Genomic DNA, 288358 nt, shown 5'->3' with positions numbered 1-288358 from the left:
CTTAGTGAGCTTACGATGACCCGTCCTGCTTGGCAGTACTCTAAACTCTGGTTTTATAGGAGCAATCTCGTCATACAATATACTGGGGCCTTTGGGCTGAATGTGTTTTTGCTCTATCTCCCGGTATCTGTGATCTATCTCGTCCTCCACCTCCTGGGGAGTAAAGGCACCTGTCGCCCACCAATGATCAACTATGTTGTTCTTAATGAGCAGGAACCGAGTACGGTCCATACCTTCGTGGTACCCAGTGAACAGGGGTGCCCAACATTTGTCACGGTGCTCGTACTCTGTGGAATGGCTAGTGTGCTCTACCTCTGACTCTGCTTGGGATGAGACACCGGACGTCCCCGCCTCTGTAGAGCGCGAGCAATCTCTCCTCCCTTTGGCATTGAAATACCTGGTAGGGTTCATCTTATGAACCACCGTACTGACAGACCCAGCCTCTGCTTGAGTGTGGGACCCTCGGGCTCTCCCTCACCAACCCCAACCACCTCATCGCTAAATTCCCAGTCCCGCCAATCTCTGGAATATTTGGGGTACTTGCTCAATTTATCCCCGCTAGGTCCCGGTGACAACACTCGTGACCTGGCAGGGGCAGTGGCCGGGGCGATGGAGCTAGGGGTTGGGGCAGGGGCAGTGTTCAAGTCAGTGTCCAGCAAGCGGGTAATACCGCGACCAAGGGACGCTTTCTTGGGTGCTTTCTCCACCATACTTTGCACTTCTCTCGATGGGCCTCGGCTCTTCAGGGTGGCCATTGCAGTGGCCATGGCTACTCTCCGTGGGGAGAACAGCGCTCCTGGGCCTCTCTTTCCGTCGGGCCCGGAAGTGACGTCATCACCGGTGCCCGCGGAATCTCCATCCGCTCCGTGGTCACGCACCGGTAGTGCGTCGAGGACCGGAAGGGGCGGTGGTGGAGCATCCAGTTCGCAGACGGACAAGTAGGCCTCAAGCCTCTCCTTCTCATCCTCCGCGGTTGCTGTCATCGCCTGGCGGGAGTAAGGGGGTGGTGGAGCCTCCTTACCGCTCCGCTGCTGTTTGATGATCTTGGGGTCCTCCGGAGTCGTCTCGGACGCCATCTCCGCCGCACTGGGAGTCACCACGGCCGTGGGACTTCTACGGGCCTCAGGCCGCACCAGCGCTTGCCGTCGGAAGGTGTCCAGACTCGTCTGCTCCTCTTTGTCAATGCTGGGGTGGTTCGCCGGTAGGCGCATTGCCACCGATGGTACGCCAACCTCTTCCTCTGAGGATATCACGATCGGATCCTCCGCAAGGGAGTCACCGGGTTCTTCTGCGATACAATCAGTGGGTATTGGTACGAAACGGGCCCGCTCCGGTACCTCCACTGCGGTCGCGCTCTTCTCCGCCGACGTATAAATTGCTGTATGGTGCTCAAAAACATAGATCAAAACGACAATACGTCCTTAACTGAATATCTTAGTCCATTCTTGCATTAAATGTTTGGATAGATAATATATAACATTGCCAAACCTATTGTCTGCTTTTACATAATGCTTGTCAGAGTAATTGTGCATTTCATCCCAAGTTTGCGTAATTAGGAGGATGCCTTTATTGCTGTAGAGAATTCTCCATCATACAATATCTAAACATACATTAATATACATGGGGTGGAAAATGAGAAGATAACGGTGCTTAAAAAACATTATACAGATGTGTTATTTACACATATATGAATATATACAATCTTATGCACTGGTTGGTATTACTTGTTTACCATCCCATGGTTATGCTCATTAGTTTATGTTTTGATTAAACCCCTAGGATTTTCTTCTCGGTTTCTTTTAACCATTTCATTACAGGTTTTTTGATCTACACCTCTTGATCACATCCTCCCCTTTTTGTGTAAAATTAATTTAAATAAACAAGTAGATACTTCATTTGGATATTATCACTCTTGAAGTTTTGTTTATGCATTATGGGAGAATGTGTTTCATGGTTCTTTATATGATGTTTTTTTAGTCTTTTTAGATGTTGATCATGATATATATACATTGTGTATGTATATGATTACGACTTTTGGGTTTTAAAAATGTTTATTTTGTGTTAGATTTATTTATTTTTTTTTTTTGTATATCTGTATATCCGTAGGTTGTGGAAGGACATCGTTTTTTCCCCCTACGTCTTTATAGATAGATTTTATCATGTTATAAAGGCATTGTATAGCCAGGTCTTGTATGTTTGCAGCCCAATTTGAATGTATTATTATGAAATTGTCACTTGTTAATAAAGTTTGTCCTATCTGTATACACGCAGTGCGCGCTGACGTCACCGTTGCGCAACGCGCATGACGCGCCACTTGTGACGCGCCTAAGCGGCGAGCGGACGGGGAGGTTTTGGCGGGAAACTTAGTGTATATCAGAGACCAGGTAAGAGGGGATCGATATGCACCTTGATAAAGAGCGTTGCTCGAAACGCGTTGGTGGGGGCCCGTGGGCTCACTGTATGTATATGGTTTGATCCATTAAACTTTTTTATGGGACACACACTCTCTCGCAGATTGTTTTTCCTTTCCTGTATTCAGTTGTGCTCCAACCTTCCTACACTGCTTTGCTTCTCCGCCGACGGTTCTCTCGGCTCCGTAGTAGGCTGGGCCTTGGTTCTTCCCGCTTGGTTGCAATGGGGAACTAGGGCAGCCTTGTCTTTCATCTCCGCCACCTCCGTTAGAGTTCCCGGAGAGGCACCTTGCGGGGTCTCGATCAGTGGCCATGGCTCGTTAGGCCACAGGTAAAACGTGCCGCATTGAGGGCATCGCGCCTTGGTGCTTGGGACTGCTCCGGGTATCCCGCAGTGAACGCACAGGCACCGGAGGTATTCGTGCTCCGCTACCTCCACTACCAGTAAGCTGGTAGCTGGTAGATCGTGGTGCTCATCTCGGACATTGTTAGCTCAGGGGTGGAACAGTTCAGTGTTTCAGCTCCTTGCTCCTCGAATGCCAGGCAGAAGTGAAGCTCTTCGCTCTTGCTTCCGGTCCCTCCCTCTGCTGGGGAGGACACTTCTGATTGGCTCTCCTTGGGCCCCCTCCCTCTGGTGGAATCCAGAGGCGGGACAATCATTCTTTCAGTGTGACGTGGTCTGGGTTGTTGACCAGTCACAGCAAAGGTGGGTGGGCTTTCGGCTTTCGCGCCGCTCCGCTCCTCTTGCAGGGGATCTGGGTTTGGTGCCAAACCTCTGCACATTTCCCGCCACATTTCTCGTACAGTCTCTTTGCACGATTCACATGCGCGCTCCAGGATTGGCGGCAAACGCCATTTTAGGTCGGCTGCTATCTGCTGGGCCGTGGATGGCGCGTCTGTCGCCATTTTGGGTTCTTCTTTGCTCCACGGAGCACATGTAGTGCCGGCCGCCATCTTCGATGAGCCCACCACATGTAAATGTGCACTACGCTCAGTGTCTACGTTGTAACACGAACCTAGACACTGGCTGTACCCACTGACACTTTCTGATACTCTCTGCATGTTCAATCTGTTGCCCACTAATATGAGGTGGCATATGACTGTTCCGGCAAGTGCTCTGTGGTGCGTTTTATGTGGGTGCTAGCTAGTGTACCGGGCATCTCCCTAGGTACGGGCGTCCCTTCTTTTGGCCACTCATAGTGCGGGCCCTGGGCCATGGTTCCTGGACACGTTAGCAGGCTACCCCCCGAGTTGCCTCACACTATCTGCCTCAAGGGACTAGGACAGCTATAGCTATGCACCCATCTTACGCCACCCTCTTAGGGCACCCAGGGCATACTGTGCAGGAGCGCAGGTCCACGCTCCCCTGACTACCCCCGGTATGGCATGCCCTACTTTCTTTAGCACTTGACCGGAGAGTGCACATCACTCTTCCCGCTCTGCCTTGCTGTAAGCCTGTCCTGTTCTGGATCTCAGCAGCACCTCCAAATGTAACCCATATTCCCCCCCCCCAGACACAGATGCTATATCTAGGGTGTGTGAGGGCTGGTTACACGTGCTTGAGTGGTGCGTACCTGCAGGTAACAGGAGGGCCTGAGCTTCCCGTGATGATGTTGGGGGCACAGGACCAGGCTTCTGGGGTAGTTGCCTCATTCTTTAGTGGTGGTGCAGCGCCTCCATCCTCTATACCTTTCCAGGGATATGGGGTAGGACCTGTATAGAAGAAAAGACCCTGGTCCCAGGGTGGATGCTTCAGAATCACACACAATCTCGAGTATAATCAGCAATGTCTCTTTATTGTCTCTAGCTTGCACACAGCAGCCTTGGCAGCACACAGCAGCAACAACAGCACACCAGGAGATCCCAAGGTGTACAGCCGTTCTCCTCTCCTTTCCTCCAAGAGGTACTCCGACAGGATGGTCTGTGAGGGGCCTCGATACCCCAATGCCCACCTCAGAGGATATCCTCTGGGTGGGGGTAGATTCTCCCCCATCACCCCCTCATCGGGGTGAGGGGCATTGGTCCACCGGAGCTCTGCTCACTCTCCAAATGTATTAGGCCAGAGTTCTCTCTCTCTCTTGCTTGCTCCCAGGACGGAGCTTGATCTACTCCTCTCCTCCAACTCCCAGGACAGACAGACTAGACTAGACTGTCACTCACAGGAACTGGCTGCTAAATAGAGTCAGCCCCACCCCTCATGATGTCAGCAGAACCTCCCCTCTGTCTCTTGCCGGCAGCAGTCAGGGGCCTGCATCTATCACTCAGGGCAGGGCGTGAAGGGGGAAAACCCATGATTACTACTGGCGCCTGCCCTTAACAGGACTTACCACAGTAGGAGAAAGATATGTATAGCCCGTGCTGTTTACAGGGGGCTACATGTGTATAATTGATTCCATCATGATCCAGAAAAAATAGTTTGGTTTGTCTAAACATTTGTCAGAAAAGGGAAAATATGCATTTACTTTTCCTAATACAGATGCCTTAACAACAACCATTCATGCAGATCATGAAAATGCTAAAACTGCAGAAAATATGGGGAAGATTAGCATCAGGGTATCAGAAAGGATATTTCTAATGAAGAACAGGATTGATCAATTGTAAATTGCTGCAAATATAGAAGAGAAGAATAGAGTATATTAAACTAGAAGTCCAGGAGGACTAAATTAAGACTTTCACTTGTATTCCTTTGCATGATACTGTATATCTATGGCTGAAGTGTGAAAATAAATGTGTATCGAGAGTGATACACCAAAGAATCCCCTTTAGATAGGCGCACTGCAGACCTGAAAATAAAGACGGTCAGGGGTAGGATGTGGTGTGTATAAATAAAAAACTTTATTAAATATTAGTGTAATAGTGTACTCAAAACAGTATATAGTGCTGTACTATACACTGACTAATAATAGACTGCTGTTGGTCTATGTCAACCTCCGAAGTGTGAAAATAATTGATATTATGAAGTTCATATTCTGTATGTTGTTATTTTTTTAGTTTGGATTTCTGCATGTTTATAAAAATGAGCTTGGTTCAGCACGTCACCCTAATGAAACTTGATGGAATTGTAACCAATCCTGATTTTGCTTATATTTGCTAGCACTGTATTGTTATAAATGGCTCATACTGCTCTAAAAGTATTGTCAGTGACATTATAGAATTTGTGCTTTGGTTATTGATTAACCTGTGCAGAAGGTGTTAGAGAACTCTCCATTCATCATACTGTACCACAAACTATTTCGATAAAGACATTATCGTCATGAAAAATCTTGTGTCTTATGCTACAATATATTGTTATATAACAGATGGTGTTACTTTTTTCTTGTTGCTCACAGGTAGCTTCAAAAATATATCTATAGCTGTACCAGGCTTATTGAAATTAGTACCATAGTTTGTTATAGTACCTGTTACCCTGATTAGAACTAAGAATAAGATAACTACAATACATACATCAGTATATATGCATTAAACCAGGGGTGCACAAACTTTCCCCTTGTGCCCCCCTGCCTGCTCTCCCCCTGCTTGCGCCCCCCCTCCATACCTTGTCTCTGGCATTCTGAGGTCACGATGTCATGTGAGGTCACACTGCCATGGCAACGCGTCGCAAAAAAAAACGCCGGAGACAAGGTAAGGGAACATACAGAGGCCTTGCGCGCAATCCCCAGTATTTAATTTAAATGCTTTGGGGAAGATCCCAGAGCCCCAGAAAATCTCACGCCCCGTCCCCCAGTTTGCGCACCCCTGCATTAAACACTGCAAGGGATTATATGTGTAGCCGAGCCCCCTCTCTTACCTCTGTTGCATGCGGGGGAGGCTGTGGGCTAGTCGAAGCCACACGGTACTCCGATACAGGCGGCTGCCATTGTTCGAGCCAGCGTGCATGCTCCAGACTTGGCGCATGCGCAGAGGGCGAATAGCGCGGTGGCCATCTTGGAGGTGGCACCGCCAGGCAATTGCACATGCGCAGGGCATGGAGAATGTGGTGGCCATCTTTGAGGTGGCGCCACGAGCACAATGTGCATGCGCACTAGAAGTAGAGTTGCGGCGGCTATTACACAGGCTCCGCAAGGGACTACATGTCCCAGGAGCCTTAAGGGAAAGACGGTGAGAAGAGAAAGACAGTTTGGTGCGAACGGAGGGACCACGCCAGTCGGGAGCAGGAAGGCAAGGTGTAAGGTAGTGTCCCAGGTGCCAGTAGCCCTGGGACTAGACCAGATCTCACCACAGGACCCAGGTAGGCCTCGATTCACTGTAGATTGTGGTTGCTGCAGGGAAGGCCCCAGATAAGGATGCTCCCCTTAGCACTTTAGTAACACAGTGTTAGTGCACCGGTGCGTGCGGCCACGCGGTGCGTGCGGCCTGCGGTCTGGGACCAGACCACAGGCACCTTAAGAGACATTAAGAGATACACTCCATCTGGAGCGCCCTCAAGAGGTGGACGCCTCCGGGAAGGAGAGGAAGAGGATCAGACGGACCCGCATCATGGGATCACGTTGCGGCCTGTGGACCCATCATCTTCCATATAGCCTGGTCTGGACAGAGACCAGGAAGGTACCCACATGCACAGTGGTCGACAAATCACCAAAAAATCTACTCGCCGAACAAAAAAATCTACTCACCCCCTAGTACCACACATGTCCTGCTTGGGCCAATAGGAGCTCGCCACGATGTTAAATCCACTCGCCCGGGGCATGCAAATGTATAGGTTTGTCGGACACTGCGACATGCACCAATGGCAGTGGGTAGCGCTACTCCACACACTTTGGGTGGGCCTGACTCTGTGCACACCGCGGTGGTTAGGTGCCCAGGGCACCCTCAGTACTTTGGGGGGTTCCACAGGGGTGGTGTTATTGTGTGGGTATTGCATTGTGGGGGCCTTGTATTGTATTGTGTTGTTAGTTATGTGTCAGCAAAGATACGTTAGTTATACCAGTGTGTGTATACTTATTCATTAATTGTATTGGTTCCTGTGAGGGGTTATCCTGCGCGCTAGGATCCCAGAGAGAACGCGATTACCCCAGGCTCCCAGTGGCGGAGGATAAGCCCTCCTGTACGCTAAACAGGTACTCAGCACGGGTAGTTCCCTTAGTCACGGGGAAAAGGGGCTACATATGTATATGCTAAAACTGTTCCTTGTGTCTTTGTTTTATGGTCATTGGTGAATGTCACATAAGAGACCACAGTAAAAGTTCATATGACATTTGACAAACTATTCATGATTTCAAACTGTCCACTGAAGAGCTCATGGATCAGAAGATGGTAACAATGGCAATAAAATTACAAGTTTCCTAAAAATACAAGAAATGTCGCACTGTGACTTTCAGTACTAGTACTGAGCGGTCTTGGCACATGTTCTAGGCTTAAAAAGCTGTTTCACAAAGGTTTCAGAACATTTTCTATACTATTTGGCTCACTTTTCATGGTATTTTGCAAAGCTGTTTACCTCCGTTACTGTACCTCACATTTTAGCACAAGTGCCAAGGAAACTTGGCTCTTGCTTCATATTTGGCTCGCTTTGCACATAAAGTACAGACTTGCCTAGTTAGATAATACGTTAAGAGTAAATCACCACTAAATCCCTAATACATGTGAAAAAAAACATCCTTCTATTCACACAGCTCGTTGTTTCACAACCGTAATGAACCAAGGGTTGCAAGACAAGGAAGAATTTGTGCAACCTAGTAATTATAATACAAAAGAATTAACTGCAGTAATTCAACTCCAACCATTGCTCCAACAGAAAAATCACCACTAAAGGAATCGTATTCTTATTTTTAGCTCCGGTTCATAAGCTTGTACTTTAATTAATCATTTGTCTAAATCTAATAATTTACTGAAATAAATTTACTGTACCTTTGATAAGTCAGGAAGCTTAATTTTAGTTGGCTATTCATAGTACAATTTGATTTTTTTGTCAGAAAGATGCTGCCTTCTCGTTTCTAGAAAAGCACACGTAAGCTACATTAAGTACAATTCTGCACAGCTACAGTATACAGGCATACCCCGCATTAACGTACGCAATGGGACCGGAGCATGTATGTAAAGCGAAAATGTACTTAAAGTGAAGCACTACCTTTTTTCCACTTATCGATGCATGTACTGTACTGCAATCATCATATACGTGCATAACGGATGTAAATAACGCATTTGCAACAGGCTCTATAGTCTCCCCGCTTGCACACAGCTTCGGTACAGGTAGGAGCCAGTTTAGGAGCCGGTATTGCTGTTCAGGACGTGCTGACAGGTGTATGCGTGAGCTGCCATTTGCCTATTGGGCGATATGTACTTACTCGCGAGTGTACTTAAAGTGAGTGTCCTTAAAGCGGGGTATGCCTGTATACACAATTTGTATTTATTTTATTGCCAATTTTACTGTGGACTTGATCTTACAGCAGAACATTTAATTGTAATAATAAATAATCTGCAGGGCAACACAAAGAGAGATCCTCAGGACCTCCACGAATCAACAGGATGGACAATGGGCGCTCAGGAATACAAGCGAGTTAACCCCTTTTGTTACCACTCAGGACTATTTGACTTATTGAATTCTTCATTACTTCATATTTGGGACATGTTTTTTGTGCCAGTTCTTTTTATGTGTGGTGATCCACAGTAAACACCACTAGGCACTTGACCAGGGAGGCGCGAGAATCCCCCCTTTCCCCTTTTACCATTACACACACAACACATACAAATAACGACAGACACAATCTGGAGGTATAAAAGGCAACGGCTTTGTTTATTTATATAAAGGTAGAGTAGCTGCTAGTCCCTGCAGAATGCTTGGTTAATAGGTTAAGTAAAGGGTCAGCCGGGCCTTGGGCCGGCATCGCGAGACGTCCCGGTGACTCGCCCCCGTGCCTCTACCCCTGGCTTTAACAGCCCTGAGTCCCTTTTGGCAAGGATAAGCACTTATCCCCCAACTCCCGCAGCGACAAAGGTAACATGGTTAAACTGACCTCTCCTTCAGGAACTTCTGGCCTTGTTTGCAAAAGAATTTCGGGTTTTACCCTGAAACAATAAAGAAATGTTAACAATATTGCCCAAAACATATTGTCCCCTCACCCCATACAATTCTCGCCCTGTTCACAGACAAGCGCTCCAACTTGGTTGTGCGCTAACATTCTAAAATTGAGGGATGGGTGGGAAACCGCTGCAGCCAGGAGCAAGTGAACGCACTCGCTCCCGGCTGCTGACCTGAGTCCCTAACCCCCTCCCCATCACCGCCTACGGCCGCCATAGCAGCCAATCAGGAGAAAGGTAGGCCGCGCCCCCGGTCATGGCACTCTGTCGCCTATGCAGGCTAGACAGGTTGCTTGACCAGGGAGGCATGAGAATCCCCCCTTTCCCCTTTTACCATTACCCACACAAAACATACAAATAACGACAGACACAATCTGGAGGTATAAAAGGCCGCGGCTTTGTTTATTTATATAAAAGTAGCGTAACTGCTTGTCCCTGCCAGAATGCCCGGTTAAAGGGTCATCCGGGCCTTGAGCCGGCGTCGCGAGAGGGCTCCAGGAAGTGACATCCCTGTGACTCATCCCCCGCGTCTCTATCCCCGGCTTTAACAGCCCCGAGCCCCTTCTGGCAAGGACAAGCACTTACCCCCCAACTGCCGCCACTGTCAGGTCTAAGTAACCCCCCTTAAATTAGGCATGTACCGCCAGACTCGCAATAACCCTCTCCACACCCTCCTGCAACATTCCACTTATTTGTGTGATCGACATCTGGGTGATTGATGACCCACCCCCGCATTGTGTCACAAAGTTCCCCACCATCTTGTTTATTTTGATGAGCACTCGGTCGACTCTGCCCGGGACACGCTCGCCCCCCCCCCCCCACACTATTCTGCAAATTATATCTGACCAAAGTATTTGAATTCCTTGCCAGAAAGAGAGAATCCACGCCTGGTCCTGCTTGATATGCTGGACTAGCTCGATGGAGCGCACCGTCGACAGGTCATTTCCCCCAGCGTGGATGATAAGTATCCATGGTGCTCTCCTATCTCTGGTCAAAGAAATCAGCCGTGGGAATAGATGTCCTCATCGCTTCCCTCTCCTCCCCCACCAAAATACATTCGCCTGCTCAGCGTGCAACCCCAGATTCCCCCCGTACGCCTGCTTCCCTGCCCAGTGTACGAGTGAATCCCCAGTGATCCATGTATACGCAGAATCTGTGGAGGCACAAGAGAGGGGGGTGGAGGGGGAGTTATACCAATACGGTGTCGTTCCCTACTAATGAAGGCCTGATGTAAGAACGGTATCTGTTAGATTTCCACCGACCTATTCTTTGAATTCTTGATATGGGTAGCCCCGCGCATGATGCTTCTGTCGCCGCCCCAATGCCAAATGAGTGCGTTCAATATTGAGATCCCTCTAGTACCTGCTGTTTAAGGCACATACAGAAAACCTGCAGGTATTGAAATCTTGACAGTGTCCCCCATCTGCGTGTAATAGCAGTAGGCCCTCCTTGTTTGGCCTGCACCCCAAGTAAACTCCTAGCGCCTTGACAGGGCATACTGGGCTCCCTGGCAATCCTACCAGTAGCAGCGAAATCCAAGCTACCTTCCCTTGCTGATCTGTCTTTGACCTACGAATAAGCAGTCTTAGCCAGCCTTCCCCTAGACTTACGTCCGTGAGCTGTAAACCACCCCCTCCCTTCTTGGATACGCAGATTAACTCTCCTGCCATCAATGCAGCAAAGAAGGCCAAAGCGAATGTGAGTCTACAAAGTTTTGCCTCGAAGATAGAGGAACACACTATCTCTGTCGCGGGCATCAACCCCTCTAAGATTGAAGGCATCAAAGGTCTTCTGCTGTCCTTATGTATGACCCCCCTTTATCAGCCCAGTTAACACCCTTCTGACACGAATTCCTTCGTCGGATCTTCTTTACCATTTAACTTAAAGAAAAAGGATATTCCAGTCACTTTTTCCCCAATGGATCCGCCCGATAAGCCCCCTGTCCTCAAACTTAATATGTAAGATAATAAGGCCCCTACTTCTGACGTCTCTCGTCCCACCTCCCTCGTCAAATTCTGATAATCCCGTCATGCTGCCGAGTAAGCGCACCACGTACGCGGAGCCAATGAGGCCCTTACTAAGTTCATCACGCAACCTTCCCCAGCTCCCACAAGGCCGCTGGACACCGGTCGCCGTGAATCTCCGCTCCTGGTGCCAGCCTCCGAAATTGCGCCATCGGTAATCGGGACAAAACATCAACTATGTTATTTGCCACCCCTAGCCCTGAACGCAATGTTAAGTTGAAGGCAGAGCAGCACATATTTACGCAGAAGGGCCAGTATTGATGGCGATCATGAACCGAAGTTGTTCACGGCCTCCACTATCCCCATGTTGTCCGACCAGAATGTAACTTCTCGGTTTGCGAACAGGTGACCCCATAAATGCACGGCAACAAGCAAAGGGAATAGCTCTAAGAATGTTAAATTCTTCATTAGCCGAGTCCCTCTCCAGCTCAGAGGCCACCGTTCTGCGCACCAAGACCCGTTAAAATATGCGCCAAAGCCCACTGATCCTGACGCATCTGTGAAGAGCTGCAAGTCAGCGTTTTGGGCGGGGGGACCCCACCACAAAGTCCTACCGTTGTATTTCTGCAGAAATTCGAGCCACACCACCAAATCCTTCCGGATTTCCTCTGTAACGCGAAGAAAATGGTTAGGGCGTCTTACCCCAGCTGTGGCACCTAACAGGCGCCTAGTAAACACCTTACACTCTGGCATTATACGTGCCGCAAAAACCAAGTGGCCAAGCAATGATTGGAAATGCCACAGTGAGGTCTTCCTCCGTAGCATGAATTCCCTGAGCAGTTTGTCTAAGGCGACAAGCAATCTGTGCTCCATCTTTGTTGAGTCAATCTCAATGCCCAGGAAACTAAGGGTGGTTCTAGGACCCTACCGTCTTCTCGTCAGCCTGCGGGACGCCAAATTCACGTGCTATGACTGAAAATTGGAACAGCCACCTTGCACATAAATCTAACCCCCCCCCCCGGGGCCAATGAAAAATAAATCATCTAAATAATGGATGATCCCTGCTGCCTGTACTCTCTTGTGGACCACCCATTCTAGAAATGTACTGAAAGTTTCGAAATAGAAGCAAGACAGTGCGCAACCCATTGGTAGGCATAAGTCGACAAAGTATTAGCCCTCGAGCATGCAGCCCAGCAAATGGAAACATTCCGGGTGCACTGGTAAGAGTCTGAATGCTGATTTGACGTCCGCCTTTGACATTAACGCTCTCTGCCCCACAATTCTTACTAGTGCCGCTGCTTGGTCAAAATTTGCGTAATTCCCAGAACATAAAGCCCGATCTATACCATCGTTAACCGACATCCCCTCCGGGTAAGATAGGTGCTGGATTACCCTAAGGCCCCAGTCTACTTTTTAGGGACCACCACCAACGGGGAAAACTTAAGATTGCTAAAATGGGCCCGCCATCCTCCCCAATTCAACCTCCTTTTCTATTTTCTCCCTTGCAACAAAAACATTTAGCCTGATCGATTTCAAATTCCTGATGCAGCTTGATCCCGTCTGATATTCAAACGGGATCCTAAACCCCTATCTAAACCCCGCTAAAAGTAGCTTGGCTGCCACCCCATTGAGGTATTTTGACAGTCATGGCACCATTGGCTCTACGGATATTGGCGACGCCGCCCTCTTGGCCAATCTTCTGCCCTGCGCCCTTAAAACCTCTTGCGTCCTTCTTAAAGCATTTTGTCCTTTTATGGTGACATCCACAAGCGGCGCAGGTGTGCCGAAAACGACAGTTGTCGTACTTACATTTGGACTCATTGAAAGCCCATCATATTTCCTGCTGTATGACCCCCCGCCGACGCGTGCGTTTGATTGTCCCCACGCCATGCGCCCCTACCGTTCCTCGCCCCGCAAAAGGGCATCGCCCCTCCACCCGAGATATGCTCTAGGTATAAATCTACATCTTTTGTGTTCCAAGATACCATTCCCATGTTAGCCTCCATGCTCTGCCTAAATTCCCCATCATATTTCCACCACTCCATGCACCCGTATTTCTGATACAGTATGCACTCCTAATTGTGTCTTGGTACTTAAAGAGCATAAATGCGGTTACTTTTCCCCCACCACACCTACCAATATCCCGAAAGCTTGCGCCCAAATTTGGTATGTTCGTGGAAACAGACGCCTTTCAACGTCCTCCTTCTTGGCCTCCCCTTTCTTCGATGACCTAGCCAATGCCTTCCTGTAGCCTAGAAGCAACGACAAAATCTCTACGTTCTCCCCCGCCCAGATCTTATCTCTCAAATCCTTTTGCAAATGTGTACCTAATGACCAGGCGATGGTTGTGTAAGAGTCCCCATATGCGACATCCGACAACTTCTTAACCTCTGATGCTGCTCGTGGCGTGCCTGGGCTTGTGCTCTGAACTATGCTTTGCTGAACTAAAGCGGTTGCCAGCGCAGCTGTGCCTGTCTCCTGAACTGTGATTTGAGTTGGCAAAGCTGCAGGTGATGCTGCCGTTGGTGTGGATGTACCCGTGCACCGGATAACGACTTACTATGCGGTTGTGTCATGTCTGCCCTGGGTCCACTCATAGACCCCCCCACGCTTTGCTGTGCTAATGCTGCCTGCGCAGATTCCTGAGTCAAGCCCCCCGCAGTGTCTTCCTGCCCCACGTTGGACCCCCTGCTTACCACGGATGCTGGCACCCCTTGAACCTTGCTCAACACTCCTGCGTTTCCCAACAGACCCGTAGACAATAGTGACGTCACTGGTTATAAGGCCAGCCATACGCCCTTCATTATTGCTTCAACTATCTGTGCCCCGGCATCGCTGCCTGCCCCAGAGTCCGTAACTTAAAATGGCTGAGTACTGGCAAGCCCCGAGGGGATAGCACCTCCCTCTCCTGCCCTTGACATTCCTTGCCGCTTACTCTTTGTTGCGTTTTTTGACGGCCTCCCGAGCAGCGATGTGGACAACATATCGGGCCACACCACCGTGAACTCGTGCTGCCTTCCGATCGAAGGTCCTCCACGGCGTCCAGAGCATTTACGAACTGTAGATAACGTACCACCAACGCCAAGTGACGAGAGCGACCATGTCTCAGCCATTTCCAACCTTTCCGAAATTATAGAATGAGGTTGAACCCCCAGCAGTTTGTCAGAGACAGCCGATGGCCTTAAATACATGCGCGTTGCCCTGCCCCTTTGCCCAGTGTTAGGAAGCAGGGCTCTCGCAACACCTCCTTACCTGCCTCGGAGGTCGTTGCTGCCGCCCCTCGCTCCTCGCTGGTGCGTCCTCGGCGTGGGACTCGGCGATCTCGCCCGACGCTGGCTCTTGCAGCCGCCATCTTGCCGGGGCTTGCTCAGGAGGATCTTACACAGCGCGCGCCTCCGGCAGTAATTTATTCACTCCTCCGCTCTTCTAGCCACGCCCCCCTTGTACAGCTGCAGCCCCGCTCCTGCTCTCACACGCCACAGCTGATCACAGGCAAGGATCACAGCCTGCACCAGTCACAAGACGCTCCATGGCACACTCCGCTCTGCCTCCTTCCCTGATTGGTCCCTCCACATATATTACCCCTGTTCTCCCTGGGAATCATTGCTCTGCATAGCTTCTGCTAGTTGGACTAGTATTCATGTGTGCTCTTGTTCTTTGTGTACTTCAGGTTTGACCCGGCTTGGCTTTCGACTCTTCCTCTGGCTCTGGACCCCGGCTTACTCCTTACGACGCAGTCTCTCTCCGCCTTCTGATCTCGGCTCGCTCCTCTACCTCCCGGACCTCTGACACCCTCGACCCCCAGCTATGGCAATCACCACGATCCTTCTCCCTCCGAACACGGCAAGTACCTTTTGTTCTATTACTAAAGACTCCTGGCCTGGCAACTAATTACCACACTCCGGACACGCCCCTCTGCTGCGGGTGCGTGGTATTATACTTTCCACCTCAGTCTTGGGACAGGTCTGGTCTGCGGGCAGCACTACCGTGACATTATGCAGAGCCCAACCAATGCAGACCAGATCGAGACTGATGAACCTACCTTAGATCAAATTCTCTCGGCCCTGGTGGTACAGAACCAAACCATGTCCACCCAGATCTCTAACCTTGCTCAACGGCTAACCAACCTTTCTCTCCAGGGTGCACCACCTAGCGTTTCTTCCCCGTCTCAGCCCGGATCTCTTGGCACAGCCTCCCCAGAGACCAAGATACCCGCGCCGAAACCCTACGGTGGCGATCTGCAGGCCTGCCGCGGATTCCTAAACCAGTGTGATGGCGCCTCTTCAGTTCCCCACGGGACATAAGAAAGTGGCGTATGTGTACTCCCTCTTGACTGGTGGCGCCCTGGCGTGGGCTTCTCCGATTTGGGAATTACGGCCAGAGTTAACCCAAGACTATGCTCTCTTTCGGCAGGAGTTTCAGCAGGTTTTTGACACTCCCGCAAGCCAGGATATGGCCTCTTCTTCCCTTCTTCTTTTGTCACAGGGGCACCGTTCCATGGCCAGATATGCTCTGGAATTCCGGACCCTAGCAGCTGAGACCCGTTGGAACCAGGAGGCACTCATCGCCGTCTTCTGGCAGGGGTTATCGGATACAATAAAGGACGAACTCGCTGCTCATCCCAGGCCAGGAGCGTTGGAGGAACTGATTGCTCAGGCTATCTGGATGGATCAGCACCTCCAGGAGCGACGCTCCGAACGCCAATGTCCTCGTTTTGTGCCTTTGGTCGTGCCCTTTCCTAGGTTTCTTCCGGTTCCAAGATCTCAGTCATCCCAGTTCCCAGCCCTGGAACCTCCGGAGCCTATGCAACTGGGTACTCAACAGACCCGACCACCGATACAACAACTCCGAAGGGACCGTGGGCTGTGCTTCTATTGCGGATCTCCTGAACATCAGATTTGGAATTGTCCTCTGCGTCCGGGAAACGACTCCACCCAGTGAGTATAAAGGGGCTCTCCATGGATGCCATTTCTCCTTGTCCCCTTTCCAGAGACGAGCTCCCCAAGAAGCTTTTCATTCCGGTCACGCTTTCGGCCCCTTCATTCCGCGCCTCTGCGGCCGCTTTTATTGATTCCGGGGCAGGTGGGAACTTTGTGGATCAGGAATTCACGAAGCTTAATAATATTCCACTCATTAGGAAGAGAGTACCCATCGGACTTGAAGGGATCGACGGTTGACCCTTGAACCCGGCCTTCATTTCTCTCACCTTATCTTCCACCGATGGACACACTGAAACCCTTACGTTGGATGTGATTCATTCCCCCGGGACCCAGGTAACCCTTGGCCTACCTTGGCTCCAGCAGCACAATCCCCATATTGACTGGAGGGCACGCACTCCTATACAATGGGACTCAAGACCAAAGGAGTCACTTATCTCTAGCACCATTCCTCCCATGCAACACGCGGGTATTACGGTTCCATCGACTCCTAAGAGCGACTTACCAGAGGCCTACTCCGATTTTCTGGATGTCTTTTGCAAGACTAGAGCTGAAGTTTTGCCCCCCCACAGGTCCTACGACTGTCCTATCGACCTGATTCCTGGCGCTGCACTTCCTAGATCCAAGTCCTATCCTCTCTCCGTTCCAGAAACCAAGCCCATGGACGAATACATCCGTGAAAACCTCGAGAAGGGCTTCATTCGCCATTCATCCTCCCCCGCCGGTGCCGGGTTTTTTTTTCCGTTAAAAAAAAGGACAACTCTCTTCGACCTTGCATCGACTATCGGGGCCTCAACCGGATCACGGTCAAAAACCGGTGCCCTCTTCCCCTTATATCCGAACTGTTTGATAGACTCCAGGGAGCTTAGATCTTCACGAAATTGGACCTCCGTGGGGCGTACAACCTTATTCGTATTCGGGAGGGTGACGAATGGAAGACCGCCTTCAATATACATAGCGGTCACTACGAGTACCTGGTGATGCCCTTCGGCTCTGTAACGCCCCAGCGGTCTTTCAGGACATCATAAACTAAATCTTTCGAGACGTACTCAATTCTTTTGTTATCGTATACCTAGACGATATTCTCATCTTTTCCAACAATCTCCAGGATCATATTCGACACACCAGGCTCGGCCTTCGTTCCAATCACTTGTACGCCAAAATGGAGAAATGCCTCTTTCATCGGCCCTCTACGCCTTTCCTTGGATACATCATCTCGGACAAATGTTTCTCTATGGACCCAGAGAAACTCAAAGCCATTCTCAACTGACCACAACCCAATTCCCTCAAGGCTATTCAGCGTTTTTTAGGCTTTTCGAATTACTATCAAAGGTTTATTCGGAATTTTTCCACCATAATTGCACTCATCACCGCTCTTACGAAAAAAGGAGCCGACCCCTCAGCTTGGTCCCCTGAGGCAACCTCAGCCTTCGAAACTTTGAAACGTACCTTCATTTCCGCCCCTATTCTTCGACATCCTGACACGAGTTTGCCCTTTAGCCTAGAGGTTGATGCATCGGATTGCGGTGCAGGAGCCGTGCTCTCTCAAAGATCTTCTCCGCAAGACCAGTTGCACCCCTGCGTTTTTTTCTCAATTTTTTTTCCTCTGCTGAGAAGAACTACGATGTGGGCAATAGAGAACTGCTGGCTATTAAGATGGCTCTTCTGGAGTGGAGACACCTTCTGGTAGGGTCTAGAGAGCCAATTTCAATTCTTACTGACCATAAGAACCTTCTTTATATTGAGACTGCACATCACCTGGGCTCCCGCCAGGCTCGCTGGGCACTCTTCTTCTCCAGATTTAACTACACCCTATCATACATCCCAAGTACCAAGAACGTAAAGGCGGACGCTTTATCCAGACAGTTCTCGCCGGAGGAGAGACCCGAAGAAGTTCCCGAAACTATTCTGCCCAAGGGACTTATAATTTCTGCGGCCTCATTCAACATTCTGGACAAGATCCTTAGGGCTCAAAGGAACATTCCGGGTGATCTAGAGGTACCAGAGGGGAGGCTGTATGCTACCCTTGAATTTCATCCCAAAATCCTAGAGTGGGGTCATTCTGCCCGTTCTGCAGGACATCCCGGCTTCCGAAAAACCCTGAATCTTATCCAACGCACCTTTTGGGGGCCTAATATGGCCTGTCCCACTTGCGCTCAAAGCAAAGCCCTTCGACAAAAACCCTCTGGATTACTAATGCCTTTACCCATTCCGGAACGCCCCATGTCCCATATCTCCATGGACTTTATTGTTGAATTACCCAGATCTAAGGGGATGAACACCATTTTAGTTGTTATAGATCGCTTTTCTAAACAGGTGCACTTTATTCCCCTCAAGGAGAAATGGAAACAAAAAACAGCGCAAAACTCAAATAGTGAAGTAAATTAAAATATTATTGCATAAAAAGTAGGGATAAATATTCTGCGTACATCAAAAAGCTAGAACATAAGCATTGAGTGTGCACAGCACACAAGTTACCAATCGACAGGTAGGGGTTCAGGAGTCAGGAACTGGTCTCTCTGGCAGGCACCTCAGATTGTATCTGTGGGATTCCTCCTCTGTACGAGTAACCGGAAATGGTAATACCGCCTCTGTAGAAACCCTCCCTTTGGTCGGATGGTATCAGGAGTGTCCAAAGTTCTTTAAATGGTTTTAACACGGCAGCGGTCCCCAGATTGAGCAGTAAGGGGGACTCCAACCATACAGAGTGTGCTCTGAAACCGGCACAGCAACAGCCGGGAGCGGTCACTCACGTAACAGTGTCTCTGGTTAGAAATGCCGTCGCTCCGTCGTAGTGCGCCGTAAGATGACGTCACAATCGCGATTTGAATCAACCAAGGCACAGGGATGAAAATAGTCTCAACAATGCCAAAAAGCAATAAGATTAAGCAACAAAAACCTACTAGACAGAGGTATTAATTAGATCCTACGCATTTCGTAGTATAGCACTACTTCTATAGCACTACTTCATCAGGGAATAAAAATGTCATTTCCCAGAGGCATTAAATACCCCTCATGCCCTACCCTTTAGCCGGCTAATTAGCACAAGGCTACCAATCAGATTGGCAGGGCAGCAGTCAATACAACTGGAGGAATGATCATCAATTAACAATAAAACAACAACTTTATCACTATTAACAAGGGAACTTAAAATACAAAAACAGTATGCAATAAAAGATCATCTGCAATAAAAGAAACACAATATTAAAATAAGTTCGAATCAGACATAGAAGTATCAATCACAAATATGGGGAGCAATGTTGAGGTTTACAATGATCAGGCAAATAAACTTTTTCATAGATTTAGAGAGAGGGGTTATCCTAGGGAACTGCTTGAAAAAGAAATTGATAGGGTACGAAATATGGATCAGAATAGAATGCTGATTCCTAGCAAAAAGAATAAGACTCAGAATTTAACCAACCTAAATGTTAATGTTGCTTTTATAACCGATTTTAACTCTGTACATAAAGATATAGAGAACATTTTTACTAAACATTGGGGCATCCTGTGCAATGATCCAGTTCTGGGAGCGCATTTGAGTAGCAAACCACGGTTTATATATAGGAGGGCTAGAAATCTGAAAATTTGTTAGCTCCCAGTGATATATACCCAACCCCTGATAGAATATTGCAAAGAGGTTGGTTGGGTATTAAACCTAAAGGGAACCATGCTTGTGGTAAATGCTCAATATGCAAATGTTTACACCCGGATAAAAATAGGATTATATCTAAAACAACTAGCGAAGTTTTCCCCATTGATGATTTTATTTTATGTGCTTCAATGTTTATTGTTTACCTATTGGAATGTGGATGCGGTTATCAATATGTTGGCAGAACTAAGCGCAGTCTCAAAGTACGTATACAAGAGCACATCAGAAATATTAAAAATGGCTTTGAAAAGCATAGTGTGTCACGACACTTTCTGACCCACCATAATAAAGATCCCTCTTGTTTAACTTTTAAGGGAATTCGACAGATACCGTGTAATAGGAGGGGAGGCGATAGGGTTAAACCACTTTCATCCAGAGAAACATACTGGATTCACAAATTAGAAACTCTATTCCCGAAAGGGTTAAATGAGGATGTGGATGTTTGGGCTTTATACTGAGCACTACTCTCTGATCTATTCTCAATATTTTTCCCCACTCCCCATATTTGTGATTGATACTTCTATGTCTGATTCGAACTTATTTTAATATTGTGTTTCTTTTATTGCAAATTATCTTTTATTGCATACTGTTTTTGTATTTTAAGTTCCCTTGTTAATAGTAATAAAGTTGTTATTTTATTGTTAATTGATGATCAATCCTCCAGTCGTATTGACTGCTGCCCTGCCAATCTGATTGGTAGCCTTGTGCTAATTAGCCGGCTAATGGGTAGGGCATGAGGGGTATTTAATGCCTCTGGGAAATGACATTTTTATTCCCTGATGAAGTAGTGCTATACTACGAAACGCGTAGGATCTAATTAATACCTATGTCTAGTAGGTTTTTGTTGCTTAATCTTATTGCTTTTGGCATTGTTGAGACTATTTTCATCCCTATGCCTTGGTTGATTCAAATCGCGATTGTGATGTCATCTTACGGCGCACTACGACGGAGCGACTGCATTTCTAACCAGAGACACTGTTACGTGAGTGACCGCTCCCGGCTGTTGCTGTGCTGGTTTCAGAGCACACTCTGTATGGTTGGAGTCCCCCTTACTGCTCAATCTGGGGACCGCTGCCGTGTTAAAACCATTTAAACAACTTTGGACACTGCTGATACCATCCGACCAAAGGGAGGGTTTCTACAGAGGCGGTATTACCATTTCCGGTTACTCGTACAGATACAATCTGAGGTGCCTGCCAGAGAGACCAGTTCCTGACTCCTGAACCCCTACCTGTCGATTGGTAACTTGTGTGCTGTGCACACTCAATGCTTATGTTCTAGTTTTTTGATGTACGCAGAATATTTATCCTTACTTTTTATGCAATAATATTTTAATTTACTTCACTATTTGCGTTTTGCGCTGTTTTTTGTTTCCATTTCTCCAATGTTGAGGGGGGTGCCGAGCCACCCCCTTATATACGGCTGCAGACGCCATAACTAACCACTTGTCACAGTTATGTCCAATTTTTTATTTTTCACACTGTGGTATTATATGGTTTTAACTATATAGTTTAATTCGGAGGGTTTTTTACAGTATTCACCTGCCTTTAAACACTGTTATTACTATTAGTGGTTATTTAGTTGCGCACTTTAAATCTTTTTCATTCCCCTCAAGGGCCTGCCCTCCTCACCCACCCTCGCGGATATTTTTTCCAAGGAGATTTTTCGGATTCATGGGATTCCCACTTCTATAGTTTCGGACAGGGGCTCCTAATTCGTATCCAGGTTCTGGCGAGCCTTCTCCAAAAGATTCGGAATTTCCCTATCATTTTCCTCAGGATATCATCCTCAAACAAATGGACAGACAGAGAGAGTCAATTAGACTTTAGAGCAATATCTGCGTTGCTTTGTGTCCTTGATCCAAGATAACTGGTCGGAACTGCTGCCATGGGCAGAGTTAGCTATCAATTCCATGAAGAACGAATCTACCCGCGAATCCCCATTTTTTATAAACTACGGATTCCATCCTGCTCGTCTTCCATCTCCAATACTCCCTCAGGAGTGCCAGCTGCCGACGAAAGGATCTCCTTACTTCAGGACTCTTGGACTAAGGTTCAGTCATCTCTCCAGGAGGCTGCAGGAAGGTTCAACCTCCAGGCTGATCGACATCGCCAAGCTTCTCCCAGTTACAAGCCAGGGGATATGGTCTGGCTTTCGGCTAAAAATATTCGTCTAAAAACTCCTACCCCAAAATTGGCACCTAAATTTCTGGGACCCTTTTCCATACTGGAACAAATTAACCCTGTCTCCTTCCGTCTACAACTTCCACCAGCAATTAGGATACCCAACGTTTTTCATACCTCGTTATTGAAGCCTTTTATGCAGAGTACGCTCTTTCCAGATTATACCCGTAGACCCGACCCTGTGATAGTTCAAGGACACGAGGAGTACGAAATACAGTCTATAGTGGACTCACGTCTCAACAGAGGGAAGGTCCAGTTTCTCGTACACTGGAAGGGCTACGGTCCTGAGGAACACACCTGGCTTCCCCGAGGTCATATTCACGCTACCACACTCTTAAAAAGCTTCCAGAAGAAGTATCCCTTGAAGCCTTGGAAGGATTGTCCAGAGTCCAATCTTCGAGGGGGGGGGGGGTACTGTCAGGAAGCAGGGCTCTCGCAACACCTCCTTACCTGCCTCGGAGGTCGTTGCTGCCGCCCCTCGCTCCCAGCTGGTGCATCCTCGGCGTGGGACTCAGCGATCTCGCCCGACGCTGGCTTTTGCGGCCGCCATGTTGCTGGGGCGCACACAGGAGGATCTTACACTTCGCGCGCCTCCGGCAGTAATTTATTCACTCCTCCGCTCTTCTAGCCACGCCCCCCTTGTACAGTTGCAGCCCCGCTCCTGCTCTCACACGCCACAGCTGATCACAGGCAAGGATCACAGCCTGCAGCAGTCACAAGACGCTCCACGGCACACCTCCACTCTGCCTCCTTCCCTGATTGGTCCCTCCACATATATTACCCCTGTTCTCCCTGGGAATCATTGCTCTGCATAGCTTCTGCTAGTTGGACTAGTATTCGTGTGTGCTCTTGTTCTTTGTGTACTTCAGGTTTGACCCGGCTTGGCTTTCGACTCTTCCTCTGGCTCTGGACCACGGCTTACTCCTTATGACGCAGTCTCTCTCCGCCCTCCGATCTCGGCTCGCTCCTCTACCTCCCGGACCTCTGGCACCCTCGACCCCTGGCTACGGCAATCACCATGATCCTTCTACCTCCGGACACGGCAAGTACCTTCGGTTCTATTACTAAAGACTCCTGGCCTGGCAACTAATTACCACACTCCAGACACGCCCCTCTGCTGCGGGTGCGTGGTATTCTACTTTCCACCTCGGGTCTGGTCTGCGGGCAGCACTACCGTGACACCCAGTTCTGGAGCTACCTGCATCTTCCAGCCCATCTTACCTTGCAGACTGAGGCTGAACCCCCATCATCTCAACGACAGACGAAGGCTTTAGACACCTGCACGTTGACACCCCTAAAGAAGTCCGAACCCTCGGATGAAACGCGTAGGGTTTCCTGTGCGCTCAGACCTTGTTGAGGCAGTCAGTTGTCCCTACGGACTCTTTGCCGTGATATCAGCTGTGCTGTTGCCGCGCCCTCCCGCCTATACACCTTGCATGACAACCACGGAACCAGATGATTCTTCCCCTACTGCTGGATAGCTGAGGTAGCCGGTCCGTGACGTCAGACGGCGCTCGAATGCGGAAGTAGAGAACGTACTGCAGCTGACTGGAGCCTATCTTACTGCGTCTGAACCCAGAGTGGTTAAACTGCTATATTTTGTTCTGGAGCATGTGAGTGTATTGGAGCCTCCTTGCTCGAGTATTTTATATTAATTAAACTGTGTTGCACTATATTTTTTCTTTTTTTCTCTACATATGCTGCCTATATCGGTTTGAGATTCCATGTGATATTTCCACCTTGGAGAGGAAGTTATTGCGCCCAGTGTCCTCCCCCAGACGTTGACATGACATACCCGCTTGCAATGCTAAAAAGCGTTGTGGTTCGTGACTGGGATCACCCTCATCGCTTGGTGAAGGCCAAGCATCAACATACGTGGTAGCCCAACTGCCATGTCCACTCGATCTCCCTTGTCCGCTCTCTGCTCCGTACGTAAGATCGTACAACTGTTGCTGGAACCATCCCTCCTTGTGGTTGTGCGCCTCTGCGAGTAATTGCAGCGCGGGTAGGAGTGCACGGCTGCCGGAGAGGAGGAAGATAACACTGAACACAAATGGTCAAGGCTGGTATTGAACCCACAACTTGTACCTTTCAGACCAACACTCTAACCACCATGTTATATGCACATGCTACAAAGGGAGTAGCCAGTAGAGATCTGCAAATTAAACACCAACACTCAACTTCGGGAGAGGGCGGATGGAGAGGAACCGGGAGGGAGGGGCTGATAATTACACAGAGCAGCAGCCCACAAGGCGCCCAACTCAAAAAGGCAGGGCGGGTGGGAGGACCCCCTCCCCACCCTGCCTCCCGCCTCCCTCCCTCACCCGCTAGCAGCGTGACGATAACACATTGGGTTACAGAACGCATGGCTATCCAGCCGGGCTGGCATATTCTCACATTGACCAAAACTAACAACCCAACTGCAGCCGGGCACAACCTGCAGATCGGGCCGGCTCAGCAGCCTAGGCGGGAAGGGGAGCGCACCGCCACCGGACGTCCCTCCACTCCGCCTCGGCACCACGAGGCACCCACATGGAGACCGGACTCCCTCTCCTCCCTGCCTTCCGCGTCCCCCCTCACCCACAACCACGGGGAGGCCCAGCAGCACGGGTGGGAGTGTACAGGAGGTGACCTCGTTTGCCTTACCTTAGATTCTGAGGTCACATCAGGAGAGAGAGGAGATCAGAAACCGCTGCAGCCAAGAGCAAGTGAATGCACTCGCTCCTGGCTGCTGACCTGAGTCCCTAAGCCCCTCCCCTTCCCCGCCTACGGCCACTACAGCAGCCAATCAGGAGAAAGGGAGGCCGTGGCCCCTGGCCATGGCACTCTGTCGCCTATGCAGGCTAGACAGGTTGCTATTTGTCCCTACGATACTGATAAGCATCTGTATTATATGTGAGAAGGAGGTTCCCGGAATTTGAGTACTTTATGCATGTAAATAACTGGACAGGTTATGTCTCAGCACCGGACTCTATTTGAATGTGCGCAACACAGAGAAATAGGAAGTTGTTGGGTTTGCAAAATCAAAAGAATGTGAGCCAGCAAATAAACATGCAACTGCACCTGCTAAAACTTAATTCACAGCATGTTTCGATGTACAATATGAATCACTGGACAAGCACAGTTTGAATCCACCATACCTGATGATTACAAAAGTAGCTGAACTCTGATCTTGATATTCACCAAGTCAGTATTTACCGTTAAAACTCACCACGTCAGCAATAATTTACTTCCAGTGGGATTGACGAAAGCCCACTTATAACTAATGCAATCAAAGTCATGAAGCATCAGTAGCAAAAGTTTGCCTCCCAGTCTCTTCAGTGTAGAGTTTAACAATGTGAAAACAGACAGACAATGAACCAGTTGAAAGGGAAATGGAAAAGTGTGGCTTTACCTACTGTATCAGAGACCTTAAACCTTTTCGCTGCCAGAGAGGCCAGCAAGACATTTCCAAGCAATACGTTGCTGGCAGCTAAAGGGTTGGAGGGGGACTCTGTAGATCAAATATGGATAGTGGAGAAAGTGAAATTGAGAAAAGTATGTGTCATTCGTACCAGAGATAACAATCAATTTACAGTTGTACACATCAGTGATACTTAAGTGCAATGTGATGGGTGGGCCGCAATATTTTCTTTGCATGCTGGAAACTATTGAAAAGAGTTGGCATGGAAAAGTATTGGCCAATTTCTGAAGAGTAGACGGTTGCAAAACAAGGGATAATCGTATTGGCAAGAAATTCAACTGTTAAACTTTGGGGCCTATGCAGAGAGCAGCGAATTTTAAAATTGGCGAGTTTAATAAAAAGTAGCTTTTTGGAGAGTTTTATTCTCCATATGCAGAAAAGTGCGAATTCTGCTATGTTTAACATGAATGCGTCTGGCGAGTTTAAATTGGCGAGATGCGCGCTGCAGAAATGTGTTAAAAAAAAATTGCGCCTTTTTTTTCCCTTTGCTATGGCCGCGAGCGGCAGCTTCTTGCCAACTTTTTCTGGCGAGGCAAAAAGGAGACAATCGCGCCATTTTATTGGCGCGAACAGCCGCTAGATGCCGTTCGCGCCTCTCTGCATAAGGATATTTTTAAAACTGGCGAGATGGAGGTTCTCGCCAGCCGCGAGGCGAGTTTTAGAAATAGAAAAAAAAAATTGGCGCGTTTTTCGCAACTCGCCATTTTCTGCTGTTTTCTGTGCGATTTTCTCCAAAAAATGGCGAATTTTCAAATAGCGCTGCTCTCTGCATAGGCCCCTTTGTCTGGAAAAGGACACACACTTTGCCTAAATCACATCACATCATGAAATTGGAAATACTGCTGAAGAATTTTTTTTATTAGCAGCCAACAAGGCAAAGGAGATTAATCACAGTTTGGGTATACTATAGGAATGCTGTTGTGCCCTTTCATTAAAAAAACAACAAAGAGAAAACAGTAATAACACATTATTTTAGTAATCTTTCTTTAATTATTTTTTTCATTCGATGCTGGGTAAGGCCGTGCTTATACCAAATGTGGCCAGGAACAAAGAAATGTAACCTAATGCAGTTGCTTAAATCGAGATCAATGCCGCGGAATCACTAGAGACGTATTGAGCACCCTGCCGCTGGCCTCCACAACGCATCGCTCCTTACCTTATAAAAGATGAAGCAATGTCGTTTACGGAGTATAATCCATCCAAATAATCCAGTTGCTTATACTTCGCACGTGGCGCGAGCGCTGCAGAGCAACCGCGCAGGCTTCTCCCACACAGATTTTCATTTTTTATTTTGGCGCCCAGCAGCCACGTTACGTGAGCGGTTCAGCCAATGAGGGCGAACAGCTCACACCCACGCCTCCACTATGCCTCCCTGTCTCCTCTGTTTGCCTCCTGCCTCCAGTGCAGGTTACGAGCATGCACATTGCCCTAGTGACGTCACGAGGGCGCGCGCACGCTCCAGGCATAATCCAGGTCTTAAGCCTGCAATCCATTTTTATTAAGGAGCAGCTTTTACTGAAATGCATATCTGAAGTCCATGAATGGGTCACGGATCGAAAGCCTGCCACCTTCCAGCAAGCGGCCATGATGGCTGATGAATTCCTGGTGGCCCTACCCCAGCTCTGCTGAACAACGCAACCGATTGCTCCAGCCCAGTCACCCAGCTCCCCCACCTGTAGCAGCATCCCAATTTCAGATCCCGGCTGGCTGAGTTTGCCCACGAGAGGCAATGCTTCCGATGCAACTGGACAGGGCATCTCTGGCTGGATTGTCCTAATACTCCCCCTGCTGCGGGACAGTGAATTGCCGCCCAACATCTAATTGCCTATATGGGAATGACATCGCCCAAATGTCGCAGTCGGGATAGAGGAAGGGGTTAAGTGCCTATGGGGGGAGGGGGGAAGAGAGAAAGGGGTTACAGGTCTCAAGCGGGAGAGAGAAGACAGGAGAGGAGGAAAGGGTTAAGTGACCCAGGGGGGAAGTGAAGAAGGGGTTTAGTGTCCCGAGGAGGAAAGAGGAAGGGGTTAAGTGGCCCAGGCGTAAAGAGAGGAATGGATTAAGTGTCTCAGGGGGAGAGGAAGGGGTTAAGTGTCCCATGATGAGGGTGGGGAAGGGGTTAAGTGCCACAGAGGGGGGAGTGGAAGGGGTTATGGGTTTCAGGGGCAAAGAGGAAGAGGTTAAGTGCCCTAGGGGGACGGGGAGGAGTTAATATAAGGAAAGTGTGGAGTTCCTTGGTGTGCCCAAGGACAAAGCCATCAAGAAGTTTGTCATAAGAAACATTGTTGGAACAGTTGCCTCTGCTCTCACACGCTGTCTCCCCATGCTGTCAGAAGCTCCTTTCCCTCCCTTTGAGACAGTATTCAGACTCCGGAAGAGGCAGAGAGACAGCACAGCGACTGCTTCAAAGCTGCTCTCATTGCACTGGCATCCCGAATTATCACGATAACAGGTAATCTCAAATATTGGCACACCAGGAGATTCTGTTATCACAATATTTCGATATATCACCCAACCAACCCCAGGACAGCCCGATCCTACTCTGATTGAGCCTAAAATGACCGAACCTGGTCTATGTGACTCTGATGGGCACCGTCAGTGGTGGGGTGTACAGAATGGCCACGATCTGAATGGAGCCCAACGATCCACGATAACAGAATCTTCCGCAAGTGACCATCAGGAACAAGCAGGCTACCGGCTTGATAGATACCGGAGCCACTGTTTCTCTGGTCCTACCTGATATGTTTGAAAATATTTTGCCCGGAGCTGGCATCCAAGTGAAGCTGGCTGATGGAGCACCCAGATCCCTGCAGATTGCCTGTGTGCACCTCAATTGGGGAGCAGGTCAAGGGATTCGGAATGTGGAGGTGCACCCCAGCCTGGATGCTGACATTTTGTTGTGCTGCGATTTCGGACAATTTGGGTGCAGCTATGCAGACCCCTGGGTGGCTCTGATTGCACCTGAATCCCACATTCTGGACCAAGGTAAGATCAGTTCTGCTCTCTGGGTCATCAAGCCGGAACCCGTTGTGCTCAGGATCTTGGGCTCTATACCCCGAGAGGTAAGCCGAGGGGCATCCGCCCCAATGGCCCAACCCCCAACCGACTTGGTTCTTCTCTGGCTTCCCCACGTGTATCCGGTTTCCCCGACTGCAAGTCCACCTCCTCCGGTATTCATGCCCAGCTTAACCAGGGGGGTCGCCAACACCAGACAAGGATGCCAAGCAATAGTAGGGGCTTGGAGGACCCTGCAGCCCAACGTGGATTATCATCTACCCCCTCCGGGCTAGGGTCCAGCAGCCCTGTAGCAGTTACTTCAGGGGGGAGTCCCCAATCCCCACTCGGTCCCGAAAGCTACGTTTAGCCTCTATCTTTAGGCTCATCTCAGTAGGGCTGTCACCCCAGAGATCTCAGATTAAAAGGGGAGATGTGACGATAGGGGCAATGTGGCTCTTATAATTAAGGTTAAGCCCAGCAATTACCCCTATTTTCTAGATCGGGGTGCACGAACATTTGCCCCTGCATGCTGCCCTCCCCCTGCTCGAGCCCCCCCTTACCATGGCTCCAGCTTCAAATGATGCTGCGGGGTCATGTGACATCACTTTGACATGGTAACGTGACATTACGTGAAACTGCTGCGGTATTTGACACCACGTTGCTGGAAGCCAAGGTAAGGAAAGTTGCAGAGGCCTTGTGCGCTCCCCGGCATTTAATTTAAATGCCGTGGGGAAGAGCGTGAGGCCTCTGTAGCTGCCACGCCCCTCTACCTGGAAAATCTCACGACCCCCAGTTTGTCTAAGACTAGATGGTCTAGATAGATACACAGGATGTCCCCTGTATATTCATCCTATCTTATCTCATCTGGCCAAAAACTTGTGTTGAATTGTACAAATGTATAGGAAAGCCTTTATTCTAAGTAAAATGTGATGTTTAAACTGTAATTTTGTATTTCTTGTTCCCTTTGCATGCTAGGATTATAATTACCCACTCACCCAGCCTGCACACCAAGGGATCTCGGTTTGGCTGGTTCCATGAGGGGGTTGAGAACAAAGGTTAGCGGAGATGGGCGACCCTCCTATCTGGGATACGTTGGTCTGATACTGTAAATCGGAGCCAGTCTTCCCCAAACAGCAAGGTTCCTATCTCAGTGGATGTCAGTGTCACGATGACACCAACTTTTATCAACACATTTATATATCTGGGTACTTGATTGAATAGAACAAGTTGCAAAATAAATTGTGATTTATTTCCTTAATAGACAAACACACGACATCTGCAGAATACACTTAAAACAACACTCACGGGAATCAGGGAATGAAAGAAATTGTCCTTTAAAACAAAAGAAACTGTCTTCTGCTTGCAAGCGCAAGAAATGCAGCATTGGTTTTAAAAGTCCTGTGGTTATGTGGTTATTAACCCCTTCACTCCTGTACTGATTGCTGCTGTACTGGAACAAAGTCTTGCATCTTTACATCATGGATTAAAATTCAGGAATCCCACTGGGAAATACCTGGGGAGCCACAGTTATAGACTGGCCAAAGCTATCTTTAACATGTGGATCCAATCCCCTCGTGGGAACAAAAAAACACGAATAGCCAAGTGACCCACAATTCATAAGACCGGTCAAAAGGGCTGTCCGGTGGGCAGGGCGCAAGGGTCAGGTTGACGCCCATGCCACTTAGCTTACCTGGGCTATACCCATTTCTTGGGGCCACTGTGTCTGGTCTCTGTCTTAAAGGTGTCAATAGCCTGACATCTGCTGTGCATCAGTATGCCGGTATTGTATACATTATGGGCCTCTGGGTCTTGTCATAATTGACACTCTTTTAGACAGGGGGACTCTAAATCTGTGGGAGCCTTTTGAGGCTCCATCATAAAAATAATTACAACCCTTTGAGTCTTGGTCATAAAAATACCAAAGCTCATTCACCCATATCACAGCTGGATGTCCAAGTAATTCCTGCTTGGACTTACAAAAAAATACCTCCTGCCTTACATTTAAGATCTTCTATCATGTGTTTGTTAGAGGGTATGGCAAGCAATGCATCTTGTCTTTTACCCTCGCAGACAGGGAATGGCCTGCACATGGGGAATAAAAATGGCGGGGACAGGGCAACAACAGTAATGCATGGCAAATAAGGTATTAACCCTTTCCTCCCCGTCACAGTCAGGGTCTCCTAGACATCCTGCTCAGCCATAGTTCCTTCTTTGTTCACTGGGTGTGCTGCTGTTTTCTGTTTGCTCTGGGGTTCCTCTGTCTGTCTGTCTGTCTGTCTTCTTGTTACTCCTGTCTCTGTCCTTATAGTTCCTGCTTCCTGTTCTGTGCTTTTGCCTTTGTTTTGTGTCAGACTCCTATGCTTATGCTTCTGTCCAGTTTTGTTCCTGTTCTGAGTCCTGTGTATATTAAAGGCCCTTGCTGGTAATCTGGCTTGTCCCTGTTTGTTCATTGATCCCTGGTCTCAGTCCCTGCTCCCCGTTCTCAGTCCATGTTACCAGACCTGTCCCTGCTCCCCTGTCCCAGTCTCCTCGTTGCTGACCTCTGCTTGTGACCTGACTACGCTATCTGCCGCCTGTCGCTGACCTCTTCTGCTTGTGACCGCTACCATGCTTCCGCTGTTCCGGCCACCGAGGTCCTACCCGCTCCAGGAATCCCCTCGTGACAGCGGGAGATAGCAAGCTGGTACTGAGAACAGTGGCTGGTATGAGTCCAATAGGCACGTTTCTCATTGGTCGGTTTGTAATTCCCGCCCGTATTGCCTCAGCCCCTCTGTCACACCCCCAGCCTGCATTGGCTAACACAGGCGAGCTCTCACACTGTGATTGGTCCAACACACAGCATCCGTGCTGTGATTGGTCATGGCCCCGTTCTCCATGATTTCCTATGGTGACGAAAAAACGATGAAAGGAAAGCCGATCTAAGCTCCACAGCTCATTCAAGGACTAGCATACAGGTGGACTAAGTAGTGTGCTCCGAGGCTGTGCCAGAGTCACCGGAAAACAAGGCTGCGTGCTGTTCTAAAACGAGAGATTTAAACTTGCTTGCCTGGAACTCACACCCACCGCTGCCTGAAGGCTACAGGCCCCTGCAGATGCGGAAAGTGCCCTGGGTAAGCCATTTTGGTGGTGCCAGGCACCTAGGATTTCCTCTGTATCCCCTATTTTGAGTGACTGTAACTCTGATCAGTATTTTGTGTTGTCTGCTGGCTCCAGCCAGAATAAATACTCTTTATTTGATTTATGAGTCCTGTCTGGTGTTTGATCCCATGAAAGAGTTCTGGTCTCCCGTAACAATCTCCTCTTCAGATCCTGAGACAAATTGTATAATGGAGAAGTAGCACCACCTACAAAGTACTCATTGAATGCGTTTGCTAAGTTAGTGTGATTTGTCATAGTAGTATCATCCTTTTTGATATTGGATGGTTGTTGATTGCTATAAGGCTGGAATATATTGTTGATGACCTTCCAGAAGTTTGCTGGATTTGATGTATTTTGATGAACAATGTCAGAGTAGTATTGGGCTTTTGGTTGTCTTGTATTCCAAAGGCATCTGTAGTTATTAAGATCCTTGGTAATTCCAGTTACTTTGTATCATATCCACAAGGAATCCCTAAAACGGCTAAGCGCAATAAGGTCGGTTGTAAACCACACAAGGTGGTCCCCCCGTACTATTACTCTGCCTAGCAGGTCATGGGTATCACAGAGTTTTAAGAACTCTGTTTGGAAATAATCGAGCACAGAATCGGGGTCAGCGGTCAAATTGATTTTGTACCTTGGTAAGATCATCCAGAAATTGTTGTGGATTCAAGTTTCTAAATGTTCTAATGAATAGAACTTTAGGGCTTGATTTGGGTGGCTTGATTTTCCGTATACAGTACACTATTACATTGTCACTGAAAATGTAGGATACCAGAGGATTGGATTCAGTTGGGGCACGAGGATAGAATCCAGTCTAGCAAGGAATGGTTGTGATATTTTATGTTTGTCCGTGTGGGTTGGGAAATTAGTTGGGTTAGGTTGTGACTTGAGTTGCATCCGTTTTTTTATTTTTAGGGTCAAGCCAACTGACATTGACATCACCAAGAACGAAAAGCTCACTCTTCCCATTCAGCAAGTGAATGATATCAGCCAGGGATTTTAGTGGGGCTTTAAGGGGGCAGAGGATGCCAGCTATAAGAATAGGCTTAGAGAAGGGGAGACAAATTTTACCAACTAGGATTTCAAAAGAGTGTGGGCTTGGGAGGCAATTTAGCTGCGTTCGTTGTAAGGAGTCTTCAATATAAAATTACACCCCTCCTCCTCTCTGACCTATCTTTCCTAGAAGTGGAGAGTCCCTGAATGGAGATTGATGCATCAAGGGTTTTAGGAGTTAGCCATATATCTGTGAGAATTATGACTTTAGGCTTATGCAATAGAAAAGGAGAGAACCCGGGCGCTCCCTCAAAAATATGTGTTTGACAGGTGAAATGAAACAAGATGTTTACAACCTTAATGAGCATTAGATTTTATATTCTTTTTTAATTATTCCATTACCACTTTTTATCTCGTTAAATATATGTACTATACTGTAAGCTTATTTACACTTACCATTTCTGATTTTTTTTTCAGATTTCTTTTACTATTTGAAACCATCTACGCAATTATTTGACCTAGGTCAATTATACTTTGATATCATTAAGATTATTTTTTACACACCACTTTTATGTGGTATTATATAAAGTAAATTTAATAAAAAAATTGTTAACACTGTGAATTTCATTTAAGTTAAAGTTGTATTTTGATTTAATGACACGTACTTGGATATACTATATAGGGATCTATATTTAGAAAAGATTTGTATAAATGCATGTCTATATCACATTTTTTGGTTTTGTATAAATATATGCATATCACATTTTAAATGGCGCTATATATTGCCTAAATATTTTAATGTGAATAACACTAAATTACTTAATGTTACCATATCATGAAATTTTATTAGCCACTGCTTAAATTCGTATTTATAATTATAATCAAACTCACGCTTACCACATATGTTGCACTGTATAAAATATGCATATTATACCCTAATGACGGCATACATAGCCGTAGGTTACCTATGTGTATAATACCAATCCATATTAGGTCACGTTTGGCACTTAGTAATATTTGCATATCTGCATAAACTTTCACTATATTGTCACTATCAACATGTCACATTATCACTGTCTATCATTATGTCACGTCAGCATTAAGCTGTATTTGTATATCTTTTTATACCATTTTTAATCTTGGTCACTAACACCATAACTTGTCTCTCTATATATGGCTGCATTTATTTATTTATTTGGTTGAAGTCGTGGCTATTTGCATTCACAATTTTAACTGAATGTCCTGCATTAAATGAAGCACACATGCAGCACTCATTAGTTTTAAATTGTGGACCAGACGTGTAATGCTTATAGGATAAGGGATTGGCTAGCATTAGCATATATACTAAGACGAGTCCAATTCCCCCATCTACGGAGCCTGAGAAAGCCCAAGAAAGGGCGAAACGTGTTGCTCTTACCTCTAAGCATTTTGGATCAACACAGCCACCGTCGAGGAGTAGGACTACAGGAGCGCAGCACTATACCCGGACGCGGATTCAGCTAGCTGCGCACCACGCGCCCTATGAACATTATCCCAAAGACAGACTGTACTTTTTTATGATTTCATGATCTTTGATTTAGTTATTTTAAGTGTTTTTTAAATTGTTCTAGTTTTAATAAAGTAGTTGGCTGCCAACTCCACTCGAGATTATATCCTGTTTACATCACCACACGGAGGGGCTACTTGCTACTCTTCATGCACCTTGAAGTTAGCATTGTAGTCCCAAGAAGAATATAAAGATACCTTTACCTGTGTTCGCTCACACGAGGCCGTGTGAGTATTATCTTGTCCTCCATATATTTGATATTTATCCCCACCATTTTTCTCAGCGTCTAAAGGACCCAGAGCACTGAGATTCTGTATGTAAGGGAAAAGGAAAAGATACCTTCCCTCAAGATTACACTCACACTTGCCCGTGTGAGTGACTGCAATTTTCCTGCTTTTATTAACCATCTTAGTCTGGTACTTACCATTATTATATGTATTTTCCCTAAACATCTGTTCATCTATTTGTTTGTCCTGAGGGGGACATCCCAACTGCGAGTCGCTGGTGAATTAAAGAAGTTATCCGGACCAGAGGAGAAGAAACGCCACTCCAGCAGAACAGAGAAGTGAAGACCACAAAGAAACCTTGATGTGACAGCATTTACACAAGGCCGTGTAAGTGTGTTTTTATTTTATTACCCTGTAACAGGGGAGTTATCCCTGTTCAGGTAATGTGCCTCTAATCCAGCAGTGTGGTGGTTAACTGCTGGTAGTCAATTAACAAACACCACCTGCCTGATTAGATGGCTTAGAAAAGCCAGTCTTTTGAGACAGGAAGAGAGACTCCTTAACTCACACCTGAGCTGAACTTGGAGACAAACAGTCTTGAGCCCTGCCAGAAGAAACAGCAGAGCTGCTTTCAAGAAAAAGGGGAAACTTCTAAACCTGAATGCTGACACACCCTGAGGAAAAGGGAGCTGAACCAGGGACAGAGAAGATTTTCCCTCCAAACCACAAGGAACAGATAAGACTTTCATTTATGAGACTTCTTATATCTGCTTAATTCATGCTATATGTTTGGGGCTGGGAGACATGCTTATCTAGGGGAGTTGTGAACTGCATAGTATTTCACTAGAAATACTCCCAAGTGAATAGAAGCTTTGTTTACCCCTTGTTTGGATGGTTTCCTGATGTTAAGGAAACAGGCGCAATAAAAGGCTTATTTAATTTCACTATAATCAGTCTCCCTTGCATACCTCTATGAGCGTCCGCCTACATACCCCCACCACCATTAGTTCGTGGTTATATATACCCAAACTCTAATAACAATACCCTTCCCCCTTTTTTTCTGTATCCCTTTAGGCTTATGCAGAAGACACCATGCCCTTAGTTCATCCAGTATGGGCAGCAGGCTTTGAATATTTATATGGGCAACAGGGGGAGGGATGGGGGAACATTAAGTCCTACCTATTTTACTAATTCTTGGTCCAATACAGTTATTAGGACCCTTCATGGTTGTGTGGCAAACCTGACAGGAGCAAACACTTATGTTATCACAAAAATAAAGATTATTGAAACATCAACATTTTTTACTTTGATCTGACAATTTCTCAAGACAGGGACTGCAGTATCAGATGGTAATTCTCAACAATTTTTCTATACGATGTACGGGTCCTCTGCCCCCAATATATATTTCCCATTCTTTATAGATCTCATCTCCACACCACAGCATCTCTCTGCATTATATTCCCTCTATGAACACCATCCCACACCCCCTTTCACTCATTATCCCCTTTTTCTCCCCCTATGAACACAAGTGGGACTCCAGCTGGTTGTAAAGATACGGTTCACTGTGCTTAGCAGGTAAAAGACCTCTCTCAAAAGACCTCGCTCAACTTTAGCAATGAGCTGGTTTGCGGTTTACAAATCTGAACTTTGCGAATTACATTGGTCGTTTGGATGTCTAAATATAACTCACTAACACATATTAAAATTTGTATGTTTATATATATTTTGGAGTATATCTGAGTGCTATTATTGCAACACTATATATATATATATATATATATATATATATATATATATATATATATATATATATATATATTTTACAGTGGTCGACAAATCACCAAAAAATCTACTCGCCGAACAAAAAAATCTACTCGCCACCTAGTATCACACGTGTGCTGCTTGGGCCAATAGGAGCTCGCCAAGATGTTAAATCCACTCGCCCGGGGCATGCAAATATATAGGTTTGTCGAACACTATATATATATATATATATATATATATATATATATATATATATATATATATTGTGATACCAGCACTGGCATCTAGGTGCTGGAAAGAGTTAATCCTCCCTGGAGTTGCCAAGAACAGCTGAAATCTAATTAATCTGCCTGGGCTGAACTCCTGAGAAAACCAGGAAGTATTTGAACACAGAGAGAGTGAGAGCACATGCTTAGATGAGCTGTGTGTGAGAGACTGTTTTTCCCCAGAGAAGGGGGGGAGACAGAGGTGCTCCCCAGCTAATGGAAGCTGGTTAAAGAAGCTGGTAAAGAGTAAGAGACACTGCTGCAGTGCTGAAGCAGTGACGTCTGGTTACAGAGGAACCTACAAGGAGAGTTTCTCTGGGCTCAGGTGGGGCCGAGTTTTCCAGAGAAGGATGGACGACAGAGACTGTGCTGAAGCGTAAGACGTCTGTTCCAAACCCTGGACTAAACAGATAAGGCAAACGCTTTATTATTATTATCTGCAGAGACTTTATATGGAATGTACATGTTTTAGGGCTGACAACCGGCTTAGCTGGCGGCCCTGATAGTAAAGGCCTGAAGAAGTCAGTTAGTTCCCTGACAGGGATAGGTATTTGTTTATGCTTTTGATTTTTGTTTGGTTTTCTTAAAGGTACGGTGGCCCTGCTAATACGTTACTTAACCCCTGTAAATAAACCCCACGTAAATAAAAATACAGTGTTTCCGGCCTTATTTGGGATAAAAGAGACTGCAACGTGGTGTGGGCATCACAACAATATATATACATACATACATACATACATACATACATATATATATATATATATATATATATATATATATATATATATATACAGTGTTCGACAAACCTATACATTTGCTCGCCCCGGGCGAGTGGATTTAACCCCCGGGCGAGTAAATATTGGCCCAAGCAGCACACGTTTGGTACTAGGTGGCGAGTGGATTTTTTTGTGTGGCGAGTAGATTTTTTGGTGATTTGTCAACCACTGTGTGTGTGTATCTACTATATATTTCTGAAAGTGTCCTATGTGTCCGGGTCTGTATGTTTCTCCCTGTGTCCCTCCCTGTGTCCCTCGCGGCAATCTCATTGGCTCCCTTGGCCCGCCCCCGCACACCTCTCATTGGCCGGACACACACATACACACACAGAGATACACACAGGCAGGACACTGAGACACACACAAAGACACACACACACTGAGACACACACACACACACACACACACACTGAGATACACAGACAGGACACAGACAGACAGGACACAGACAGACAGGACACACACACACACACATACACACACACACACACACACACTGAGATACACAGACAGGACACAGACAGACAGGACACACACACACACACAGGCAGGACACTGAGACACACACAAAGATACACACACACTGAGACACACACAGATACACACACACACACACACCATCACGTGCGCCGCCCTGCACCGGCTCCAGATGGAGGGGAACGGGGGGGGGGGCGTGTCACGGGGAACGGGGGGGGGGGGGCGAGTCACGGGGAACGAGGGAGCGACCACCCGCCGAACCAGCGGGGGGACGGACGCCCGGAGGGGGGGGGGGACATGCACATACATAAATTATGACAATACATATGCCCACTGCTCTCCACCCCCTCCCCCACTCCCCTTCCCCCCCCTCCTCCCCCCTTTCCCTCCCCCCTCCCACCCCACCCCCCTTCCTCCCTCCCCCCCTTCCTCCCTCCCACCCCCCTTCCCCCCCTCCCCTTCCCCCCTCCCACCCTCTCTCCCCCCCTCCCTCCCTCCCCCCTCCCACCCCCTTCCCCCCCCTCCCACCGCCTTCCCCCCCCTCCCACCCCCTTCCCCCTCCCTCCCACCCCCCTCCACCCCTTGCCACCACCCTTCGCCTTCCTGCCCGCCTTCCCGCCTACCCACCCCTGCCTTCCCGCCTCTTCTTTCGCGCCCACCCGCCTCTGCCTTTCACCCACCCTTACTCCGCCCGCCTCTGCCTTTCACCCGCCGCCTCACAGCCGCTGCATTCACTCAACAGACACCCGCCACACTCGACACATACCTGCCGCCACACACACCTGCTGCCTCCCGCCCCTACGCACCGACATCACTGACCCACCGCCTCACACCCTAGCAGGACCCCCACTCACAGAGAGCACTCACAACCCACGCGACACCTGCCGCCTCACACCCTAGCAGGACCCCCACTCACAGACAGCACTCACAACCCACGCGCCACCCGCCGCCTCACACCCTAGCAGGACCCCCACTCACAGACAGCACTCACAACCCACGCGCCACCTGCCGCCTCACACCCTAGCAGGACACACGCCTCACATTTTTACATCTGTTATGTCACCAAAATATACATTGTACTGTGGTGTGCTGCCTCCCGCCCCTACGCACCGACATCACTGACCCACCGCCTCACACCCTAGCAGGACCCCCACTCACAGACAGCACTCACAACCCACGCGACACCTGCCGCCTCACACCCTAGCAGGACCCCCACTCACAGACAGCACTCACAACCCACGCGCCACCCGCCGCCTCACACCCTAGCAGGACCCCCACTCACAGACAGCACTCACAACCCACGCGCCACCTGCCGCCTCACACCCTAGCAGGACCCCCACTCACAGACAGCACTCACAACCCACGCGCCACCTGCCGCCTCACACCCTAGCAGGACACACGCCTCACATTTTTACATCTGTTATGTCACCAAAATATACATTGTACTGTGGTGTGTTTACAATAAACCATTTTTAAACAACATCGTATTACATTTTATTCCATCTTTCTTTTCAACATTATTATCCAACCTTTACAACAAATACTCACCTATTGTTCCACGATTTATAAATAATACTACCTATTACGCATTTACATCCCGGGCAACGCCGGGTCTCTCAGCTAGTATATATATATATATATATATATATATATATATATATATATATATATATATATATATATATATATATATATTGTGACAGAGTCACTGACTCAGTAAGCTGGAATGGAGGATGTGTGTACTTTCCAGCACTAAACCAGTTAACCTACAGTTGGAGAACTGCATACACCTGCAGCCTAATTAAGCAGGATGCCTGAGAGACTGCAGGTTTAAAAATCAGGAAGTGGCTCACACAAGGTGAGCTTGTTTTTCCCCAGGAGGCCCGGCTAGGAAGCCCTAGCTGTTGCTCTGGTCCCCCAGTCCTGAGAGGAGCTTTGCTGCTGGGACCAGCTGGGACCCCAACCCAGGATAAAGATAAAGTTTGCTGCGAGCGGGACACCGCCTGCTCCCTGGAACCGGCGTTCCTGTTTGCTATTGGAGCTACAATACAGATAAGACTTTATTGTTATACATTGTGGAGCACATGTTTTGGGCATAACCAGATAAGCTGGCTGCCCTGTTAGTAAGGGCTCAAGAAGTTGAGTTAGTTTCCCTAACGGGAATAGGTTTTATTTTCTGTAATTTGGTTTCTTACAGGGACAGTGCACCCGTACTTTATTTGGTTGTGTCTAATAAACCACTACAGTTAAAAGTTTCCCATCGTGTCTAGCGTCTTACTGACCCCTCCGTGAGGCCGTCCTGCCACAATACACACACACACACAGAGTTGTGTGAAAAATTCTATGGTTTTACATATCAGGACATAATAACAATCATCTGTTCCTTAGCAGGTCTTAAAATTAGGTAAATAAAACCTCAGATGAACAACAACACATGACATATTACACCGTGTCGTGATTTATTTAACAAAAATAAAGCCAAAATGGAGAAGCCATGCATGAAAAACTAAGTATATCTTATAATTCAATAGCTTGTAGAACCACCTTTAGCAGCAATAACTTGAAGTCATTGTTTTCTGTATGACTTTATCAGTCTCTCACATCGTTGTATACAAAAGAAAAAAGAGAAAAATGCGTGCGCCTATCAATGTGTCCGTGAAGCACTCGACTGACTAAATATAAAAGTACAATTGAAGGGTTTAAAAAACCTTGCATATACAAACACTTAAAAACAATATATAGTTATGTGACATGAACCATTCCGGAACATCCAGGGTCTGGCTCTAACTGTTAAAACAAATGATATGTACAAAACGGTATGTATTGCCAAAAACCCAAATAAAATTGCAGCTTCAGATGCAAGGCATGCTACACGTAAAGAAAACCCGCACAGCTAGTGTTAACCGCAGTGAGGTGCTGACTGGATGGAGACGTGATAGTATCAAATGGGAGAAAAATAACCCAGTCTTGTAGCACTCATTCACAACAAATGTATAATGATAAATTTAAAATACTTTATTGATAACTATGAATAAAAAATAGGGTGTTAAAACATAATTAAATACTATATTTGAACAGCACGTGACTGTATCCTTGGTAACCCACCCAAGTCTAGGTGGGTAGATATGGTATGATCCCTGATAGATACTCGGGATCAGATGCTAAAAGTTATAGCTACCTAAAATATAGGAGAGGAGCCTGAGAGAGCCCACCGAAAGGACTGTCTCTATGTGAGTGTATCTAGGCGTATAATTCGCTCTAAATGGATACACTCATAATGTATGTGGCATATAATGCGCTAGGTTAGACCTATATAATATCTGCCCCAGATAGAGATTGCACTGGTTGCTACATAGATTCACCAGCGCTGTCAGAGCTAAGTCTCTAATAAGGACATATATTGCCCATACTCTAAACATAAGTGCAGACTAATTGGCAGACACTCAAGTATGGTATATAAATGTCAGCAAGCTAAGGCATCTAAAGGAAATTACCAAAACACCTTGGAGGTTATGTGAACCCAAATAGGCACTCCCTCACTACTGTCAGTAAGGTATCGGTAATATCTGTTTGTATGAGGGTGTTCGTGCATTGCACCTGGCAGCCCATGCAGAATATTATCTTAGCAGCCGCACGTACACACTCTGCGCACATAGGTAATCACCCTTAACATGACAGGGTGATATGGTGCGCAGAAGGAGGAGGCTAGTGTAGAAGCAACCTCCACAGTGTTGCGTTGGTAAATCTGTTATCAGCGCTGACTGATAGGGCTAATGTATGCACATGAACAGCTAAGATATACTGAGAGACTACTCAGCAGATAAGGGATAGATGCACTTTGAAATGCCAACAGTTGCAACTGGTACTGGAGTAGGGTACACAGGGGGTTAATTGTAAGATGAGGTCAGTAGCCCCAAAACACCCCACCCCCCCTCTCTCAGAATACAGAGCAATTATATGCACAAGGTAATAAGGTGGGGAGCCGGTCTAACTAGTGATCGCATAGTCCCCTATATCAGCACTGATCCTGGTTACATCAGTGCCGATATGCTCGAGGACATGCCTGTCTATCAGGTGAGTAAATCAATGACTCCTTAGGGCATGGAGGATCCCGCGATAGTGGTATATAGCGCGATCCCGGGTTAACATACACACCAGGGGATGCTTAGATAGGGTAACGCGGATCAATATCCTTAGACTGTTGTGTTTAAATAAACAAGCTTCCCGCGTGTGCAGGGGGAGAATGGCCGACGCGCGCGTTTCACGTGTAAAACGCTTCTTCAGGGCACGTAGGGGGAGGTCCCTGCGTGTGGAGGTAGGTTTTTATAGTCAACGTGAAAATTTTCTGTTGCCTCACTTAGCCCCTTCATTACTGGTGCATGACGGATAGAGTATCCCACTTCTAGGAGTGCACTCTATGTGGTATGCAAACATGTAACTGCCTTGTTGCCAGATTCAATGTGTCCATGAACTGTTGCAAATTTATCAGACTAAATGCAAAAGTGTTATGGGCTGAATAGCTGTGGCTGTGATGATGTTTGTATATGTGATGCATTAATGTCATAATTGCTCACATGGGCTATGGGGTATTGTGTTGTCAAATGTAATATTCATTGTGAATGGTGATGGTTAGTCACTGATAGTGATAAGGTATATCTTATATTCCAGATTGTACCTGTTGTAAATACACTGTATTCCATCAATTCTGATTGTTGAAAAAATAAATAAATAAAAAGAATGGAAATATATATAAAGCACACTTTGTCATTTTTTCATTTTGTTTGTACTTGATTTTGATAATATGATATATTATTTGAATGTAGGTGTTGACGGCTGCTCTAAACCTAACTGTATACTGCAATAGGTACATAGGTGAATACGTGGGAGTTTATCCATACATATACCCCTTTTGGGGGGAGGATAATTGTGGTTTAATATGTACAGGGATTATTTGATTTATATGAAGGGGCTGAAAACAAAACCCTCATTAAGTCCCCATGGGCTCAATGTTCCCAAGGTATAGATCCACCTTGATTCAATCTTCAATACAGGCATACCCCGCATTAACATACGCAATGGGACCGGAGCATGTATGTAAAGCGAAAATGTACTTAAAGTGAAGCACTCCCTTTTTTCCACTTATTGATGCATGTTCTGTACTGCAATCGTCATATACGTGCATAACTGATGTAAATAACACATGTGTAACAGTCTCTATAGTCTCCCCGCATGCGCACAGCTTCGGTACAGGTAGGGAGCCGGTGTTGCTGTTCAGGACGTGCTGACAGGCGCATGCGTGATCTGCCGTTTGCCTATTGGGCGACATGTACTTACTCGTGAGTGTACTTAAAGTGAGTGTACTTAAAGCGGGGTATGCCTGTAATTCATTGTCCCAGTCCCCACGTCTAATTCCTGGAGAAAATTGATCTATCCCCATAAAGGTGATAGCTTTTGGGTCTCACGGTTGACACCTATTTGCATGGATAGTCACTGGGGTATCCAGTTTATTTCGGATTGAGCCCACATGTTCCAGTATCCGTATCTTTAGGGGACGGCGGGTCTTTCCCACATACTTTTTCCCACATTTGCATGTTCCCATGTAAATTACTCCCAGTGTATTGCAATTTATGAATTTGCGTATAGTATAGTGTTTCTTATTGTTGTGGTTGCTGAATGTTTTTGAAACTGTCATGTATTGGCAAGCCTTACATCTTTGGCAATGATAGTTTCCATTTACACGAGGTGGTAACCATGTGGCCCTTGGTGTTGCCACATTGTAGTGGCTATGGACCAGATGATCTCTCAAATTCTTGGCCCGTCTACTGACCATTGCTGGAAAAGATGGTATGGAGTCACGTAGATCTTCGTCCGCCCTGAGTATGTGCCAGTGTTTCTGTAAGACTTCCCTAGCCACCCTCCATTGTTTGTTGAAGGTGCCTATGAATCTAACTGTTCTTTGTTCTGGCTGCGTTCTCTTGTCCATGACCAGTTCTGATCTTGCTTTCTGCTTTGCCCACTTGTATGCTCTTTTTATAGTTTTTTCACTATATCCCCTTGCAGTAAATCTGTCCTTCATGTCCCTTGCCTTTTCTTCGAAGTCTTCGTCCTTACTGCAATTTCTCCTTAAGCGAAGAAATTGCCCCACCGGTATTCCCTTAATCAGTGATTTTGGGTGATGGCTACTGGCTAGGAGTATGCTGTTGGTGGCTGTCTTTTTGCGATAGATTGTTGTTTCAAGATTGCCATTGTCATCCTTTGTGATCAGTAGATCAAGGAAGCAGATTTGTTTTGGGCTATATTCAAGTCAGGCGAAGGTTGAGGTCGTTTTTGTTAAGAATTTCAATAAAGTGTTTTAACAAAGCCTCAGTCCCCCGCCACACTATCAGCACGTCGTCAATGAAGCGCAACCACATTTCCACAAAGGTGGTTAGATGTTCCAGTTCCTCAGAGAAAACTATTTCTGATTCCCACCATCCCAGATACAGGTTAGCATATGTGGGGGCACATTTCGTGCTCATGGCTGTGCCCTGTACCTGGTGATACATGGTTTTGTTGAACCAGAAAAAGTTTCTCCCGAGAACAAACTGTAGTAGTTCCAGTGTGAAACTGTTGTGTTTTTGGTGGTGTTGACTGCGTGTGCTGAGAAAATGGTTGACTGCCCGAATTCCCTGATCATGCCTGATACTGGAATACAGTCCCTCCACATCCAAAGTGACCAGGATGCAATCATGTGCTACTGAGATGCCGTCCAGCTTTGTAAGAACATCTTTAGTGTCTTTAATAAATGACGGCAAGGTGGTAACAAAGGGCCTCAAAATCTTATCCACATAAGCACTTGCTTTTTCGGTAAGGTTTCCAATCCCAGAAACTATGGGTCTGCCTGGGGGTGGTTGTTTGTTCTTATGGACCTTAGGAAGGCTATAGAATGTGGCGATTTTGGGGGTTCGAACCAGTATGTAATTGTACTCTTTCTCTGAGATGAGCTTCTAGGACAAACCTCCATTTAGGATGTTGATCAATTCTCTAGTAAATCTCTGAGTAGGGTCTGTATCAAGAATCTCATAACAGGCCCGATCAGATAAAATTCTGATATTTTCTTTTTCATAGTCCTCAGATCTTAAAATAACAAGGTTGCCACCCTTGTACGTGCGGCTGCTAAGATAATATTCTGCATGGGCTGCCAGGTGCAATGCACGAACACGCTCATACAAACAGATATTACCGATACCTTACTGACAGTAGTGAGGGAGTGCCTATTTGGGTTCACATTACCTCCAAGGTGTTTTGGTAATTTCCTTTAGATGCCTTAGCTTGCCGACATTTATATACCATACTTGAGTGTCAGCCAATTAGTCTGCACTTATGTTTAGAGTATGGGCAATATATGTCCTTATTAGAGACTTAGCTCTGACAGCGCTGGTGAATTTATGTAGCAACCAGTGCAATCTCTATCTGGGGCAGATATTATATAGGTCTAACCTAGCGTATTATATGCCACATACATTATGAGTGTATCCATTTAGAGCGAATTATACGCCTAGATACACTCACATAGAGACAGTCCTTTCGTGGGCTCTCTCAGGCTCCTCTCCTATATTTTAGGTAGCTATAACTTTTAGCATCTGATCCCGAGTATCTATCAGGGATCATACCATATCTACCCACCTAGACTTGGGTGGGTTACCAAGGATACAGTCACGTGCTGTTCAAATATAGTATTTAATTACGTTTTAACACACTATTTTTTATTCATAGTTATCAATAAAGTATTTTAAATTTATCATTATACATTTGTTGTGAATGAGTGCTACAAGACTGGATTCTTTTTCTCCCATTTGATACTACTCTGATGCAAGGGACCCAGGTCCTTGCTGAGATATATGAGGATAAAGAACAGAAAAAATGAGAAGCGCATCTACCTAAAATACATAAATGCTTAAATAATCCACCCGGACGTCCAATTATTTCTGGTATAAACTCGTTAACATCTAGCCTATCAGAGTTTGTTGATTCATTCCTCCAGAAGTATGTGAAACAACTGAAATCTTATACAAGGGATACGCAACATATTTTAGAACTTTTACGTAACGTTTTATGGGCAGATGACCTTCTATGGGTGACATGTGATGTAACAGCACTATACACGAGCATCATACATGAGAAAGGAGTGGAGGCTGTTGATCACTTTTTAGAACAGGACCCGTTTATGAATATTGAACAAAGAGCTTTAATAATAAAGAGAATAGAATTTATTTTAAAAAAATAATTATTTTATATTTGAAGGCAAATTTTATATACAAAATATTGGAACAGCTATGGGGACGAAATTTTTATACTTCTTTAACTTGTTTAATCATGTATCATAGTTTTTTATTCTGACACTTTTTGTTGAGGTTCTTGTGACATGAACCATTCTCCATAGTTTGCTTATGTGTTTATCTGCCCCAGTGATTGAGTGTGTTAACACAATAAATAGTTAATTGGGACAATTAGTCCTTTATTATCAGGTGGTATATATACTGCACATATTCATTCCTTTGGTATCCCTGATGAAGCCACGGAAGTGGTGAAATGCGTAGGAGGAGGAGCCTAAGGGGTCTGTGCTTCTGTTTTCTGCTGTCCTGCTGTCCGGTTGCTTACTGCAGTGCTGCCCTCGTGTGTGGAGTGCCCGAGGAACTGACGCTGCAATTGCCTCTGGTGTGCCTGCTCATTGCCTGGAGTATCTCTTGAGCGTTTCTTGCTGCCAGCTGGGAAGGGTCGGTGCGTCACGTCCGGCCGTGACGTCATACCCGGAAACCCGGCAGGCGGGTAGCTGCTTTGCTCCGTGCCCGAGCCCTGTAGAAGTGGCTAGCTGGAGGTGTCTCGGATGAGGAGTGTGAGGAGCCGTCCCTACATATCGGTCTGAAGGTTGGGTGAGCTGTTTACACAGGGGCTCGCTAACGGTCCCACATCACTCTTGTCCCATTCATTGTCTGCTCAATCTGTGGACGCTACATCCTTGAGGCTACCACTTTCATTTGGAACTAAACATTACCTTTGCAATATAACGTTTGCTTGGGTCTCCCTTGACACAGAGGGGCCCTGATTGTTCCCCACCAACGCATTGCATACCACCTGGACATTTATTTGCAGTGACTTTATATATTTTATTCTTGGTTCAGTATTACCATTTGTGTGTTTTTTATTATTATAAAGTGGCTTATTTGCCTTTTCCCTAATTTTTGGCGCTTATCATTTTTTCTGTTCTCACATCGTTGTGGAGGAATTTTGGCCCACTCTTCTTTACAACGTTGCTTCAGTTCATTGAGGTTTTTGGGCATTTGTTTATGCACAGCTCTCTTAAGGTCCAGCCACAGCATTTCAATCGGGTTGAGGTCTGGACTTTGACTGGGCCATTGCAACACCTTGATTCTTTTGTTTTTCGGACATTCTGTTGTAGATTTGCTGGTGTGCTTGGGATCATTGTCCTGTTGTATGACCCAATTTCGGCCAAGCTTTAGCTGTCGGACACATGGCCTCACATTTGACTCTACAATACTTTGGTATACAGAGGAGTTCATGGCCGACTCAATGACTGCAAGGTTCCCAGGGCCTGTGACTGCAAAACAAGCCCAAATCATCACCCCTCCACCACGGTGCTTGACAGTTGGTATGAGGTGTTTGTGCTGATATGCTGTGTTTGGTTTTCGCCAAACGTGGTGGCGCTGTGCATTATGGCCAAACATCTCCACTTTAGTCTTGTCTGTCCAAAGGACTTTGTTCCAGAAGTCTTGTGGTTTGTTCAGATGCAACATTGCAAACCTAAGCCGTGCTGCCATGTTCTTTTTAGAGAGAAGAGGCTTTCTCCTGGCAACCCTTCCAAACAAACCATTCTTGTTCAGTCTTTTTCTAATTGTACTGTCATGAACTTTAACAATTAACATGCTAACTGAGGCCTGTAGAGTCTGAGATGTAACTCTTGGGTTTTTTGCAATTTCTCTGAGCATTGCACGGTCTGACCTTGGGGTGAATTTGCTGGGACGTCCACTCCTGGGAAGATTGGCCACTGTCTTGAATGTTTTATACTTTTGAATAATCTTTCTCACTGTAGAATGATAGACTTTAAATTGTTTGGAAATTACCTTATAACCCTTCCCAGATTGATGGGCAGCAACAATTGCTTCTCTAAAATCATTGCTGATGTCTTTCCTCCATGGCATTGTGTTAACACACACCTGAATGCTTCAGACCAGCAAACTGCTAAAACTTCGGCTTTTATAGAGGTGGTCACACTTGCTGATGATCAATTAATCAAGGGCATTTGATTAGCAGCACCTGTCTGCTACTTAGCATCTTAATTCCTATGGAAGCAGTAAGGGTGTACTTAGTTTTTCACACATAGCTTCTCCATTTTGGCTTTATTTTTGTTAAATAAATCATGACACGGTGTAATATGTCATGTGTTGCTCATCTGAGGTTGTATTTACCTAATTTTAAGACCTGCCAAGGAACAGATGATTATTATTATGTCCTGATATGTAAAACCATAGAATTCAAAGAGGGTGTACTTTCTTTTTCACACTACTGTATAACACACACACACACTGCAGAATAAATGAGTTATTCAGTGTTACCTTTTATAGGTGATACCTATAGGTGATACCTTTTTTATTTGGACGAACAATTGATATCATAGGACATGCTTTCGAGAGTGTTTCTCTCTTCCTCATGTCAGCAATACGGATTTACAAAGGATTCTGTGGCTAAACCAGAGATTAGGAAAGGAGGAAAACAAACAAAAAAACCCCCAGAGATGTAGATAAGGTAGAATGAGAAAGTGATGTTTGAAGACATTGGAAGGGTAATAAAACAGTGACAAAGAACAGCATGGAGGGGGAATGGGATGCTGTGGGGAGGGGCGGAGGGGGCGGAAGGTTTGGTAGGAACATGGGCAGAGAGGCAGGCACTCTTTGTTAATCAGTTTTGCAGACCTGAGGAAGAGAGAACTCTCAAAGCTTTTCCTATGATTTAAATTGTTAGTCCAAATAATAAAGGTATCACCTAATACTGAAGTACTCATTTATTCTGCACTATCGCAACTGGACTAACACGACTATTTCCGTTTTATATATGTACCGGTGTTTCCCCCCCAAACGCAGATAGCGGCCATTACGGGGTGTGTGGTGCTTATATGCTTATACCTGCTGGCAACAGGAGCGCCGAGTCGTCCGAGATGACTTGGGGACACAGGAACAGGCTTCTGGGGTTCATAGAAAAAAAGAAAAGATCGATGCTGCAGCCACTCAAGAGGACAGAGACTCATCAGGATAGTTTAAAAACAGAAGATATTTATTTAAACTACATGAAGGGAACACTCAAGACAAATGAAAGAGAAACCTCCTCCCACGCATTTCGGGCATAGACTGCCCTTTCTCAAGGAGATACTCCTTGAGAAAGGGCAGTCTATGCCCGAAACGCGTGGGAGGTTTCTCATTTTCGTTTGTCTTGAGTGTTCCCTTCATGTAGTTTAAATAAATATCTCCTGTTTTTAAACTATCCTGGTGAGTCCCTGTCCTCTTGAGTGGCTGCTGCATCGATCTTTTCTTTTTTCTACTGTTCCTGTGATCGGGCCACGCCGCGGAGTGACGTCATCATCAGAGAGCAGCGAGGGACGGCATTGATCGTAACTGGCTACTCCAACACCGATCCCCATATACTGTGCTTCTGCAACCGAGCCTCATTGTGCATTCACGTTGTTAGCAGTGTTTTCACACCAACTCTCTCACCCTTCAATTCACTCCTATACTCGTCTATTCAGCATTTACTAGCTCACAGCAATTGGGTTGTTTACCTTGGAGCTATACAGACGGCTTTTCTGCCTTTCTGGGGTTCATACCCCACATAATACTTAGCATTGCAGCGCCTCCACCTGCCGTAGGCTACAGGGAAATGGAGATGATCTTCCACGGTAGAACTGATTATCTCTCCCCCCAGTTAGATCACACACCAGGCCGAAGGTATATTGCAAACAGTAACGGTTTATTACTACGTTCTGCAGTAACACAGTACTCAGCAGTCTTCTGCCGGATACAGTCTCTTGGCTCAGTTATCACTGAAGATGGTCCCTGGACTGCCACTACAGGCCAAGGGCACCCGCAGCCGTCCCAGCTCTTCCCCACCTCCCTAGCAGAGGCAGAGGTATAATCACACTCACTCCTCCCTGCAGGGAAGAGCACATGGGTAGGCCCCAATCTCAGGCCACGTCCATAGCAGGGGAAGCCGCGCTGAGCCGTGCGGACGCTCCGCGCTGAGCCCCGGCATCCTCAATGAGGATGTCTTTAGAGGGGGCTCACGCGAGCGTCCGCAGGCGTGCTTAGCAGTTGGATTTTTCAGCCGACAGCAAAAGCTGTTTTTCAGCGCGCTGTCGGCTGAAAACATCCAATCAGCGCGAAGCAGCATCAACGTCACCGTGACGTTGACATCGGTGCGTCGCAGGCGATTGGCCCAGCGACGTCACTGCCCTGCCTCCCCCCACCTCCCGATCGCGCCCGCTGGCTCGCCTGCATGTGCATGAAATCGCACAGGCTTCAGCAGGCGAGCCTCAGCGTCAGCGCGGTTCAGCATTGCTCCCCCCTCTATGGACGAAGCCTCAGGCTCCCAGTCGTGTGACCTGCCTTCCTCAGAGGGAAGGAACAACCTCTAACTTTAGGGTGGTCATGCCCTTAAGTACAGCCAGGAGGCGGGCACACCGTTGTCCCAGCTACAACAGGATGTACCACTCAAGTGGAGTACCAAAGGTGAAAACCCCATACCAACAACTGGCGACCTAATAGTACCAGGGTTTACTGCCAGCCAATTGGGTAGAATAGTAGCCAGTATATATATATATATATATATATACTAGCTGATATACCCGGCGTTGCCCGGGCATGGAAGGGGGGGGGCAAAGGGCAGGGAGGGGGGGGCAAAGGGCAGGGAGGGGGGGCAAAGGGCAGGGAGGGGGGGGCAAAGGACGGGGAGGGGGGGCAAAGGGCAGGGAGGGGGGGGCAAAGGGCAGGGAGGGGGGGGCAAAGGGCAGGGCAAAGGGCAGAAGGGGGGGCAAAGGGCAGGGAGGGGGGCAAAGGGCAGGGAGGGGGGGCAAAGGGCAGGGAGGGGGGGCGCGGAGGGGAGGGGGGGCAAAGGGCAGGGAGGGGGGGCAAAGGGCAAGGAGGGGGGGGCAAAGGGCAGGGAGGGGGGCAAAGGGCAGGGAGGGGGGGGCAAAGGGCAGGGAGGGTGGGGGGCAAAGGGCAGGGAGGGACTCAATCCCCCCCACACACACAATCCCCCCCCACACATACACACAACCCCCCCACCCCCCCACACACACTCAATCCCCCCACACACACTCAATCCCCCCCACCCCCCCCCACACACTCAATCCCCCCCACCCCCCCCCACACACACTCAATCCCCCCCCACACACACTAAATCACTCCCACCACCACCAACACACACACACTTAATCAGTCCACAATTTCACCTGGGGGGGCGACATGCTCCGATCCCCCAACCCCCCATGCTGCTGAAAACGGGAAGCAGACAGGAAGAGGAGGGGCTGTCTGTGTGCAGAGAGAAGCTCCGCCCCCTCTGCAAGACACAGACATAGAAGCAGCAGCACGGTTCTTCTGGCCCCGCCCCCTCTGCAAGACACAGACATAGAAGCAGCAGCACGGATCTTCTGGCCCCGCCCCCTCTGCAAGACACAGACATAGAAGCAGCAGCACGGAGCTTCTGGCCCCGCCCCCTCTGCAAGACACAGACATAGAAGCAGCAGCACGGAGCGCCCGTGCACAGCTCTGGTCGCCCCCAGGTTTCCCTGCAAGCTGCTCGCTCCCCCCCTACATAATCGTGCGGCCCCCCAAGGGGGCGCGCCCCACAGTCGCCTCAGGCCAATGAGAGGTGTGCGGGGGCGGGCGGCCCAAGGGACCAATGAGATTTCCCCTAGGGACACCGGACATCCAGACAGGCATACAGTGCTTTCACTAATATAGTATAAGATATATATATATATATATATATATACAATAACGTTTTATGCATAAACATTTGATCTTAGACAGTGGTGGTGTTACCTAACAGACTAATCGTCCGCTACAGGCCCTCATTTCAGGTTAGATCGCGGCACTCAGACGCATTTGGGGTTCTGTCTCCTGGTATGCAACAATTAAATGCTGCATACCACCCTCTGTCCCCCTTTACCAATTGGGTGCACATCCATTTCCCCAGTCCCAACAATTCAGTGGAGTCCTGTACCCCCAATAACTTTTAGAGCCGCCAATGGAATTAGTGACCTAATAACAAAAGTGTACACATAGCTACCAACTTAACCCAAGTATTCGCTGTATTTCTTCTTCATGGCTTGTTCGTTGACACTACAGTTGCAAACAAACCAGCACACATTGAGCATTGTGTCTAGTAGTACATCGAATATATATTTATAAAAGTCTCCTGTCTGTAAAACTGGCGCCAAACCAGTTCATCAGACTTCTTTTAATAGATCTGGTGCAGGTTTGGTGCCGCTTTGCAGGCGGGAAACTCGCACATGTTGCAGCTCTGAGGACAGATCAGCCTGGGACCACTTCGTACTCTCAGACCCAGGTCCCAAGCCCCGCCCACTGCACGCGCTCCTTGGACCAGCTCGCTCCTCGCGGCCCCTCACTCTCTGCTGTCGCCATGGTGACTCGTACACGCTATTATACTCATCATCCACTAACACGAATAGCACGAAGACCTGGGAAATGAAGGCGGGGCCCCAGACGCACACAACAATCGCACGCGCCAGAACATCACCATGGAAACGGATATAAGGTAAGTCCCAACCCCATCACTGCAGTCAGTGGAAGTAGGACTGGTCCTCGGAACGCTCGCGCTCACGCCCCCAACAACGGTTGTCCCTCGCGCCCCCTGACTCCTCCCCACTCCATCGGGGGGTTTTCTTTTCTTCAGACCGCTAAATTCAAATAACATGAGCCTCCAAGACCCGCCCACTTCCCTGGAGCTCCGCCCTCCAAGTTACCCCTTAATTTGTCGTCACGCCGTTGCCCTGGTGATTTGGGAACTTTAGGGCGCGAGACACCCGTAAACGCTCTGGACAGTACGCTGCTAAAATCAGCCAGCAACCAACCTCTCCCTCTGGCTGTCCCCCTGTCCTGTCAGCAGTCCGCGCGCTCGGCTTCTCCACTTGCCGCGTGCTTAGTTGGTGAGGCCACGCCCACCCTAAACATTAGTTGTTCAGCAGCCAGCGACGGCGGCAGTCACACCCGGAGCTGGGACAAGCCAGGTAACATCACTCGGGGGGGGGGGGGATTAGTGATTATATAGTGGGTGGGAGGAAATACCCTTTTATCACAGACCCATTCATTGGGTGTATTCGGCACACACTGGAGTTGAGCCATCATTACCTGGGGGCTGTGGGGATGTGGCATGTGTACATTAATAACTTCGTGTTCATTGTAGTTGGGGGGCACAGTGTGTCACTACTTCTTATTGCATACACGAGTATCACTACTCTTTATTGTCACATTTACAGTTCGACTTTTAAATTTGATTTTAATTTAGCATAAATATTGTATTTAATCTATCTAATATGTCGTCCAAATAGCTTTTCCACAATGTCTATTAAAGGGGCAGTTCCTGCTGTTTGAATTGTTACCTGGATGGGAAGCCGGGGATCCACTGCACTAACATTTAGTCTTTTCTGCTCTGGGACCCCCCTGGTTCCCTCGTCCCCTACAGGGGAATTAAAATGGCAGTTTACATCTCCCATGTTATGCGGGCCAATAGTAAACTGTAACGTCATCCTTTTATAATACTATGAAGTACCGCTGCTGCCCTTGCTGGACAGTATCCCGGAGCTGACAACTGTGTTTCAGCTTTGGGGACCCCATGGTGCTCATCCAGGTAAAAAAAGGGAAATGGGGTTCTGGTGGGGAGGACTTGGCTTTTAGAATGATTTAAGTCGGACGCATTAACACTTATTTTTTTTTAAGCCCTTTTTGTTACTGGTAAGGCCTGGGACCCGCTGCGGTCGTTGGCGCGGGCGGCAATGTAGCGAGTTCCCCACCAGCAGGGGAATCCTCGCGAGCCGGTCCCGGTCCCCACTGGCTGCACAGCTGACTACACGCTGTGGCGCGTCAGCCGCTAGGAGTGAAAGCAGCGTGAGTGCCTGTCTGTGTGTGTGTGTGTCTGTGTGTGTGTATGTGTGTGCCTGTCTGTGTGCGTGTCTGTCTGTGTGTGTGTGTGTATGAGTGCGTGCGTGCCTGTCTCTGTCTGTGTCTGTGTGTGTGTGTGTGTGTGTGTATGAGTGCCTGCGTGTGTGTGTTTTTTTTACTTACCTGCAGCCCGTGGAGGGAGGGGGGGGAAGAGTAGCGGGTCCCTCCGCTCAAGCCACGCCCCCCCCTCCCTGTCAATCCACGCCCCCCCCTCCCTGTCAATCCACTCCCGCCCACCTCCCGCTCCGGCCCCTCACGTCATGGCCGCGCCCCCTCACGTCATGGCCGCGACCCCCCCGACCCGTTTGGCCACGCCCGCTCCGAGAAAAGTATCCTGTAGACCGCAGATCGCGGTACAGCGAGTTGCACGCGCCGCCGGCAAGCAAGCCAGCCGTGCGGACACGTGCAACGGGACCTTAGCCTTAGTTGGGTTGTAGGAGCCACACCGGATTTGTAGAATCTCCAGGTAGCATAACAAAGTGGAGAGGCTGTTGAGTCATAGGCCGCGCTTATAGTGCCGTCGATGGCGACACGACGGCTGATGTCGCCGTCGCCACAGGCGAAAGTTATATTTCGCTGTGCGGCGGCGTCGCAGGTTTCCTGGCATTTGGTTCAGGGGCTGTCACATGATGCGACAGCCCTGGAAAAATCAAATATTGCCGGCTACCAGTTTTCGCAACGGCGGCAATGCATTCGTTTTCGGGCGACGTCGCCGGCACTATAAGCGCGGCCTTAGGCCTGTGTGAGCGGATGGGCGCGCCTGCTCGGCGCTCAGCCGCTTGACGAGCAAGCAAAATTGATTTTTCTGCTCGCAAGCGCGTCACGTGGGCGGTTTGCCCAATGAGGCACCTAGCCGGCCAGGAAAAGCACGGCCGAGCAGGGCGCAGCGCTGGAGCACCAGCGCGTCCGTTCCCTATCTGGACGAGGCCTCAGGCTGCGGCCAGGCAGGGCGCAGGCGCTCATGCGCAGTGACGTCACGCTCCCTGCTCACCAGGGAGATTTGTTGCCGGCTAGGTGCGCTCGCGGGGGGTGCGGCCATGACGTCCGGAGCTGATTCGCCCTGATTGGACAAACCGCTCACGTGACGCGCTTGCGGACGACAAATTCAAATTTGCTTGCTCTGCAATCAGCTAAACGCAGAGCAGGCCACACACATTGCCTCAATGTGCTTAATAGCGGCCAGCGTAAGCCCGCCCGCTCAGCGTCACCCTGGCCGAGGCCTTAAAAGGGGGGGCTCCGAGGTCGCTCATAGATGATCGGAGACACGGGCAAAGGCAAGGACACAACGTGCAGCTTCCCTGCATTAATAACTCTAATATCTTTAACAAGGGTTTATTCTTTTAAATAACAACATTGCTCTGAGAAGGAGGGTGGACTGAGATTGTGCTCCCGTAATTATTTTGTGTTGATGGTTTTTGTTGTTGGGTATTTGCTTTTGGAAGTGGTTGGCCATCAGTAAACATAGTCAGAGGAGATTGCTGTCTCTTAATCATTGTTCCGCATTGTTTTTGCATTTCATTGGGCATCCAATAGGTGAGGGAAAACCGGGTATCTAATTACAGATGTAAGATTGGGCTTTATTAACCGCTTCCTGTGAGTTGTGTGTTATTTGGCACCCAGGAGTTTGGTGACAGCAGGTAACATCACTTTGCTGGTGGGTGAGATTGTGCTTTACTTATTTTGTCTCTTTCGTATGTTTTCTCGTTTGGTAACATAATTGTTTTTTAATTATTTCTGTGTCAATGGCTTCTAAAAGACTTTGGAAGTGGAAGACAGACCACGTAGCGACATCACCCATGCCATGGGGATCTACTTTAGTTTAGACAGGCACGGTTTATTTATTTCAGGGGTGCTCAACTCCAGTGATCAAGCCTCCCCCCCCCCCCACAGGTCAGGTTTTAAGGATATCTCTGCTTGAGCACCACAGGTTTAGGTAACCATTTGGTAGAATCAGTCTGAGTGAAGATTTTGTTTTCCTAATTATTTCTTTGTATTTTGTTAGGTACTGTTTAGCAGCCCTTCCGGTATCTCTGTACTCTCCTAATTAAATAGTATTAATTGTTATTGTGCTGGACGGACATTGCTCACACTACTATAGATACATGTCTACAGACAATTAATATCTCCCTTTAAAAAAAAGCTTTCAATCTAATGTGTATGCTATAACTTTTGCGTGTTTTGTTCTGTTAGGCATTCTGCCCATAAGGTATCATCAAATAACACCACTCGGAGGGTTTTCCTTACGCAGAAGAAAGTCACTGACTTAACTTCATATTGAAAATCTTTTGGAAGGGAATTGGAGTATTTGACTATATAATTTGTGGAGAACCCCAATGTTTTTATGCTCTTTTTCTTTGCTTAAGATGCTTTTTACATTTCTAGAAGAAATCAGTATTTTTAGTATATTATTGCAGAATGTCAATTTTTGGGGGTGGTAATGCATCTGTAGAAGAAAAAATGAAATCGCCATCATGTAACTTTGCTCAGAGGAGTAAATGCTAATCCTGCAACGTTTATGGCTATCAACTGGTAAACAAACAACACTATCAGTAAGCTTCTTAAGAGTTGAGACCTATGGGTTAATTAACTTATGCTTTTTTTAAATGGGAGAGATGGTGTTCAAACTGGGCATCCAGCATATTGTAATGTCTATCCTAACTTCTTTCATACAGTCAGTGCTCTACAACCAGTGTCATATGCAACATGGGCAAATGTAAGTTTTTATGCAGTGAGTTCTACTTTTCTCTCTCCTGTTTCCTCCAACCTTGTCCTCATCTGTATTGTGATGGATGTCACAGAACCAAACATGAGAGAGAGAAGGCACTTTGGGTTTGCCCTACCCTATAAAAAAATCGCAATTTAAAATGCCACACAGATGTGGGGAATCCTGGTCACATCTTTTAATTTCCAGTTCACGATAAAATTATTTACGGTCGGTCTGCTGTCATTTCTATTAAATTGTGCAGACACCAAAGAGGTTAATAAAGACATTCAGTCACTGGATGACCAATCTATTACACGTGATGATCTCGGCAGTACTACAGGTGTTGGAGCTGGAACACATATAATTTGAGGTACAGTAAATGATCATTTATTTAAAATGTGCCAACATATTCCGTAGCGCAGTACAATAGTGTTTGAAGACAAAATCAAAGTATCAAATGTTAACATACATTTTTACAGTAGGTAAGGAGGGCCTTATCCCAAGGAGCTTGCAATCTATAAGGAGGGATAAGTGCAGGGTTGTTGACAGGACGGGGGAGAGAACCAGGACAAGGGTCCCGGGCCTGAAGGCTTTGGGGGGCCCGGCCGGCGCTGGAAGTTGGGCCTGACCCAATTTCTTCGGCCAGCTGCAAGGCCTCTGGTTGCCGGCAGCCGAGCTCTCCCCAGCTGCTATGGCCCCTCTCTGCCAGGCTGGGACTCTCGCGCTGGAAGCTGAGCGCAACTTCTGGGCAGGCCCAGCTTTCAGAGCGCACCGGCGGGAGAGAGGCCCGTTCTCGCAGAGAGGGAGACCCGGCATGGGTGAGAGGCTTGGCAGCACCTAGGGAGCTGCGGTAAACGGGGGCACCAGAGGCCTCAGACCACCTCAAAGGTGAGGTGTGTTAGGGGAAAAGCGGTATTGTGTGTGTGTGTGTGTGTCCATTGAGGGAGAGGAGGGTAATTAAGTCATCTTTGCAAAGAGTGAGATACAGAGGGGGGGGAAAGAGAAATGCATCGGGAGAGGAAGGGGTTCGTGAGAGGGGCGGGGATAGATGAGGTTCGCAAGGAGGTGTAAAGGGGGGGGGGGGCGTGCTTGCAAGGCTGCCAACATGGCGTGGGGAGTGGTTGAAACTCTAGTCATGGGCTTCGGGAAATCTGTCTGCGGCCCTGGGTAAGTGGAAACATAAGGTGCAGGGGGTAAGAAGGTTGGTGTGTGTCGCATAGCTGCTTGTTATTTGAAGGAGTTGGCATTGGGGAAGAAGTGGGGTTGTACGGAGATAGACCTGTGAAGCAGGGTAAAGATGGAAAGGCTTCAATATATATTTGAAATATTTTACCAAATAACAAAGCTGCTGTAACCGCAGCAAACGTCTGACACTTTTTGGCTGTTGCCACCTTTGCTGTAACTCGGGTGTTTCTAAGAGCGCCTGCAGTGAGATATACAGAGCTGAGTAGCAAACAGACCCATCCCCCCCAAAAATAGCTGGGAGCAGGGCCGGCCTTATTTGTCGGGACTTAAGGAGGCATGCTAGCAGTGGAGCCCTTCCAGAAGGAAGGCCCCTCTGCATAAGGTAACACCCCTCTGCATAAGTTAGACCCCCTGCAGGAACACGGACATTCACACTCCTCCCCCAACTACACACACATCGTGCCCCCTTGGCGTGAGCAGCGGTGCGGTCCTGCACCTATTTGATTACTCTGAAGCTTTCCCCTGTCCTGTCGGACGGAATTTGGATCCCGGCGCCGACAGAAGGAGGGAGAGAGGGTACCCAGACGGCGTGGGGCCAAAGGCAAACCCCCCCCCCCTTGCTTGCCTTGCCCAAGACTGGCCAGTGGACAGGAGCAGTGAAGGTGAAGCATATTGAGGAGACACTTGGGAGGCTGCATTTGTGGTGGCTGTTGTCTGAGGTGAAGGGTATACAGCTGAGTAGCAAATAGACCCCCCCCCCCTACAGCAGAGATGCGGGTGGAGGTACTGATGATAAATGGAACTAAATCATCCTCCCCTAATGTGTTCTAGCGGCATAGGCTAAGGTGCAGTGATATGAAATAAACTATTTGGTCCGTTATGGGAAAAGTTCAGACCTCCTGGATGGAAGTGCTGTGCTTCATTACCAAAAGCAACACCTCCATCATTTATTTCTTTTTAGCCATAAAACAAGTGGGAGTCTTTCACTTGGGAAAATAACAATTACAATAAATCTCACAGATCTTCTTTTGGTTTACTGAAGCCTGACTGGTTTGTTTCTAATTTATTTTCTGTCAGTAGTGTGCATTCATCCTAGTCAACATGTTCTTTCCAAATCAGTTTAACAGCTGAATAGTGATGTGCAAAGGTGTGGTCCAATTAAAGAGTAAAACATACTCTCTCTCCGTGTTAAAAATATGTAATTCAGTTGCTAGATGTAAAGGAATAATCTAGTGGTAGTATGCGAGGCTTCAAAACTGATTAACCCAGTGTCATCTAGATCTGGAGTTGCCAACTCCAGTTCTCAAGGGCCACCAACAGGTCAGGTTTTAAAGATATCCCCGTTGACTGAACAACTTATTGAGCTACCTGTGCTGAAGCAGGGATACCTTGAAAACATGACCTGTTGTTGGCACTTGAGGACTGGCGTTGGTCACCCCCTGATCTAAAGCCCTTTTGCAAGTCACGTGGTCTCCCTGTGCATCAGATGCTAAATATTGGTATGTAAGCTGTAAATCTATGCAGAGCTCTGTGTTCACTATAGTGCTACAGAAGACAATGTTATCTGCAATGTATTACAAGACCTCTCAGCAGGGCCGCCAACAGAAATCATAGGGCTCGGGACAAATGAAAGGAGCAGGCCCCATCCCCCCCCCCCCCCGCCCAGAACCCATAGCGCAACTACCACACAAAAATATCTTTTAGCGTGCAACTTTTACTTAACTGTTTTCTTATTGTGATACAGAAAAAAAACATTTCAATGCAACCTGTTTATTTTTATATTTTCAATAAAAGACATGTCTGCCTGCCTGGATGGGTGAGCGGGTGGATGACTTGGTGGGTGGATGACGGTGGGTGAATGACTGGGTGGGTGACGGTGGGTGACAGTGACTGGCTGGGTGGGTGGGAGACAGTGACCGAATGGGGTTACAAGGGGTTACCTTGACGCCGGACGCTTCCCCTTCCACCTCCTGCCCCCTCCCCCTCCTGCCCCCGATATCCCCGCGGCAGCTGCCCGGGAGGGGGCGAGGGAGGTGGGCTCTGGGGGAGGAGGCACGGGAGGTGGGCTCGGGGGAGGGGGGGGCTTGGGGGCACGGAAGGTGGGCTCGGGGGGCGCGCGGGAAGCTGGCTGCGGGGAGGGGGGGGGAGACGGCCACAGGAGGAGCAGGTACTTCCCCTCCGTCCAACGTTGGGAGCGGGCCGCAGAAGACTAGCTGGTACTTCCCCGTCCGTCCTACGTTGGGAGCGGGCCCTGCTATCCTTTTTTTAAATTTATTTAAAGAACTGGTGCAGGGGCCCCGGGCGGCCGGGCCCCCCTGACCCACGGAGCCCGGGACGCCAGTGCCCTTTGTCCCCCCCTGTTGGCGGCCTTGCCTCTCAGTCCTGTGTGTGATGACACATTGCAGAATATTTCTGAAGTGTACTCTGATTTGAAATAAACTAGCTATGCTGTACAATGGCTTAACCGTCATCTGTAATGCAGTTCTCTGTACAGGCATACCCCGGTTTAAGGACACTCACTTTAAGGACATATCGCCCAATAGGCAAACGGCAGCTCGTGCATGCGCCTGTCAGCACGTCTGAACAGCAATACCGGCTCCCTACCTGTACCGAAGCTGTGCGCAAGCGGGAGGTTATAGAGCCTGTTACAAATGCGTTATTTACATCAGTTATGCACGTATATGACGATTGCAGTACAGTACATGCATCGATAAGTGGGAAACGGTAGTGCTTCACTTTAAGTACATTTTTGCTTTACATACATGCTCCGGTCCCATTGCGTACGTTAATGCGGGGTATGTCTGTGTATTGTTTTATATAACATGCACTCCCACTTAGTGAAGCAATTACGATAAGTTACCACTGCGGTAATGATGATTTAAACAATCGGACAAGTACTGTATAATGTATTTAAATTATTTTCTGAAAGCATAGCCTGACATTTAAAAAAAAGGCCTGTTAATAAATCCTGATTTTTCTTTTCGGTTGAATGGAGTAAACAAGAGTAAAGACATCACATCTGCCATTAAGGTTGCCCAGTGGGATGAAAACGAATGAAAAATGTCAAACGTTTGAAAATGATTTGAGTATGCTTTTTGCTTGTCTGACTTTTGAAGAAAAATAAATAATTAACTTTGATCCTAAGTGCAATCGCACCTTACCGGTTTAGGTTTCCCTTGCTTGGTCTGTAATTATACCCACACACTTCTTTGAGCAGAAGAAAAGCATATGGTTATAATACGATTTGCTCCTATTTCATTATGCCTTTTGGTATCTGTTGAAATGTAGAAATGTATGTGCTTTGACATTTATGGACCCCTCATTTCATTCTAAATCCCAATCGCAGCTGCAATTAATTGTAGAACTGCTACAAAAGCATCTGTCATGACAAATATTGTAATACATTTTTGTGACATTGCTACAGAACTAAAGGTATATAAATAGTTTGCATTTTCAGAAACCTTTTTATGAGGGTTATTTTGCTTTTCATAGGTTGGTGCAGCAGGTAATATAGTTCCTGTTAAATTTTTGTGGTTCCCTTCCAAGTAACTACATGATGCACATAGTAACACCGTTTATGAGAAAATTAACCTTTTTCGATCCAAAATGTACAGTGTCACAAAATGCTACAGATATTTTTACTCTAAGGTCCTTCCCCCGCTGGCCTGAAGTTCTCCTTCTCTTTGCATCATTCAAGCTACTCTCTGGAAGGACAGAGGGATTGATCTACTCCCTGAGCAACCCCCCATACTTATCTAGGAATGATAGTGTTGTGTGTGCCGGCTCTTGTGCTCTTAATGGAACAGCACTGGGATACCAAAATGGTTAAGTGTTCAGGCAATCAGCCAATGACTATCGCCTGCTTAAAGTGATTACATGTGGATGGCAAGTGCTTTATGGCTGTCTCTTTTAAGGAAGAGTAAGGCTTGTAATATAGTGTGTGGCCGAGCGTGAGCGCCTGTGCGAATGCACACGCCGCACGCTTTTTGTGTGTGTGTGTAATTATTAAATAAAACACATTGGTAAAATAAAATATATTTATTAACATTGCACACATACATTTCAGCGGCGGTAGTGGCGCAAAATCTTTATTTTCTCCGTCTTTCCACCCCCCCCCCCCCTGCCGGCCGGATGCACACTCACGGTCCTATTACAGAAAGGCTGGCTAACCTCAGCCATCTATAACTGCCGTGTGCGCGCACTATAGAAAAGCCCTAAGGCTGAGCTCAGACAGCCTACTACACTACTACAGAAGTACGGCCCCTCTCACATGGTCCTCACCTGGAATATGGTTTTGTCTAAGAATATTCAATTTGTATAATGTGATGCAAAGGTGACCCCTCCCTTCTGCTTGTTGCTTCAATGGGCAGGCAATGGGATAAAGTTGAACGAAACCTTTTACAGTAATTGACTTGGATCCACTGTAATTTTTAAGAACCCACTGACTGGTTCTCTGTTTTTAAAAATCATTATTTTGACGGTAAAAGAAAAAATATAACCTAAAGCTGCAAACACTCTTAATAATCCCCTATTTGGTTTACATGATTGAAACTGAATGGTCCTTTTGACTCTGACTCCTGATAATTTCTACTCTAGTGATTCCCTCACTTCCTGAAATGCTTAGGCCGCGTTTTATAGTGGCACCTGCACTGAGGTGGCGGCGGTGTGGTGGAGGCGTGGCAGTCACGTGAGCGGTTTGCCCTCATTGGCTGAACCACGCATGTGACCCGGCCATCGCGCGATAATCTGTCCGAGAATCGTTCGTGCTGCATTGCGGTTGCGCGCTCTATTGCCTGTCTTATAGACGTACAGCCTTTTGTTCACGGCGCGCGCAGCCACTATAATCGCGGCCTTACTGGTGAAGTTTCTGGTATTACTTCCTGGGCTTTTAAAGGAATTTTAATGGTCGTCCAATAGGAAGCTGCAACTATTGACGCAAGACTTGGCAGGCATTTTGTTTCCCTTGGAGGGAGACATAAACACTGTAACGTTTAACCGGTAAGTATATCTAGAACCTGCAAAAAAATGAGTGGGGATTGCTGCTTTTAAGTAAAGCAATTACGTTGTGTGTTTTTTTTTTTTGTTTGTTTTTTTTTGGGGGGGATTTTTACAACATCTTTAAACATGAGGGGAAGGATGGAGAAGAGGAATGGGGGGTTGGACGAGGGGTGGGGGTTGCCATTGCATCACATTATACAAATCGAATATTCTTAAACACAACCATATTCCAGGTGAGGACCATGTGAGGGACCGTACTTCTGCAAAGGGGACTTTGAGTTATGTATACTTTTTGTGTAAAGGATTGGCCAATTCCAACCTGATTACTCCACTGACACCTGAGAAACCATGGCCCGAGGGAGATTAGATACAACAGAATTGTGTCTGGGTTCAGCTGGGAATTACGTGCGTAGAAGAGCCATGGCTACCAAACGTTTTTTGGAAGTTTTGACAAGTATCATTTAGAAAACTGGTGAACTTCTCCATTTGGCAGAGAAACCAAAAACCTTGGCTCTTTTGCTCGGTAAGGTTGATATTTTATCTTACTTCCACAGCCCAGCAATTTCGCACCTAGTGGCTATGTGCGCCACTGGCTTGTTTTCTGCTCTCGATTTGATTGTGGAGGGGTCTTTTTAAAAGAAAGCCATTGGTCCAGCGGAATATCCCTATTTAGAATTAGTTGCAGCCAATTTCGTATCTGCTGCCATAGGCCTGAGATTCGAGGACAGGGCCAGCACATGCGGAGGAAGGAGGCTATTCTAACGCATCCCTTAGGACAGGGATGAGCAAACTTTTTATGCTGAGCCCCCCTTTTCATCCATGATATTTCTCGGGCCCCCTCCTGCCTGATGTAATCAATCACGTGAAAAAAAAAAAAAAACCTTTATTAAACGATATACAATGTAAATACAAATATGTCTACTTATTTCAACAGCTGGCGCTTGCAAAATTAAGCTGCGTCCACGCTGCCGCTGAGAGTGGTGACATCACCAACTCTCCAAGCATGAGCACAGGGTGTCCTGCATAATTTTGCAAGCATGAGCGGGGCGGCATGGATCGGGGCCATTTTTGTGTGTGTGTGTGTGTGTGTGTGTGCATTGACTGCTGCTGAGCACGCTTCAAAGTCAATTTTGTTTGTCTCCCGAAGCGCAAAGCTTTGGAGACCGTATGCCCCCCAGTTTGCACCCCGCTGCATTTAATCACAACACACATACACACAATCACAACACAGACACAGCACACACACAACATACAATCACAACCGGCAGACACAACACATATGCACTCACAACACACAGTCAGAAATCGGCGTTCTCCACGCTCCCCACACAAAGCACCCCCTTCCCGCAGGGAGTCTCTGGACACACAAAACAACCTGCCTTACCGGCCTCCACGGCTCCTCACCCCTGCCACCGTCGCGGGATCACTCCCCTCAGCGATTCCTCTGCTCAGCGCCGGGCGCGCCCACGCCCTCCTGCACGCACACCTGCACCATCCACTGGCTCGGTTCACACGCGTACACTAGTTACGGAGCACGCTCAGTCTGCACACTTTTGTTCCCATCCCCCGGACCTCAGGCTCCGCCCCCGCACACTGCACGGGCATACTCAGGTTACCAACAAGACTCACCTGGCCTGTTATGCCTGCACCAATCTGCAGTGTCTCCCGGTAGCTCTTCCTGTCCCGCCTCCGTTCCTAATTGGACCTTCCTGCTTTATCTAGCTCCTCTCTGCTCTCAGTCTTTGCTCGACATAGTCTCTGTATGGAAGTACTTCTGGATTCTCTCAGTGTTTTCACAGGTTCTGACGCGGCTTGTACGACTACCCCCTCTGGCTCTCGATCTCGGCACTCCTTGGACAACGCTCACTCTGGTAAGCCCTTGAACACGGCTTGGACAACGACCTATCTCCACTCTCCACTCCCTAACTTCGGCGAGGCAACCTTCACTCTATCTCTACAACCGGTACCGGCAAGTATTGTCTACCTTACTACACCTGGCCTGGCAACGCTTCATACCACACTCCGGACACGCTCCCTTTGCTGCGGGTGCGTGTATTACCACTTCCCCCTTCAGCTCAAGGGACGGGTCTGGTCTGCGGGCAGCACCGGCGTAACATTATGTCGAGCCCACAAGACGCAGACCAGACCGAACTTCAACAGTTTCTCTCCAATCTGCTTCAGCAAAACCAGGCCATGGCGGATCAAATTGTGGCACTTACACGCCAGGTCGCAGTACTCTCAGACAGGGTACCGACCGCGACCCCGCCAGATGTAAGCCCCCACTCCGCAAGCGCAGTTATCAGCTCAGATGTAAGGATTCCTCCCCTCAAGCCTTATGCAGGTGAACCGCAAGATTGTAGGGGTTTCCTAAACCAGTGTGAGGTGCAGTTTGAAATGGCCCCCCATCTCTACAATACTGATCGCAAGAAGGTAGCCTACATTTATAACCTCCTCACTGGCAGCGCCCTGGCTTGGACTTCCCCGGTTTGGGAGCGACGTTCTGACCTTACCCAAGATTACCCGGCATTTAAAGCCGAGTTTCAACGAGTATTCGATTCTCCCGCTCGTCGGGAGATGGCATCTGTTTCTCTCCTCCAGATCACTCAGGGACGGCGAATGGTGACACAGTATGCTGTGGAATTCCGGACTCTAGCAGCCGAGACTAACTGGGGACAAGAGGCTCTTGTCTCCGTATTCTGGCAAGGCCTGGCAGATCCCATCAAGGACAAACTCTCTCGCCAATCCAGGCCGGATCAATTGGAGGTCCTCATTGATTTGGCTGTCCTAGTGGATCAACGTATCCAGGTACGCCGCTCTGAGTGTCAGCGCACTCGCTTCCATAACTTTCAAGTTCCGTTCTCCAGTACTCCCAGCAACACTTCTGCTCCCCCAAGTGCTACCATATCTCTTCGTCCTGCACTGGAGCTGCCAGAGCCAATGCAATTGGGGTTACAACGCATCCGCACACCGATATGGCAGTTCCGCCACGCCGGGGGATTGTGTTTCTACTGCGGATCCATGGAACATCTGGTTCGGGAGTGTCCACTGCGTCCGGGAAACGGGAACACCCAGTGAGTACAGAGGGGCTCTCTCTGGGTGTAATGTCTCCACGTCCCCTTTCTAAAGGTGAACTCCCTAAGAAACTTACATTTCCAGTCTCCCTTTCAGGCGATAAGTTCAAGACTTCTACCGCCGCTTTCATTGACTCAGGAGCTGGAGGAAACTTCGTGGATCTTGAATTCGCCAGGTAAAACCGCATACCACTCGTGAGAAAGAAGGTTCCCATCGCACTCGTCGGTATCGATGGACGTCCTCTTACACCGGCCCACATCTCCTTAGAGACGGCTCCCTTGCTACTGTCCTCACATCTGCACAAGGAGACCTTAGTTCTCGATGCCATTCACGCTCTTGGGATACCCATCACCCTTGGTCTTCCTTGGCTACAGCTTAACAATCCTCTCATTGACTGGACTTCCTCTGCTCCCATTTCCTGGAGGCCGAGGTCAGACGAGACTCGTCAACTGCTGGCCAATACCTCTGTTCCCGAAGTTATTCTACCTTCCGTTTACCATCAATTCCGGGACGTTTTCAATAAGGTACAGTCAGACCTCTTGCCGCCACACAAGACATACGATTGTCCGATCGACCTAGTTCCAGGTTACTCCCTACCCAAATCCAAGACCTACCCCTTGTCGTTACCAGAATCTCACGCTATGGATGAATATATCCAGGAGAATCTCAAGAAAGGCTTTATTCGTCACTCCAATTCCCCAGCAGGGGCTGGGTTTTTCTTCGTCAAGAAAAAGGACGGGTCGTTGAGGCCTTGCATCGACTACAGGGGTTTAAACCACATAACTATTAAAAATCGTTACCCCCTTCCCCTTATTACTGAACTGTTCGATAAATTACAGGGGGCCAAGATTTTTTCCAAGTTGGATCTACGTGGTGCCTATAACTTGGTTCGCATCAGGAAGGGGAATGAATGGGAGACGGCCTTCAACACGCGTAGTGGACACTACGAATATCTGGTAATGCCTTTCGGCTTATGTAATGCTCCCGCTATCTTCCAGGATTTCATCAACGACGTCTTTCGTAAGGTACTCAATATTTTTGTTATTGTATACTTGGATGATATCCTGATTTTTTTCCAAAGATCTCCAGGACCATATACGCCACACTTCCTACGTCCTTTCCCGTCTCCGTGAACACCATTTGTACGCCAAACTGGAGAAGTGCACCTTTCATCAGACCTCTACTCCGTTCCTGGGGTACATAATTTCCGATGAGGGCTTTATGATGGACTCCGGTAAACTTCAAGCAGTCACTGAATGGCCAAGACCCAACTCTCTCAAAGCCATACAACTTTTTTTAGGGTTCGCTAATTATTATCGTAAGTTTATACGCAGTTTTTCCACCATTGTGGCACCCCTTACTGCGCTCACCAAAAAAGGAGCTGATCCTTCTGCTTGGTCATCCGAGGTCATCTCTGCCTTCGAGACACTCAAGGAAGCCTTTATATCCGCACCTATTCTCCGTCATCCCAACATTGAACTTCCCTTCGTCCTGGAGGTCGACGCTTCTGATTGCGGCGCTGGTGCCGTTCTTTCTCAGAGACTCACGCCCCAAGATAAGTTACATCCCTGTGCATATTTTTCCAAGAAATTCTCGTCTGCCGAGAGGAACTATGACGTGGGTAACAGGGAACTTCTAGCCGTGAAGATGGCTCTTCAAGAGTGGAGACACCTGCTGGAGGGGTCAATAGAGCCGTTTACTATTCTCACGGACCACAAAAACCTTCTTTACATAGAGAACACTCGATGCCTTGGTCCACGACAGGCTCGTTGGGCTCTTTTTTTTTTTTCTCGATTCGATTTTCACCTTTCCTATATCCCCGGGACCAAGAACGTAAAGGCAGACGCACTCTCCCGTATACATTCTTCTGAAGAGAGGCCAGAGGAATCTTTGGAGACTATCCTTCCGCATGAGAGGATTCTCGCCACGTCTTTTTTCAAGAATCTTGACAAGATTTTGCACTCCCAGAGACGCATTCCCAAGGACTTGGTCGTTCCCGACAACAAACTCTTTGTACCTTCCAAATTTGTTCCAGAGGTCCTGTCTTGGGGTCACTCCTCTAAATCTGCAGGTCATCCAGGTTTTAAGAAGACTACTGATCTCATTCGTCGGAATTTCTGGTGGCCAAGGATGTCTCAAGATATTCTGGAGTTTACCCGCGCCTGCCCCATGTGCGCTCAAAGCAAGACTCTCCGTCAAAAGCCTCAGGGTTTTCTGTTACCCCTTCCAGTTCCCGACCGCCCCATGTCCCACATTTCGATGGACTTCATCGTGGAGTTGCCCAGGTCCAGAGGAATGAACACTATCTTGGTGGTCGTGGACAAGTTCTCGATGTCCCATTTCATTCCACTTAAAGGATTACCCACCTCCCCCGCCCTTGCTGATATCTTTACGGAGCAGATTTTACGGATTCATGGGATCCCTTAGTCCATTGTTTCTGACAGAGGTTCTCAGTTCGTATCCAAATTTTGGAGAGCTTTCACAAAGAGATTGGGCATCTCTTCTTCTTTCTCTTCCGCCTATCATCCTCAGTCCAATGGACAAACGGAGAGAATCAATCAATCCCTGGAGAAGTACCTGAGATGTTTCATATCCGATTTCCAGGATGATTGGGCTCAACTCCTCTCTTGGGCAGAGTATGCCGTCAATTCTGCAAAAAACGAGTCCACCCGGGAGTCACCCGTCTTCATAAATTATGGGTTCCATCCTCCCTGTCTTCCCATCCCCAACATCCCTTCTGGAGTACCAGCCGTAGATGAACGCATTTCTTCCCTCCAAACCGCATGGTCCAGGATTCAGTCTACCCTTCTCAACTCCTCCCGCAGATCGAAACTACAGGCCGATCGTCGTCGTCGTTCGGCGCCCAGTTACAAACCAGGGGATTTGGTATGGCTCTCCTCTAAGAATATCCACCTCAAGGTACCATCTCCTAAACTGGCACCTAAGTTCCCGGGTCCCTTCCCTATTTGCGAACAAATCAATCCCGTGGCATTCCGGCTCCAACTACCACCCAGTATGAAGATTCCCAATGTCTTTCCTGTGTCCCTCTTAAAACCATTTATCTCCAGTCACTTCTTTCCGGATCAGACTCGTAAACCGGATCCCATTACTGTACAAAATAATGAGGAATATGAAGTTCACTCTCTTTTGGATTCTCGACTATCCAGGGGTCACCTCCAGTTCTTGGTGCAGTGGAAGGGCTTTGGCCCTGAAGAGAGATCCTGGGTACCTTCAAAGGACATTCATGCCCCAGCCCTTCTTAAGTCCTTCAGGAAAAAGTTTCCAGAGAAACCGTTCTTGGATCGTCCTGAGGCCGTTCCTGAAGAGGGGGGTACTGTCAGGAATCGGCGTTCTCCACGCTCCCCACACAAAGCACCCCCTTCCCGCAGGGAGTCCCTGGACACACAAAACAAACCTGCCTTACCGGCCTCCACGGCTCCTCGCCCCTGCCGCCGTCGTGGGATCACTCCCCTCGGCGATTCTTCTGTTCAGCGGCGGGCGCGACCACGCCCTCCTGCACGCACACCTGCACCATCCACTGGCTCGGTTCACGCGCGTACACGAGTTACGGAGCACGCTCAGTCTGCACACTCTTGTTCCCGTCCCCCGGAACTCAGGCTCCGCCCCCGCACACTGCACGGGCATACTCAGGTTACCAACAAGACTCACCTGGCCTGTTATGCCTGCACCAATCTGCAGTGTGTCCCGGTAGCTCTTCCTGTCCCGCCTCCGTTCCTAATTGGACCTTCCTGCTTTATCTAGCCCCTCTCTGCTCTCAGTCTTTGCTCGACATAGTCTCTGTATGGAAGTACTTCTGGATTCTCTCAGTGTTTTCACAGGTTCTGACGCGGCTTGTACGACTACCCCCTCTGGCTCTCAATCTCGGCACTCCTTGGACAACGCTCACTCTGGTAAGCCCTTGAACACGGCTTGGACAACGACCTATCTCCACTCTCCACTCCCTGACTTCGGCGAGGCATCCTTCACTCTATCTCTACAACCGGTACCGGCAAGTATTGTCTACCTTACTACACCTGACCTGGCAACGCTTCATACCACACTCCGGACACGCTCCCTTTGCTGCGGGTGCGTGTATTACCACTTCCCCCTTCAGCTCTGGGGACGGGTCTGGTCTGCGGGCAGCACCGGCGTAACACACACATACTCACAACACACACACAATCACAACCACATACACATATACACACACTCAATCATAACACCGACAGACAATCACAACCACATACACAATCACACCACACATCACAACACACAACACAGACACAACACACAATTAAAACCCACAGACTTTCACCTGGGGAAGGAAGTACTACTGTAAGCCTGCTCCTGTCCCCCATGCTGCTGAAAACTGGGACGGGCAACACAGGAGGAGGAGGGGATGTCTGTGTGCAGAGAAGGAAAGCCGCGCCCCCTCTGCAAGACACAGAGCAGAGAAGCAGCCTCAGCACGGAGCTTCTGGCCGCCCGTGCACAGCTCTGCCTGCCCCCAGGTTTCCCTGCACGCAGCCCGAGCCCCCCTAAATGATCTTGCGCCCCCCCAGTTTGCGCACCGCTGCCTTAGGACAGAGGGGGTAGTAACCCGGGACATACTTGTATACGGTTATTGGGGTATTTATTGTACCATCGCATCATAACTTTGTATGCATTTTTTTTTTCTCAAATGTTTTATTGGACATTGATAAAGCTTACAGACATTGCGGTACACATATTGTCCAATACAGTAAAAGATTTTTCCTTCAAAAGAGACCTTTGGAGGCGGTCGCCCGAGAGGAGGGCGAGCCTCCAGGACCGTAGCTTGGTCCGCAGATCTAGGTAGAGAGAAACAGAGAAGGAAAAGAGGGAGGGGGTGGGGGGGGGGGGTGAGGTTCCCCTTCCTCAGGTCATGGGCCCTTCTTTGTTCCTTTCTAGGGACCAACCTCTGTTGATTTTGTTTTAGTGAGAAGTAACTCGATTGGTTTCAATGCGTCAGCCACGGTTCCCATATTTTATAGAAATCCTCTGTTGAACGTTTGAGGAAGGCCGTCAGCCTTTTCATAAGCATGACTTCGTTTAGTCTTTTTTTATTTTACGCTTTGTTTTGTGGGTGGAGTCACCTTCCTCCATGAGAGCGCCACCGAGCATCTTGCTGCTGTCAGAATGAAGGAGATTAATTTCCTTATTGGGCGATCAATTTCCTCTATTGGTCTGCCCAATAAGTAGGTCAGAGGATCCAGAGTAATTGTGAGGTCTGTGACCTCTTCTATTAAATTTTGAATAATAAGCCAGAATTTCTGAATTTCTGGACATAGCCACCAGATTTGGGCCATGTCCCCTCTTTGTCCACAGCCTCTCCAGCATAGGTCTGAAGCCAGAGGGTAGATTTGTTTCCGTTTCACTGGAGTAAGATACCAGTGATACAATATTTTGTATATATTTTCCTTGGTTGTGGTACAGATGGAAGTTCCTGAAGCAGAGCCTCAGATTCCCTCCTAGTCCTCTCTGTCAATAACCATGTTCAATTCCGCGGCCCATTTGAGCATATAGTCATGTGTGGGAGGGTTCGCTGGGTTCTCCATCCCAGCATAGATTGTGGTTATTAAGCCTTTTTGGTATGTGCCTGTTCGCCATAATTTCTCAAATTTTGTGAGAGGAGGGAATTTTAATGTTGGGGATATTTTTTGTAGGAAATGCCGAATTTGGAGATATTTAAACGTCTCCAAGTCAGGAGCGTCAAATTTGGTGCGCAAATCTTGGAAACTCAGGATTTTTCCATCGCTCAACAGATCCGCAACCGCTCTGATCCCTTTCGACTTAAATTGCGCGAATTGTTTCGTCTTACATCCGGGGGGGAACTTTGGGATTCATAGATTGGTGTTAGTTGCGAACCTGGCGACGTAAGTTGGAATTTGGTTTTGAGCCATATTTCCCAAGTGTGTTCCGTCGCACCCAGTTTGAATTTGTGGGCCGCCATGTCCCCTCTTTCCATAGACCAAAGACAAGCCGGAAGAGAAGGCGTTTGGGAGTACTGAGACTCAATCTTTAGCCAACAATGCTGGTCAGGGTCTGAATTCCAATTAACCACCTGTCTTAATTGCGCTGCCTGATAGTACTTTAAGATATCTGGGACTCCCATGCCCCCCTCCGTCCTTGGTGACATCAGAACTGACCTGGCAACTCTGGGTTTTTTTCCCCCGCCAAATAAATTTAAAGATTCTATTTGGTATGTTTTTTAATTCGGAGCCAGGGACCTGGACCGGGAGGGTCTGGAAATAGTACAGAAGTCTAGGGAGTATGTTCATTTTAACTGAGATCATTCTCCCGGCCCAGGAAATTTGGTAACCCTCCCATTTATCCAAGTCCTTCTTGATTTTCTCAAATAGGGCTGGGTAGTTGTGTTTGTAGAGGGAGCGGTAATCCTTTGACACATTTACTCCCAGGTATTTAATGTGTGAGGGGCTCCACTTGTAATTAAAATTTGATTTCGGTAGTATTATTTCAGGGTCCGTTAAGTTTAGATTTAGAGCTCTGATTTGTCACTGTTTATTTTGTAACCCGATATTTTACCAAATTCTGCTAATTCTTTGTGGAGATTTGGGAGGGAGGTTTGGGGGTGCGTTAAGGTCAGTATAATATCGGCGAATAGTGAAATTTTATCATTTGTTTTTCCAATTAGTATGCCGTGGATATTTGTGTTATCTCGTATTTTTGACGCCAGGGGCTCAATTGTTAATGTGAAAAGGAGAGGGGACAGGGAGCAACCCTGTCTTGTTCCATTTTTTTAATTTTAAATTTTTCTGCCGCCCCCCCTGGTAACTTGACCGTTGCGGATGGGCTGCGATAAAGTGCTCGAACTCCCTCTAGGAACGAGTCACTGAATCCAAATTTTTGCATTGTTTGGTCGAGAAACAGCCAATCAATTCTGTCAAACGCCTTCTCGTATGCATTTTCTTTAACTGTTGTACATAGGGAGAAGCTGGCCACAGCATTAAAGATGACATCCCAATCATTGCTTTCCAATTCCTCTCCCATATCCCTCTCCCAAACTCTCAGTAAACTTGAGTTTGCTCTGGGTCCCCATATCCAGGAGGAAAAAGCAACCATATAACCTTGAAGTTTGGTTCCGTTGGGATGCTGCCTCTAGACGCACAGTTTCAAATTCCAATTCAGAGTAGGTGGGGTTGACTTTTTCGCTTGCGAAGCTCTTATCTGTAGGAAACGGAATATCTCCCTTGATGGGATACCCTTCTCTTTTACCAGTTGGTTGAATTGTGTGATCTTGCCATCAGAGTTTATAATCTCTTATTCTGAAAATATTGTCTTTAATCAAATTGGTGAATGCCTGTTTAGTAAGGCCCAGATGGAAGTCTGGGTTCTCAAATAGGGATGTTAGTATGGAGTTTCAGGCCGTAAGATTATATTTACATTTTGGCTTGTCCTGTAATTTAAGGGACTGAGAGATGGTAGGAGACCGTTTATGGTTGGGTAGTTTAATCCCTGGCGGAAGCCAGAGTATCTTGTCTATATCCACAGGGTGGATTTGAGATGATTCAAGGGTAACGTATTTTCTGAGAGCGGGGTTTGCATGCCAGGCCACCCACCGGTTTACCTGTGCTGCTTTGTAATACGACAATAAGCATGGGAGTCCGAGTCCTCTTGCTCTCGACGGGTGAGTTAAGATATATGTTGATTCTAGGTTTCTGATTGTTCCATACAAATTTGGGGAGAAGTGACTAATTTGAGAATGTCTGTCTGATTTTATGACTTGGATGCGGAGAGTCTGGAATAAATATAGTAATCTGGGCAACAGATTAATTTTGATAGATTGGATGCTGCCTATCCAGGAGAGTTTAAATTTAGTCCAAGTTTGGAGGTCAGTTGAATACATGGGGGTAGTTGGCCTTGTATAGGGAGGTGTAATCCTTTATGTGCACTCCTATAAAGAATATCACTTGTGAGCACGTTTACATGTCCTAGACAGGTCTGCAACCCTGCCTTTCAACCATTATCACCTAGCATACAGTGAGAAAAAAGGTTAAACCGGCGCCAAAGGGGGGTAAATACCAGACCAGTGGAGGGTGTGACAGTCCAAATACAGTCCTTGGGATGCTGAATAGTGATGATTTTCAACTCAGCAGTGCATATGTGGAAAAAGAAAAGAAAAGAAAAAGATAATGGTGCAGTAAATCAACACAGGGGGGGGGGGGGGGGGGAAATACACAGATAATATACAGATAATGACAATCAACAAACTAGACATACAAACATGAAACAATAGCACGGCCTAAATAATAATAAAAAGCAATTTATTTGTGTGGAAAGTGCATGAACCTCATCCGGAGGGGTAAAATTACAACCCTACTCACAGAATGCTGGAAGGGTACAGGCAATGATCTGGTGCGTGCAGCTGGGCTCTCAAGATGGCGACCGGAGCACTTGGGCTGGCGTCTACACGTGACTGGGATGCCAGGCTGGTGACTCAGATGACGGGACCTCTGGGCGGACGTGACGTCACCTCCGTTGTAATTTCTCTACCGGCTCACAGGTCTCCAGTCCTCCAGTCCTCCTCAGCAGCCGCAATGTCGCCGCACCTCGGTTTAAAACACTTTTCAGAGACTGCAGATTTCTCCTTAGGAACTGCAGACTTCTTCCACACAGTGAAACACTCTAAAAACTTGGAACTTCCCAACGCGTTTCGTCCGCATGCGCGTACTTTTTCAAGGGATGTGCTTGTCTAATAGTCTCCATGGTATATATACCATCAGTCCAAAGTCCTGGTTGGTTAATTGGATAGTTGGCATTAACCCCACTTAGGGCTAATAGATCACAGCACATAAATAAAGGCCTGTTGCTAATCAACATACATTACAAACATATAACATTAATTGGGATAACAGAAAAAAGAGAGGAAAAACATTAAAAACATTTAAAAAGACATTTAAAAAGACATTAAAAATATACAATGGCAGAACAATGAATTAATGACTTAAAATTGAATGACGCAAATAAATAATTATAAAAAGGCTTTGAGTTCAAAATCGATATTCATTCCTTTAGGGGAGAGAGTTTTAAGTTCATATATCCAGTAAGCCTCACGTATACTGGCCTGCTGGAGTCTACTCCCCCCTCTGGGGTTAACATCAACTTGTTCAATTGCCTGACAGATAAGACCCTTGGGATTTTGATCATGGTACAGAGAGAAATGGTGTGAGACACTATGTGTCACTAAGCCCTTTTTAATGTTGTTAATATGCTCATAGACACGTCTCTGGAATGTTCTCCCTGTTCTGCCCACATATTGCAAGCCACAAGGGCATTGCAATAAATATATAACATATGTGGAGTGGCAGTTGATGAAATTATATATAGGGTAACTCTTATTAGTAACACTAGATGTAAATTTTTTTGAGTTTTTACTAAATGAACATGCTACGCATTTTGCACAGGTGAAGAAACCTTTTACATTCCCTCCTAGTTTCTGCTTTTTTTGGTTCACCGGACAACTGGGGGCTAATTTGGATTTTAAGTTATTTGCCTTAGAAAATATAATATTGGCTTTTTTTGGAAGGATATCTGCCAATATTTCATCTTGTAATAAAATAGGCCAATGCTTATTTATAATTTGTTTAATTTTTGGCGCCATCTCATTGTATTGAGTGATGAACGCTACCTGGTTGTGACGTGTATTTATTGTTTCCTTCTTTTTGACCTCATATTGAAGTAAAGTGTCCCTATTTATCTCATTTACCTGATCAAAAGCCTCATTTAATTCAACCTCTCGATATTTTCTATTAATGAATTTTTGTTTTAGATCTTCTGCTTGTTTCTTAAAAATCTCGTCTTCTGAACAGTTACGTTTAAGACGTACCAATTGTCCCTTTGGAATGTTTCGCAGCCACTGTGGATTATGGTGACTATCCGCGCGCACATAGTTATTTGCCTGCACAGGCTTGAAAAAGGTTTTTGTGTGCAATATATCATCTTTGACATATATGTGGAGGTCCAAGAAATCAATGTGTTCAGTACTAAAACTACAGGTGAATTTTAAATTAAGGTGATTGTGATTTAAATATGTGCAAAAATCATTTAAAGAATCCTGAGTGCCTGACCAAATGAAAATCACATCGTCAATGTAGCGCCGCCAGAGCACCAGGTTTGCTCCTAGTGGACAGTTGTTCCAAATGAACTCCTCCTCCCAACTATCCATAAATAAGTTGGCATAACTAGGAGCAAACCTCGTACCCATGGCGGTACCACATTTCTGAATGTAATAGTGGGAATTGAAAGTAAAGTAATTGTGTGTTAAGATAAACCAAATACTTTCCATCAGGAAATCCCTCTTAGTGCGTGAATAGCCACTGGAGTGTTCCAGTTTGCGAGACACGGCCTGGCATCCTTGATGATGGTCAATAACTGTGTATAAGGATGTTACATCCGCTGTCGCAAGAATGTATCCTTGCTGCCATTTCAGATCTTTTAAAATTTGTAGCGTATGTGTCGTGTCTCGCAAATAGGATCTACCACCGGTGACTATAGGTTGAAGATGGTGATCTATAAATTGTGAAAGATTTGAAGTGAGGGAAGAAATGCCAGAAATAATAGGTCTCCCCGGAGGTGCAGTTAAATGTTTGTGAATTTTAGGTATAAAGTAAAATAACGGTGTACGTGGAAACTGAACAGATAGAAATTTAAACTCATCCTCACACAATGCCCCACTATCTACACCAGAAGTCAGCAATTCTCCCAGTTCGGCTTTGAAATGCACCAAAGGGTCACTGTTAAGGGGGAGGTATGTGGTCTCATCTCCCAGTAATCTCATGGACTCTTTTAGATAATACTCTTTGTCCATGACCACAATACCCCCACCCTTATCAGCCGATTTGATAACAATCGAGTCATTATTCTCTAGATCTTGGACTGCCTCTTTTTCTTTAATATTAAAATTATCTTTTTTGATTTTGTAAGTTCTGCATGAGTTCTCTAGATCCATGCTGACCATTTCTACAAAGGAGCTTACTAGATGTCCTTGCGCGAACTTTGGATAGAACGTGGATGCTTTTTTAAAAATCTTTTCTTGAGGCTCCGCAGTACTGCGTACCTCTTGAATGGGATTGGTTTGGTTAGTAATTTTATCCCTAGCAAAATATTTTTTCAAGGCGAGTTTGCGGGCAAATTTGTGAACATCTATGTAGAGATTAAAACTATTTGGTCCACAGACTGGAGCAAACTTAAGCCCTTTATTGAGTACTTTTTTCTCAATATCGGTGAGCTGGTACTGACTTATATTAAAGATATTCGGATACTCTTTTGTAGTTTTTAACCGATTTCTACTAGTACCTCCTCTTCTCCCTCGGGTCCTGTCTTTCTTTTTTTGTAGTTTAGTGGAGGTTGGATTTCTGATGCATGTTTGATTATTTCCACCTCTGGGAAGATGTGATCTCTTTCCTTCCTCCACTCTAAAAAAGAGAAATTTGATTTAATGGCTGGTGTGGGGAGTGGTGTATACGAGATGCTCTCCACATCACTCTCTGATCCTATATCCGACAGCAGTGTATATCTATTGCTGACCGGAATGGGAATTGATTGAGGTAATGTTAGTGCATCATATCGTGTCATAGTCTTGTTTATCCCTAAAAAATTTTTGTTGTTTAATTTGGAAAATCACCGTATCCCTAGGGGGCTTAGGGTTCGAAAAAAACCCACCGGAGATGCGCATAATGAGGGCTTCATGAGGGAATGGAATGAAATATTAGACCAATGTTCGTTCTCTCTCATGAAGCTTTTGGTGCATCAACGGAGGAAAACCCTAGCCGAATTGGATGGCCATATATTAGATATGAAGATCCAATTAGATCCCTATAAAGATAACAAGGAGTTGCTCGCTCTAGAACCGATTATTAAGAAAAGGCTAGATCAGGCAGAATTAGAGATAGTTCAAATTAAACAACAAAAAAATTTTTTTTAGGGATAAACAAGACTATGACACTGGTTGTCAGAGAGATTGGGCAAAGAAATCTAAGGAGATTAATGCTATGAATATAGATAATAAGAAACCCAATGTAACGATAGGATCCAAAGAATCCAATGCTAAAAGGAGCAGATATATACAAAAGGGAGTTAATAATGCCCCAAAAAAATCCTCTAGTAATGTACTGGTTCCCACACCGTTCGTTCCGGTTAAGCAACCTTTGCATGATAAAAATCTATATCTGCAACAAAAAAGAGCTAAGGAACGATATGATGCACTAACATTACCTCAATCAATTCCCATTCCGGTCAGCAATAGATATACACTGCTGTCGGATATAGGATCAGAGAGTGATGTGGAGAGCATCTCGTATACACCACTCCCCACACCAGCCATTAAATCAAATTTCTCTTTTTTAGAGTGGAGGAAGGAAAGAGATCACATCTTCCCAGAGGTGGAAATAATCAAACATGCATCAGAAATCCAACCTCCACTAAACTACAAAAAAAGAAAGACAGGACCCGAGGGAGAAGAGGAGGTACTAGTAGAAATCGGTTAAAAACTACAAAAGAGTATCCGAATATCTTTAATATAAGTCAGTACCAGCTCACCGATATTGAGAAAAAAGTACTCAATAAAGGGCTTAAGTTTGCTCCAGTCTGTGGACCAAATAGTTTTAATCTCTACATAGATGTTCACAAATTTGCCCGCAAACTCGCCTTGAAAAAATATTTTGCTAGGGATAAAATTACTAACCAAACCAATCCCATTCAAGAGGTACGCAGTACTGCGGAGCCTCAAGAAAAGATTTTTAAAAAAGCATCCACGTTCTATCCAAAGTTCGCGCAAGGACATCTAGTAAGCTCCTTTGTAGAAATGGTCAGCATGGATCTAGAGAACTCATGCAGAACTTACAAAATCAAAAAAGATAATTTTAATATTAAAGAAAAAGAGGCAGTCCAAGATCTAGAGAATAATGACTCGATTGTTATCAAATCGGCTGATAAGGGTGGGGGTATTGTGGTCATGGACAAAGAGTATTATCTAAAAGAGTCCATGAGATTACTGGGAGATGAGACCACATACCTCCCCCTTAACAGTGACCCTTTGGTGCATTTCAAAGCCGAACTGGGAGAATTGCTGACTTCTGGTGTAGATAGTGGGGCATTGTGTGAGGATGAGTTTAAATTTCTATCTGTTCAGTTTCCACGTACACCGTTATTTTACTTTATACCTAAAATTCACAAACATTTAACTGCACCTCCGGGGAGACCTATTATTTCTGGCATTTCTTCCCTCACTTCAAATCTTTCACAATTTATAGATCACCATCTTCAACCTATAGTCACCGGTGGTAGATCCTATTTGCGAGACACGACACATACGCTACAAATTTTAAAAGATCTGAAATGGCAGCAAGGATACATTCTTGCGACAGCGGATGTAACATCCTTATACACAGTTATTGACCATCATCAAGGATGCCAGGCCGTGTCTCGCAAACTGGAACACTCCAGTGGCTATTCACGCACTAAGAGGGATTTCCTGATGGAAAGTATTTGGTTTATCTTAACACACAATTACTTTACTTTCAATTCCCACTATTACATTCAGAAATGTGGTACCGCCATGGGTACGAGGTTTGCTCCTAGTTATGCCAACTTATTTATGGATAGTTGGGAGGAGGAGTTCATTTGGAACAACTGTCCACTAGGAGCAAACCTGGTGCTCTGGCGGCGCTACATTGACGATGTGATTTTCATTTGGTCAGGCACTCAGGATTCTTTAAATGATTTTTGCACATATTTAAATCACAATCACCTTAATTTAAAATTCACCTGTAGTTTTAGTACTGAACACATTGATTTCTTGGACCTCCACATATATGTCAAAGATGATATATTGCACACAAAAACCTTTTTCAAGCCTGTGCAGGCAAATAACTATGTGCGCGCGGATAGTCACCATAATCCACAGTGGCTGCGAAACATTCCAAAGGGACAATTGGTACGTCTTAAACGTAACTGTTCAGAAGACGAGATTTTTAAGAAACAAGCAGAAGATCTAAAACAAAAATTCATTAATAGAAAATATCGAGAGGTTGAATTAAATGAGGCTTTTGATCAGGTAAATGAGATAAATAGGGACACTTTACTTCAATATGAGGTCAAAAAGAAGGAAACAATAAATACACGTCACAACCAGGTAGCGTTCATCACTCAATACAATGAGATGGCGCCAAAAATTAAACAAATTATAAATAAGCATTGGCCTATTTTATTACAAGATGAAATATTGGCAGATATCCTTCCAAAAAAAGCCAATATTATATTTTCTAAGGCAAATAACTTAAAATCCAAATTAGCCCCCAGTTGTCCGGTGAACCAAAAAAAGCAGAAACTAGGAGGGAATGTAAAAGGTTTCTTCACCTGTGCAAAATGCGTAGCATGTTCATTTAGTAAAAACTCAAAAAAATTTACATCTAGTGTTACTAATAAGAGTTACCCTATATATAATTTCATCAACTGCCACTCCACATATGTTATATATTTATTGCAATGCCCTTGTGGCTTGCAATATGTGGGCAGAACAGGGAGAACATTCCAGAGACGTGTCTATGAGCATATTTACAACATTAAAAAGGGCTTAGTGACACATAGTGTCTCACACCATTTCTCTCTGTACCATGATCAAAATCCCAAGGGTCTTATCTGTCAGGCAATTGAACAAGTTGATGTTAACCCCAGAGGGGGGAGTAGACTCCAGCAGGCCAGTATACGTGAGGCTTACTGGATATATGAACTTAAAACTCTCTCCCCTAAAGGAATGAATATCGATTTTGAACTCAAAGCCTTTTTATAATTATTTATTTGCGTCATTCAATTTTAAGTCATTAATTCATTGTTCTGCCATTGTATATTTTTAATGTCTTTTTAAATGTCTTTTTAAATGTTTTTAATGTTTTTCCTCTCTTTTTTCTGTTATCCCAATTAATGTTATATGTTTGTAATGTATGTTGATTAGCAACAGGCCTTTATTTATGTGCTGTGATCTATTAGCCCTAAGTGGGGTTAATGCCAACTATCCAATTAACCAACCAGGACTTTGGACTGATGATATATATACCATGGAGACTATTAGACAAGCACATCCCTTGAAAAAGTACGCGCATGCGTACGAAACGCGTTGGGAAGTTCCAAGTTTTTAGAGTGTTTCACTGTGTGGAAGAAGTCTGCAGTTCCTAAGGAGAAATCTGCAGTCTCTGAAAAGTGTTTTAAACCGAGGTGCGGCGACATTGCGGCTGCTGAGGAGGACTGGAGGACTGGAGACCTGTGAGCCGGTAGAGAAATTACAACGGAGGTGACGTCACGTCCGCCCAGAGGTCCCGTCATCTGAGTCACCAGCCTGGCATCCCAGTCACGTGTAGACGCCAGCCCAAGTGCTCCGGTCGCCATCTTGAGAGCCCAGCTGCACGCACCAGATCATTGCCTGTACCCTTCCAGCATTCTGTGAGTAGGGTTGTAATTTTACCCCTCCGGATGCGGTTCATGCACTTTCCACACAAATAAATTGCTTTTTATTATTATTTAGGCCGTGCTATTGTTTCATGTTTGTATGTCTAGTTTGTTGATTGTCATTATCTGTATATTATCTGTGTATTTCCCCCCCCCCCCCCGTGTTGATTTACTGCACCATTATCTTTTTCTTTTCTTTTCTTTTTCCACATATGCACTGCTGAGTTGAAAATCATCACTATTCAGCATCCCAAGGACTGTATTTGGACTGTCACACCCTCCACTGGTCTGGTATTTACCCCCCTTTGGCGCCGGTTTAACCTTTTTTCTCATTTGCTTCCCTGACTGGTTGTACTACCAGTCATTCACCTGGCTGCCTGAACATTTATTTAATTTCAATCAATATTATTAGCGCTGTTTTGCACCTTATCTTTTTTCTGTGACCTAGCATACAGTGCTCCCACTGAAGCAAGGGACTCTGGGAAATGACATGCAAATTAGCACATTTGTCACCTTTTTCATCCACCATAACTTAAAATGTGTATGCCCTACAAAGTATTTTTATTGCATAGTCGCTGCCATTTTAAAGTCAACATTAAGTTCTATTAGCTTAGTTTATAATGTTGGAGCTGAGAGCCTCCAGACTTTATTAATAATAATCTTAAAATAAATTTGGGAGGGAGATTGTGTGAAATAATATAATCAGCAAAAAGTGCCATCTTATATTGTTGATAACCAACCTGTATACCTGAGAGATTTCCATTGCTCCGAATTTGCCGCCAATGGCTCCATACAAAGAGCAAATAAACGGGGGGGGGGGGGGGGGGAAGAGGGCAACCCTGACGAGCCCTACTTTTTCATTTGTATCTGTTTAGATGGGATATCTCGGCAAGTCACCCTGGCCATGGGGGTCATTCTATAGCGACAACATTGCTTTGAGAAACGCCGCCCCCCTGAATTTTAGGGTCGCGTGCATGTATTTCTGTGTGTCGGCTGAGCAACATCGAGGGAGTGGCTGTTCTTTGAATGTGGGTTGTCAGAGCCTCAATGCGCCTAATGTTGTCTGCCACCTGTCACCCCGGAATGAACCCCACCTGGTCTGTCAATAAGGGATGGAAGGACTGATATAAGTCTATTAGCTAAAATTTTGGAGAATATTGGAATGTCCAAATTGATGACGATTGGATGATAACTCGTGCAGCTTGTCGGGTCCTTACCCGCTTTGTGGATTAAGGAGATAGAAGCTTGCAACATGTTGGGGTAGAATGAAGTCTGAAGATTGCATTGTACAGATTCAAAAAGTGTGTGTGTGTGTGTGTGTGTGTGTAAAAAATTAATTGTACAGTTTAGTGTAAAATTTGTGGCATTCATACAGGATTGTCTGGATTAAACATTAAGGAACCCGACTGCTGTCTAATTGATTGGATGCCAATCACCAGTTGTTTTAGTTTGGCAGCTAGAAGGGCATCTGCCTTATTGGCTATTTAATTTTTTTTCCTTTTTGTCTCATGGGAGACCAGTACTTTTACACCGAAACCACCGGGATCACTAGCACCAGACAGGACAAAGTTATTGAATAAAATGGGGTTTATTTTGGCACTCTAGCAGACAAAACAAAGATGTGCAAAACAAGATACAATACCAACTGGGGGCCTGGGGAGTAGACTCTAGCCTCGCTGGGCGCAGTGGCCTGCTTCAAGAAGGCTTGCCCTGTCCGCTTCTCGTCCAGATCTGAGCAGCCCCTCTGAACTATCTCCAGCTGGTCACTGTAAAGATCCAAACTCCTTTACAGAATGAATGTCTCTGTCTCTCCGTCCTCTGAGGGAGTCTCCACACTCCTTCCCAGAGTGTCTCTCAGTCTCTGTTGGCCTCTCTTGCTCTCAGATGCTCTCTGAAGGTAGATCTCATTCTCTTATCAGCAGCACCCCTTATATAGCCCTCTGTGGCTATCCTTTACATGGGAGGGGGCTGCTGAACAATCAGAGCATGGATATTAGGTTGGTGCCACAACAGCCAGGTGTGCTAAGAGCCCATCCCTGATTGTTCACTTTCTCACCAAATGTCTATAACACCTCCACGCTTCCAACCATTGTCTCTGCAGGAGCCTCAGCTGATTAAATCCGTGTCCCCTCCATACAAATGTACACAATCCAAGTAACACTCTACAGGGCTGACTCCCAAATCACATCACAGAATAATGTTGATTCACTACACTGTGGGATTGCATTTACAGGGAATAATAAATACAGACTTTGAAATACATTCTTATAGACATGGAAATACATTTACACATTCCTGTTCTTCCCCAGATATTTAAAGTACATTTGCCCAATTAAGCCTTACAATGGTGGCCAAGTAACATAGATTTAGGGGTAGCTAGCTGGGCTTCATCCCAGTTTTGTGATGCCAGCTAGCCCTACCGTCACATTGTCCACCTCCATGGACTGCTCTGCTCTCGACATACAAAACTTATTGACCTCCGCTAGTGCTACTTTCAAGGCTTCCAGAGTTGTCTCAGATTGGGTATTTTTTGTGGATTGAAGACCCTTCCATCTATCTGCTGGTGTAGAACCTGTCAACTTGCGGGTAAAGATCACACCTGTCAGTAGAGGCGCAACGGCCGCTCTCCCACCTGGTCCGACCCGAGGAAACCTTGTCTCCAGCTGGTCAAAGGGCCTATGTTGGTTGTTTTCTTTGGGCCAGGTGTCTCTGGACGTCGGTCTCTCCTCAGCTGCTGAGTCCAGAGGGCTCGCTGTTCGGGCCCCGGTTGGGGATGACGAAAGGCCTAATCTTTTCAAGAAGGCCGTGCCATCCTCTGGATACCTTTTTTTATGGAGAAGATGTTCCCCTCCCGAATCGCCAGATGTCAAAACGGGGAGGACCAACTGTATTTAATGTTGGCAGACCGCAGGCACGCCACCCCTACTCTTAGGTTTCGTCTGCAGTTTAGAGTGGTTGGAGTGAGAGGTCTGCGAAGACCTGAAGGGGGATTTTGTCGGTCAGTTCTCCCGTGCCTCTAGCTGCGGTGCTGGAAGCTTCTTTGTTCTGGAATTAATAGAACCTGGCCACTGTCTCACCGTCGTCAGCCAGCGGCCCATACATTTTTCTATGTTGCACACTGATTTGGGAATGTTCCGATCCTGACGTTATTCCGGTGCTCCCTGTTAGCTGCCTCCTACCATTCAAGTATGCTTCAGAGATGCCAAGGTGTTAGAACAGGAGGAGTACTGCAGTTCTGCTTGAGTACCCGCATCCTGGGCTAACACAGGGCTATCCGGCCACCATTTGCCAGAGCCCAGAATGTGGAGCCTGGACAGCGGGTGGGCTCAGTATGCAAAGAGGCAGAGGTGCCAGGTTGGCGCATGCCCCTTTGCAGAATGAAGGGTAGAAATTATCAAGAAGCGCAAATCATGTGGAAAATAAAAGAAGACAACAAACTTATGCTGCAGTATTGTGTGAATTCTGTGTGGTAAATGGCACGGTTAAGTGTTCAGAATACTCACAAACGTGAGAGGTAAGTAGGCATATAAAGGTATCTTTAACCCATGGGATGAAGCCAGGTGTTAGGATAGGAACCGCGCTGATGATCAGGTACACTGTAGCGATCAGGTACACTTTAACCAGGGGCTCTTTAGGAATAAATTGAACCGGACATAGTGCAGACTGTACATTGGATTTTGCTTGCTTTTATAAATATCCTATCAACTCACATGGTGATGGAAATAAACAGGCGTATAGATCACAGTGTGGATCTCTGCAAACCGGAAGAGTGATGTCTCGACTGTTCCTCTGTTCTGGTATGCGTGTCACGGATGCGTCTCACCGCGGACCGGAAGTGACGTCATCCGCTTCCAGGGGCTCCGGTTTCGTCTTAGGGCATCACTCTACGCGTTTCACCTTGTAGGTTTCTTCAGGAGTCAGGAGTCTCAGCAGACTCCTGAAGAAACCTACAAGGTGAAACGCGTAGAGTGATGCCCTAAGACGAAACCGGTGCCTCTGGAAGTGGATGACGTCACTTCCGGTCCGCGGTGAGACGCATCCGTGACACGCATACCAGAACAGAGGAACAGTCGAGACACCACTCTTCCGGTTTGCAGAGATCCACACTGTGATCTATACGCCTGTTTATTTCCATCACCATGTGAGTTGATAGGATATTTATAAAAGCAAGCAAAATCCAATGTACAGTCTGCACTATGTCCGGTTCAATTTATTCCTAAAGGGCCCCTGGTTAAAGTGTACCTGATCACTACAGTGTACCTGATCATCAGCGCGGTTCCTATCCTAACACCTCGGTTCCTATCCTAACACCTGGCTTCATCCCATGGGTTAAAGATACCTTTATATGCCTACTTATCTCTCACGTTTGTGAGTATTCTGAACACATAACCGTGCCATTTACCACACTGAATTCACACAATACTGCAGCATAAGTTTGTTGTCTTCTTTTATTTTCCACATGATTTGCGCTTCTTGATGATTTCTACCCTCCACTTGTCCACGAGGATTGAAAGGGCAGTCCAGCATCAGGTCACAGCGGCATATATCACGCGTGGTTGTATAAGTATCACTATTAATTACCTTATTTTATGTATTACACTGTGGGTTTATTTGATGTTTATTTAAACCATATACACTGAGCGCCATCAATTGATAAGTTTTTTGTACACCCTTTGCAGAATGAGAAAAGGTACCCACCCGGCTTTACAATACTGGAAGATAGGTGATTGGCTGGCAGGGAAATTCCCACGCTCTGATAGGCTGTAGAGTAGGCCTGAACAACCCCAGTCCTTGAGGGTTGCAAACAGGCCAGGTTTTCAGGATATCCCTACTTCAGTACAGCTGGCTCAATTAATGAGCTGTGCTGAAGTAGGGATATCCTGAAAACCTGGCTTGTTTGCGACCCTCGAGGACTGGAGTTGTGCAGGCCTGCTGTAGAGGTTTGTGAATGGGACCCTGAAACCCATAAGAAACCTTGCAGCCAATGTGGAGGGCAATTTCCAAGCGCCAAACCATCAGCAGGAAATTCAAAGATGCTCTGTACTGAATAGACGTGAGCCGGATTCAGAGATTTTGTCCCACTTCTGAAGAACGTAGCGGTCGCGTCTTGCATTGCATGCCGAAATCGGTTCCAAGACTTTCGTGTGTACCTGCAGGTCATTGGAATGGGCTCCTACAAAGATCATTTTTGTGAATTTCGTTTAAAGGATAGATTTATTCGTTAACCCTGTTCCCAGTAAGTCTGTTAACCTTGTAAATTGTGTGTATGTGTCTTCCTGAAATAAATTACAATTTATTTTACCTCCTTTGCTCAATCAATGATCCTGTTATACAAAGGTGTTGATAAACCTGGTCACCCGTGACACACCTTCATCAGGCTTGCTCCCATTTGCCTCTGGGAAGTGATTCTGTCATCCATTTTCTTTTCTAGTATGTCAGTGTATTCACCACCCAGATATCTCTTCATCTCTGATACCACATTATCAAGCAGGTGTTTCATGTTACCATAAAGGTCGCTTATGATGTTTTTGGTGGATGGTAGCGTCTCCATCTCTGCTTCACATTCTGAGTCTGAGGGTTTTATGGTGGATATTGGCCGTCGGCCGCATGCTTTTTTTTAAAAAAAAAAAGCCGTTCAGTTCACTCTGGTTTTTTGTTGTTTTTTTTTTTTGTGTGTGTTTAACTTTAGAGCTGTCTTGGATGAGGGTTCTAGCCTGATTTTAGATATGGGTAGTTTAGGGGCAAAACTTACGCTGTTAGCAGCCTATAATTCCAGGGATGGTACAGAGCTTGTAGGCTATGCTGCCATCATGGCTTGTGCCACGCATGCGCCTCCGGCAATTACATTGTTTTAAGTTAACAAAACATTTTATTGAGCTACATGAAACTGCCCTTTTTAAAGAGACAATCCAAGCACTACTTTTTAGAGAGATTTTTTTGTTTTTGTTTTAATATATACAGCCTTTGATTTCCTTTTTATTGAAAACTAATTACCTAAACTGCAGATCGATTTAGTTCTCCTGTAGTCGATCAGCAAAGATGCTGCTGGCCATGGTTCACTAAAGGTTGCCTTTCAGTTTCAATCAATCGTTAAGTCAGTGTAACTCAGCAGCTACAATATATTCTTATAATACTAAGCATTATCTATTGTTACAGTTTGCAGCTCAAACTGCAGAGAATATTGACAACAAATGATCACAAAAAGGAAAGTGTAACAAAGATTTGCACAGCTGGGGAAGTGGGCTATACCTCATACAGTAGGCCTATGAGCATCCTTTGATTTCTATTCTATTACAAAGTTGAATTAAAAAAAAAACCGCAGCAAATATCGAATACTACAGAACTGGTTTAAAAAAACAAACAAACAAAAAATCATGTAGTATATTGCCTGGATTGCTTCTCTAAAGCAGGACTTTATTTAGCTATCCTGTGGTTATAGATGTTTCTAAATGGCTATTGCTTATTATATATTTTATTTTATTCTCAGGCAGTGGAATCGCCAACACTTTATTGCCCATTAAATTAATATACGGATAAATAATGACCTTTCGGGGTAATTTGGAGCTGGACCGTTCAAGTAATTCTGTTGCAAACCTGAACTTGGTTTCAAGCACCACAGAATTCATTTTGAGAAGTTCATCCTCTCTGACTGAAAAAGTGAGCTATCCCGACCAGGTGTTCATCGACGCAGCGCAAATCTTCCAGAGTATTCACATGAAGAAACCTCCAGATAGAATCTTGGTGAAGTATGGCAGCGATCCGGGACTGTCCTTACCAGACTTTAAGGATGAACGAGCTCAACGTTTATCCTACGAACTGGCTTTTAACACTGTAAAATGTGAGTATACAGACCGTAGTTTAACGAAAAGCATTTAAAATCTTTTCCTTTGCATACAAATGTAGAGACTGCCCCGTGCCAGAGGATTATCGCTGTGGGGAATCCAATCCAAAAGCTTGAACTCTTTCTCTCCCCCTCCCCCCCCCCCCCCTCTCCCTGCGGCACGACTGTGGCAGCACCATCTCTGGAGCCGCGGCTTTAAGCCTCCGGTGACTGCAAGTCTTGCTACATCTGTACTTGTGCTCAGCAGTTTGTTACATACTACCAGATTCTCTACTATAGAGTACATAGAAGTACAATGCTCTACTTGACTCTGTCCTGATTTATTGTAATTTCTCTCCTCAAAATTTTATGTAAATCAATTCGTAGCGTCAAAAATACATGAAAAGAAAGTGAATGATCTAGGTGAATAGGTCAATACCCTCTGTACTGTATATGTACAGTTGTGTGAAAAAGAAAGTACACCCTCTTTGAATTCTATGGTTTTACATATCAGGACATAACAATCATCTGTTCCTTAGCAGGTCTTAAAGCTGCAGTTCAGTCAATATCCTGCATGTTTGTTTGTTTTAATAAATCAGTTCTGTAGTAAGAAAAAATACTTTTAGCGTTTTCTGTTTTTAAAAAAACAACTTTGAAAGACCAATTTTCTTGTATTCTATTTTAACAGCCATTTGCTAAGGCACTGCCCCTTCATGTCCTGTCACAAGCTCTGGCACACCCCTTTGTCAGCCCTGCCCTCCCTCTAGCACTTGTCAGTGCAGGAATGCTCATGAATATTCATGAGCTTCCACTGCCAGTCAAGCAGATTATAAACAAATGCCAGCTTTTAATATGTCACCAAATTTCGACCTATCAATACATGGAAAACGAATTGAGCTGCAGCTATACTGTTCTTTAGGTAATTAGAGATTGCACACATGAAACTATTGAAGTAAAAAAATAAATGTAAAAAAAAAAAAAGACTGAACTGCAGCTTTAATTAGGTAAATACAACCTCAGATGAACAACAACACATGACATATTACACTGTCATGATTTATTTAACAAAAATAAAGCCAAAATGGAGAGGCTATGTGTGAAAAACTAAGTTCACCCTTAGGAAGAAAGACCTCAGCAATGATCTTAGAGAAGCAATTGTTGCTGCCCATCAATCTGGGAATAGTTATAAGGCCATTTCCAAACAATTTAAAGTCCATCATTCTACGGTAAGAAAGATTTATTCAAAAGTGGTAAGCATTCAAGACAATTGCCAATCTTCCCAGGAGTAGACGTCCCAGCAAATTCACCCCAAGGTCAGACGTGCAATGCTCGGAGAAATTGCAAAAAATCCAAGAGTTACATCTCAGACTCTACAGGCCTCAGTTAGCATGTTAAATGCTGAAGTTCATGACAGTACAATTAGAAAAAGACTGAACAAGTATGGTTTGTTTGGAAGGGTTGCCAGGAGAAAGCCTCTTCTCTCTAAAAAGAACATGGCAGCACGGCTTAGGTTTACAAAGTTGCATCTGAACAAACCACAAGACTTCTGGAACAATGTCCTTTGGATAGACGAGACCAAAGTGGAGATGTTTGGCCATAATGCACAGCGCCACCACGTTTGGCGAAAACCACACACAGCATATCAGCACAAACACCTCATACCAACTGTCAAGCACCGTGGTGGAGGGGTGATGATTTGGGCTTGTTTTGCAGCGACAGGACCTGGGAACCTTGCAGTCATTGCGTTGATCATGAACTCCTCTGAATACCAAAGTATTCTAGAGTCAAATGTGAGGCCATCTGTTTCACAGCTAAAGCTTGGCTGAAATTGGGTCATGCAACAGGACAATGATCCCAAGCACACCAGCAAATCTACAACAGAATGGCTGAAAAAGAAAAGAATCAAGGTGTTGCAATGGCCCAGTCAAAGTCAAGACCTCAACCCGATTGAAATGCTGCGGCTGGGCCTTAAGAGAGCTGTGCATAAACAAATGCCCACAAACCTCAATGAACTGAAGCAACGTTGTAAAGAAGAGTGGGCCAAAATTCCTCCACAACGGTGTGATAGACTGATAAAGTCATACAGAAAACAATGACTTCAAGTTATTGCTGCTAAAGGTGGTTCTTTAAGCTATTGAATCATAAGATATACTTAGTTTTTCACGCATGGCTTCTCCATTTTGGCTTTATTTTTGTTAAATAAATCATGACACGGTGTAATATGTCATGTGTTGTTGTTGTTCATCTGAGTTTGTATTTACCTAATTTTTAGACCTGCTAAGGATTGTTATGTCCTGATATGTAAAACCATGGAATTCAAAGAGGGTGTACTTTCTTTTTCACACCACGGTATACAAAATACACCCCCCCCCATACATATACAAAATACACCCCCCACCCCAATACATGTAAAATTCGGACTTACCTTGGGGATGGTGTTGGAGGGGGGCACAGTGGATGCGGAGGAGGACAGTGGCACCCAGGCTATGGGACAACTACACCAGTCTCCCCCAAACATCCACCCCCGCCCAAACAGTCGCCAGCGGTAACCGGGAAGGGGGGGGAGCACCAGCAGCACAGCCACATTACACCCACCTCCCTGATCGAGGGAAGCCCTGTGCGCACCAACCGCTGGAGTTAGTCTTCAACGCCCCCTCCCCAAACCTGCCAGGGCAACCAAGGGGAAATGTGGCCGGAAGGGTCTACCACCCTCCCGCCAACTTTGCCCCACCACCCCATGCGTGCACCCCTCCCGCCCGGGCCGCAGTCATTGGAACAGGGGACTCCAAGCTGCCAGCTGGCCATTCTTCCCCACTCCCATTACCCTGCAGGCGCCAAGGGAACGAGGGACGGAGGGGAAGCGCCTGACTAGCCCGCACCCGCCTATCTTGCTCCTCCCACCCTGTGCAGAAGCCGTGGGACCCCCCTCTATCCCCCTCGAGCCTACCTCCCACCCCGGGCAGCAAGCGGGGATCGAGGTAAGGGGAGGGGATCGCCAACAGCCGACCCTCTTCACTGCATCAGCCTAATCAGAGAGGGGGATTTTTTTTTATTTATTAAAAAAAAAAAAAAAATCCTGGCGCCAGCATTCGAATTAAGAGAACCGCAGCATGGATCGCCAGCAGCCAAAACCGTGGCGACCGTATTTGTTGACCACTATATATTATATTCAAAAACGAATAGACGATACCGTTCTGTGGCTAACAAAATGCTTTTATTTGTGCGATCTTTCGAGAGACACTGATCTCCTCTTCTGACAGTGTTACAATGAATGAAGCCAAAAAAAGGGTTTTTACTTAAATGTGATCTGTGAATGAAGCCTTGTGCAGTATGTGTTTTATGACTTTAGGTGTTAAATGGTCCCTGACTGTAAGTTTTGTGTGTGTAAATATAAGTTTGTAAAGCGCCCACAGAGTATACAGCGCTTTATAAAAGTTGTGTGTTTCGTGTATATAGTTGTAGGTGTAGAAATGTAAGAGGGTGGTGTGTGTAGATACTATGTGGTCCCTATTGGTCTATAGGGGGAGAATGATGGTGAGAAGCAAGATATCCAACAATACAACTGAATGCGGGACAAGACCATGCCAGGACGCAAGATGCAAAACCTGCGCAATGCTCCACACAGCGGACACAATACACATACCACATAGGGATCTGGAGTACAAAATCAGAGGAAGGTTCACCTGTTCCTCCAGCAATGTTGTGTACCTCATGTGCATGAAATCCCCAGGGGGCTGCTACTACATAGTTGAGAGGGGATAGGGGCTAAACAAGAGAATGAATCTTCATCACCATAGCATCACACGTTGAACAAGAGACAGTCCTGTCGGCGAACATTTCTCTGACTCTAGCCATAAAATGAACGATCTGAAGGTGGCCATACTCAAAGGTAATCTTAGAACACCGAAAGACGGTTATATGAATACAAATTTATGCAACTGTTTGGGACACTTAACGGTGGCCTAAACAGACGGAAGTTTCATGAGTCATTACTGACACAAGTGAACTTGCTTCCCATGAGTGCTAAAGGCCATGTCTATACATACTGCGCTATATGAATGCACACACGGCTGTCTCCTGCACATTCAAATATACAATGTAATTTCATCCCTATAGACTAATAGGGACCACATAGTATCTACACACACTTATAGTAATGCAACACCCTCTTACATTTCTACACCTACCCACACCACTATATACACGTCCACTCCACACAAACCTTTTGTAAAGCGCTGTATACTCTGTGGGTGCTTTACAAATTTAGATTTACTTACACACACATCACTTACATTCAGGGACCATTTAACACCTCAAGTCATAAAACGCATACTGCACAGGGGGAGGGATAGCCTTCAATGACAGATCACATTCAAGTATACTGTTTTAAAGTAAAAACCCTTTTTTGGCTTCATTCATTGTAACACCGCCGGAAGAAGAGATCAGTGTATCTCAAAAGCTCGCAAAAATAAAAGCATTTTGTTAGCCACAGAACTGTATCGTGTCTTCGTTTTTGATTATTATGCTCGGCTAACACGGTTTGTATGTTTATGATGGGAAAGAATAAAAAATATCTATATCTCTCTCATTTGGGGACCTTTTATTTAATTACATATTTAGATTGCACACTCATATCATATATCTATATCTCGTTCTATAGAAAAAATTAATAAAGGACGCAAATAGGTTGACCAGTAATTAATGAATAATATAATATAACCAATAAACGGAAGAAGTCCGATAGGGTAACAAAGTTCCAACTTCTTGTAGTCTTTATGAGAATGAAAAGAAGCCACAATAGTGAAGTACTAAAAGGCTATTTTATACGCAATAGAAAATTGGCTACATACAATGTACAGTAGCAGATAAAATCAGGCAGTGTGGTATATATGTTATCACACAAACAATCTGAAGGTATATCAGCAACTCCCTCCTGGCTTTGGAATCCTCTGTCAGTGGAGCTGCTGCTCCTGTAGTGGAGTCCCAGGTTTGTGTGCTGTGTTACTGCCAGCAGTCTCTTTAGCAAGTCAGGATCAGAGAGTTGCTGTATCATAAAAGAGCACTAGCAAGTAGCAAATATGTGCACAAAATGTTTTCCTACGCGTTTCGTTCCTAGCGTGGGAACTTCGTCAGGGGAAATAAATAAAACTAACATTAAGAATTCCTTGACTTATTGCTTTATATTGAGAACGAGGGTATTTGTACTAAAACTTTTCATAAACCAGTGAGTTGCTGTAATTATATTGAAGCAGACCGCAACCATTTTCAAAATGGTTGGAAAATATACCTTACGGTGAGTTACGTAAGATTAGACGTAACTGTAGTGACATCAATGTGTTTGAAGAGCAGGCTGAGGCTGTTATTAGTAAATTTAAAGTTAAAAATGATAAAGATGGGGGCGTGGCCAGGACTCCAAGCTGATCGGTAGAGAATCAGCTAGGTTCCTCAGGAAAAAAGCATATCGGGGCTTAAAAAAACTCCATAAAATAAATAACTTGCTTCTATAAGCCACAGCATAAGCAGATCGGCAGTAGGATCAAAAAACAGACTAACAGCCCTATCCGTGGCCTACACCCGGCCCGCTGCTCGGCTCTCCCTGGGAGTCCCGACGGCCCCTAGGGGCTTCCAAGATGGCCGCCGACTGCGCGTTATCTGCCTAAGCGCGCCTGCACAGACCTCAGCCGGAGGGAGGACTCCGGCAGGAACAACATCCTAAAGAAGGCATCGGTGAGCAGACGTGCTCCGGCGGTGCTGCGGGTCAACGGGGAGTGCAGGCTGAAGGTGGAGACCTGCAGGCTGAGACTGCGGTGACCAACACGAGCCGGGAGGTCTGTAGTCGGTGGGTCCCGGTGGAGGGGCTGGCACTGCGGAGAGAACGGAGGGCGAGGCAGCGGGGTGCCTTTAGCGGAGGAATACCGCTCCGAAACGGGGAAGGGCCCCCAGTGTCTTGCGTTCGGCCTAGTTTGGGCAGGGCTGCTAGTTTGGGCGCTTCACTCCGCGACGCCAGTGTGGGGAAGTGTAAGACTCTCTCCCCCCGCCCCCCCCCTCCGCTTGGAGACTGACTGGCCCCAAGGGACCGCCTCAACCCTGACGGAATCTCCCCCCCACTATCCCAAACACTCTATCTGTTGGAGGATTAGGCCTATAACTACCGAGAGGGCCCCCACTACCCAAGAAGGCGGCTGAAGGCCTTTAAGACACTGTGGAGTCACACAAAGAGAGCCAGACAGCCGCTGTCAAGAAAATTGAGCAGCTACTAACTGAGATTCTATAAAATTTGGACTCGCTCCCCCCACGGGACAATCCCCCCCTATTGAAGTGGAAGGCACGCACACATTTAAAGCCTGGATGGGGCTGACCAAGATGGCGTTCTGAGACCTAGATTCTGTAATACCCCGTGGTGGTGTGAAGATGGTCAGCGCAAACCTCATGGACCTCACGATATCGATGGAACCGGATGGAATAAAAGAATGAGGATAAAAATATGAGAATGAAGCACAGTATCAGTGCATTAAATACACATGTGGGGGATGGGGGGAAATGGGGGGGAAGGATGGGTATGGGAGGAGGATAACGCTGGAAGGGTTGATATTAATTTTCCACTTTATCTAATCAAAGAATACATAAAATTATGGATTCAGTGACTCACACGGGCTTGTGTGGTGTCTCTCCCTCAACGCTGACTGTAGTGGATTATTACAGACTCATATACTCGAGTCTCAATATACATAAAACTCACACGGCCTGATGTGAGTCCTTGTCCTCAGAGGGTGATGTCCTGTATGGATGGTGTCTGGTTGTCTCAGCAGAATTATCCCCCGATGGGTGTAGTGTGTGAGTGTCTCCTCTCCCCGTTTCCCAGATGACCAAAAAAGAGTGTATGCAAACCAGGGTTAACAACAATAAAAAGGTCTTTAATGGGTATACAGTGGAGACATGAGCATAAAAAATGCAAACATGTGGTGGACATAAAAAGTATAAAACAATCTATGACACAATGAAATAAAATGAAATAAAGCAAACACAAGAAATACACTAACACTTGATGGCAAATAAAATTACCCAGCCTCAGCCGCTCGGTACACTCCTGCACGGTTTCCTCCTCCGTTGTTGCTCTCACTGGCTGGGCAATTTTATTTGCCATCAAGTGTGAGTGTATTTCTTGTGTTTGCTTTATTTCATTTTATTTCATTGTGTCATAGATTGTTTTATACTTTTTATGTCCACCACATGTTTGCATTTTTTATGCTCATGTCTCCACTGTATACCCATTAAAGACCTTTTTATTGTTGTTAACCCTGGTTTGCATACACTCTTTTTTGGTCATCTGGGAAACGGGGAGAGGAGACACTCACACACTACACCCATCGGGGGATAATTCTGCTGAGACAACCAGACACCATCCATACAGGACATCACCCTCTGAGGACAAGGACTCACATCAGGCCGTGTGAGTTTTATGTATATTGAGACTCGAGTATATGAGTCTGTAATAATCCACTACAGTCAGCGGTGAGGGAGAGACACCACACAAGCCCGTGTGAGTCACTGAATCCATAATTTTATGTATTCTTTGATTAGATAAAGTGGAAAATTAATATCAACCCTTCCAGCGTTATCCTCCTCCCATACCCATCCTTCCCCCCCCTTTCCCCCCATCCCCCACATGTGTATTTAATGCACTGATACTGTGCTTCATTCTCATATTTTTATCCTCATTCTTTTATTCCATCCGGTTCCATCGATATCGTGAGGTCCATGAGGTTTGCGCTGACCATCTTCACACCACCACTGCCACGCTAAGAAGGAGACGGGGTTCCCTTCTCCGAAGTCAAGCATCAACCACAAAACCATCAAAAAGGGCCAGTATATATTTCTATATACTCTTTTACACCACGAACACATCCATACAAAACTATTATTTTTATTTTTAATAGCTAAGGCGTTGCGACATTTTTTTCAGCCACAAATTCTAGGGAGCGCCCCAGTTCAAACAACCTCTGTAATACCCCGAGCAGCACTCTAAGCCTTTGAAAGTAATTCAGCTCTGATTATGCCTCTAAAAAACAAAACTACTGTCCCTTTCACCATGACGTAAAACGATTAGAACCATCAAAAAGAAGAAAAATCAGAATGAGTTTCGGGAATACTTTAGAAAACAAGGACAACCAACACCGGAGCAGGCAGAGGGGGGAGAAGATCCCTCCATGGAACGCTCAGACTCTGAACAAGCGGTGGCGATCGAGAATCTCCACAAAGGAGGACTTGTCTATCTTGAATAAAATTGAATCTGATGCAAACAGTAGTGAAGGATCTTAAAGAGAAAATATCCTCCCTTGGGGAATGCACTAGCCCCTTGCAATCCAAGTTCGACACCACAATCACCCAGCAATCTTTAATGGACATTGAGCTCAGGGAGGTGAAGTCCCAACTTCTTTATCAAAGACAGACAAGATGATGCAGAGAATAGAGACCGCCGCAATAATCTCTGGATGTGGGGGATCCTGGAATCTGAAACAGACATTGAGGTTCATAGGCAAATGGCTAACATCAACCCTCCCAGATTATACAGAGAAGTCTCTTACCCTAGACAGATGCTCAGAGCCTCAAGAATGAGACCCCAACCGGGAGATGGACCAAGGGATGTGGTGCCGAGATTCCACTACTTGAAAACAAAGGAAGCTTTTATCTCGGCGACTAGAGGTTCCAGAGACATCAAGTTCAAAAATATATCCCTAGATATACGCAGACCTGACGCCTTCCACACTCGCCAAAAGAAGAAATCTCAGAGAGGAGACAGCGAAATTAAGAGACCACAAGATCAAATATAGATGGGCATTTCCCTTTGGGTTAATGGTAATTAAAAACGGAAGACCCCAGGCGACGGCGAAGCCTTCCTCAACCATCTAGACCTGGGTCCCCCTCCCCCTGGATTTGTTACAGCAGATCGACAGCCATCGTTGCCAAACCCGGAGCGCAATAAGACAGAGTGCCCAAAGCTGGCGGTCGGTGGGTTCTCCTGAATTAGAACCCTGAAAGTTGAGCATAAACAAATTCTCATATAAAAGGACTATATGCTGAAGTGCCAATTTTTGTTTTTTTAGGTTTTGTTAATCTGAGATTGCACTCTAAGATTTGATGTGACGAGATTAGACCCGAAAGTATTTTAGGTTGATATATTATGGCATGCTTATGGGTTCGGGTTATTGCAAGGTTACGCAAGGTCTACTAGCGAAGTCCAAGCCCACGATATGAATACAGTTTAGTCTCATCTTTACGATAAGCCCAAAGAAACCCAGGAGATAGATCTTGGGCGACCAGTTGGGTCCTGGCCACCACCCCCAACTATGTCTGTGTTCTCAATGATACAGTTGCCCTTGTTTTTCTTCTCCCCCATCCCAGATTTTTTCCCCAAGGGCAGGTGAGTATTAGGCATGTCCCTTGGGAGACACATCCAAGCTCACTTTTTTTTCTTTTGTTTTTTTTTCTTCCTTTTTTGGTTTCCCCCCACACCTCCCCACCATACTTTTGTTTCCCCCTCCTCTCCCCCCTTGCCCCTGAATAGCCACTAGGTGCTGAGGGTCAGCAATGTAAGTGTAGATAGGTTCTAAGAGCCTGTAGCCCCCCTGGGACCAACTATGTGTATCTTCTAGAATCAGGCCGGAAGTCTCCCCCCTGTAATTGCTATCTACCACGAATTTATATGATTACCCAGGTCCCTTAGAGATGGCTCCCACCTCAAAAATAGTATCGGCCCCAAAATGCTAGTATTAAGAAATGTCAAATTATGATGCTGTTCTCAACCCCCCCCTTTCCTCCCTCCACTTTATTTTTTATTTTTATATAAATTTATCTACCCCTCTCTCCCCCCCACCACAACACTTGTACCCTGTTTTATATCTATGACTATGCTTGGATAAACAATAAAAATTGAAGTTGGGAAAAATGATGAAAATAATATTTTACAAGGAGCCCATCATAAGGCTAAGAATTTCGATAGGCAAGAACTACTATCATACAATAACCGTAAAAAAGCCTCTGACTTTAAATTTGAAAGATGGAAAATTGTGTGTTCCATTTATAACACAATATAATGCCATGGCCCCAAAAATACGTAAGGTTGTTAAAAAACAAAAACCTTGCTTTAACCCTTTGAGTGCCGCGCACCCCCTACAGGACTCGTGACTGAAGGGGAGGAGTTATCCCCATTCCATCCACTATCGGTGCAGATTGCGTCCTGAGATCCCAGGGTGCCAGAACGCATGATGTATTTGATACATCTCAGGGCATGCAACGGGTTAATTGGTAGAAGTATTCTTGAATTGTCTGCAACATAGTATCACTTATATCTCAGATATTAAGGATTGTGAATAAAGCACTTGAGAAATGTCACGGTCGGCTGTAGCAAATGTCGTGCCTTTGCGATAGGCCCCCATGGACGGACTCTGTTTTGGTCCTGCCCCTGAAACGTGGCCAGGGAGATGCAGTACTTTATTTGGTTTTCACCACTATATATTTGGGCACAGCGAGATTCCTTGGGCGGGCACCTGCCAAAAGCCGGCTCCACGTTGAGATGACGATGAACTAGAAAACCCTTTAGTGGTGTTGAGTTCAGGCACAATTTATGCAAATTGTGTCCTTTTCATCTTGTGTGAAGGTCTTTGCTCCAAGTTTTGCTGTGTGCTTCCGCTTGTGATTCAGGGAGTGTCAATAGAAGGAAATAGGTTGTAGTTCAGGGAGCAGCGCAGATTATAATAAGATTTATGAAATGCTGTGTCTCCGTGCAGACAGGCAATTGAGAAACAAACTTCTATTTGGACTTTGTACTTTTATGTTGATCCATCTCCCCCAGTATGTTTGTGTAAAGGTTCTTGTACAATGTGTACCAATATTGATATCAATAGCAACAGCTGCATCAATGCCAGTCTCCACATACTTTGTTACGGGCTTAGATTTAATGTCTTAATGAAGCTCAGTGATCGGGGTTTAGCGCGTGTTGCTGGGTGTGGTGTAAGACTTGTGTAGGCTATTTAAGCAATTAATCTAATAGATTATTATTTTAGGTCTCTCTCTTGGTTTTTCGCACTTCCAAGGGCCATTGTCCTTTTAGTGGAAGTGTGACTTAATAGGACGGCTCGGAGGGTTGAACTCACAACCCGTGCTCTACACTGCATGATGCAGTTTGGCTACATTGCCTATTAAATGCTAACTAATCTAACAGAATAATTGGCCTATCAACCATGATAAAACAGCATTTGTTTTTAATCTACACTATCGATGCTGTGATGCAACTTAGAATTAATTTGCATTGGACTAAACTTCAGTGCATACAAGAATTAAAATGCAGCATTGTGGCATCTGACATGTCAATATGGTGTTTGTAGGTGAGGCTTAACATCAGATATCCAGTGTTGTGTTTTTGGCTTCCTTTACCATCATTATAGTTTACAAAAAAGATTTTGAAAACCACTTTTAAAAGTGCAACGATCTTCCTTTACCAAATGTAATAATTCAATTGACAAATGTTTGCCAAGGGCCGAGCTCCTCATATCTCCTCTGAAGCCTGGCCCCACTTCATCCTTCCCCATTGCTGCTGGCAGCACTATCATACATCCCGTATCACAAGCATGCTTGCTAGGTCACGTTTGACTCCTCCCTCACATTCTCCTCAATGTTGCTAAAACCGGTCTTTTTTTTTTTTTCCCCTCTGTAAGCTTAACAAAAATATGCCCTTTCCTCTCGCTCTACTGCTAAAACTCAAACGCCCTTATTCTCTCCAGTCTTGACTATTGTAACCTTTTACTATCTTGCCTTTCTGCCTCTCACCTGTCTCCCCTACAATCTATCCTAAACGCTGCTGCTAGAATCACTTTAATCTCTCCTTCTGAAATCCATCTCCTGTCTCTTTATCTTCCTATTAAATCCTGTATTACATACAAAATTCCCCTATCTTCTAAGGCTATACAGTCTTTGGCACCACCGTACATCTCAGCCCTAGTTTCTCGCTATACGCCTGCCCGCCTCTTGCGTTCTGCTTAAAGATGTTTTCTGTCTGCCCTTGTGTATCGTACAGATTGCTGTAGCCTTGAAATTAGCTTTAACATTACAATACCAGTGAGTTTGAGAATTAAATTTATTGCATACATTATATATCGTTAATTATCAATAAGTTAGTATCAATAAGTAAGTATAGATAAAGGATAAAGTATCTGTTGTCTAAATTTAGCATAGGTTGAACTAGATGGACGTACGTCTTTTTTTTAACCTCCTCTACTATGTAATTCTTTGTGTGTGGCTATGGGATAAGTATATACTTCTGCAATACTAGAATATGCACCCCTAACGCCAGGGATATTAGTGGGTTAATTAACCACTTCCCGTTTGATTACACCCGTTCATGAGCTGTAATGCCAACAGGTTGCTATTTGCATGCTTGATATAGGGTTTGCTATAGATACACTTATTCATTGCATGGGTATGCATACCCATATACAATAACTAGCACCCTTTCCATCATCTTTTTATTGGGAATTACCCCTAACATTGTTTTTATTAGTGTCTGTGTACTTGTTAGTGCGTCGTAGTTAAGATGAATAAAATTTTATTATTTTTGGCCAGACTTTGGCTTTTAATGGTATCCGTCCTCCTACTGCAATGGGAGCAGTTACTATAGGTCTTGTGTATCCAATTGCCAGCGATTTGTGCAATTAATTGTATTTACATCTCTATTGGACTGAGTTCAGTAAATAGGGTTCTTTTTGGTGTTTTCTGTTATCACCCTGTTTGTTCACATACATGTGCCTTAAGCTTTCTTTATATGCACCGTCCTTACTATACAATATTACTCATATATATTGAGGTGAGCAGTTACATAGTTACATTGTAGATGAGTGTAGGAGGACATGTGCAGAGGTACACAATGGAGACTGTTGTAAGGGGAAATTATAACAAGGCTTTATTGTGCCTGTCGCTTAAAACGCAGCAAAAAATCAACATAAGCGAAATAGTGAGCCAAACAAAGAAAACCTATCTCTGCTTTGGAGACTATCTACACATGTAGCTCAGCCCTCTCTGACTGGGTTGGTTAGCTAGGCTCTTTACCAGCCCCAAATCATGGAGACATTTATCAATACACAGACCTAGATAATAGTCTCATACGAAAAAGTCTTATCTGTTAGCTGGGCTGCTGTAGGGGAAGCGTCTCTACTCTCCTGGAACCGCACCCTTGTGTGCACAGAAAATGCCAGGCTCCAAGTTTAGAATCTTGTCCCCTTTGTCTTGTGGTCAGCTTGTCGCTCAAGACATCTGCCCTTCCTTGGTTCAGCCCCATTGGGGACTAAGGAATCTCTCCTCTGTCTCCAAAGTTCAGCTCAGGTGTGAGCTAAGGAGTTTCACTTCCTGTCTCAAAAGACAGGCTTTTCTAAGCCATCTAATCAGGCAGGTGGTGTTAGTTAATTGCCTACCAGCAGTTAACCACCACCCTGCTGGATTAGAGGCACATTTGTGAACAGGGATAAGTCCCCTGTTACAATGAGGTTGAAAAAAGATTTCCGTCCATCAGGTTCAACCTATGCTAAATTTAGACAACAGATACTTTATCCTATATCTATACTTATTGATCCAGAGGAAGGCAAACAAAAAACCCCATTAAGGGGAAAAACTAATTCCTTCCTGACTCCAAGAATTGGCAATCGGATTAATCCCTGGATCAAAATCCTTCCCATGTATACTTATTTGGTATATCCCTGTATACCTTTCCCATCTAAAAAGATGTCCAACATTTTTTTGAACAAATCTATTGTATCTGCCATCACAGTCTCCATTGGTAATGAATTCCACATTTTAACTGCCCTTACTGTAAAGAACCCTTTCCTTTGTTGCTGGTGAAATTTCCTTTCCTCCAACTTTAAGGGATGGCCCTGAGTCCTTTGTACTGCCCGTGGGATGAATAGTTCTTTTGAAAGCTCCTTGTATTGTTCCTGAATATATTTGTATATAGTTATCATATCCCCTCTTAGACGCCTCTTTTCTAATGTAAATAAATCTAATTTAGCTAGCCTCTCCTCATAAGTTAGAATGTCCATCCCCTTTATTAATTTGGTGGCTCTTCTCTGCACTCTTTCTAGTTCCATAATGTCTTTTCTTAGGATTGGTGCCCAAAATTGTACTCCATATTCAAGGTGTGGTCTTACTAAGGCTTTGTAAAGGGGCATAATTATGTTTACTTCCCTTCCATCCATTGCCCGTTTGATGCAAGATAAGATCTTGTTTGCCTTTGCAGCTACTGCATGACATTGGGCACTATTGCTAAGCATGCTGTCTACAAGCACTCCTAAATCCTTCTCCATCAAGGATTCAATACATCTCCATTTAATTTGTAAGTCGCCTTTTTATTCTTGTATCCCAAATGCATAACCTTACATTGATCTGTATTAAACCTCATCTGCCATTTACCTGCCCACGTTTCCAGTATCTCCAAGTCCTTCTGAAGAGAAATTACATCCTGCTCTGATTCCATTACCTTACACAATTTACTATCATCAGCAAAGATGGAGACTTTGCTCTCGATCCCAACCTCAAGGTCATTAATAAACAAGTTAAAAAGCAGGGGTCCCAGTACCGATCCCTGAGGTACTCCACTCATGACTTTAGCCCAACCTGAAAAAGTTCCATTTATGACAACCCTCTGTTGTCTGTCCTTTAACCAGTTTTCAATCCAGGTGCATATATTATTACTGAGTCCAACTTTATTTTGTACACCAACCTCTTGTGTGAAACCGTATCAAAAGCCTTAGCAAAATCTAAGTAGACCACATCAACTGCATTACCCTGGTCTAGATTCCTACTTACCTCCTCAAAGAAACAAATAAGGTTAGTTTGGCAAGATCTATCCTTCATAAATCCATGCTGACTATTACTAATAATTTTATTTTCCATTAGATATTCCTGAATATTATCCCGTATTAAACTTTCAAGTAGTTTCCCTACTATTGAAGTCAGGCTTACAGGTCTGTAATTTCCCGGCTGTGATCTAGCTCCCTTTTTAAATATAGGCACCACATCTGCTTTACGGCAATCTTGTGGTACTGAGCCTGTCGAAATGGAGTCCTTGAATATTAAATATAATGGTTTTGCTATTACTAAGCTTAACTCCTTGAGAACTCTTGGATGTATGCCATCGGGGCCAGGTGCCTTATTAACTTTAATTTTTTCAAGTCGCTTATGAACTTCTGCCTCAGTTAACCAATTGTTCATTAATATGGAGGTTGTGGCTTCCTCCTGCGGCACTACTATTGAACTTGATTCTTCCCTGGTAAACACAGAGGCAAAGAATTTGTTTAATACCTCTGCTTTTTCCTTATCTCCAATAATCTGCCTACCCATCTCACACTGAAAGGGTCCTATATTTTCTTTTCTCATTTTTTTGTTATAAAGGTACTTAAAGAAAAGGGTTGACCTTACTTTCTTTAGCAATCCTTTTTTCATTATCCATTTTTGCTAATTTGATTGCCCTTTTGCAATTTTTGTTACATTCCTTATAATTCTGATACGATGTCTCTGTCCCTTCTGACTTAAAGAATCTAAACGCCTTCCTCTTCTTGTCCATTTCCTCCCCTACCTGTTTATTTAGCCACATTGGTTTTGACTTATTTCTTTTATACTTATTACCCAAGGGTATACACTGATTAGTGTGCTTTTCTAACAATGTTTTAAAGACTGACCATTTATCTTCTACATTTTCCCTGCAAAAACATCATCCCATTGTATTACTACTAGATTAGACCTCAGTTTATTAAAATCTGCCTTTCCAAAGATGGTCTTTGTTGAACCCAAGTATTCTGTTTTTTTGATAATTTATTTCAAATGAGACCATGTTATGATCACTGTTACCCAAATGTTCCAGAACTTGAATATTTGTTATTACTTCTACATTGTTTGATATGACCAAATGCAGAACTGCCCCTCTCCTGGTTGGTTCCTCAATAATTTGGGTCATATAATTGTGTTTGAGCACCCCCAAAAACCTGTTCCCTTTTGTTGTAACGTTAATCTCATTGCCCCAGTCTGTCTGGATAATTAAAATCCCCCATTATGAGGCGCATGTGCGACAACGGACTGAATGGCTGCTTGAACATTCAGCTCCGTTCCCAGCCGATACTCATTAATAAATAAACACGTTCAAACCTGGCGGATTCCGCTGAAAACTGACCACATAGCCCCCGGACACCTTCAAGATGTCAAAAGGGACACGATCAAAGCGCCCCTCCACAGTAATGACGGATTACTACGGCAAGGGAGATCAACCACGCGCCCGCAGCCATGAGGGCCTCCCGCCAAGCGGGTCCGAATCGGAGGCAGAGGGAGATGATGACAGCGGGAATAGAATTATGCGGAGGCGCGATATGCAGGAGTTTTGTGCAGATATTAAAAGATGCCTGCAGGCTGAAGTGGCGACCCTGAGAGCGGACATAAGCAGCATCGGTGCCAGGACTGACTCACTGGAAAGGAAGCTGGACACCACAGTAAAGTCTCTCCACAGAACGGACAAACAACTGGCCCAAGTAAAGGACACTATCCAAGACCTCTTGGACAAACAGGAAGATTCCGAAAACCGGGAGCGTCGGAATAATGTGAGGATAAGGGGGGTCTCAGAAGAGGATCCTGACCCAGAGGACTTTGTGGGCCGGTGGCTGACCCAACTGATGCCGGACAAGACGACCCAGGAGCTGCATCTGGACCGGTGTCACAGAGCCCTGAGATCCAGGCCACAGCAGGGAGACCCCCCGCAGGATATTATCGCCCACTTCCATTACTTTAAAATAAAAGAACTATTTACCCAGCTGACCCGCAATAATCCTTCCTTTGAGTCACACAAAATTCAAGTTTTTCAGGACATCTCCCCCACCACGTTGTTTAAAAGAAAACAACTTACCCCAATTACCAAGATCCTCAGAGACGAAGGGGTTAAATATCGTTGGATTTTCCCCTTTGGGCTCCTGGTATCCAGAAACGGGGTATCTACAACAATAAAAAAAAGCTGAAGATTGCGGAGCCTTCCTCACCAAACTGGGCTTGCAGGACAAAATTACAGAGGAAGTGGCGGGAAACAGATCAGCCCCGGACCCAACATGGCGGGAGGCAGGAAGATCCAACAAGAATAACCATGCCCGCAGTCCACGGTAATCGGACTAATAAAGAGACTGGGTTCCCTCACAGTTTATGTTGACCCCCCCCCCCCGCTCTCCGCTCGCCTAAAATACCCGTGGTAGCCCCACCGAGACCCCCCTCACACCTACACCCCCCCCACGGCATCCCCCCCCAGAGCCCAGAAGAGCCAAGGCCCTTTGGATTTACTGCACCACTTACCTGATTCCCCGACGGCAGCGGAGGGAGACTAGCGGCCATCTTGGATCAGCTCCGGTGCCCAACTGAGAGGGGGCGGCAGCGGATGACGTCAACAGGGAGGAGACTGCACTTCACGCGAGAGGTGCGCGAGAGAGACGCCACATCCAAGATGGCGGCGGTCGGGACGAGCCGGAAGGGGCGGGAACTGGAACATGACCCCTGGAAGTGGCCAAGCACCACACGGCGCCGAGAGGAAACGGCGCAAGGGGACATGCTAATAGAGCGCACATAGGCAATGGGATACGGGGCCCTAAGAGGTAGGACAATCGGTTAGCACAGAGGGCAACAGAGGCCACCCCTCGTGCGGACACCCCTCACACTGACACCCCTACTTCCGCTGCCGCCCCTACCCCTCGCGCTGACACTCCTACTGCTCCCGCTGACGTTTCTCTCGCTGACACTCCTGCCCCTCCCGCAGACACCCCTACTCCCATTGACACCCCTACTCCTCGCGATGACACCCCTACGCCTCCCGCTGGCATTCCTCCCGCGGACACTCCTGCTCCTCCCACTGGCGGGTCCCCCGCGGACACCCCTCCCGCTGACACTCCTACTCATCCTGCAGACACTCCTATTCCCGCTGACACCCCTGCTCCTCCCACTGACACCTCTACTTCAGCAACGGGAGCCATCTAGGTGAGGGGGAGGGGAGGAGTGGGAGGGGAGGGAGATAAAGGCTGGAGCACCCGCTGAAGCAGGGGTTCACACAGTAATAGCGAGAGGCAAGAGAAAGTGGAGAATATAGACATAGGCAGACGGGGAGACCAGAGGGGCAGGAGTTGGAGGCTCCAAAGCAGGGATCTAGGAGGGTGAAAGAAACATAAGGCAAAGGCAGACGGGGAGGCTTAGGGGTTGGACCTGACGCGCAGACACCACAGGGGGGGAGGTTAAGTTTAGGGCAGCTAAGCTGAACTCGGGCGAAGCTAAGAGTTAAAGGGGTCGGGTAAATAATCACGGGATTTAGCAGAGAGCTTGGGCCTAGCAGGCATTACAAGAGGCAATTTTGAAAAGAGCTACAGAGGAATGGGGGTCAAGTTGAGGAAAGTTACTGTTATAAGGTCAGATCTTTAGTTTACGTACACTATCTTAAACATGAAGGTTGATTAAAAGTCAGGTTTGGACTAACAAAGTTGCTAGTTAATCGGCTGGGACGGCGGTCCTACAGTCGTCGTGCGTGTCTACCCTCGGGCTGGGGCAGTTGCCCTAGAACCTGAGGAAGCCCTGGGGACGAGGCGGGGCAACATGGCCCTTTGGAGAAGGAAGGAGACGGAGGGCGTGTTCCAGAGATCCGCAGCCCCACAGGCAAGGGAGAGACAGCGGTCCTATGCCGCTGATCAATCTCCCCAGTTGATATGTGTTGTTTACGTGTTTTTCCTCTGCCCTTATGTGTCCCATGTACCTACTGTGTCTACCCTCCCCCACATTGTCTCCTACACGAGCCCTGCACAGAGCTGAGTACTGCAGAGGAACAGAAGCGGCACCGTAGTGGCCCGACACATCCAAGAGCAACACTAGGAAAACAAGGTCAGTTCCCCACACCAACATGCCTCTAACCTTTATATCCCACAACACTAAGGGACTAAACTCCCCATGCAAACGAAGGATAGCACTCACTGATTACAAAAAAAAGAGAGCGGACTTCATCCTACTCCAGGAAACGCATTTCAGTACCACTAGTGCTCCCAAATATTTCGACAAACAATATAACCAAGAATTTCTATCCTCCGCTCCAGAAAAGAAAAGGGGGGTAGCAATCCTAGTCCATAATAGAGTAGGCCTAGTAGTAGATAAGGTAAAGAAAGACCGAGAGGGTAGGTTCCTGATGCTCATAGGATCCATCAATGCGCTCCCCATAACAATAGCCACGCTGTATGCCCCTAACACCCACGAGGCAGAATTCTTCACGAAGACATTCTGCGTTATAAAAAAATTTAGCGAAGGAGCCGTAATCCTAGGCGGGGACTTCAACGTGGCTATGAACACAACCCTAGATCGCTCAGGTTCTCACAAGCGCAGAGCCAATCCCCGACCTTCCGCGCTAGAGCAAGGTTTAAAGGATCTCCAACTAATAGACGCATGAAGAGAAATCCACCCGCTAGAAAAACTTTACACTTTCTACTCACACCCACATGACTCATTTAGTAGAATCGATTACTTCTTTATATCTAGCAGACTGGTCTCCGCGGTCACCCATACGGGGATCCATGATATTTCATGGTCGGACCATGCACCGATCGAGCTAAGGTGCGCGCAGATAGGGCTGGAAAGGCCAAGAGCAAATTGGAAACTAAATGACTCCCTCCTAAAGATCCCAGACCTTGAGAGAAAGATCAAAGAGGAGATTAAATACTTCTTCAGTGAAAATAAAGACAGCGTTGACTCACATATAACCCTCTGGGAGGCTCACAAAGCAACACTGAGGGGGGTTTTGATTAGTATGGGAGCCCGCAAGAAAAAGGAGCGCAACGCAAAAATTATTAAGGTGCAAGCAGAACTAAAACAGCACAACAACATAGGCGGTCACCTGATGCAGAGACCCTGCAACAAATTAAAGACACCCAGACTAAACTAAATCTTCTGCTCACCTCCCAGGCTGAGAAAGCGTTAAGTTGGTCAAAGAGAAGATTTTTCGAGAAAGCAAACAAACCAGATACCTTATTAGCCAATATGATTAACTCCAAAACGCACAATTATAGTATCCAAGCGTTACGACGCGAATCAGGGGAAATTACTGCCAACCCCAAGCAAATTGTAAGGGAATTTAAAGATTTCTACGCAAAATTATATGACGGGGATAAATTAACCAGATCACCAGCGAACAAGGTAGCCCTGGAGAATTTTCTGGCAAGCTCAAATATACCCTGCTTGAGCGGGGTGGACAGAGAGGTGATGGGTAGAGATTTTACAATGGAGGAATTATCGGAGGTTATGAAAAACCTGAAACCCTCTAAAGCCCCGGGCCCCGACGGGTACTCAAATCTTTACTACAAAAAGTTTAGGAAACAACTGGCCCCCTATTTACTACGTATGTTTAACCAAGTGTTGAACGGATCCCCGTTCCCTAGCCAAATGCTCCAAGCGTCCATTTCAGTAATACACAAGACAGGGAAAGACCCTCAGGACTGTAAAAGCTACAGACCTATATCCCTCATTAATTCGGACATCAAAATCTATTCCAAATTACTGGCCAATAGAGTGAGTCTTATCCTACCCAGACTGGTGCACCCAGATCAAGTCGGGTTTATCCAGGGTCGACAAGCATCGGATAATACCCGACTGATTATTGATCTTATAGAAATAGCCAATCACAACGATATACCTGTTATGGCGCTCAGTCTGGATGCGGAAAAAGCGTTTGATAGGATAGACTGGCCATACCTGGAGGCCACGCTTGGAGCGTTCGGAATGGGCAACAAATTAATAAAAGCTATATTCGCGCTATATTCGACCCCGTCGGCTACGGTTACCCACCAGGGATTAGCTTCGGATCCCTTTCAAATCAAGAGTGGTACGCGACAGGGATGCCCGCTCTCCCCCCTCCTCTTTGCACTGTGTATGGAGCCGCTGGCGGCCCAGATCCGGGATAGCAAAGATATCTCAGGTATTGCCATCGGAAACCAGACGCATAAGGTGGCACTCTATGCGGATGACGTGTTCCTGACAATATCCAGGCCCCTCACCTCTTTGCCGAACCTGCTCGAACTATTGGGACGGTTCAATAGGGTCTCCGGGTTCAAAATAAATCAGAGCAAATCGGAGGCTATTAACATAAACCTCCCCAAACACGTGGAAAAATTAATTGCCCTTAACTTCAATTTCCGCTGGCAGAAACAACAAATCAAATACTTAGGGGTCAATATCACACGGACATATAATACCATCGGCCACGCCAATTACCCGCGACTGATGCGGACCCTGAGAGAGGATCTCCATAAGTGGGCTAAAAATAAAATCTCATGGATTGGCAAAATCCACTGCGTAAAAATGAATTTGCTCCCTCGCCTCTGTGCCTTTAAATTTGAAGGAAACTCTCTCCCTCCAAACTGAGATAGATAAGTTTATCTGGGGAGGCAAAAAGGCGAGAGTGAGCAAACAGATAATGCGCACACAAACAGGGGCGGGAGGGCTAGCGGTACCTTGTTTATCATACTACCGTGCGGCTCAATTATTTCAAATTGTTCAATGGCACACTAACCCCGACTCTAATAGATGGGTCGCGTTAGAGCGAGAGCATGCTCCCCATTGGAATTAGAGCACCTGATTTGGTACCCCAAGAAGGTGCGCAATAGCACCAAACTGCCGTTATCCTCAATGACCAACTCGCTGTCTATCTGGGCAGGCGCGAGGCTTAAGTGTGGCCTGACTAGCAGGGCATCGGGCATGACACCAATTTGGAATAACCCCCTCTTTGCTCCGGGTCAGTCCAGCACAGATTTCTCTATCTGGAAACAAAATAACATAAAGCGTTTGGTAGATCTCGAGGGGAGACAAGGCATAAAATTTTTCGAAATAGTCAAATCCGACCACCATATCCCTAATGCTGAGATCTTTAGGTACCTCCAGATCAGGGCGTTCTATCAAAAAGTTCAGCCAAAGTCCCCTATGACAAATTTCGAAAAGCTCTGTCGATCAGGGACATCCACTGTGAGACTCACATCGCAGATGTATAAGGAAGTGACCGGTCCTAGTACGACAGTAAAGGACAAAACCAGATACATGACTCAATGGGAAACAGACCTAGGCGAGGAGCTGGAGGTAGAGGACTGGACGAAGATAGTGACGGCAACCTCCAAAAGCTCTATGTGCACAACCTTAAGGGAGAACGCATATAAGGTAATGATGCGCTGGTACCATACTCCCGCAAAATTAGCCAAATTCATGCCCAGTTACTCCCCATTGTGTCCGAGACAATGTGGACAGCAGGCAGACTTGTTGCACATGCTGTGGTCCTGCCCCAAAATCGTCCCAGTCTGGGACTCAATTAAAGACTGGTTGAACATAATTACAGGTAAACCCGTCCCATTAGACCCATGGCTGTTCCTCCTGAACAGGCCAGCAATCGGGTTCACCAAAGGAGAAAACAAGCTGATAGCTCACTTTGCTATGGCGATGAGGGGGGAGACTGCAGCACGCTGGAAACAAAACATAATCCCTTCAATTCCAAACATTAGACATAGAATTTGGACGGTATGCCAGATGGAAATGCTAACAAGCTTGGTCAATGACACCGGCGAAAATTTTGAAAAAGTCTGGGCACCATGGTTAGCCCAGAAAGAAATTCGGGGAGTGGAGAGGACCTCAATTTGGCTTTAATATGGGCAAATGCGTTCTCCCATGAGGGAGTGCTCAATGACAGAACCTACAACACACTTAGATAGGGCACCCCCCCCGCCCCCCCCCCCCACCTCAAAACCCCGCATTACCCGGATGAGACCCATAAGAAAATGACAGAGACAAATCAGTTAAGAATTAGCTGTCCTACGGGGTACGCATAAAGTCCTCAGACGCAGAGAACCAGCATGGGGGAGGCAGAAGCGAAACCACGGAAGGAGACCCCCCCCTCCTTTCTCTCTTTTCTTTTTCCATTCCCCTTGTCTGTCTTCCCCCCCACCCCCCTTCGACTCCTAGCCGGAGATCCCCCCCAGTATGTCTGTCGGTCTTCCCCGTATGTCCAAAGACGTCCACCAATTTACAATGAGGATTGTCACATGCAGTAAACTGATACTGTACGCTGCCGGGAGATTATTTACTGTATGTATATTATGTACTGAACAAAATAAAAAAAATTTAAGTTAAAAAAAAAAAAATCCCCCATTATGCAAACATGACCCCGTTTTGATTCTTCTCCATTTGTAAAAGTATTTTAGCTTCCTCAATCTCACAGATATTTGGTGGTTTATAGCATATCCTCACAAACATTTTCTTTATACTTTTACCTCCACTGCTAATTTCTATCTACAAAGTCCCTACATTTTCATCATTCTCTTCATAGACATCATCCCTTATGCAGTGTTAAGTCTTATTGTTGTGTATGCCCTTTTGTATCTATAGCCCTCTCCTGCCTAAAACATTTCTCCCTTACTGCCCATTTACTTCTGGAATATAGGGGGAAAAAAGTGCTCAGTGTGCAGCTAAAACATGGTCCCACATACAGTGCTGGATAATAAACACTGTGAAAAGTGATATTAAAATAATACAATAAAAATATTTGGACCTTGTGAGGGAAGTCACAATATTGCGTCTGCAGCCTTTCTTAAAGGGGTTGCTCGACACCCCTAATGCTGGAGAAAAGACACAAAAACTGGTATCATGTGGTTCAAACTGCCTCCGCTGAAGAGCTGCTACTCCAGCCTTCTCTCTGTGTGGTAACCCCACTAACCCATTGCCTGTTTATTCATTATTGATGTACGCAGAACCTTTAACCTTTATAGTAAATTCATTTTTTTTACTTTACTTCACTATGTGCGTTGTGCGCCTTGTTTTTGTGTCTTTTCTCCAGCATTAGGGGTGTCGAGCCACCCCTTTAAGAGAGGCTGCAGACGCAATATAGTGACTTCCCTCACAAGGTCCAAATATTTTTATTGTATTATTTTAATATCACTTTTCACGGTGTTTATTATCCAGCACTGTATGTGGGACCATGTTTTAGCTGCGCACTGATCACCTTTTTTCCTATATGTCAGTGTTAGTCTGTAGGTGCTGCACTTTACTGGTATAACACTGTTTATGCCATCTACACTTATTTGTTTATTGTAGAATTTGTTCTGCTACCATTTATAAAAATGGTGTGGGGTTTACTCAATCTCAGAGAAAAACGTCAAGAGCAATTTGACCGTTTGTTCTCTGAAGAACCTAGAGAATATAGAGAAGAATCAGATGTTGATATCTCAGTGGAAGAACATTTTTAAATACTTGAAGGTCTTCTATTGAAAGATAATACATTTTGGCTTGAGAAAACCACTCTACAGAGATATATTGACTGTAAGAGGATCCCTAGAGGGTTACGTGTTCTCAAGCCACCAACGTTTGGTAAAGATGAGCATTTCATCAAGGAATGGAACCGAATACTAGACGAGTGTTCTATGGACTTGTTGCGATTGATCATTTTTGAACGCAACAAATCCATTTTATTAATAGAAAAAGAAATACTAAAAGAGATTAAAATCATGGAGCCTATTGTTATTAATAAAGACTGCTCTAAGATTGAATGTGAATTACTGGCCAAATTGGAAAATACACGAGATGAAATCGTTAAAATAGGGCATAGTAAATTTTTAAGAGATAAAGCAGACTATGCTAATGGAAAACAGAGAGACTGGGCCAAGAATTGGGAGAGGGGGAGAGTGGTAGACAAGGTATATATTCCACACCACGGTGCCAAAAGGGGCCGTCATACGTCCGGAAACGGGATCCGGTCAGAGGGGACCCCCTAGACACCGTGGATGGTCTAACCATAGACGACAGGATAGTCATCGGAATAGATCTAAAGATGAGGTGAACGTAGATACGGTAATCATCCTTCCTATAATGGGAAAAATGACTGTCCTGATAAAAATAGGGATCAAAATCAGAAGTACCAACCCTCCACTAATAAATCTGGCTCAAAAAAGAGAAGAGAGAGGCCAAAAGGAAGTACAAAATAAAAATCCAGTTGGTGAGTCCCCGTCTGGCTCTCGTTTTTTTAGAATTACTAAGGAACAGATTCTCTTCAACAATAGAGAAGAAGAAAGAGAAGAGATTAGAGATAAAGGACAGTCCTGTGTGGAAAACAAAAAGAATGTTACCAGACGAGGAACGAGAGGAGGATCCAGGGTCAAAGAGAAGGGACTCAAGTGTAGATCTAGGATCCCTTTAGATAAAGGAATCTTTAACTTATCCACAGTGATTCTAACAGAAGACCAAAAAACAGTATTGAATAAGAGTCTTACTTTCTCTAGGTCTAGTGGCCCAGATGTCTTCCAATTGTACACAGACCTTCACAAATTTGTTAGAAACATCACTCTAAAGAGACATTTTGTTAAAATCGAAGGTGAAGCTTTCCCAATGATAGATGACAAGGAATGTGATTCAGAGATTGCTGATATAACCACTCAAAGTTTGGTTTGCAAACATACTCCTTTTAAGGTGAGGTCTAAGTTTTACCCTGCCCATTCGAAAGGGCATCACATCGATACATTTTTCAATATGGTCAATAATGATTTCTCTAGACTGGTGAAAACACAAATCGGGAGATATTAGGCATAATATCAGTATTAAAGAAAATCTAGCCCTCAAATTTTTGAAAGCCAATGAAAATCTTATTATTAGGCAGGCCGATAAAGGGGGGTGGTGTTGTCCTCCAGAACCGTAAGGATTACGAACAAGAGGCCCACCGCTTGCTTTATGACACCTCTTTTTATAGAGTGTTAACAAAAGATCCTACAGGTGAGTTCACTATTCTTCTAAAAGAATTATTGAACGAAGCCTTGGCCAATACTGTTATCACGAAGGCTGAATTTGATTTTCTGTTTTCTGCTTCCCCCAAAATACCAATATTCTACCACTTGCCCAAGATCCGTTAATCCACCCGGATGTCCCATAATCTCGGGAATAGACTCTAACTGCGAATCTTTCGCAGTACGTGGATTTTTTCCTTCAAGTTTATGTTTGCCATCCTATCTGAAAGATGCATCTTCTGTCCTGCATACTTTTCAGGAGTTTTAGTGGAAGAGCACGTACAGATGGATTACCTTTGACGTGCAGGCTCTTTACACTCACATTCCACATGAAAAGGGACTTCAGGCAGTTAGATCCTTTCTAGAGGCAGACGCCCTATTGCACCATCTGAATACCGAATTTATCTTGAAGTCCATTGACTTCATATTAACCCACAACTGTTTCATGTTCCTTTCAGAATTCTTTATACAAGTTTGCGGAACTGCAATGGGCACAAGATTTGCAACCAGTTTCGCAAACCTGTATATGGGACAATGGGAATCACAGAGCATTTGGAACAACAACCCCTTCAGACAGCACATTATTGTTTGGTGTCGCTATATTGACGACATCCTTTGCGTCTGGGAGGGGGATGATTCTTCCATAAGTTCCTTCCTTGTCTATCTGAATACTAACGATAGAAATTTGATCTTTAAACATGTCTCTGATCCTATAAGCATTCATTTTTTAGACCTAAAATTGACAGCATTGGAAAGTGGGAAAATCTTGACTAAAGTTTTCTTTAAGGAAGTCGATGCCAATAATCTGTTAATGGCCAGTAGTAACCACAAAAGATCGTGGATTACTAACATACCTAGAGGCCAATTTATTAGAATCAAGCGAAATTGTAGTAGGGAATAAGACTTTGAGGATCAGGCTCAACTTCTTCTGGATAAATTTCTTGAAAGAGGTTATTCGAGTGTTAGTCTGCTAAAGGATCTCAACGCAGTCAGAAGTAGGGATAGGCAATCAATGTTAGTTCCCAAAACAAACAAGGGATCTGAGTAGTTTGATAGAGATACCATTCATCACAACCTTTAATTCGGTCAACAGGAAAATTGAAAAAAAATTGTTCAAAAACATTGGGCCATTTTGTGTAACGATCCAGTTCTAGGCGATCGCCTTCCAGATGCTCCAAAATTAATTTTAAGGAGGGCCAAAAACTTGTGATGTGGGCAATTTTCGGGGTAGACCTAACCCGACTACCTGGATCAGTGATAAGCCTGGTGGTAACTTTCAGTGTGGGAGGTGCTCGATTTGTAAGCGCCTACACACTGAGAGGAAAACATTCAGTTCATTTGTGAACGGTGAGAGCTTCGCCGTCGACTCTTTTATTAACTGCAATACAACCCATTTGGTCAACTGTGAGTGTGGTCTCTAATATGTAGGCCGCACTAAAAGATGTTTAAAGATCCGTATACAGGAGCACATTAGAAATATAAAAAATGGTTATGAAAAACACAGTATCGCGTCACTACGCATTACATCATAATAAAGATCCTTCTAAATTGATGTTTAAGAGCATTAAAGTTGTTCCTAAGGAAAGGAGGGGGGGCGATAGAATTAAGAGCCTCTCCTAACAAGAAACCTTTTGGATTTATAAACTCTGTTACCTGTCCCCTAAGGTGTTAAATGAAGACATAGACATTTGGTCCTTATACTGATCTTTATTCACTCACACGTTCATGTGTCCTCCGATCTCTTTTCATGTCATATCATGTTTTCATCATACCTGTATTTCTCTTATTGTGGCTTTTTCTCTTTCAGAATTTGGTCACAAGTATATTATGTATTTTTTATTTTGTATGTGTTTTAATATGTTCCGTTTCTTTTATTGTATACCAATGTTTGCGACTGCTGAGGGGCAGTCATGTGCATTCTCACTGATTGACGCTGTAATTTGAAACCTACGTCACCAATTGGGGGTTGCTGGGTATATATATGTGTGTGTACTCCAGCTGTCTGCTATCCCTGAAGAAGTAACTTTCAGTTACGAAACGCGTTGGAAGAACTCATTGCTCCTTTGTCTGACCCAAACCTTAGCCAAGCTTATACTTGGTTTGTGCCTCCCTGTCCCCCGCATCACTGCTTGCCGCCCTGTGTGTCTAACGCCGCCTTGGACGCTCCTCTACGTTCCGGAATAGAGGAATCCTGTGACGTCATCGGCAGGCGCTGCTGGTGTTTCAAACTTGACCTGTGGGACTAACGGAGGTATCTGTGCCTTGATACGGGACATTTCACCGGTCTTTACCATTTGGTTACCCTGAGATGAGTGAAATGTGATCCAAGGCTCCACGGAGGTTCCCTTCCTGGCTGATGACTGCTGGTATCCTGTGGTTCAAACTGCCTCCGCTCAAGAGCTGCTACTCCAGCCTTCTCTCTGTGTGGTAACCCCACTAACCCATTGCCTGTTTTATTCATTATTGATGTACGCAGAACCTTTAACCTTTTTAGTAAATTCATTTTTTTTTTTTTTAACTTCACTATGTGTGTTGTGCGCCTTGTTTTTGTGTCTTTTTTTACTTCTGGAATGCCTTCTCAATATACGACAAGCACCCTATCGCTCCAACTTTTAAAGCCTATCTCAAAAAAACACCTTTACTGGAGCATTTGGGTTTCTCCCTTAGCTCCTTAGCTGATACTATACATCTCATATACAGTTACCATGGCCCCTTGCATTTGCACTTACCTGTAAGTTCTCCCTACTTACCACTTATATTGTATGCTCTTTAGGGCAGGGATTGCTTTTCCTAGTGTCTACTTTTATGCATGAATATGTATATTATTCAACGTCCTCTATAGCAGCCATAACAGCTGGATAACTACTAGCTCGGGTGGGAGAAGAATTCTTGTCACAGGTATGAAGGAGGCATTATCTCCTTTGCTCACCTCCCGTCCTACTCTCAACAATGGGGAGGCATAAAAATATATTTCTGTATGTACTGAGGAACGGATTCTAGTCATCTATACTTGTATCGATTCTGTTGGAAGGTGTTATCTGGAGAGCAAGCCCCGGGGTTCTTCTACAGCCCGCATTCATGCTATCCTGGTATTTCTATGTCCTATCTCTGGTTCTGGCCACTTTCTAGCCGCCACACACACTGAGCCTTTTCCTCCTCCCACCACCTCAATCCCACAAAGGTAACTTCCAGGGGGAATGGGACACCGGTGGAATGCCTGGGAGGAAGCCTCAAAAGCATAAATCGTAATATTGTGCTGCCGGTCGTCACCCTGTCTGCTTCCTACCCAAAGGATTGATGCACCCATTGCATTAATGAATGTTGATGAAGCTATTCAAGCGTGACGTCTCCTCTGCTTATGTCGTCTAAGAATTGAGTCCTAAGAAAACTTGAGGTCCAGATCTCCGACTTGGATTTTGCTCTGGAAAACAAAAGTATCCTAAAATATTGGGATGAAACAAGTTTTTCAGAGATGGGTAAGTTCTTGGTCTGAGGAAGGGTATGTTCTAGACTTTCAATTTGGATGCTATTGACAAGATTATTTTTTGTTTCAGCAAACTAAGTACTACTATTCACTAGATCTGCTATGTAATTGTGTGATCTATCTACGGGTGAACCTACCAATAAATGACCATATACCAGTGAATGACTGAACTCATTTAAATAACCCTAAACAAGACAAAACAATGGCTTCCAATCAAAATCCTATCTCCTGTGTGTGTATTAGATGTAAGTAGGTGTTGGTGAGTGTTAGTCTTAGATGTGAGACCATCTTTAATTGGTCCAGACAATCGCATGGTAATGAGTCACAAAATGGCTTCTTGCTAAGCTGCTTCTGTGTCAAGTACTGTACCCTGAGTTTTGAGAAATACTAAGATGAGAAATGTTGACAGTACAAAAAGTTTAATAGGAACCTTATTTTAATATTTAGAAAGTTTAACATTTGTTTTTAAGTAAATTAAGGTCTCAAGGAACTAATATAAATCAACTTTAGTTTGCTACCATTGTAAAGTCATGTGGCGGGTGGTCAAGTTACTGGTTTTGTTATCAATGCTTTGCTAACTAGATTCTTTTTCTATTTCGGTGAAAAACAACCCACGTTCTTCTTTTCCATTCAGCTAGTGAAAATACTTCATATGATTTATTAGTGGATGGCCAAAATCTGCTTCTATCCAGTGACTGACTGACTCGGTCAATTACTGAATTTCAGCACCAATCATTAATTGGATATACATCCCTACACTGGCGACACACTTTATTCGAGCTCGGCTAGTCCCACGAATTCGGGTATACCCGGGTGTATTGAGGTTTGTGACTGTTTTCTGCCCGAGTGCATTGAGGTATTTTCCAGGCAGGGATTGAAGCATTTTATTCCTGCTGGCTGCAATACTGCACAGTATATATATATATACTGCATTACAATTCATCAATTTATGCCATCTGGTAGACACGCGAAGCATTGCAGCCTATTAAATACTAATCATTATCATTTAACAGATCAGCCGCCCGTCAGCCAGGCATGAACCCAGGCTGGGAAGGCAAACGCAACGGGGCTTGTCAGAGGTGAGGAGCGGCGCATTCCAGGTATCTGCCAGGTACATACTGGGTATTTGCTCGAATAAAGTGTGTCGGTGCAGTAGGTATTAAGGCATTTAAATTAGGCCTAGATTAGTCCTTACAGTACTGTGTTTTTGTCACAGATGGCTGACAATCAAAGGCAATGTGGAAGAAAATACAAATGCTTTCAGTACACCGAACAGCTAGCAAACACCTTTTATAAGCTGTGCATGTAGGATCAAGAAGTGCAAACAAACCATCTGTATGGAATTCCTAAAGGGACTTTAATCAATAAACTAGCTGAGAGACCCGGCGTTGCCCGTGAGTTAAATTTCCCGCTCTCTCCTCTCCCCCTATTTCTGTGCTCCCCCTCTTTCTCCGTTTCCCCCCCCTCCCCAGAGGGAGGGGGGACGACAGTGGACAGGAGGGGGGGGGGGACAGTGGACAGGAGGGGGGGCAGTGACACAGTGTCACACACAAACAGTGAGACACACACAGAGGTCTCAGTCCTGTGTGGCGCTCTGGCGGGTGACCCCGCCCCCATCCTTGGAACGTCATACGCAGGCCCCGCCCCCCGCAGTCCTGTCCATGGAACGTCATTCGCAGGCCCCGCCCGCCCGCCCTCCCGCAGTCCTGTGCGGCGCTCTGGCGGGTGACCCCACCCCCATCCCTGGAACGTCATACGCAGGCCCCGCCCCCCGCAGTCCTGTGCGGCGCTCAGCGGCGGGTTTCTCGGGCGCTGTACCCCCCACCCTCCGCTGCCGCCATCCGCCATGTACACTGGGGAGCGGAGCGTAGAGACCCAGAGGCAGGAGGAGGAGCCGAGAGTGCGGCGGGAACAGCGGCCATGCAGCGGGAGCAGAGCCGGGCAGAGGAACCAGAGGCCAGCGGCGGGCCCGAGCTGCTCCATACTGGCCGACCCTCACCGAGAAGCGGCCATGGGGAGCAGGAGAGTCCGGAGATCCGTGTGAAGGAGGAGGCCACAGAGGGTGAGCGGGACAGAAGGGAACGGCGGAGCCTGGTGGTGCTGGTGAGGGGGGGGGTGATGGGGGGAGCCGGCGGGGAGGTGAGCTGGGGGGGGTGATGGGTGGGGTGAGCTGGCGGTCCGGGCCGCTGGGTGAAGAGGACAGTGGCCGGGTGGTTGTGCGTGTGTGTGTGGCAGTTGCGGGTGAGGAGGAGAAGAGTGGCAGTTGGGTGACGTCATAGAGCCACGCAGGCCAATGAGAGGCGGGCGGGGCAGGGATACGGACCAATATGATTGGCCAGAGGCTGGGACCAATCAGATTCACCACATCTAGGAACAACACCACAAAATTCAATTTTATATATATAGATTGCATGGAAAAAAACTATAGGAAGTTGATGTATGGGGCCACCACCAGTCCTAACAATTTGTGAGGAGGACAAACTGGAAAATTGGATATTGGGGAAAGCCAAAATTGTTTTCCCCATGTATCCCAAGGAAGTTAAAGATGCAGTACAAAAGGTTATAGTTGATACACAGTGAAATAATCTATCTACTGACAATAGACGAGGAGATAAATGGCTGAAACTATTTCTGAAGAGACGAGCAAGCATAATGCCTAAACAGTCTCAAAAGCACGAGCCTGCATTCCTAAAAAATTCAGATCTGGGAATGCTTCAATCAGCTGGAGCAGTACATCAATGAAGAAAACTGTCCGGAAGTACTACTAGATGGCAATAGCATTTACAACGCAGATGAAACTGGAGTCCAATGTTGCCCTAAAACTGGCAAGATGCTGGGGCCTAAGCAGTATCACAGTTTCTATGATGTTGCAAATGGTCAGAAGAGGGAATGCATAACAGTTCTTACCAATTTCTCTGAGACATTGCAGAGTCCATACCCAATGACTTACATTGGGCGAAGCGTCTCGGGGTGGATGGTTGCTGCTACATTTTATGAATATAGTACATTACAAACTGTTTCTACCCATGGCAGGTTAGCAATAATGTGACTTTCCCAATTGCTTTACTGTTGGATGACCACAAGTCACATATTAACATAGAACTGAAATTTTTTTGTAGTGGGGAAAAAAACTACTGCTGTACAGCTTACAACCTAATGCCTCTCAAATTTTGCAAGCATGTGACGTGGGTGTATTTCATCCACTTAATGTGTATTGGTAAAAAGTGGTTGGACAACAGACGAGCAACAAATCTGTTTCACTAGTAAGTTCCACACCCCTGCTCAAAGAACTTTATGATGCATGTGTAAAAGATGAACAATCAGTAATGACTTTGCAGCATGTGGATTGCTTCCCTTTAACATTGATGCTGTGTCCTGCTGCTTGGTCTCTCCAGTTTTGTGCTTTTATAGGTTGAATATTCTATCTCTGGTACAGAGAGACTTGTAGACAGTAGGCTTAGCAATAGTGCCCAAAGTCATGCAGTAGCTGCAAAGGCAGACAAGATCTTATATTGCATCAAACGGACAATGGATGGAAGGGAAGTAAACATAATTATGCCTCTTTTCAAAGCATTAGTAAGACCACACCTTGAATATGTAGTACAATTTTTGGCACCAATCCTAGGAAAAGCCATTATTGAACTAGAGAGAGTGCAGAGAAGAGCCACCAAATTAATAAAGGGGATGGACATTCTAACTTATGAGGAGAGACAAGCTAAATTAGATTTATTTACTTTAGAAAAGAGGCATCTAAGAGGGGATATGATAACCAGTGCGTGACAAATCACCCAAAAATCTACTCACCAACCAAAAAAAATCTGCTCACCCCCTAGCCCCGCCCCCCAAAAATGAGAGATTGAATTAATTCCTAGTAAGAACAACATTTGTTTTTGACATTTTTATTTATTGTATTACATTTATACTTTACTATTCGTCCTTGTTGCATGCGTGCGTGCGACTAGTTTCCTGCACCCATTAACCAGTGTCTAAATGCCCCCACTTCACAATATCTAAAGCAGCAATCCCACCTGGGATCTTACCTGATCCGCAGTCCCTCAATGTCCAGGTACCTCACTCCCGCAATGTTATAAGTTGGAGGGGAGGTGTTCTCTAACCGTCTTCTGGGTTAGGGGGGATTCCGATGTCTCCCGTCTGAAGCTTGAGAGTCAGATCTGGAAGAAAGCAGTATAGGTTATTTCGGTGTAGGTATAGGGCAGTTAAGATGTACAGGGTAAATAAGATATCCAGAGAGAGGGAGACAGAGGGGAGAGAGGCAGAGAGGGGGGTGACTGACTGGGGGGGGGGTACCCAGGGGGGTGACTGGGTTACTGGGTGGGGAGGAGGTGACTTTGACTGACTAGGTGCGGGAGGTGACTGATTGGGGGGGGGGGGGGGGTACCTCTGGTGTCCTACACACTTTCCCATGCACACACTCTCCCATGCATACACACACTCCCATTCTCTCTCTCCCATACACACACACACACACACACACATACACACACACACTGGAGGGGGGGGGGGGGAAGAGAGGAAAGGCAGCGACCACCACTGCCCCGCTCCCCCCGTTCCAATCTCCTGCCCCGCGGGAGCACCAGGGGCAGGGAGGAACACCCCCGCTACCACCTGCAGCGGGAGCACCGGGGACAGAGAGGAACACCCCCGCTACCACCTCCTGCCCTGTGCGGGCAGCGGGAGCACCGGGGACAGGGAGGAACACCCCTGCTACAACCTCCCCCGGGCAGCAGGAGCAACGGGGAGGAACACCCCGCTACTGGCTCGCGCGGGCAGCGGGAGCGCAAGGGTCCGCATAGGGGCTGCGGGATGCAATGAGGCAATGGAGTACTAACCAGTTGAAGCTGAAAGGAAGGCTGATTCGCCTGTATGGCCTTATATAGAGCCTTGCTGAAAAAAATCTTGGCAGCCCGCCAAGTCCTGTCAAGCCAATCAGGTTGCTGGATTAAAAAAATTATTAATATTTTTACAATTCATAGAACCGCGTGTGCTACGCGGCCATTATTGACTAAGGACTTGGGGCCATCCCTTAAGGTTGGAGGAAAGGAGATTTCACCAGCAACAAAGGAAAGGGTTCTTTATAGTAAGGGCAGTTAAAATGTGGAATTCATTACCCATGGAGACTGTGATGGCAGATACAATAGATATCTTCAAAATAAGGTTGGACATCTTTTTAGATAGGAAAGGTATACAGGGATATACCAAATAAGTATACATGGGATGTATGTTGATCCAGGGATTAATCCGATTGCCAATTCTTGGATTCGGGAAGGAATTTATTTTTCCCCTTATGAGATATCATTGGATGATATGACACTGAGGTTTTTTGTTTGCCTTCCTCTGGATCAATACGTAAGTATAGATATAGGTTGAACTTGATGGACGTACGTCTTTTTTCAATCTCATCTACTATGTAACAGAGGAGGTGGACTCAGACCCACTCCTTAGTATATATATATTAATACATATAGGGAAATAAAGAGGGGTTACATAAACATGCAGGCAACGCATAAATACTGGAATAATATACTACAGCGTGACAAGCTTTTATTTACAGTGTACATTGTCTACTTAAGATGCAACTCAATTTTGTATTTAAAAAAAAATATATAGAAAAAGTGGAACTACTCTTGTCCTGGAACAGGATTGTATTTTTTTCTGCTCTCGGGCTGCCAGCTCTCCCCAGTGAAAGTTCCAGGTTTCCTTGCTCTGAAGCAGCCAGTGCTGCTGTGTAGTTGCAACAATGTTGCTACAATATAGCCTTTCCACAAGCTACCAGCCAGTTGCCTTGGCAACCTCTCACTGCCCATAGCTTGAGTTGGTTTATCCCTCTCCCCCTGCCCTTTCTCTGTTTTGTTAGTATGCCCCTTTTCCTGTCTGGAAAGGAAAGTGTGAATTCTCTTATCAACAGACACAGCGAGTAGATGCATCTTCCGCTGCTCCCTTAGAAAAGGATTCCTTTTTACCTATCCATCACAAGAGCCACTTCCTACCACAAAAACTACATGCAAGTGCTTTTATTTTTCTGTTAACCCCACCAAATAGAAGGACTTTGTGGGCTTTTAAAGGGGACAAGTTTATGCTGCTTGAACCTACTCACGGGCTTCAGTGAGCTTGGGTCCAGAATAACTCTAAATTGACTATTGTATATGATACAGTATCTATCCACGTAATGATCAAAGTGATTATATTCTTACATCATTTTTATTCTTAAATCAGCTGGTTTTTGACAGCACGGCTCGGGGTGGAATGGGCCTCCAAATAATAATAAATCATAGTCCCAATTTAGGGCTTTTCAGATCAGCTGTGGCACGTTAATGAGTACAGCTTTTAAGATCAACTTCTTTCAAAGTTCTGTTCCCAGTTATGGCTTAGTCTGTGTGGTGACACATTACACCTCCGAGGCTTAGACTTGTTTATGATTTCAGTCCATCATGGAATGTTTGAGCTTTACAGGGAATTAAGCAATAAAGGAAAACATTCCTCAAGTCACACACGTTCATAGCCAGTTTATTTACCTGTTCTTTTTTTGTTTTACTTTCGAACATAAAGGTGAAACATATTTACGAGGGAGTGTTTATTAGTGAAATGAGTGCAGATGGGAACATGTTTGTAAGATGAGCTGTTGCTGGCCACCAACACATGTTTTTTTAATCAGTCTTGTGTTCTGATGATGACTTTGCAAATACAAATAATTGTATCATTCTGCTTAAGTAATTTCAGAAGTTTCCCAAGCAAAATATAACTTTGACTTATGCATCCAAGCAATGTACATCTTCTCTAACTGTGCATGCAATGTATTGTATATAATGTATACCCTGTACATTTATGCAACTGTATTTGTAACCATGTATTATTTGTCATATTAACTATGTCCAGGGCATACTTGAAAACGAGAGGTAACTCTCAATGTATTACTTCCTGGTAAAACATTTTATAAATAAAAAATAAATGTACAGTATTGACTGCTAAAGTCCTCAATTATATTGCATTTTAACAGCCCCTTGAAAGGGCAGTACCACAGAGTCAAAATAAAATATTTAACAACTTTATCGGTGTCATTGAATTTAAGGAAGCGAATCGCCCTTAAAGTAACATTTGTTTATTTAAAGAAAAATTATATATATTTTAAAATAAATGTGGAGCAACGTATGTGCAGCACTGATGGGTGCAGACGGATTAATGTAGTGCTTGGGCCCGGGGTGAGAACTCCCCTTAAAAATACCACTGAAACCTCTGCAGATAGCTCAAACCTAAACTGAAATACTCCAGTAATTGCAGACCTTAGGATAAAGCCCACAGGAAAAAATTCGCACCCACAGGAAGTTTCCCAATTCTTCAGAAGGGACTCCTGGGCAGTCTCTGTGCCTGAAAATGGCGGCGGCTTAGACTTTGCTGTGGAAGACTGACCAGGCAGGCGCTTGCAGCGCAACCTCTCAAGGTTCATCAAGGACACCTTGCACAGAGCACTGCAGCGGTCGATGGATCTACTAAGATGTGAGCTTATTTCACTGGGCAAGAGGACTGCCGCCAAGATGAAATGGCACAGTTTGTCGGCAGCCGACCAGCTTTTGCTATCTGTACACTGGAGAATCGATCACCTTGAATAGGATCGATCACCTGGAAGAGAAGGCAGGGTGGAGGAACATTCCATGACTATGCCCACACCTTTCTAATTTCTCCCAGTGCTGCTTAACACTTTGCCTGTCCTAGGACATTGCTACTAAGTTACTAGTTCTGGATCCCTGTGGGTGCTCCATGACGTAGTAGCCCCCCCTCCCCCCACTCCCAAAAAAAAAATGTTCGTTCTCTTAAGGGAGATCGGGGAAGCGGTCACGTGATTGCGAGTTACGGAAGCGCTGTTACACTTTGGCCCCTCTGGCATTTAAAAGGTTACTTTGCTGGGACAGGAGACAAGTTAACGTGTCCTTTTTTTTTTTTTTTGTAGATTTTTGTCAACCCCCAACTGTGTATATCAAGTAATCTTGCCACATTTCCATCTACAATCACCTGGATGTGTCTTAACATTTAAACCCCTACATTTTACACAAACTCTGCCATTTATTTCATGTTTCTTTGACATTCACCTGTATGCATTTATTTATGCTTCTCAAACTGCTGTGGCTCGCCTGTGTATATTTGAATGCATAATGTATTAAACCTCTAGTTCTCTTGGCAAACACGAATGTTTTAAACATACGATCTCATAAAATTATATCTTTTTTCGGTTTGGAAACTAAGCTGTTTTTTTTTCCTTCGCAGACCAAGACCTTCTTGAAACTATTTTACTTGACAGTGGTTTCTACCCCTCTCAGCAATTCGTAAGTAAAACAATACCACTTATCTGTACTAGATAAAATCTGCAATTTATTTATTTTTGTATTAATGTTTAATTTTAATAGAACCAAGTCAGAAGAGACATTAATATGAGTTTAGGGTCTACTATTGTTACCCTGATGTAGCAAACATTACGGGCTCTAGTTCAAGCTGCGGTCACACGGCGGGCCCAGGCGCTACAGGATAAATGGGTGGGCGGTCTGATCCTGAGGCATGGACTCTCCCCCTACCCGCCATCCCCCCTCTTTCCCCTCCCAACACCCCACAGTGCGACTCCAGATGTGAACGAAGCTGAGGGCTGCTGCTGGTGTCGAGTCCTAGCTTGAGGCTGCTACAAGACGAGTCTCGAGCCTGGATGAAATGCAAAGCGACAATAGGATAAGTGCTGCATACCAAAGCAAAAAGCAAATAAATTGCAAAAGATACAGTTACCGGTGCTCCCATCAAAGAACAAAAGGGTGCATCCAATCGAAAGTACGAAATAAAGGATTGAAGACCGGGCACACGGATTTGAAAATAACAAAAGAATTTATTTAAAGCTGACACGGCGTTTCGACCAGAATGGTCTTTGTCAAGTGGCTTACACTTACACTTGACAAAGACCATTCTGGTCAAAACTATGTCAGCTTTAAATAAATTTATTTTGTTATTTTCAAATCCGTGTGCCCTGTCTTCTATCCTTCATTTAGAGCCTGGATGAAGCAACACACACACACAGACTCGAGACGTGTCTTCTAGCATCCTCAAGCTAGTACTCGACACAAGCAGCCCTCGGCTCCGTTCACATCGATGCGTATGCAGGAAAGATCCACTTCCAGGACACATACGTCACGGTGGTTGCTGCAACAACCAGGACGCCGGTGGAGGACACTGGGAAGCTTCACAGAACGCATGAACGACCTCTGCGAACTAACGGGGGTCGCCACACGCTCACAGAAGCCACTCATCGTCCTCTAAACACCACAAAGGCTCCATAGCTTAAGATACCAAGCGCCAGAGGACCAAAAAACACCTGTGGTGCTGTAAAAACCATAGGCAGATAACGCGGAATACCCCTCAGGTTTCTTGGTATATTATATACACCTGAATAATAATAATATAACAGTCCCACAGATTGTCTTCACTGAGCACTGTAGTAAGGATTTAACACACACTGGTGTCCAGACCTGTATACATCAAAGTAGAATAGGTACCTTGAATACTATATGGGGCAAAAGCCAAGGACTCACGTGAAGAGCAGTGTCCTGGTGTGAAGGCCCCCTTGTCCTGGGGTATTGGGTGTGCTTCCGCCTGGCACTGGATACACAAGAAAAAAATGAAAATAAGCGGAGCACTACTTCCATGCAGGAAAAAATGATTAAAGAGAGAGCGTACCCATGAAAAGCTGTTGTAATTTAATGGATCAGAAAAGATATGCAAGAGCAAGTTGCCCACACCTACGCGTTTCACACCGAGGCGCTTTGTCAAGATGAGGAAAAAGTACTTACCGGGAGTGTATACCGGTAAGTGCACCGGTTCTGAGCGTCTCGAAGCTTCATAGAACGCAGGCACGACCTCTGCGCACGAACGGGGGTCGCCACACGCTCACAGAAGCTCCTCATTGCCCTCTAAAAACCACAAAGGCTCCAGCCGTTAAGATCCCAAGCGCCAGAGGAAACTGAGAAAATCAGCAGCTGATCGCTATCAGAGGCAGTAAAGAGAATGGTGTCTTTAACTACAGGCGACTACATCTACAGTATACTTGCACTACTTTTGTGAGTGAATTTTTAACTCATTGAAATGAATCCATATAGAAATTTCTACACTGTCTACTCCCTGTAGGCGGACGCTCACAGAGGTATGCAAGGGAGACTGATTATAGTGAAATTAAATAAGCCTTTTATTGCGCCTTTTCCTTAACATCAGGAAACCATCCAAACAAGGGGTAAACAAAGCTTCTATTCACTTGGCAGTATTTCTAGTGAAATACTATGCAGTTCACAACTCCCTTAGATAAGCATGTCTCCCAGCCCCAAACATATAGCATGAAATGAACAGATATAAAAAGTCTTGTAAATAAAAGTCTTATCTGTTCCTTGTGGTTTGGAGGGAAAATCTTCTCTGTCCGTGGTTGCTACCTTTTCTTCAGGGTTTGTCAGCATTCCGGTGTTGAAGTTTCCCCTGTGTCTTGAAAGCAGCTCTGCTGTTTCTTCTGGCAGGGCTCAAGACAAGTGTCTCCAAGTTCAGCTCAGGTGTGAGCTAAGGAGTCTCACTTCCTGTCTCAAAAGACAGGCTTTTCTAAGCAATCTAATCAGGCAGGTGGTGTTTGTTAATTGACTACCAGCAGTTAACCACCACACTGCTGGATTAGAGGCACATTACTTGAACAGGGATAACTCCCCTGTTACACTCCCCCTATCTTTTTTTGTTTTTGGAGGTTTTATCTGAAGAGTATCGGTTATCCTGGAATGTGGGGCAGCACCTATAGACTTCAACCACCTGGAAAATGGGACAGTGCATATGGTTACTACGCATACAGATACTATTATATTTCCATAAAACTGGTCTTGTGTGGTTACATTATTGGCCACACTATCGTCATATTGCATCAAATTCTGTGTTTTTGCTACTTTATTGCATTTGAGAGAGAATATCTATCAGTGGGTTTTCTTTTTTCTGTTTTCATTCTGATACTGACTGCTGGGTCATTTATACTCTGTATACTCTGTAAATGAAGAGAGCTTGAGAAAAGACCTAGGTGTCTGAAACGTACGTCGCTCTGGAGTATGTTTGACTGTCTGACTTTTTTATTCAAATCTATTTTTTCAACTTGTGTGCTGCAGATCTATTTTCCTGTATACTCTGTAATTAAACATGATTACGTCCTTCATTTCTGAATTTGATTCCCAAGAGTCATATATCCCGATATACAGTATACTGGCAATTCTCACCAAGCACACCATTGCACACACACGTTTTTTTTTTCCATAAAAGTATATGGTTGGTTTAAATAATAAAAAAAAAAAAATACAACTGTTAATACCAAATGCTGACGCTGTAAACCAGTAAAAACAAAACAAAAAACCTTGTTGGTGACTATATCTTGTTCTGTTTGCACCTTTGGTAGGGTATTAAGGCACAATCTGTATTTTCCTCGTGTACTGTATTTAAATCCTTTTGATACTATTGAGAGCAGGAAGGTGGTTAGTTTCAAACAATTTATCATATTCCGATTTATCATAATTCCTAAATACTTAACATTCCTGGAGTAGATTAGGCATGGATACTATCGGATTCTTAATGAAGAGAAGAACATCTGCATATAAAGCAATTTTTATAAGAAGTTACAAAAATAGATGTCAAGAATATTACTGATTCCATTTGCCAGGAGCTCCATCATAAAAGCAACAAAACAGAGAAGAGCGAGGACAACCCTGCCTTGTCACATTATCAGAAAGGCTGAGATGAGATTCCGTTCACCCTGACTTTAGCAGAAGGGCATGTACAGTACAGTATATAGCACATGTACCCATTTTAAGAAATAAGGACCAAGCCAGTTTGCAGTATAATGCTTTTCATACATTTCCAGCTGATACCATGAAAGGCTTTTTTAGCATCTGATAGAATCATACCTGGAATGTTTTCAGAGTTACAGATGTAGCAAGACTTCTATTTCCCTGGCACCAAAGATAAACAAGCAAAAGTCTGCGGCCTCCTTGGACAGTGTTTGCCAGGATCGAGCTGCGGGGGTTCCATGCTTCTGAATGCCATTTAAATGTCTTGTCCAACCACTTTGATAATGTACATGACCGAATATGGTCCTAGGCCTTGGATATAGTGGACACTTGTGTCGTCACGCGTACCTGTCCGCTGAGCGATCTGTGGCATATGATCCACAGCGAGGGGGAGGCGTGCCCGTGATGTCACGTGAGCAGTTCACCCTCATTGGCTAAGCTGCTCCCGTGACCCGGCCGTCGCGCATCCAAAAAAATTTTGGCGGATGGAAACGCGCGCTTCATCGCGCGGTCTTGCGCTCTATGGCCTGCCTCAGAGGAATGACCTTTTATTGGAGACGGCCCTATAGTATTCCCCCCTCATGATGTAGATGCTTATATTCGGCCATCTACGTCATGAGCGAGTCCTGGACAGGAATGAACAGTCTGCGGGAGGTGACAGTCGCTTGATCGTGCTGACTTCAGACTTCAGCGCGATCAAGCGAAGGATTAATGCTGTGCTACATCTGTACATCTATGAATTGGATAAATTGCTCTTCTTGTATTATTGCTGGTCTGACATCCTGACATAAAGCATGTAAAGTTTCAAAGAGGGGGCGAGGTATACATTTTTACTTCTAATGCATATTCTTGAAACCAAGAACAAGGTGAGACTTCTTGTTGCAAGTTACTTTTGATTAGCGAGTGAGATAGATAGATAGATATATATCAATTTTAGATATATAGATTTATTTTTTCTTCTTGTCCTGTTTCAGACAGATGAAATGAGCAGTCTGATAGTGGTGATGCTGTATGATTTCCAGGACCGAAAATTCCAACCCCGTTCTATATCCAATAGTGAAGTAATCATAGAAGAGGTGCGAGAAGTAGAAAACGTACTTTACAGGTAAGGTACCAGGAAATTACAAATAGCCTTTTGGTTTTGTACAGATTACTTTTTATTTCCGTGGACGTATGTAGGTTACATGTTTTTATTTCTTAAGATGGAAGACGACCACACAAATAATATCTTCAACTCTCTACAGCTTCTTGATGATGTTGTATGCCAGAGCTCTTCAACGGGAGGCCTGCGGGCTTAATGTGGCCCATGAATGGCCTTGATGTGACCCTTGAACCCTTTAATTGCTTAAGCAACTAATCTGAAATGAGCAGGTGCAAAGTAGCCTACAGTTCTTCCCACTGAAACTCACTTGTACATTTAAGCTTCCGTAAATATGTATGGTACAAATGTTGTGCTTTCAAAATGTTAAAATAAGTAATGTTGGAGTCTTTATATCGCATATTACATTGCAATAAGCTTATGGCCCTTCTATTACTAAATGTTTTCCAGTCTGGCTTCTTTTGAAGAGATAGTTGAAGAGCCCTGTTGTATGTCAATGCTGAATGGTGTTATAAAGCTGCCTCCAACAAACCCTGTGAATGAAATCACTTGGATTGTAAGCTGTTGTGGGCAGGGTTGTCATTTACCTATTACGCTTATCCCCATTGTTTACTAGATTTATTTTGTATTGTAATGTTGTAAAGTGATGCATACTTTGTTGGCACTTTTATAACTAAAACTATACATACAAATACAAAGTAATAATAATTGGCATGATATAAATGGTAGGCCAGTCACTTCAAGCTGAGTATTTATAAAACTACGGTTACAAGTCGTTGATATGTGATGGTATAGAGCACAACTGCATTTTAATTCATAATCCATAGTGTCCACTTCTTTTGTTAAATAGGGACTTTGTTTTATCAAACTTTCCCTCTCTGTTTTTTGACGGGTATATTTTTTCCTATTCCACTGTGTTTGACAGTATTCTACCTTCTACATAAACCTTTTAAAACTGGTATTTCAAGTGCTTTGGATCCTTGTTTAAGAGAATTGGGCTCTCTTGAACTGAAGCACAATGTCATTACTGGTTTAATAGCATTTCAACTTCTGCAGCAGACTCCCTTTCACTACTGACCTGACTGTCCTGTTTCTAACAATTGATTTTTACCTTTTAATATATACCCTGCATTTTTAAATCTGTGCCATGCATCCACGGTTATATACTGCACCACACTAATTTTTTGTTCCCTCCATGTTTCTCCCAGTGCAACACCCATCAGCTTAATGACAGGACCCTTGGTTTTGAATCTAAAGTGTAATTTTATCTGGAATATGTTTTCTCCCCACTTGCAATGTGTGTTAGCTCAGGGGGGCGCAAACTTTTTTCCCTGCGCCCCCCTGCCGGCGGTCCCCTCTCTTCTGCGCCCCCCCTAACCACCAATGACCCGCCCTCCGGCGTCATGACATCACGTTGCCATAGCAACGTGACGTCACATGACCTAATGACGCCGCGTTGCCATGGCGACGCAAGAAGGAAGCCGCCGGAGTCACGGGTAAGTATGGTTTACAGAGGCCCTGCAGCTCCCCTGGCACTTAATTTAAGTGCCTTCGGGAAGTGCGCGGGGCCTCTGTAAACCCCGCGCCCCCCACCGGCAGTCTCGCGCCCCCCCTGGGGTTCGCGCCCCACAGTTTGCGCACCGCTGTGTTAGCTAATGCTTTTGTCGTCCATGTATTACATAATGGCTACATTTCCTTAGGCGAGCTTATAGTGCCGGCGACGCGACCGTTGACTTCTGCCGGCGACGCTAGCGAAAGTTGTAATTCGCTTTCCGGCGACGTCGCGGGCGACCAGGTCTTTGATTGGTTCAGAGGCTGTCACGTGGCGACAGCCTCTGAAAATCAAATTTGACCGGCTTCAAAAATTCGCGTCGCGCTTGCTATAAGCGCTTGCGACGGCGACAATACATTTGTTTTGCCGCAACTTCGCATCGCCAGCACTATATGCGCAGCCTTAGCACAGATTACAAACAATATTTTACTCGAGAGTATTTCTTCACTGGTAGTGGGCGCCTTAATCTTCTTCACAGCAGAGGCAGCGAAGGTAAATTACAGTGCAGAAATGCCAAACTGCTTTGTATATATTCAACCTAAATATTGGAACAAAGCTAGATAACAAGATTTTACAGCCAGTGGGCAGACAAAGTTTGTGTTATATGGTCCTCGTGCGTTATTCTTGTTTAACGTGCGATTACCCTGTAGCAGATCATATTTTGTAGAGACAAAACGACATCTTGAGGATATATACAAACTTGTTGGAAGCGGCGTCAAAACTAATTGAACTGAATTACCTTTGAACACTAATATCAAGGCATGCTTACGCGAGGTCCCTCTCATTCCTCTTGATCTGTGAATACTGCGCAACAGTTATCTGTGTATTGTGTGTTTTATTCCTTGTCTACCTTTGCCCTCTCCTATTACTCATATTGCTGACCAAGCAGTTTTGAAATTGCTGGTGTACACATAGCACATTATGAAAGTACAGTAGGTATTCTATAATATGCAATATTTGTTGTTGAGCTCTTTAAATGTATTCCAAAGCCTATCTTAAATTACAAGGCTAAGACTTATTTGTGTGGGGTTTTTTTCTACAAGTCTTTTGAGGGGGTGCTTTTAATTTCTTTTCAGCTCTCTGAGAACCGTACCTTCACTTTCCATTTCCTTGTATTTCTTTCACTTGCCTTTGTTACACCTATTGCTCATGCATATTTTCACTGATTTTAACCTTTCTGATACTTAAGACCTGTTCAGGTGCCTTATAGAAGCAAGAGGATTAAATAATTCAACAGAAGTCCCCCATCGTTGGAGAACCATCGCAGTATTATCACTTGCTACCTTCCTAATGCAAAGGATTGTTGTTTTTTCTTCTTGTTCGTGGATTTAAAGGAAACTTGAAACTTTCTTCCCCTAGATACATATGTAGATTCAATATTCTTTAAAGCATCTTGTACCGTGAATCTTTAAAGTAAAAAATAAATAAATACATCTCTGAAGACCAATATATTTGCAATACAGTGTTGAACACAGTATGTCTGATTTTTGTTTTGTTTTTATTCTTCTAAGCCTCAGTTCTGTTTTATTTTTTATTATTATTATTGTTGTTGTTTTCCCCCCATTTAGCTTTAAAACCAAGTTGGCTGCTGCCCTTGCAAGAAGTCGGATTAAGCATGATGCTCTAACCATTGAATATATTTTACCTGAGACTGTACGGAAACAAGAACAACGGGCTTCTACTTTACCTCTCTATGCTTGGATTAATACAGCCAAAGCAAGGTAATGGAAAAAATATCAGGATCATTTTGTATCTGTACTCCCCTCTTAAAGAGTTACTAGAAGGTTAGAGTGTATCGGGCCCCACACTGTGTTGCCATGGGATCATGATGTCACAGAGTATATTCGAGAAGGGGAAGGTTAGGTTCTTGGAGGCCAAGAGGAGAGGAGCCTTGGGGAGAGTACATAAGTAATGTTTATAAAGTAATAGCACCAACCAGACCCCCCTGTTTATCATGTTGTACATAGGGACAGCACCCTTTAAGTTGAGATCCCCAAAAGAAGGAACGGAGTCTGGAATATTTAAGGAAAAAGAATACGGCACACCACAGAGGGCCTCAGGAAAGAGGGCTCCCGAGTGTCTGCGGATCAGCACTAATTTGCCCTAATATTCCTCATCAGTCTGTATGGAAGTTGAAGTTCCCAACAGGCCAAAGGGTCATGTAGGAAAGACCCACCAGAATTATTGTTGGGTTCTAGAGTAATTTGATTAATACCGATGATGATGATCCTGAAGCAACAAGGGGGGGCCGGGTTCCATATCTAAGTAGAGTAAATGTACCTCCATTCGAGTGTTAAGAGTGGGCACTGATGGAAGAACCATATTCATGTATGTCTAATATAAAATTCAGTGGAACGTTGTCTGGGTATTAGCGTTCCCCGTGCTACGAATAAATGACAATTTTTTTACATCCTCACTACCTCATCGCCCAGCCGCCTGAAGCCAGCACCCTGAGTCCATGTTGCGTAGTCAACATTTGCACAACGATGTACACTCCCTAGGAGCCGGGCAGGGAGTGTTGCATATCTAATCCAGGATCTTGGCTTCAGTCCAACAGTGTAATGTGTCGTTCATGATACTGTATAGTGAACCATACCAACTAATACATATGGGAATTTTAAAGGCGCAATCACTCCTAGGCCCTAAGCTTACTGCTTGTGACATGTTTAAGTGGTGACACCTGTGTTTCTGATGCTTTCCTACCCAAAATCTGACACCATAAGTATTTAAATTCAAATGTAAGCAGGTACGCCAATGTAACAATAAATCCATGTAGGAGTTTGTGTACAGTATGGTGTCACGGTTGTGCTCGCCACAAACCTGGGTCGGACCGCGTGGCTGAGGTGGGGTTGTAAAAGCACCGACCTTAGACCGCGCAGGCGGATCCGGATTGCGCAGTTCGTAGTCGTACGTAGCAGGATCAGGACTGGAGAAGACAGCATCGCCAGTGGACAAGCCAGGGTCAGGATTGGAGACATCAGGGTTAACATTGTTCAAGCAGGAGTTCGGCAACAGGTAGTCAGGAGTGTCCCGCTTCAGCTTAGGAGCGCGGGAGTGGCCTCTGCGCGTGCGGCGACCATGGCCCATGGTACTGGTCTCAGGAAAGGATAGGCAGACCAGAGTAGCACACCGCCTAGCTGCACTGGTAAACCAGTGCTTCAGCGCAAGAGTCCTGAGCGGGCTGGGAAGTCCTCCGGTTCAGCGCAGGAACCAGGACACGGCCTCTGCAATAGAGAATGAGCAGCAGGCCCCAGGAACCAGGAAGCTGAAGAAAACACAGCACAGGAGACAGGAATAGACCGCTGCGTGACAATAGCAGCCGGTCTCAGGAAACAAGGAACTGAAGTCAACAAGGAGAGTACTCAGCTTCAGCACAGGAGACAGGAACAGACCACTGCATGACAATAGCAGCCGGTCTCAGGAAACCAGGATAACAAGCCAGTGGCTTGTGGCAGAACAGTTAGTGACATCCAGAAAGGACTATGCTCGGCAGGGAGCATTGTGGGAAAGCAGTACTTAAAGGTCAGTGAACCAATAGCAGAAGGGGAGTGTGGCAGTATTGCTTCAGAGAGTGAATCCAGGCTGCAGTAAATATCAGGGGAAGTGTTCCAGGACTGCACAGGTCTGCAAGACAAGGCAAACAGCAAACTGAGGTGCGGATTCCTTACATATGGCAACCAGGAAGTAAACCCGGTTACTAAAATAACATTTTATTTCTGGGAATGCAGATCTGCGTCTTAAAACGTTACTCATGGCTTAAGTGGCAACCACACAATTCAAGATATGTATTCTGTTTGTTCAGGAACGAACTACAGTATTCTCAGCTGTTTGTATCAAAATGACAGTGAGGCTTTACAGGTACCCAAAGATGTTCTGGTTATCTGGATAGTCCAACTTCTAAGTTGATCATTTACATCCCTCAACAAGGATGATGGGAAAGCACACTATTCTGTACTTACTGAGTAACAATTGAGATTCGTGCCGGGTATAAACCTGTTAAAGACAAATATACACGACCCTAATCAGGTCAAATACAAGAAGATATAATTTTTACAAATATCGTATCAGTAATTTCACCCTGAAAGGTATAAGGCTGTCAAATGTGGTACCTAATGGGTCTGGAAAATTCCTATTACCCAGTTGTGGTCCCTCCCCTTCACTTTCAGCTGTGAAAACAAAAATGATTAAGATGATCTGCTATGCGTTTGTCTCCCTCATTATAGGACTTTTCTATTCCTTCTTTTTGTTTTCCTCCTTTCCCTTCTATACCTAAAAATGTTTTGTCCCCTCTTCTTTACTGACTAAGCTCTTTTTTTTTTTTTTTTAAACCTTCAATCACATACTTTTAGATTTTTAACACTTGTTCTTGTTTTTTGGGATGCAATCCTAATATCTTTTAAAACAAACAAAACATTGGTTGGCAACAGGCAGCCTTAGGGCCAGTGTCTGTACTTGCGTCCCTTTAAACTCTGACCACCCCTGCAGCCCACGCTATCCTCTCTTCCCAGTACAGGCGGAGTGGTGATGTTACTGACGTGGATTGTAGCTTCTTCCCAGTCCCTTAGCTGGCTATCGACCGTTCTAATAATTAGATTCCAGTGTAAGGAGAGGAACGGAAGAAAAAAGTTCTAAAGACCAAACCTGGGGCTTCAAAAGAAGACCATAACAGTTTTGTTGGGACAATGTTCATACAGTCAAGAAACAATGTCCATTCCTTTACACTTTTATATGCCTTAATATAAAGGTATCCCTGCCAGCTCCACATAGAAATTGTGTAGATTGTCAGTCTTGGGGTTACAGTTTCAGTATGTACAGAAAAGTTGGTGCCTGGCTGGTTCTGCTCTATTTGAGAGCCTTCACAAATCAGCTACAAATCAGCTACAAATAATCACATAGAGATACACCTAAATAACTTTTAGTCCATAACTGTAGACTTCAGTCCCCCTATATCCTAGACGGTATCCTTGATGATAAGAAGAGACTCACAGTTCTGCAGGGTGAATAAATCCAATCCTGGTCTCGTGTTTTGCTGCAGGGAGCCGTCGGTGTGCTGCTCGCCATGTATGCTGTATTGGAAGTGAAGAAAGCGCGACCCAGCACCGGAACAGAAATAGACTGAAGAGAGGGTAACTACAAAAATAAGCTTTATTCACTCGTCTGACCAAGTGACCGGCATAAAAACGGAGCCTGGCTCCGCTCCGATGAGGGAATAAAGCTTATTTTTGTAGTTACCCTCTCTCCAGTCTATTTTTGTTCCGGTGCTGCGTCGTGCTGTCTTCACTTTCAATAAGGAGAGGAATGGGACAGTATTAATCCGTGTGTTGGCATTTACAAGCTGACTGGTGGAGAGAAGCTCATAACCACAGCTGCAACGTCCCTGCCTGTGCATTATATAGCAATATTTACTAATAGTCCAAGAATAACAAGCACTCACCAATGCTTCAAGATTTAATGTAGTCCAATCACCAATTCATTTGTAAAGGCACTGCCTGGGCTGAAATGTTGATTTGAACTACATTAAACCTTGAATCATTGGTAAATGCATGAGTGGTACTGCCCTTCAGGAGGAAAAAAGGAGTCCTGTGGCTACAATGTAACCTGTGAGTACTTAGTTTGTAGGAAGGTATACACTCCTCTTGCATGCTGGGGTGATGAGTTGCAGAGCAGCAGATAAGATTATCTTTAGATTTTTTCTACATCACCTTCCAAAAAACTAAGTACAGCTCAACCCCCTTATAACGCTGTGCTTGGGGTCCAAAGAATCACATCGCTTTATAAGCGGATCACGTTAGAAATAATGTACAATTGTATACATTGTCCAATATAGTATTTAAGATACCAATAATTGTGTTGTCAAGTATTCATAAATATGAAAATTGGGAGCCACGCTTGCATCACGTTATAAGCGGATTCGCGTTGTAACGGATCGCGTTATAACGGGGTTGAGCTGCACTCTCACAGGTTGTATTGTAGCCACGGGACTCCTTTATTCCTCCTGAAGGGAACTACCACTCTTATGTGGGAATGGGCCAAGAAGGGCTAAGAGCCTGAGACGTAGCCGCCCCTCTTGATTTTTGTATTGTGTTACTTTTTTCTTGTGTTGCCTTTTTGGCAGTGTAGCACCTTTTTTAAACTTTATTGTGATATTTGTAGTGTGTAGATCAGTGTGTTGTTGGTCTTCCTTGCCCCCCTTCCTCATGGGTTTACCCCTCTCGGGTAGTATTTGTTTGGGTAGTTGCATCTTGATAGTGCCCTGTGCAATATGCTTTGTTAGATATTTGTTTGCCCTCTTTACATTAAATTGTTTTTTGTTTGCCCACTATTGGTGTCGCAGCTGTTTGAGTGCTGCAGGTACTCTCTTATCCTCGTATTAATGGGCAGGTCCAAAGTCAACATTCTTTATTGCAGAAGAGGTCAAGCCTTCATTCTAGTCATGATCTGGACATACACCGCTCGTATTATAATATTTACGCCAAATAGAGAAACTAGTCTCCAATTCACAAACGGCTACAAATTATATGAGTGATCAAATTGAATCGGTGTTTCTGTACAGTAGGCCTGTTGACTCAAATGGTAATTAAAGCCGCTGTCCACTCTGATTTACGTTTGAAATATTAAGCATCTAGGAAGTTCAAATGGAGTTCTCCCACCGCTCAGTTTAGCCTAAAAGTTACCATGATTGTCTCGCGTATCTGAGGTTACCAGATTAAAAAAAAACAAAAAAAACGAAAATGACGAGTACATCCTAAGGTCGCAAGATGATAACATTGTGAGTTACATTCATATAGGCTTCTGGTGGGTGTTGCTGCTTACATTTTCATTTTAAGTCAAACTACAATAGATGAAACTCTCAATATGTACTAAAACTTTCCATATTTGGCCGTTGCTCCCCTACAATTCCTACTGTACATGTCACCGCTTGACTGCACGTGATGCTGTATATTGCATCAAAACAACTTAATTACAATAGGAAGCATAGATTTGGAAGTATGTCAATATGTATGGAAGAATTTATGAAGGATTTCAGTTGTGGATCAAGACAGTGTGCTTATGGGTCCGGATAAATGGGGAACGGATAAGGAAGAATTGTCAATGGTGCTAACCAATTATTGGGCAATTGTGACTTGTTAAGTTAAAGCAATACTAGTACTTTGTGGTGTCCTTGTTGGAGGAATTTAGAGACCTACTGTACAGTACTTAATCTAATTGGCATGATGCTCAAAATCTTACAACATATTAAACAGTTAATTTTTAATATTGGCAAGCATTTGGAAATCTACAGAGCGCTATTGCACTTTTTTTATTTTTTTTATTTCCAAATACCAAGATAAGAATTTAATTTAGTCACAAAGACCTTCCTGTCTAGAACTTCCAAACATCTGAAAAGAAGTATCTAAATCAATGTACACACTCTAGTACTGAGTTTCTTGGGGACTAGCGCGTTGGATGAGTCTAAAAGGTTATGTATTTAAGTATTAAACCCCGAAAAACAGGGCATTACTGGCCAGTAATGCCCTGGCTAGGTTAAAGTCCCTCGGCTTCGCCTCTGTTCTGAGGGGATTATTACTATAATAGGCTAAATGTAGTTTTTTTTGTTTTATTTTTCATAAAAAAGATACACTTTTGCAGTCATATTGATTTTATCAGCATGATTGTCTACATTCTTATGCTTTTACCGCAAGTTTATTAAAAGGAAATTGTACATACACACACACACACACACACAGCCCCCTACACACACACACACACACAGCCCCCTACACACACACACACACACACACACACACACACACACACACACACACACCCTCTATATCAGGGCTGCACAACATGCGGCCCGCAGGGGCACCCCGTGCGGCCCGCGACGGCCCCCCTTCAACCCCCCTCCTTCCCTGGTAAACTCTCGCGGCCGCATTATGTGTCTGTGGCGTTCCCTCTAGGAGCGCGCACCAGCAAACGCGCTCGCTTCCCCTAATCCCCCTAACCCCCCTTCCCGGCTCCAGCAGGGGAACGCGCTCCAGCAGTAGCGCGACCCGGAACTTCCGGGTCTGCTACTAGAGCGCGCTTCCCCCTGCTTCACCTCGGCACCAATTTTAAATGAGTTTTAGATGCCGCCATCGCCGTCATCCACCACCACCTCCTCTCCTCTTCTTCTGTTGCTGCCGCCGCCAATGAATCTGTGGCAGTCGACGCCACCTCTGCTACCGCTGCCAACATCATCTGGTAGGCATGGGGTGGGGGGGTCATTCATGCGGGGGGCTGCGGGATGCTGACTTGGGGGGGGATGCTGGATGCTGACTTGGGGGGATGCTGGATGCTGACTGGGGGGGGTGCTGGATGCTGATTTCAGGGGGGCTGCTGGGTGCTGACTTGTGGGGGGGATGCTGACTTGGGGGGGAGGGATGCTGACTTGGGGGGGTGCTGGATGCTGACTTGGGGGGGATGCTGGATGCTGACTTGGGGGGGGATGCTGGGTGCTGACTTGGGGGGGGATGCTGGATGCTGATTTGGGGGTGGATGCTGGATGCTGACTTTGGTGGGGGATGCTGACTTGGGGAAGAGTGATGGGAGGTGCAGGGGGGGGGAGTGATGGGAGGTTCAGGGGGGGGAGAATGATGGGAGGTTCAGGGGGGGGGAGAGTGTTGGGAGGTGCAGGGGGAGAGTGATGGGAGGTGCAGGGGTGGAGAGTGATGGGAGGTGCAGGATGATGATGAGAGGTGCTGGAGGAGAGACGACGATGATGATGATGATGGTGATGATGATTTTACCCGTGCGGCCCAATTTTTTTTTTCCTTGGAGCAGTTTGGCCCTTTGCACTCTGAGTTGTGCAGGCCTGCTCAATATACACAAACACACTCTGCAGTCCCCCCTCATCTACACTCACAAACCACACTGCAGCCCTCCTCCACCCTCACAAAACACACACAACACACCGCAGCCCCCCTCTACACCCACAAACGCACACTGCTGCCCCCTGTAAATCCACAAAACTGCAGACACACACACACACACACACCAAAACACACTGCAGCCCTCCTCCACCCTCTACACCCACTGACACACACACACAAACACACCAAAACACACTGCAGCCCTCCTCCACCCTCTACACCCACAACACACACTGCATACACACACCAACAAAAAAAACAGATTGCTGCCCCCTCTACAGCCACAAAACACACACCAGCATCCCCCTCTACACCCACTGCAGCCCCCTGTAAACCCACACACTGCAGACACACACACACAGAGCACTCTGCACCCCTCCTCCACCCACAAAACACACACAGCAGACACACACCAACAAAACACTCTGCTGCTCCCTCTACACCCACCAAACGCACACCAACAGAAGACACACACACCAATAAAACACTCTGCTGGCCCCCTTTACACACAACAGACACACAGACCTTTCCCCTCACTCTCCTGTGCGTAGCTCTCTGCAGGCAGAGTGGGGGAGGAGTCTGTGCCTTGCTGCTCCCTCCTGTCCAATCACCTCCCCTGTCTAAGTGCTGTTCTCACTCTTTTTGTGAATGAGAGCTGAAAGCTGATTGGCTGAAAAACTTGGCAGGGTGCCAAAAATCCCTGGCCATTACTGATTGATTGGATAATGCCCGGCATTTTAACCAGAGAGCAGGGGTTTCAGTAATGCCCGGAATTTATAACAGTTTTAGCCTATAATTCAACATTAACCAGTATATAAAGCTTAATCTATTTAAAGAACAGGGACAAAAAATATATTTTGGCCCAAATGTATTTACCCATCATGAATGCTCTGTAACCCAATACAAACATTTTGTGTAAAGGTGCTTCATGAAACTATTCTTACATTAAATATTACTAGAACTGCAGCTCAGCACTATAAGCTCCTCACCCCTACTACACGCAGCACTTAGCACCTGAGATCTGACTCCAAAAGACTGTTCACGATCCCAAGGTTCAACAGAATACGTCCGCTTCTCCTTTTCTTACCGTACACCTCACAATTGGAACAATATACCGGGGAAACTCAAAGCTGCCACCAAGTTTTTTCACAACTAAAGCTGTGCCACATTTTTATCTGGTCTGTAACTGTTCCATGTGCCTATAAGATATATTATCTTTAACTGTTCATGCAATGTCTTTATATATAATATATAACCCTGTTCATTTAATGTAACCATGTAGTTGTCGTCGTAACTCTATGCCCAGGACATACTTGAAAACGAGAGGTAACTCTAAATGTATTATTTCCTGGTAAACCATTTTATAAATGAATGTGTTATTACACAATCTAGCATGTTTAATCCTTTGGGTAGTGCTTTAATCTAGGTCTGTTTGATAAGCAATGTCCAGTTTGTTTTAGGTTATCTCTTTTTAAAATGTACTCCTATGTATCGCAATTCTTTCTTTTAATAGCCTCACAGACATTTTTCATACATTGAAGAAAGAAGGATTCACGAAGGTCAACTCTCCCTCATATTTGGATGAGTATACTTATTGCATGGACACACATTGTCAAGATTTACTTGTTTTTCCTCCACATCTTAAAGATGAACTCAACAACTTGGAAATTTTCATTGGTTATAAACTTTTATTACAGGTAAGCACACCTTTCTACAGTACATATCTACTTCATGGTGTGTATGTAACAGATAATACTACATACATACTACAGTACAGTATAGTGTGCAAATTATGAGGTCTGCAGAGGCTGAACTAGGGGTGTGCGAGCGAGCAGGGTGCTGCCTGATACAGGTCACAGAAATTCCCCCAGGTGCTTGTGCTGCTGCAGTGACAACCTGTCAGTCACCACGACCAAAAACAGCACCAGCGTCATTACTGCAACATCAAAGGAGGATGGGTGGGAGGAGAGGTGGAGTGTGTGAAAGTGGGGGCATAGGACACTTCCCACCTCCCACTCAGCAACCTGGGGTCCGGTGTTGCCGTGGTTCTATAAATTGGTGGGGTTGGGGAAGCGCGTAGATGGTGGAAATTGCCACCTAGTTCTGCCTCTTTATGTAGCAATAGGAATTAGAGAAGAGGAAAATCAAAACCACAATGTAAGATTCAAAGAAATTGTGGCTTTCTTAAAGTAACAGGTTGGGTCAGCCATACCAGATACCAGAGTGTTCTGTATTTACACTCCCCAAAGTTATATGCTAGAAAGTTGAACTTAAAAAAAAAAAAAAAAAACACCATAAAAAATAACGAATATGTTAAGTATGATTGAACACACAAATAAATCGGAAACATTAAATGGGCCATGCATCTAAGTTTTGTCCTGGTGCTATACTGGCACAATTTAGTTGCAGGAAATTGTATCGGATTTATCAGAAGAAGAAAATACAATATCAATTTGTTATTAAATCTCATACATTATTTTGTAAAATAAAAAACGATATACCAATTTTGACAAAAAATGTTGACTTGTAATTACTGAATGGACGCTTATGATAAGTGTGCTAGCCATTGAAATGATAGGCACTTAACTATCATTAGTAATATCTTTACAGAGCACAGGTTCTTGTTCACACTTGATGTAAAGATTTACCACAGTATGGCCATTAGCAGGCCACTTAGTCTAACATAATGTCCTCTTATTCCATCTCGCTTACTAGACCGTGGCTGAGTGTTGGAAACTTTTTGTTTTCTGATTTAGGAAACAAAACATTTAAAGCTGTAGACAGCCTGAAAGCAGTGCCTGTGATTTATAGCACTATTGTCCACTCTCTGCAGGCTTGGAAGATTTCCTAATGCTAAGAGACAATATCATTGCATCAGTGAAAGGGTTGCGTGGCAACATGTTCTAATTTGTCAGGTTGTTTATCAGGGGAAACAGAATCTTCCCAGTTTGGTTGCTTGATATTTTAATCCTTGCAGGACAGTGTGTACATGAAATATTGTGGCCTTTTCTCAACACTTTCAGTTTGAGTGCTGCATGAGCCCAGATAGTGTAGGAGTACAATAAATTGCCATGGAAACAGCCATAAAGACATAGATTGCTCAGGTTGTAAAGCCCATGTATTGTCTGAGGAAACAGTAAAAAGTTTATGCTGTGTGAACAAAAACCTCTAGCCTTTTATATAATTTACAAGTCAAATTAACCAGTCCAGTACAGCTCTGACATTGCACCTTTTAGGCTGCGGCCACGCTGCTGCTGAGCGCGCTTATGCTTAAATGCGGTGATGTCACCAACTCTCCAAGCATGAGCGCAGGCTGTCCTGCATACATTTGCGGAGCTATTTCTGTGTGTAATGTGTGTCTGTGGCTATGTGCTGTGTGCATTGCCTGTTGCTGAGTGCACTTTAAAATCAATTTTCTTTGTCTCCCCAAGCACCGAGCTTCGGAGAGCGTGCGTTCCGCGTGAGCGTGGCCGTGCAGATTCACATTCACTGAAGTTAACGTGCCAAGCACGCTCAGCGGCAGCGTGAACGCAGCCATAGGCCCAGGACATAGTGAACTCAGCGTCGCTAACAGAACAGATGCACAAAGCCCCTGCATCTGTAATCAGCGCGGCTATAGTTGCTCCCTCCGCATGCTTGCTGATGCGTGCGGAGGCTGAGAAACTTCCCCGAGACAGGCAAGTTTGAAATTTGCCGCTCGGGGAAGCGGAGGAGCGGTCATCCAATAGGGCTGCAGCTGGTCCGGCATTACTACAGAGCCACCAGACCAGCAGAGGTGTGTGTGTGTGTGTGTGTTTCTCCCGGTACCATCTGATCAGCGCTGCCCCCACACACCATAAGCCCCACTACCTCACACCGCCCTGCCGAGCCCCCCACCCCTCGCGTCCGCCTCAGGTTTATGGCCAGCTACCGGACTCTTCTCTTCTTGGTGATACTTTGTTCTGGCCGCCTTCGTCTCTCTGGGGCCCGCATCCTGCACTTTCTGCCTTCTGATTGGCTACTTGCCTGTCTGACTCTGCTGGCCGACAAGTGGAAACCGCACCGGAACTGACCCGAAAAAATAACTATCACTTGTTTATATTTTTAATGCTTTGGATACTGCCAGTATTTTAATGTAAGATCAACTCTGGCTGAAAATGTTTTGGATTAAATAGTTTCAGGTAAAGATTTCTGTAAATGCTATTTTTTTGTGTGTGTGGTGTGTGTGGTGTGTGTATATATTTATCAAAGTTGCACAATGTTAATAAATAATTTATTCGCACAAATTTTTATTTTTTATTAATTTTTAAAATATTATATAATTTACACACACACACACACACACACACACACACACACACACACACACACACACACACACACACACACACACACACACACACACACACACACACACACACACACACACACACACACACACACACCACTTCAAAGTGACACACACACACACACACTGACAGCTACCAAGTGACATACACACACACACTGACAGCTACCAAGTGACACACACACACACAGTGATACCCGCCTGCCAAGCGCGCTTGCTGTCTCCTCTGCCAGGACAGCAAAAAGCTCCTGGTAGAGCGAGTGGCAGCAAGCAAGAGCGAGCAGCAGCACCTAAGTGCTTACTATGTCCCAGGCCTTAGGCTGAGTCCCCGCTGGCGCTGAGCTCGCTATGCGCTTGGCGCGCTTACCTTCTGCAATATAGATCAGCACATCCCCCTCTCCCGCTGTGCTCATGCGCGTGCACACACGCTCTCCCAAGCGTTCTGCTTGGGGAGAGATACTTTGGTCCTGAGAGCAGGGTCACATGACCATGCTCTGACAAATGGGAAGAGAGGGGGCGTGTTCTACTCCTGTCACACACACTGACACTGAATTCAGCAGAGAGAAGTGGAAAGGAGGGGGGCAAACGGACTGAGAAGGGGGGGGCAAACGGACTGAGAGGGGGGGCAAACAGACAGAGGGGGGGCAAACAGACAGAGGGGGGGCAAACAGACAGGGGGGGCAAACAGACAGAGGGGGGGGCAAACGGACAGAGGGGGGGGCAAACGGACAGGTGGGGGCGGCAAAAGGAAGGGGGGGGCAAATGGAGTGGTGTGGGGGGAGAAGGGAGAGAGAGGGGGGGAGAAGGGAGAGGGGGGGGAGAAGGGAGAGAGTGGGGGGAGGAGAGAGAGTGGGGGGAGAAGGGAGAGAGAGTGGGGGGAGAAGGGAGAGAGTGAGAGAGGGGGGGGAGAAGGGAGAGAGAGGGGGGGGAGAAGGGAGAGAGAGAGGGGGGGAGAAGGGGGATAAGGGAGAGAGAGAGGGTGGGGAGAAGGGAGAGAGAAAGGGGGGGGGGGTGAAGGGAGAGAGAGAAGGGGGGAGAAGGGAGAGAGAGAGGGGGGGGGGAGGAGGGAGGGGGAGAGGGAGGGAGGTCACAACACTACCGGTCACAACACGACCACCCTTTGTCAGGAGCTCCTGACAAAGCCAACGTGATTCACGTAGCGAAACGCGTAGAGTGGGAGTGTTCTGCACGGAGCTGTCTGGAGAGGAGTCATTGGAGGCCAGCCCCCACCATACTGAGGAAGCCGGATCTGACGTCAGACGCTGAGCCGTGCGACGACGCACTGAAGCAGAGGCAGAGACAGACGAGTATCGAGAGCTGCGGGATGGTGAGCCAGCTGGCTGCTGATATCCTCACATACACTTATCAAGTGTGACATGCCCGTTTTTATCATTCATATTGTGAGTGTATTACTTATATTTAGATAAAACAATAAAGGGATACCGGTGCCTAATAAGTCCAATTAGGTTGATTTCTTTATCCAATGGAGATAGTTCAAATTTCGGAATGATCAGCAAACTGTTGATTTCGTGATGACCAGATGCAACCTCATTCGAATGGTTTGGAACATGTAATGAAAGAAAAATATATTTAGTGCAACACAGCTATAACATTACACAAATAAAGACTCACAGGACTTACCAACAATACAAACAGGACAATCAGGACAAGCAAACACCAACATGACTAACAAAAACAATAGCAAAGCTATAATAAAATTAGTTTAATATAACTAGATGGATTAAAAGATAAGGACAAAAACAGGAGCGCCAATCCGGTTGGGTAAAACCCGAGAGACACTCACAGGACGTCAGATAAACTTTTTTATATCTTGGTTGATCTGTGCTATGCCAGTTTTTGTTCTCTCTTTTGCATTGTGGAACTTAACCTCCTGAGTACCAGAACCACCCTGATGACCACTACTGCGCATACTCTCCACTGACTAGTAGTCAACCTTGCTGTTTATGACTCTTACATCTTGTAAGTAGTTATTTTGAAAGAGCCAAGATTGTGGAAACTTACATTTAACCCATTACCATTCTGCTGCACTTAGATTTGTTTGTTTCTTCCCCATGCTCCCCCTGGATCTCGTGTCTTCTAAAGAATTAAACATGCCAGCACCCCATACTGCTGCCTGTAACACAGGAAGCGCGGGATCCCAGGGGCTGAAATTAATGTGGTTTCTCTCCGGAGATGACCTGCTTCAATAATATGTTATTAAAATAAAAGCTGCTTCATTAGCTGCTATGGTAATGAAGGGGTTAAAACAAAGTACTTGATTTGTTGGGTGTAGAGGGGGTGGTTGAAGGGGGTAGTTTCCCCAGGGTGGGTGGTTAGCTCTACTGGGAAGGTTGTGGGAGGGGATAACCCCTTCATTACCGTAGCAGTTACTACCTCTAAGGTAATGAAGGGGTTAGCCTCTCCCGCTACCCACCGGAGAAGCCTAACCACCCACCCCCTCTACTCCCAATGAACATTAAAATACAATATAACAAAAAATACTAGCCAATACACCCAATGATTACCACTGTAGTTACCTATGCCCCCAATGACAGCACAACCCCAATAGCAGTGAATGGGCACACTACCACCCATCCCCTCTACCCTCAACAACCCCCCCATCCCCACCCAACACATACAGTACAGTAATGGCCAAAAGCCCCCTATGATCCAGAGCTGGATAATCGCGCATTTGCCCATTAAAAATCAAACCATTACCCAGCCAGCATATAGTAAATAAAAGTTGTAATTACCGCTAAGGTAATGAAGGGGTTTACCCCTCCTGCAACCCTCCCGGGAAGCCTAACCACCCTCCCCGGGTCAACTACAGTACACCCTTCACCCACCCCATTAAAACACCACTAACCCCTTAATTACTTTAGCGTTTCGGTGCATAATAATACGTTAACCTGATGAAGGTGTGCGTATGCACCAAAACGTTGGATGCTATTTTGAATCTTAAATCATTAGGCTTAGTTGACTTATCATTTATCTTGGTGTGCTTGACTTCAGCTTTATTATGTGAATGGCCTGATATGAACTTGCACAGATTACATTTGACACAACAGTTTCCTATCAAGCCAAGTACCCTCAATTTTAGTTTTAAATCTAGTGTACCAAGTTATCTTTAACTGTAGCCGTATGTCTAAAAATAACCCTTGATGGAGCTATAGAAAGGACCTTAAAGATTGTATCCTGATATAGTAATGTCCAATGTTTATACATGGCTTCTTTTGATATGTCCTGCCTCAGATTAAAAATCAAACATAAAATGTAGTTGTTGTTGACCCTGCTTTTTGGTGGGAATACAATGGACTTTCTTGATTTAACTCAATATGGTCAAGATTCAGAAATGAAGACTTTTATTAAGGAAACTTCCTGCAACTCTACTATATTTTGAGAGCTCCCACCCAAGGCTGCCAAGAATGCTGTACCCACTGGCCAGTCCCTGTGTTTATGTAGGAATTGCTCATATATCAATGTATTTAAAGAACAAGCGAAAAGTGGCCTCTTCACTTGAGAAAGGCCAATAGGCCGACATGTGTGTTCTTATGACATAATAAAGTTCTAATTAGTTGGAAAATCTATTCACTGGATGCACTGGTTGATTTTATAGGTCTTCCTGGGACCAGGAGCACCGGTAACTGTAGCACAATGTTTTTTTCATTTTTTGGTGTGCAGCATGCATCCTGAATTTTCATTTAAAGATCAAGCACCATCATTAATTGTAAGGCATTGGACATAGTGCAGGCGATGGCGCGTGCAGCGCCAACAAATGCATGCAAGTGCACCAGTCTGGCCATGCTGCGCAACGGCGCAGGATTTAGAGCGAACCAAAATGTTTTTGCTTTTTCACGCGACGGCCGCAATTGAGCCAATCAAGGCGAACCAAGCCGGATGATGTCACGGCCATGCTTCCCCGTCGCTCGTACACTGGAGTCCACAGATCGCAGGCGCGCCTCAGCCTGTCGCCTCTGTCGTGCGTGTGCACTCCTAAGAGTTGGGAATGGAGGTTATTGTGACTTGGAAATCGAGAGAGTATATAAAAAGCCAAAAAAGTGACAAGTGACTTTGCTTCAGTTTTCTTCTAGTAACAAGTGCAAAGTACTGGCCACCATACGCTCCAGCATTCCATTGTTCTGAATAAGATCACACATCAAAAATATCTGTTCAGTATCATGTTTTTGTACAGAATTGTATTTCTTTTCAACCAGCTTTTCACTATTTTGTATCCACAGGAGAAATCTCATAGTCTCGCAGTACATTCTGTAAAAGCTTTAATGAACATGGACGATGACATTATAGTGGCTAACCCTTGTCCAGGGTTCACTGTTGCCCACATGTCTGTGCTGGCCAAGCAGTTCACTTGCAACATTTTTGTATGTGGAATTAAATCTGAAACAAGAGAAGCAGAGCTGCAGGATTTGTTTACTAACATGGAATGCAAAAGTATGTTTTAATTTGTATGTTTCAAATTATGCATTTCTTTCTACCAGCCTCATGTCTCCAACTCTATTCATATATCTCCATCTCTCCTTTCTTTGCCACTTCTCAGTTCACATGAACTACTTTCTTACCCGGGCCCTCTGTCACTACACAGCTATACCCCCTGCACTAAAACACACCCCTACAAATTATCCTCACACATTCTCTTTCTATCCATGCTTCTCCTCCTTGCTTCTGGGGATCTCTCTCCCAATCCTGGTCCCTACCTTATTTCTACATGCTCTCGTCCTCCCCTGCCAAATGCAACTTCTACTCCTTCTGGTGTCAACCCCTCCAACCTCATACCCATCCCCTGCCCCTCTCTCTCCTCTCTCTCTTTCTCCTGTGCCCTTTAGAATGCTTGCTCCCTTTTAACATGTTCCTCTATGTGCATGACTTCTTTGTCTCACTCTCTGCTCCTATTTGCTATAACTGAGACCTGGCTCACTCAGTCTGACTCTGCTCTAGAAGCTGTCCTCTCTTATGGTGGCCTTTCTCCCAAACTCCGCGCCCTGATGGCAGGGGTGGAGGCGTGGGGCTCCTCTTCTCTCTCTGCTGTTACCGAACCCTTCCTATTCCTCCCTCTCTTGCTTTTCCCTCCTTTTGAGGTTCACACTGTCCAGATCTTCTCTCCTTTTTCTGTCCACGTGGCTATCATCTATCGCCCACCTACCTCTACTCATCCCCTTTCTGCCTTTCTCTCTCACTTTGAATCATGGCTCTCTTTCTTTCTCTCCTCAGACTCCCCTGTTCTTCTCCTTGGGGACTTCAACTGCCACATTGATGACCTCTCTCCCCTGGGCTTTCCGCTTTCTCTCTCTAACCTCTTCTTTTGGCCTTCAACAGGGGACTGCAGCCAGCACCCACAAGGATGGCCACTACCTAGACCTGGTTTTAACTAAAAACTTTTCGCTCTCTGATTTCTCCATGTACCCCTTTCCCCTCTCTGACCATCACCTCATCTCATTTTCTCTCTCTCGCTTCTCCCCTTCTCCATTTACCCCTCGTTTCTGCAGAAACCTGCGCTCTATAGCCTTTGATTCCACTTTTATGCTCCTCCCTCTCTGTTCTGCTAAAGACCCTGACAACCTGGTCAGGAACTACAACTCTGCCTTATCCTCCTCTCTTGATCTACATGCTCTGCTTTCTCTCTACCATCCTCGCCCTTCTAACCCCAGACCCTGGCTAAATTCCCACACGCGCATGCTGTGTTCCTCTGAACGCCTCTGGAGGAAATCTCACACTCTCGCAGACTTCCTTCACAACAAATTAATGCTATCCTGTTTCAACTCTGCCCTCTCTCAGGCTAAGCAAACCTACTTTTCTTCCCTAATCAACATGCACAAGTCTAACCCACGCCAACTCTTTATACAAGGGGAACAGGGGGAGAAAGGAAAAGCTCCCGCATCAGCTTCAAATTAGTGCATAGTGATATAATAATAAAAAATAATAATGAATAATAATTGGTGCAAAAAGGGATGAGAGCTAGGTAGACACAAAAAACAGAAAAGATACCCTCATGAATGCACTCAAATAATACAGTGTGAGTTATGATATATAAATTAAAATGCTATTTTATTCAATGTATAATAAAAATTAAATTGTATAGAGGGGCGTGGTAAAAACCACCCCCTAATGACACACCACAAAAAACTTCCACATATAATAGATTGGAAAGAAGACCTGAGGGAACACTAGTATATCTATTGCCCTACAGTATCGCTAGCTTATACCCACATATCTCTAGAAACATAAGTAACTGTATATAATAAAGCAGTACTTTTATCTAAAAACTGGCATGGTACTGTGTTGACCATTACCAGAGCTAAATCCTAGAGGGGTTAAATTAAATTAATTTCCCATTATTATATGTGGAAGTTTTTTGTGGTGTGTCATTAGGGGTGGTCATGGATCTTTTTACCACGCCCCTCTATACAATTTAATTTTTATTATACATTGAATAAAATAGCATTTTAATTTATATATCATAACTCACACTGTATTATTTGAGTGCATTCATGAGGGTATCTTTTCTGTTTTTTGTGTCCACGCCAACTCTTCCCTGTCTTTTGACTCTACTCAAACCACCCTTAGCTGCCTCTTCTTCCTCCATCTCACCTCAGGACTTTGCTGACTATTTTAAGGCAAAGGTTGAATCCATACGTTAGAACATCCCCTCTGTTTCCTCCTCCCATCCTACACTGCTTCCTAACTCTCCTACTGCCTTTCTTGACTCTTTTTCCCCCCCACGGTCTCAGAGGAGCATGTGTCACTGCTGATTTCCTCTTCTCCCTCTACCACTTGCCCTCTTGACCCCATTCCCTTCCTTCTCCTAAAACCTCTTGCTCCTACTATAATCCCTACTCACACACATTTTTATCTCCTCACTCTACTCCTCCCACTACTTTCCCTCCTCCTTCAAACATGCAACAGTTCTACCATTACTAAAAAAACAGCAAGCTTGACCCTGCCTTTTTTTCTATCGATCTGTCTCCCTCCAGCCTTTTGCCTCTAAACTCCTTGAACTTCTTGTATTCTCTCCCTTGCTCCACTTTCTCAACACTACTCTCTCCTAGACCCTCAACAATCTGGCTTCCGCACTGCTCACTCGACTGAAACAGCCCTCACTAAAATAACTAATGACCTCCATGCTACCAAAGGCAGAGGTCATTACAGTACACTCTGCTCATTTTACTCAACCTCTCTGCAGCATTTTACACCGTGAACCACCCACTTCTCCTTGAAATTCTCCATACTCTTGGTATTCGTAACAAAGCTCTATTCGGATCTCTTCTTACCTCTCCCATCGTACTTTCAGTTTCTCCTCTGCTAACACCTCCTTCTCTATCGATCTCTCTGTGGGGGTACCCCAGGGCTCTGTCCTGGAACCTCTTCTTTCTCTGTACGCACTTTCTCTAGGTGACCTAATCACATCTCTTGGGTTTAAATAACACCTCTATGCTGACGACACACATTTACTTTTCAACCCCTGGCCATACACCTGCTGTACAGACCAAAGTTTCTGAATGTCTCTCTGCAATATCATCCTGGATGACCCTGCGCCGACTTAAAATTAACATGTCACGTGCGCTCACCACAAACAGGACTTAGACCGCGGGGCTGAAGTGGGGATGTAAATAACCGCCGCCCTACAACCACGGAGCCAGGTCCAGAGTGCATAGTCAGTCATATAGCCGGGTCAGTGTAGGAGAGTTCGGGTATGTCGTGGTACTTGCCGTGGTCCGGGGTTGGAGAGAGAAGAATTGTCGATATCCGTAAACCGTGGTCTGGGAGAGGAGAGAGCAGGAATCCAAAGACGAGCCAAAGTCCAGGGGTAGGGAAGAGACAGGTCCGGGTACAAGCAGGGGTCAATCACAGGTCAGGCAAGGCACTAGGAACAGACAAGACTCAAGCAGCGAGCACAGCACATAAACCTTAGTTTATGCTCAGCTATGTGTTCAGGAAGCAGGAAGGTAAATAAAGGGAAAAGCACCAATCAGGACGAGGCTGAGGTAGTGACATCACCAGATAGCTGTTAGCGATAGGAGGAGAAAGGATTGAGTTCAGGTGAGAGGCAGCTGATGATCCTCTTAGTATTGGTCACCGCGCGACGTGAACGCGTAGGCGGCGCGGGACGGAGATTTCGCCAGTGGGCATGGGCGCTGTGGCGTCGCTCCGGGGGCACGCTTCCATGGTAGCGTTCCTCCGTTGATGCACATGTGGAGTCTGGGGTCCACGCGCACTGCAGACACCGTGGCGTGCCGCGTTAGGGAGGCGGGGCTTATCGGTGGTCCTAACAACATGGCAGTTTGTAGTATGTGGGAATGAACCCCAAGTGTCCGGTGCTCCCAATATCCACAACAGGACTGGTATTAGTGGTGTGTAGACTCTGTAGTCTCTGGTACATGTATAGAGGAAAATGAACAGCTACTGGGCAGGCTTGAAGATCCTGTGTGGAGGAGAACAACAGCCAGGCTCTGACAGATAACGATATAAAGTGCAACCTGTGTGGGGGGCTAGTACACAGGGGAAATCCGAGACAAGAAAAGAGGCAACCAAAGGCTACCCCTCTCGTGTACTCACACTGGAAACGCCTGCTGCCCTTACCCGACCCGGTCTCTTCAATGCCTGTGCCTGGCTGGTCTCGTCTCCTCGGGTGTCACGCTGGCGTGTGACGTCATCCCCGAGGGCCGGCAGCTATGCTGCGGATGGTAGTAAAGGACGCCCTGCGTCTCAGCGATCTTGAATCTCTTTAGGCAGGCGTAGTAAATGATTTCTATGTGCTCATCAGGAGGGGAATCATGAAGGTCAGCTCCCAGCTCTGCTTTGTAGCTTGCGTGCTCCACACCGGTAGTCGCAGTAACGTGAAATATAGTTGGTGGGTGGTCACAGCAACAGGAACTCAGCCGGATACATGAATAAATAAAAACAGCTTTATTGCACTGTAGTGCTGCGCATCACAAAACGGAGAACACCTCTGACGCGTTTCGTTCCGTTTGATAAAGTTCCTGAACGGAACGAAACGCGTCAGAGGTGTTCTCCGTTTTGTGATGCGCAGCACTACAGTGCAATAAAGCTGTTTTTATTTATTCATGTATCCGGCTGAGTTCCTGTTGCTGTGACCACCCACCAACTATATTTCACGTTACTAACAACATGGCAAAAACAGAGCTCCTTATAATTCCTCCCAAACCTGGTCCTACTACCTCCTTCCACATTACTGTTGGAAGTACTATCATTCACCCAGTAGCCCAAACACATTGCCTAGGGGTCACACTTGACTCCTCTCTAACATTCTCCTCTCACATTCAAAACTTATCTAAAACCTGTCGATTTTTCCTCTGCAATATTACAAATATATGCCCTTTCCTCAGTTGCTCGACTGCTAAAACTCTGACTCAGGCCCTCATTCTCTCCTGTCTCGATTACTGTAACCTCCTGCTGTCCGGCCTTCCTAACTCTCACCTGTCTCCCCTACAATCTATCCTAAACGCTGCTTCCAGAATCACTCTACTCTTTCCTAAATTTGTCTCAGCATCTCTCCTGCTGAAATCACTCTCCTGGCTTCCTATCAAACCCCGCATCTTGCACTCAATTCTCCTCCTCGCTATAAACTCTTCTGCCCCTCCTTAAATCTCAGTCCTAATTTCTCGCTATGCCCCATCCCGACTCTTCCGTTCTGCTCAGGGATGTCTTCTCTCTACCTCCTTTGTATGTAAAGCTCTCTCCCGCCTTAAACCTTTCTCACTGACTGCCCCCACACCTCTGGAATGCCCTTCCCCTCAATACCTGACTAGCACCCTCTCTATCCACCTTTTAAGACCCACCGTAAGAAGACACACTTTTTTAATGAGTAGCACCATGGCTAATACTATACACATGATACATAAAGCTTGGCCCCTGCAGACGCACTTACCAGAATGCCCTCCTACTGTCTCTGTACGTTCTTCCTACCTACCAATTAGATTGTAAGCTCTTCGGACCAGGGACTCCTCTTTAGAAATGTTAATTTTATGTCTGAAGCACTTATTCCCATGATCTGGTATTTGTTATTTATATGATTGTCACGTGTATTACTACTGTGAAGTGCTATGTACAGCAATGGTGCTATATAAATAGATATACATACATACATATTACAATTTAAACATGGTTTACTGCACTGCATTTAAAAAAAATGTTATTCCAGAACCTTTTTACATAAAAATAATATAACTTTTCCATTTTGGGTATTCCAATAATTTTATCAATGTAGTAAAGTATTCTTGTGTGTTGGATCTTTTATTGGGTTAACACATGTTTAAAAACATCTGCAATGACATTTAATTCGACAATAGGTGGGGATGACGGTGAGCTGGAATAGAAGACCTGTTTAAATCCCAGTACCAACTTCTTGTGAGTCAGTCTAACCCACTGGAACAGGTTCATATTTTATATATGCTTCATATTTTAGACATACGTGTGTGTAATAAGTTCTTGTGGACAAAGATATTCTCAGTCAAAGGCCTACAAGTAAATTACTTTTTTGCTAATTACTGGCCATACTGATGCCTCGTACGAAGGTACACTGGTCTTTCTTAATAACTTTCTTAAGGGACTGGGTTGTAGATGTGGGCATCTTTTTATAGAGGGAGAGTCTGCTCTCTATTTTAGTGGTTAAAACCCTGTCTAACATCCACAGAAAGCAGATCAGCAGAGGATAGCATAGGGGGAAAGTTGGGAGACTCCATGAGCAATGCTTTCCACCTTTTATAACATGTCCATCAGGGCCTTTTATTCCTTCCATATGCCTCTTGCTTTTCCCATTGTCACTGTCTGACATGCTGAGCTTTGTCCTCTTTAGATTCACTTTCTGTTAACAGTAAATGTCTCTGCCAGTTTCCATATGTTGTAGGAGGTGACACCTTTAAATGAACAAGCATGAAAGCGCAACTCCATTGAAGAGGACATTTTTGAGACCTTTACTTTAGTATACATGAAATCCTTTTGTTTCAGCTAAAAACTAGTTTGTCATTTGTTATAGATTAGACATACATTTTTGTTTCTACAAGTTTCATTTAAACTTTTCTAGTAATGTCTCCTTATTTCTGATGTGTGTACAAAAAAAAAGTCTTCGTTTTAGCTTTAGAAGGGCCATTGCTTCAGATAGACTTCACATGAGATCAATTTTGATACTAATGGGGAAGAGAAAAACAGACTGATATTAATGTTTTAATAGATGCAGGACTAAATGAAGAATGATTTGTAGGTTTTAAGAGGTCTTTGGCAAGTGGGTCATTTACAGACTCATAACCACCCTTTTTAATATTGTATTAAATGTGGCAGCAATTAATGGCTGTAAATGGTATCCATGTTGAAAGTAATAATAATAAACCTTTCAGAGGTCACTCACTAAAGGAGTCAGGCGAAATCCTCTTCTTTATGGCTATGGTTTATGAAGTTGTGCTACAGTAGGTCATAAGACACCTTATATGCTACTCAAATGGGCTGTCTGATGCCATAAGGCTTAGGCTAAGGCCCCGCTCCCAGAGTCAGCGCACCCGCACTGCTGACAGGCGGTGCGCTGAGATACACAGACCGCGATATGCGGTCTGTAGGGAGGTGGGCGGGTGGTGGACGGTTTGACAGGGAGGGGGGGCGTGGCTTGAGCGGAGGGACCCGCTACTCTCCCTCCACGGACTCGGGCTGGAGCTGGAAAGTAAGTTTAAACACACACACGCAGGCACTCATTCATACACACACACGCGCACACACACACACACAGGCAGGCACTCACGCACTCATACACACACACGCGCGCACACACAGGCAGGCACTCACGCACTCATACACACACGCGCGCACACACAGGCAGGCACTCACGCACTCATACACACACACACACAGACAGAGGCAGGCACTCACACACTCGGGCACACACATACACACACAGACAGGGACACACACACAGACAGGCACTCACCTGCTTTCACGCCACACTCCTCCCCGCTCCCCGAAGCCTCTCCTCCTCCCGAAGCCTCCCCTCCCCATTGGCTCACAGCCACACACGTCACGCGTCAACGCTAGGAAACACCATTCTCTGGTGTCTCCAGCGGCTGACGCGCCACAGCGTGTAGTCAGCTGTGCAGCCAGTGGGGACCGGGACCGGCTCGCGAGGATTCCCCTGCTGGTGGGGAACTCGCTACATTGCCGCCCGCGCCAACGAGCGCAGCGGGACCGAGGCCTTAGACTTGCCTGATAAATATGGCCCTAATCTCTCCTCTTATTTTTGTACTTTATTTTTTATCACCTCATTATTTCTCCAAAGACTTCATATATAGTGCCAGCATAGTCTTATGGGTACACTTATTTCATTAATATTTCTATATATCCTATGCATAGTTGCACCAACATTGAGATAATGGAAAGCTCTTACCTGTATTTACTTGTTTGTTAGGCACTTATATATAGTCTTAAGAAGCTCAAAACCCATTGCATTATATATGTACATAGTTGATTGTCATTTGGAGGGCTACTGGGAGAGTGACCGCAAATATACAACAATAGATAAAGAAACCCCAATGCTACATCCAATATGACAAATTATTTAGTTACTTACTGTCTGTTTTCTCTGTTTATTCTTCTCATAAATATGGGCCATTTAGTTCAATCCTCCGGCCAAATAACTTCAAGCCTGCAACCACGACAATGTAGATCCTACACTACTAATTTTATACTGTCTTTTGTGTTTCTTCCACTGCCTAGAGAGAAGCGGAAACAAAACAGTCATGCAACATTGGGGTTTCTTTGTCTATTGTTAGGCAGTTACTTTTGCTTTGTTTGAAACTGCATTTTTTTTAAAAACATAAAATGATGTAATAAAAACATTTTGGTTCTTCTTTCCACGATATTTTTTATTTTATTATTTTTTTCCCCTTAATTTGTGGAACCTATTTTCCATTCAGCGTATCAGACTCCTCTGTTAGAATGAATAATTTCAAGAAATGTAAAGGATACCTTTTTAATATAACCTATGTATAGACACTATTATTTCTAGTTATTTGTATGGCCTAATATTCCAATATCTGTTTGTTGCTACTCCTTGAACTCTAACCCCAGCTTTTGTCCCTCAGATATTAAACTGCTTAAAGAAAACTTCACTGACATTGATCCAACGGATCACAAGTTACAGAAAGCAAAAGTCATTCTGCTGCTGCCTCAGTGCTCAGGATCGGGTGTCAGTGACCCAGTAGAGTTTGTTTTAAATGAACATGGAGGTAATTTCTTTATTTAGATGGACTCCTAACTAACACGACATTTATGCTTTGTTTCTTGGTTCTTATTATGAAATACATGTTTGATATTTGGTTTGAGGCTTTTTTTTTAACCCCTGGATATAGTACTTACTGGCCTAGCCGTGAAACTGGTGTTGTATAACAGAATGTTACGTCTTTGGAGACAGGGATATTTAATATGTAATATATTTAAACATTTAAAGATCTGCTCAGAGTGCCTGCTTTTGCATTTAATGGGGGGCATCAACCTTTAGATACTGTCAGGGAGTCCCTGGTGCCTGTGTCTCCTGTAGGTAACAGGGCGGTTTCTCAGGCCATGTGTAGTTTGGAAAATGGTACTCTCACCTGAAGTTAAAATGGGGGGAGGGGAGGTTGTGGGGTGCTCCCACAAAATACCATAGAACAGTGATTCCCAACTGGAGGTTCAGGAACCCCTAGGGTTTGTGATGTATCTCCAAGGGGTTTGCACAAAAAACATGTAGTGGTGGGTGGTACTATGTATTCACAGCTGCAAGGCATTGTGGGGCATATCTTTGGATGCTCCCACACTGACAGTGTGTGCAGACAACGTGTGATATAGCTAAGGTGCAGTTTTGGGTCTTATTAAGCATGTGTTACCCCCTACAAGCTCAGTACACTATACTGCCTGTGATCAGTCAAAAAGTTTTGTTGGCAATTGTCTGATGAACAAGCAATGCGATTTTATTAATTAGGGTTTACGCACTGTAAACCCCCATGGGAACCACTGCCATAAAATATAGTATTTTTCAATGCATTTCCTATAGCTGCCGCTGCGGGTGAAGCCTATGTGATGGTCCTAAAAATGTGCATAACTTTGGAAATTGGTGAACAGCACTGCAATAAGAGCCTAGTTTTACAAAATATATGTATTAGTAAAAACTTTTATGACATTTTTATGCCATGCCAATTTCAGGAAAGCATATTTTTATTTATCCAGCTGGATGTTTGTTACTATTTTTAATGCTTCTATAGTGCTGACTTGTGGTATCTGTAAGGGTAGTGAACAGACTGTGTTTGCCTGTGACATCAAATGGGGACAAAAGGGCAAGTTCATAGTTCATAGTTTAAAATTTAAAATGCTTCTTTTAGCATTTGGTACATAGACTAAATATCTGCTGTTTTGTTGTTGTATGAAAATAAGTAAAACCTTTTACTTTCAGATACTGCATTGCTTCGAGATTTATCTCAAGGATCGGTGGCAGCAGACACACTCAATGACCTTGCCAAGCAGCAACTTTCAGAGCTATTCCATGCAATGAAATGTAAGTGAATGTTACATTACCATTAGTTTGGCTTTTATGCCATAGTTGAAAGGCTTTTAGTTTTTCACCAAATATATGCTAAAGCTCCTATGAATTCATTTTAGACCATTAAACAGATTTGAGCTATGGTATGCCTGTTTAGTACCATTGATAATGGCTGCCTGACCTTTTACTTGCTCCTGATCTTCTCTATAACTCCATTATCATTCAATTTAATTACAAAGCCCTGTAAATACCCAAGGATTTACCTTCACCAACAACCACTGGACGTCTGCGTGTATCCAAAATCCAAAGATTGTCTCTCGCACGGAGATTCACATCGGATTCAACTTTTCCCTCCGCCTTCAAAGAAAAACCCTCCATGTCTGCAAGCCCCTGTGCAGTGAAGTCCACCAAATCAATGTACTGTGGAAAATAGAATCATCTCAGGATCTATACTCCACATGCACATCATCCAGCTTTCCTCCTTATCCAGCACATAACCCTCCATCACTGCATTTTTACATGTTACCCAACTGTATAATTACAGGAAGAATGATCGCTGTGCACATGGAATCTTGAAGAATCTCCACTTGAAAAGTTTTTCACACCTTCACTTGAAAGAACTTTCACATCTCACTCAAGCCTGCTCTGATGTAGCGTAGTGTCATATAACAACATACAAAGCTCACTCTGCTTTGGATAAGTACGGCCAGGTCCCCGGTGGTGATGGTGTGCACGCCGAACACCAGTCTCTCACCTCGGTAGTGGCAGGCCCCAGTGGTGCGTCCGCCAACGGGATACAACAAGATTGTGTTCCCGTGTGGCGACGCGGTCACATGCGCCGTGAGCAATAGGAGAACAGATCTCTTTGCAGTTCTGCATGCTCAGCTGGACCTCCTCTCCCAGACCCCATTCCGATGCCAACAAGCCCCACCGGTCAAATCATCAACGGACCCCCCCCCCCCGCCGCCTCCTCTACAAAAGCATTTCGGGACAGCGTTCATTAATGGCAGCAAATAAATATTAACCTTGGAACACGCGGCTCGGATGGCGAGGGAAAAGGAACCAAAACGTTTATTTTTTTATTTTTTATTTTATTATATTATAAAGGGGTTGACACACACGCTTCCCATTGCCATGCAGTGCTGTTCCCTGAAGGGGTTAACCCATGCACGCTTTCCCATTGCCACACTTCCCGCGCCTCTGATCACACCCTGCAGATCGCAGTTTTATGCTGTGCATGCGATGCCTGGCGCATGTGCATCAGCCTCCAGCAGGGACTTGGCCTAGGACATCCTGAGCAAACTGGACACAGCAAAATACTTTCATATACTGTATCAACTCTATCACAGCAAGACAACCTGAGGCTGTGGCCAAAGTGGGCATGCGCGGCACAAACAAAGTACAGTAGCTCTATCAGGCCGGCCATAGTGCACACCAGGAAGCGCAATGGCGCAGCAGGATTTTGAGGAGACAAATTAGTTAGTGTTTTTTTTTTTTTGCGTGACGGCCACATCACGTGAGCGGTTGAGCCAATCGGGGGGAATTAGCCTGGTGACGCCACACCTTCCCGTCGCGAGCGCATTTGAGTCCACAGATCGCTCAGGCGACAGGTGCGCGCGATACTCCTTGCGCTGTCACGCGCGCTTAGAGATCCACTGTTGCTGCTGGACTGATTTATTCCTACACCTTTAGTCTCCTGTCACTCCGCCCTCTTCGTTCTGCAGTTCCTATTGAACCATTGATTACGTTCTTAAATCTCTTTCCATTTACAACAACAAAAAACTCACAGGTGCTGCCATGGTGGGCAAACGGAGAGAGAGGAGACAGATCGAAGTGGTGTCCAATTTACTGTCTAAGTACAGGGGTGCGCAAACTAAGGGGCGTGAGATTTTTCAGGGGGGGCGTGGCGGTTGCAGAGGCCCTGCTCTCTTCCCCAAGGCATTTAAATTAAATGCCGGGGATTGTGTGAGGCCTCTGCAACTTCCCTTACCTTGTCTTCCACGATACAACACCTTGGCAACGCGGCGGACGCTTCTGGGTCACGTGACCCGCAGCGTCGTTTTTTTGCCGAAGGTAAGGATGGGGGTGCGAGCAGGGGGGAGAGCAGGCAGGTGGGCACAGACTGAGAAGTTTGCGCACCCCTGGTTTAGGATACAAAAGAACAGAATTAGGGGTTTTTGCTGCTTGATCCTTATCCCCAGAAATTTTACACTGAATGGGCAGAACTCTATCTCAGCCCCCCTGGTGTGTCCTATTAGAACTGTCTTGTGTAATGCCAGATCTATTAGGAACAAGACAGCTGTTATAGCTGACCTTATTGAATCATCAGACCTAACATGTATCACAGACACTTGGCTAGATGAAAATTCAGCCCCCATTTTAGAATCTGCCATCCCAACAAATTATTCTGTGATTCACTGCTCAAAACAGGAGCCATGGGGAGGAGGTGGGGCAATCTGTTTTAAAACAACCTTGACACACGGGGCCCTGCCAGTTGGGCTAACTCAATGATTTGAGTTTATTGCTGCCAGAGTTCTACGTTGTGGGGTTTAGAGTCCTCATCTACCGCCCCCTGGAGATGTGAAAGTATTTCTACCAGAAATCGCAGATCTTGTTGCTGGCCTAGTCCTGGAGCACCCCAGATAGCTTATCTTGGGGGATTTCAATGCCTCTGTCAATGATAAACTTTCCCAATTTGGTCAAGACCTCCTCCACACAATGAATGCTGTGGGGTTCACACAACTAGTTTGCTCTGCTACCCATAAAAGTGGACGCACGCTTGATCTTGTTTTACAGACCGGTTAGAAATCTCGGACCTAACAATAGACCTAGTTGTCTAGTCAGACCAGAACTCAATTTTATTCTCAATCACAGCCACCCCCCCATCACCCCATCCCCAATAGGCCCTCTCCCGTGAAGGTCACTACAAGGACTACTAGAGTAGAGATTTGGGGCCCATAAAGGATAATATCGCTCCTGTTCGAATACGACCCCTCATCTCACACTACCACACACCTTGGTTTGACAATTCCCTTAGAAAATTGAAGAAGGGTCTCACACTTGAATAGCACTAGTGGAAGTCTTGCAGGGTTGAGGATACGCTGAAACTGATTGACCACATCATAAAATACCAGTTCACGATTACTAGTAAGAAGTTAGCGTTGCTGTCACGTGAGATCATGGCAGCGGATAATAGACAAGCTCAGCTTCTGCGCACCGTGGAGAGGCTCTGCAAACCAGTATAAACTAACAAGTGTTTATGGTGCAAAATCACTATTGCACAATAAAATGTGCAAATTGATCCAATAAATCAACACTACTAACACATGATACTGTTACTCCATAGACCGGAATACTCTGGTATGTGGGCTCCTCGGGACCTCATATGGAGAAGAAAACACAAATGCAAAGAATATAGTGCATTAACATTTTACTCATGTAACAAACAACACAGAGGGGAAAGGAACAACTCACACTTTCCCCGCTGCCAAAAAAGCAAGAAGTGACTCTGGGCGCACTCCAACCGTCCTCCCGGATCAGCTACTCGGCGGAGTTAGCACAGAGTTGGTACGGTGGCCTCAAGCAGTCAAAAAGCATTTAGTCCTGTGACGTCTTCTGGGGTCATGCTCTGTAACATACCTATATACATCTCAACCCCGTTATAGCGCGATCCACTTATAACGCGGTTTGAGCTTGGACCCCGAATTTAAAAAAAAAAAAAACATTTTTAAATGTAATTTTTTTTTTACTGCACACTGCATACACTCACTGCACACTCACAGCACCAGCACACACTGCACACACTAACAGCACCCTGCATACACTCACTTCACACTGCATACACTCGCAGCACCCTGCATACTCACTGCACACACTCACTGCACACACTCACTGCACACTGCATACACTCACAGCACACACACCACACACACAGCCCCCCCTACCTTTGATGTCACAGGCCACCTTTGGGGGCATCGTGTGGCTGCTGGGGGAGGGGAGGAACAGTGCAAGGCTGGTGGATTGGCGCGAGGCAGGTGTAAGGAATCCGCACCTCAGTTTGCTGTTTGCCTTGTCTTGCAGACCTGTGCAGTCCTGGAACACTTCCCCTGATATTTACTGCAGCCTGGATTCACTCACTAAAGCAATACTGCCACACGCCCCTTCTGCTATTGGTTCACTGACCTTTAAGTACTGCTTTCCCACAATGCTCCCTGCCGAGCATAGTCCTTTCTGGATGTCACTAACTGTTCTGCCACAAGCCCTTGGCTTGTTATCCTGGTTTTCTGAGACCGGCTGCTATTGTCATGCAGCGGTCTGTTCCTGTCTCCTGTGCTGAAGCTGAGTACTCTCCTTGTTGACTTCAGCTCCTGGTTTCCTGAGACCGGCTGCTATTGTCATGCAGCGGTCTGTTCCTGTCTCCTGTGCTGAAGCGGAGGTTTCCCCATTGTTTTCTTCAGCTTCCTGGTTCCTGGGGCCTGTTGCTCATTCTCTATTGCAGAGGCCGTGTCCTGGTTCCTGCGCTGAAGCGGAGGATTCCCCAGCCCGCTCAGGACCCTTGCGCTGAAGCACTGGTTTACCAGTGCAGCTAGGCGATGTGCTACTCTGGTCTGCCTATCCTTTCCTGAGACCAGTACCATGGGCCATGGTCGCCTCACACGCGCAGAGGCCACTCCCGCGCTACTAAGCTGAAGCGGGACACTCCTGACTACCTGTTCCCGAAGTACTGCTTGAACAATGTTAACCCTGATGTCTCCAATCCTGACCCTGGCTTGTCCACTGGCGAGGCTGTCTTCTCCAGTCCTGATCCTGCTACGTACGACTACGAACTGCGCAATCCGGATCCGCCTGCGCGGTCTAAGGTCGGTGCTTTTACAACCCCACCTCAGCCACGCGGTCCGACCCAGGTTTGTGGCGAGCACAACCGTGACAGCAGGGGGGTCGGTGCGGGGATCGGCGCGAGGCTGGGGGGAATAGGTGGGAAGGAATCGGTGCGAGGCTGGAGGATATTTGCGGGGATCCGTGGTTGGATGGTGCGGAGCTGCTGAGGGGAGTGCGGGGAATGCTGGGAGAACTACAGTGGCTGCTAGGGGACATGTAGGTCTGCCAGCGCCTCACTCCACCTCCTCCCCCCTCCTCCCGATCGGGCGCGCGGCGGCCATTTTTTTATTTTTAAATTAGCGCGACCCCAGTTATAGCGCGGTCGGATCTGGTGGCCCCCGATGACCGCGCTATAACGGAATTGAGCTGTACTAAGTAATCTGTTGCGCTTTATTTGTTTCATCTGCAAACGAGTATGTCTGCCGTCTGGTGAAGCGTTTTCACAGTCCTGTGCAGGTTCTCTAGCTTTATGGACTAGCTTTGACCATATGAATGTAGAAGACCTTGTGCAAACAATTCAGTAGTAGTGTCCCACTAACTGTGATTTGGACCCAGTCCCATCACGCCTTCTCTTAGGCTGCGTTAATGTAATCGGCCCAGTGTTTGCCAAAATAGTCCTGTGCTATTTGCAGATGGGGATCTTTCCCGAACTGCTGAAGGAAGCAGTCATCAGAACTCTTCTAGGAAACCATAATTTGACCCAGATTGCATGGTGAATTACAGGCCTGTATCAAACCTTTCTTTCCTAGGGAAGGTTATTGAGAAAGTGGTTGCAATCCAACTGGAAACCGGTCTATCAAGCCATGACATTTATGACCCATTCCAGTCAGGATTCAGAAGACGGCATAGTACTGAAATAACCCTGATGCGTATGCTAAATGATCTCCTGATGGCAATAGAGGTAACTGCTTGACCTCTGTACCGCATTTGATATTGTGGACCATAGGATCTTAACGGAGTGAAAGACAAAAATGTCATATTTAGTTAAATACTTATCTGTTTATAAACAAGGGTCATTTAGTTCAATTTTTTGGCGAAAGTATTTTAAGCCTACAACCACTTCACGGTATGGCCTCTCTGTAGGTGCTAACACTGCTGCACCTGCAAAATGATCTGGTGGGTTTGGGTTCTTATCTTACAGGGAACTTACGAAATTGTAATTACAGGGGCTGTGTGTGTATAATGGAGCGCCTGAAGGATTTCTGTGACCTGGGTTTCACAGTTCTCAGCTGGTTCAGATACTTTCTCACTGGTAGGTCACAGAGAGTATCTTAAAGAGTGTACTCCTGCACCCATCCCCGTCATGTGGAGTGCCACAGGGTTCTATCCCATCTCCTAACTCGTTTGCATGCTGCCACTAGGTGACGTAATCAGACCGCAAGACTTGGGTTATCACTGCTATGCAGATGACCCTCAACTCTACTTGTCCTTTGCACCAGGCATTAAGGACCCATTATCCGTCTTCAGTAGATGTTTATCTGAGATCCTACAGTGGGTGTGTTCCAGTTGATAAGGTTGAATCCTGATGAGACAGAAGTGCTCATGGTGGATTCTCACCGTCAGAAGACAACAAGACGGCAGATAGGTCAACACACTGGCCTTAAGCTCGGGGACTCCCAGCTGCTAAACTCTGTCCATGTGCAGAATCTTGGTATTGTGACTTGACCTTTAAACATCAGGTGTCAGTCATGATTAAATCTTCAGTTTTCCACCAAAGAAAATAGCCAGCATTTAGCACTTGATTCTGCCAGAGGCGATATTACTAGGCTTATCCATGCCTTTGTGTCTTCACGCCTGGGCTACTGCAATGCACTCTACACTCCCAATCGCTCACTTCGAACTGCAGACAAAGGACTCCCAACAGTTCCCAGAATCTCCTTAACTACCCTTTGGGGCTCGAGCTTTTAGCCACACTACTCCCACTCTTTTGAACAGTCTGCCTCATACAGTTTGAGAGGCTCCCTTCTCTGGAAATCTATAAAAACAGGCTCAAGACTTACCTGTTCACCCAAGCATTTAATTAATGAACCACAACCTGTACAGCATTTAATAGCTACAGTAATGTCCCATCCTGTATTATATCTTTCCTTGCGTTTGGTCTTGTTAATAACCTTTAAATGTTTTCTTCTTTTTCCCTTTTTGTAACTGTGAGGTGCTTCCCGGGATGCCGGTATCTCTCTGCTGTTTAAATGTCCAGCGTCACGTGGGCCAATTGGAAGCCGCAAGGGATGTCACGACTTCCTATCGGCCCGCCCTCAGGACGCCGGATATTTAAGTCGCCATTATGTTAGCCAAACTAGCCCAGCAGGAGATGCTACCGGCACCCTCTTCCGCAGTAAGTATCTCGGGAAGCAGGAGGTCCCCAAACTGAAATTAACACCGTTCAGCTCCGAAGACACCCTGCTTCAAACCTATTTTAAAAAGTGTCCCCCAGGAGTGCTTCATGAATGTTTCTTTTATTTATTTTTTATTGTATTAACTTGTGAGAAATTCATCTTGCTTTAACTTCTCTCTTTTGCTAAAGCTGAAAATGTCCTGCTTCACGTTGGATAGTGCTGTTTTTTTGCATAGGTCCGTAGAAAAGCACACAAGTCAAAATTAACTGCAGACTGCATAAAAAGCTGGTTACAAACATCAGACCATGTATTATTTGAAGTACTACTGATTTACATTTTTTTACCTACTCTGGTGGTTATTAATTAAAATGTGATGGAGCTGATCGGGGCACAATTACTCAAACTCCCATTGAAGTCGACAGAAGATTCAGTGCAATTTTGTACCGATGGACTCTAGCGCAGTTTAATTAACAACCCTCGTTGTAGATATTTAATTAACGCTGCAATAATTTCTTCCTTGTTTTCTGGTCTACTAGCGATTTACACACCTTTTCTAGATTCTGCAGTGCTGAAACGGCCGGCAACTATATCAGGAAAGATCTGTTTGATTTTGACAAGGAAACGAAATATGGGCATGTCTACATTTTTGGATCTTTTTAAAACTCAAAACATTGATTTACATGTTTAATGTAGATCAGTGGCGTAACTAGGCACAGGTGGGCCCTGGTCCAAGTTTTTTCAATTAATTTTTTAATGGCCACCCTTTCATCCCGGGGCCCTACCTGTAGAGCAGGTGCGGTGGCAGTGACTGAGGGAGCCCACTCAGGTAGTGATCGTGCAAGTTGGGCCCTGATTCCAGCGAGGCCTAAATTCCATGTTTGGACCACTTGAGCGGGCTCCCACCACCACAACCAGAACCGCTCCACAGGTAGGGCATGGGGGGTGAGGGGGACGTTTCGAAATCCTGCAACGGTGTTCCAGCGGGTTGAGGATGGGCCCCCAATGTTGGTGGGCACTAGTGCAGCCAAACTGCCTATACATATAGTAGTTCCGCCACAGATGTATATGAGTAATCCAGAATAGTATACAGTAGACTCCAATTGTTTATTACCTTAGTTTTCAGTCCTTCTTTGTTTTGGGTCCTTTAAGGCACAATATACTGATGGAGTAGGGTCTAAGCACCACCAACGGAATTAACATGTTTTTGCTGCTCTTCCTTTGCTATCAACTGTTTTTGTGTTAATGTGCCGTGAGATGGTCTTCTTATTCTTTAGGTATATTTTGCTTCAGACCTCCTTCAAGCTGCCCTGGTCAGGCTAATCGGATATTTAAAAATCTCCACAGCCTGTTCAATGCACCAGGTTGAGGAAGTGGCAAGGGGATATGTTATCTTTCACTAGCAATTTGTGGTAACTTGTCCTGCTCCTTTGACATGAAGTTGTACCTCTTCAGTTTTAAAGTTGGCCCTAAAAAATAAATGCATTAAATAAAGTGGGGAGGAAAAAAAGGTAAAGGTGGTATTTTGCTTTAAAGTGCATCACCTCAAGAGAATTTTTGTTAAGCATTGCACCTTTTTTTCATGAAAATAGAATGACCTAGTCTACTGAAACCTGGTTTTAATGCATATGAAATGTAGGAGCAGAGACATTACCTGGATGATTATTATTATACAATATACTGCACATTGTACATATAATATAAAGCACAAAGGCTGCTCTTAATAATAAATAATATTTTCTTCTGGTATTGGACCAATGTAGCCTTAAATGGGGAGATCCCATGGTAAAGTTCTGTGCAGTGTTGTAGTGCTACTTTTATTTATGTTGTTATTGCTCACATGTTGAATTTCTATTTGCAGTTAATAAAGTGCAAGGAATTGTGTACTGCACTTGCTCAGTTTACCATGAAGAAAATGAGGATGTGATCAATAAAGCCCTGAAATTCAAAATGGAAGGCAGCAATGTACTGCCATATAGGTAAGGAGAAACTAGAGCAAGTAAAATGAGCCTGCTGCCATCATTCGCAAAGGTCTTGTTCACCGTATCAAGCCCTGAGAGATTATAGTGTACGCATTTCCACTTTCTCTACATTAAAGCGGCATTCCAAGCTCGCCGGATTTTTTCTTCCTTTTTTTTTTAAATGTAATTTTTTTTTTTACATAGGATTTGAAGCATGATATCTCCAGAGCTGAACTCTATGAATTCCAGCTCCAGGGAACCCCTGCTTCTGGAGATACTTACCTTCGTAAGGGGTGCCGGTAGCTGCTCTGTCTCGCTAGTTCAAGCTCACGATTTTCAAAGCTTCTGCACCCTGCCAGCCAATAGGAAGCCGTGATGTCATCCGGGTATCTCAGGAAGAAGGGGTTCCACAGAGCTGGAATTAATGGGGTTCAGCTCCGGTGGAGATCCCCTGCTTCAATCCCGGGTAAATAAAAATTAAAAAAAAACAGCCCACTTGGATTGCTCCTTTTAAAGAAAAATATTTTGATTCGACAGTAAATGTGATTATTTGTTTTGTCTTTTGATATTAAGACTTCTGAATATCGAGATATTGTGTTTGATTGCATTGATATGTTTTTATAGAAACTGCATGAAAGCATTATGGAGGTGAGAAACACAGAAAAGCAAAAACGATTTCCAAAATGTCAGCCCTTTGTTTACTTATAACAAGCAGCTGGTTTTTTTTTTGTTATTAGAGTACACAAAGTTACCATAGAATCTAATTAGAACAAGTTGTATTTCTGAACTGCAGCATAGAAAGTGCAAGTCTATAAATGATTTAAAGCAGAAACTAGTAGGTTTGGTAATAACAAAAAATATGCCCACATTTAACGAGGTATTCTTAAAATAATTGTGGTAGTGTTGTACTTGAGTCATGGAAAATTGCAGAAAAGTAGTAATGGGCCTTTATTAATAGCTGTTATTTGAATAAAACAAAGGGAAGACCCATTTGATTAAGAATTTGCTGAAAATATCTCAACACCCAGATTTTATACCTGATGTTTGCTGCAACTACAATACAGTACGTACATTCAAAAAGTGACCGATGCAATGTAAAATTCAGAAGACAAAGTATTAACTGCTGTAGAAATTAAGTCATGTCACTTATCCTTTAACATTTTAAAGGCATTGACTCTTATTGCAGCACACCTTGCTACAGTTGTCTCTCTCATGCCCTGACTTTGTTTTGTGAAGACTTGTCCATAACGAGAGATCACTGCATCCACAGAATTAGGCAAGATCAAAAGTGATTGCTTTGTGGTCTGCTAACTGGAAAAAGCTGTAGAACTGCAGGTGAATCCTAAAACTCTCCAAGCACTTGAATGTTCCCTTCATGTGCCAAAGAGATTGTATAGGGCAAGCTGTGCTTTTAGTTTCACTGCCAAACATTGCTCCTGCATGCAAAGGGATCTCCTGCTCTCAATTATTTAATTGTTGCCATTAAATATCTGGACTGCATGAACACTTGTCCTCGTCAAGCAGGTCTGGCACCACTCATCAGTCTTGCAGTAATATTCCTTCAGTTTGCCTGTTGTTTTCTTGAACACTCCTTGTAAATACACATTCTTCTCTGCATGTTTGCTGTCTTTTCTTTTGTATTGGATTCTGCCCAGTGTCAAATCCCCTACAGTGTTGTATGATTGATAGATACAAACAGAACACATCTCAAAAGATTTGATGGTTTTCATCAGGGGTTTGGCATTCTGAGCAATGATTTCTGTCAAGTGGCAAGTCCATTACTGTTTTTAAAAGCGAGATCCGCCTGTCCATTACTTGCGTATCGAGCAAATTCTCAATTTCACTTTCAATGAACTTGTGATAGTCATTTTCATGCTCAGGGTGGTTAAGACCTGGATCATACCACATATTCCACGGTGTCACACTGGTTCTGGACACAGGTTCTGGTCATTACTAGGCTGTTCTTTTCTGTAAAGAAAGATTTAAAATACCAGGTTATAGTATCTGCGATTAATAATAGATACATACTGTACCCACGCATTTGGACTAGATACAGTAACCAGGTACATTATTGGTCCTGTTCTTGGGAGGTTGTTGTGACTCACTGCAGGTTCCATGTGTAATTTATTTTATTACTATTTGTATAATTCTCTGTCATGCTATATACAGTACATTGCTGTTGCCTAGTATGTTTCTAGGTTTTTATGTTCTGATTGAGGCTCTAGATGTCTATACATTTGCTATATCTACTGACTGTACACTCTCTCATATTACTATTAGGGTGGTGTAGTGTAGGTATCCTTTTGGATATTGATTTGTGAGATTAGAAGTAGGTTCTAAAGCTAGTATAGATTTAATTGGTAGCATCATGATTGGTGATTTATACCTGGTGTGATGTTTTTAATGGGCTGGAGGGGTATATTTTGCCTCCTTTGTGAGCCCATAGTACAACACTGATTTGAAGCCCCTGAGGAAGTAAGACATCTTCACGAAACACGTAAGGTGATCCAGCGAATCAGTGTTGCGTTTGGTAATCCCCGGTGGCCATCTTGGGAGTGATGTCAGCCCCAGGGGGAGGCGCTGAGTTGCAGGCGATTGGAGAGGAGAGCACAGGCAGCCGAATGAGACACTGATACACAGTGTATGTGTGTATGGCTGGATCCTAGAGGTCCATGAGGTGATTCTTGATAGACTTGACGGTGTTACTGTATATGTGTTTACTGCAGTAAACACAAATGGGAGTGCAATTGTTCATTATTTTTAATGTGTTCTATTTTTGTAGAATAAATTGTATACACTGAGAGTTGTCTGTGTGTTCTCTTCTAATTTGAGTTGAAGTTGATTTACAGAAGTTTGGGGGATATCTCTTTGATGAAAGCAGGACTTCTCTTGTATTTGTGATTGATCCTATTGAGACAGAGCTGATTGATAAGATCTTCTATGCCAGGACTTAATTTTGGGGCTTATCCTATATGTCTCAATATCTGATTTACTAGTGGTTTAAATTTTTCTGCTTTGTTTTTATGTTTTACTTGTCCCAGTATCGATATTTGGTTGAGCGCTGATTGGATTCTAGTGTGTGTGTGTGTGTGTGTGTGTGTGTGTGTGTGTGTGTGTGTGTGTGTGTGTGTGTGTGTGTGTGTGTATCTGTACCGTGTTAGCCGAGCTTATAATCAAAAACGAATAAGCGATACCGTTCTATTGCTAACTAAATGCTTTTATTTGTGCGAGCTTTCGGGATACACTGATCTCTTCTTTCGGTGGTGTTACAATGGATAAAGCAAGAGAGGTTTTTAGTGTGTGTGTGTGTGTGTGTGTGTGTTTATGTATATGTGTGTGTGTGTGTGTGTACTTGACGATGTTTCATTTTATGACGAACGGCATATCCGACACTTTATAATACATCCAACGGCATTTTTCAGACGCCAAAACGCCTTATCCAATGCTCATACAACGTGATGCCAAGTTGATACAATCAACCAATCACAAAGGTGCAGTTCAAGGAAGTCGCCCAGCTCGGTCTGTGTGAAGGTTTTGTGGTGTATTTTTGCCCTTAACCATGTCTGATAAAAGCAACAATGACAGTGATGTTGCTCAGAAATGTAATAGAAAGCCTGTTGTATTCCAGGGTCATATTTGTAGAAGACGTCTTCAAAATGTCTTCCAAATTGTTATTAATCAGACAAGAACGTTGTTTGTTTTTGTTCATATTTATGATAGAGAACGTTTGTTCACAAATGTAAGTACTTCATCTCCCCCAGTCCTTTTCAGCAGGCCCCCTCCCTCCTCATCTCCCCCAGTCCCTTTCAGCAGTCCCCCTCATCAAACAACCCCCGCCCCCTATGCCTACCTGATGGCGACGGACCTCAGCCAGGAGGTATTGACCGTGCGGCTACCGGTATCAGGGTGAAGCGCGAGGTAAGAAGCGCGCTCTGGCAGCAGACTCCGGAAGTTTCGGGTCACACTACTAGAGTGTATCACCCTGCTGGAGCGGGCTCAAGGGGGGTGCTGGTGAGCGTGTCAGTGCGTTCATCAACTGCTGGTGTGGCCTCGGGGGGGGGGGGATGGGGGGAGCGCGTCAGTGTGTCCATCCGTCCAACTGCTGGTGCAGAGAGGGGACTGCGTCACACCGCTGGAGCGCACTCCTTCCTTCCCTACCAGGGAAGGGGAAAGGGGGGGTGGAGGGAGGCTGTCGCGGGCCGCACAGGACAGGGAGTCCCGGCGGGCCGCATGCCGCCCGTGGGCCGTATGTGGTACAGACTTGCTTTAGAAGTTAAATTAAACATAATAGAGCATTCTGAGAAAGGAGAGACCAATACAGAAATTGGCCGCTCATTGGATATACCTCGTACAACAATTGGGACAATTCTGAAAGACAAGGCCATAATATTGGGACAGGTTTAAGACTCGGCTCCTATGCAAACCAAAACAAGAAGGCAACGTGAAGGACATATTTCTGAGGTTGAAAAACTCCTCATCTTATGGCTGGAAGATCAATCCCAGCATCATGTGCCTATTAGTCTAGCCTTAATTCAAGCCAAGGCTTTGAGTCTTTTTGAGGGCATCAAGCACCAGCATAGAGAAGGGTCCAAGATTGAAACATTCACGGAAAGTAAGGGCTGGTTTATGCGTTTTAAAGACAGGGCAAACTTGCATAATTGGGGAAGCTGCTACAGCTAAAATGTTCCTGTAAAATTAGCACATTTTATAGAGGATGGTGGCTATTGCGCTCGTCAAGTGTTCAATGTAGACAAGACTGGGCTTATTGGAAGAAAATGCCCAGTAGAACCAACGTTGCAAAAGGGGAAACATCTATGCCTGGTTTTAAAGTTGCCACGGACAAGCTTACTCTTTTGCTTGGATCAAATGCTGCAGGTGATTTAAAGCTAAAACCTTTGCTTGTTTACAATGCAGAAAACCCTAGGGCAGTTAAGGGTTATGCAAAGACAACACTTCCAGTTTTTTGAAGTCTATGCGAGGCATGGGTAACAGGGAGCCTTTTTGAGGACTGGTTCCAACACCATTTTGTTCCTGCCGTGGAATTATATTGCACGAAGCAAAATCTTGCTTTTAAAGCATTGCTACTCCTGGACAATGCTCCTGGCCATCCCATGTACCTGTATGATTTCCATCCAAACATTATGGTGGAGTCCATGACCCAAACACCACCTCATTGATCCAGCCTATGGACCAGGGGGTTATTGCTTCCCTCAAGGCCTACTATCTTAGGCGAACATTTGCTCAGGGCAACGAATGAGGAAGGAGGTCCAACCTTAAAAGAATTTTGGAAGTGTTTCAACATTCTCCATGCAGTGAAAAACATTGTAGAGGCATGGAAAGAGGTGAAACAATCCAATTTAAATGGTATTTTGTGTAAATTGTGCTCTGATTTTGACTCTGATTTCCAAGGCATTACAGAGACAGTTGCACAGGTTACTCAAAGTGGGCAAATGGGTAAAGATCTCAACTTAGAGGTGGAAACAGAGGATATTGAGGAGTTGCTGGCATCACATTCTAAGGAGTTGAGCAATCAAGACCTGCAATAAATTGCAGATGAAGAGGCACAACAATCCTTGTAAATCCTTAACAACAAAACTGTTGAGTGAGGCATTTAAGCACATTGATAGTGCCATGGACATATTTGAGGAAATTGACCCCAACATTGAACGCAGTTCAATTAGTCGAGGGATGTCTATCCTTATCAGCTGATTTGGAGAGACCTACAGGCAGAAAAGGAAATGATCTGTCCAGAATTCGTTGGTTTCTTCAAGAGAACCAAATCTTCCAATCCACCTAGCACTTCTGGGAGTAGTCCACCTACATCACCTCCAAGAAACCCTTCCAAATCCCCTCAAAGAAGTCCTTCCCAACCCCTTCAAGATACTCCCCAATCACCTTCTTCGTTCCTCCAATAATTGGTATTGCTCATACTCCGTGCTTGACAAATCACCCAAAAATCTACTCGCCGAACCAAAAAATCTACTCGCCACCTAGTCCCGCCCCAACCCCGCCTCTAGTCCCGCCCCCAGCCCCGCATTTAAAAAAACCATAAATGAAATAAATTGAATAAATTCCTAGTAAGAACATTTTTTTGACATAAGTTTATTTATTGTATTACATTATACTACAATTAGTCCTTGTTGTGTATTCGTGTGTGTGTGTGTGTGTGTGTGTGTATAAATGTCGAATCTAGAAAAAAAAGCCAGATGTGAATGACTAGTTTCCTGCACCCCTTAAAGCTGCAGTTCAGTCTTTTTTTTTTTTTTTTTATTAATTTTTTTACTTCAATAGTTTTATGTGTGCAATCTCTAATTACCTAAAGAACTGTATAGCTGCAGGTCAATTCGTTCTCCATGTATTGATCGGCGAAATTTGGTGACATCATTAGTGAAGGGATCTGTTTTTTTTCTGCTTCTGTCTGTCAGTGGAAGCTCATGAATATTCATGAGCACTCCTGCACTGACATGTGCTAGAGGGAGGGCAGGGCTGACAAAGGGGTGTGCAAGGGCTTGTGACAGGACATGAAAGGGCAGTGCTTTAGCAAATGGTTGTTAAAATAGAATACAAGAAAATTGGTCTTTCAAAGTTGTTTTTTTAAAAACAGAAAATGCTGAAAGTAGTAGTGTTTTTTCTTACTACAGAACTGATTTATTAAAAAAAACACACATGCAGGATATTGACTGAACTGCAGCTTTAACTAGTGCCTGGATGCCCCCACAATATTTAAAGCAGCAATCCCGCCTGGGATCTTACCTGATCCGCAGACCCTCAATGTCCAGATACCGCATTCCCACAATGTTATACATTGGAGGGGATGTGTTCCCTACCTGTCGTCTGGGTTACGGGGGATTCCGATGTCTTCCGTGTGAAGCTCGAGAGTTAGATCTGGAAGAAAGCAGTATAGGTTATTTCGGTGTAGTATAGGACAGTTAGGATATACAGGGTAAATAAAATATCCAGATCCAGGTTGTGAGACAGAGAGAGGGGGTGAGACAGAGAGAGGGGGTGAGACAGAGAGAGAGGGTGAGAGACAGAGAGAGGGTGACTGTGGGCGGGTGGGGTGACTGACTGGGTGATTAGGTGGGGTGACGGGGTGTCTGACTGGGTGGGGATTACTGACTGACTGGGTGGGGTGACTGGGCAGGGGGCGGGGGTTGGTATGACTGACTTTTGACTGACTGGGTGCGGGGTATGACTGACTGGGTGGGGGGGGGGTATGACTGACTGGGTGGGGGGGGTATGACTGACTGGGTGGGGGGGTATGACTGACTGGGTGGGGGGGTGACTGACTGGGTAGGGGGGTATGACTAACTGGGTGGGGGGTACCTCTGGTGTCCTACACGTTCTCTCTCTCTCTCTCATACACACACTCACACTCACACACACACACACACTCACACATACACACACATACAGTACACACACACACACACACACACACTCACTCTCTCTCACTCTCTCTCTCTCTCTCTCTCTCTCTCTCTCTCTTTCTCTCTCATACACATACACACACTCTCATACACACTCTCTCTCTTACACACACACACACACACTCTGTGGGGAGGGAGCGGAGAGGGGGGGAAGCGGAGACAGCCATGGGGACCGAGGGGAACACACCTTCTGGCATCTCCCGCCATGCGCGAGCAGCCACAGGCACCGGGGGAAAGCGGGGACCGTAGGGCAAGCGGGACTGGGGGGGGGGGAGACATCTCCTGCCCCACGCTTGCAGCCACGGGGACAGGAGTGGAGACTGAGGGGAAGCGGGTCCGGGGGGGGAAGGAGTGGAGACTGAGGGGATGAGGGGGGAAGCGCTTACAGGAAACGGGGACCGAGCGCGCGAGGAACAGGAGCAGCCATTACTTACCCCTGCAGAGAAGGGCTCAATTCCGCGTCACGCTCAATCAGACAGGAGGATATTTTTTATTTTTATTTTAATTTGTGGTGGGGGAGAAGCGGGGACAGTCACGGGGACCGTGGGGCAAGCGGTGACCGGAGGGTAACCGGGACGGGGGGGGGGGGGGGGAGAAGAGAGGAGAGGACATCGCCCGCTGCCATCTCCTGCACTAGCAGCCACGGGGACGGGAGCGGAACCGTAGGGCAAGCGGGACAGGGGGGGAAATCCCCTGCTGTCATCTCCTGCCCCGCGAGAGCAGCCACGGGGACAGGAGGGCAACCGGGATGGGGGGTTGGGGGAAATAGCCCGCTGGTATCTTTTACCCCGCGCGAGCAGCCACGGAGACAGGAGCGGAGACTGGAGGGGATGAGGGGGGAAGCGCGCGCGAGGAGCAGGAGCAGCCATTACTTACCCCTGCAGAGAAGGGCTCCATTCCGCGTCACGACCAATTGGCCAATCAGCCAGGAGGATATATATTTTGTGTTATTTATTTATTTTTATTTTTTAAAATTTGCGCAGAGCAGGGGAAAAAAGTAGCTGGCCACCGGCCAATTTCCGTTCGCGCCTGGCGAGTGGGTGACCGGGTTTGTCGAGCACTGCTCATACTGTACAGCAGGCCTGCACAACTCGTAAAGTGAGAAGGGCCGAACTGCTCCAAGGAAGAAAAAAATTGGCCCGCACGGGTAAAACCATCATCATCATCATCCTCATATCTCCCCCAGAACCCCTCACTATCAACCTTTGCGATACTCCCCATCTATCTCTCATAACCCCATCTCTCCCCCTCACCCACACACACAATACTCCCCCTCCACATCAAACACACAATACCCCCCTGCACAGCACACACATCACACCCCCCCTGAACCTCACATCGCTCTCCCCCCTTGCACCTCACATCGCTCTCCCCCCTTGCACCTCACATCACTCTCCCCCCTTGCACCTCACATTACTCTCCCCCTTGCACCTCACATTACTCTCCCCCTTGCACCTCAAATCACCCCCCTTGCACCTCAAATCACCCCCTTGCACCTCAAATCACCCCCCCCCCCCCGCACCTCCAATGACCCCCCCTGCACCTCCCATCACCCTCCCCCTGCACCTCCCATCACCCTCCCCCCCTGCACCTTCCATCAACCTCCCTCCCTGCACCTCCCATCACCCATTACCCTCTTCCCCCCCCCCCCTGCACCTCACATCACCCACAGGGCCGCCAACAGAAATCATGGGGCCCGGGACAAATGAAAGGAGCAGGACCCCCCCCCCAACCCATAGCGCACCCCCCCCCCACCCCGAACCCATAGCGCACCTACCACGAAAAAATATCTTTTAAGCGCAACTTTTACTTAACTGTTTTCTTATTGTGATACAGAAAAAAACATTACAATGCAACCTGTTTATTTTTTATATTTTCAACAAAAGACATGTGTCTGCCTGCCTGGGTGGGTGAGTGAGTGAGTGGGTGGATTACTGGGTGGGTGAATGACAGTGACTGGGTGGGTGAATGGCGGGACTGGGTGGGAGACAGCAACTGGGTGGGAGACAGCGACTGGGTGGGAGACAGCGACTGGGTGGGAGACAGCGACTGGGTGGGTGACAGCGACTGGGTGGGTGACAGTGACTGGGTGGGTGACAGTGACTTACCTTGACCAGGTGGGTGCAACTTGCCGCCGGACGCTTTCCCCTCCTTCCCCCGATATCCCCGCGGCAGCTGCCCGGGACGGGAGGTGGGCTCGGGGGCACGGGAGGTGAGCTCGGGGGGACACGGGAAGCTGGCCGCAGGGGGAAGCGGTGGGAAGCAGGCCGCAGGAGGAGCTGACTGTTACTTCCCCCTCCGTCCCATGTTGGGAGCAGGGGGGGGGAGCGGGCCCGAAGGAGGAGCTGGCTGGTACTTCCCCCTCCGTCCCACGTTGGGAGCGGGCCCTGCTTGGCATGCGTGCCGGGACCGCGTGGATTCGCCGCCATTTAAAAAAATTTTTTTTATTATTATTTATTTAATTAACTGGTGCCCAGCCAGAGTCATTGCGGGCCGCACAGAGGGGCCAGGCGGGTCGTATGTTGTGCAGGCCTGCTGTACGGTATATAATTTTATTATACAGTACTGGATTCAATAAATATCTTTATACATCATAATTTCTGTGTGTACTGCATATATTATTGGGTGAGTACAATATTCTGAGTCATTGTGTGTTAAAACGGCATTCACGAACAGAACCTCATTGTATAACAGTGATCCTATAGGATAATGGATTCTGCATTGCGACGCTTCACTATCTGACGCCATTTTCAATAACGTTTTGTGCCGGTTAACTGAGGTGTGTGCGCGTGTGTGCGTGTGTAACTCAGTTCCCTGGGAAGGAGGAAAAGCACTGTCCTTGAAGGATCGAGTTGTGAAGGAGATTTTTCTTGTACACTCCTACAGTAAGCGCAAACCATAAATCTTCTAATTACATTTTTTTTTCCCAACAGAAAAGACACAAGTTTACATTGAATAAAAGTTTTATATTTACATGATGTAGTTATGCAGCAGCTTCCACACTTTCTCACATTTGGAACCAGGGGTGCATCCAAGGCTGAACCGTGCTGTTAAATATAGTGCCGTTTAGTAAGTGAGGGCCCGGTTCAGAATATGAATAAAATAACAAAACAAATGCTGCATTGCCAGATGGGCCTGCAAGACACAGGTTTTTTTTGTTTTTTTTACGTTAACTCCATCGAAGTACCACAATTTGTATATTTTAAACCAAGCATCAGAATCCAATTCTGTATACATGGATGCATAATGTATTGGATACCCAAATGAAATCTCTTCTGTGACCATTGCATACTACTGCCACTTTCATACAGTATGAGACTTTCCAATTTTATATACTATAGTGTAAGTTATCAGGTGTATTATACCAACATTTGAATTAATATTTACCACAGGCTTGGTCCTCCTGTTATTCCTCTCTGCTCTTCATCAGAAATTATATCATCCTCTGATAACATTTTCAAAGTGGAACCATCTGAGATTACCAATGGCTGCTTTCTAGCTGTCCTGACAAGGGAGGTAAGACAAAGGAAATCATATGCTTGTCTGCTGTCAGTATTTAATATTAATCTTTTTGAGTTTGGATCAACGTTTATGGTTGGGGGAAAAAATTAAACCTTTCCTACTTTACAACATTGACTACAATACATGTAATCACTTCTCACACAAGTATCCCTAGCCTATTCCAGAGTATACAGTATCTGTAGGGGTATAAAATGTCCTTTATCTCTTGTATAATTACACAAGCAAACAACCACATTCTGGTTGTAGCACATAAAAAGAAATGTTTAATCTGAAGATAAATACTCGCATACAAAAATGTTGGTGACGTCAAATATGTTATAATATCTTCATAGATGGTTGTATTATTATTCTATTTATCATTGTAAACCTCTGTCTGATCTTGGTGGTATATCTTCTCTCCCAATGTTAAATCGTCTCCTTCTTGGTCTAATCATGTCTCCTAGCTACATCTATCGGTACTTATCCAGTGAATATCCCTTAGGCTAGGTCCCCAGTGGCCACGGCTGTTGTGCGCGCCGCACACAAGGCACAGGCCTCTATGGGGCAGGCCCCAGTCGGCGTGTGTGCGTGTGCGCACAAGGTGCGATCACTTTGGCCAAACGACAAGAATTTTGTATTTTGTCGTGACGGCCGAGCATTGGCCACATCGCGGCAGCGGTTCAGCCAATGTGGGCGAACCAGCCGCGTGATATGGCCATGGCCATGCCCCTGCCATGCCTCCCCGTTGCCAGTAGTCCACCTGGTCGCTCTGATGCCGGGATCGAGCGCCACCAGGCACTCAGTCGCTTGCGCGCCGCGCGCACTGGGGCCCTAGCCTAAGTCAGCCCTTCCTTTTACTAATTCTATTACCAGATGATAAGGTATGTGTCCTATAGCTTAAAACTGATGTCATATCTGGTAAGGAACTTCCCATCCTCCATACAAGGGAATACATTTATATGATCAGTTTTGATTACCTCAGCATATCATCAGTTATCAATACCAACTGTCTGTCGATGATAACTCAAATGTTACCCCCAGGGCCCTCCTTGATCAGACAACCCAACACAGCTGCAATCCCATTATAACTTGTAACCCTATTCTAATGTAACAATTAATCTACAGAGAATACCAATTCACCACCATTAGAATAATGTGTGCAATCAAATCTGTTTTATAGAATCATTGCAAATCAGAACAATATCATACTGTATGTGTGGCATCTTGTTTTTACACACCGGATTCAAACCGAATTACAATATAAGAATATTACTGAACCTGAATTCTTACAAGGGGTGACTCACATCATTTACAAAAAATTTAACTGTCTTCCTTCGATATAATAATTCTCAACTTCTAATGATGCCCTTTTGATGTTTATGGAGTTTACAAGGGTTGACCCACTGGTGTCAAGTACTGTAAATGTCAAACCTTCTTCTGCTTTTTTTTTTCTTTTTTTAATTTCTTTTTTTTAAGATATTTTGTATAGCTTTCAGGGAGTTATTAACATCTGAATAAAGCGGACCTCCACTTCTGTTTCCAGTTTCAGGAGATGGGTCTCAACCATGTGATCAGTATACAATATATCACATAGTTTCTGTTCCAGAATTTATTTGACACTATGGCCTTCTGGCAACAGGTTACAGCAAACTTTTTGGGGTGGGAGGAAATTAAGAACGCTTAAGTATGACGAAATCCAGAATGTCATTGAAATGTTTCCTTCAACCTTGGTTTGCCAGAACTGAAGAAATATTAACTTTATTTACAGTATATAGCGCTTTTCCCAATGGGACTCGAAGCACTTCAGTTGCAAAAAGAAGAAAACATTTAAGGTTATAAAAGAGATCAAACACAAGGAAAGATACCATACAGGATGGGACGGTACTGTACTTATTAAATGCTGGGCACGTTGTGATTCATTAATTAAATGCCAGGGTAAACAGGTAGGTGTTTTGCCTGTTTTATAGATTTTCAAAGAGGGAGCCTCCCGAACTGTACGAGGCAGACACTAGCAAAGGGTTGGAGCAGCGTGGCTAAAAGTTTCTTATCAGAATTCAACCTCAACCAACTGGCAGTCTTCCACTCTAGGAGCTCAGATAAACATCTATTGAAGACTGATGAGTCCTTAGTAGCTGGTGCAAAGGAAAAGTAGTGTTGTGTCATTTGCATAGCAGTGATAACCCAGGCCATGCCATTTGATTGTCACCCAGTAGCAGCATGAACACTGAGAACAACACAGGAGATAAGATAGAACCCTGTGGCATTCCACATGACTGGGACACTGGTGCAGAGGAGTATGGTCCTGAAGATGCTCTGTGACATGCCAGTGAGAAAAGATCTAAACCAGCTGACAACTGTGCCACCCAGTCCACATAAATCCTTCAGGCGCTCCATTACTAAGTACAGTACCCTCCTGTCTCTCGCCACCAGGAGATCATTAAGCACACAAGCCAGAGCTGTTTCAGTACTATGCCGTCTTCTGAATCCTGACTGGAATGGGTCATAAATATAATGGGTTGATAGACTGGTTTATAGTTTGGTTGCAGTCACTTTCTCAATAACCTTCCCCCAGGAAAGGAAGTGTTGATACCGGACTGTAATTAGCCATGCAGTCCAGATCTAATGAAGGCTTTTTTCTAGAAGAGGTCTGATGACTGCTTCCTTCAGCGGTTCGGGTAAGATCCCTGTGTGCAAAGAGTACAGGACTATTTCGACAAACACTGGGCTGATTACATTAACACAGCCTAAGAAAATGCATGTTGGGACTGGGTCCAAATCACAGGTAGTGGGATGCAACCCCTGGATTATTTGTACAATGTCTTCTCCATCCAGATGGTCAAAGATAGTACATAAAGCCAGAGAACCTGCATGTTCATACCTGGAGCCTTGATACCCATTAGATAGCACAGTTGGACCCAGTCCGGATGGGGGTTACTTTATCAGAGAAGAGAGCAAAATCATCACAACATGACTGTGAAAAGGCTTCATCAGGTGGCAGTCATGCTGGTTTGCAGAGCCTCTCCACAGTGCAGAAGAATAACACTGGACAGGTCAATCAGTTTAATTTAAGCTGGTCCTCAAAAATGCGAGACCTCCATCAGTGCCGCTCAAGCCTGCTACCCTTCTTCAATTCCCTAATAGAACTGTCAAACCAAGGGGTATGCTGGTGGGACATGAGGAGTCATATGCCAACAGGAGTGATCCATTGCAGCCCCTATTTCTCTATCAGAAATGGACAAGAAATCTAGGTTTGCCATCAGGCCCTGGGGAGTCAGACCCCTTAGAGGGTGATACCTGGTTCATGGGTGAGGTATTTTGGAGTTACCTAGTCTAACCAGACAACTGGGTCTATTGTAGATCTGGGAAAACAAGTTCAAGTGTGTGTCCACTTTTATGGGTAGTAGAACAAACAACTTGTGTGAAGCCCAGAGCATTCATTATGTGGAGGAAGTCCTTGACTAAATATCATAGACTCAGGCAGTTAACCCCCCCAAAATAAGCCATCTGGGGTGCTCCAGGAAATACCTTCCCATCTCCAGGGGGTCGGTAGATGAGAAGGATTATTAATATCACACCGGTACCACTCACTCAAATGATTGTCAGGAATTTCTCTGGAAATTATTGAACCCTGGTCTTTCTCACTCCCAGCCTGAATTTCCTCTCCTCAGCTGTCGCGAGATGCTTGTTTTCTGCAAAGAACTGAGAATCCTGATTATGAATGAGGAACGGGTGCTGAGCATTAAACTGCCTGCCCTTTATAAACCTCCCTTTCTTGTTCCTCCCTTGCCTGTTTATTGTGGGTCGCCCTGTAAGCAAGCTCTCTGCCACTTGGTGTTACTTACTGTTGCTGTGTTCTAGACCCTGCTTGGCTGTTACTATGCTTTGCCTCTCTCCAGACCTAACCATTTCTTCATTCCTGCTAGCCTGTCACAGCCCCTGAACTCAAGCTCTGCAGTCGCACCCCGTGACAGAATTAATAGGATCTATTATGGAGCCCGCTGGAACAGGGCCCACTCTGTTTCTGCAAGTGACGCAAGCCATTTCAGACTTTCAAATGCAAGTTGCTGAGCTTCAAGGCAGAGTGCACGAGTTGGAAGGTCAGGTGTGTGAAGTAAGTGTTAACCCTGTTCTGCGAGACAAAGTTGGACATATAGCCTGATTTTTTTTTTTTTTACATTTTTTTATTTATTTATTTTTGATGCAGTTTCAGCTGCAAGACCTACATGCTTTCCAATACTCGCCCAGTTAGCGTGTCGTCTGACTCTCCCAGAGAAATTTGATGGTGACCGGCACCAGTTCAGAGGATTCCTAAACCAGTCCAGACTCCATTCCCAGATGCACGCCACCATCTATACTACTGATGCTGCGGAAATTGGACTGATTCGTTTCCTTACTAAAGAATGAAGCCCTCTCCTGGATATCCCCTTTTTCTGGAACAAAATAGTACTCTGTTGAGGACCCTGCAAGACTTCATGGATGCTATGAACCTGGTGTTTGATGACCCTAATCGCTATGGCAGAAGCAATTCTGATAAAGCTCCCCCCGAGAAGGCGTATAGCTGCTGAATATGCCGCGAAATTCCATAGATTTGGTAGCTGACACCTGGAACAAATCTGCACAGAGGCTGCATTTTTTCGCAGAGGCCTTTCCGATCAGAAAATGAATGAACTCGCTCTGATTTTTTGCTCCAACGGTATTGGAAGACTTAGTTGACCTCTGTATCCAGATAGACCGTAGGATTTCGGAGAGGAGACTCGAGAGACATGGGTGCTAAGAACGACAGCTTCCGCAACTCCTGAAGCTGAACCAATGCAGGTGAATACTGTTCGAGGACCAATCTGCTCTGAGAAAAAGCCAAAGTCTCTCTGAAACTTTTGTTTGTATTGTTGCAACTCTGGGCATTACCTAGCCAGTTGCCCAAAAAGCCTAGGAGTCCTTTGTCCGCTCAAGGTCCTCAAAGATCTTAAACCTTTCTCACTGACTGCCCCACACCTCTGGAATGCCCTTTCCTTCAATACCCGACTAGCACCTTCTCTATCCACCTTTAAGACCCACCTTACAAACACAGCTGCTTAACGAAGCATACGAGTAGCTCAGTGGCTAATACTATCCACCTGATACATAAACCTTGGCCCCTTGCAGACGCACTTACCAGAATGCCCTCCTACTGTCTGTTATTCCTAGCTACCAATTAGATTGTAAGCTCTTTAGAGCAGGGACTCCTTTTCCTAAATGTTACTTTTATGTCTGAAGCACTTATTCCCATGATCTGTTGTTTGTATTATTTGTTATTTATATGATTGTCGATTGTATTACTAATGTGAAGCGCTATATACATTAATGGCGCTATATAAATAAAGACATACATACATACTGTGAATGCTGTTCACTCTTATCAGCTACAGTCTGTCACAACCTGTATTCTTCACCACTCAGGAGGATGGCAACGTATCCATCAAATAGCCCCATTTCCTTTTAACTATCCTTCTTCTGGAAGGCACTCTCCGCATCGCTACCACTACCGCTACCACTGCTATGATGGTCTGGTGCGGGTGGGGCATTTCATGGACCGTTAATTTGCCAAAGATAACTTGATCTCCTCCAGGCCCAACGACTTTCCTCTGAAGATGTATGTAGTTAACCCTATCTTCATTCCCGGCCGACCGATTTCATGCTCCATCCCAACTGTCTCTGAGAGACTTTCTTCCCGGTAGAAGACCCAGGATACTCTAAAGACAATTCTTCAGGAGACCATGGAGATGAGTGCTGCTGACCAACAGTGCTACATAAGTGCTGCTGACCAACACCGTAGACCAGTCCCTATGTTTCAGGTTGGAGACCAGGTCTGGCTGTCTGCTAAGAATCTGCACCTGAAGATCCCAACCAGGAAGCTTGGGCAAAAATACCTGGGGCCCTTTGAAATTGCTTCCCAGGTAAACCCTATCTTCCATCTACGGCTCCCTGACTCCGTCAATGATCCACGCATCTCCGCTGAAGCCGTTCCGAGAGAATCCCTTCCCAGGGTACACTCTTCCTCTCAGGTAGAAAGAAGAGAAGAGGAGCACAGCCTTCACCTTGAGAAAGTCCTGAGGGATGAAACGCGTTGGTGCGTGGTCCTATACTATTGCCAAGTTGATCATTAAAAGTTAATATATATTTTTTCCATGTCTGGAGTTGCCCTTATTTTTGCATTTTTGGATGCTGTGAGCTGTGCTCCTCTTCTCTTCTTTCTACCTATCTGGATTCTTCTTCTGAGGACTGCATGCCGAGGAATCCATCTATCTGGAACATAACTAGTCAGGTAAAGGGCATTAGCCCCTCGTTTGTTACCTTTCTATTGCTGGACTGTGTTATATTATACCCCGGTGGTGAATTCATGTATATTGGAGACCAAGTATTGGGGTAGCTGTGTGGGCACCACCAGGTCCCTATTCTTTACCCTGGGATGTTCATTCCTGTCAAAGTATTATTGTTCCTGGATTCATTCAATGAGATTGTTATCTGAGCCTACTGTGGTGATGCACCAATATACCACACTACCTATACACTCTTCCTCTCTCCTGACCATGTCCATGTTGATGGCAAGGTGAAGTTAGTCATAGAAAAAATCCTGGACTCCACAGTGCATAGAGGAAAGTTGCAGTATCTGGTGCAATGGATGGGCTGTGGACCAGAGGAAATATCTTGGGAGCCACAAAACGACCTCCATGCTCAATGACTTGCCAGGGATTTCCACAAAAAATACACCACCATACCAAGGGAGGTCCGAAGGATGTTTCTTGAGGGGAGGAGGGGGTAGTAAAGTCAGGAATCTCCCTGGCAGTGATTGAACCCATGTCCTTCTCACTCCCAGCCTGGCATTTTTTGGGCTCTGTCACAGGGACTGCTGGTGCTTGGTTTCTGCAGAGAACTCTAACAATCCTGATTGTATAATGGTCAACACCTGTTCCTCATTCCCAGTCTGCCCTTATAAATCTACCTTGTGGTCTCCCCTGTAAGCAAGCTCATTGCCTCCTTCTGTTGCTTACTGTTGCTATGTTCGAGACACTGCTCAAACCTTATTACGCTTGTCACTCTCCAGCCCTGATGCTAGTTTACGGACTACCGATTTTTGCTTGCCGCCAGCCCTGACCTTCCTTACCATTCCATAAAAAAACACAAGGTCAAAAGCACACCGTGTGTATATCCAATGATATAAAAATTCAGTTCAGTTATTTCAGTTGACCCTGCTTAGTGTCAATCCAATACCTATTGGTAACTGAATGGTTAAAACAGATGTACTGTTCTATATTGTGCTTTTTTTTCTTGTTTTATTATGTTTATTTGTTTCATCCTGTAAATTGATTGCATTTTGGCAATTAGATTCTGGGCGATTTTTTTTTTTTTCTTCTTTTTTTCTTCTTCCTCCAACGTTGAAGCTGCATTTTGTTAAGCAGACTGAAAGCAGTGCTCATGATCCTTTTTTCTATATTTTATTTTTTATTATATGTATAGAACCTTTTTATAAAACAGTGAAGAGGGTAATCTTTGTGTAGTATGAGAGAAAAAAGTTCACTTTTATAAACATAATCTTTTCATCAATTTATGTAGGTTTCCTAGATATATCTGCATAATATAACTTTTCATTAATTTGCCTCGTCCCTGTCTTTATGCATATTACACATACGATGGAGTATATATCCACTACTTTATTTATAAAAAACAGACTTTAGCTTTGCTGATTGTTTTGGTCATCTGTAGGTTACACATAAGAGGCTCCTCCGTACCTTCGAAAACAGAGGCCTTAAAACTGACCACATTTCAAATATAATGACTCACATAATTAGTTTTTATTTTTTTTTATTTTTTGCAACTTAAAATTTGTTTTGATTTTTCCAAGGAAAATTGTAATACATTATTACAGTAATGGGAGTGGGTGGGGGGGAAGGGGTACAGAAATAAAAAGGAGGGGGGCTGGGAGAGTCACAGCAATACAGGTGTGCGGAGCATAGAGAATATTATAATTATAAAGTTTGTATGTGGGGATACATCAAGAGTTCTCAAGATACAAAAAAATGAACCACCAATTAAGATTAATTTAAACACTACACCCAGACCTGGAGCATGGAGAGACAGATCCGGAGAATTAGGTTATAGGAACAACGAGCCCGCGTCCATATGTGGGCTGCCTGTATAGGAAATCCAGGGTAGCCAGATTCTCTGGAACTTATGGCATGTGTCATTCAGGAGGCTGGTCAATTTCTCCATCTGACATATAAACCATACTTTGTTCCGGATATTGTGAATTGTTGGTATTTTATTTTGCTTCCATGAAGCCGCTATTAAACATCTGGTTGCTGTTGCTACAGTATATGTGTTATTAAATTATTTTCAGCTCTTGTAAAACATTTCAGTGGTTGGTTTAACAGAAATAGCCATGGGTCCATGGGGATATTTGTATTCAGAATCTGCTGGAGCCAAGTTTTCATCTGTCTCCATAAATTGTGTATTTGACGACAGGACCACCACATGTGAGGAACGAGGCCACCGCACCACATTCTTTAGGGCATAGTGGAGAGTAGCCCGGAACAAATTTAGAAATATTCTCAGGGGTTTTATACCACCTCGTCATAAACTTGTATGCATTTTCTTTGATCGTTGAACAACTTGATAGTCTAGCTACTGAGTCAAATATTTCATCACAGTCCTCTCCCTCCAGCTCCCCACCCAGGTCCATCTCCCATCTTCTCACAAATTTAGGTTTTTCTTGGGCTTCTGAGTCGGTAAAAGAGAAATGCCCATACAATTCAGAGAAGTTTCTGATGCGAATCTGCATTTAAACATAATTGTTCATACAATGTTACTGAATCTATGTGCTTGACCTTAGCATAGAAAGCTCTAATCTGGAGGTATCCAGATTACCAATTTGTCAAATTAGACTACTTTGAGATCATAGCTTATGTCGAGTCATCAGTAAATTCGGACAAGTGAGCTTTTATTTGAATTTAAGTCTGTCCCAGAGTCTGAGAGTGTGAGATTGTCGGCAAAGTGAGCAGTTTTAATAGATTGATCTGAGTGGGTGCCCATAGAATCTTATCTAGGGTCGCTGGAAATACCTGAGAAGTTTCTAGCGAGACCCACCTTCTAAGAGAGAACTTTGCCTGCCATAAAACCCATTGGCTTGCTTGAGCAGCCCTATAATACGAGAGGAGACATGGAAGGGCTAGTCCTTTGGCCCTTGTGGGTCGTGTCGGCAACCTCCCGCTCAGTCTGGGTCTCTGGTTGTTCCAAATACATTTTGAGATCATAGATTGGAGTTTAAGAATATCTGAGTTGATTATTAGGATAGGGAGAGTATGGAAAAGTTATAGTAATCTGGGTGGCAGATTCATTTTGACTGATTGAACTCTTCCCATCCAAGATTTATTATACTTCGTCCACATCTGTAGATCTACTCGTATATGGCGAATCGTAATCTTTGTTTAGAAATATCCCTAGGTATTTAATAGACAATTGCTGCCACTTAAAATCAAAGTTGAGTTCAATTAATTTGGTTGTTTCTTTTTGCTAATTAATATTTAATGCCTCCGACTTGCTTTTGTTGATCTTAAATCCAGACAATTTATTAAATCGCCAGAGGTCACTAAACAAATTAGGGAGGGAAGTTAAGGGGTTTGAGACCGTCAAAATTACATAATCAGCAAAGACTGCTAATTTGTAAGATTGGTCTCTGTAACAGGGACTGGTCCCTATTAACAAACATGCCTCTAATCCAGCAGTGTGCTAGTTAATTGCACACCTGCAATCAACCAACCCCACCTGCCTAATCAGAACTCTGTCAGAAAAAGCCTGTTCTGAGACACAGGAGGAGGATTCCTTAGTCTCACAATTGGGGGCTGAACCAAGGAAGGACAGACAGATTTTTCCTTAGTCCTCACTGGACTAACCAGAGGAACAGATGTCTTGAGCTGCAGAAGGACTGGACTGTATGCTGATAGTAAGACAAGGGTACCAGACCTCTATACCTGGACAGACATTGCCTTAGCACACAAAGGTGCTGTCTCAGGAGACCAGAGAGGCTTCCCCTACAACTACAAGAGACAGATAAGACTTTCTTTTAGGACTGTTATATATCTGTATAAATATATATATTTGGGGCTGTTAATTAGCTTAGCTAACCACCCAGTTAGAGAGGGCTGGACTACGTGTAGATATTCTCCAAAGTGGAATAGGTTGTCTTTTGCTTCATTTAAATATTTTGCTGTGTTAAAGGGACAGGCGCAATAAAGGCTAATTTTAATTTAACTTTAAACGGTCTCCATTACGTACCTCTGAATACATCTCTTACAGTCTCCCACATCAATACCTGTTACATTAATATTTTGTCGGATATGTGCTGCTATGCGTAGAGCAAAAATAAGAGGGGAAAGGGGACATCCTTGTCTCATCCCGCTTTTAATTTGGAGTTGATCTGATGAAAAGCCTTGTGTATAGAAAAGAGTAAGGGGAGCGCAGAATCAGATGTGGTATCAATATTCAATCCATGCAATAATGGACGTACAGATACAAATTGTGAGAGATACACAGATATATACAAAGAGATACTAGTGGGACAACAATGAATGTGGAAAGATCGTGGTGATAAATAATAATACTTACACGGCCATGTGTAAGTATAGGAATCATTTTGGTTTCTTTAAAATGTTCCTTTTGACCGCTGTGTCCTCGGTTCCCTGGGAATCACAGCTTGTATCCTCAGTTTATGCAGTGAGTCTGCCCCTCCAGTCACGTGGGAAGTCCCACAGTATCAAACAGCATGACGGAGAGATAATAGTTTAAAAGTAGATAGATTTATTGTACAAAAGTAATAAGAACTCGCATATAAAACTCAGCCTGGCGGTGACAGCAGTTCCCAAGACCACCACGGTACAGCCAAGTCCGTGCTACCGCGTCCGTGTTCACTGCTGGAACGCAGCACCTCCTGAAAGCTACGGTGGCCGCCAAGCATCAAAATTCCCACGCAGATCCTTCTGCTTCCTCAGGCTCAAAAGCCTTGGTTTTTAGCTGTAGGATTTGAATATAGAGCTAGTATAGCTTTAAGAAAAATGTCTGAGAAACCAAAGGCCTTCATATAAACCCAGTCGATCGGTCAAAGGCCTTCTCTGCATCCAGACTAAGTAACATTGAGGGGGTGTTCTGTTTTGGCTAATGCTATCAGATCTATGATCCTTCTTATATTGTCTGCAGCCTGCCTACCTGAGATGAAACCAACTTGGTCAATGTACCAGAGAGGGGACAATTTTCATTAACCTATTGGCAAGGGTTTTGGAGAATATTTTGATATCTGTATTAATCAAATATATTGGATGGTAATTCCCACCGTTTGTAGGATCTTTCCCTTCCTTGTGGATGAGCTATTAAGGCTTGTAACATGTTGACTGGGAAGGGTGAGTTTGATAGGATTGAGTTAAACAAATGAGGGGAGAGTGATTTTCTAAATTTTTTATAATATAAGTTTGAAAACCCATCCCTGTAACCCATCCCCTATAATATAAGTTTGAAAATCATGGGGCCTTTGAAGTCTTACATTTTTTTTTTTTTTCCAATTGAATTTTTTCTAATATTATTTTTTTATTTAGATCTGATTGTTGGTAGTTTGTTAATGTGGGCAGAGCTGCGGCGTTAAGATAGTCGAAATTTTGTTTGAGCATCATGTGTTACTTTCTTCCCATTATACAATTTAGTGTAGTATTTCTGCAATTGATTTTGGATTTGAGGTCAGAGTGCATGTTTGCAGTTTAATAAATTGGATACTATATGTCGGGTGTCTATTTCTCAATTTGTCTGCCAAGAGAGAGTCCGATTTGTTGGCCTTCCCGTAAAATGTTCTCTTAGTCCAACTCAGATTGCTCAGCTTTCGATGTTTAGTTCTGCTCTGGTCTCTCTTAAAGCATCTAAAAGTGGCTGTGCTTGGGTCGGGTTTGTTTTTTGGACAGGGATTCTATTTTTGCTTGGAGAGTGTTTATATTTTCCAGTCTGCTTTTTTCACTATCTGAAGCCAATGCGATAAGGTAGCCTCTCATTGTGGCTCTGTGTGCTTCCAAAGGTACTGCCGGGGATGACTCACTCCCTGCGTTGGTCTGGAAAAAAAGCTCAAATTTCCCGTTCAGTTATTAACATTGTGTCTGGGAGTTTAAGTAGAGATTCGTTGTCTCCATGCAGCTATTGAGGACCTAATATCTAGATTAATAATTGTTGATTCTACTGGGGTGTGGTCAGATCACTTAATACTGTGATCAGGATTCCTAAAGTGGGTCACCTTTCTTTTTTTTTTTTTTTAGGTCAGTCATTGCCATCTTTCTTTTTTTGGACAGTTGAAACCCTTAACAATCAATATTACAACTTTAAGTGACATCAGACAGTTTGTGAAGCGAAGCAGAGGAGGTTGAAAACATCTTTAAATACTGCTTCAACTCTGGGATACAGAAATGACCACCTGTTTGCTGGTATGGGGAGGGGTTTAGGGTTATGGTAGAGCTTAAACATTTTCTTGACTGATCTCCAGAGAGACATCCCTAGCTCAACTGCCTTTGGGTAGAAAATGGGGCAGGGGAGAGTACAAAAAAGGCCAAGGGCACCCGTGTCTGTAAATGCACTGGGACAATTGAGGGTAGTGCACAGTGTGAGTGTGGCTTGTCTACATATATCTCTGCCCCAGGGACCACCCAAATATCTGGGCCCGGAGGGGAAAAACAATCTTTGCTTTTACTAGGACTATAAGTATAGATAGCTAAATAACATATTTTTGGTAATTGTTTAAAACATGGTAACAGGAATAACATTAACAATATCTAACTTTATAATCTAGAAATAATTATAAGTGAACCTTACAGTAGTTGACCCTTGGAGAAGGGAGGAAAATGATCTTACAGCCCCGCAAGACATCATGCCTTTTGGCTTGATTGGTGCAACAGTGAAAGGGGTGTCCCCCAAGCTTTTCTCTGGGGCTCCACAAAGTTCTCTGAGCTGCAAGCTCTAAGTAGGGTCTACCAGACCAGGAGTAGCGCATGGCCTCCAGAAGAGAGGGTTGCCCCGCCTCTCTTGAGGTAATTATCCCATCGACGAGGAAAACAGCTTACATAGTGTTTGTTACTGCTTTTACCCTTTGTTTCTCTATGCGGTCAACCGTCTGGCTGGATTTGGAAGATCATTGCTCGAGGGCTGCCTGGGATGGACCTAAGTATCTGATTCTAGGGTGACCTCAACTCGAGACCCTTTGGTAACTCCTGGAGACTGCGGGAGCAATGGGGGCAAACTCCGGGGCTCAGGGGGAGCTTGGCGGCAGGGGGTATGAAGACCAAGGTCTGCGTTTGGCGAGCAGCAAATCTAGGTATTTACCTGAGCAGTTCGATCCAGAAAGCCTCAGCCTGGGGGGATTTGGAAATAGGGTGAAGGAGGATCACTCCTCATGGCTTAGGATTCTGTCTGGGTCGCCAGGGGTTGGGTCTGCAAGCTTAATCTCGAAGGCGCTGTGGTCCATGAGTGCTCCAATGCCGGGGGGCTCCTTATCCGAAATCCTGGGTTGATCAGAGTATTTTTCAGGTCTACATGACCGAGGAAGTCCGGGCCATCTTCTGGGTCCCATAGCGTGTAGTGCCATACCTCCCGGATAACCACAAGACCAAATGGGAAGGCCCACATGTATTTAATGTTATTGTCCCTTAGTTTAGCTGTTACCTCACGAAGATTCCTTCTTTTGGCAAGAGTGAAGGGCGCCAAGTCAGCATATACTGTTAGGGAGAAGGAGTGGCTCAGTGAGTAAAATACATTAACTGGCACCGAGTTTGAAGCAGGGGAACCTGGTTCACTTCCTGGTGTCAGGTCCTTGTGACCTTGGGCAAGTCACTTTATCTCCCTGTTCCTCAGGCACCAAAAACATAGATTGTAAGCTCCATGGGGCAGTGACCTGTGCCTGCAAAATGTCTCTGTAAAGCGCTTTGTAAAACTAGCAGTTCTATACAAGAACATGCTATTGTTGTTATTATTATATACTTGTAGGGGTATGTTTTGAAATATGTGGTCCCTCGTGCCTCTAGCTGCTTTGTTAAAGGCCTCTTTAGTCTTGAAATAATGAAACCGGAGCACCACATCTCGACTTGTCTTCTCGTTGGGACTTCGTTCTCGGAGCTCTATGGCACCTGTCCAGTATCAATGACTTTTTTTCCTTGTGGTCTGGAAGAGCTGCGGTTAGCCATTTTTCCATAAAGCATCCTATATCGGTTTCAAATTCCAGAATCCCCCATATCAGAAGATTATTGTGGCTGTCGCGGTTCTCCTCGTTCTCCTGTCTATCCTTTAAGTCTTTGATTTGGGTTTTTACCTCTCTGAAGTCCACAACCATGTGGGACTAGTGTCTGATTGTGGCATTCATTTTGGATTCAAGCATATTGGTTCTCTCACCCAGTGATGAGAATTTTCCTTTCAGATCCTTCACTGCAAAGTGTAGTAGAGATGTAATACTGCTAAAGAGGTCTAAGATGTCTTATTCGTGGAGGGGCACCGATCTCCGAATTGGAGTCCGGTTGTTTGTGGGAGTGTGGTTCGACTGCTTGCAGGAGAGTCACAATCTCCTGCCTCTTAAAATACTCTTCCATTTCGCTCTGATTTTTTTTTCTTTTGTCTGTTTTAGGAGGCATTGTGTTGATGAGCTTTGCCCAATAGTTTTTGGGGTCTTTTGGTTCCAGATTTCTACCGATAACTTAGATTAATGCCCAGGGGACTGCAGAGCATGAGACTTAAGCCGTCATCATAGATTGTGCTGCGCATGCATCTGTTGTTTTTATACATTAAGTCCAGTGAAAGTCCTTAGTTACTGCTCTTATGTCTGTATCATCTCACAGCTTCAAAGTGACTTGATTTAGATGAATGGTGTGAAGACAAAGCCTTCATTGAGGCCTTTTGGGTACAAAGTTTGTACCATGTACTGTTGATCCATCTTGAATTTTTGCAGCAACTTTCTATCCCAATCACCTTTTCTTTTTCCAAGTGATAGCTGGTCGAGGCCAATGAATTTGAGTACATTAATATCCCCATGATGGGAATCGTTGATATGCCTGGAGGTAGGTGTATCAAGCTTGTTCTTCACTGTGCCGGTGTGTTCTAAAATCTGTCATCTGAGTTGGTGACTGGTTTTACCCACATACTTTGAATGGTATATGCATACTGCCATGTGTATGACACCTGTTCGAGAGTTGAGGAATTTCCAAATGTCTGTGTTCCAGTTTTGAAATTTGTCACGGTCATGTGTTTTACATGCTTTACACCTTTTTGACATATGAAAAAGCCTACCAGTTTGGAGCCACTTTGGTTTGTTTACCCATTCGAAATGGCTATGTACCAATGTGTCTCGAATGTTTGTTGCTCAACTGCTTGTAACTGCCAGGTTAGTCTGTAGGATATCTTTTAAATCCTCATAAACAAGTAGGATATGCCAATGCTTCTTCAGAATGTCTGTGGTCAGATTTTACTGCTGATTATATGTTCCAATAAATCAAATAGTTTCTTGGTTACTGGTGGTCAGAGTTTTGTCATTAAAGAGTTCTTGTCTTGGGTGCATTTTGCCCCTTTGTAGGCTTATTTAATCATTTTATTACTATAGCCCCTCTGTGAGCCTACCTTTTTATTCGAATTCCTCCACTGTGGATCAGTTTCTCCTAATTCTTAGAAACTGGTCCACATGGATTCTTCAAATCAGGGCCAATTGGTGATGGCTGTTTGCGGACAGAATGCTGTTAGTAGCTGTCTGTTTGCGGTATATGGTGGTGACCAGTTAACCATTAGTGCCAATTCAGATTTTCAGATCTAAAAAGGTGATTTCAACCATGCTATATTTCAAGGTAAATCTGAGATTATGGTGGTTGTCGTTAAGAACCTCGATAAACCCTGAGTAGAGCAGCGGATCCCCACCACAGTTCAATCCGGTAGGTAAATTTTTCATTAAAAAAAAAAAAAAAACAGTGTGTGCTTTCCACCATCCTAGGTATAGATTTGCGTTTTGGTGTGCCCATCGCTGTACCTTGTTTTTGGTGGTATATTTTCCTATTGAAAAAGAAATGGTTAAAACTAAATCCAGACGTTTTATGACAAAGTTGTTGTGTGACGTATGGCACTGGCCCATTGTATTTCGAAAATAGGATGTAGCCTTGATGTCCATTTGGTATACAATCCCTCAACATCAAGGCCTACCAGAATCGTATCCTCGTTGATTGATACCCAGTCTATTTTTTTCAATATGTCCTTGCTATCTTTTGGCTAGGAAAGCAATGAGGTCACAAAAGGTCATAATACATGATCCACATGTGTGCTAGCCCTTTCCATAAGGTTGCCTATCCCGGACACAATTGGGCAGCCTGGGAGTGGGGGCACCTTTTTCTTGTGTACCTTAGCCAAACTATAGAATGTGACTACCTTTTCTGCATTTTCACAAGCATAACATCTTTCTTGTTGAGAGATGACTATAGTTTCGAAAACCCTCGTTGATATAGTCATCTACCCTCGTAGACTACCATGTTCCCTCCCTTATCTGATGGCTTTATCATTATATCCTTTTTGTTTTAGAGGTCTGTTAGGGCTTTAAGTTTTTGGATGCTAAGATTGTCACAGCCTCTTGTTTCCAGAAAATATTCTAGATCTCTTATCACATTGTCAACAAATACTTCAACATTCATGCAGATATCAGTAGGTGGGGTGAATTTTAATTTGGGTCTCAGTGAAGTAAAGGGACCTTTTGTTAGTGAGCAGTCTGATTCCTCCATAAGGGAGACGAGACCCCTTAGATATGTAAGATCTCTTGATTCTGGGGTATTTACCCCATGATTCTTGGCAAAAGTATATTCCTTTTTCTGATAAAATGTATGTAACAGTAATAGTTTTTGTGCAAAAAGATTTGTGTCTTTCACCCATTCAAAGATGTTTATATTTGATGCAGGGGAGAAAGATAGTCCCTTAATTAGAACACAAGATATGATGTTCATTGAGGATGAAATCTGAAAGATTGATGATTTGGGTGTTCTGTGTAAGGGGATCCATGCATGATGGTGCATTTGTGGTTTGGCCAAGGGATTCTGCACATGCCGTTAATAATGTGGATGTCTCCCTTGTTTCCTCTATCCCTATACCTTCCTGTCTCTGAGGCCTCCCACCTTTTCTCCGTCTGGCCTTACTGTTCCTTGGTGGGTCTGGGGTGATCTAAAAAAGGGGGCTGTTCCCTCTTGATTGAAATTAAATGTCAGATTTGTATCCTCATCAATGTCTAACTTCCCATTCAGTTGATGATTCAATGACTTCCGGATTCCGTTTCTTTGTCCTAAACTGATGTTTTTATATGTGTCCCACAGGAATTTTTTGATGTTTCCTTTGTTTTAGTTCTTGTGTGTACTTCTGCTATTTTTAAGTTTAAATTCTAGATCAGTACAGTACTTTGTTGCACCCACAGTCACAATATTTATTCTTTGAGACCACAGCCAGCACATTTTTTAACACTTACATTTTTACTTCATTCGTTTTGGAGCCCTTATATTCTCTCTTTTTAATAGGATGTAAAGAAGTAATTTTTTATATACTCTATGAATGTGTAGTAAATCATTGATAGACTATATAGGTTTTTGAGTGCTAAGAACTGGAATTTTGTTGTTTAGTGTGCTATATATGTCGTCCCAGTAAGCACCACCCTTGTGATTACTCAAGAGGCTGAGCGAGAGTTTATCTCTAGTCTGTGTAGTTTTCACAGTACCTTGATTTTGTGGCCTTCGCTGCACAGGGGCTTGCAGCCATAGAGGATTCTTCTTTGAAGATGGAGGGAGAAGTTAAATCCAATGTGAATCTCAGTGCAGAGAGACAATCTTTTGATTTTGGATACACGCAGACGTCAAGTGGTTGTTGGTGAAGGTAAATCCTTGGGTATTTACAGGGCTTTTGTAATTAAATGGAATGTTAAGTTGTTTTATAGAGAAGATCAGTAGCAAGTTAAAGGTCAGGCAGCCATCTTGGGTGTGCTCAAGGTCATGCTCAACAATGACCTCAAAGTTGAAATAAGACAAAACGAGGGGGCATTTCTTCTTTAAACTGCATCTAACAGAAACCATCAAGTTATTTTAAATGTCTTTCAGGGTATGATGAATTGTATACTTGTAGATAAGTGTGCGCAACAGTATTTATGTGTAATAAATAAATATATATATATATTTTAAATCTATATCTCCTATTGCTTGTTTACGGGTATGCTGTACTTGCATGCACTACAATTAAGTCTCAAGAGCAGTAAAATCCAATCACAAATGTTATCTTACAGTAGTCTTAATTAAATCTCTTCTCTGTCTCACCTCCTCCACTAGTCCTCCAATTTACAAAATGTTGGCATTTTTACAGAAATGCATCAACGGGATGTTAATGAGTTGATGCTGTTTTCCAATATGTTAAAGGCACTTGGCACCAATATATATAAGTAACCTAACAGATTGCAGATTGTTATGAGTGATTGCCAAGGTGACTTGCTGTTCAACTTTCGTCTTTCATTTCCAGCGGGATCCATCTGAATCGGTGTCTGTTAAGGATGTTTTGGCTCGGGCTGCTGCAAAGGGACTGCTTGAAGGCATTGAGATACCCAAGTCTTCGAAAAGAGATGAGCGGAAAAAGAAGGCAAAAGCAGCAGTTCAAAAAGCTGCCCCTACCATTTCTGTTACTCAGACGAGGATCACAGAGTTCCTTAACCGAGAAAACAGCTTGACAATTGGAAGAGCATCAACATCAAAACCAGATCCAGCCATCCCTCAAAAGAGCATAAGTAGCTTTCAGTTTAAGAAACCACCAAAGCAAGTCTCAATTTCACCCGTAACAGTGAAAAATGCAAGCAACCTCTCTTCTATGTCCCGGATATTAGATCGGCAGGCAAGTATTGCGAAGCCAAAGACACAAGAGAAAATGATTGTGCTGAAGCCTGTGCAAATAGTGTTGCCTCCAGTGAGGCTGCCATACTACACTACCTCACCAGCATTTAAAGTCCAGGGTCCGATCCATTATTACCATCAGCGCTGGCATGCTGGAGTACGGAGCAGCGCCTCACTTTCTTTAATACCAACCTTATCCATAGTCGGCAAGTCGAAAGAAACTTTACCTTTCCGTGTAGTTCGACATCCCAGACCTTGGCTCTGAAAACATTACTTTTTTTAAATTTATTTTATAAATAATTTTTTATAATACTAATTTGTTCAAAATTATTTTTGCCATAACTACATTTATATTTGAAAATGGTATTATTCTGTAATATTTTTACAAAAGAAAACTACAGTAAATACAATGTAAATTCCATTTGAATGAAGTGAATGACTATTCTGTTCAGTAGGTCAATACTCGCCTGTGAAGATTAAACTAGTTGATGGTGCCAATAAAACTAACTTTCCTAAATGGACAATATTCAGGAAAAGTTCACTGCTCCCAGAAACTTGGGGCCCTATTCAACAAACTCTTCGCCATTAAGAAACAATGTAGAGCTCTTCCCCCGGAAAGTGTTTACCCATTTGGCCCAATTCAATAAAAATTAGTATCGTGTGACTTTTGGCTGAAAAGAAAACAGGCAATTAACATACACAAACACAGCAGAGACTCAAAGAAGTGATAAAAACGCACAATAAAAAAAGTAAAGCTAGTGTTTAAAGCAAGTGATGAAATTTGGGGGGGAAAAACAATATTTTTCCATTTTGGAGGAATGGTCTCACATCACACTAAAATGTCATGTACAGTACACATTCACTCCATCTTTCCCTCCCATTCGCTTTCACTCGCCGTTCTCTCACACATGCGCTTTCTTTTATCCTGACATGCAATTTACACACACTCATAAATAGCTCAATTTTTGTAGAAAGTCACTGTAGATTTTCCTTATTCAAACAGAAAACCTGCTGCTCAGCCAAAGTAGGTATATGATGAATATTCAACAAGGTGCAAATGGGGAAAATAGAAATATATACACAAAGTTGAACCATGAGAAGGTCAACCAAAAAAGGCCCCTATAAATTGCACTCATGAAGCTACATATAACTGATGTAAATTCACCCGGGGATATTAATGTCACCTCATAGGGCCATCCTAATAGATATGCAGGATTTCATAAAATAAACTTTATTACATACAGTATAAAAAAAAACATCTTATACTATGTGAAAAAATATGTATACAGTGAGACTTAACTGAAAACCTGGGTGGTGAGGACGCTAGTATAAATACATGTATATAGAATATACCATTGAATACCCATAACATTGGGCTGGAAAACCCATAAGGGGTTAATGAAGCGATTTATAGGTCCCAGGAACGTGTGCAGTGCATATAAATCAGAACATAATAAGTATATAAATATATATACTGTACTGATAGGTGTTATTGGATCACTAATATTGCACTTACTCAGTGTTTCCTTATTCACAATTTAATTTTTAGAATGCTTCTCGGATTGTTTAATTGACCTTTTCTCATTTTTTTTAAAGCCTATTGGTTTATTTGCAAGCTTTTTCACCTCTGAGCTTCTTGGGTATGTTCAACTATTTTAAAGGCTAATTGAATCTGCTGAAATAAATGACGTGATAATTGAGTAGTTCATTGTGAAAAACACTCTTTTTTGCGCATATTCAATTCTGTTTAAATACTTAATTTTGCAAATACTACTAATTTGCGTTTTGTTTTATAGATCTTGTCATTTACTTAGTGGCCCACTCTGAGGGAGGCTATTGTAACACTGACTTTCAGAAGGAGGCTGGTTATCCTTATTTGTCACTGATTGGAACCTTTGAATAAAGGTTGCTCCTGAAATGCATGTTAACACCAGATTTATATAATGGTGATTTATGTACATACTGTACTGTAGATTTGGTGCCACAGCTAATTTGCCAAGGAAATGTGAATATGCCTTTAAATGTAGTTTTGCCCCGGTATGCAGGAGTAATAATTGGGCAAATTATTATAATATTGTCTCTTGAGCAAATTATAGTGTACACCATTATTTTATCCAAGTTATACTAATTATCAATAAGACAGCCTTATTTGTTAATATAATTCAGACTTGTGAAGATCAGAGACAGAAGATCCAATTATCATAATTCTCCAATAATTTTTAGAACAGTTTTTTTTAATCTTTTTAATTAGTGGGGAAATATATGTTGTCACCACATATTTCCCTTAAAGAGAACCTGCTAATTAATCAAATAAAATAAGACCAAGTGAATTGGTAGAATTGATAATATAGTACTCAAGTGTGTATATATATATATATATATATATATATATGTATATATATATATAAATATGTATGTATGTGTGTAGATACACACACAGCTTAACCCCGTTATAGCGCGCCCCTATATAACGCGAATCCGCTTATAACGCGGTTTTCACGTGGCTCCCGTATAAAAAAATAAAAAAATAACATTTTACATTATTTTTGCACACTGCACACACTCTCACTGCACACACTCACTGCACACCCAGCACACACTCACTGCACACACTCTCACTGCATAAACTCACTGCACACACTCTTACTGCACACTGCACACACTCTCACTGCATACACTCTCACTGCACACACTCACAGCACTCACAGCACACAGCATACTCTCACAGCACACAGCATACTCTCACAGCACACAGCACACTCTCACAGCACTCACATAACACTCTCACAGCACTCACAGCAAACTCTCACAGCACTCACAGCACACCACACTCACACCTCCCATTCCCCCTCCCTACCTTTGGTGTCGGCTGCTGAGATCGGAGCGAAGCTGGCATCAGGAGGGGGGGGGGGTGTCGGGAGGAGGGGGGGTGTGGATGCCGGTAGGGGGGTGAGTGAGGAGCAGGCTGGGACTCGGAGGGCCGCGTGGGCTAGGCCCAAAACGGATTATGCCGCGGAGGGCCGGTAGGTGTGGGTGCCTCGGGGGGGGGGGGGAAGTGGATGCCGGTGGAGGGGGATGGATGCCGATGGTAGGAGGTAAGGAGCAGGTTGCGGCTGGACTCGGAGGACCGTTGCTGGGGGACGTGTAGGGCTTCCGGCCACCTCTTCCTTCCCTCCTTACTCCCTCCCGGTCGGGTGCGCGGCAGCCATTTATTTTTTTTAAATTAGCACGACCCCGGTTGTAGCGCGGTCGGATCGGGTGGCCCCCGAGGACCGCGCTATAACGGGGTTGAGCTGTATATATATAAAAAAAAAATTCTGTAGTCCACTTGAACAAAAGAGAAACAAATATTATTGTCATTATTTTATTCAGATTTTGCTTTTAAAAAAAAAAACATTGGTGTCACATTTGTATTTATTATTGTTAAATTAATATGCCAGCTGTATATTGAGCATTAATAGGGGTGTATCTCTTTATTACTTCCATTCAGTGTATATGTAAAAAAAAAGTTATCAAACTTCAGCCTTTTGGACTTGTTTCTGAATCTCTCTCCTTTGGATTGTAATGCCTAAACTAGTTGTAGCCAGTGTAACATACGCCAATCTAGCAGATCTTAAAGATTATTAAACATTACTCTTGGTTTTCGCCCCTCCCTGTAATACCTTGCTGTCTCTTGTCCCCTCTTCCCCATCTTACTGTTGCCTCCATCATGCCCTGCACCTCTTTGCACTCTCTTCTCCCCTCTTTGCACTCCCTGCCTTACTGTGTCTTCTCCTCTCTGCGTACACTAAATGCCCTAATCTCCTACTCATCTAATTTGTCTCCTCTCTGTGCTGTCTCTGTTTCCTACTCACCTTGCTGTCTCTCCTCCTTTTTGCATTCCCTCCTGCCCCATGTGCACACTGCTCTCCATTGCCTCCTCCTGATCCAACTGTTTCCTCTCCTTGCCGTCACTCTTTCTCCTCTCCCCTCCTTGCTGTCTCTTCTCCCCTTTGAAGGCGCTACCAGTAGCAGCCCCGGTTGGACATGCAATATGGTGGATTAAATGTCCTGCAGGCCAGCGTCATCCCATCTGGCTTCTAATTGCATGTTATTGGCAGCACCTTTTGGAAATATGTATCTAGTGAAGCAGGGGTTCCCCATAGCTGAAATTAACCGAAGTGGAAATAAATATGGCTCAACACTGCTTGGTAACCATGGCCCATGGTTGGTCTGCACTGAAAATATTCTAACACATGGTTTTAAACATTACATTTGATACTTTTTCATGTTCTACAATGTAAATACAAGTTTAGTTGTATGTATTCTTGTGGTTATTCAATGTAGAATACAAGGACTGTTCCTTCTCTTTGGCTTTGTCATGACTTTATTTTCCCTGTTACACCTATTTACTTATTTAGTATAAACTGCGCAAGATTCTTTGTATACTGATATTGATGTACAATAAGTAATTGCAGGAGCCCTTGTAAATGGTAGTAATTGTGATTTATTTAAAACCTGGTTTGCTGCTAGGTGCTGACCACTGTAACCTTGAGGGTTTTTCTTATAAGGTTTTTGTACGCTAAAACATTTTTTGACCTATATTCCCTTGCAATTTGTGTAGCATAGGAATTTACAGGGCCAGCAATTATTCTGGATTAAGCATAGAAGCTTTTTACCTACTCAAAGCACTGGATCTTATTTTAGTAATTTAATGCACTGGGCCTTTGTTCCGGCATCTTCCTGGGAAGAAAAAAAAGCACTAAATTATGTTCTAACATTCAAAGTATAAAAAGCGAGGAGCACTTAAAAGTGTAAGTTGAATTTTAATTCTTGGCAGATTCCACTAAGAAATGTAACCAGAACAAATCCATGTTCATTTATTGTATAATATTTTATCATAGCGTACAGTAAATGTTTTGATCCTGTCCTTGGTGTTTTGATAAAGAACCAAAGCCAAGAATGAAACATTGATTCTAGAATTAAAGTATACATGTAATGAACAGTGGCTCGGTCGCTGCTTGATTTTTCTATGAAATAACAATTGGACAAATTTGGGTGTACGGTATGTGTGTAGACCTATATATCTAACAAACCTATGTTGCTGTATTACAGACGATTTGGACTCTGCACAATCTATTTATTCTTAAAGATAGTGACTGGGTAATCCCCTGAGTGGTAATAATAATGGCTCATGTTATTTTAGTGGAGTGACATTAAAATAATTCAACTTCCATTCAGATGCTTTTCTCTTCTCTCCTCCCAACATGAAAAAAATAATGAAACTCTAAACTGATCATCTCTTGCTGCTTTTATACAATAACACAAGATATGGGATTTAGATTTAATTGGAATAATCCCTCGAGCTGTTAATTATTCGTGTTTTTTTTTACCTCTTTAGTAGACTCCAGATTATCTAAATAATGCTTTTTAGATTGCAGCTTTTTCATGCAGGATCATTAGAAATGTGAAGAGTGATTTTCTTTTCTTTTCTTTTTTTTACTCTTCAATAGAGAAAACGGAAAAATGAGTCTCGATTAGTTGATATTCTGTATGAGCAATTTTCAGTCTGTAATTTATTGGCCTCATTAGTACCTTTCCTCAAGGCATGCAGGCAATCAACGATGTATTACTGAGACTAATAACCCACATCTTAGCTGGATTTCTGCTCGCCTCGTATGTTCCCGAGACGTCGTATAACACATAGTTATTCAATACATTGATCAAGGCTCATCTGTCATTGAAGGGGTTAAACATGCTAATTACACATTGTGTTTTATTTGGCTTTGACCACAAAACCACATTTTAGTGATTTATTAGTGCTTTTTGTTATAGACTCAATAATTAGTCACATGTATTCAAACATATGTAGTCGTCATTGAAGGACATAGTGATGTTCCAACGGTAACCTTTTGGGTTCCCCATAATGGGATCTAGCTGGTCAGGGCCTTATGCTGTAGTAGCTATAGTACGTCATGGGCTTTCTGCTCTTTTTGTAGGGGAGATCGCATTCTGTGGAAGAGAACTTCCATTTGCTTCATTTGATCCGTGAGTGCAATTTTCCAGTGGGGCAATGCCATGGCCCCTCTGTCACTCATGGAGCTAAAACACAGTCCAACATCTAACTTGCCAATAATAGTGGTGTATATATAGTCCAATAGTGCTTAATGTCATTCCTTATGGGCTCCCAATAGATTAGGTTTTTAGGGAACTACATACATAAGCAAGTTGTCATAGTGATAATCTAGGCTAGTTAGTTAAGTTCCGTATTTCCTCGATTCGATCCGTCATTCATTGGATCATGTGATACTTACGTTGTCTTCCACAACCTTGTTGTGCTCCCTCTGCACCTCCTGCAGTTCTGGTCCCAAATGACAGTTGCCCGCCAGACCGCAGAGTCGCCCGGGGGGAAAGGGGGTGTTGTCGGAGCAGAGTAAGGCTGCCAAGCTGCTGCTGGGCACTGGAAACATCCCCGCTGCGGCTTCAGCAGCGCCCCCTTGCAGACTCGTGTGTTTTTATTTATATATATATATATTTTTATATATATATATATATATATATCAAACAAAGAATAGACTGCGCTCCTCAGGTGTAAAATCAGACTAATTACCAAATGATTGTATTAAATGGATATAGCAAAGGTGAATGCAACAGTATTATGGATGATTGACTCACACTAATAAAAATACATGCAATATGTTATAATAAAATGCTGAGTGCCAATGTTTAAAAAGCTGCTGTAAACACAAATATATGCCAGTGAACAATACAAATATAATAAAATGGCATGTGTTGGTAGTTTGACTACTGCACTAATGAATCCCTCCTGAATGATACTAAATGAATGATGAATGGAAAAATACAGAAAAAATGACACTAAGTGTGTCAAAGATAAAAAAAAAAATGTGAAAAATGTAAAAATATATATCAACCAAACCAAGGGTCCATGCTAGGATCTGGCTGCTCTCATCAAGGACCAACGAACTCCCAGAAATCTGTGAACAACAAGAAAAGAAAGCGCCCGATCCTAGTGCAGCATGAAAAAATACAATTTAATAAAAATGAATGTGAATAAAACCAACAAATGCGAACTCACAAACACAGGATAAATAAATGCATATAATGAGTATACTCATTCGCCAACCGCCCACGTTGTGCCTTGGATGGCGCGCCCTCTCTCTGTCTGGGTTTTCTCAGCTCTGCTGAACCGACATCCAGCAGGGGATACAGGAAAAAGCTCTCCACAATGTGACCCGGAAGTCCTCCACAATGTTAGTGTATCCGGATATGAGGTCTGCAGTCCGTGACCCCGCAATGCAGGGGCTGATCAGAGAAGTCTCTCTGCACTCCCAAAGGCAGTCCGTAATGAGGTGGGCAGTGAGGATAGAGTCAAAATGTATATCACGGTGTGACAGCAGCTAAAAAACGCTCTTCTCTACGCATTTCTTCACATAAAGTGATTTCTTCACAAAAAGGTGAGCTTTTTCCTGTATCCCCTGCTGGATGTCGGTTCAGCAGAGCTGAGAAAACCCAGACAGAGAGAGGGCGCGCCATCCAAGGCACAACGTGGGCGGTTGGCGAATGAGTATACTCATTATATGCATTTATTTATCCTGTGTTTGTGAGTTCGCATTTGTTGGTTTTATTCACATTCATTTTTATTAAATTGTATTTTTTCATGCTGCACTAGGATCGGGCGCTTTCTTTTCTTGTTGTTCATATATATATATATATATACACATGTGAAAATGGAAAAAGAAGTGCGTCTTAGAATCGAGGAATATACGGTATTTGTTAAAGAGACATTTTCAAAACCTGGCCAGTTGGCAGCCCCAGAGGACTGAGCTTGAGCACTCCTGACCTAGGAGGTCACAATGATGTAGTCAATAATTCTAGTTTAATACTCGCCCATTCAAGGTCAGCAGAGGCACTTCTTTGAGAGATAATTAAGTTCTGCCTTTGTTTGGACATCTGTTTATGGTCCATATCTTCCTTTAGGACTGGTGTAAATATATATCTCATGAGTGATGGGCTTCTATTTGGTACATAGCACTTCAGTTCTGAGCTTTTCTTTGCCCAGCATGCACGGTGTGTAAATAGTTTCATAGACAGAATGCTTACTGGTGACATACAAGCAGTTGTTACATACTGTATGCGGTAATGTTAACGTACAAGAGGAAAGTAAGTTGTTAACATGTAAATACACAAATACCCTTCCTATTGTTACTGTCATGTCTGAAGCGCTTATTCCCAAAATGTGTTATATTATTATGTCACGTATATTACTGTTGTGAAGCGCTATGTACATAAATGGCGCTATATAAATATACCTACATATATACATGTGATGCCACTGTGTATGAAAATCATTTTATTTATAGTAAATATTACTATGTATTGTAATCAGCTGCAAAACCCTGTACATGGTAAAAAGACGGAATGATCATAAAAAATAAGGAAGCCAAAATGAAAACACTGAAGCAAAGAAAAAAAAGATTTTAAAACTATGTAAATTGTCTAACTTAAACTATACTATAAACCAACATTTTAACTAATCCAGCAATATATGTAAATATATAAAAACATTCCTTCAGTCAGGCAACGCAATGTTATAATTCTAGATCAGCAGTTCTACTTCACCAGTTAATGCTACATTGCTGCAGCAGAAAGTGTTAAATGTTATTTCTCGCTTGTCTCAGATGCCAACTCTCCTACCAATGAGGCAGGGGCTTGGATTGTTCACAGACTCATCTGTATTCTCCCCTGTGTAAACCTTGTCAGCATCATTCAAAGCGCTGGGGATTGTGTTGCTGGGAGTCTTACAGGGAGAGGGGGGGAATGGCTCCCTGCTGTAGAACAATATCAGATTTCCATTGGGAAGTGGAGCAGTAAAGACCGTGACCTTGCAGTGGAATATATATATATATATATATATACACACACACACACACACACACACACACAAGTTAAAAATAATATAATTGTAAAATAAAACCTAAATATTTATGTTTTAATAATGGGTTTTTTTCCATTGCCTTACGACATAGAATAAAAAGTGTGTTGTGTTCTTAAACTTTGAAACAACAATCCAATAGTCCATGTTAATTGTATATTTGTTAGATTATTTTATTTTTACATTATTGCAGATCCATATATTGTTTTGATATTTCCTGTAGAGCCACTTCATGGCACTTGTTAGTCCTTCATAATTGTGAAAGGCACAGCCAGAGAACCTTCATTTAACTTGATGAGAGGTTAGTTCGACCAACTAGTGGATATAAAGTGCTTTTAAATTGTGAAAGTTAAGATATTTATTCACCATAAATTTAGCAGGGGAAATGTAGGAGACAAGGTAAATAGTTCTTGTTATCATAGTGCAGGTACTATCATCCTTTGGCCAAAATATGTAAACAAAGAACCCACTCCTGAGCCAAATATTATGAAAGGGTTACTGTAGGGTTTCCCAAATGGGGAAAGGGGAGGCTCACAGTGATGAGCTATACATATTGGTTATTGATATTTACTTTTGACCTGTCATTTGGTGCAAGGACAAAAAGAGGCTTTGCAGGAGACTGGCAAATCCATGGGTATCTAAAAACTGCAAGTCTTGTATATCTACACAACTAGACTGGGCGTGTCAAACAATTTAGGGCTATTACTGTATGTCTCAACAGCTTAATTGTAGAACAGGCAAAACACAATGCAAGTGATCAAGAAGCATGGGACTAGTGGTGGACACTCCATAAAATGAATGGTATTTCATCTTTGGGGAAGGGAAGGACACAGAATTCCCCTCTTTAGAGTCCTTATCCTTCAGCATGTGTATCCAAATCTATCACACTATAGTAAATGTATCGCACTATAGTAAATGGGCAATTAATGACTTGTTCTAGGCATAAGTACAACCATAGTGCAAAGTATGAATGACCTCTCTGGCATGGATGGGGTTTAGACTGAAAGAAAGAAGACCCGAGGCACACGCACAGTGAATGCAGATCAGTTTATTACCACAAAAGATTACATTACAATGTGTAGCAGTGGTCAAAGGCGGAGGAAAAATCCTTGTTGGGGTGGGTATCACCATTGCATCTTCTCCGCTGTTTATTTTTTTGCAGCTACTGACTAAGTCAAACTGACCTTTGCTGGTTGTACAGCTTTTATTTTTATTTAATTTTTTTTGCTATGCATTGAAATAACAGGCTGTCAGTACAAAACAAATGACAGTCGTAAAATAATGAAGCTAAAGCAGGATGTTTTATGTATCGGTCATGCCGTCTTCCTGACTACTTGATCCTTGAGTGCTAGATTAGCAGCAGCGCATTGCTCTGCACAAAGATGCAGGCTCCTTCAGCATTGATGAGGTTTATGATATCAAAGGAAATCCGCTTCATGCAGCAAATGAAGCAAAGAATGCAACATGCTTCTCATTTTTATAGCATGTCTTAGATCAAGTGACAGCCCAGATTTCCTTTTTTTTATGGTGCACAAAATATACGAGCACACAACTGTCCTTCAGCCCTTCACTGCCAGACGGGCCATTAACTCACTGTGGCCCTCTAGTAGTGTTGGGGGTTAAATGGACCTCAATACTTAATTTAGCAACACCACATGCTCTACAAAAGATGCATCTACTGTATGTGGGATAGCTAGTTTCATATGATAACCCAGTATCTACAGGTCTTACAAATAAGCAATTCAACTGAATGTTCAGATGCCGATCAATTGCCAATATTCTGTCTCTCCTAAAACCCACAGTGCGTTCCCCAAATCAAAGAAATTATTTCTTAACCTCCAAAGGCAAGTTAGTTTAAAATGAGAGAATGAGATTGTGAACTCGGCACCTGTAAAACAAGAACATTTCACCAAGTAGTGAAAATGAGAGGAGGTAAGCAACAAAGATAGAGGCTTAGAGAATACTATTCAACGCCCATGGTTGCGGCCTGTAAGCAAAGTTCAGACAACACAGCTGCTTTATACAGATTTAAATGTATGACCATATCAGATACCGCTTTATAGTTCATTTGCTGGTGACCAGATGATAGATTACTGAAAGCAACCAGTATCTGGTATTTTACTACTTCTATCCCTGTTTGTTTCCTTAACGTTCAAGTTACTCAGTAGTTGAAGTGCCTTAAAAAAAAATTGTAGTATTTTATTTGACTGTTAAATATTGGACCAAACCTCTTTTGAAAGCCACTTAAGTTTTATTTACAACAAACTAAAAACTTATGGTGACGCGACGTTGCCCGAAAACAAATGCATTGCCGCCGCGTGCGCTTATACTAAGCGCGACGGCGACAATGCGACGTCGCGAAAACTGGTAGCCGGCAACATTTGATTTTTCAAGGGCTGTCGCCTCATGTGACGGCCCTTGAACCAATCAAATGGCCGGAAACCTGCAACGACGACACCAGGTGAATTATAACTTTCGCCTGTGGCGACGGGTGACGTTGCCATCGACGGCACTATACGCGCAGCCTAAAACTGAAAAAAAGAAGCAAGTAGGACTCTAGTATGTAAATAAAGGATTGGTAGCCTGGGTTTGTAAATAAAAAATAAAATAAAAAAAGTGGTACCATCACACTGCAACTGAAGAAGCTAATCCCATTTCGTAGGCGAACAGTAGTTGGAACAACCTTTCCAGTAGGTGGCACTGTTTGCTGATGAACTAGTCATATTAAAATGTTTGTTACATTACTGCATGCAGTCAACCTGCCAGTATTCACATACTTCAACATAATATAAAATGACAAACTACTTGTTTTAGGCCCTTGCAGAGTACTGGTACTGTACCTGCAACAGTTTTTTTTAAATGTGATGGTACCAGGGGCAAGGTTTACCACTACATTTTATTTTACAATCCCAGGAGTACCATACCACTACATATTTTTTTTTTATTCACACACACAGTCCCACTATTTAAAGACAAATGCATTTTAGGAAGTTTCTCTCCCTTTATGTATTCTAAGTATAGATATTGTATGAATCTTTATAAAATATGGTCCCAATGCTCTATGAATTTAGACGTTTGTTAAACACCGTATCCAGTGATCCGGGCTCCGTTACAAAGCAGTATGTACAGCATTTGCTGCAAAAATGATTTTAAATCAATACTACTCTAAAAGAAAAATAGCAAGACAAACTATTAAAAATGTGATCATAATTAAAAACACAAAGATAAAATGTTTAACTGAACTAATCATTGCAGACACAATGAATGAGAATGTGCCTTGTTTAGGTTTAGACCAACATTTACTTTGCAGTTCAACAACTAAGAGCATCTTGAACCACAACTGGGCTCTGGAACGAAAGTGAGTTACCATTCTGGCAGAGGAATGGTTACATCCATTTACCAGCTTTGTATGAAAGCTGGCAAGTTCAGTATAGCAACAAGTCGCGCTGTAGCATATACACATCTTAAAGAATGTTACCTCCATGCTGCAAAAGCTTCTTAACAGCAAGTGCTTTTACACAAGCAAGCAACTTCTGAGTCTCCTATGAACAGTCTAGTAGGCCTAGTGACATGCTCAGAAGTCCTTAGCATGATGAAGGGCCATATTAACCCCTTTTCAATGCTGAAGATGCATTTGCAATGTGCTGCCCACTGCACCAGCACTAAGGTGCTGAATGAAACTACTACAGCTGCATTACAACTTACCTTTAAAAAAATAATCAGCTTTACACATTGTTTAGGCATTTTACTCGACATACTCCAATAAAAATATGAATAAAAATCATTACAAAACGGTCTTATTACACAGAGAATAATAGGTACAGGAGGCATTGGGAGAGGAGTGCCCTGTACAGATATACTGTAACATGGGCACAATGCAAGAAATTCCTGTAAAAATTGAATAAATAAAAAATATTTGGAAGTGGATATTTGATACATTCATTAAAAAACAAGACATACAAGGCATAGTGAACATGGCTATATATAGAGCCATTGCATACAAAGAATGCATAGATAAATGAACTCTTACTAACACATTGGCATTTAGTCACACATACAACACATACACACTTTTTGGCCGTTAAAAAAAAAAGTGACTTGTTTAAATTACAATTGGTTTTACAAAATCATTTTTTTTTTTACGTTAAAATATGCAAAGCTATTTTTAAAACAAAATATCTGCAAAGGATTTTAATTTTCCCATAAATCAGTTGTTTTCTATCATTTCATTCTTCAATTACCAACTGATATGATATTATATTTCCGTGTATATAAATTCTGTTACATTTGTGTTTCTTGTACAATTAGAAATGTAAGAACAAGGACATGTGCATATTCTTGAATGTCTGACCATATTAATTAACCCTTTGCTTTCTTCTAGAATACAGAGGAGTTCAAGTCCAGTTCAAGACCACCAACCGGTCAGGCTTTCAGGGTCTCTCTGCTTCAGCACAGGTGGATTAATCAAAATCACTGAGCCACCTCTGCTGAAGCAGGGATATCCTTAAAACTTGACCGGTTCGTGGCCCCTGAGGACCGAAGTTGAGCACCCCTGCTTTATACCATAACAGCGTTAAACCACATACTACGTTTTTATTAACCTTACAGAATATGATGCATGAGAATTTTTTTTTAATCAAATTCTGTACCAATCCTTATTTTAGTTTCCCAATTGTTTTCATAGATTTTTGACAATTTTGTAGATTTTTAGCTGCTATCGAGGGTGGGTTTTATTTATTTTCCAGATCATTGAAACTAATGGATCTCCCAATGCATATATAACTGCAGCTGTCCTAACTTCTGTGGCTATGAAAAGGTTAAAAAAAAAAACACCAAAAACATGGTAATGGATCTCAAGGGTGAAGAATTGGTCGCTGGCAACAACCTTGTCGTGAGCCAATCAATTGCTATGATATCAATGGTTAGTCATGTTGAAGGTCACCAAACGGAAAGTTGTATCCTAAAATTCATAGCTAGTAGAAAAACATTATAGAAGAATTAACATAATTGCCAAGTGACACATGTAGTCTGGATTAAATATTGACTCCTTTTGATGTAAGGAAGGCTCCTAGCTGTAGTCACTTGTTTGGTGTCACAGAGCACTGTACGGTACTGAACAGTGTTGACAGGGATTGAGGGGTAGACATGTTTAAGGGACGGACTACAGTATGAGAGTAAGATGAGTAATTTTCCTTTCAGTAACCATACTCATCTCGCTCATTAGTATGTGATTATCGTGGCTATCCACTGTGAAACTGCATTGGATTGGGGTCGGCACATTGGTTTGGCTTTTTTCCTGCAGTCACCATTCAAATGTCCCTATTAACTGTGCCAAGAAGGGGGTAATATACAGATAATGCATTAATTAGGTTGAAAAAAGGGCACAACCAGCACACAAAAAATTGCACTCGATTTATCAAAGGAAAGCATCCAGTTGTTTACCTGGAAGTTACCCTGCTCATCAATATATTGCATAGGGACAGAGCCAGCTGAGTTAGAAAATTGCCTTCCTTTCTCTCCTTCACACTCCTCCCTCTGCACATCTCCAGTCCAGACCAAGCTCGGACTAAAATCAATTACAAGACCAGAAAGAAACGCTGAACCCATATTCAGGACCTTTTTCTGCCTCAACAAATTTTACTTGGGGACCTACGTCCTCAACTTCGACAGTCCCCCAGGGAATCAAGTCTAGAAGCAAAGGGGTTAAGCTATTTATGATGTAAAACTGCAGAGCAGATCTACACACTACAATTCAGAGTAGGAGAAAAAGGAGAAGGTGTTAATTATTGTCCTGAATAGAATTAATTACTAATTACATTACTGAATGCAGCTGCAGCTCGCTAATTATGTTAATGAGTTAATACAATATAATTTGTGATTGTAATTGGACTGGGCTTTCTCCCCCCCCCCCCCTTCTTTAAATGTCTGAATTCTGTATTTCACCAACATAGCTGCTAGAAAACCTGTCAAGGACAAATATATAAATATATAAATATATCTCTTGTGCCTTTCTACACTGCCCTTTATATCTGTTCCTGATAATAATAATTGTATCCAGAATATTAATCATATAGTCCTGATGAAGGTCAAAAGGGACTGAAACATTGGTCCTTTGGCACTCAAACTATTGCACAAGCAATGCACCCTTAGTGAGATATAATGAGTGGCATCACTCCCGCCTCTGAAAAGTCATTACTCACAAACTTCTCGTTTCCCACTGATTTTACTAGGAAAGAGAAAGAAAAAAAAAGGGTAAAGACAATTACAGAGAAAATGTTGGACTGATTTCAGAGGATAGAGGATAGTGTTTGACAGAGGATTGTAAGTAAAGCTGATATTGTGGAGATATACTGTAATTGGTCCTAATCTATAGGTGATTGCTTTAGCACAGAAAAGGGAGTTTAACATAGGTGGTATGAAGTGTAACTGATGCTATGCAAGGCTGCTTTTGGATGGTCCATATCCTATACCTATGAATTCCCACCCCAAAGCAAACCCATTTTCTGGACTTTTGATTTGCATGATGGGAAAAGTTCTTGTGACGTAAATCATTAGGAACCGACAGCTATGATAATAGGAATCACCCTATTTTCAAAGGAATTCCAGGAAACCACTTCAGTGTCACCTGAACTGTTTCAGTCATGAGATAACAGATGGTTCCTTTATGAAAATAACACAGCAACGGAGGCGACCGTTTACTTTTTCAATGATGAAATGAGTCGGTGAGCTATGCGGATGCTCATCATCCTTAACATTGATGTACTCCATGACATTCACTATTAGCAGTGTGCAGAAATGTTCATTTCGTCCTGAAATGTTCATCGTATTTACAACCTGAAACAAGAATATCCAATGCATGTAATTAATGCGAACCACTGACAGGAGGAGAGAGAAAACAAAAATTCTGAGTAGATATATATTTATATTCATGCTTCTTTTTGTAGTACGCCATGGTGTCAGAGAACATGCTCGTCAAACATCAGATAAGGTTAAATTCTCTGAAGACAAAGCAGCGGCAGTTGAATGGAAGGCTGAGCTGCTATCTTCTCCTTGAAGGAGCTACTTTAACTTCAGTAAAGGTGTGAGATACAAGTGTTTGAGGATCCAGCCGCCCTTTGCTGCTACGGCATGTCGGCAACAGGGCGTTTCTGTTTCAAAGTGTCAATGAGGGACAAAACTCCCCGTTTCACGCTGGTTGTGACTCTTCGGGTCACCGAGTCTGCGGGTGGAGGAGGAGGAGGAGGCGGCTGAACTTTCTGGGAAGGAGGTCTGGCAACCAAGCACTTTTGATACCGCAACTGTAATAAGACAGATGTGTTACATAGTTACATAGTAGATGAGGTTGAAAAAAGACAGACGTCCATCAAGTTCAACCTATGCTAAATTTAGACGACAGATACTTTATCCTATATCTATACTTACAGTATATTGATCCGGAGGAAGGCAAACAAAAAACCCCAGTGAAATATCATCCAAGTGAAATAAGGGGAAAAATAAATTCCTTCCAGACTCCAAATATTGGCAATCAGATTACTCCTTGGATCAATATCCTTCCCATGATTACTTATTTGGTATATCCCTGTATACCTTTCCTTTCTAAAAAGATGTCCAGCCTTTTTTTGAACAACAGTCTCCATGGATAATGAATTCCACATTTTAACTGCCCTTACTGTAAAGAACCCTTTCCTTTGTTGCTGGTGAAATCTCGTTTCCTCCATCCTTAAGGGATGACAACCATGTCCTTTGTATTGCCCTTGGGGTGAATAGTTCTTTTGAAAGCTCCTTGTATTGTTCCCGAATATATTTGTATATAGTTATAATATCCCCTCCTAGACGCTTCTTTTCTAATGTATTTCTATTTTTGTTTTATTTTTCTTACGTGTATTATGGATCTCATCAGAGTGCATGCATTGGGTATTGTGTTTGATTCTGCATATAGTACTTTCATATGATGTAGCTGGAACCCTTCATTATATAGAGATTTTGTAGGCTGAAGGGTGTTTAGCGTTATGAGCATTCCTGTTTTCACAGTTTATAAACCTCTCTCTTATGGGCTTATCCTACTGTATATAGACCAAAGTGGTCGATTTTCAGAAAACTCCCATTCAAGTCAAGTAATTTTGGGCCAATCACAGTTCGAGCGGCTGCTTTGGACTCTGCAACATAAGCCGCTTAAGAGCCTTTACTGCCAGGGTGCCTCAAATTAATTTTAAACTACTAATGCGGCAAAGGATATTTGACACATTAATTAAAAACAGGTAATTAATTAAGTCATTGCCTTTCTGTAACACAGAGGAAAACGTGTACCCGGGTTTGAATGACGTAATGCCTCCTATTCACCAACATACAGAGTAACCACTCACCATGTCATTTGTTCTGATGTGAGGTTTAAAAAATATATATTTTAAAATATTTTGATAAATTAGCATTAAAACTGACATATAACATTCATATAATACATGAGAAGTCTGGGAGCTTAATACACTTCTCCCTAAATGTCAACAGCATAAATACCAACAAATCCATTTATTCAAATAAACCACAAAGGAGATTTTGAGAGGAACGCACACTAGTTTATGCCAGTTATGCAAAATATATGCAAGAAAAATACAAAGGAACTTTAGATATAGCCTTTTGCTCACAGAAAACAAAAGATTGTGAATAAATTGTAAGACAATATAATTTGATATACTGCAGACTATCTGATACTTGCAGTGTCTACTGTCATTTCATGAGACATGAGGGAATTACAGCGACACACACGCCAACATTTCTTTAAAGCCCTCTTGAAGCATTTTGGATTTTTCCCCCTTTTCAATATGCAAGATTGTTTTTTTTCCGTTGTTTTTTTTCCGTACGTTTCGAGGCACCGCAGCACTCTTCGTCACGTGTTTTGCACTAATAGACCATATTTGCCAAGCACTGCAATGCCATGAGATACTTTCTGGTGCCGTAAACACTGCATTACACATTTAAGTGCATAGGGTGCAAAGTGTCTTCCAGCGGCAGAAGGTATCTTATAGCATAGCACATTTTAGTGGATATAGGCCTCTATATCGCTTTAAGCTCCTTGGAGCAGGAATCGAGTGACTTGTGTTATAGTGACCAAGTTACTATACATCTGTTTGTTCCAATGTAGATATATACACAAAGAAATAATGTTTCCAACTCAAGGACATACTGTAGGTTATGAGGATGTGTTAAAAACCCGCCTCTTACCATGCATGCCGCTTGAACAGCTTCTGAGACACTTCCTGCATTGGGTTCACACCAGAAAACATGAGTCTCGAAATGCTGATTCCCAGTGTCCATGATGAAAGCAAACGTATGCACATCCTTGCCAACTCCCATAAAGGACAGGAAGCGAACCCTGCATTCCATCAAGACCTCTTCATCCTGCCAAACAGATCACCAGAAGTAACCAAAGTCCAGCAGCCATATTAAAGCTGAAGCAAATTATTCATTTTTTTTCTTTTATACCCGTCAACTTTCCCTATTTATCAAGGAGACCCTCTCATAGTTATAGGCAATCACTTTTCCACTTTTTGTCCCTTACAATAGTTGCATGTCAATGGGAAATGTACAGACCTCCTTTTCACATGGTGGAAATTAAGAACCTCTAATGCTCTTCATTTAACCTTCTTGTTGCCAGAGGGGCCAGCACCATCATCCATTGCAGGCCTCTTTGTCAGTACAGGGGTTAGGCTACATCAGGATTCTTCAACTTGTGGCGCCCATGAGCCATATCCAGACCATGGAGAGTCTTGGAGTGGCCCTTGGACTGTCTGCACCTGCTGATGTTACTGCTGTCGAGTGCAATGTTTCATACTGAAACTCACTTCTAAGCATGGTTAATAGAAATATATAGGATACAGATAATATTATATTTGTAAGTCTTCTTAAATTACATTACAATGCTCCTCTGCCCTTCTATTCATAAAACTAGTTGAAGAGCCCGTGTCTACATGATCATTTTTCGTAAGTATTGTTTCACCTGAGCTTTTAAAACCTCAAACGCTTTTCCGTTTATCTAATCGGGTCATGAAAACTAATGAACAATCTACATCGTAATGTTTGGGCAAATTGGAAGGAATTACAACTTCCACAATCAGTGGAGTCCTGATAGAAAGTAGCAATGTCCTCCCAAAACATTTTTGACATCGCCATGTTCCATGGGGATAATCCCAGTCTTTACATTTCCAAAAATTCCTAAAGATGAAATTATTGATATTCTATGATATTCTGTGGTTTATACGCATGTGTTCCACAGGTTACCAAACCTGCTTCATTCAAACGGTCACAACTGTCCGAAATAGAAAGTTTTAGAAAAGGTACCATTTTTTATTTTACTTAAACTTGTGTGCCTAACCAAATGGCGGCATTTAAATGTTCTGCGTCATGCGGGCCGATAGGAAGCCGTGATGTCATACCATGTGGCTTTTTATTGGCCTGCGTGACCAGGACCTTAAACCTGTGGAGCTGCGACCAGCACCCCCTACGGAGCTAAGTATCTCTGGGAGCAGGGGGTCCCGTGAGCTGAAATGAACACGGTTCAGCTCTGGAGAACCCCTGCTCCCCACCGATTTCTAATAAAAAATAAACACACGGGAGAAGGTTTTCTGACTTTTCCATATAGTGGATCACTTGAATTAATAATTTGGCGGACCACCATGTTTACACACAGCTTTCTATTTCATTATACCTAATATACATAAATATATGTTTAACACATCTGCAAAACACAGTGGATGTCTAAAAATCAGTCGAGGGATCACAGTTTTGAGAATCACTGCATCAGAAACGATAGAGCGAGAGATATTAATTGTTTGTGATCTCCCAGCTATTATGCCAGTGGTATGGTGATTTAAATAAATATTTGATTGTTATTTTCTGGAAAAAAAACTTTTAAAGAATTATTTTAATGAATGGTCTGTCCTGTATTTGGTGCTGAGAGATTGGATTTGCAGCTTTGCGGAGTCACGGAGGATGATGTGGACTGCAACTAAGCACAGATCACTAGTGAAATGCCACAAGCAGACGCCATTTTGCCAACATGTGGAGAGAGATTACAAGTTTTTCCATCGTTCCATAGTAAGGAACTCTTGTCCCATTCACAGATATGTTACAGCCATCATGTCGCAGGAATTGGTGCGGTGGTCAAATGGTAACATTTCAGATATCTGATTTTCCACTGTAAGATGCTGCAATTAATTAATCAAAGGATGCAAGTGAGTTACATGCAGATATGTTGGCAAATAATAGGCGTGAATTACTAAGGAAATGTAATGCTAATGCAGGAAAAGCCAGATGGCAATTTTAAATCGAGCAATATTTCACAAGTATTCACAGGTATTAAAATCAAATTATAAAAAACATCAACGAAGGAAAGTCGCAGAGGTCAAAAGTATCAGGGACATTTGTGTTAGCTAATTGTTTGGATAAAGACACAAATGTTTGATCGTAAAACAATTTTTCCACCTAAACCTGTTGGTTGTTTTAAATCTAGCTTCTATAAAATGTGCACATTTGTGAATCAGATCAATTGTTTTAGCAATGTATCAAATACTAAGGCCTATAACATCCTTTCATTTGTAAACGGTCAATCCAAACATGTAGTATATGAAGTAAATTGCAGATGTGGTATAAAACATATAGGACAATAAGTACTGTATTTTCAAGCATCACGTTTATGACCATATTCACACGATTTATAAAAATCATTTATCCTATGCTCCAGCTGCCTATGTTTTGTAAACACACAGTGAAGATACAACATCTCTTACATTTAAAGCTATTGAATTAGTGAAATTTGGTCCCAGAGGGGAAAATCGTTTGAACAAAACTGTTGCAAAGAAAGGCATTTTGGACGGTAACCCTGGACACCTTAGAAGCAATGGGTTAAATAAGGGAGTGAATCTCCAAGCTTTTCTTTGAGAATCGTTTACCACACCTGTGACTTTATTGGGATTCCCAGTAGTCCAACTAAACGACATGGTTGGATGGGAGAGTAACCACATGGTTTTTGTATAGGGGTATGCAAGTATGTTTGTGATGTTATAACAGCCCTTGAGAAAGCCAGAAGGGAGAAAAGTCTTGGGACTGTATTAATGACTATTAATTTATTGTTTGTTTGTGAGCTCACAGCTATTGTGCTAATAATATGGGCATTTAAAAAAAAAATTTTTTTAAAGAAATGATGAAGACATTTTTTTAAATAAATTGTCTGTACTCGATTTGGAGCAGTGAATGGATTTATGTAGATCATCAATCAGCGCCGGCTGAGATGTATGTGGGGGTCGGTGCAGGGCCTCTGCTCTTACCTTCTTCGTCAGCATCATTGTCACGGTAGCTAGTGATAGGTTATTACATACACAAAATATCTGGTTTGAATTTAGCACGACTTAGATATAATAAAGCACTTACTTAGGGGTTGGATAATGAAGCAATCAGATACAGGATTAGCAATTCATACAGCACTCAGGCATCAAGTAGTTGGTAAAATCGAAGACACTGGGCATAGGGCTGACACTGGTTTATATGTGATTTCAGTCCTATACCCTGGCATTGAGTGCAAGTCATTGGAGGACAATTATCTGCACCCAATCCCTCCTTGCCAGCTAATGTGGGAACATTGTTAGATCATGCCCCAACGTTAGTTGGCACATGCGTACTTCTGGCCCTTGGGGTCTCATTTCTTTAGCCCCACACTAAAGTCAGGGTGCCTACAAGTCTACCAGACTTGGATCTGGTCAGGAAACCCTTTGTCTGTAAGTGTGAATTACAGCACTTACAGACCACTCAAGTCCTGCGTTTCTCCGCCCTAATGTATACAGCCAGAGTGGCTGAGCCTTTGATCAGGGGGTCTGTTGTAGACCATGTAGGCCCCCCTGCGCATTTACATTAAACAGAGCCAGTAACTTTCGCAGGCTTTTATCCCCGTTTTGAAATACTGTACAGTTCTTAATACATATATATTAAAATAATCCGTTTGGCTGGGCCGAGCGGGCCGAAACTTGCCAGACCCTCATGCCGGAGGGGACTCTCCATGGTGGCCAAGTTTTAGCTCGCTGCGACCCACCGTACCGGTGTAATACAAAATTACAGTTTAAAAGCCCTTTTGGAACACAAGGCTTTTTTCCACCATGCAAGTCAATGGCAGAAACCCAAACTTTGCAATTACCCTGACTCCGTTCTGTTGCCCCGAGAGGATCGGTATTTGCCATGCAATCCTGTCGGAACTAGGACTACAATCTCAGCCCTCTAGGTTGAACAGAACCGGAATTATGGGTTCTAGGTTTCTGCTCATTCCGACTTAGCCGTTTTTACTCGCGGCTTTTATCTCCGCCATTAGAGTCAATGGTGCGACCCTCGTGGCGAGCGCGACCCTTTACTGGAGTCATTAGCTCTAGGACCCGGTGGTGGTCGAGTGTGGGGGTTCCTAGGGTCTAGGGGCAAAAATTATTTTATTCCGGGGTGCCCTAGAACCTAAGTTTCCCACGTCAATTGACTTTGAACTTGTCCTAGTGTGATCAAAGCTCTTTTTCAGATATTGTATTCGCTTTTGCGGTCTGCGGTTTGGATGGCTGCCAACCCGTTCCTGGAGGTCGGCTTTGAGGGATCCCCATTGAAATTAATGGCTCCATTGACTTACAATGGGGAACCGCCGCTCCTCCTCTCAGGCGCCACCTGCAGGTCTTCTCTGAGAACGGGCCCAAATCGCCGGAATCCCCATAGGATTGTATGGAGCTGCAATGGCGGCCTATGGGGAACTGCAAAATGGAGCCTGCAAAGGCGGGAAAATGGAACAAAGGGCTATAATCACTTCCTAACTATTAACCCTTCTCCTCCCGAACGGATCCCAGTGTGAGTGTTGGGGCAGACACTGGAATGGGGAAAATACATTGTTACAGGGGGATACACATTTGGGTGCTGAAGCAGGGTAAAAACACATTACTGGACTGCAGTCCAGTTAACCCCTTGCCTCCCACGTGAGGTCAGGGGGTGACCATATGGGGTGTAACCCCTTTAATACCGGGCCAATCCCCCTCTCCCTCTACAATCTTCCAGCAGCATCTACCCCTGCATGACCCCTCATCATCACTCAGCGACGTCAAATGGTGTTGAGTTGCCATGACAATAGGACGTCACATGATGTCGTGAGGCCTTGGGGCATCACGTTATCATGGTAATGCGACGCCACAGGGCTTTCCATTGTCATGGCAACGTGACACAGCATGTTGTAACATCACGTGCTGGCCCGTTGTCTTGGCAACACGACACCATTGGACATCGCAAAGCCATGATGACCGAGTTATGCAGAGGGAGATGCCGCCGGAGAAGGTAAGAGTTACAGAGGCTCGGCGACTACCCCCGGCAATCAGTTTAATTGTTGTGGGGGGTGAGCGTTGCTTGGTGCAGTGAAACCGATGGCACAGCGTTCATGCCAGCCCTGATCATCATTTTCAGCCCTTGTCGATTCACTGCTGGATGAAGGCCATTGATCTTCCACATACTACCCTTGCAAGCCTCTCCACGTTACTCCAACAAATTTTCTGAGTTAATCGTCCCATTCTACTTTTGGTTGTTATCTTGGCTTTTTAATTTCCCATGAAATCCAGTTGAGCACCATCTTTGTCCAACAATGGTAATTTCTTCTTGCAATATGTCCGGCCCACTGTCATTTTAATTTGTTCACAGACTTCTTTTTGGATTCAACCCCATTTATTCTTTTTCCTGTCTCTTTGGGTAATACCCAGCATATATCTCTCCATACTTCTTTGAGTGTATACACACACAACCCGTTTTTACAAACCAGTGTAAGTACCTGTATTTTACAAACCAACATTATTGCTAGTTATACTTAGCAAATTAAATTAGCTTACACTAACAAGAAACCAAATGAATTAATCTGATCTTTGATATTACTCTAAGGGACATAGTGATTTCTGTTTATCTACAATAACATGAGAATCTCAAGAAAAACAAAAAAAGGGTTAGTGTTCCGCTCCACAAGAAGGAATGGCATCAACACAATAAAAAGTACTTCCATCTTATATAACTCTGCATTTCCAAACGTCTGTCACATAGGAGGCAGGAGCCACAATGTTCCCTAAACATATTGTTCTATAAAACACACACATTTTTTATTTTTGTATAGAAATACCTGTACTAGGTATTTTAATGGCGTGTTTTTTTCCCCCCGCCCAAGGCAAGGGATAATAGGTCATTTATAGCCGGCATTCATACACACACCAACATTGTATTTGCAGGTCACTGGAAATTGGGAAAAAAAATATGTAAGATATTGTTCCAAAAACGATAGTAAATGAGGAATAGGGGAAGATGCACATTCTGAGGCTCAAGAGGGTCCCTATTGTTAATGAGATTCCTGTTAGTCTTGTAGTCAGGAAGAAGCCTGTGATGGCCTCAGGGGTTGTAGACATTTCTGTCTCAGTGCTGTGCAGAAGTGAAACTGAACTATCCAGTCAGGGACACACAGTCCTGCGTGATGAGGCATACACTGTGGGCTGCTGAGACATTTGCTAAAGATGCAGATTTAGATGTGAAAAGTAAAACAAAATGCCAGCAGCAGTTTAAATTCACACCATTTAGATGTACTGGTGTAAATCAGCATATGGATGGCTTCCTGCCATTTTTTGGATGCCTCTTACAATGATATTTGTATTTTCTTATACAGGGCTGCTGTGTATACCATGTTGTACATAGTTTCAGCCACAAGCTCCTTCCCAACAAAAGTTTTAATCTTATTGTTGTTGCCTGAGGCACAAGAAGATATGATTATAGCTAAAGTGCAACAGGAGCGGACACTGGAATTCAAACAAGATCTGCATGACACTAGGCTACGCTTTATCCTCCTACCTTTTATATGGGTGCAGTGAAGGGGTTAACACTTTTAGCATGCAATCCAATCACCAAAGTGATTAAAGCGAGCAGCTGTTTGCTAAATTAAATACAATTACAATGTTGCTCCAAAATTGAGGATAACTCTTTTGTGTTCCAATTATTTTCTTTTTTTGCGATCTTGTTTTCTTTTTGTGTAATTATTGTGGTGCACACCTGTCAAAGTCGCTGTGCGTACAGGGCTTTCCAGTACAGTCTGACATTGAAACCACTTTGTGGTGCTATAATGGTTCTCTACTTACAAATAAGACCCCTTGTTGTATTCCCTCCAGAACAGCCATTCAGTAGACAGCTGTGTGCTTAGCTGAAGCATTAAATCATGGCATATCCCAGCAATTTCTTATCAAGGGTTCAATCCTACAAAGCAGCATATTGCATTTGCAATGGAGTGACTGCCCGGAGTCACATAGGGCCATATTTATTAAGTGATGCACTCCATAGCACCCCTTCTGTCCTGGAAGATACCTTAAAGGCTGTTCACTTGAATGGACCGTAAAGCTAAGCTGTGCTGGAAGTTGTTTAATGGAGAAACCCTGCTTAGTAAACAAATGCCCTTAACCTAAATATTATAAAAGTGAAGCATTAAGCACAAAGTACTGTACACTAGGACCCAACACAGTGACATATGTTGTGAATCGGAGATCCTTGGAGGAGAGAACAGGATGATCCAGACCTAGCATTTTATTTTTGCTTTATTTTATATAAAACGGTATTGTGAATCTGAAGAGGGACTTGGCAAGGCATCAGCAGCTTGTGTATAAGCACAACTATGCAGAACTCTCACGGCTACTACAAACCTGTACTACTACAAAACTGTTTGCAGTCAGACATTGCCAAACCACCAACATATAGTTGTTGTAGAGGTAAAACTTAAGTGCATTTTTGGCAAAAAAACTTACTTAATGCACTTCCTGACTTGGAAATTCTTGATATTGTTATTGAAAAACTCATTAAAGGCACCTAATATTCAGACCTTGTCATATCAAAATATCTTCCCTTTTAAATGCAGGTTTTTTCCTGTCACAAAGAACATTTAATCGCATTTCCCTCAGTACTCAAAGAATGTAATTAATGACTTTTACCGCTACAACCCCGACATATAATGCAATGTGTGGTGCATAGTGTTCTGACCGGACTAAGACATGCAGCTATCAGGCTCTCTGCTCTGAAACCTTTTGCATATTTTGGAGCTTTTTGAAAAGTTTGAGTGAAGCGAATCTTGGCAAATTCATACATCTCCAATCAGGACCGAGTTAAAATGATAGGATTTCCCACTGAAGTGAATGATCAGGGTGACAAAGGGAACTGCCCTTTTTAGTACCGGTTGACAAGTACTTTACTTGTGGAGTGAGAGAAGTAACAGATCCAGCAATTATACCTTTCCTACGAAATACTGAAGAAGAATTTATGATACACATTATCTGTGAATGTCACTACACTTTGAACCACTGACAAAAATATCTAAATGACACTGATAGATCCATTTCTATTTAAGGCTCCATAGGGGGCGCTGGTATCTCTGAAGCTTTAATGTCCTGGTGACGCTGGCCAATAGGAAGCTGCAAGGTATGATGTCACGGTTTCCTATTGGCACCCATGACGTGGGAGATTTAAGCCACCATTACGAGAACCCAAACTAGACCAGGCAGAGCTGCTGCCCACACCCTGTACCAAGGTAAGTATCTCGGGAAGCAGGGGGTCTCCGGAGCTAAAAATCAACGCGGTTCAGCTCCGGAGACCCCCTGCTTCAAACCTATTTCAAAACACTGCTTGGTCTGAACCTTTAAGCTGAAGTCCTGGAAATAGAAAACCTTAGTGGAAATAAGACAGCCGTAACACAATTTCTTACGTCTTCTTTGATTACTGTTACAGTAGCATCAGCCACATTTAGGATAACTGGAGTCCAGTCCTCTTTGTTTGACGAGGTGGTGAGACTTTCGATGGCTTCATTCACAACATCCATACCTTTAAAAATAAAAAATAAATTAAAAGTATATGTGAGTCTGAAGAAAACAATACACTCCAAAAGTTAAGACATTATGACTTGTTTCCTCTCCAAATATGTGAGTTATTACGGTGTTTTTTTTTTTTTTTTAAGAAATTTGATGTAGCCAAGTGTATTACTTCCATTAGCGTGTTATGGTTGGGATATTCTGTGTTACCCACTGCCACTGAATCCTACGGAAACTGTGATATTCTTGGTATAACGCAATACCCTGCATCATCAGCACGTAAAATAAAGCTTGCTACGATATGCACTATCATGAACACATGGATTTCTATCAATGAAGAACCCACATACTACTGTATATAACAGCGTATTTCTGTGAAATGCACCCATTTTCTCAGATTTTTTTATGCAGGAAATAATACTCCGTAAAGAAAATACATGCTCCCCTTTCCCCCTCTCCCTCAGAGAAAAAAACAGATAACATAAGATTATGGGTATATTATCTAACAGGGATATAAATTAAACCTTTTTGGCCAATTGATATTTAAAAATGCAAATCTTTAATCCAATTGAGGATTTACATCTCAAGAAAAAGACCCCGTTAGTTATGGAAGCCCGCATGTTTTAATCATTACATTTGCCAATAAGGGATCATTTCTAATTAAATTGTTGTTTTATTTTGTTTTGTGTATTTATTTATTTATTAACTAGGGAAAACAGGTTCTGCATTTACCTATCCAAACATATGCTTTGGAAGTATAAAGACATTGTAGTAATTACCTTTGATTTGTTAGTTATTAAAATGCTCATTTAAAAAAAAAAACCCTTGAACAGGGCAGATCCATTAAAATATTTGGTAATATTCCTTGCTCTATTCTGTTTTTAACAAAGATTAACACAGGGTTAGATACTATGTGGCACCTGAGACCCCGTGGACTCCCATCATGCAGAGATGACAGACAGATAATACAATTATTTCTAATACAGTATGTGATGTTTAAAACATCTGTGTCATTCCGAAGGCTCCATGTAAGCGCACTGAAATCACACACTGATGTAAGCGGGACCAACAGAGGGAGACTATCTTAATTCGTTCCTGCAGAGACATGTTCAATATCATGTTCAGTATATGCTCTATATACACACACACACAACATTTAAAAAAAATATTATTGTGCATAATTAACTGATGTGTTCTTTTTTTAAATTGTTAAAAGCAGGAAAAAAATAATACTGCTATGAAATGTATTTGTTTGAGGACTACACAAGTTTAAAGGAGTTGCTCCTCTTTCTTTTTTTTTAGTCACCACTTCTTTACCTAGTGGGGACCCTGGGTCCCCCCTGAGCTAAAAGACACTATTTTCAGCCGCAGGCACGCTGCTTCCCGAGATACATACCGGTAAAGTTACTTCAATCTGCATCGGGGGAAACAAAATGCCTGCCAAATCTCTGGCCAATAGGAAGGTGCAACATCATCAGTCATGGCTTCCTACTGGATGGCTATTTAAATCCCCTTTAAAAAAAATAAAAATAAATAGGATACTGGTAACGTTACCAGTATCTAGGGACCTAGGTGATCACAGAGCTGAAAATAGTGCGATTCAGCTTTGGAGAACCCCCCTGGCTCAAATCCTATAAAAATCATATTGGATCAGCATTCAAAAAAATATAGATAAGAAAATGAGGAACTCACGTTTTCCTTTTGGCCTCACCAAGTTTCTTTAATATATAAAAAATCAGCAACAATACAAAAAATATATAAGAAAACACAAGGGAAGGGAAGTCAGCAAACACACTGTCAAATCTTATATCCTAAAAGAATGAAGTTAGTTAGGGTGGATTGCTCCTATAATAAATGGTACCTAAATGTGACTTGCCTATGGGTCTAGACACAGATAGCATGCCCAGATACAGCACATGGAACTTCTGCACCAGTTCTGTCTTTGGTGTTGGAAACTCTACTGCACAGGAAGAAAAACGGTACAATTATACATAGATCCTTATCGGCCTGTAAGAAAACAAAGCAAGGAATTGTAATGCCCATTAATATCCGTGTCAGTAATTGTTATACTGTATTCACCTCTTCAGTGAAGGGGTTTTAGTGTATGGACAGTATATGTATTTCTTTCCAGCATTTTGTATTTGAAAGGCTTGTCGCACAATTTTCTAAAGTGCTCTTTAACCACTTGAGTGCCAAAGAGCCGCAGCACTGCCTCTCAGGTACTAGCGATCCTGATGGAGTGGAAGAGGAGCGCGGATGACAGGTGTAGTAGCGATGTCCTTAGGCACCCAAAGGGTTAATTGTTTACATTTATTTGGTATTATATAAGATCACAGATACAGGACTATATGAGTCATATAAATAGGGAGACCATCTATTTCTAGAGACATTAAAGAAAATCGATGTCCCAGGAAGTCCTCGCACTAAGGATAAAGGCAGGTTGTTGCGGAGGTCCCAGTTATAAAAAAGCAGAAGCTTTTGCTGCAGAGTAACTATGCTGCAGATCAAATAATAACTCTACATAACTAGTTAACCTCGACAAACCTTGCAGTGGAACGTCCAGGCTGACGTGAGGTCGCTCCTGCAAAGAGCTGCAAGCCACAGCTTTGGCATTTTTCCGTTCCGCCATAATCTGTGTGGGATTGAAGATCTCTATTACAAAAATGAATCTGTATATTGCAAGAGTGCGAATGTGTCAACTAATAAATTATAATAGCGATCCACGTGTCCTTAGAATGTAACAATATATTAAAATAGAATGTGATTTTCTCTCACTGGTTCATTTATAATTTTATAGGTTTTAGATGGTGTAATAGTTCTAATAAACCAGCAACTTTGGTTTTATATATATATATATATATATATATATATATATATATATATATATATATATATATATATATATTTACACACACACATAATAATAATAACTTTATTTATATAGCATTTTTTCCCCAATGGCATTCAAAGAGCTTGACAGTTACAAAGAGGAAAACATTTAAGGTTATAAAAGAGACAAAACACAAGGAAAGATACAATACAGGATGGATGCCATACAGTACTGTAGCTACTGTATAAAATGCAGAACAGGTTGTTGGTCATTAATTAACTGCCTGGGTAAATAGGTTAGTCTTGAGCCTGTTTTTATAGACTTCCAGGGAGGCGGCATCTCGAACTGTACGAGGTACAGACTGCTCCAAAAAGTGGGAGCAACATGGCTAAAAGCTTAGGCCCGAAAAGAAGTCAAGGAGATTCTGGGAATTGTAACATACATACCACACTTTCTGCACTCTTGCACATATTCCACTGAACTCCTCGGGAGGAAGTCCCGCTCTCTGGCTGATTTCTTTCACTTCAAATGTATTCTGTCCTTCTTTAACTCTGCTCTTTATCTTGCCAAGCAGGGTTACTTAACCTCTCTTATAAACAGACATACATCCAACCCACGACACCTCTTCTCTGTTTTTATCTGATTCGAACTCCCGCCACACCATGCTCCACTCCTTCCATTACAACCCAAGACTTTGCCGATTATTTCAAGTGAAAGGTGGAAGCTACAGTATCCACAAAGAAATCCCCTCTGTCCCTTTCTTCCTAATCCTCCTCCATCTGCCTTTGTCTCCTCTCCAGTTACAGAGGAAGTACAGTGACAAGAAAATGTTGTGAACCCAAATAATAATTACAGAGATTCCATAGTTTTTCCATGATAACCTTCTTGAATCAAAACAAGTCTTTTCTTAAATATCCAATCTGGTTTATATGAACCAATTCCATGTCTTTCGAAACAAAATGATGTATGAAATAGACAAACAATGAGTAATTAAGAGTCAGGGTATGTAAAAAAAAGTAAGTGAAACTCTGGTTTTAGCAGCTAAATTAAAGGGGATGATTAGAATCAGGTATTTAAATAATTAGGTGGATCTTCAGGGGTGAGTTTAGGAGTCCCCACCCTATACAAAGATCAGAAACGTTGTGAGTTTGGTCCTTACCATACAGGTGTATTGAAACACGTAATGCCACAACCAAAATAAACCTCTGACGATCTCAGAAAAGGAGTTATTGTTATCAGTCTAGAAAGGGTTACAAAGCCATTTCTAAGGAATTGCCCCACATATTCACTGTCAAACAGATGGTGTACACGTGGTCTACCAAACTCTCTCCAAGAACAAACCGGCAAGTAATGCAAGAAGTCACAAAGAACCCAAGAGTAACATCCAAGGATTTGCAGGCCACTCTCGCATTGGCTAATGTGAGTGTTCATGACTCAACTATCAGAAAAAGACTGAACAAGAATGGTGTTCATGGAAAGATAGTCAGGAGGAAACACTGCTCTCTTAAAATAACATTGCTGTCTGTCTGAAGTTTGCCAAAGAGCACATAGATGATTCACAAGACTTCTGGAACAATGATCTCTGGACAAACGAGTCAATGGTCGAGCTTTTTGGCCTCCATGAGAAACATTGTTTGGCAAAAACCTAACTGCGTTTGAGCAGAAGAACCTCATCCCAAACGTCAAGCGTGGTGGGAGTGTGATGGTTTGGGGCTGCTTTGCTGCATCAGGACATGGACGACTTGCCATCATTGACACCATCATGAATTCTTTTTTGTATGAGAAGATTATAGAGGATTGTAACAGGGACTTATCCATGTTTAAATAAAGCAGCCTCAGAGCTCTGAGAATCCAGCAGACTGATAGTTAATTGCAGCCACTCAATTAACTAGTGTCCACCTGGACTAATGAGAGCTTTGTAAAAAAAACTCATGTGAGACATAGGAGAGAGATTCCTTAGCTTACATTTGGAATGACATAAGGAGAAGGAGGACAGACCAGATATTTCCTTAGCCCACAACTGGGCTGACCTGAGGAAAAGATGATGTCTTGATGCACACAAAAAGGACTGTATGGTGCCAGCAAGACAAGGGGACAATACCTCTCTATACCTGGACACAGAGAGTGCCATAGCACATAAGGATGCTGATCCAGGAGAACAGAGAGGCCTTCCCCTACAGTAACAACAACAGATATAGATAAGAGACTTTCTTGTTGGACTGTTGTGTATATTGTGATACCATCACTGCCTCTAGGAGCTGGAACAGTGCAGTAAGTGTGCTTCCCAGTCCACAGAGAGTTAATTCCTCAAAGAAAAGCCAGCAGCAGCTGCTAACTAATTTAGTTAATCAGACTCATTGAGTGAACAAGGAAGGGGTTTAAAAGACAGACTGAAAGCTGTTATGCTGAGAGACTGTTTTCCCCAGAGAAAGGGGGAGATAGAAGTGCTCCCCAGCTGCAGAAGCTGGTTACAGAGGACCTACAGAGGAGTTTCTCTGGACTCAACGTGGGGCTGAGTTCCCCTAGGAAGAAAGGACGACAAGGCCGTGCTGAAGCAGGGACGTCTGCTCCAAAGGACTGACAGATAAGCAAAAACACTTTATTGGTGTATGCAGAGACTGTTACATTGTTACATATGCCAGGACATGTTTTGGCTTGGGAACCAGCTTAGCTGGCCATGCATTTAGTGAGGGCGAAAGCTATGGTGTAGTTAGCTATCCCTAAAGGGATTAGGTGTTATTTTTATGTGTTGTTTGATTTAAAGGGACAGTGGGTCTATTAGCATATGATTTAATCCTTGTAAATAAACCCCACGTAATAGAAGTATGACGTTTCCTGCCTTTATCTGGGACTAAAAGATGCTACAAAGTGGTGTGGGCATCATAATTATATATATATTTGTTTAGCCTAGCTACTCGCCCAGTTAGATAGGGCTGAAGTAAATGTTTAGTTGTTTCTCCAAAGTGGAGTAGGCCTTCATTTTGTTTCTTTTTGTATGTTTTGCCTTGTTCAAGGAACAAGGTTCAAGGCGCAATAAAGCCAGGATTTAATTTTACCCTACTTGGTCTCCATTAAATACCTCTGCACACATCTCTTACAAGGAGAATATCAGGCCATCTGTCCGTGAGCTGCAGCTGAACCGAAAGTGAAGCAAGACAATTATCGTAAACATACAAGCAGATCTACAAAAGAATGGCTGCAGAAGATGACATTCCACGTTTTAGAATGGCCTAGCCAAAGTCCAGACCTAAACCCTGTTGAAATGTTGTGGCAGGACCTGTAGCGAGCTGTTGATGCAAAGAAGCTCTCAAATGTCAATGAGTTGAAGCAGTTCTGTAAGGAGGAATGGCCCAAAATTCCTTAAAACCGATGTGAGCGACAGACCAGCAGTTACAGGAAATGCTTCGTTTAAGTCATTGCTGCTCAAGGGGGTGCCACCAAGTACTGATGTGTACTTTTTCACACATGGATATTAAATGTTGAATCATTTTTGACAAAATAAATGTTGAAAGGGTATCATGTTTTTGTATAATTTGTTTGATCAGGTTATCTTTATCTGTTATTAGGACTTAGATTAAGATCTAATAACATTTTAGGTTTGAAATATGTGAAAATCCTAAGGGGTTCACAAACGTTTTCTCGCCACAGTAGTATCTCTCCTGCTGCTCTCCACAACCTCTACCACATGCAACTTCAACCCTGTTCTGTCCCATCTCCTGAAACCTCTTGCTTCTACCATGGTCCACATCCTTACTAACATCTTTAGCTCATCTCTGTGCTCCATCTTTTTAAACAAGCTATTGTTAGACCTACTCTTAAGAATAACATCCTATCCCTACCACCCTGTCTAACTATTGCCCTGTCTTCCTCCTGCCTTTTGCGTCCAAACTTCTGGAAACTATTGCCTCTTTACATATACTTTACTTTCTTAACTCCCATAACCTACTTCAGGGGTGTGCAAAGTGGGGGGCGCAGCTGTTACAGAGGCTCTGCGCTTCCCTGAAAGCATTTAACATAAATGCCAGGGATTGCATGAGGCCTTTGTAACTTTTACTTACCTTCCATTCCAGTGACACATCTTCATGGCAACCCGGTGTCAAATAACGCCGTGGGGTCACGTGACGTCACTTGACCCCGCTACATCATTTTATGCCGGAGCCGTGCAGGGAGGGGGGGGAGGGCGCGAGCCAGAGGGGAGAGGAGACAGGGGGGCACATGTAAGAAACTTTGCGCACCCCTGACCTACTTGACCCTCTCCAATCAGGCTTCCACACAGCATACTCTACAGTAACCATATTCCCCAAAGTAGCGAATGACCTCTATATTGCCAAATCTCAAGGAAACTACTGTGTGTGTGGAGTGGGAGCGGATATACATGGTGTGGGTGGGTGTGGAAATGTGAGAGTTAGTAGCATAACTAAAAGTGTGTGTGGATACTATGTGGTCCCTATTGGTGTATAGGGATGGAAAAACAAGGAGTGTAAGTATGTGTGAGAGACAGCTGTGTGTGCATACATATAGCACAGTATGTACAGACATGGCCTATAGCGCTCATGTATATCCGCTCCCACTCCACACACACCTTTTGTAAAGCACTGTATATACTGTGGGCTCTCCATTCATGTTAATTCACACTGATACACATACACACTCTTTCATCACTTGCTTTCAGGAACCTTTTGACACCTCCAGCCATAAAACACATCCACACGGGGGAAGGACCAGCACAGATAACATTCCAATAGACACTGTTTATAGTATAGCTTTTGCTTGCTATATTCATTGTAACATCGCCGGAAGAAGAGATCAGTGTATCTCGAAAGCTCGCACAAATAAAAGCATTTCGTTAGCCACAGAATGGTATCATCTATTTATTTTTTGATTATTGAAGCTCGGCTAACACGGTACTGATACCTCTACATGTGTGTATATATATATATATATATATACAGTGTTCGACAAACCTATACATTTACACGCCCCGGGCGAGTGGATTTAACCCCCGGGCGAGTAAATATTGGCCCAAGCAGCACACGTTTGGTACTAGGTGGCGAGTAGATTTTTTTGTGTGGCGAGTAGATTTTTTGGTGATTTGTCAACCACTGTATATATATATATATATATATATATATATATATATACACACACACACACATACACAAACACTAATTTATTTTCTCTTATGTGTAGGGTGACCAGATTTACAAAAGTAAAAACCGGGACACATTAAAAATCAACTGTACCCCTCCCCTCTCTGGTCCCGCTCCCTTCTCTCATACACACACTCTCCCTCCTTCCCTCCATTCTCTCTCTTCCCCCTCAATCGCTCCATTCTCTCTCTCCCCCCCCCCCCCGATCCCTCCATTCTCTCTCTCCCCCCCGATCCCTCCATTCTCTCTCTTCCCCTCCATCCCTCCATTCTCTCTCTTCCCCTCCATCCCTCCATTCTCTCTCCCCCCCATCCCTCCATTCTCTCTCCCCCCATACCTCCATTCTCTCTCTTCCCCTCCATCCCTCCATTCTCTCTCCCCCCCATCCCTCCATTCTCTCTCCCCCCATACCTCCATTCTCTCCCCCCCCCCATACCTCCATTCTCTCTCCCCCCATACCTCCATTCTCTCTTTCCCCTCACCCTTCTGTCTCTCTTTCTGACCCCCCCATTTTGTCTCTCTCCCCCTGCCCATTCTATGTGTTTCTCTCTCCCCATTCTGTGTCTCTCCCCATTCTGTGTCTCTCCCCATTCTTTATCTCTATCTCCCCATTCTGTATCTCTCTCTCCCCATTCTTCAAAAACCGTGACTGTCCCGGCTAAACTGGGAACATCTGGTCACCCTACTTACGTGCGACCTGCATCAATTAACACTTTTTACGCCAGTTGAGCCAGGTCTCATGGGCTATTTACTAGGACAGTTGTTCTCACACTGCTCTGCAGGGATCACTGGCCACACCAGGTTTTAGGCCCTAGGCCCCGAGGAGAGGTTTAGAACCACTAGGTCCTCTCTCTCTTACCTTAGAACAGATTTCGTGAAGACTGGTTGCTATTGCCTTTGCTGGCGTGTCACATCGGAACACGTGACATTTCAAAATTCTTGTATCTTTGTCTCTGGCAACATAAGCAAAGTCCCTGTGAAAACAAAATTTAAATCATAAATAAGAGTATACGGACTACAAGGCATTACATTCAATAACATGTTTTTATTTACCTCAGATAGATTGCTATTCAGACCTTAAAGGTAACACAGGCAATCAAAATACTTTATTCAGTACTATTTTTACAAATGTGTATTTAGCCGTCAGCTCTTCCGTGGCTCCCTATGCAAGAAAATGGCAGCCATTTTATACACGCCTATTGATAACCTTGTTGCAGGCCTCTCCCTGAAGGGATTATAAAGACACATGATCTGCGTGCTGAGATGCTCTTGCTCTTGTCATATGCACATAATAGGAATAAGCCATTTGAAAATGTAATTGTATATTTTTCACCAAGGAAACAATTGAAATATGCTGGACTGAATTGTAAATGAGTAAAACTGGGAGTGTAATAAATCTCCACACGCAGCTTAATTGGAAAGCTGGGTTCTTCATTGAAATTCAGGGGATGCATCATTGTGCTCATAAACACTGTAAAGCGGCAGAAAACGCAGCTCAGCATGTCAGGGAAGCCAGCTCTGAGGTGTTCTATACACAGGACAAGCCACAATGTACAGTATAAGAAGAGACACCTGTAGGTACCAGGATATTCACTAGGGAAAAATTTCAAGCAAGGGGAAAATAAACTAAAAATCGTCTCCTAAACAGGACATTGCTGTAATATATGTTACTACAATATAGGACACCACCAAGTATTTAGGTCTTCAACTCTTCATAACTGAACTGCAACACGTTGCATGTCCCTGCCAGGTGTGCTAGAGAACCACTATTTCATTTGTTTACACTCTCAGTTCCACATTTTTGTTCTTAAAGACAAAAAAAAGGAGATTTGAAGATTATCCCCCTTTCTGCTTTTCTCCCTCCATAAATAATGCACAGCGCTTGCTATAATAGAATGATGAATACATTTAGAATTTACCGTAGCATTACTATTTTAAGGGCACAACTAATGAGCGGGCTACGTACTATACGTTGGATTGTAATGCCGAGGCTATTATTAATAGCCATATGCAAGGTGACCCAAGCAGTCTGGTGTTGTGGTGTGGTGTGGCAAGGAATATCACGTAGGGACTCCATCACCATACACTATTTAAAGAGCTAGTAGACTGGACTGTACTCGCACAGCAAAGCCTGCATGTTACTGTATGTACAGTAGAACCACTGAAGACTTCACAATGTGCTGCTGGTCCTTTTTGAAATATTTGTTGTTAGGACATTGACATCTGTCGGTGGGGGGGAATTGATGGAAGGGTCTCAGTATTGCTCTCTCTTTAGCCAGGGATGTTTATCACAAGATAGAGTAGATCTTAACAATATGCCCATTTTCATCTGAAATGATCACCTGCAACTAAAATCTGAGCAATCAATTACACAAGAGCAATAGTTGTGTGCTCCCGTGAATTTGATTGCTAGACAATGTTAATTGAGTATTTTCTTCAATCGATACTGCTCTCGGGGGACTTGTGTCTACAAATATGTGATTTCCAGGAAACCATGGCAGGCGCTGTGGCTTGTACCGAAGTATCCAAGCAAATATCACCCCAACCTCTAAAGAGAAGCACTTGTCAAGCGCACAAATGTTCATTAATAACTAAAAAAAAGCATCTGCAAAGAAACCACGCGGTAGATACATTTCTTCCTTGATGACAATGCCATGAACATTGCAGGCTTGTCCTGTTACAATATATTATATCACAATTATGCAAATTGAGAGAATTGAACTAATTTGAATATAAGCGAAACTGAAACGCATATTGGCGTGGAGTCATCAATCTCTGTTAAAATTGAATTTATATTACAACCGGGATAGTTTACAGGGGACTATAGCCCTGGTCCTTCAACCAGCATGAGGTAACTTACTAAATCTCAATACAGGTTGCCATTGATCGTCAATGTGGCTATCTAGGCTCCCATTTAGGGGGGGGGGGGGGGTTAGTGGTAGAGGTTAACCCTTTGTTTGCCTTAGCAGTTAGTAAAGCATTGATAGCCACTAAGGTAGTGTAGTTGAATGTTAATCCCTTTATAGCCACCCTTGGTGGTCAGTTAGTCATGGAAACTCATGACTAGCTGACCACTTGGGCTACTAAAGGGTTAATATGTAGTAAAATGTGTTGTATATCATATTTCATCACCTATTCAATGTTGGGTTAGCTTATCTTGAAATGCAGTATTCTTGGTGTTAGGCCGGTTCCGATAAGAATCGGGAGTTATTAATTGGTATGAAAATTACTACATTTGCGGTAGTCATTTTGTTGCCGTTCCTTTTTGTTTTTTTTACCACGTCGGATAAAAATAAGTGTTATTTTTAGCAGTACAACGTTGATGACTTGCACCATAAAAATAATGTTGTCAAAAATACAAAAATAAATGTCCCCAACTAATTCTGATGACTAGGCCATAGACTTAATGCTTGGCGATTTGCTGGTGCACTTTGATAAGGTCGCAATTTGTTTTCTGGCTGAAAAGGGCAACTGTTGTCTGGCTCGCAACCTTGAGCAAAAGTTTGCACAGCTCTGCTTTCCGATAAACACGTTCTTCTAGCCTGTGGCTTTAACACCCTTCACAACCATTTACATGTTACCTTTTTCATGCTCATCACATACTTTGCTGTTAAGTAATACAGCAGAGTTTTCGATTAAAAATATGTATATAATTGTAGGAGAATTTCTGGAGGACACCGAAATGCCAGCATTGTGAATTCTCTGCAAAATGTCTTATAACTCATTGCAACTTTACAATGACTGGAGTATAGTTGCTCTCCCGTATTGTACAGCTAAATTCCTTAATTATCCTCTAATGAAAACAGAGTGTCGGCCTACATTTAAAATGCCATTAAACAGATCTTACATTGTAAAAAGGGCAATAAGTATATTAGACAAGAAGAGTTTGTTCACTGTACTTAACATCCAAGCCATATTACTACACAGGACTGAGAGTTTAAAATATATGTAACACCTCTTCCCCCGGCCAACAGAAGAGGGGGCACACCCAAGTGACGCAATGTCTGTCGGTGTATTAAAGTGCAGATGATGCTCAGTGGCTCTTATTACCTTGTATCTCAGGGTGTTGGCATCCGTGCAGGCTGGTGTGGTAAGCAAATGAATGGAGGGCGCCAGGAACTTTTCGTAAACTTTATTATTAATAGGAACAGTCCCATACATGTTCTTTGGAATGCTCCGAAAACGGGAAAGGGACTCTAAAATTATGAAGCTTCAATCGAGATTACATTCCCTTACATCACTCCATAAGAGTAACCCTGACCTGCAAACCCTACAAGAATTGAAAGATACCAAAATTGAACTAAACATGTTGTTGACCTCCAGGGCAGATAACGCGCTGAGTTGGTCTAAGAGGAAATTTTACGAAAAAGCGAACAGGCCGGATACTATGCTGGCTCGAGCGTTAAGAGACAGACAAGTGAAGTTTAATATCCAAGCTATACGCTTAAAATCAGGCACCCCCACGGCCAACCCTAAGAAAATAGTAGAAGAATTTGGTTCGTTCTATGAAACACTATATAATGGAGAGAAAGTGGCACATAACGCTAAAACGAGCGAGAAGCTGAGAGATTTCTTAGCCAGCTCAAAACTAGGGAGATTGACAGAGGTACTAGCCCCTAGGTTGCTCCACGTGTTCAATGCAATATTAGCAGGAGCCCCCATCCCCAGAGAGATGTTACAGGCGTCTATATCATTAATCCATAAACCAGGTAAAGATCCGCTGGACTGCAAAAGTTATAGGCCCATATCCCTAATCAATACTGATATTAAAATATACGCTAAACTATTGGCCAATAGATTATGTCTAATCCTACCCAGACTTATACACCCAGATCAAGTCGGATTCATTAAAGGCAGACAGGCAGCGGACAATACCCGGCTATTTATTGATCTGGTAGAATTGGCCACTAAAAATAACACACAAAGTATGCTGTTAAGTCTGGATGCAGAAAAAGCTTTTGATAGGATAGACTGGCCTTACCTGAAGGAGACGCTTGCGGCATTTGGCTTTGGGGATCAGGTGAGTAGAGCGATTCTCTCGCTGTACTCAGGACCTACCGCCAGGGTAATACACCAGGGCTTTCCATCTCTCCCCTTTCAAATTAAGAGTGGCACGAGACAGGGATGCCCATTATCCCCTCTCCTGTTCGCTCTATGTATAGAACCACTGGCGGCGCAAATTAGAGGCAACCCGGACATCTCAGGGTTAAACGTATATTCTCAAACACATAAAGCGGCCCTGTACGCAGATGATATCCTACTAATTGTTTCAAAGCCCCTCACCTCCTTGCCAAACCTATTGGATTTATTGGACAGATTCTCGAGCATTTCGGGATTTAAAATAAATCAAGCTAAATCTGAAGCCCTCAACATCAATCTCCCTAGACACGTAGAGAAGTTATTGCAACTGAATTTTAACTTCCACTGGCAACAGAAATACATAAAATATCTAGGAGTCCACATAGCCAAGAACACCAAAGACATCTACAATGCAAATTACCCCAACCTAATTCGGACGTTGATAGCTGACCTCCATAAATGGTCCTCTATACGAATATCCTGGATAGGTAGGATACATAGCGTCAAAATGAACCTACTCCCCCGTATCCTATACCTTTTCCAGACGTTACCAGTGCCACTCAGACTGAAGGATTTGCTCTCACTTCAGTCTGCAATCTCTAAATTTATCTGGGGAGGGAAAAAACCGAGAGTCAACAAATTAAATATGAAAAGATCTGTCCTAGCAGGGGGCCTAGCGGTACCCTGCCTGCTCTCATATTACAAAGCGGCTCAATTAAGCCAAATTGTTCAATGGCAATCCAGTCCACATTTAAAACGGTGGGTGGAATTAGAGAGTGCTGCCTGCGCTCCTTTAAAAATACGCAACTTGATTTGGCTACCTAAAACAGCACGACGATCTGCTGACATGCCGCTTTCCTCAATGACCAACTCGTTGTCTATCTGGGAGGCTAATAAGACTAAATACTCTCTCACAACGAGTAATTCTTCGATGTCCACAATTTGGAACAATCCCAAGTTCGCTCCTGGCCTTCTGGGGGGAGATGCATCAATTTGGAAACAAAAAGGTTATATACGAATTAAAGATCTGGAGGGTTACAATAGCAAGATTAAAACGTTTGATCACGTCAGAGAAGAAAAAGATATACCCCACTCAGAATTTTTTAGGTACCTCCAGCTTCGAGCATTTTATAACAAATTTGCCCCATACCCCCCCCTGACGTCATTCGAAAAGCTCTGTCTGGCAGAGACCGACACAAAGGGACTCACATCACAATTGTACAAGGAAGTAGTTGATTCTGCGAGCTTTAGACAGCAGCCACCGTCATTTAGAACCCAATGGGAAAGAGACCTGGGAGAGACATTAGAAGATGACGAGTGGAACGCTATATATATGGCCACGGCAAAAAGCTCCATATGTACCGCACTAAAGGAGAGCGCATATAAGGTCCTAATGCGGTGGTACCTCACCCCAATGAAATTAGCCAAGTTCGTGCCTGGATCCTCCTCACTATGCCCCCGGCAGTGCGGAGGATCGGCCGATCTGTTACATATGATGTGGTCTTGCCCGCGGATCTCCCCACTATGGGAAGAAATTAGACATTGGATACAGAGAGTCTTCGACCTCACTATTCCCCCAGACCCATGGCTATTCCTCTTGAATAGACCACTAACGGGCCTGTCCAAAGCAAACAATAAACTAATAGCACATTTTGCAATAGCCACACGGAGCGAGATAGCAGCACTATGGAAACGCCCCAAAATTCCAAGTATCCCAAAGATTCGAAATCGATTGTGGTTTATCTGCCAGATGGAAAAGTTGACGAGTCTAGTTAACGACACTGGCACCAATTATCTCAAAGTATGGACGCCTTGGCTGGCGCAGACGGATATCCCCGGGGTTGAGAGGAACACAATCTGGCTGTGATAGATGCAGGTGCGTTCTCCTTTAGGAGCGGAAACTCAGCTCACGACGACTACACAGACAAATAGACAGAACGCCTACAGAGGTGTTAAACTGGAGAGGACGCAACCCACAAAGAACCTTACTAGGAGCGGTGAAGAGACCTAGCACGAGTCGATGCTCCTCTTCCGGCCGCGCCACCCCTTAACCCCCTTCCTACCCACCTCCTTTTTTTTTTTTTTTTTTTATTGATTTTGTGTTTGTCAATTTGAATCAATCGTACTATGTGAATTATGTTATTATCTTTATTGCTAGTCTACCCAAAACAATCCGGTCGAGTAGGGCCCGAAAAACCGGGATATGTCTCACAAGCTGACATACGGTACTGTCTATAGCGGAGATTAACACTAAAAATGAATGTAATGTATACTGTATTCTGTATCACTTGTTTGGAAAAATGCAATAAAATTTAAGTTACAAAAAAAAAAAAAAAAGTTGGAAAGAGAAAGAAGAGATAAGTCAAAATAAAGTGCAAAAAAAAAAGTGCAAAAAAAAAAAAAGATTGGTGCCCACTACTACCTTAATTAACAGCACGCGCTGTGATGTTTCCGATGTAACAAATGACATCACAAATAAGGACATCATTCCATTGTAGGTCTATACTTCCTTGTTTACAGCTCCTTAAAGCGGCAGACACCACCTATCGCCTTTTTTTTTTTTTTTTACTTTATTTAAGAGATCCCGTTGCCCTTTCCAAAGCAGTTTTCTACTTTAAAATCTGATACTTTGTGATTTTAAATGCTTGGTGGCTTGGAAAATGGGCATTACTTCTCTTTTAACAAACCTGAACTTCCACTTCTTTTTTTTTAGAGAAAAGAGGAGGCATCTTAGAAGGTCACTTTCCCTTTTTGTTTGTACAATACAAATATACTGTCGGGTATGCCTTTAAAAATGGTGTCATTGCGTTTCAAAATATTATTATTTCTTTTCTACGATAAAGCACAAAATCACTTCTTTCCTATCACAATTCATTTTTTGCAGAATGTGGGGAGAAAATAAATAAATAAAATATTCCAGCTGGTGTAAGAAAAAAAAAAAAAAAAAGAGAGAGAGAGAGAAGCTTTCGACATAAAAACAACACTTTAGTAGAAAAAGGATTTCATGGCAAACACATCTTAGTCACTGCCAGAGGCGCCTGGAAGGGTCGAGTTCACATGCAGTGTCATTTCTCGCTCCTCATCTGGAATGTTTGCTCTGGTGCACAGTACGTTCCTATACTTCCACATTTAGTAATGAACCCTATAATAATTACAAGGCAATTCATCCAAGAAAATTTCATTGCATGCAAACTCTTGAGCCATAAAATGTCAATTAAGCAAATAATTTGCAATGAGCAAAATAGAATGACTTTGGGATTATTTCCCATTGTTGGTTCTATATATGCTTCTCTACACAGACTTGTCTCAGACATGCAAAAGCATCACAAGTGGTATTTTTATTTTCTCTAAGCATGCAAATCTGAAATGCACACTCAGCCTAATGTCACAGCAAAAAGAGGGAAACCAAGATCATGCCCCAGGATCTAGATAAACTTCCAGACTGGCTATTTTGAGATTAAAAAGGCACTAATAGTTATTAAGAATATCAATGTATTAAAGGCAATTTGGAGGAAAATTGGCACAAAGCGGCACATTTATCAAGTGCCGGGCGGGTTAGCGCACCCGTTCCAGCGTCAAAGTATATGGGAGTTACGGATGGGGGCAATAACCCTTACTGGCACTTCATAAATGTGCCCTAGAGAGTGGCATTTTCATTTTGCACTTAGCGTCAATGAATCAAGCACTTTGCTCCAATTTTTGCCCTGTGTGTGTGAGCTTGCGATTAACGGAGTGTCAAAAGCGGAGGTTCAATAGGCACTGCGTGACCGAGTACAATGGTATATATCAAATCCTGCCCCTCTGTGTGTTACTCTTCTCCCTACAAACTGCGTAAAAAAATACGGCAAGTCTGATGTGGCATAAGCCATATTGTTTACAAATCTGCACCAGATATGTAAGAAACTGGAGCAACACGCTTTTTACATATGACACACATTGGAGCACAAAAGGGGCAGCGTGTCAACACAAGTTTCAGTGTGGTGATCCCCTTAGTGCTAATTTTGTCCTACTTGTGTCATTACATTGATATGGGGAAACGTTTTTTGACGTAAAAAGAGGGGAGTGATGAAAGGAGCCGTTCCTCCTAGGACCAAAGGGAACCAAAAGCAGTGACATTAAAATAAATGTAGAAAGTGTGCGGTATAGGTAGCACTACCTTTAATGAAAAAGTATGTTTGTTTGGTGGGTGCAAAGGGAACAGTGGGGAGACCCCCAATCTCCCCCAAATACAATGTAGATTACAGTGAGTGTTCCCAGCACTCCAAGAAAGGTACGTGACACGTTTTAAAAAAAGGAATCAATATGTATTGACAAAACAATGGCAGTAACAACACGATATGATGCAATGGGCGATGCAGGATAAACGAAAGTACAAGCGTGGTCTAAAGCGTAAGGGGGAGGGAAGGGAGAGGGAGGGGGGAAAGGTGAATACACAGACAAGGAAAGGAAGTGAAAAATAACAAAGGAGTTTATACAGTATAACATGAGAGAGAATATGCAGGGGGCAACATTAACATTTCAGGCTCCACAGCCCCTTCTAATGGCCCATTGCCACAGTCCCCCACAAGAGGGACTATGGTACTTCCCAACGCTCTCACTTCCAACACTACCCTCTAAGTAAAAACAATAAGCGATACAACAGCGCTGATAATTTATAATATGCTATGTAGTGGATTACTACTGTGTTAGGATAAGCCACATAAGTTAAATCTTTAACAGTATACTGTAGACAACACAAAATGTAACACTGTACTACAGATAGAGAAGATCACAGCCAGGTCTTACCATAGATCTCATATAGCCTATCATTATAGTGACTGATTCATTTATATATCTATCTATGGACTAGCTATATGACCATAATTGCTTATGCTGGTGTGGATCCCTGTATTGTTGAACCTCTGCAAATGTGGTTAATTTAACCTGTTGCTCTATACCTCATGATATCTTTACTTTTATTACTGTGACTGTGATCTTCTCTATCGGTAGTACAGTGTTACATTTGGTGTTGTCTACAGTATACTGTTAAAGATTTAACTTATGTGGCTTATCCCAACACAGTAGTAATTCACTACATACTGTAGCATATTATAAATTATCAGCGCTGTTTTATCGCTTATTGTTTTTACTTAGAGGGTAGTGTTGGAAGTGAGTGTTGGGAAGTACCATAGTCCCTCTTGTGGGGGACTGTGGGAATGGGCCATTAGAAGGGGCTGTGGACCCCAAAACTTTAACGTTGCCCCCTGCATAATCTCTAGGTATATACCATGAGCCCGCCTCTTCTGGTTTGTGATGAGGGGCAGTGCAACATTTACTCAGTCCTGCTCTGGAGGAGAAAGACAGCAGTAGAGCTGTGAGTCTCTCCCATCCTGGATGAGCGTGCTCACCCTCAGTCCTGAGGGGCTGGGGGAACATCTGATCTAAGAGAGGAGACCCTGTACTAGCTGGGGTCAAGCATCATCCAGAGGCCTGGAGCCTCTGAGACTTTGCACCGCTGTAAGATCATCATGCAGTGACTGCTCAAATAAAGATCCCCTTGTTCTATTATACACCTGTCTGGACTGAGTCAGTGAGGTGTGTGAAAGTGCTTCAGAGGGAACTGCTCCTGGTACTTCCAGGATACCCACTGAAGCTGGAGGAGGGGTGGGGAGGAGGGGGAAACAGTGCTACAACAGTATTCGTGCAACAGGTGTGAATTCCTAAGTTTCTCTCAAGTTTAAATATATGATCAATGGTGGCTATTTTTAAGAGACCCTGTAAATTTTGTTTTTATCAAATGGATAAGCTAAAGCAACATGTAAAACAAAACGGAGCTGGCTAACGAAAAAAAAGTGAAGGAAACCCAATATTTCAATGTGTTAGGCCAATGTTTCCCAACCGGGATTCATGTTGTGTGTGTCTCTCATGTTGGGGTGGTGTGGCAAAGTAGAGGAGGAAGAAGCATGGGTAGTAGAGATGTGAGGCTGGCTCTGAGTGTGTGTCAGTGTGTCTGTCCTGTGTCAGTGTGTCTGTCCTGTGTGTATTTGTTCTATCTTGTTGTGTGTGTTTCTCCTGTGACTGTCTGTGTCTTCTGTGACTCTGCTTGTCCTTGTCCTGTTTCTTCTGTTACTGATTGTCCTGTTGTGGGGGTGCTTCAGCAACTAAGCACGGTGATTAGGGTCACCTTGAGAGAAAAAAGTTTGAGAACGACTGGTGTAGGCTATAGTAAAAAACAAAAAAACATTAAGTAATAACAAAGAAAACATAAGTAACCTCCCTAACAATTTATAAAAAAAAAGTTAACAATTTCCTTGAACACTGACATTTTTATAAACTCCATCATTTCTTAATATAGCTTTCTTCCTTCTCAAGGCTATTGTCCACAATGGGGCAGAGGTTTACATGTATCATGTACAATACATGATTTGGAAATTTGTTGCCCTCAATTATGTGTAGCCCTGGTAAGAAATCGGGCTATATGTCTTTCCTCCTTCTGGTATAAGCCCTGGTAAGGGCAGGCTGCCAGAAGTTATCATGGGTTTCCCCCACTTCAAGCACTGCTCTGAGTGGTGGAGGTAGGTCACCTGACCCTGTGTCTAAGGCAAGAGACACAGGGGAGGAGCCTGCTAAAATCATAAAGAGCAGGGCACTGCATATTTAGTGTGTCATTCTAGCTAGTGTGTTCGGTTGCAGAGGACTCTGTGACTGAGTAGAGGTGTACAGTTGGAGAAGCCAGCCACCTATGAGTAGAGCTGATGGAAGTATAGTCAGGGAGGTGGACCAATTCCTCTCACCCTGTTTAGGGGGTGAGGGAAGAGCTAGCCCCACCCTGGGTGCCCTTGGCCTGGGGTGGTGGGAGGGGAAAAGAGACCATCCTGAGGGAGAGCGGTCTGGAGGAGCTAAACCTGTACTTGCCTGACGTACTGCTGCTGTTGTTGCTGTGTTTACTGCTGCTGCTGGGTGAATAAAGACCTGCTGCTTTTAAGAAAGAGCTATCGTGTGAGACTGGAATCTCTCTTCCCTGAGTGGGAATTCTCTGGAAGGGTTCCACCCCGCATCCCAGGGGCTTACCAGAGATGGAGGCGCTGCACCACTAAATGAGACGAAGGCATTCACCCCAGAAACCTGATCCTGTCATCCCCCATACCATCGTGGGAATATATGGAACATATGGAATTTTGTTTGGTTTTGACCTGTGCTGCTTGCTTCTCATTTGCATTATACGTGAGGCAGAGGAGATCATAGAAAGAGAGATCTTGGAGATGTAGATCACCAGGCTGATTATTACATTGTAGGTACAAAAAAAAAAATCAATGCTTTGGTTTATTAAAAAAACAATTTACTATTGAATATGTCCCATGCTGGGAGCTTGTATATCACTAACACTAAATTGTGCTTTCTTATAGAAAATGTAAAAAAAAAAAAAAAACACAAGCTTAAGCCTTTGGGGGTCATGCAGACATGACCTTTCTCTGCCTCATGACAACTCAGACAGGGAGATTAATCACTGCTGTCCTATTGATTTTGTTGCACAGCCCTTTGTGGGGTCTGACTGCTGATGGTTCTGTTAAAATATAACATAACAATCTAGGAAAAGCCCAGGCCTATGGGGTGTCTACATTAAAGCTGTGCACACATGTCAGCAGTGTTTACCAAAGGTCAGTGAAAGAATAAAGATGATGAATACTTAGCATGCTTTACCATTCTCAACACGTTAAATGAACACATTGGAGGATCTTGGTCCTTGTGCCGTTTAAAAATGCCAGAGAGATGCTCCTAAATGTGCTCATTCACAGCAAGGGGACAAGATATGGTGAACATATAACAACAATACTCCTTGTAATCCACGTTTCTTTCTTGTAGAAAAGATGTTAACACAGTGAGAGGCCACAATGAATTACAAAAGTGTTAAAAGTGGTTTCCTGTAATAAAAGGCTAAATAAAGTTTTATACAGTATATATATATATATATATATATATATATATATATATATACATATATATATAAAAATATATGTGTATATATATATATATATATATATATATATATATATATATATATATATATATATTACGTTATGGTGAGATTCGGGTTTTCAAACTCACCTGCCCTTTCTGCTCACTGTGACCATTTTGGGTACTGGCAGCCTGCTATATAAGGCTAGTGGGAGTCGCCGAGAAAAGTTATATCGTTTGCAGCTCTTGTTGGTCTTTGCAGTCACACTTTACCCTTTTGGCTGTTTTGATTCCCCTGTTGCTAACCCCGGGACCGTGACCCCGACCTCACTGTTTTCTGCCTGCCCTGACCTCTGGCTGTCTCCTGGAATTTGCAACTCTGCCGCTAGCCCTGACCCCTGTCTGCTTACCGACTACGGATACTCTTACAGGACTCTGTCCCTGGCCTCTGGTCGGTTATTCTGCATTCCTACCTCAGCCCTGCGGGTCCGCTTCCTGATTTGAGACGAGCACCGTCACACAGATGGTGTCTGTATGTAACGCAGTGGCTGAGTCTGTGAGAACCTGCCGACAGGCTGGCTGACAACCAGGTAGACAGAAAGTTCTGAACAGGAGAAGCAGTAGTTTTGCATGACGGATCCCCAGTGGAGAAACAGGAAACCACCTCGTAGCAAAACTGCTCGACTCCATCCATTGTGTGATGATGATGTCACTTGCGTCCAATGACATTCGCCCAACGCGTTTTCGTTGCTTGTACAGCTACTTTCTCAGGGGAAATATTGATGAAAACAATGACAAGGAGCGGGGCTTAAATGAACTGAGGTAACTTGACAACGAAACGGGCCAATCAAAAGGAGACCCGCTGAACCAATAGACACTTCAGAATATACAGTACACTGAAAATTCATATCAGTATTGTGACTGGTAACATACCACAAAATTACAGATTAAGTGATATGAAACAAATATAAATAACAGATCAATACCGCATACGGTGAATCATCCCATTAAACGCTCGCTCTACCAGGAGCTTTTTGCTGTCCTGGCAGAGGAGACAGCAAGCACGCTTGGGAGGCGGGTATCACTGTGTGTGTGTCACTTTGAAGTGGTCTGTGTGTTTGTGTGTCACTGGGGAACGTGTGTGTGTGTGTGTGTGTGTGTGTGTGTGTGTGTGTGTGTGTGTGTGTGTGTGTGTGTGTGTGTGTGTGTGTGTGTGTGTGTATATTATATAATATTTTAAAAATTAAAAAAAAGACGTGAGAATAAATTATTTATTAACATTGTGCAACTTTGATAAATATATTCACACACATACACACACACAAATCACACACACAGTGACACAAACACAGTGACACACACACTGACACACAGTGACACACACACACACACACACACAGTCACACATACACACACAGTCACACACACACACACACACCTCTGTGCTGCCTCTACTCTGTCTGGTCTGGTGGCACTGCTATGTCTCCGACACAGTAGGTAAAATGCCGGCTGCATCTCCATTGGATGGGAGCGGTCACGTGACCGCTCCTCCAAGCGGCAACATTTCAAACTTGCCTGTCTCTTTTGATTTTCTCAGCCTCCGCACGCATCAGCACGCATGCGGAGGGAGAAACTATAGCCGCGCTGATTACAGATGCAGGGGCTTTGTGCATCTGTTCAGCGCGGCTCAGCCCGCCTCAGCGATGCTGATTCCACTATGTCCTAGGCCTTAGACATCTGCTGCTACCACAACAGAAATTACTTGGAACTCCAGAACCACTGGAAGTAGCCGAAGAAGCAGATTAATTTATTTTGCTAGGAGCCAAAAAGCTAATTATTTTCCTTGCTTTTCTGAACACAAGAGGAACAGAAATAGGTAATTCAGGACCTATAGGGGTGTCACATAGTAGCACATTCCAGTGCTTTTCAAAAGTTTTGAACAGAATGTGCAGATTGATTATATTGAATAATGAATTGTAATGAGTTTCAATTAATTCTGCTGGTTCTGTGATTTATTGTGACCGGGGAGAGAAGGATGACAACCTGAAGAAATATCCTGAATAACATCACGTTTAGCCATAGGGGAGGTCAATAAAATATCCCTATCCATGAGTCTGGTCTTATCAAAGGCTAAATTGATTATATTTCTCAATCATTTTTTGAGTAAGAATGTCTGATTGTCTCAGGAAATCTGTTGCAGTAGAACAGTTTCTCCATAGCCTACTGAACTGGCCCGTATGTTATCAAGCCATTTCTTCTGATGGTTAATGGAGGCATGGAGATAACTGTTCACCGATACAGGTTTGAAATGTGTGTCAGTCCTGATGTTAAGATCATTATCAATGGATAAGAGCAAACCCAAAAACACCATAGATGTACAAGAAGTGGTAAAAGTACATTTTAACCCCATGTCATTCTCATGACAAAGTGCCAGTAACTCAAGTAAAGTGGCCTCATCGCCTTCCCAAATAACAATGTAATTGATGAAACAGCAATAGAATACTAGGCCTGCCCCAAACCAGGTGTTATTCCACACAAACGTATCTTCCCATAATCCCACGTAGAGATTAGCAAAGATGGGGGCAAACCTAGTGCCCATGGTCGTTCCACAGATCTGAAGATAAAAATAATCAAATAAAAATAACTGTGCCACAAAATAAAATCAATACTTGACAAAATAAACTGTCTCTGAGAGCCTGGAAGAGCCTAATCGCTGAGACACCCTTTGAGTGATCGATACAGGTGTACAAGGAGGTGACATCAAACAATGCCCAAAAGTAAGATTTTTGCCTTTTTATCCCCGAGATGGAATCGATGATGTGTAGCGTGTCCTTCAGGCCGGACCTGAGTTTGACCACAGTTGTAGAAAGGGGTCAACATATTGGGACAGGCTTGACATTGATCCCACCCCGGATATGATGAGTCTACCTGGACGATCTGTAATATTTTTGTAAACCATGGGCAAGCGATATAAGATCGGCACCCTAGGGTGTTCAATGTACAAAAATGTGTATTCGCTCTTAGTTATGATGTTTGATTTTCAAGCCCTGTGTAAATTACTATAATATATTATTTGATATTCTTTTGTAGGATCAGAGGTGAGTCTCCGATATGATCCAGCATCACTCAGATGTCTGAAAGCCTCCTTAAAATAATTACATTTGTTATGGAGGACAATACCTCCTCTCTTGTTGGCCTGTCTAATAATAATTTGGTGGTTCTTTTAGTTCATCTAAAACTTCTTTTTCACTGCATGTAAGATGTTGTTTATATATCTGATCCTTGGCACAAAGTGAATTGAAATCACACAGGACTAAAGAATAAAATGCTTCAACAAGTCCCTCCTTAGATTCATGTGGAAAAACAAGGACTTGGGCCTTAAAAAGATAATGAATAATATTAGGGATATCAGAAAGATAGGGAGAGTTGCTAGAATGACCTAAATCAGATATAGAATCACGTAAATGAGAATGACCAGACAAGAGTCTTCAAAAGAGGAAGGTGGGGTATAGGATTCTGACAATAGTGAAGTGAGAACTTGTACACATTCCAATTTCTGAGAATTAAAATCAGTCATATACTCTTTCTTTGACTCATGGATTGTGAAATATATTGAGGGTAATTTTTCTAATGAAACTATTAAGATCTATAAATAAATTAAAAGAATTGGGCCCACAATTCGAGGAACAGTATAACCCCTTGTTTAGCAGGAAGATTTGGTGACTGGCGAGTGAATGAGTGGATAAATTAAAAATACCACTGAGTTTAATAAGATTCACATTTTATTACCTGTTTCTTCTGTGTAAGTCTCCCTGCTCTGACTCCTCTGCTCCTCTTTTTCTCCTGTATAGAGTGTCGAAGGTGTCGGGGGGGATGTGGATAATGATAATCCCAAAGGAGATAAGTTTTTTTTCTCTTCCGTAGTTCTCTCTCCACACCTGTTTGGCTAAAAATGTTTGTCTAGATGGTATAAATGTAGTCTTTCCTTTAGATATCACTCCCCTTATGGGTGCAGAAGGGGTGGGCTCACCATTGTATGCATCAGCAGGAAAATCCTGTTCTAAGATCGAAAATCTATTAGACACAGTGAGCTCACATAGGTCCACTCGCAATTCAGAACTAGCCATGGAGGTTTTCATACCATAGGGGGCCAAGCCCTTCGATTCTCTGTATGGGACAGATAGCCAATTATGATCAAATCCATCATATGATTTAGTGTGAAAAAATGTTCTAGAGTGTGAATTAGATAGGGTGACCAGACGTCACTATTTTTAGGCCTTTTCCCCTGAATAGTTTGGCCGTTTATTGGCGGAGGCCGCGCATGCATGGTTTGCACTCAACGTTTGCGCAATAGGCGCTTACTATTCGCACATGCGCAAAATGGGTCCCGTTTTTTCCACGGGACAAATATGGTCAGTCTAGAATTAGAGCTAGATTGAGAAGGAAAATGTCTATTAGGGTGTTTCCAGCTTGTGACCCGATTGCTGGCATAGTGATCAATATCCCTATTAACTTTGATAGAGCTCACAAAGAGGAAAACATTCTCAAAAATTTCGACTCCATTAACTAAATTATCAAAATTATAAAAAATCCCCACTGTCTACAAAATGTTTTCAATTGTTTTGAATGGTTTCAATCTCTGACTCTATTCATATGATGATTCACCACATGTTGTATTGATCTGTTATTTATATTTGTTTCATATCACTTTATCTGTAATTTCATGGTATGTTACCAGTCACAATACTGATATGAATTTTCAGTGTATATTCTGAAGTGTCTATTGGTTCTGCGGGCCTCTTTATGATTGGCCCATTTTTTTGCATAGTTACCTCAGTTCATTTAAACCCGGCTCCATGGCATTGTTTATCAATATTTGCCCTGAGGAAGTTGCTCTACAAGCGAAATGCGTTGGGCAAACGTCATCACACGACGGACGGACTCTAGCAGTTTTTCTACGTGGCGGTTTCCTGTTTCTACACTGGGGATCCGTCACTGCTTCTCCTGTTCAGGACTATGTCTACCTGGTTGCCAGCCTGTCGGCAAGGTTCTCACAGACACAGCCATTGCGTTACATATACAGTAGACACCATCTATCTGGGACTTCCTTTCTGGACTAAGTAATCGAGTAACCAGTGTGGTGAATATTGACCTCTCCAATGTCTTTTTTTTCTTTTTATTTGATGCGAGTGACTATCGTACCACTTTTTAGCTTGATTAAACTATTCTTTATTATGTTAATACACCATGGAGCGTGTGCTCTCTATCTTTCTCCTATAGATTTGTTCCACAGATCTTGTGCATCCTCAAGAAAGCTGCCATATATTTTTTTGGACTATTGGACTTATATATGCTCTCAAATGCCCACTCCACACCATTACTCTCCCCTGACCCATTTTTTCTTGTCATTATATTTTTCTTGGTGAGCATACCTTTTCCATTATACATTTAGTATACAACTTGATTCACTTATTGAATTGTGTGCTTAATTCAGATTGGTTTTGGTATTATATTATTTGTTTATATATTAGTTCATTTGTATCACTGTTCTATATCCATGTTACATTTAATATCACTGTGTCTCATATATATATATATATATATGTGTGTGTTTATTCATTCATTTATATTTATTACACATACACAATTACACCCATGCACTTTTTTTAGTAGGATCTGTGGCGCCTTTCTTATGATTTTATATATATATATATATATATATATATATATATATATATATATATACATACACACACATTATATTATATATATACAGCTCAACCCCCTTATAACGCTGTGCTTGGGGTCCAAAGAATCACATCGCGTTATAAGCGGATCGCGTTGTAAATAATGTACAATTGTATGCATTGTACAATAAAGTATGTAAGATACCAATAATCGTGTTGTAAAGTATTCATAAATACGAAAATCAGGATCCACGCTTGTATCGCATTATAAGCGGATTCACGTTGTAACGGATCACGTTGTAACGGGGTTGAGTTGTATATATGTATATAATAATAATAATAATTTTTTTTTATTATGGAAAAGAACTGGAGAAATTCCACTGAAGTCTCTGAAATTGCTTATGCTAAAAATCAGTGGGACATAGGAAAAAAATCAGTGAGAGTTGTCAAGTCTGCAACAAAATAATGTTCAAAGAATAAAGGAGAAGAAAGGACAATTGTTATTCTGCACAATCCCTACTGTAGCTGGATCAGTGGATACAAACCAGGGTATTAAACCGTATTTCAACCCTGTATTAGTGTATGCTTTGAAATCCACTGCGAACACAGCAATAGCATCAATAATCAGTTTTGCATCATAAAAAATATATATATATATTAAAAAAATGAATTCTATCATGCCTCATTCTTGTTGCAGTTAACTAAGTGCAGGGTCACCCCTATGGTACCAACAGAGACCTCCCCATAAACAAATATTCACCTTTGATATGTCAAATTTTGGGAATTTAAAATGGCCCCTAACAGGAAGTCGACGTTAGCAAGGTCAGTGCTGCTCATTGCCAAGTCAGCAGGAAGCTGCCAAGCAGGTATCTTTGAAAAAACACAAAAGCCATGTACTGTACTTGAATACTAAAACACCCGTGTTTTTATAACAGGAGACCCCCCTGGTTTAAACCAGTTTAGCACCCACCTAAGTCCCAACTAGAGATGTGTGAAACGGTCTAAACTGCATTTGCTAAATTTTATGTAGTTTCCCCCAAAATTCAATTTCTTGTTAAACATTTTCGGCAAGCCTCAAAGGGCTGAAAATGTTGCGAAATTAGGTTAAGACTTTGCTATTTCACCATCTTTTAGTGTCATAACGACAGACATAAACAAGCATATGATATAAGCACTCCCCTTTAATGTCGACCATGCACATTTTTTACAAAACATTTTTTTCAACCAGTTCATATCTGCAATTAATATCCTTAACAATACAGAATATGAATAGAGAGACAGACATGTTTTAAACTCCCGCTTTTGTCAACTTTGAAGTAGATGTGTCCCCAACATATTAAAAAACAAATTTAAGAGATAAAAATGCAATAATCAGTGCATAGGATTTTTTTTCTTTTCTACTAGAAAGTAGTTACTTTGCAATGCCAAATCCTATGAAGTTGCAGATACATCTTCTTCCTATGGCTTCTATATTGTCTTGTTAGCATTATTGTATAGTCAGAAATATCCTTAGTGATACTTCTCTTCTCCATCTATAATCATTGAGATTACTCATGCATCCTATCAGTTAAAGATAAAACAGATGGTCCAACACTCATCCTGAAATAAATACACACACACACACACACACACACACACACACACACACACACACACCCACACACCATGCAAAGAAAGAGAAAGCGAGTTACCTCTCCCTGTGTCCATGGCAGCATGAAGAAACAGAGCAGAAAAGGCAAGTTAGGAGGGACCCTTCATAAAAGGCATGCGATCCAGAGCACAAAGGAGCATTGAGGAACAATCGCTCTATGCACTTCGCATACACACAAACTGCTTTAAAACAAGGTTCAGGTCCCCAACACTGAATTCATTTGGGTTTGGCTGTTAAACCAACAGAACAGATGATGGTTTAAAAAAAAAAAAATAGCTACCATAGATCCCATAGAAGGACACTTATTATTTAAAACACTTGCTAATGACTGTGCTGCTGCAGAGGTTTGTAGAGCGGAATTGTGGAAAGTGAGAATGAAGCAGCTGGATTTGGAGATGCAGCATATGCACCGTGAGCAGCGTAACCACATCAGGCTCTCCATGTGAGCGATGAACGAGGGGGAGGTGGGCAGCATGTCATAAATCAGAGATCACGGTGCATCAAGGCAGCAGACGTTCCTTATGTTCAAATAAAACTTCTTTCCATGTGGCTTTTGCCAAATGATAAACGGCAGCCCTTCTCCGTTTTATTATCCCTGGGTGAAAAACGGTGTCACTATTTTACAATACAATAAATATAGGTTTATACAAATGTTTCACCACTAGAATACGTTGCGTTTCCATTCTCGCCCCAGGGCCCCACGATTCCCCAACATCCCCCGCTATACAAACAGTCGGCAGTAGCCCCGTACAATTTGTTTTTAGCCCATAATAAGACATAAATATGTACATCAATAAACAGCCGGTGCACTATATTGATAAAACTGAAAGTCTTTATTTCTGGAAACGTACAAACGAATAGAATGACGCGTAAAAAAAATGTCATCAGCCTTTATAAAACTCTGATTATTACATATTAAGGAGCGAAAATGAGTATTGTGCTGTTAAAATGAAGATTGTGAGTTCTTTACTGCAAATACTGTATGCTATGGGACATTAATCCAGTTTTACCATGCTTGAGCCTGTGTACACCTTAGGATAGAGATCATATGGAGCAGTAAAAATGGGTAGAGGAGTTATTTGTTACAAATCAATATGGACGCTATTATGTTTAGCATCTAGCTATCATGTTCCTCCATTCCAACCCAATGCCACTATTCCGAATGTAAGAAATGCCCAAAGTGGACAATCACACCCCCCCATAATAGGTGTTTTATAAAAGAATCCCCAAAGCTGCTGACACTGATAGTTTTAGGGGTTGTTGCTGTATCAGGAAGACTGTATGAGAACTATTTATTTTCCAAGAATCCACTGCTTGTGTCAACCTCCCGTTTTATTGGCTCTCCGTCCTGAGTGAGGGCCATGTTCTTCTATCCCTATTTAACGAGGGACTTTCAACCACTTTGAAGAGACGTCAAGGGAATTTAGGCTGGGCCCGAAGTAATGGGGATGTCCTTTTAAAAGATATGAAAATAAACTTACTTTTTTAACAATTACTATTGCAATTATTACAATATTGTTTATTACAATTAGTATTACTATAGAGAGGCGAATGGACAGACTAGGGGGTTGGGGGTAACTGGTTCTTATCTGCCATCAAATTGTATTATTTGCAGTAGAGAAAATTGTAAGTGAAAAAAAAGAGCAACAATTAACCCTTCCAATGCAAGGAGGTTTACAAGACATTGCTCTTCTGTGTATAACTGGCCACCTTTGCACTAAAAAGGAAAATAACACCAGTGTAAAAAAGCTCTAATGTTGAGGATGAGATCCTTTAACATGGATATATTCTAACAAGGCATCCATGTATTATTTGATGGCAGAAAGCGATGGCATAACGTAACCTGATCCAATACAGATGTTGCATGTTGCACGTCATACAAACGTTGGCTCGCTGGCAGTGCTATTTTAATCCCAACCTCGAATTGTGGAATTATCCAAGGAGGAGAGTGGGGAGGGGGTGCCTAATGATTAATGCCTTTAATAATCGTTCTAAATAAAACAGCATTTAAAAAAAAAAAAAAAACTTTGTATGTATGTCCGTATAAAAGAAGTTGATATCGGCTCTGGGGATCTCCTGCTTCCCTAGATACATTGCTTGGAAGGGGCTGCACAAGAAATTTCTTTTTAAAAGGTCCCGCGGGCCAATATGAAGCCACAAAGTCATCCCTTGCGGCTTCCTATTGGCCCGCGTAACGTGGGACCTTTAAGCAGATGAGATACTGGTGGCCCCTTTAGAGGCAAGTATCTCAGGCGAGGAGGGGGAGAGAGCCCCTGCTTCCCACTTTGGTTGACGGACAATATTTATATATATATTATTATTTTTTTAATGCAATGTTCTTTTAAGAGAGTGTTAAGAATTCCTGAAATTGTCCCTTTAAAGCAGCAGTCCCATCTGCTTCCTATTTTCTCCTATCCTCCCCCCCACTTTCTTGAACCAGGGGGCCATCCAAAGCAGGTTCATAGTCATCTGACCTAAGGGCCACAGTCAGATTTCCCGGGGCCCAGTACAAAAGTTCCCACCACCCTACCCCCTGTCAGCGGTCTTGTGAGCCTCCCCATTTCAAACCTAGCGAGCCCCCTCCTCAATTCCCCCATCTCCCTATGTATTTCTCTCCCCCCCTCCCAGTCTCACTCCCCCCCTCTCTTCCGTCTCTCTCTTCCTCACTGCGGGGGACCCGGCCAGCGCTGGAAGTTGGGCTGTCTTGCTGACGAAGCTCTGGTTGTGGCCGGGTCCCCGGCTCTCCCACAGTGATGTGGGCATCCTTCACTCGCCTGCGCCGGGCTTCACTCTCTCACGCCGGTGTGCGCCGGAAGATGGGCCCAGCTTCTGGCACGCACTGGCATATGAGAGAAACCCAGCAAGGGAGAGTGAGGGAGACCCGCCTAAGCGTGCGACAGCCAGTGGCCCGGGGACAAGCACAGGCGCAGGAACAGCCTGCCAGGCCCCTCCCCCCTGCAGCCACTGGTCCCGGGACACTTGTCTTGGCTCTCCCCCCGTCAGAGGTCCTGCCTGACCTTCAGGGGCCCGCGGATTCCACAGCGACAGCAGCCAATACAAAGTTGTAATGTCGGTAGAGGACATTGCTACTTTCTACTCATGATCACATGGCCATGTTTGTATGTGTACCTTTATTTATATAGTGCCCACAGATGTAATTAGCACTTTACAAAAGAGACAATACAGTACTGAGAATACATTAAGCGCAACAAACAAAATCAGACAATAGAGAAGGAAATCCCTGCTCTGCAGAGCTTACAATCTATTTATATTAGTAGGGTTTTTTGGTTTTGCAACATCATCTTCCAATGACATTGTAGCTTTCTATTGGAGCCGGAGCTCGGCTTACCCTAATGGCTATATTGTGTCCACCATGGAAGTATTTTTATTATTTTTGTTCTAAAGGTCACTTACAGATGTAATAGCAGATATTATCACTCCCGTAATTGCACGGGAATGCTCGACAACACAGGATTTGCTGGCAAAATTGTGCAATACGGTTACTTGTAATTTGTTTGACTGGAGTGGTGAGAAATGGCGCGTTTAAACTTGCATCAGCACTAGCACAATAAATGAAGTAATAACTCATGTTCCTCTATATGTCCAAGGAACCAGGAGAGGTACATGGAGGTCAGGGAACCCGGACTTTGTCATCTTAAAAAATTCAACTAAAAATACCCGCACTCTAAAGAAAAATATCACCAGCTTGTCTCAGCCTGACCGGATATTGTCTCTGTCTCCCACATGAGGGCATCACAAGCCTGGCATGGACACCTTGTCACATCTATCTGCCATGTTGTTCCATCAAAAGAACATTTCTTTTTTTAGACAGAACAGTATATAGTGGGTGAGAAACCAATTTAAACGGCACGTGTGAAAATTGGCCCTAACCTTTTCCCAAAACCACCGCTGTGTGTATGTAATATTAAACAATCGACCCCTTTAAAAAACACACACACACATATATATATATAATACAGTGTATTATATTAGGCTATTTATGGTTCATATAGTGTGTGTGTGTGTGTGTGTGTGTGTGTGTGTGTGTGTGTGTGTGTGTGTGTGTGTGTGTGTGTGTGTGTGTGTGTGTGTGTGTGTGTGTGTGTGTGTGTGTGTGTGTGTGTGTGTGTACCATAAATAGCCTACTATAATACACTGTACTTCATGAGGGAGAAATAGAAAGCGAAGTGCCAGTGTTTAGGTAATCTGCCAGTATTACTTTGTTCCCTTTCTTTGTGAGAGTGCAATTGCAACAAGGCTCAATAAAGCCAACATGATTTTATGATAGCACTGAGAACGCACGCAGTACAACTACTGTGCAAATCATTTCACATGCACAACTCAATTACCTGCTCTGCAGTGTCCAGGGACAATTTGCATTTTTTCATTTGTACGGTAGTTTCATTTCGTCCACGATATTCCCAAGCGCCTACATATGGGGTTTGGTGAACGACTAAGCCACTGATTGAGGCACCTGTGCTGAAGCAGGGATAACCGGAAAACCTGACCTGTTGGTGGCCCTTGAGTAATGGAGTTGGCCTCCCCTACTATCATTGTTTCTAAAATTGAGAGCACTGGTAACAATTCTCTCACTGCAGTTTCTGGGGTCAGACTTTTCTTCGATCCTTCTGTGGTGTCCCTCTTTAGGCTGCGTCCATAGAGGGTACAGCCGTGCGGAGGCTGAGGGAAAGCGGGTGCTTTCCCTGGTCTTAGTATGCGCGCCGTCCGGGGCGTGTCTATGGGCGGGCCAGTGACGTCACGGAGCTCGTTCGCCCTCATTGGACGAACCGCTCATGTGACCGCCCTATCGCACAAGAAATCAGTTTTGACTGATTTCACGCGCATCGCACGCCCCCTCCCGCTTCCGCGCGCACGCATCCGCACGCTGTATAGACGCGATCACTGCCTTTAGGCAGTCTGATCACTCAGCGTGCGGACGCGCCTGTGCAGTCTGCCCCTGTATGGACGCAGCCTTACTTGTAAAATGTACTTCCTTCTCTCTTTTATTTTGCAATTCTAATCTCTTATAATACTCGTTGTGGGTTTTTCCTTTCTACTGTTTTTTCCCCCCTACTTCCATAAGAAGTCTGCCATCCCTTTCCCTGCTACTCCCCACCTCATTTATACACCTCAAAATGATGACACCTCATTAAGAATTTCGCTCTCAGCTCCCTCTGCTCTCAGAAAGACCTCACTCCCACTGCCCTACTTATTATATGCAGGTCAGCCAGTCATAGTTATCCGAGACTGGCTCCAACCTCTCTTCAGATATAATACCATCCTTTTACTGGACACAATAGGAGGGTGATTTAAAAAAATTACAACGAAATCTGGACCTGTATTATGTGTAGTAAAGTTTAAAAAAACTCAACATCTTTCACAGGTTTTGCCAGGCCTGTTCTTCAAACATTATCCATAGTTGAAAGTCCAGTTATTAAGAGAATAAAGGTGAGATGTACCAATGTATAAATGTGTATTTCAGCGCAATTGTTCACGTTTTTCGCAATGCGTTGCATTATTTGCAAGAACAGAAGTGTTTGCCGAGCTTCTTACATTTGGTGCAGATTATTAAACAGAGAGATTTATGCCATCTCAGGATCTTCTTCCTTGTGTAGACCCATGGAGAGTATTAACAGGGCCCACCACTCCAGCCATTGACCCAGGCAAGGACAGCTGCTGGGCTCTGAGGCCCCAGAGGACACGAAATGCCAGGCCCCACGTCCCGTTGCTGGTGGTCCTGCATCGCACTATAATATGTGCACTTCATAACTTAAATTTGCCCTCCCCAAACCCCAAACTGGTAAACTCGAGCAACGTAGCTGGATTCTTTGAGGAAAAGGAGCAAATAATGTTCTCTATCTTTGTCCCAAATTGCCATAATAAACCTCTCCCTGCGAGTGGATATGAATATAAGCACATTAAGTGGACGAAAAAAGTGACTCTAAGAGTAAAACAATGACACGGCATTAAAGGAAGAGGACCCAGTGTCCCAAAATTGCATTTCCAAGCCATTGGTCGTATGTAAAAGCATCTCGCATACTTAGGAGCTGTGCAAATCGTGCAAAAATTGCTTTAATGGGATGCAATCTTTTTCTGGCTGCAACTTTGAGGATCAACTCAAAGAAAAGCTCGTCAATCCGCATATCTCCCAAAATTACACCGATAGATACAGATCAATGAGAGAGAGAGACCCGAGAGAGAGACCAGAGAGAGAGACCAGAGAGAGAGAGACCAGAGAGAAAGACCAGAGAGAGAGACCAGAGAGAGAGTGAGCGAGAGTGAGAGAGAGAAAGAGAGAGAGACCAGAGAGAGAGAGAGTGAGCGAGAGAGAAAGAGAGACCAGAGAGAGAGAGAGAGAGAGAGTGAGCGAGAGAGAGAGAGAAAAAGAAAGAGAGATAGAGAGAGCGCTATTTGGGAAATATGCAAATACAACATATATTTGAAAGGTTTATTTGCATTTTTTCCAGGTATAATTTGTCTCACCACATGCTTTCTCGCTCTCTCTTTCTGTTTGGGGACCTGTCAGAAACATGTGACTGTGCTCATAAGAATTCTTCATCCTTGTTCTTCCTGAAAATGAGATCTCTTTTCATGCTTTTTTTCTGCATAGATAATACTTCATGAAAAAAAGGCGATAACGCCAGATCTCTATTGCGTCAGATTGTGTTTTGCTTTGCGAGTATTGGAGTGTGATGCATAGACTCCTAAATCTCAGTTGAAATTGCCCTACGGCTTTAGCACGTTGCGTAGAGGAGCTCGTCCAGAGCTAGATTGTGAATAGTATAGAGCCCGCAACCCATCCAAGGACAGCATTTGCATTCTTCTTCAACCTGACCTGTTAGCTACATTTTTGTATTACCTAACTGAAATCTACCACAGCGTCCCTTCCCTCCATGTACAGACAGTAGAAGTGGCCTTTAGTATCAGAGTCTGGTCCTCTATCATCAACTGTGGGAAGGAGTAAGGCCTCACCAATGTTATCATGATAAATGGCTCAGGGATGGGAAAAGCTTCCTTTAAAGATGAGAAAAGACAAGGAAAAAGCGCTCAAGGCAACAAAAGCAGAAACCCACAGATGCAATCTGGTCCCTATAGTTTTTGCCCCATAAAAAAAACCACATGGTGTAAAAATCCCATTATCGGAATATTTAGCAGCGAGTGCTTTAAATGGTAAATTATTGCAATCTTGTCTTCAAGAAATTAAAGGTGTTAGTCCAAACTATCTCATAAAATAAAAAATAACACATTGAAAACTTGATTAAAAAGTAATTAGCTTCCTTAAAATCACTTAGATTGTAAGCTCTTCGGGGCAGGGACTCATTTTCCTAATGTGTACTTTTATGTATCAAGCGCGCTTACTCCTATTACATCACGTGTGTTACTGTACAGTGCTGTGTACATGGATGGCGCTATGTAAATAAAGATACACATACATACATGACGTCTTCATTCATAAATGGATAATGGTACTTTTACAGTTTGAGAACATTTGTATATACAGCTGAAGTCCTACTGTATGTAGTATCCATGTTTCTAGTCAAGTCATACTCCACCCTGTCATAGGACCAAACAGGAGTGGAGTCAAGTTGCCATGGCAATGGGACACCTAGGCGTCACATGACAGCGCCACGCTACGCCGTGACAACACGGAAGCGTCTCATTGTCATGGAAACGGGTGACACGGTTACGTCACATTGCGTTCCTGTCGACATGGCAACGCGGCACAATTTGATGCCGCGCGGCCATATTGAGTAGAGTTGCAGGTGGAAGATGCCGGAGCATGCCGTGTCTCCGCCACCCACCCAGGGTTGCCTCCACCTGTTGGTTTACCAGGTAAACCCGTAGCCCGGAGATACGAGGGCAAAACCTGTATTCCCAGGCGAAACCTGGAGTGGTGGCAACCCTGCCTGTTGGTGATCCGTGATGACTGGCGCTGGTCACCCTTCAGCTAATGCATAGAACACAGGTGTTCTGTAGAGTTCCGGCTCGGTCAGCTTTTACAGAAATTGAACCAAACCACAAAATCAAAACCCTTCTAAATTTCAATGCACCCTTGTTAACACACTCTGCTATTTAACCAAACAAGAAAGATGGCTGCCCAGATTGAATCCCTCACTAACTCTGGCCAACTGTGGTGCTAGAGAGGATTTTTTGCACAGCAAAATATATATATATTGAAGTACTTAATCATCCATAGCGTGTTACATTTTTATCTCCAGTGGAATTTTTATGGCTCTATAAGATAGTAGTTACACTCTATCAATGCTGCACTATCACCCCCACATAAGCAAAAAAACAGAACAATAAGATGCTTTCATGCAACAGATTTTGCTCTTAACCAAACGGTTCTCAACTCCAGTCCTAAAGACTTCCCAACAGGTCAGGTTTTCAGGATATCCCAGCTTCAGCACAGATGGCTCACTCAGTGGCTCAGTCTGTGCTTTGCTGAAGCAAGGATATCCTGATAATCTGGTCTGTAGAACTAGAGTTGAGAACCCCTGCGTAAACCTCTAAAGTGCTGGAAAGCAATGGTTTGCAGAAGCCGTAATGAAGGAGTTAATGCTCCTGCTTCTGATACAGTATTTTGCCAGCAGAATTAGGCTACCTCGTGCTCCAGGGATACCCCCCTCCTCCTTCTCAAGAGGATAAAGACACGTTTGCAATTCCATATTAATAAATCACTGCTCTTCTGTATGTTTCCAAAAGAGACACTCTCTTGAATGCCAATGCTTTATTCCTAACTCTAGAAGAGGGTCTCACGTTTATCTAAACCTAACGTCTCCACTGTCCTATTGGAAAGTTTCCAGCTCTTGCCTTAGGCTGCGTTTATAGTTGGCGCGTGCGCCTGTCGCCCGAGCAATGTGTGCTCTCTAGGATGGAGACGATGGGGAGGCGTGGCGGAGGCGTCACTAGGCTGGTTTGCGGCCGTCGCGCAAAAATACAAAAAAAAAATTGTCGGCTCAAAATTCTGCCGCGCGGTCGCTCATCGTGCGCACTATGGCGGCCCTCATTGAGGTGAATGCTTTTGTTTACGTAGTTGCGTTCACTATGGCCGCAGCCTTAGGCCCGTGCGTATAGTGCCCGCGACGGGCGACGGCGACGCTGCCCAAAAACAAATACATTGTCGCCGTCGCTGTGTACGCTTATAGTAAGCGCGACGGCGACACTGCGACGGAGCGACGTCGTGTCGCCAAATTTGGAAGCTGGCAATATTGGATTTTTCAAGGGCTGTCGCCTCATGTGACAGCCCCATAACCAATCAAATGCCAGAAAGCCCGCGACGCCGCTGCAAAGAGAAATATAACTTTCGCTAGCGGCGACGGTGACGGGTGACGTCACCCGTCGCGGGCACTATACGCGCGGCCAATGATTGCTTTGCAGTGCTTGGGGCACTGAGAGGATTCATTGACAACAAATGTAACTGTGTTGAATTAATGTTACAGAGTATGGCATTCAAAATATATCATAAGAAAAGAGAGGGTAATGGTGCAATCACTCTCCCAAACAATTAGCAGAAAAATAACCAGTGTTGTATCCACTTAGTTAATAATTTGTATATAGAAAAAAGGGATATATATATACATACACACATTTACATACACACACACACATATATATATTAACATAATAGGTATGAAGCAGGCGTTCTCCGGTGAAGAACCGCCTTCATTTCAGATCTGGGGACCCCCCGATTCCCCAGATACTGTACTTGCCTCTGTAGGTGCTCCATGATTCTTAAATCTCACCGGCACGCGGACCAATAGGAATCCGCCTCTGCTTCCTATTGGCTCCCGTACCGCAGGAGATTTAAACCGCCATTTTGTTTACCCAGCTGGGGATGCTACCGGCAGCACCTTTGAGAGATAAATATCTCTGGAAACAGAGGTTTCCCCCGGAGCTGAAATTAACACAGTCCAGCTCCAGAGACCCCTTGCTTCACGCCTAAAAAAGAAAATAACACACCTTTAATAGGACTATTAAGGGATTGCTGGGGAGTGATTTTATCCGCACTAGATAAAGTGTGAAAGTGCTTTCTTGCAATTCTTTTTTGTGTTGCGTATATAGTAGTAATCATTGCCTAACAGGGCAATAAAGTATGAGATAGGGTTTAAAAAAAAAAATCCTTATCCCAATAAGCCTTCAATTTAATTTCCAGTGAGATAAAAGGGACAGTTGCTCGTTTCATCAGGGAAAATGTTTGGAGTTCCGTTTCAGGTTTCCAAAGTAACGCCTTTTATGCCTCACAAAGCAATGGCTTCTATTTAAGAGCATGTGCTTAGCAACAACAGCGCTGACTTAGAATCAGACATTTCCCATGACAAGGGGAAAGCTGGATGCGCCAGGTCTGGGTGAGTTATGCACTGCTCCTGTAAGAGAATTCTGCGTCAAAGGAAAGAAACGCACCTTTCATTGTCCCATTACATTGCAGGCACCTCTGTGCAAGGGGATCTTTTTAGCTGTGTGTATAGTCATGTCATGTATTGTACATCTTGTATTCCAAAATCTCAAAGTCAGTGTATGGTAACCGTGGGTTATCGATCTCTGTGACTTTACAGTCTACGTGAGTTTGCAATCTCATGGAGATTATTCCAATACACCAAATCACCAGATGTGCGAGATGTTCTCTGTGAACTATGCAATATTGACCTATTTTTTTGTGTAAATAAATTTACAAGCATTTTTTGCCTTTTTGCTCAAAATCTCAACATTGATCCAGAACCTGGATCTCTCAGTGTTGCGCAATTTTGCAAATTCCTGAAGCATTGAAGACGAATTTAACGGAATTTTTTTTTAGATCTGCAAAGCTGGGCAACATATTTTTAAAAACGAGCAAAAAAAAAATTGTGAACACAGTTGTTGGGACAGTTTCGCATATTTCAAATCGGCGAGTATACCATCTCAGCAATGGAACATCCACAACGAGTTCACATTCCCAGTAAGGTTACAAGTTCGGAGAGTATACGGAGGGCGGAGGGGGTTAAGTGATTTAAGATTCCCAGAATTCTTACAATCCCAATGATTTTACAATCCAAAACAAGTTAGCAATCCATGTGATATCATCTAAGAGGAGTGGGACACCTCAGGGACTTTACCAGATGTATTCAAATGTAGCCCCAATCTATGTCATTCCACAATCCGATTAGAACATTTCCAGTGATTTTAGAATGTCTGATTTTACAAATGTAACGACTACAATGTTAGTGAACATCTTGCAATGTGATGGGGGAAACAGTGCCTTTCTTCTGCCAACAGAAACCAATACACATTCTCTTATCTAGTTCGAACTAGACTATACCCAATCCATTGCATGATGCTCAGCAATGAAGGGGTTACACTTATTTTAAAGGCTACATCAAAAACAACCTGGTTGGAAAGAAAATGTCCTGGAGAGTCATTGTCCCAGCTCCGATCAAAGAAGAATCACCAAGGTTATGCACAATAAATAAATCAAAGAATTACAGCCCTGTCACAGCTCCTGCAAATGAGCTTTTCTGTAATTTACAGCTCTTGCACAATTTGATTCTCCCCAACACGCACAGTGGAGATAATGGAGAAAGAAATGCCACCTGAGATCCATAAAACGAACAAATTAGTCATTTAATAACAAACCTGTGATTACAACCAGCAGCAGGTAATTCACAAGGCAGATAGGAAGCAGAGATCTTGATGTGGGCACATGCAGCATCTCCGGCGTTCAATCAAGAACTGTGAGAAGCAACTGCTGCGAATCCCCTCCCCTCCACACCAAAAATACTTCCAGCGCTCGGAGGGCTCCCAATCCCGCTCTCAGAATAAAGCCTCGCTGAAGGTTAAGTGACTCGAGAAGAAGGCTGGATGCATTCGTTACACAAAAGAACTTGCACACGCACGCAACAGTGCTCATCAGCGCTGGCCACGAAACAGCGGCAACGTTAGCGATATCTAACAGCTCTTCAAGTGAACGGCTGTTAACAATGGCCATCGCCGGTTAGTGAATGACCCCTGCATTCCTAGGCCCTGGCAGTGATGGGGTTAACATTCAACCCCCCCCCCCCTCCCCAGTGTCTGCCTCAAATGGAATACTTTTTTTGCCACGTTTGGAGCTAATGTATGCAGCTCTGTCCTGTCAGTTTACATGTAGCGCAAAATAGGGAGGAGAACGAACGCCCCCAAAAATGTAGAGACTGGTATATCCACTTTCTATATTTCCTACCCAAGCACCATATTCATCTACAATAGCCATCACCAGTATTGTATGCATTAGTAACCGAAATTGTCAGCAAGCACGGAAGCACTCCAAGCGGCAGTACTGTATGTTTTTCTTTAGTAGCAGGGCGTCTCCGGAGCGGAGCCAGGTGCTGCCTATTGGCCCATGTAACACGGGAGCTTTAAACTGCATAGAGATACCGGCAGCACCTCTGGCGATAAGTATCTCGGGAAGCAGTGGGTTCAGCTCCGGAGACCCCCTGCGTTAAAACCTATTAAAAAAACACAACCCCCAACCCCCATACTGTTGCTTGGCGTGCTCACTGTGATGCAAAGTGAGACAGACACACGCATAAACCTGTTTTGGACCAGTGCGCTGGGTGTGGAGTTTGCAATATAGACCTCTGGAATGTGGTTATTTAACCGCTTCACTGCTTGATGGTCCAGCAAAAGAGGTTACAATCAGCAACTGAGAAAGAGACACATGGAACAGGCAGGTGCACTTGATTTAACATCCCCCACTTCCAAGACCAGTACCTTAAATGTCTATCTTCCTAGGATCTATAAAATAGTCCAGTGACTATCCTCCTAGGATCTATAAAATGGTCCAGTTAATGCATGATCAATGTGGCTGCTAGGACTGTACTATTAGTTTTATGGCACTGCATAATATGCTGGATCCGAATATATTTAAATGCAATTAATATGCATTGCAGGCTCCTTCCACACTGAATTAGATACCATGCTTTAGGTAGAGCGGGGATGGATAGATAGAGTGGTAGCAAGCACAGTCATATACCGTAATGCCCTAGTACATGGACAGATAGTTTGCAAACAACAAAATGAAATTGCTTGAGGATAAGCTATATTTTTATTGGATAAATCATGGCTAAAGTAAGAACACTAGCAAAAATAGTTTCTGCAAAACCTGAATTCAACATACTTACCCGTATTGGGTCATTTCAGTAATCTCAATCTAATGCACATTTGAAAAGAATGTCTTTAAATCCCTAGTATTAGCAGCACTATGGCAGCCTGAGCTGAAGAGCACAAACCAGGGGCTGACATCTTTAGAACACCCTCTCTTAAAAACAGACACTTCAGACATAAATATCGTGGGGCACTTCTGATATTAAACTGACACTAAGGCCCAGATCCACAAAACGGTGCAAAGCTTTAGCACGCCTATACTCCCATTCAGGGACGCTGACAGGCGGGGAAAGCTGGGGCAACTGTCCTGGGCTCGGGGGCTCTGGGGGGGGGCCCGGCCGCTGGATCCTCTGTGTGCCACCGGGCCCTCTCACCAAACTACCCTCACTCCCTCCCCAACGCACCCTGCCACGCCGGACGTTGAGCCCGACTTTAGTATTCGGCTGCGGGGCCCCAGCTTCTCTCTGCCGCAGGGCCCTTAATGAGCAGAACCCTCCCTACAGCTAAAATTATTAGGGGGGAGAGGGATGCGTGACAGAGCGAAGGGTGAGAGAACGGGAGCGAGGGTGAGAGAGAGGTGGGGGGAGAGAGGACAGGGCAAGGGAGAGGGGGCAAGGAAAAGGGGGTAAGAGGAGGGGAAGGGTAAAGAGGGGTGAGAGAAGTGGTAGGGTAAGAGGGGGCAAGAGGAGGGGCAGGGTAAGGGGTGGGGGTGAGAGGAGGGGCAGTGTAAGGGGGGGATGGGAGTAGGGGCAGGGTAAAGGGGTGAGAGGAGGGCAGAGTGAGAGAAGGGATAAAAGAGGGGGTATAGAGTGACCGAGGGGAAAGAAAGAGCAGCTGAGTGACGGGAAAAGAGGGAAAACAGGGCGAAAGGGAGAGCAAGAGGGAGTACTCGCAGGGCGATTGTCAGGGGGGGGGGGGGGGTAAAGACTCTAGTCCCTGAAAGCGGTCGGCAGCCATGCTCACATTTATATAAATGAGCGTTAAGGCGTGCTAAAGCTTAGCACCCTTTTGTGGATCTGGGCCTAAGAGAGCTAATTTAATGATATTGCTCTAATTTTGCTCCGCTTGCGCTGGCTTGCTATTTACAGCGTGTCAAGTCGAGCTAAGAGACACATATTATAATTAGATAGGAATTCCCTGTTAGAAGGCTAAAACCATATCACATACAGTATGGAAGTAGCTAACCCAGCACGCTGATCTACTAAGAGGTATCTAGAGACTAAGCCAGCATTTCATAACCTTTTCCTCACAACACCCTATTCAGGTCATGTTTTAGCTAATCACACATTCACATAGAAGTGTAAACATGTGTGATTGGTAAAATCATTGATTATTCCTAAAAATCTGGTCTGGTTGTGGTGTCCTGAGGAGATGCATGAGAAACGCTCACATCAACGATCTAAATGTAAAACAATACACGATGTATCAGTCCTGCTTTATAATGTGTCTGTACCACGCCACTATTAGGAGTAGGAACATCCTACAGGTCGTAGTGTTGTGTAAATGTAGCAAATCTGCGTCAAAATGAAGCAACCTGTTTAAGACCTTTCTTAGGCCTCGGCCAGGCTCCCTGCTGGCGCGCTGAGGCGCAGGGAAAGCGGGTGCTTTCCCTGGCCTTGCGGTTGCTTACCGCACGCGCTCTCAGCAGGCCGTCAGGGGGCGGGCCTGGGGCGGGCGCGTCACTGGCCGGGGGCGGGCCAGTGACGCCACGGAGCTGGTTCGCCCTCATTGGGCGAACCGCTCACGTGACCGGCCTGTCGCGTCGGCAAGCGGGGGAATTTTAAATTCCCCTAAGACCTAGGCGAGCCCCTACTAAAGCCGCTCTAATTGCGGCTGTAGGGGCTCAGTGCTGAGCGGGAGCACTAAACATGGCCGAGGCCTTACATTTGAAAGAGGCCAGCAGGTGGTGGAGGACATTTCTGGTGCATTGCACAGTGCAGATATCCTGAGCTGGATACACAAATCCTTCAGTGTATTTCATAAAAGTAGCAGCTTGTATATAATCTGTTATATACACATATTTGTCCTTGGTAGAGCAAATTAAAAATAGTGAGTGGCATGAAAATCTTGTTTTTGTAGCAATGCTGCATGCTCCGCTTCTTTGAAAGTGAAATGTCTGCTATTTGTTTTCTTTCATGTTGTGATAAAGGAGACCACCTACAGTTCAAAATCAAGTTTTACCTTTCTATTGCTCCATAAAATAGTGTGGCGGCTCTATTATTTTCATTTGTCTATGTCTATGTGACGGCAAAGAGGCTCAGGGACCAGTAAAATAAAGGTTAAGCCCGGTCCTTGGCCCCTGCCGTACTTCCCTGGAGCTCACCTGACCCCCGACCCGGGGGCTACCTGGTTGTTACATGCCCGGATAGCCCCTTGCATCGGATGTGAAAATGTACTCTTTATTCCTGTGTGTAATGCAACTGCAAGTATAAAAATGTGTTTTGTGCTACAATAAAGCAGAGCCAAAGTCTGTGGACATGTGGGGCTGAGAAACCCTTTTGTGCTGTCCGCATGTCCAGAGAAAATGGCTGATGCTGGGTCTGGAATAGAGGAGGGATCCAGTGACAAAGGAGATGGTATTAAGGGGCTGAGATCAGGCAGGGCGCCAGCCACCCAAAAATTGGAGCAAATGGTTGCCTCCACAGCCAGAGTGGCACCAGCCCGGCAGGAGATATCCTGTCAGCCAGGAGAAGCGGTAGGCACTGCTCCCATTGGCCCGTTTAAACTTCCATCCACAAGCCCTTTAACTATGGAAACATGCCCCTGTGCTAATTGGCCAATGGAGGCGAGCGCGCGGCTCCTGATTGGTCTATGAACAGCATCTGCGCTGTGATTGGGTGCCAGACTCTCTACCATGCTTTCCTATGGCAGTGGGGAAGCTAGATAAGGAAAACCCGATCAGCGCTCTACAGCTCAGTCGGATCCTAATGTGTAAGTGATCTAAGTGGTGTGCTCTGAGGCTTTGCCGGAGACACTCGAAAACGAGGCATTGCCAGCGGGAAATTCAAAGGTGCTTTTTGCTAGGGGATTTTAGCTGTGCCAGAGAAGAACAGGAATGTTTAGCAGGACTTTTCAAAGTGCTCTGCTGCGAATTGTACCAGAGAGGTCTGGATGGTCCCAACCTCATCGTACAGAGGAAGCAAGCCCCGAGTAAGCCTTTGATGTCGCACTCAACACCTACTGTAGCAAGCTAGGTTTCCCCCCGTATGCCCCATTTTAATTTTTGTGAGTATAGCTCTGCTTGTGTTTTTTGTGCTGTGCTTGCTGGCGCTGCCTGGAATACAAATTCTTTATTGAACTGCTTGGTCCTGTCTGGTACCTTCATCCCCGGGTTAAGTTCTGGTATCCCGTGACAGTCTACTCAATATTTGCAAAAAATAATTCAGATAGGGAGTGTTGTGACTTTAAAGTGAATATGCTGCAATATATGGTGTGCCAAAGCACTAATAATCTAAAGGTTGGTCTGTGAGAACAGAAACCCCCAATAACTATATTATCCATGTTCCTCTAATGCATTCATAGGTTGGGGGCCAACTCTTAAATCTAACTGCAAGACTGGGACCGCGGAAGGGAAAAAAGAAAGTAGCCTACTGTTGAACTGAATAGGTAACGTTTTTAACAATAAATCGAACCACCATTAAAATACTTACCTTTAGTTTTCCGCACTAAACGGACGTAGATTGCAACGATCTAACATGACTTATTTTTCTTGAGGGTTTCTCACTCGCCGACACTGGCACTCCTCCCTTTACCCCACAGGAGAGCAGCGGCATGCACAGTACTAGAGTTATCCATCTTGCTCCATCCGCCAGCCCTCAGACTGATTCCCACCCGCTCTCCGACTACCCCCCCTCCACACTAAAGAGTGCCTCTCTGACTGACCTGTTAGTCCCCGACGCGGCTGGTCTGAGCGCACCCAATCCTGCTTTGATGTCGCGCTAGTAAAGCTAATGGTCACCCAGGAAATTTCCATACCTGGCGGGCCACATGACAAAGTTTCCCAGGACACGTGTTTGACAGGTCTGCTCTAATGACTAATATAAAACCTCACACAATCCCTGCAAGCTCTCACCCCAGCACCCACCACATCATATATGCTATGTATTTTTTTTCTGTGACATTGGATTTAGCATTGGGTATTTTTGTCTTTTGTTGTATTTGGCCACGCCCAGCGGCACTCCTTTTGACACAAATTTATATATATATATAATGTGGTAGGTGTTGGGGTTAGAGCTTACAGGGATTGTGTGTTCATTAATTGTCAACTGGTAACAGTTGTTTGGAGGTTGGTGGCCCCTCCTCCCTGGGTTTAAGCTCACTCCTCCCGTCTTTTTAAGTAGCAGGTTTTTCCATCTACCTGTGCAGGACAGGTCCACTGAGACCATTCTCCCTCCAGCAGAGGTAAATGAGCGTTTTCACAGGTAGTGTTAGGACCTGCATAGAGGTCATGCCGTGACGTTGCTGCAGGCTTATAACATTTTGGCCAAAGGGTTTAACTAAATTACACATACTCATGAGAATACTAACATTCTCCCATCTTACTTTTGCACGTCATCTTGGTCTTTTCATATCCCTTGCAATGCAGTCTAGCACCATCCCTGTATACGGATGGTAATTTCTTTTTGCAATATGTCCCCCTTGTGACGATGTAAAAAACTTTTATTTGGGTTCAAACCCTTTGTCTTTGGGCAACAATCAGCATACATCTCTCCCTACTTCTTTGAGTTGTCTGAAGCTTCTGAATCGTCTTCGCATTTAGGTTCCACATTTCACATCCATTGTATTAGCACAGGCAGGATACACTGGTCAAATACTTTTATTTTCGGCACAGTGGAAAGTTCCCTTGGAAGATTGTCTTGTTTTTTCAAAATGCACTCCATCCCATTTTTATTCTCTAAATGATTTAATTAGAAAGGTTCCCATCTATTGCTTCTTGCTGGCCAAAGTAGACGGTCTTCTACTTCTATTCCATTTATTTCAATCTTTGTAGAGTTGACACAATTGTAGAACATCACTTTGTTCTGGCTGAGATTCATATGGAGGCCCACTTTCTTACTTTCTTGAACAAGTTCTCCAATTTGTTGCTGGAGGTCTTTTGGTAAAAATAACAATGTCATCCTCAAATCGTAGGTGATTCAAGTATTCACCGTTGATTTTGACTGTGCTTTCTTCCTAATGTAATGTCCTGAACAATTTTTCAAGTGTTGCTGTGAAAAGCTTTGGTGACATGGTGTATCCCTGTCGCACTCCCTTGCTGATCCTTATCTTGCGTGTATCTTCATGTAATTTAATGGTTGATGTGGCATTCTCGTAAATGTTCCTTATAATATCAATGTATGTTTTTGTTCAATGCTTTGTCTTCTGAATGCATTTAGAACTGCTGAGGTGTAGGCAGAATAAAATGCTATTTTGAAATCTACGAATACTAATCTTAGTGGTAGATTGTATTAATTATTTTGGGAAATCACTTCTTGTACAACTTGTATATGTGTGTGCGTCCGCGCGTGTGTCTAAAATGCTGAAACAGTTATGGGGAAAAGATCTCCATCTTCAACATGTAAAGATGAGAAGGATACCAGTCTTTAAAAAAAATTCAATTTTTATTGAATAATACATATACACAAACATAAAACATACTAACAGCTAATGCATAAAAATTACCTAGTGCAAATATGAAAAAACACTTACATAGCTGATACGCTCACCTGAAGAGACTTGATGTTTCGGGCAGCAGCCCTTTGTCAAGAATCTCTGTATAAAATGCACATGATAGAAGTATAGTGCATGAATCTGTGTTACATACTTCCCAGAACAGAGCCCTGCGGTACATCAACAGACAGATCATACAGGAAATGAAGACATGTTTGCAAAAGAGACAGAAAAGGAGCAGTAGGGGCAATATCAGGAGAACCAGCATAAAGTTTTTGCTTTGGATACCAAGAGGGTGTAGAATCCAAAGGAGAAGACAGTGGTGGGCAGTATCATAAGCAGCAGACAGATCAAGTAGAATAAATAGGAATCTTGCTCCATGGAGCTTATTGGCTACTTTAGTGGGGGCAGTACAGTTCAATCCCCTTATAACGCTGTGCTTGGGGTCCAAAAAATCACATCGCGATATAAGCGGATCGCGTTAGAAATAATGTACAATTGCATGCAGTGTACAATAAAGTACAGTATTTAAGACACCAATAATCGTGTTGTAAAGTATTCATAAATACGAAAATTGGGAGCCACGCTTGCATCGCGTTATAAGCAGATTTGCGTTGTAACGGATCGTGTTGAGCTGTATCTGTTAATAGAGCTGTACAAAAGTCAGATTGAGATGGTTTAGTAGGGCATGGGAGTTCAGAAAATAAATCATGTGTGAAAGGTTGAAAGCTCTAACGTTTAAGAGGCAAAAGACGGTTAGGTTAGTAAGATAATTAGGGGCTTTGTTTTTGAGAATAGTTGTGACAACGATAGGATGAGGGGAAATTGCAAAAGGAGAGGGAGGAGTTGGAGATATGGGTGAGAGTGGGGATTAGGACGGAGGAAAATGTCTGATAAAGTGTGAGGGAATAGGATCGAGAGAGCCAGTGGTAGAGGGACAAGAGCAGCTGAGAAACTTCCAACTGCGTAACGAGAGTGAAAGAAGTAGGTCCGAGTAGGAGCAAGGCCGAGGACAGAGGGGAAGAATTAGTGTCACTGTGGACAGCTTCCACCCTGCCTCTAAATTGGTCGGCAAACGCTTGAGGAGAAGGGTACTTTAGGAAGCAAAAGCAGTAGGATGAGAAGGTCAGAGGAGGGAGTCAAACACAGAGTAAGGAAGTGGATTGGATTTGCGAGTGCTGATTCGTGAGCAGAAATAGTGTTGTTTTGCATTAGAGAGGGCAGAGTTAAAAAAGGAGAGGAGAAATTTATGGTGTACAAAATCAGGATGAGTGCGAGATTTCCTCCAGAGGCGTTCAGAGGAGCGGTGTGCATGTGCGAAGGGAGTGTGTTTGTGAATTTAGCCATTAGATAGCAGGTAACCTTGAAAGTAATTATTTTCATTGTAATTGACACAGTCAATTGAAATGCAATATTACTATGACATCCTCTTCAGTAATTGCATTGACTCCTGTTGCAAAATCAATATTGTTACTTCAAATAAATCTATTTATCGATTGACCTTTGTTTTTCTGAAAAACATTTCATTGAAGCCAAAGAATCCGATAATCTCATGTGAAGCATTTATTCTTTTTATACTTGGTGCTTTATAAATAAAGGATGATGATAATAATAATATTTGTAATTTTAAAACAAAACAGATAACTGAGGTTTACTTGTATAAGGACTGACAGTTTGTCACACGAGTATAGGAAGTCCTGTCATACAAGGAACTTACTCCATTATTATGCACCGGGCTCATAATAGGCTACAAAATGGCTTCCGCAAGGTCACATGAAGCTTGCACTAGGCTAGCATCACAACTAGCAATGGAAGTCCCTTTTTATAGTCACCACTTAACCCATTTGCTGCCAGATGGACCTGCAAAACATTGCAAATATCCATATATCTTGTAGATTAAGTCAGGCACTCTTGGGAATATCTCAAATGTTTGAAAGTTTATTACAGCACCAACGTTTCGGACCTTTCTGAATATACACCTATGTTACAGTGAGACTCTTTTAAAGACAACTAACTTGTGAGTCTGCAAAAGCGGTACAAAAATGGGTGTTTGAATCAGGGGGGTTGGCGTAACTTGAAACCGACCGCCTGTCTACTGAAGAAGCAGATTGTGACTGAAGTTAAATACTGTGTTTACATTTGGTAGCAAAACATAAAGAGATAAACAAATAACTACTACATTAAAGCAGCAATATGGGTTAACTTTCTTTTAAAAAAGGTTTTTATTTTTTATTGCAGATTTGAAGTAGAGGTTAATTTCAGCTCTGCTTCCAGAGATACTTATCTCCATCGTGGTGCTGGTATCCCTGCGGGCAGAGAAATGGTTTGTCTAATCTAATGGCGGCTTAAATGTCCCGCATCACGCGGGCCAAGAGGAAGTCGTGATGTCATCTGGTGTGCTTCCTATTGGCCCGCGTGACCTGGACCTTTAAACTCCGCAGAGATACCGGCGCCTGCTATGGAGGTAAGTATCTCTGGAAGCATGGGGGCCCCGGAGCTGAAATGAACACAGTTCAGCTCCGGAGACACCCTGCTTCAAACTTATAATAAAAAATTTATATTTTTAAAAAAAAGTTAACCCGTATTGCTGCTTTAAAACAGGGGTGGAGAAAAATATAAAATACTACGGAGCCAGCCAAATTTTTTAGGGCCGAGCGTTTTTTAGGCGCGGTTGGGTGACATTCCATCAACCACCCGTCCCTCTCCCGCCGATGGCTGTATATTGTTACAAATGGTATGGTGTATGAACTTCACCAGCTGTATGTGGAAACAAGCCACAATGAATTAACTTATTGTTATAGAGTTCCTATAAAGCTAAACCAGCTGGTGGCGTAAGGTAGCAGCATGAACTGAATGGCATGTTGGTTTAATATTATAAAAGCTGATGTGGTAAATACCCCAGAATACATACCATCATAGGGTTAATCTATCCAAGTATTAGCCCTAATGATAGCGCTACGGTGGGTGAATGATCCTCCATAGCATCAGAAAAGTTCATGCTTGTTAAAGGCACTAGTACTGTTGGATTACCTGACCAGGCATGGAAATTCCCATCACCATAGCGCACAAATGTATGAAATTAAATGCCTCAAACTCTGGTGCTCCTATCATGGTAAGTACAGGAGAATTAATGGATAAATGTAGAGGAACGGATAGGATTGATAAATATCTCCCTTGCAAAGCTCAGGGGGAGCCCGCATACCGCTACAAACTACAAAACAATATCTCCAATCGCAGAGCTCAGGGGGAGCCCGCATACCGCTACAAACTACAAAACAATATCTCCAATCGCAGAGCTCAGGGGGAGCCCGCATACCGCTACAAACTACAAAACAATATCTCCCATCGCAGAGCTCAGGGGGAGCCCGCATACCGCTACAAACTACAAAACAATATCTCCCATCGCAGAGCTCAGGGGGAGCCCGCATACCGCTACAAACTACAAAACAATATCTCCCATCGCAGAGCTCAGGGGGAGCCCGCATACCGCTACAAAACAATATCTCCAATCGCAGAGCTCAGGGGGAGCCTGCATACCGCTACAAAACAATATCTCCAATCGCAGAGCTCAGGGGGAGCCCGCATACCGCTACAAACTACACAACAATATCTCCCATCGCAGAGCTCAGGGGGAGACCGCATACCGCTACAAACTACACAACAATATCTCCCATCGCAGAGCTCAGGGGGAGCCCGCATACCGCTACAAACTACAAAACAATATCTCCAATCGCAGAGCTCAGGGGGAGCCCGCATACCGCTACAAACTACAAAACATCTCCCATCGCAGAGCTCAGGGGGAGACCGCATACCGCTACAAACTACACAACAATATCTCCCATCGCAGAGCTCAGGGGGAGCCCGCATACCGCTACAAACTACAAAACAATATCTCCCATCGCAGAGCTCAGGGGGAGCCCGCATACCGCTATAAGCTGCTAGAACAGCTACTGTGTTCGTGCCGCAACCGGGATAATGATGAATAACTCCTTTGCAAGGCTCAGAGGGAGCCTGCATGCCGCTGAAAGCTAATAAGCCGGCTACTGTGTATGTGCCACTTCCAGGTTCACATATCAGACTATAACGTGATGACGTAACTCACCAACGGATGTTTTGCGTCCTGATGACGCTTCTTCAAGGTGGCCTCAGTTCATGCTGCTAACTTACGCCACCAGCTGGTTTACCCTAAAGGGCATAGCTTTATATTTATAGGAACTCTATAACAATAAGTTGAGTCATTGTGGCTTGTTTTCACATACAGCTGGTGAAGTTCATACAACACTACCATTTGTAACAACATAGCTATCCAATATATTCACCTATTATGGGAAGGGTTTTCTCAAGTTAATCTAACAATATGGTGCATTTTGAGTATTACACAAGTCATATATTAACCCTTTAATGTTCCTATGCTAGCCCATGATTGGCACAGTCAACTATACTGACTGAACTAGGGTTTCATCACCAGCAGACTTCGGTATTCGTTTGTTGTCATCAGTCTGACACCAGAGGACATGTATACCTCACTCTTATTATAGTAAGAGTTTTTATATATACCCTCACCTCACTGGTATGCCATTGGGATTTACTTACATCCTTTTCCCACATGTGGTTCTGCATAGACTTTCTCAGCAGAGACTAGTTCTGATTTGCAGTATACATACTGTAGCTACTAGGCAGGTCGTCCACTCCCCCATATACCAGCTCAGGAGGAGTTGATCATACCAGTTCCTGGTCCTTATTTGTTGTGTGTGTTATAGTTAGTTTGTCCAACATTCTTTTATATTACTGATACTATTAAAGTTTGATTTTAAATACTTCATCATTTCATATACTAGGAGTGCTACAACAGGGGCCTCTTTTTCCCTTGTTCTCTTACAAGGTTTAGTACATATCTTATATTAGCCCCAGCACCCTGTTTTCTCAGTGACTGTTGAAGTAGTGGAAATCCATACCTGTCCCCTTCCCCTATTTTTGCAAATGTAACAGAACCACTGTTAGGGTATATAACACAAACCACACTCAAAGCATAGGAAAACGGATAATATATATAATGACATCTCCTTTTTGACACTATACTGTATATATATGCTTTAGAAATGATGTGGTGGGCTTTGAGGTTCTTGAGCTTGCTGGGATATTGTATGTTTATTGATTTTGATTTTCAACTGGTATCATTTGTTTGGAGGTTAGCGCCACCCCCCCCCCCGGCCCCCAGGGTTTAAGCTCGCCCCGTCCCACTTTCCAAGTAGCAGTTTTTTTCATGTTCCTGTTATGGCAGACCCAATGTGGTCATTCTCCCTCCAGGGGAGGTAAAAGAGAATTTTATCAGGTAGTGTTAGGACCTGCATACTGGTCATGCCGTGACGTGGCTGCAGGCTTATAACGCTTTGGCCAAAGAGTTTAACTAAATGACCCTTAATCCTGAGAATATCAGCACTGAAGTATTGCTGTATGTATTTTGTCACATTGGATGTAGCATTGGGCATTTCTTTCTTTTGATATACAGTATATAATGGTGTCACAATATATCAATAGCACAATGTATATACTCCAATGCACATGACCTACATTGCGTATCAATGGGCGTATAAATATCCCACATAGCGGGGTTACGCTTATACAATCTGCCTGTCACACAGAGATAACACAATCAAGGCATAGACATAAAGTAGCAAACCCTTGAGTCAATCTAGCTTAGATTTAGCAGAGCCACTGTTACAGTGCATATAACAGACCACAGTCAAAGCATAGTCAACATGCATAGCACATATCCCAAACCACATTGTATATCAATGCAGGCTTTAAACATGTCTATATAAAGAGAACAGACCTGCTTATAAACCGATATACTTTCGCTTCTGCACCACGGACGTTGAATTTGGCTGCAGGCGGGACGCTTTATATAGACCTGTTTAAAGCAGCAATCCAAGCCAGCAATTTTTTTTGCGTAGTTATATATATATATAAAAAGTAAGTATAGATATAGGATAAAGCATCTGTTGTCTAAATTTATCATAGGTTGAACTTGATGGACCTACGTCTTTTTTCAACCTCATCTACTATGTAACTATATATAATACAGAGAGCATCCGGCGCAATTAGAAATGGTATAGTTTTGCAGGAGTCCTATTAGGAGTGGGTTAAGTAAGACTGTATTGATATACTAAGAATGGCTCTTTGAACCTCTACCCAATTTAAACCAACAGTATTTACCCTATAAAGGGCACCAGTATTAAAACAGAAACACATTTGTAGCATACAGTGTTGCTAATGAAGTCAGGAGTAGATCGGATGAAAATAAAGATATTATGACAATCAGCAGGCACAGTGACATTGTCATAATATCTTTATTTCCATCCGATCTACTCCTGACTTCATTAGCAACACTGTACAGTATGCTACAAATGTGTTTCTGTTTTAATACTGGTGCCCTTTATAGGGTAAATACTGTTGGTTTAAATTGGGTAGAGGTTCAAAGAGCCATTCTTAGTATATCAATACAGTCTTACTTAACCCACTCCTAATAGGACTCCTGCAAAACTATACCATTTCTAATTGCGCCGGATGCTCTCTGTATCATTGATATCTGGGTTTTGTGTTAAAACCAGCATTGTGGCTGCATTATTTAGACATTTTTAACCCGTACGTTATTGCGCACTTGATATTCATTTGAATATATATATATATATCTCATTGAAGCAGGGGGTCTTCGGAGCTGAACCCCGTTACTTCCAGCTCCAGGGATCCCCTGGTTCCAGAGACTTTACCTCTGTAGTAGGTGCCAGTAGCCGCTCTGCTCAGCTACCAGGGATCATGTAATAGCCACTGTTCAAAGCACCCACACCCTGTGGGCCAATAGGAAGCCGTGACATCATCGATGCGGCTTCTTATTGGGCCACGTAACGCGGGAGATTTAAACTTTAAAGCCCAGCTAGCTCAGCCGGAGCGGCTACCGGCAATTACTACAGAAGTATCTTTGGAAGCAGTGGATCCCCGGAGCTAAAGTTAATGAGGTTAGGCTCCGGAGGCCTCCTTCCTCAAACAAATCAATGGGTTAGATTGCTCCTTCAAAGCATATCGAATATGCAATCAGACAGTGGCGTTCTCAGCTTCGGGTGCGCATTCTGGCAGAAGGACATTTTGCACTCACACTTTGAACTCAAACTTTATAGTAATCTTAGGCTTGGGTCCCGCTTCATCCGGCGGCACTCGCATCTGCGTGCGCGCCACTCACCAGCTCCTTACTTCCTCCCTAGTCGGCCCCAGTCCCTCCTCGCTGCCAGGCTCACTTCGCACTGTAACGCGTCAGCCAGCAGGGGCTACAATAGGATTGTGATCCTAAGCGGCGACGCGTCACGTGGTGCGCCAGGGAGCCAATCAGAGGCTAGGTATGTGACATCATCATTTACAAACAGCTCAGAGCAGAGCAACAGAGCAGAGCAGCCCAGAGCCACTTCGGTTTAGAATTCACCAGTCACTGCTGAATAGGTTAAATGCGTGATTGATGCAGGTGACATGCAAATGAGCTGGCTGCTTTTACCTTTTTCTGTAAATAGTATTTCTATTGAAGAGCTGAGCGTTACAGAAAATAAGACGAGTAGATATGGGTCCTGAGCCGGCGTCGTGGCCCCGCCCCCGTCATGGCCGTGCCCACCGACCCGCGCTTCAAAAACGATCCCTGCAGACCGCAGATCACGGTGAAGTGCTGTGCACGCGCCGCCAGGACGCAAGGCGGGTGGGCCGGCGCGTGCAGTGGGGCCTTTGCCATGGCGTTTCAGATTAGATTACAGCAGTTTAACACATTTACGAGCTACGAAGGAAAAACTCCTATTTCTCATTTCATAGTTACATAGTAGATGAGGTTGAAAAAAGACGTAGGTCCATCAAGTTCAACCTATGCTAAATTTAGACAACAGATACTTTATCCTATATCTATACTTACTTATTGATCCAGTGGAAGGCAAACAAAAAAACCCAGAGTCATATCATCCAATGATATCTCATAAGGGGAAAAATAAATTACTTCCTGACTCCAAGAATTGGCAATCGGATTAATCCCTGGATCAACATCCTTCCCATATATACGTATTTGGTATATCCCTGTATACCTTTCCCATCTAAAAAGATGTTCAACCTTTTTTTGAACAAATTTATTGTATCTGCCATCACGGGGTAATGAATTGCACATTTTAACTGCCCTTACTGTAAAGAACCCTTTCCTTTGTTGCTGGTGAAATCTCCTTTCATCCAACCTTAAGGGATGGCCCGAGTACTTTGTACTGCCCATGGGATGAATAGTTCTTTTGAAAGGTCCTTGTATTGTCCCCGAATATATTTATATATAGTTACCATATCCCCCCTTAGACGCCTCTTTTCTAATGTAAATAAATCTAATTTAGCAGTCTCTCCTCATAAGTTAGATTGTCCATCCCCTTTATTAATTTGGTGGCTCTTCTCTGCACTCTCTCTAGTTCCATAATGTCTTTTCTTAGGATTGGTGCCCAAATTGTACTCCATATTTAAGGTGTGGTCTTACTAATGCTTTGTAAAGGGGAATAATTATGTTTACTTCCCTTCAATCCATTGCCCGTTTGATGCAAGATAAGATCTTGTTTGCCTTTGCAGCTACTGCATGACTTTGGGCACTATTGCTAAGCCTGCTGTCTACAAGCACTCCTAAATCATTCTCCATCAAGGATTCCCCCAATATATCTCCATTTAATTTGTAATCCGCCTTTTTATTCTTGCATCCCAAATGCATAACCTTACATTAATCTGTATTAAACCTCATCTGCCATTTACCTGCCCACGTTTCCAGTCTCTGCAAGTCCTTCTGAAGAGAAATTACATCCTGCTCTGATTGTATTACCTTACACAATTTAGTATCATCAGCAAAGATGGAGACTTTGCTCTCGATCCCAACCTCAAGGTCATTAATAAACAGGTTAAAAAGCAGGGGTCCCAGTACCGATCCCTGAGGTACTCCACTCACGACTTTAGATCCAACCTGAAAAAGTTCCATTTGTGACAACCCTCTGTTGTCTGTCCTTTAACCAGTTTTCAATCCAGGTGCATATATTATTACTGAGTCCAATTTTCTTTATTTTGAACACCAACCTCTTGTGTGAAACCGTATCAAAAGCCTTTGCAAAATCTAGGTAGACAACATCAACTGCATTACCCTGGTCTAGATTCCTACTTACCTCCTCAAAGAAACAAATAAGGTTAGTTTGGCATGATCTACCCTTCATAAATCCATGCTGACTATTACTAATAATTTTGTTTTCCATTAGGTATTCCTGAATATTATCCCGTATTAAACCTTCAAGTAGTTTCCCCACTATTGAAGTCAGGCTTACAGGTCTGTAATTTCCCGGTTGTGATCTAGCTCCCTTTTTAAATATAGGCACCTTTACGCCAATCTTGTGGTACTGAGCCTGTGGAAATGGAGTCCTTGAATATTAAATACTAGCTGATATACCCGGCATTGCCCGTGAGTTAAATTTCCCGCTCCCTCCTCTCCCCCTATTTCTGTGCTCGCTCTCTTTCTCCGTCCCCCCCCCCCCCCCAGAGGGAGGGATGGACAGTGAACAGGAGGGGGGTGGGTACAGTGGGCAGGAGGGACGGGGACAGTGGACAGGAGGGAGGGTGGGGACAGTGGACAGGAGGGGGGGTGTGGGCAGGAGTGGGGGTGGGGACAGTGGACAGAAGGGGGGGTGGGGACAGTTGCCAGGAGAGGGGGGGACAGCGTACAGGAGGGGGGGACACAGTGTCACACACACAGTATCACACAGACACAGTATCACACACACACAGTGTCACACACACACACAGTGTCACACACACACTGTCAGACACACACACACACACAGTGTCACACACACACAGTGTCACACACACAAACAGTGAGAGAGACACACACACACACACATACACACAAACTGTGACACACACACACACAAACAGTGAGACACACACACAGAGGTGTCAGTCGCATGCGGCGCTCAGCGGCGGCTTTCTCGGGCACAGGCCCCGCCCCCCGCGAGGTGCTCAGCGACGGCTTTCTCGGGCACAGGCCCCGCCCCCCCGCAGTCCCGTGCGGCGCTCAGCGGCGGCTATATCGGGGGCAGGACCCGCCCGCAGTCCCGTGCGGCGCTCAGCGGTGGCTTTCTCGGGCGCTGTACCCCCCACCCTCCTCCGCCGCCATCCTCAACGTACACCGGCAGAGGCAGGAGGAGGAGCCGAGAGTGCGGCGGGCACAGCGGCCATGCAGCGGGAGCAGAGCCGGGCAGAGGAACCAGAGGCCAACCCTCACCGAGAAGCGGCCGTGTGAAGGAGGAGGCCGCAGGGGGTGAGCGGGACAGAAGGGAGCGGCGGAGCCCGGTGGTGCGGGTGATGGGGGACCTGGTGGGGAGGTGAGCTGGGGGGGTGATGGGTGGGGGGGGGGATGGGTTGGGGAGGGTAGCTGGGTGAAGAGGACAGTGGCCGGGTGCTTGTGCGTGTGTGTGTGTGGCAGTTGGGTGAGGAGGAGAAGAGAGTGGCAGTTGGGTGACATCAGAGCCATAGAGCCACGCAGGCCAATGAGAGGCGTGCGGGGCGGGGCAGGGATACGGAGCAATCTGATTGGCCACATCTACAACCCCACAACTTTCAGATTTATATATTAAGATAATGGTTTGGCTATTACTGAGCTTAACTCCTTGAGAACTCTTGGATGTATGCCATCGGGGCCAGGTGCCTTATTTACTTTAATTTTTTCAAGTCGCTTATGAACTTCTTCCTCAGTTAACCAATTGTTCATTAATATGGAGGTTACGGCTTCCTCCTGCGGCACTACTATTGAACTTGATTCTTCCCTGGTAAACACAGAGGCAAAGAATTTGTTTAATACCTCAGCTTTTTCCTTATCTCCAATAATCTGCCTACCCATCTCACACTGAAAGGGTCCTATATTTCATTAACATGAACCCACCGTAGTGTATCTTATACTTGTTGGCATAATTCAGTGACATCAATTTAGTTAACATCAGTTGATTGTCTACATTGTGCTTCTTATATACCGCTAATCTACAGAACAGACCTACAATTATACAAAGTCCCTTGGGGATTGAGCGAGAAATATATAAAATAGGATGAAAAACGAAAGGGGTCCCTTTTTTCCTGAACACTTTATATGTATATGTGTATATACCGTGAAAGGCAGGGTTGCAGACCTGCCTAAGGCTAAGGCCCCGGTCTCTCCGCTGTAACGCGCGCCCGCGCTTTTGGCGGCGCGTTCAGCCAATTCCCCGGTCTGCAGCTCACTGCAGGAGCAGAGACCGGGGGGGGCGTGGTGGAGGAGTGACGGGGGCGCGGCCATGACGTCACTCGGCAGGTTCGCCCTCATTGGCTGAACCGCCGGGGGGCGTGCCTAATCGCTCGACGCGAGTCCTGCTCTCAATTCTATTGAGAGCAGGTATAGCTCTCGCGCGAGCGCTGCGGCCCCCCCTCGCAGCGGGCCCGGCGCCATTGCGGGGAGGACTCTCGTGCGCGCAGCGTCCGCTGTAGTAGGCAGCGGGGGCAAGGCCTAAGACATGTGAATGTGCTCACAAGTGATCTTTTTATTTGCTATATGCAATACAGTGGAGGTTTCTTGTTACCTTTTTTACTCTAAATACACAGAAGGCACGTCGCTACACCAAACATACAAACAAAAACACACAGTCTACCTGGTGCAAGGGAGAAATCAATGAACAAAAACAGACATATAATCAGAAGACCATATACAGCCCCCTAAAGTTGCACTCAAGATAGATGACATATAGGTATAATGTCAGAAAATAGAAGGCTAGGTCTGAGCCAAATCCAGAATAAATAGGATATAAAGCTGAAAGGTCACACTCAAATGAAAATAATAAAGACTTTAATGTTACTACTATAAAAACGACGAAACACAATAAAAAAGACACCTGACTCCTCCCCCTTGAGAAAGCGCGCGGTGACGCGCAAAACGTACATCGGGGTACGCCGTGACGTCATCACGTTGACGTTCGCGCGGCATGTGTGTCTAGAGGAACGGCAACTCCTAACTCTCCTATGGAGTTTACAGGCTGCACCAGGGACATCAGGTCGTATTAAGCATATATCCATCTGCTGATGTACACGTTCTGTGAGGGGTTTTGCCACTGTGCATTTTGCAGCTAATTAATTATATTGCGCTACCCCTCAGGCACCCATTACTGAGATATATGTGGAGGCTACCTACACTCTATATATACAGATGGCTACTTTGATCTAAGTGTGTTTAGTGACTGCCAATCACACACTGTGTACACATCTAACATCTACTACCTATTTGGTCTCCTGTGTATTCAAACCATTGGTTATTGCAACCCTCTGTTTACAACATAGCACCTGTCGATTTAGCTCCTAACTTGATAGCAGCTTTTTCTCTTGGTTATAGTTATTAACCATATTCGCACCGTTACCACACACATTAGGGGATTTTATTTATGCACCTGTTCTGCATTTTTATTGTGTTTCGTCGTTTTTATAGTAGTAACATTAAAGTCTTTATTATTTTCATTTGAGTGTGACCTTTCAGCTTTATATCCTATTTATTCTGGATTTGGCTCAGACCTAGCCTTCTATTTTCTGACATTATACCTATATGTCATCTATCTTGAGTGCAACTTTAGGGGGCTGTATATGGTCTTCTGATTATATGTCTGTTTTTGTTACCTTTTTCACTCACCATAACTTAAAACGTGATGGTAAACCCTACAGTCTTGAAAATGCAAAGCCAGCAGTACAACCAACTTCACACTGATGATACCCATTAAGGTTGAAACATGTCTGTGAATGGTTTCTCTGGCTTTGCATCTGATTCCCATGCTGTGCTTTTAAAGCTGTGTTAACAGCAAACATTAGCTTATATGGGCTCCATGTAACAATGGTTTTTCAGACAAAAGGTGACACATTGTGTGCTCATTTGCATGTCATTTCCCAGAATCCCTTGCTGCAGTGGAAGCACTGTATGCTGGGGATAATGGTGAAAGTATATCACCAGGGTAAGGGAAAGGGAGGGGAAAAGGGGTAGAGGGAGCCCTCGCTACTGCCAATGACACAGGTGCTACAATCAGGGGAATTATAGAACAACAACACAGAGATGAAGAACCCCTATGATGACAGCACTCAGCGGCCTGTGATACTGATGATAATTATAATGATAATTATGGACCTGATGGAGACAGTAGGTCTTATAATTGATGTGTAATATGAAGTGGGTTAAAAAACAATTTTAATTGGAGAAATCCTCAAATAAAATAAATGGTCCTCAATATGGGATAATCCTAAGTGATTAGCGAATTAAAATAAAATGGAGGTAAGAGGTAAAGGATATAAAGTCCTATTCAATAATAGGCTCTCTTTATACACTTCAACAATGCAGGTAAGTATATACACAGTTCAGTTATCGGGTAAGCTGATATCCTCAAATGGTGGGATATAATGTGTAACATGAACACATACAGCAATAGGATATACAGGTAACTCAAAATGTGAACCGCTTGGTCAGCTCAAAACATAATCCATATATACACTGGCTGTTTAAATCTGTGTATATCCAGAGCTGCGAGTCCGACAGATTGGCAGGTAATTATTATCTGCCAAGGTGTGTTTTGACAACGACTTGTGCCCGGAGCCCTCACTGATATAGCTGGAGGACTATATGAATCATATACGGTGTAACATAAACACATATAGTAATAGGATATACAGGTAGCTCAGAATGTGAACCGTCTGTTCAGCTCAGACATAATCCATATATACACTAGCTGTTTCTATCTGTATAGATCCAGAGCTGCGAGTCCGACAGATTGGAAGGTAAATAATATCTGCCAAGGTGTATTAAGACAACGACTTGTGCCCGGAGCCCTCACTAATATAGGTAAAGGGCTTTTGGAGTCATATACGCTGTAATTCTATACACAATGTTGAACCCCATATCTGAACTGTGTATATACTTACCTGCATTGTTGAAGTGTACAGTAGAGGCAACTCTTATTCTAACAAAAACCAGTGGCAATTCCCCAAAAAACCCAGGAAACACCCAGGTACATTCTGAATACATGCCTTAAACTTTCCTTAAACTAGCCCCAGCATTTCTGCATTGATTAATGGCCTATCAGATTAACAGCGGGGGTCCCTGGCAGTCCCATTCAAACTGAATTGGACTCCAGGGATCCCTGCTGTGTTAATCCTATGGGTCGTTAGTCAATGCAGAAATGCCTTAAACGTGCCTCAAACTAGCCCAGCACATACCCAGCACATACCCAGCACATACCCAGCACATACCCAGAATGTAACCCGGCTAGTTTACGGCAAATGTTAGAATAAACGTTGCCTCTACTGTATAAAGAGAGCCTATTATTGAATAGGACTTTATATCCTTTACCTCTTACCTCCATTTTATTTTAATTCGCTAATCACATAGGATTATCCCATATTGAGGACCATTTATTTTATTTGAGGATTTCTCCAATTAAACTTGTTTTTTAACCCACTTCATATTACACATCAATTATAAGACCTACTGTCTCCATCAGGTCCATAATTATCATTATAATTATCATCAGTATCACAGGCCGCTGAGTGCTCTCACCATAGGGGTTCTTCATCTCTGTGTTGTTGATAATGGTGAAAGGCAGGGTTGCAGACCTGCCTAAGACATGTGAATGTGCTCACAAGTGATCTTTTTATTTGCTATATGCAATACGGTGGAGGTTTCTTGTTGCCTTTTTCACCCACCATAACTTAAAACGTGATGGTATATATATATATATATATATATATATCTATCTATATCTATCTATATCTATCTATCTATATATAGATATATAGATATATATATATACGCCATTGGCTTAAGGGTTGCTCGTGTAATATGAGCTTGAGACAAAAGGTGGCATTGTGTGCTCATTTGCATGTCATTTCCCAGAATCCCTTGCTGCAGTGGAAGTGCTGTGTGCTGGGCGATAATGGTGAAAGACAGGGTTGCAGATCTATCTAAGACATGCAAATGAACAAACAGTAATATTTCCATTTGCTATATATACTGTGACAGAAACCAGGGGATGGTAATAAATTCCGTATATAGGGCTCCCAGGATACTAGACAGTTTCTATCCTGTTTGGCCTGGGAGTGCAGCCTTATAATACATACACTCCATCCCACAGTTTGGCAAGCGCTGGAACTGAGGGATGAGAGATCCAGACCAGAGTTTGTCTGCTGCCTGATTTCTGTCACCTGTCATGCTAATTAGGAATCAGGTATGAAAGACTGATTTCCTGTTTGCTCTGGTCTCCCCACAAGAGCCAGGAGGCTGGAAGGCTGCTGAACTACAGAGGGGAGAAGCCTCTTCCCCAAACAGGTTCAATCTTTCTGTTCATTTGTGTAAGACTGCAAAAGTACCGTGTTTTGATGTTGGAAGTGGAAAAGCCACTTCCAACCCTGAGTCAGGGATATCTAAGTTAAGTTATCGCTCAGGTGAGCAGCTTTTGTTTTGATCTGTTTTCTGTTGTATGCACTG

At 44.2% G+C, this 288358-nt stretch overlaps 2 protein-coding genes across 23 annotated transcripts in view; one reads left to right on the top strand and one right to left on the bottom strand.

Annotated features, from left to right (window-relative positions):
- Positions 1-52494: 52494 nt before the first annotated feature.
- NSUN7 (NOP2/Sun RNA methyltransferase family member 7) lies at positions 52495-201784 on the top strand. Of its 8 annotated transcripts, none has more exons than XR_012787615.1 (13): positions 52719-53103; positions 87960-88310; positions 125895-125953; positions 130438-130568; positions 133683-133835; positions 142519-142702; positions 149571-149781; positions 158430-158573; positions 159773-159874; positions 168932-169049; positions 179854-179977; positions 192283-192447; positions 198521-198599. XR_012787615.1 is itself a non-coding variant. In XM_075567549.1 (13 exons), the coding sequence occupies exons 2-12, from the start codon at positions 88013-88015 to the stop codon at positions 197883-197885; spliced, it is 1650 nt and encodes a 549-aa protein (XP_075423664.1). In that variant the 5' UTR covers positions 52719-53103; positions 87960-88012; the 3' UTR covers positions 197886-197887; positions 198521-198643. The 8 variants fall into 8 exon arrangements, 7 of the variants coding, with proteins under 7 accessions (XP_075423635.1, XP_075423664.1, XP_075423685.1 ...); XM_075567549.1 differs by lacking the exon at positions 192283-192447 and adding an exon at positions 197760-197887 and having other exon boundaries at positions 198521-198643; XM_075567570.1 differs by lacking the exon at positions 192283-192447 and adding an exon at positions 197833-197887 and having other exon boundaries at positions 52721-53103; positions 198521-198682.
- Positions 201785-208845: 7061 nt separating this feature from the next.
- APBB2 (amyloid beta precursor protein binding family B member 2) overlaps positions 208846-288358 on the bottom strand; it is a 457842-nt gene continuing 378329 nt past the window's right edge. For 7 of the 15 annotated variants that reach the window (XM_075567343.1, XM_075567401.1, XM_075567324.1 and 4 more), the window contains 6 exons: positions 234530-234644; positions 228235-228322; positions 227552-227650; positions 225588-225703; positions 217037-217213; positions 208846-215115 (listed from right to left, as the gene is read on the bottom strand). In XM_075567343.1, coding sequence (XP_075423458.1) covers positions 214939-215115; positions 217037-217213; positions 225588-225703; positions 227552-227650; positions 228235-228322; positions 234530-234644 — 772 coding nt within the window. In that variant the 3' untranslated portion in view covers positions 208846-214938. The remainder of the gene's footprint in view (positions 215116-217036; positions 217214-225587; positions 225704-227551; positions 227651-228234; positions 228323-234529; positions 234645-288358) is intronic. The other 8 variants (XM_075567410.1, XM_075567440.1, XM_075567420.1 and 5 more) reach the window with 3 other exon arrangements.

The sequence above is a fragment of the Ascaphus truei genome, chromosome 1, assembly GCF_040206685.1.
Source record: "Ascaphus truei isolate aAscTru1 chromosome 1, aAscTru1.hap1, whole genome shotgun sequence".
Taxonomy (NCBI): Eukaryota; Metazoa; Chordata; class Amphibia; order Anura; family Ascaphidae; genus Ascaphus; species Ascaphus truei.
Note: the sequence above shows the minus strand (reverse complement) of the source record. Positions and strands in the feature narration are given on the sequence as shown.

What these genes read in the sequence shown, in the direction of transcription:
- NSUN7 (XM_075567520.1), top strand. Translation starts at nt 88,013, where the DNA reads ATGACCTTTCGGGGTAATTTGGAGCTGGACCGTTCAAGTAATTCTGTT. An exon ending in GGCTTTTAACACTGTAAAAT is followed by an intron (nt 88,311 to 125,894) that starts GTGAGTATACAG and finishes TTTCCTTCGCAG; the next exon opens with ACCAAGACCTTCTTGAAACT. An exon ending in TACTAACATGGAATGCAAAA is followed by an intron (nt 149,782 to 158,429) that starts GTATGTTTTAAT and finishes TTTGTCCCTCAG; the next exon opens with ATATTAAACTGCTTAAAGAA.